The following is a 288,358-nucleotide window of genomic DNA, read 5'->3' as shown; positions in this document are numbered from 1 at the left end:
GAATGAGTTTTGTTTGTAATTTGACGCACAGTGGGGTATATGTAAATATTTAGGATGTCTTGCAGAGATTCTGGGAATATTTAAATTTATATTCGAGAGAAGATGGGAAGCGTCAATGTGACATTGTGCTATTTTTGTTAAGAATAGAATATCAGCTATTTTGCGTCTCTCGTGGAGTGGTAATATATGATATCTCCTGCATCTTGATTTAAGAGCAGGTACCTCCAGCGTTATTTTTTCTGCCGTTATCAGTCGAGATTCTAGGTCTTTGACCTTTTCTGATTGAAAGCCAATGAGGTGGAAGGCCATCTCCAGCGATTCCTTCATACTAGTTACCTCGTTCTTTATTGTTTTTATGTCTTCCGCTAGGGAAGTCAGCGGAGTCAATTGGAACATAACTTTATTAAGTTGTTCATGAATTTTTTCTAGCTGAAGGGGTTGCGGTGATGTGGTGGCTGGGGTTGCCGATTGGCTGGTTTTGCATTTGGGACACTTCCAGGAGTTCTTCCTGTCACCCAGTTTGCGGTAGCCCACCTCGGAAACACCTGAGCATTGGGAGTCATATCGCTGCTTACAGACGCTGCATACCGTTCCGTCAGAGTGTTGTGCTCCACAGCTAGCACATGCAAACATATTGATGACAGTCTTTGAACAACTATATGTGTAGCAAATTTACAAGTAAATTTACGTGAGATGCTCAATAGGGCTGAAATACGCCAATGTGTTACAAATCTCTATTATAAGAAAAACGATAGAAAAATAAAATGTCTTAGATTACTGGGATGCGAACTCAGTCCGTCGCGTTTGAGTAGAACCTCAAATATACCTACAACGCCACTTATGCTTTTCTATCCAAATTGAAAATAGTAAATGATAGTAGTGATGGATGTCTCTGTTATACCTATTTTTCTGTCTCTTGGCTGGACCGGTTTGTACACTGTGACGCCGACACTGCTAATCACTTGGATTCTTTTTGCACATTGAACCTTACAAATTACGTTTAATTAATCACAGCACTTCACTTTTCGTTATAGATTTGCTTTTTAGGTGTTGGTGTATTTCTTAACTGACAAACTGTGTAGTATTTCTGAGAAAAAATACGCTTTATCCCACTTTTTGCGAATTTAATTCGAAAAGATTACGAGTATGTGTCTTAACTGTTCCGCGGTGTGCGGGGGTATATGTATCTATAAATAGCACCCAAAAGAGCCTTACAGTAATAATTTTACTTTACTTTATCACGGTTGGTAAGAATCCAGGCCTCATTTAAGATCTTACTTTACATATCTGTACAATAATAATTTGTGTACACTTACTGAAAGTGATAGTCATTATTTGGTGAACTGGCAACATTTAAGTATTGTTTGGTTATAAGCGTTCTGTTTGCAGTCACATAATACCCGACTCATGCAGCTAGAGACTTGTGCAAACATTTTGTGAACAGAGCACCAAATATTTCGCAACACGATCTGTGCCTCGCAAGTGCTGACTGTGTATTCAGTAATTAAGGTTAGATAAACATTTCAGCGGTCTTTCAACTTGCTTTAGGACCTCAGCTTAGGGCCTCCATTGGAGAATCAACTTATAAGTTTTGTAAACTATTAAGTACCACTTGTCATAATATCGTCTGGTCACTTTTTGACCGACTTCAAGAAAGGAGGAAGGAGAAGTCAGTGTCAGCCAAGGTAAGTTTGTACCTACATACATAGTTATAGGTGAGATGTGCTTAAGTCGCACCGTCGCACGCGCGACGTGAGGAGGCGAGAGGCCAGAGCACAGAGACACCGATTTCAAAAATAACAATAATCGTAACTAGAATTAGATTAATTAATTATATTGTATTATATTATAAGAATACGCAATTATTTTTATTCCTTTTAGTCCATATTATATCTGTTGTTTTGAAATAGTGTTTTTCAAGTCGGTTGTTTTTTTGCTAAAATTTTTTGTTCGTGATTCACAAATATGTTTTAACCTCCTTAATTAATTTCAATATTATATTCTTACTTCCTTCGAGTGACGACGTACGTTAAAAAATCTAGTTTTTTAGTCTAAGTTTTATTTTTATTAATTTTTGTTGAAATATTTTATTTGAAAATTGTTAAATATTGACAATTGGAAACACTGAAATATGTAATTTTAAAATTTATCCCTTTAAGTTTTACTTCTACAACAGTCTAGTAAGAAACTCTTCCCTGTAGTCATCCTACGAACATGTCTAGACGATACAACATGGGTACCTTCAAAAAAAGAGCGTACACCTTCCTTAAAGGCCGGCAACGCTCTTGTGATTCTTCTGGTGTTGCAAGAGAATGCGGGCGGAAGTGATCGCTTAACACCAGGTGACCCGTACGCTCATTTGTCCTCTTTTTCCATAAAAAACAACTTTTATGCCTGTTCCATATAAACCGTAAATAAACGTATGTGACTACTTTATTAAGGAGGTCCAAGCATAATCAACTTCATACCACTTCTCTATATAAGCTTACCAAACTTAAGTACGTAGACTTCTTTTAATATTTGTACCTAGTAGTTGTGATATATGTTTTGTAGACGGTATTATAAGTATGTAGTACATGGTTTTGTTCTAGAATACGTTTTGCTTTTGACAAAATAAACTATTTGTTTTTTTAGTGTCACTATTCATTTTCACATTCACTCACAGACCACAATCTACTCACCATTTCAGAAACTCAAAATGGATACGATTTCTTCTTTTCTTTCAATTAAATTTTTTCTTGTGAGTTTTTCTTAATTTTTATGTACTATTTTTCGTTTTTGTCTTAAACTACAAATTTTGTCACATACTATTGTACTGTTATTAGTATTCCTTTTAATTGGCGTATTTATTCTATTTTATTTTGTATATACTCTTTACAATTTGTTAGCTGTCCTAATCATAAATAAACAAATTGTAAGCCTTTCTACCTTGTTCTTTTCCAACGAAATTGCACAAAGAGTTAAATCAAGGTGTACCGTGAGTCATTACGTATTATTGATCACAAAGGGATCCGAAATTGACAATGAAATTGCGCATATGCTCTTAATAGTTGCATAGCTGTCAAATTGCATGATGAATCGCATAAAAGATGCACAAATGCAGAACACCACCTTGGTCAATGTGCAAGTTTATGCAAAACCCACGCAACGCAATGTGTTACCGTAGATTGAATCTCTTTCATATTATTATAACAATGAGAAATGGATACACAAATACATTACAATATTCAAAATGCCAGTTCCAATCTATTGTAAGAAAAATGAGTTTGGTGTTAACATTTGAAGGGAAATATATATGTAACTTATCTTCTATATATTATACATAAGAGATTTCCACCTGTAAAATTGACTCATCACGAAATCTCTGGAACCATAAGGCGTAGAGACTTAAAATTTTTACGGCAACTATTGATAGATTGTTTGCAAGTCCGACACATCGCTCGCACCAACTCACCTATACCGATGTCTCTCTCTGCTCTCAATGCTCTTCTCGAAGCCAACCCTGCTTGTGATATATTTGCGGATGGATGGCAGACGATTTTTACAGAGTGCTGCATTTTTTTATGAAAATAAGGGACGAGACGAGTAGGACTTACAGCTGATAGTAATTGATACGCCACTCAGGATTCTTGAAAAACCCAAAAATTCTGAGCGGCACTACAATTGCGCTCGCCACCTTGAGAGATAAGGTGTTAAGTCGCATTTGCCCAGTAATTTCACTAGCTACGGCGCCCTTCAGACCAAAACACAGTAATGTTTACACATTGTTGCGCCGTTGTGGTACCCATAATCTAGCCGGCACCCTTTGTAAAGGAGCCTCCCACTGGAAGGCCTTCCATGGGGTCATTGCAATCATGACAAATAAGCGCAAAGGTAAACTGATGTGTGATGTTTATGTGGGAGATGGTATTCTGGAGTCAATTTCGCGATAATAGAAGAGTGAGAAAGTTACTTCTACGACACAATTGGACGCAATTTCAGAAAAACGTTCCAAAACACAATCATGTTAAAATTGAGTTAAGAAAACTGGTCACGTTTGATTGTTGATTCATATTAACGGACTGACCAAAAAAATGGCAGCCCTACTGTCACTCTTTAAATTACATCATAACTTAGTAGCCCTTAGTAGAATACACTAATATTTATTAAACTTTAAAAACGATTTTCTTAAAATGTGATGTATGTGGCTTGGAACGTTTTTCAGGAACTACGTCCAATTATAAATCTTAATCGGTTCAATAGTTTCGAACCCATTATACAAACAGACGTCCAAGGTGTTTGTATAAATTTATATCCAACATATTGAAACTGTTACCTAATACTAAACTTTCAAGCTAGATGTGAAACGCAAAATAATGAGTTGTCGATAAAAATTCAAGGAAACGTGCATTTGCTAGTTGCAATTCACCAGATGTGTTTCTGTGTGAACTTTAAGCCAGGATGAACAAATCGCTTTGTGGTTTTGTAGATAATATTCATTGTGCAAGTCATTTGGCCAACGTGTTAGCTCGGAAGGGTTATGACATATGCTCAATTCACGGCCCTTTGTTGTGGCGAGCACTTTCTGGCTGAGATCTATAGAACGCACCTAGACTTTGCTCAGATTTTACTTAGGTAAAATTTAAGTGAGTGTTGGTTAGCATTATGAGAAAGCTCATGGTCGCTCAGAGGGTAAAGGCGAATCGACAATGAGGAGATCCGTAGGAGAACCAAAGTTACCGAAATAATCCCAAATGATTGCGAAGCTGAATTGGCAGTGGGCAGGGCACATAGTTCGACGGACAGATGACCGTTGGGGCAGTAAATCCTTGAAAGGCGCCCACGTACCGGAAGACGCAGTGTTGGTTGGCCTCCCACAAGATGGACCGACGATCTGGTCAAGATCGCCGGAATACGTTGGATGAGGGCAGCGCAGGACCGACCGTCGTGGAAATCTTTGGGGGAGGCCTTTGCCCAGCAGTAGACATCTGCCGGCTGATGATAGTGATAATCTTGATGAAACTTAGCATAATCCTTTTTTTTTTCGTTTTATTGTCATTTGACAGCTAAAATTATACTGTGCTCAATCTTAGACAGCCCAATGCAAAAGCCAATATTGCGTTTTATCACACTCAGCTAAGTTTTTCGTGAGTAAAGTTTGAGCAAAGTCTTAAGTACGCTTTATAGATTAAAAGCAAAAAAAAATAATAATTTAAACAATAAGTATTTTACTAAGACCTTGGAAATTTGCCGATTTGTACAAAGTTGAATCATCGGGCAAGTAAGAGAGCACAATTGCGTAAACTTCATAAGAATATATTTTTATTTCCAATAATTTAAACATTATAAAATGATTATTTATCAAATCATTTAACCGACCTTGAGAAAATATTCTATGAAAAGCAAAGAATTCATTTTTCAAACTGACAATGTCATTGAACGCGGGGTCGTGGCATGCCAGCGTTGGCAACTTAAATAGCAGTTTTGTCCACTTGTTTATTAATAAAAATATTAAATCTATTTTGTGAATTAGATTGGCAGGGTCTTTTTTGTGTTGCTGTATCTTCGGAAATATTTATAGCTAACTTGGAATATATAGTCGAGTATATAGAGTGTTCTGGATTAGGTACAAATTGGTTTATATTTTGCCGGTGGAGGTGATCTAGTTTGTATGTGAATATTTATGTTACTCATCAGCTGCGGACGATCCAATACCCCATTTATATCTAATTTTTAATATCTCGTGTCCCGGTGTTACAATAATATACATAATAACATTTTTTTTTATTTCATTATGATTCAGCATTGAAAAATACACAAAACTTCAATTTGTCGCCCTTCTACCATCTACAACCATTTTTGTATCGTGATTTTTATATTATTCTGTTCCATCCACAAATCTGGTATAGGATTGCGAATACAATAATTGTGGTACGATATATTTCAGTCATTCATTGATAGATGTCACTTAATCGGAATATCTTAAGCTAAATCAGAAGAGAGACAAGAAACTCATCGCATCTCCTTTTAAGAAATATTTTCATGGTATATCATGTTTTTTTTACAATCTATGCAAAGTGTTATATGCAATATAAATGAACATTCGCAACGACTTAGATGAGTAGTATAAAAGATTATTGTAAATGGAAAAATATAAGCCAGAACCATATAATGCATATAAGTATATACATATAAAATTATAAACAATTCAACAACAATAAGCAAAGTTTTAAATAACAGGATCATCCAAACACCACAATCAGCGCCACTTCAATTGCAATTTTTTTTAATATTTATATATACTATATTTGAGCAAAACCGCATTCAGTATTATTAAGTTTGGTAAAATTTTGTGTCTAAAAGTCTTATTCGTGTTTATTTCATGTTCAAAGTTTGATAACTTCTGAAATTGTTATAAAATGATTATTTACTTATATAACATTATTATGTGAGAGGTAGTTTCAGAGCGCGTTGATGTCTTTTGTAGTACTACTATTTACTGTATGGCATAAATTATAATTAAATTAATTTTTAGTTAAAGCAGTTATTGTTACAATTTTGTTATTATTCAAAGTCCATCAAAATAGATAAATATATCATGTTTTTATGTATAAAAAAGACTGCATATAAGTATACTTGAAGTATTTTTCAAATTTAAGATATCGTATGAAATCGTAACGCAATTTTTTTTGACGACCTCATTTATTTAAAACAATAACTAACTGCGATATATAATAATAAAAAAACTATCATGTTATTAAGATACGCGATTGGTTTCTAAAGAGCCTTACAGGCACATACTTATGAAGTCTACAACATTGCCAAACAATAAATCACCTTTGACTACCAATAAGGGTATTTTTTTCTACTTTCGTATAATTTTCAAGGCTAAAATGCTTCTATCAAAACATTGAAACTAAAAATCTTCAATCTTCAGGTAGATACCTAACAAATATAAATACACGCACACAAGTATTAATTGTAATATAATATATAATTGTATTAATTGTGTGTACAACATGTTAAGCATGTACACTTATATTTTATTAAACGACTTCAAAAAAGGAGTTCTCAATTCGTCGATTTTTTTTTTTTACTTCAGAACTTTCGACTGGGTGAACCGAGGTGAGAGCGGAGCCATGGCGTCAGGACACCAACTGCAAACGACTAATTAAAACTAATTTTGAACACGATTCATATATTGGATCTGCTTCATCTTACAAAACTAATTTGTTATGTATATTGCAGCCATTTTAAAATACTCTATTTGATTGAAAATAGTGGCCGTTGAGTTTTTTTGTATTTTCTTCTCACGAGCTCTACTTTTTCCGAATATTTGGTAGATTCAGTAATTTAAAAAAAATATTTATAGTGAAGATTCAAAAGCGCTTATTTAAGCCTAATTGAATCAAGTTTATTTGACTTTGACATAGAAATTACATAAATTTGTAAAGATAAAGACAATTACATACGTAATAACCATATCTATATCCTATAACCAGAGATAACATACGCTACAGCCTGCAATCCTTTCCGTGGGAACTACGGCAGATGTGTTCCTAGTAGAAATGCCTTTTTTCTAATGCCTTCGTGTAGGGTGAACGTAAATTCATTCGCACATGGGATAAAATTCTTATGTAGTCACATTTTTAAAATTTTGCACTATGTTTTACTTTTGAAACTATTTTCGTTTTAAACATTTTTTAAGGTGTTGTTTCAAACATGATGGTCACAGTCCATCAGTGATTTGTTTATATCTCCCAGTATCCCATTAATTAACCCAACACTGTTTTATTCTTTTCGTGAGGGTTTAATAGTATTTAAATACTAAGTAATAATTCAACTCGAACTATTCAACAGTCTGACGAGGTCAATGGTCTAATTGTTTACGTGTCGTCGCATGTTAATTTTTGAAGTGAAAACTTCATTAATGGCGTTGAACACTTTTCTTAGAATGGGTATAAAATGTTAAACTCGCTTCAGGACACGTGCCCTGATCGAAAATCGTAAGAGTTTGGCTTGAGTCTTTTGTGACAATTATACTATATATTATATAATAACAAAAATATAATTTGTAAGTTAAATTATGTTATATAATGAAATGTTCCCAGAAAATGTACTAAACAAATGTGTTACGAAATTCCAAAGATATGTTAAAAAAACAGTTTGTGTGGTAAAGGTAAAAATATATACGATTTTCTTAATAATACCACTTACTGGGAATGGAGCGAACTCCCTCAGGCTATTTAATAATAAGTTTTATTGTACCTTATTACATATATTTTAACGAAATTTTAAAAACGCCCACTGAGTTTCTTGCGCCCGTTCTTCGAAGGTGTAACGCAAACTATTTCGATTGGGTGGTTGTTTTCGACGTTCAATAACCGATTTTAAATCCTATTTTGAATCAAATATATTTGAATTTGAACTAAGTAAAAATAAACCATATGCTCTTGTTTTTTTTTAAATTTATTTGAAATAAAAAATCCCACAAGTTTCCATCGTGTGGACACTCATTCGATAATTGATATGATCAGTAATAACAAAAAGTTATTATTTGTTGCTGTTCACTTTGTCAATTTGAGGTTTTTGTAACTTTGAAGCTGTATTTTATGAGATTTAAGCATCCGGTAAATTGAGAAATGTGAGAAAGTTTTTTTATATTTTTGCGAATTTCTACTTTAGCGAAAATTAACTTTAAAGTGATTGCATTATGAATATTAATCGGAATTGCGAAATACAAATAAATGTATTTAGTGACCCTTTATGGTCTAATATTATTTACTAACTAACCCTACAGATGTTGTTCTGTTCATAATAAAAAAACTCTTGCGGGTGGAATTTCGTAAAACGTTAGTCTTAGCTGACCTCTCGGCCAAAGGAATATTCCTACCAAATTTCAAGTCTCTACGAATTATGGTTCCAAAGATGTCGTGTTGAGTTAATATATAGGTGGAAATCTCTTATATACATACCTTTTAGAAAATTCTTCTTTGAATTACCAATATTTATTGTTATTCTGACAAAATAAATAAACTATTTAAATATATTTTTATGTTAATAATAAAAGGCTGTATTGTCAATTAAGATACTTTTCGACTAAAGACAAGTCAAAAGTTTTTTTGACATCCAAATATATTTTGATTATTATTTAGCAGCCAGTTTTTTTTTCGGATTATCCTGAAACATAGTCCTCCCCTAGTTTCTTCCACTCATCTCTGTCGAACTATCCTTCTTCATCCAATTTGTAAGTCCTCTTCCACCTTTTTGTTTGACGTTTTATGTGTTTTGGTATCTGTCTCTTTACGTTTCTTGGACACAACTTTATTACGTCTGTCATCTCTTTCGTTCTCATTATGTCATTATGTCAGTTCCATTTCAATTTTCTTAATTTTAGTGTAGCTTCTCTTACCTTTCTTTGCATTGTATAGTAAGATAATATGCTACACGCTGTGCCACTTTCTAGTTATTCATTTCTTTTTCTGGTCATATAATCACAAGTACTTATGCTTATGCAATATCAAATATCACTCCTCTAGTATCGTGTAGACTATTCAAAAAGTACCGTCTGTTAACGCTTACTGGTCTATAGATATTAGATATTATGTTCATTAAAAAAAACATGCTGAACTTATTAAAGAACTCGCCTTTTGATGCCATACTGTAGAACAGCGCTTCATTAAAATAACGCAAATTTTATGTGTATTAAGGTCTTTAACTACCTTCCAAAAAATATTACAGAGATGCATAAATCAATAATGCATAAAAAATTAAAATAATGGCTAACAGATAAATGCTTTAAAGAATTCTTTAGCCAAAAAAAGATATTTAAAAGTATTTATTTAAGAGTGGTACTAAACTAATGTTTACTTTATATTATATTATTGAATTACAGCTATGTAATGTGTATTAATGACGTATTAATTATAATATTTCTAATATTGACAATCAAATATTTGTATGCCGATTATTTGGCCAATTGTGCTGTGCATCTGCCAATTGTTAAGAACTACGTTACCATGATTCATACATATATTCATCACATCCCGAAAGAACATATTTCGACCTTCCTGGACCATTTGCCTTCTATATAAGTAATATGACATAAATTTATAAAATCACAGACTGCAATACACCGCCAAACGTTTTGCAGATGCTTTACATAAGCATCTTAACAATAGGAATGTAATTGCCCACGTTAAACTTAAATAAAACTATCCCTTTAGTCGTATTGTCGGAGATAGTTTTATTAGTAAAACTATCTCCGACAATTGCCCCTGATAACGACTCACAAAGTAATAAAATACTGTTTGAAGTTTCCGTGAGATAATGGTACCTCCAACCTTAGTTCTAGTGATTAGTTACAATTTTGTTATTATTCAAAGTCCATCAAAATAGATAAATATATCATGTTTTTATGTATAAAAAAGACTGCATATAAGTATACTTGAAGTATTTTTCAAATTTAAGATATCGTATGAAATCGTAACGCAATTTTTTTTGACGACCTCATTTATTTAAAACAATAACTAACTGCGATATATAATAATAAAAAAACTATCATGTTATTAAGATACGCGATTGGTTTCTAAAGAGCCTTACAGGCACATACTTATGAAGTCTACAACATTGCCAAACAATAAATCACCTTTGACTACCAATAAGGGTATTTTTTTCTACTTTCGTATAATTTTCAAGGCTAAAATGCTTCTATCAAAACATTGAAACTAAAAATCTTCAATCTTCAGGTAGATACCTAACAAATATAAATACACGCACACAAGTATTAATTGTAATATAATATATAATTGTATTAATTGTGTGTACAACATGTTAAGCATGTACACTTATATTTTATTAAACGACTTCAAAAAAGGAGTTCTCAATTCGTCGATTTTTTTTTTTTACTTCAGAACTTTCGACTGGGTGAACCGAGGTGAGAGCGGAGCCATGGCGTCAGGACACCAACTGCAAACGACTAATTAAAACTAATTTTGAACACGATTCATATATTGGATCTGCTTCATCTTACAAAACTAATTTGTTATGTATATTGCAGCCATTTTAAAATACTCTATTTGATTGAAAATAGTGGCCGTTGAGTTTTTTTGTATTTTCTTCTCACGAGCTCTACTTTTTCCGAATATTTGGTAGATTCAGTAATTTAAAAAAAATATTTATAGTGAAGATTCAAAAGCGCTTATTTAAGCCTAATTGAATCAAGTTTATTTGACTTTGACATAGAAATTACATAAATTTGTAAAGATAAAGACAATTACATACGTAATAACCATATCTATATCCTATAACCAGAGATAACATACGCTACAGCCTGCAATCCTTTCCGTGGGAACTACGGCAGATGTGTTCCTAGTAGAAATGCCTTTTTTCTAATGCCTTCGTGTAGGGTGAACGTAAATTCATTCGCACATGGGATAAAATTCTTATGTAGTCACATTTTTAAAATTTTGCACTATGTTTTACTTTTGAAACTATTTTCGTTTTAAACATTTTTTAAGGTGTTGTTTCAAACATGATGGTCACAGTCCATCAGTGATTTGTTTATATCTCCCAGTATCCCATTAATTAACCCAACACTGTTTTATTCTTTTCGTGAGGGTTTAATAGTATTTAAATACTAAGTAATAATTCAACTCGAACTATTCAACAGTCTGACGAGGTCAATGGTCTAATTGTTTACGTGTCGTCGCATGTTAATTTTTGAAGTGAAAACTTCATTAATGGCGTTGAACACTTTTCTTAGAATGGGTATAAAATGTTAAACTCGCTTCAGGACACGTGCCCTGATCGAAAATCGTAAGAGTTTGGCTTGAGTCTTTTGTGACAATTATACTATATATTATATAATAACAAAAATATAATTTGTAAGTTAAATTATGTTATATAATGAAATGTTCCCAGAAAATGTACTAAACAAATGTGTTACGAAATTCCAAAGATATGTTAAAAAAACAGTTTGTGTGGTAAAGGTAAAAATATATACGATTTTCTTAATAATACCACTTACTGGGAATGGAGCGAACTCCCTCAGGCTATTTAATAATAAGTTTTATTGTACCTTATTACATATATTTTAACGAAATTTTAAAAACGCCCACTGAGTTTCTTGCGCCCGTTCTTCGAAGGTGTAACGCAAACTATTTCGATTGGGTGGTTGTTTTCGACGTTCAATAACCGATTTTAAATCCTATTTTGAATCAAATATATTTGAATTTGAACTAAGTAAAAATAAACCATATGCTCTTGTTTTTTTTTAAATTTATTTGAAATAAAAAATCCCACAAGTTTCCATCGTGTGGACACTCATTCGATAATTGATATGATCAGTAATAACAAAAAGTTATTATTTGTTGCTGTTCACTTTGTCAATTTGAGGTTTTTGTAACTTTGAAGCTGTATTTTATGAGATTTAAGCATCCGGTAAATTGAGAAATGTGAGAAAGTTTTTTTATATTTTTGCGAATTTCTACTTTAGCGAAAATTAACTTTAAAGTGATTGCATTATGAATATTAATCGGAATTGCGAAATACAAATAAATGTATTTAGTGACCCTTTATGGTCTAATATTATTTACTAACTAACCCTACAGATGTTGTTCTGTTCATAATAAAAAAACTCTTGCGGGTGGAATTTCGTAAAACGTTAGTCTTAGCTGACCTCTCGGCCAAAGGAATATTCCTACCAAATTTCAAGTCTCTACGAATTATGGTTCCAAAGATGTCGTGTTGAGTTAATATATAGGTGGAAATCTCTTATATACATACCTTTTAGAAAATTCTTCTTTGAATTACCAATATTTATTGTTATTCTGACAAAATAAATAAACTATTTAAATATATTTTTATGTTAATAATAAAAGGCTGTATTGTCAATTAAGATACTTTTCGACTAAAGACAAGTCAAAAGTTTTTTTGACATCCAAATATATTTTGATTATTATTTAGCAGCCAGTTTTTTTTTCGGATTATCCTGAAACATAGTCCTCCCCTAGTTTCTTCCACTCATCTCTGTCGAACTATCCTTCTTCATCCAATTTGTAAGTCCTCTTCCACCTTTTTGTTTGACGTTTTATGTGTTTTGGTATCTGTCTCTTTACGTTTCTTGGACACAACTTTATTACGTCTGTCATCTCTTTCGTTCTCATTATGTCATTATGTCAGTTCCATTTCAATTTTCTTAATTTTAGTGTAGCTTCTCTTACCTTTCTTTGCATTGTATAGTAAGATAATATGCTACACGCTGTGCCACTTTCTAGTTATTCATTTCTTTTTCTGGTCATATAATCACAAGTACTTATGCTTATGCAATATCAAATATCACTCCTCTAGTATCGTGTAGACTATTCAAAAAGTACCGTCTGTTAACGCTTACTGGTCTATAGATATTAGATATTATGTTCATTAAAAAAAACATGCTGAACTTATTAAAGAACTCGCCTTTTGATGCCATACTGTAGAACAGCGCTTCATTAAAATAACGCAAATTTTATGTGTATTAAGGTCTTTAACTACCTTCCAAAAAATATTACAGAGATGCATAAATCAATAATGCATAAAAAATTAAAATAATGGCTAACAGATAAATGCTTTAAAGAATTCTTTAGCCAAAAAAAGATATTTAAAAGTATTTATTTAAGAGTGGTACTAAACTAATGTTTACTTTATATTATATTATTGAATTACAGCTATGTAATGTGTATTAATGACGTATTAATTATAATATTTCTAATATTGACAATCAAATATTTGTATGCCGATTATTTGGCCAATTGTGCTGTGCATCTGCCAATTGTTAAGAACTACGTTACCATGATTCATACATATATTCATCACATCCCGAAAGAACATATTTCGACCTTCCTGGACCATTTGCCTTCTATATAAGTAATATGACATAAATTTATAAAATCACAGACTGCAATACACCGCCAAACGTTTTGCAGATGCTTTACATAAGCATCTTAACAATAGGAATGTAATTGCCCACGTTAAACTTAAATAAAACTATCCCTTTAGTCGTATTGTCGGAGATAGTTTTATTAGTAAAACTATCTCCGACAATTGCCCCTGATAACGACTCACAAAGTAATAAAATACTGTTTGAAGTTTCCGTGAGATAATGGTACCTCCAACCTTAGTTCTAGTGATCTTTAAGTGTTACCAGTTTGAAAGTAATTTAAGAGAAAATATAAAAAGTCAAAGTTAAAGTCTAAATAAACTTTAATCACTACTTTTAGCATCATCTGTACTGGCTCTTATAGGGTCAGGATATATCATAATTTAAAATTTTATGCTTAAATATATAAAGTAAACTCCATATTTAAAAAATATTTCAGCTTTTTAGGTCGGATTGTATATAGGTAGTGTAATTTTAAATAAGTTTTTTTATATAATAAAAATGGTATTGTGGGATCGTAGCAAATATTCGAAATTTTCTGCTTTTTAACAATTTTAATGCTTTTCACAAAATTTTGCATGCGGTGCTAATGTTTAATAAACAACCAACTCCAATCTGCTTCTTACAGTTCAACAACTCACTTAAGAGTTCGACATTTGACATTTGACACCTGGATAATATAATATCTTAGATAATATATACATTATAGATAGAGCTTCTTGCTTCTAGACATAATTAATTAGACAAGATTAAAACAAGCCAGGTTTATTACATCAGTGTGCGTGACGAGCTACGTCTTACACTCGCGATTTGTATGATACTTTGTGTTAGTGTGCGTGCATTGCTCAAAATAGAGGTTAACTGTCACCGTCGTATCAACATACAGAACGTTTTATATAATTTTGTGATTTGTAATGACTCAAATTATATTATCACTGGTGTGGGAATATAATAATCATAACATTAGGCGGAATATCTGTTCGCTCTGTCAATCATTCCCACACAAAAAACAGATGGAACAGATAGTTTCTTCAAAGGATTTTGAACTGATAGAATATAGAATACTCAATCAGCTCTATGTTACAATTTGTATTAGCTCCACCTGTATATGTAACGGAATATTTTAATGTAATAATTAATTTAAACACCTTCAAGATGCCTCATTAACTTCAAAATGGGATACCCTGACACTTGGATATAGAATTAAAAAATAAAACATTATTATTACCCCAGTTTATGTAATTATCATTCCAAAATCATTTAAACCACAACGCAGTAGAAATAAAAGATAATATAGAAAGCATATATCCTATTTAAAAAAATTACAAACAGAAAAGACAAATCCAGGTCTTCTAGTGTTTTAAACTACAATTATAAATCCCTTATTAATGAAGGAGCAATCTGTCCTTTTTAATTAAAACCTGTTCGTCTAGCGTTTGATAAGATTAAAAATGTTATTAAATGACTTGATGCGAATATAATAAAGCATTTTTTTACTAACAGCAGTGATTCTCACGGATCATGGCTTTCACTTCCCAAAATCAAATTATTCCCATGAATTTTTTGGATAACGCACAAAAAATCCCTTTCGATTTCCGCTCAGGCCGTGGCGCCATCTGTCTCTATTCTATTCACGTGTTTGTTTGAATCAGTTTTTATAATATCACGGTGATTTCACCGGAAGCTATCAACAAGTATCAATAAAAAAAACTATGACGCATAATAATTAAAATATAAAAACTTAGACAAAAGATAAACATCGAAACATCACTGAAACAAAAAGGAAAGAATTAGTTTATAAGTTATCATTTTTTATACAAAGGCTATTTATTATTTTTATAATATTAACGAACTGGTATAAGCCTGATGATACCTGGCCAATACCAGAGGAATTGCAAGAGCATTACTAGCTTCTGCATTCAACATTTCATTTTATTTCTTCAGAAAACATACAGCTATTTATAACAATGTTGACATCTACATTTATAACAAAAAGCCGTTTAGTAGTTTTGACACATATGATTCTAATTAGTTTAAAAAAAATACTTTACAGTTACAAGATTTCATTAATTCAATTATATTATTTCTGTTACAGTATTGTTGTTAGTTTTTTACATTTGATTCGAGGGTTTTACATTTATTAATCATAATAATAATATTGTCATGAATCTACGCCGACGGAACTCTATTTATAGGCGTAATATTGTTTTTTATAAATATTTTTTAAAATATGTCACTTCAGCTCCAAACTTCACACAATGGAGTCACTGAATAAGTGAAATAAGTGTTGTGCTCATTGAAGTATGGATACAACTGTTACTGATTAGATCCCAGTTTTGGAAGACCAGTGCCACACAGATCTTTAGTATTGCTTTTATTTTCTTATGTATTAAGTACGTTAAGTATCTAGCTTAAGCATATATTTTGTTTTCATTAACTTTTTTGGTTGAATGTGTCAGGTCTTCTCCCAAAATAAATTAATTTTCATTCTATTTCATTTTCATATGTATAAATGTAGGGAATAAGATGAGATTCTAATAAAGATGATAATAATATAATTTAAATGAAAGAATACTTTAATATTGAGGGAGGAAAGTATGAAATACTTATCAGATGCCTTATTGCACTAGGTTTAGTTAAAAACGTGTCAATTTCAAGTCCTAAAAGTTAGTTGCTTATTTCAGTATACCGTTGAAAAATTTCCCTGCAGGTTTTAAGTAATGCAATACAGGAATAGTAAGTAGATCTCTTAGGAAGGTACAGGTGTTTTTTTTAAAAATCAATGTCGTATCTTGTTGGAAATACCGCGCAAGGAAACTCACTGCATATTTTGGTTGTAAGTTTGACAAAGTTCCTTGAAAACCACACCGTCGTAAGCTCTGTGGTGACCATGATCCATGCAATTAAATCGAACTATCGGTTTTTATTATATAAGATTATTATGAGTGAATATGATAATAATATCAATATGTAAGTTCCGTGATGATAAAAGTTTAAAATAACTGTAATTCAAGAAACGATTTCCGGTTATTTTTATGAAGTGATTTGAGACCAATGTGCTCAAGGTTTTCGGTAAATACTTATAGCTATAGTAAAATTGTGACTGGTCTAAAAATCGGGTGTGAACGGGCACATTTACCTAAAAATTTGAATTAATATTTCTTATAACTGTAAATGACTGCATACGTGAATATCTTGATATATATAAATCCAGTGTCCTGTTTAAAGGTTACTTCTTTAACATGTATACCAACGGCAACGAGTAAGAGACCTTGATTCTTCGACGAAGCGCGAACGCCCGCATGTACAAATATGTCTTCAATTATCAAATTCGAATGGACGCTTTTACGAGTCGACAACGCTCTTGTGTTTTAACCAGAGGAATTCTGGTGTTACAATAGATTATAGACCGTGATAATAATGGGTGACCCGTTTGTACTCTTGTTTGTCTTGTTATTTTTTATATAAAAGGAGGACATACGAGCGTACGGGTCACCTGGTGTTAATTACGTGATCACCGCCACCACCGTCACTTAAGTGATCACCGCCGCCCACATTCTCTTGCAACACCAGAGGGAACACAGGAGCGTTGCCGGACTTTAAAAAAGGTCGTATCGTCCCGGAAGTACCGCAAAAGGAAGCTCATTCCACAGCTTTGTAGTACGTGGAAGAAAATTTCTTGAGAACCGCACTGTGGAGGACGGCACACATCCACATGGTGTGGATGATATCCAAATTTAACGTGCCAACACGTGGAAACACGGCAGCAAGTCCTGTTCCTGAATAAAAATACTCTACTAATCTCTAAACATAGTTCATATTAATTGAAGAACACTTTTTAGTACGTACCTAATCCACGCTCAAGTGTATCTTATCTCTTTTTAACCGACTTCAAAAAAGGAAGAGGTTCTCAATTTGTCGGTATGTTTTTTTATGTTTGTTACATCAGAATCCATGAGAAAGCCATAAAAGTCACGCGACAAATTCACAAATAACTCAGTATCGATAATCTAATTACGATTATTGTTATTTTTGGAGTAGGTGTCAGCCAAGGTAGGCTTGTAACTACATACATAGTTATAGGTGAGATGTGCTTGAGTCGTACGAGCGACGTCCTCAGGCGAGAGCCAAGAGCGGGGCCGCGGTGGGAGGACACCGATTCCAAAAATAACAATAATCGTAACTAGAATTAGATTAATTAATTAGATTGTATAAGAATACGCAATTATTTTATACTTTTTAGTGCATATTATATCTATAGTTTTGGAATAGTGTTTTTGAAGTCGGTTGTTTTTTGTTAAAATTATTTACACAGTTATAAAGACAGCGACTAAACACATGATCGCAGATTACGAATTGAGACGCCTTCGCAGTTAAAAGTGCGACAATCGTGTATGCGGTAAGCGGTTACAGTTTTGCTGCAATAGCACTGGGTCGTGGGAGTTAGCCGCAGGTGCGTGTATACAATACAACAATGCATTTCCTCCGATCCACAGATGCACTTCCCATAGATCACTTCACTTGTAGCTCACTCCTTTCTTTCTATACTCAATAAATGTCATTGAAATTGACTTCACATCCTTGGTATAAACAATTTTTTATGTTTTTAAAGTGATAACCCTCATTTCTAGGATTAATACTGCAGCGCGTGAGTGCTCCCTCACACGCGGGTTTCTGACTCGTTATACGATTATTTTATTCTTCGCGTAACTTGAATCTCTTTTATATTATATTTTTAATGTTAACAGGCAACCACAGAACAATGAGTTCTTATATACGGATAAGATCTCCTTGTTACAATACACAAATAAAAATTTAAAATAAAATTTTGTGAACGATGTGGGACTCGATCCCACGACCTCTCGCGTTCCGTGATCTAAACAATTAGATTTGCAAAGTGCGACATCTCTTGACTTGAGTCAATTTCTTGGGCGTTGGGCAGGTTATCAACTGTAAAGTAGAACCTGTAGATGAAGCCACAACCTGAGACTTGAACAAAGCATACAAGATTTTATGACGATACGTCACTCGAACGGTTAGCTCAGTTGAGAGAGCTCTCGCACGGAACGCGAGAGGTCGTGGGCTCGAGTCCCGCATCGTCCATAAAATTTTGTTTTAAAATGGTAAGTTTTGCGCTTAGACGGTTAATAAAGAACAAAACGGAACATTTGCAGCACTTGTTAAAGATGGACAGATGTACCATTTGTGAGAATTCATTTAAAACCACCTTGGATAAGGTTCTGCTTATTTAGAAGAAGAAGCAAGAATCTCATTGCCATTACACTTAGTAAATAAAGGTGGGCACTTATTAAAAAAATCAAAGGAAATACCTATAGTTTCAATTTGTCTCATTTTAATACTAAAACTAAAAAATAGACAGAAAAGACAATTGAAGAATCCAGACTAGTATAAAAATATATAGTATATAGTTGTTTTATTTTTCTTCGAAAGTTCTGTAATTTTTTTTTGTTTGACCTCTTTTTTGACTTCTCACGTGATATGTATATTAGAAGAAATTTTATTGGGGTGTGTACAATCTTTTATGTATTTTTGTAAATGTTTTAAATACTGTTTGTTTCCCAAATATAACAAAATAAATATACTATACATCTGCCAACTCCTCTGGGACACTAATGTATGTTTATAATATGTATGTAACTATCATATACCAGTGGGAGTACCACAACGGCGCCTATTTCTGCCGTGAATCAGTAATGTGTAAGGATTACTGTTTCGGCCGGGCGTCGTAGCTAGTCAATTTACTGGGCAAATGAGACTTAACATCTAATGTTTCAAGCTGACGAGCGCAATTGTAATGCCGCTCAGAAAAATTGGGTTTTTCAATCATTCTGCAGCACTGCATTGTAATGGGCAGGGCGTATCAATTACCATCAGCTGAACGTCCTAATATATTCTTTTTTAAGACGTTTTTCTATTATTTGTTTTCTTGTTATATTGCTTAACCAAAAAACAAATAATGACAATAATGGAGCCATTATGCTGCGCACTCTAATTATATGCTCCCATCACCGTAATAAAGACAACACCACCTGCCCACAAAGGCTTACTTCAAATAAAAAGAACAGAAGAAAGTCAGACTAAACTACTCGTCCGAACAAGGTGCAATTCTTGGCAACATATTACGTCCCTTGCCTGAAGCAACCCTTACAACGAAACGATGTTATAGAAAAACATGTATATAAAATTCTTTGGTTTTGCTTCTTTTGTCAATCAGATACACAGAGAGTAATTTATTTTCGAAATGGTGGTAATGATTTCAAAAATCATTTTCAACGAGATAATTAAAACTAATACTATATTTGGCATACCAAACTAGACTTGGTTTGCCTCGCGGATTCTATTTTTATTTCTTCATAAATGTTGTCATAATATGTATTAGAAACAGGCAAATGGCTTAGACTTTATTGATGTGCTAAAGATCTTTGTAGAATGTTGTGTTAACGTTTAGTGAAACGTACGTGAAGGGTCCCACTTGGACCAGGTGTATCAAAACCAATATTTAGCGTAAGTAGAGAGAAATAGGTTATAGTTAAGCTGTATATACTATTCTGTATTAACTTAGAAACAATTACAAAAAAAAAACAATCAAAGGCTCCAGAGGTAATCACTTACAAGGGATATTATTAGTAGTTTATCGATCATAGAACTCTTCATCATACTCGGCGTAATCTATGAAGTTAATAATTATTGATGTAAGTTATTGAATATAACATATATATATATTATAGTATTTACTAAATTTACCAGTATGAGGCTCCTTTGCACAGGATGCCGGCTAGATTATGGGTACCACAATGGCGTCTATTTCTACCGTGAAGCAATAATGTGTAAGCATTATTGTGTTTCGGTCTGAAGGTCAACGTAGCTAGTGAAATTACTGGGCAAATGAGACTTAACATCTTATGTCTCAAGGTGACGAGCGCAGTTTAGTGCAGCTCAGAAGTATTGGGTTTTTGAAGAATCCTGAGCAGCACCTTATTGTAATGGGCAGGAAGTATCAATAACCATCAGCTGAACATACTGCCCGTCTCGTCCCTTATTGTCTTAAAAAAAGATATACACATGTACTGGACAGGGCATATTGGACCTTGAACAATGTAAAAAATTTAATAAAAGACAATAGATATAATATGCACTAAAAAAAACTAATTGCGTATTTTTATACAATCTAATTAATGAATCTATTTACGATTATTGTTATTTTTGGAGTCGGTGTCAGCCAAGGTAGCTTTGGAACTACATACATAGTTATAGGTGAGATGTTTTTGTATCACTTGAAGTACCAGCTTTAAATCAAAAAAAGCATCATCAATAACGGTTCACCCAATCGAAAGTACTGAGGTAACAAACACAAAAATATACAGTCGAATTGAGAATCTTCCCCTTTTTTGAAGTCAAAATTGGGCGTGTAAAAGACTTAATAAATGAAAACTTTAAAACAAACATAATTTTTACAACTATTTATTTATGTTAAAATATCATAAACAATTCGTTCATTTGTTCGAAACGTAAGTCGCTCTATAGATTAGTTGATTTGACCTTTTAGATATAATGGCAGTTGATAGAAATTTCATTCATTAACTTATGTAGCAAGGTACTATGAGCAAAGTATTACCGTTGAAATTTTTTTAGGTAAATAGTAAAAGATCTTATTTACAGTAAATATTAATAGTACATTAGGAACGTCGTATTGGTCATTACCCTCGAGGTGGTAAGAAAATCGAGATTGTCGCGATCAATGATCACGCGTATCGTGTGATGTTTTTCAATATACAGTAATAATCTCTATAACGCATTTTCATATTACGCTATTATCGTCCTATATAACATAGGTTGACATTCCACATAACGCTGGGATTTCCCACATACATATTTCTGAACTGGATAGCTTATAATATTTTGTACAGTTCACAATTAGCTTCGCGTAACTTTGCACGTGTGTCACTTATTACAAAATTTAATTATTTTATTAAATTTGTGTATTAAAATAAAAAACGTTAAAAAATAGCAAAACTAGGCAAACAATTATTGGAAATACTTGTTATAAATTGTGATATCTTATGATTATTATGAATTACGACGTCGTACAAACGCGTTGTATAGGAGTACCCCTATAACGCGGATTCCTATAACGCGGTACCTGTATTTGCTTTGAAAACAACAGTAATATATCAATCACATAATGATAAAGACAAAAAATATTAAGTTTGTAAAATGATATTTCACGGACTATATTATAAAATTATCCTTATAGAAAAACAACAGATAAGACTAAAATATTATTTGTTATTTTGAAATATTTTCTTTTTGAGTATTGCTGGGTATTTTTGCTTGTCTTTTTGAATATATTGTGGACAGATTTTAATTACATGGTATTTATGAATGTTAAGTTAATTTTCTTAACGATGTTGTAGTTATAGTTAGGTACTTGATAATATATTCGTTTCTCTAGTACTTTATCATGTCTCGGCAATAATCAAATATGACGCAGTACGAAATCTGTCGAAAGATTTCTGCTGAAAGCTGAAGTATAAAAAATGATAAGGCATGTGAGCTTTTACAATTGTTTTTAAATTTTCTACTAAATATAATGAAAGAAGGATAAGAAATAAAATAATTTCAAAATACTTACGGTATCAAGGTCTGCGGATCAACATGCAACTTCAACATTGCAATAATACAGAGATTGAATGTCCCATGGTTCCTAAAAACAATTTACTTCATGAAGAACTTAAATTTTAAACAGTAAAGGAAGAAACGCCTAGTAATTCATTCAAACTCATTGGCAGTGGAGTGGAGTTACTCACTATACACCATCCAAAGAGACTCAAGCGAAATAGCATTGTCGAATTGGACTTGAAGGGAAGAAATATCGATGGACCACTCTTCCACGAGATTCTATATGTCCAACACATCTCCTCAAAGCTTGGGGACTGATTGCAGATACTAAAAAAAAAAAAACAATAATATATGTTTTTTACTAGCTGACCCAGCAAACGTTGTATTGGCATATAAAGTAATAAAAAAGTTCAATAATTAAAATTTTTAGGGTATAAAAATAAATGACCGATTCTCAGACCTACCAAATATATCATACATAAAAATTATCGTACTACAATAATCATTATATTCGATTGCCATATTGCAAGTCTATTGCGTGTCTGGATTAGAATATTTTTTTTATGATAGGAGGACAAACGAGCGTACGGGTCACCTGGTGTGAAGTGATCACCGCCGCCCACATTCTCTTGCAACACCAGAGGAATCACAAGAGCGTTGCCGGCCTTTAAGGAAGGTGTACGCGCTTTTTTTGAAGGTACCCATGTCGTATCGTCCCGGAAACACAATGAAGCTAAGGCAGAATAATATTATAAATCGCGATACAAAAGTGAGTGTTGATCGTAGATGGGTCAAAATTTGAAGTTATATGTATTTTTTATGCTGAATCATAATTAAACAAATTTAAAAAAATATGTCAAAAAAAAAAAAAAAAATTGTTTGGACCCTTAACAATTAGAGGGGTGAAAATAGATGTTGTCCGATTCTCATCCCTAGCCGATGTGCACGCTAAGATTCACTAAAATCGGTCGAGCCGTTTCGGAGTAGTTCAATTACGTACACCGTGACACGAGAATTTTATATATAAGATTAATATCTGTAAAAGTGTAATGAACAAGCTGATGCGATAATGATTTTAATGTCTGTACGAAGCCGGGGCAGTTCGATAGTTAATATATAACTTGTTTACAATAATAATACAAAAAGTAGTATACACTCAAATGTCATGGCATTTCATTTGGAAGATGTTATCTCCGATAGATTAACAGAGGTCACACTTTTTGCTTTTTAAAACATCGAAAGACGCGGCATTGTAATTAATTTTTTACTTGCTCCGATTGCTGTTTTGAGTTGGGAATAAAGACAGGTGCAGTGATTTGTTTTAATGTCAACGAGAATTGGGTTGTTTGTAACAGTTTTTTTTTAAATGAAAATAAGGGACGAGACGAGCAGGACGTTCTGTTGATGGTTATTGATATATATATATATATACAGTGCAGTGCCGCTCAAGATTCTTGAAAAACACAGAGCGGCATTTGCAATTGCGCTCATCAAATCCAAATTCAAATTCAAATATTTTTATTCAAAATAGGATCTGACATCACTTATTGAAAATCAAAAACTACCACCAATTCCAAAATGAATGGACCTGAGAAGAATGGGCGCAACAAACTCAGCGGGCTTATTTTTTTTCATCGAAAAAATATGTTTACAAAGCAATATTGTACAATTAAACATATTATTTAATAGCCTGAGGGCGGTCACTCCATTCCCAATTCACTTAACTTAACTTACTAACTCGACTTAGACAAGTAGTAGGCATTATAAGTTTATGTTTGTTCCTGGTGTTAACATTATGGTTATGACAGTTTAGCAAATTCACTTATGTTCTATGAACATACATTACATTATCAAGAATATATTAGGAAACAACAGTCAATATTATAATTTCTTTGAATTTTGCTCTCAATGATTCTTTAGGACCTAGGTTATAAATAGCGTGAATAGCCCTCTTCGGCAGCACAAATATTGTATTAATATCGGCAACGTTGCCCCATAGCATTATGCCATAGGTTATAATACTATGGAAATAACTAAAGTATACTAGTCGCGCCGTATCTATGGCAGTTAATTGTCCAATCTTATTAACCGCGTATGCTGCAGAACTAAGTCTGTTCGCCAATCCTTCAATATGGGGGCCCCATTGTAATTTGAAAATCAACTTGAGACATAAGAGAGTCTCATTTGCCCAATAACATCACTAGCTAAGGCGCCCTTCAGACCGAAACAGTAATGTTTACACTATTATTACTGCTTCACGGCAGAAATAGGCGCCGTTGGATTACCCATAATCTAGCCGGTATCCTGTGCAAAGGAGCCTCCCACTGGTAAAATTTACAAAATGTACAACTTATTTCCTCATTAATTTATACTAAAATGTTTTTAATTTTTCGTACCTTGTAGATGTAGTATAAAGTACTATATATGATTCGAGGTGACAGTGTGATTCCACTAGTACACTGTATTAATACTCTTGACTTCGTCTCGTGCAACCACGTAATAGTTATTTATGCAACTGTTGTGTAATAAGGGGTATTAAAACACGAATGTGGATTATCAACAGTTGCATACAAGACTTTATCTAGATATAGAAGTGGGAGAGTCACGCAGCCGTCTTTTGACGTCAGCACAATCGGGCCAGACTCGTCCGGGTTAATTACCACACTCGCACAGAATACCGGCGTGAAGAAGCGGCCTAGTGCCGCTATGTTTCGCATAGGTTAGTGTCGAGGACCGGAGGCCATTCCCCCCCCCCCCCATCCCCAACAAAGATTATGAAAGCGGTCCCTAAAGAGATAGTACCCCAGGAGGGTACCGGCTCTACCAGAGTCGGAGAATCCCTCCCCGAGCACTCTAGCTCGGGCTGCCCTTCGTATTCTGGGGAGGGCACAGTACCGCGCATGACCAAGGACAAACGAGGCAGTAACACCTCGGCACCCCGCTCCACACTCAACGTGGACTTTTGCAATATCAGGGGAATTCACTCCAACTTAAACGCCGTCCACCACCACCTTGAGACGGCGAAGCCGGCCTTGTGTTTCCTTACGGAGACGCAGATATCTCGACCTAGCGATACGTCATATTTAACGTACCCCGGGTACAAAATTGAACACAATTTTTTGCCTCATGCCGGGGTATGTGTGTACGTTAGGGAGGATATCTGCTGTCGCCGTCTCGGCAATTTTGAGGGTAGGGACCTGTCCACTTTCTGGCTCCGCGTAGATTTAGAGGACCGCGTCCGCATCTATGCGTGTGTCTACAGGTCCCATAGTGGTAACGCAGAAACCGATCATCTCATTGGCTGCGTTCAAGCGGCAATTGACGACGTGCTTGCACAGATCCCCTCCGCTGAAATCGTAGTCTTGGGTGATTTCAACGGGCACAATGCCGAATGGCTTGGATCACGTACCACAGACTACGCAGGGCGATCTGTGCATAATTTTGCATTGGTGTACGATCTGTCCCAATTGGTTGCGGCTCCCGGATGTGGATAGCCACATGCCGTCCTTATTAGATCTTCTGCTGACTACACATCCCGATGGTTACCAGGTCATTGTCGACGCCCCTCTCGGAACGTCCGACCATTGCCTGGTCAGGAGTGTAGTGCCTATTTGACGCCCACGTCGCAGACCACCAGCGACCCGCCGCGTTTGGCACTACAAGTCAGCAGATTGGGATACGATGCGTTCCTTTTTTGCATCCTACCCTTGGAGCAGGGTTTGTTTCCCTTCGGATGATCCTAGTGCCTGCGCCGTTGTAGTAGCCGATGTGATACTACAGGGCATGGATATTTTATACCAAGCTCTGTAGTACCGATCGGTGGCAGATCACAGCCCTGGTTCGATGCGTCAGTTAAAGCAGCATCTGACTGCAAAAAACAGGCGCATCGAACTTGGGTTGCGGCGCTGGGCACAAAGGATCCGAACTGCATAGTTCTAAAGAGTAAATACAACCGTGCTTCCAGATTTTTTAAGCGGCAAATCGCCCGTGCAAAGTCAAAACACGTCGTCAAAATCGGCGAGCAGCTTTCCAGACCCGACCGGAACACGCAAGTTCTGGTCGTTGTCGAAAGCTGCTCTTGGTAACTTCAGCCAGCCGTCCATGCCGCCGTTGCACATAAGGAATGACACCCTGGCCCATACGGCAAAAGAGAAAGCCGATCTCCTGTGCGCTCTTTTCGCCTCCAACTCAACTCTTGACGACAACGGAAAAACACCGCCGACCATCCCGCGGTGTCAGAGCTCTATGCCTGAAGTACAGTTCAGACAGAAAACTGTTAGGCGAGCTCTGTTTTCGTTGGACGTCAGGAAGTCGAGCGGGCCGGATGGCATTTCTCCAATCGTGCTTAGAACGTGTGCCCCTGAGTTGACGCCGGTGCTAACGCGTTTATTCCGGCACTCTTATTCCAAAGGCGTAGTCCCTGACTCATGGAAGTCAGCCCTTATCCATCCGATCCAAAAAAAAGGAGACAGTTCGGATCCGGCAAACTACAGGCCTACTGCTATTACCTCCCTGCTCTCCAGACTCATGGAGAGCATAATTAGCCGTCAGCTCTTGGTATACCTAGAGGGTCACCAGTTGATCAACGACCGACAATACGGGTTTCGCCATGGTCGGTCGGCAGGTGATCTTCTGGTATACCTAACACATAGATGGGCTGCGGCTATTGAAAGCAAGGGGGAAGGCCTGGCAGTTAGCCTGGATATAGCGAAGGCCTTTGATCGTGTATGGCATAAGGCGCTCCTCTCTAAACTTCCATCATTTGGGCTTCCCGAGAGCTTGTGCAAGTGGACCTCCAGCTTCCTCACTGGGCGCAGCATACAGGTCGTTGTCGACGGACATTGCTCGAACCCGAAGGCCGTGAATGCTGGAGTGCCCCAAGGCTGTGTGCTATCTCCTACGCTGTTTCTTCTGCATATCAATGATATGTTGGACACCTCCAACATTCATTGCTATTCAACAGCACTGGTGATGCCGTATACACGGGCCATGCACGTCTCTCTCGGGAAATCGTCGACCAGTGCCGGGAGAAACTTGTGTCTTCTATCGAGTCCTCTCTTGAGAAGCTCGCGGAATGGGGTAAATTGAACCTTGTCCAATTTAACCCCCAGAAGACTCAAGTTTGCGCGTTTACCACTAAAAAAACCCCATTTGTCGCTTCCTTGTGCGGTGTTTCCGGGACGATACGACATGGGTACCTTCAAAAAAAGCGCGTACACCTTCCTTAAAGGCCGGCAACGCTCCTGTGATTCCTCTGGTGTTGCAAGAGAGTATGGGCGGCGGTGATCACTTAACAACAGGTGACCCGTATGCTCGTTTGTCCTCCTATTCCATAAAAAAAAAAATATCTACACCCAGAATATGAATCCTCTAAAAGATTCTGAAACAGTTAGCTTACTGCTAACATTAAAACACCAGTCCTAGTAGTAACCTAATATCATCCATTACTCATTATATACAAATAAACGAAGTATTAATGAAACAATTATTTATTTATTAATTATTTTAGTAGTAATTAACATTTTGTAGAGTGCAATAATTAAAAATCACTCGAATATAATATTCTTTTACAGCGTTTAAAATGAATCGCTCATTTTTTGTAAAGAAAACAATAAAAATATCGAAGAAAAGTGGCGGGGATTCGAATAGCCTACTTTTTTTTACGGCGTGCGACGTTCTGGCTATGTGGAACGCGCGTAAACGAAAATGTTCTTTTTTTGAAATTCATACATATACCACGCATCGACCAATAAGAATGTGGCTGTCTGTTGAAACATTACAGCACTCGTTCGAATGATTTAATGGTTATTAGAACATAGGGTGTTTTAATGTTGGCAATAAGTTAACTGTTTCAGAATCTTTAATAGAGGATTTAAAGCATGGGTGTAGATAAATACTTTGCTTACATAGCTTTCAAACACCACGACATATGTTATATTTACATATCATAATCTAAACATGTCAATGTAAGCAATTACTCGTAAATTAAATGTTGAAATTCACAGAAATGTCTTACAACGATGAATAATTTTAACACAAGCATAATAATTAACAAACCCAAGTTGAATTCACATATAAATGACTTAATTTACATTATACAACATTACGGTTCAATCAGACACAAAGATTGTAAGTTAGAGCACGTAATTATGCGTACGAGCTACTCAGATAGACTACGTTCGCACGAAATTAAAAACATCCACGTTTTATAGTAATTAACATTTTAAAGCTCGCGGAGTTTACCCACGCTGTTCAAGAAACAAGACAAAAGGTTTCTCACGTCATAGCTGTGGTAAAGCTGATACTTAATAGAAGGCACTCGTCAAAATAATACTATGTTGACTATGGAATCACCTACCTATTTTCAAGTTAAACTTTATTTTCAGCAATGCACGCACACTAACACAAAGCTACATAGAAATCGTGAGTGGAAGAAGTAGCTTTGCACAGGATGTCGGCTAGGTTATGGGTACCACAACGGCACCTATTTCTCCCGTGAAGCAGTAATGTGTAAACATTATTGTGTTTCGGTCTGAAAGGTGCCGAAGCTAATGAAATTACTGGGAAAATGAGACTTAACATCTTGTCTCTAGGTGACGAGTGCAATTGTTGTGCAGCTCAGAATTTTTGCGTTTTTCAAGAATCCTGAGCGGCATTGCATAGTTATGGGCAGGGCGTATCAATAACCATCATCTGAATGTCCTGCTCGTCTCGTCCCTTACTGCCATAAAAAAAAACTTAATAGAAGGCACTCGTCAAAATAATACTACGACTTTAGAATTATCTGCCGATTTTCAAGTGTAGAACCTTAGATCACTTATACGTCTAGATAGACTATGATAGTTGTGAGCACGTCGAAAAAATTGAGTTTTACCTCTATTTTCAGCAATGCACTCACACTAATACAAAGCTACATACAAATCGTGAGTGTAAGAAGTAGCTTGGCGCACGCACTAAAGTAATAATTATCCAGTGGGAGGCTCCTTTGTACAGGATGCCGGCTAGATTATGGGTACCACAACGGCGTCTATGTCTCATGTGAAGCAGTAATGTGTAAGCATTATTGAGTTGCGGTCAGAAGGGCGCCGTAGCTAGTGTAATTAAAGTTTCAAGGTGACGAGCGCAATTGTTGTGCCGCTCAGAATTTTTTGGTTTTTCAAGAATCCTAGGGCATATTAATAACCATCAGCTGAACGTCATGCTCGTCTCATCCCTTATTTTCATTAAAAAAATAAACCTAGCCTGTTTTCATCGGCTGTCTAGCAGCAAGAGGAATTTATCTAAGTGTAGAACATAGGCCGAGAATGCTTATCTTGACATTTGGTGTTGTGGCTGGTCCATGAACGAATTGCTCTGTCCATGAGTTGACAGAGAGATGCTTGCCCATTTGCCTTATCTAGTATAATATAAAATCTGTAAATGTCTATTGTAACATTCTCTTTTCGAATGATTGTTAAACTGAAACGGCTGTGGGCAGGGCACAAAGATCGACGGACAGATGGCCGTTGGGGCAGTAAAGTCCTTTACTGGTGACCACGTACCGGAAGACGCAGTAGTAGACCCTCACAAGATATTCCGATGATTTGGTCAAAATCGCCGAAGTACGTTGAATGAGGGCACGCTGACCGATCGTCGTGGAGATCTTTGGGGGAGACCTTTCTTCAGCAGAGGACGTCTTCCGGCTGAAATCATGATGATGATGATGAAAATTTTCTTTTTGTTTGGGCTTTAGACGAACCCGTTGATAGAGTATTATATATTGACGACCCATATAGCCCAGTGGTTATTGGCCCTGCCTACTGAGCTAGAGGTCCCGGGTTCGAATCCTGGTAGGTAGAAACATTTCTATGATGAATATGGATGTTTATTTCCGAGTCATGGATGTTTATATGTATTTATGTATGCTTAAGTATGTATGTATATTGTATTAAATACATTGTTCTCTTATACCCATATTACAGGCTTTGCCTGGTTTGGGGCAAGATAATTTGTGTAAAAGTGTGTCAATATTATATTTTTATTATTATTATTATATGTATCCGCATCACGGGTAAAGTGCTATAATTTGTATGTGCTACCTATTAATAGGTTTTAGGTCGGTGCCAAGCCCTAAACAAAATAAAACTTAATATTATAAACAGCTTACTTACTGTAATTATTAAGGTTGTCTGGCCACGCGTGTCTGTCCGCTTTGGTTGTTTTGTTCTAGAAGAAGCTATCCCGCTCAAAGTCACGCGTGGAGAGTGTAGGTACTTACTTTATTATTATTATTATTTGAAGAGGGTGGCTATTTCCTGGTCCTAAAAGATTCCTAGTAACACCGCGTCCAGAATTGGACTATTGTGTTCGCCACTCATACTAAAGCTCATCGTCAAGCCCTGCCGCCTTTACGAACCGCAGTAGTTCCTTGACGCGAGTGTTGCAAACACTATCTGGTGGCACGAAGTAGTCACCAAAGGTTGTGTTACGCTTATGCATTAGTGGGCCGCAGTCGCAGAGTAGATGAATAGGTGTTTCATCATCCTCAAGGCAGAACCTGCAAGCTTTGTCGCTTTTGATGCCGACCACACTGAGGTGCTTGTTTAGGCAACAGTGCCCGGTTAGCATCCTAGTGATATGTAGTATGCATAGACTTTTCCTGTTCAATGATAGCCATCATCTGATAGGGCTTCATTCGCATAGCTACTGTTGAATGACCTTATCAGTGCTTTAGAGTGATTTAAACCTGAAGAGTTGTTCCAGCGTTTAAGTGCTTCTTGTTTACATTGGTTACTCAGGGTGTGTCGGATGGCGCTCTTGGGCAGTCCACAAATGGGCTCCGGACCATATCGGACTGCTTTAGCCCCAGCTCTTGCGAGCTCATCGGCCATTTCATTGCCTATGATTCCGGCATGCCCTGGGACCCATCTGAGAATCACTCTGTTTTTCATGCCTAATGAATTCAGGCATTCAACGCAATTATTGACTAACTTAGACGACGTCAAGTCAGCGTCTAAAGCCAACAATGCTGCCTGCCTATCAGAGTGAATGTATATGTTATGATTGAAGTAGCCTTTTTGGATATTGGTTTCCGCGCATTCCAGGATGGCGTACACCTCTGCTTGAAATATGGAGGTAAAACTTCCCAGGTTTGTGCTGGATTTAAACCTGGGGCGTTCTCTCTAGACCCCACAGCCGACTTCATTTTCCATTTTGGACCCATCGGTGAACCACATGAGGCTCTCGTCCTTCCACGTGACTTTGTTGTTCATCCAGTCATCCCTGGAAGGTAGTTCCACGATATAGTGTTTAACAGAGATTAATTGTGGAATCATCTGATCAGGTAACATGCCTAATATGTGGTCACGCAGAACTGAGTCCTCTAAAGTCCTAAGCGTTTGCGACATCCAGTTACATGAACCCCCCTGGGCGATTGCCCTCAGCATGCTTGCCTTCGCCTCTTGCTGTATGAACAGTGGAAGAGGCGGTTGGTTTAGTATTGCTTCAATGGCCGTACCAGGAGTAGACGTCATGGCCCCGGTTACCAACATACAGGCAAGCCTCTGCAGGCTATTTAGTCTGTCTGCAGTAGTTTTCTGGGTGGCTTTGTTCCACCACACAATGGAGGCGTATGAGATTGTTGGTCTCACAATTGCTGTGAATAGCCATAGGAGGATCTTGGGGCGCATTCCCCAATATCTCCCTACCAGACGTCGACATACACCCAAGGTTGTTTTAGCCTTTTTCACGGCTTTGTCGATGTGAGAATTCCATGTGAGTTTCTGGTCGAATGTGACTCCCAGATACTTAACCTCAGCTGAGAATTCTAAAGTAGAGCCGTTCAAGGTGGGAGACTTCAGTTTGTTAAGTGTCCGTTTCCTCGTGAATGGCACAATAACAGTCTTTCCTGCGTTGACTGACAGTTTGTTGGCTGTACACCACTTTGAGATGGTGTTTAGCGCCTTTTGCAATATAGAGCTTAGTAGGCTTTGGCAGAAACCTCTGACGATAATAACTAGGTCGTCTGCGTACCCTAGTGCATCAATCCTGAGTTCTGCCAGCTTACTAAGTAGTTCGTCTACTGCTAGTGTCCATAGAAGTGGCGAAAGAACGCCACCTTGTGGGCAACCTCGCGTAGTGTATAGCTCCTGTGATGTCCCATGGAGGGAGATTAGGGCTTTGCGATTTGAGAGCATTGACCTTACCCATTTGACAGTGGTGGAGTCTACATTTTTGTTAATTAGTCCCTTCACTAGCGTGTCTGTCGGGGTATTGTCAAAAGCGCCCTCAATGTCTAGAAACGCACAGAGTGCAATCTGTTTGTCTTGTAACGCCTTCTCGACTCTATTTACAAGTTGTAGAAGGGCCGTTTCTGTAGACCTGCCTCTATAGTAGGCGTGTTGAGAACTATGAATGGGCTTTAGGCTTAGAGCATCCTCTCTTATGTGTCTGTCCAAGACTTTCTCAATAACCTTCAGGAGAAAGGAGGTAAGCCTTATGGGTCTGAAGGAGCTTGGCAGGGAGTAGTCCTTTCTGCCTGCCTTAGGTACAAATAGTACTTTAGCCCTAGTCCATTGTTCTGGAAGATAGCCCCAGGCAAAGCTTACCCGGTATATCTTGACTAGTAGCGGTACTAGGATATCCAAGCCTTTTTGAAGAAGCGCTGGAAAAATGTTGTCTAGACCGCTTGACTTGTAGGGTTTCAGAGTCTTGATGGCGCACCTTATATCCCGGGGTCTAATTATCTTTGCCGCTCTACGCCAGTCCTCGTCAAGAGGCCGTTGTGTAGGCGTTGCTACAGATGGTTGATGGGTAGCCCCCGGAAAGTGGTGGGCCATCAGTACTCTTACGTTTTCTACCTCGTCGGCTGTAAAAGATCCATCTGGTCTCTTAAGCAGGCCGATTTGGCTAGGTTTGTCCTTGGCGAGCAGTTTGTGTACTCGGGATCCTTGAGGAGTTTTAGATAAATCCTCGCAGAACCTCTTCCAAGATGCTCGTTTGGCCTTCCTAACTTCTCTGTTGTTCTTTGTAGGGTTCCCATTCTTGGGTCTTTTTAGCCCTGTTCAAGTTTGAATCCCACCAAGGCACTTTCCTGTTTGAGTGTTGTAAGGAGAGAGGGCAGCTAGCCTCGTAGGCGTCAGTGATGCCATCCGTGGTTACTTTCACTGCCAACTCTAGCTCATCCAGGGTTCTGATGCGCTTAGGGATATTCTCCAAATTACTCCTGAATTTCTCTTTGTAGACAGTCCAGTTTGTTTTCTTTGGATCCCTAAACGTATATGTTTGTTTTTCGAGGCAAGCCAAGATGTCAAATGCTATATGTCGGTGATCCGATAGCGAAATTTCATCACTGACTCGCCAGTTTGATATTCGCCTGGCAATGTTGTCGGTAGCGAAAGTAATATCTAGAACTTCCTGCCTATTTGAGGTAACGAAGGTTGGCTTATTACCTCTGTTTAGTACCTGTAGGCCGTTAGTGTCTAAGAAATTAAGAACCGTAAGAAACTAAATACCGTGAATTTCTCAAGTAAGAAACAAAAAAAATAATACCCAATAAATAACCTCCTTATACCGGGCTTGACATAGTTGGTACCTAACCTACCTCTACTTATAACCGTTGACTGTACGATCATTAAAAAAAAATCATCTTTTAGCGTCTAATATTTGAACCCATACGGAACGAATAATAAATTTTCACTTCTAGTAAATAGGTTTGAAATGACTTTTAAATATAATATGACATTACTATCTACCCGCGACTTCGTCCTTGTGGAATACTAACGTTGGGCTGATTTTTTTTTGGATACTTTTCAAATAATACACATACAAACTGCTCTTTCCGCAGCTGGCAGCGCTCTTCTATGATACAGTGCATATTCCTTGTCATTGTGGACAGTGTCTTTAATAGTATTTCTCTGTGAACCTTAATCTTATTTCATCCTCATGTAGGCCAAAGTGTCAAAAGTTAGAGTTTTTAGAGTATACAAATGTTTATAAATGATTTCTTATCAAGTACCTAAATACAAAGTTTCATGGTTTTATCTTCGATAACGACGAATTTCCGTACAAACTGCCAACCCCTATTTCAACCCCTCCATTTTTTTTAAAATAAAATAGCCTATATCCTTTTTCAAGCTGTCTCTGAATTAAATTTTATCAAAATCGGTTCTGTGGCTTAGGCGTGAAAGCCTAACTAACAAACTTACATTTATGTTTATATTGTTAGTAGCAAGCAAACCCATAATATTTTACACCAAAACCATGAACTTAACCTTAGTTTTAAAAATGTTAATATACGAACGGCAAATATATTGTAAACGACGGAGTCTTATATAACTTAGTTACGCGATATTCACATAATGGCGGTTGGCGGGAGATCTACGTAACCGCTCGGTAATGGCGGCGAATGCGCGCGCATTCTTCCGTGATAGTGAACTTGAGTTTTTTCGCGGCGCGCGCACCGTTAGCTTGGGCTACATTCCGCGGTCGCAATGCGCGAGGGAGCCACTGAGCCATTATTTTATTACATTCGCAACTATATTATAACATTATTAATGTTCAACATTCTTCTTGAAATTATTAGTTTTTCAACAGCTATATATTATATGACTACAGTATTTTGCTATCAATAATTATCTGTAATCGATTTAACTTGACATAGGTGGGAAATTGTTACAGCTTAAAACCCGAAACTGTAATGCCAAACATTTGTTCATACGATTGTAAATTAGGCACTGTTTAATGTGAAAAATTCATCAAGCACATTTTTTGGCTATTGAATGAGCTGTCATGCCCGACTATGAAACGCTCGTTCTACGAGGAGCAGTTGGCTTGAGTCGTCAAAAGCAAATGGAACCAAAGAAAAATTTACTGATTTTTTTATGTATAGAGCAATATTCGGAAATTTTTATTTTTACTTTTTTTAGGTTAGTCAAGTGTGGTCACTTGACTCATTATATATCCGTAATATTCTTAGCAATTTCTAAGGTAGATTCTCCCAGGTGATCAGCAATCAAAGGAAGAAATTATTTATCTCATGAGCAGTCTACCGTTTATGAGATACCTCCTACGTTACGATGAAAAACTGAAAGTTTAATGCGACTTTTGTCACGCATGTTATATTTTCTGTAGATTATGTTTTACCAGGAACCCGACCACTTCAGTCACTGTACAATAATGGTACACCTAACAATCCTGAGCCTCAGGTATTCGAGAGTATTTAGATTTTGTAGAGCTCAAGTAATCCTGTAAGTTACAGGCTGTAACGAAGTATTTCTTTGGGAATACCAATTCTTCAATTGATATCATTTCAATTCAATAATGTAAGAACTGCCGTTAGACAAATTAAAAAAAAATATTAAATAATAATTGAAATCAATAAAATACACATTAACATCCGAAAAATAAACAGACTTTTTTGTAAGCTCTTTAAGAGGATGGCAAGTATTGACATAACATTAACATTTTCCCGCCCGATAGCTGTAACTTATTGTGTAAGCCATGCTTCCCATATACGAACATATTAATTTACTATTGTCTGCTATCAGTTTTAACAAGAAATTGTGAATGAACTACCACAAGTACCGCCTGCTCATTGTTGTTCATTACGGTAACATAATAACGTCACTATCGTACACAGACTCGTCATAATTATTACAAGGGTAACAGTAATTACAAATATCTTGATTGATGTAAATGATTATTGGCTAATTTTTTTTTAAGAATATAAGGAACGAGACGAGCAGGACGTACAGCTGATGGTAATTGATACACTCTGCCCATTACAATACAGTGCCGCTCAGGACTTTTGAAAAACCCAAAAATTCTAAAAAAAATTATAAGAGTGAAATATTAAGATGCGCGCGCATCACTTTAACACAAAATTAACAGGTTGAAGTTGTTCCTAAAATTTTCTCACGTTTGCGTCTTTCGAATTTTTTTCGGTTTCTTCGTCTATTATTAGGAGAGGCAAAAGGTTCAAGCCCATACAGCCGTATTCGTTATTTAATAATTAATTGTCAAAGCCATCCTTGCAAGATTTTTACAAAATTGTTCTTTCTAAAGACGTAAAATAGCACGAGGAATAAATCATTTTAATAAAGAAGTATAATTTCTTGCGTGTATCATTCTGTAGAGCCAAATTGTTATCTATAAAACCGCGGCAAATAAATAACAAAAGTAGATGGAAAATAACAACCGCTCTAATGTTAGATCTAAGCTTTGAAGGCTGCGCGCCAGGTCAATGACCACTGCCAATGTCAGCCATGTTGGTTCCGCAGTCGCTTACGTTCTTCACGTAAGAAGTTGTAACGCTGCGCCTGTGTGGGTTTAATGTTCGTTTTTCTATGTCAGTCGTCGATGTGTGCGTCAAATGAACGTGTACAATTCATCTTTCAACCAGTTCTATTTTGTGTGTCAGGCATATTATTATTTTGTTGTCATTAGAGGAGTTAGATGGCGTTGTATATCTATAGAATTTATATGCATATAATATATTTGAAAATCATTGCTTCTTGATCTTATAAAAGATTTCTTGAATATAGTAAATATTTTACTTATAAAAAAACTATTAACTACTACTTATGCCTTTGACATGTGGTGCTGGAGGAAGATGCTTCAAATTCCTTGGACAGCATTCCACACCAACCAATCCATCCTTAACACTCTAGGTGTTAAAACCATCTCATATCTCTCATCCATCTGCCTCCGTAGAATCTTAGAGTTCTTTGGACATATCGCCAGAAAAGATGGCCACAGCCTCGAACAAGTGATGGTTACTGGGAAGGTAGACGGACGACGCCCCAAAGGTCGCAGCCCTTTAAGTAAGATGATCTGACCAAATCCGCACGTCTCTGCATATCGGAGCTCATGACGCACTGCACGTAGCCACAGATGGCGAACTATTGTCAAAAAGTTGACTCGAGGAAGAGGAAAAAAAACTATTCTTTCTTTTCGATTTAACGAGAATTTTCCATAAATCATGATTGGTCTAGGAGACGCATAGTTTTGTTGCTTTAACATTTTATATTAAGGATTGGTCTCCGCTGCGTTCCAACCTGATACCGCAGGCGCAGGCTCAAAGTTTGTTCAATAAGTGATTACACAAATATAATTTGAAAACAAAATTTTATGAACTGGAACAGTTGGAAGTGAGCTCGCACGGAACGCGAAAGGTCACGGGTTCGAATCCCGCATCGTTGATAAAATTTTTGTTTTCAAATTATATTTGTGTAAATAATTGCGAAGGTTATCACTTTAAAAACACAACAAATTGCCAATAAGTGATTTTAAATCCTATTTTGAATAAAAATATTTGATTTGTTATCCCACCCTATTGGACAGGAGAAAATTTATTGAAGTAGACGTTACTTTGTGGAAAACCATAATTATCCAAATGTTTTCACCCTTATTAAGACGTGTTAATTCCGCCAATACTGTCATCCGCCATTACAGTCAGTCTCGTGCCAGAGTTTGGTGAGTCAACATCTCCTGAGGATGCCTCGTGTAGAGGCGAAATACGTGTCGTATTGCTTAGAGATAAGTATTGGCGGAATTAACACTAACGAAGGCTCTAAACAGATTGAATATATATAACAGATAGGCATGATTGATAATAAGTATGTATATTTGTCCAATAAGAATAATTTGAACTCGAATAGAATCGCACTTTATCGCTTAGCATCAAGGCATAACAATAAAATTTTCAACACTTCACGCCAATATTGCCCACAGTCACGGAAATTGTTGTTTTTGAGAAGCGTTCGACTGTTAAATGTTAGTGATGGCAAGGCGTAAAACTTTGTATTTCACTACGTGAGAATTACCAACCATATTTTAATACATTTTAATTGTTGAAACATAATTCAACTGAATTAATTACACTTACATCAAAACAATTTGTTATGTTTTTAAAGTGATAACCCTCACTTCTAGAATTAATACACAAATAAAATTTGAAAACAAAATTTTATGAATGAAACGGGAATTCATTCTGATGAACTCGAACCCACGACCTCTCGCGTCATTATCATTATCAATTCAGCCGGAAGACGTCCACTGCTGGACAAAGACCTCCTCCAAAGATCGCCATGATAATTGGTCCTGCGCTACCCCCATCCAACCTATTCCGGCGATCTTGACCAGTTCATCGGTCCATTTTGTGGGGGCCCTCCAACACTACGTCTTCTGGTACGTGGTCACCATTCGAGGACTTTACTGCCCCTACGGCCATCTGTCCGTCGAGCTATATGCCCTACCCACTGCCACTTCAGTTTCGCAATCAGGGATATGTCGGTGACTTTGGTTCTCCTACGGATCTCCTCATTTCTGATTCGATCTCGCAGAGAAACTCCGAGCACAGCCCTCTCCATTGCCCTCTGAGCAACAATGAGCTTCCTCATAGGGCCCATAGATAGCGACCACGTCTGCGTACCGTAAGTCATCTCTGGCAACACACACTGGTTAAAAACCTTCGTCTTGAGACAGTGTGGTAAACAAATATTTAATTATTTCAATAAATTTATTACAAATATCATATAATTTTCTTTAAAAAACTGAAAAAGCTATGCCATGGTAAATAATATTGATTAACAGTAAATACATTTTCGTATAATTTTTGTCTAAATAGAATATAATGACATGGCCATAAAGTAAGGGGTATTTTGGTGATTTATTCACATTGTCTATCAAATATAGAAGTTACTTGTCATATTCGTAGATGATTTATATATTTTTTTATTTTTAAATTTATAATTTTGTGTTTGTTTGTTTCTTTTTTTGTTAAGAATTATATGTGTATTTTTAATATGAACAGATATAGATATTGTTATATGTTTGCAATAAAACACGTTTTTAAACCAGTAATATAGTTTAATAATACCACATTTAAATCTATTTCCTACACTTTTCAATCAATGGCTCAAACCTATTTGCGAACCGGTGAAAAAATTGAGTCGACCTCGGCTTCAGGGACCTTCACCGAAATGGTACTGCAGGTCGATAACCTGAACCATTGTTCCGTGCGAATCATTCTATTTTATTTACCACAATCACGATCCGACTCATGACTTCCGCGTTATGGTGTTCGCTATTTAGTTCAATTTATGATAGGTATCCGGTATATAATAGATAATTTAAAAAAATATAATACAAATAAGTTTTTTGAGGAAGAGGAGTACATCCCTCCATACATACAACTGATCACCGCTGCTTTTATCTTGAATAAAAAAATATTCAAATTACTAATTTATTTATTTACTCTTAATTATGTACATAAGAGCTTACTATCTTATTATAGAAGCAATTAACAATTTAGGCCTTATATGTAGGTACCAGAAAACTTCTTTCTATAACCCTATCTGTTAGGGGATCACTATCGAGTTGGGGGATCAGACTTAATTAAACTTATAAGCTAATACAATATTGGTCTTAGGGTAGGGAGTTCAGGGAAACTGGGGAAAACTTGACTATTCATTGTTAAATATAAATTTGCATAGTAACTTATAGCTTCTTCTTAGTATTAGTATTAATCTTAGTATTAATGACTAGTTAATATAATAAATACACAAATATGAAGACATACTTAAATACATAATAATTAAGAGGTGTGAGTGAGGTACAGGGATGTGGAGAAACTGAGGGAGAGGGGAGGAAATAGGAGCCTGTTTTGGACTAGATTAATTAGTTATTGAAATAAACAAATTTGGTTTTACATAAGCCTTTTATCTTAAACACCAGAGGAAAAAAGAGCATTGCTCACCTTTAAAGTGTACGAATTAATGACCAGGAAACACCGATTTAGGAAGCTTATTCCACTGTATGGTTGTATGTGGCAGAAAATTCCTTGAAAAATGCATTTAAACAAAAGCCACAGCAACGGCGTCACAACGCAAAATGTGTCAGTTTGAAGTATTGGTGTGGTGCTAATGAGTAATTCGGCCGTAGCATCAGGTCAAGCAGATTTTAGGAACGCTCCCGAAAATGTGGTAATATATTACAACGTTTTAAATTCTTATAATATTATATTTATTATACAAACAAAACAAATCTTATAACTATATTTACAATACTTCGTCTACATAAAATTAAAACTATCATTACGTGGAAGCGTACCGAGAATACTGGCAGCATTACCGCGTTGGATAGCAAGGCTGAGCCGTTGACTGAAATAGCTGCCAGCGCTTGGTTTTCTAGTAGCCTTTTTGAGGCGCGAAGATAGTATTTTGATGCCAAGTGTCTCGACACCAAACGGCACAAAGATGTATGACTCACTGAGAACAACATATTATTTGCGACGCTTGCTGTCTTCGGCAGTCGAAGCAGCAGCCCCTGCACCAACTGACGTAACTTGGACATGAGAAGGAGCCTAATAACATAATATCATTTTAAAACTAGTTTGCTTACTTTGTAGATTTTCCTTAGGACATATGCCTTCTCTAACATGTTCCACTTCTTTCTATGTCGACACATACGTATCCACAAGGAGCCAGCTTTGCTACGTACGAGGGGAGGCTGATAAGTAATCTACCTAACTATGAAAGAAAAGACTTTGATGGCTAGTTTTTTTTTTATTTTTCTATATAGTCTCCTGCAAGTGAAATACACTTATGACATTTGCAAATAAGTGACATCATGCCGTTATAATAATAATTTTTATTTTGCTCGTCAAAATGGTCAGTCACAGCCTCCTTCATTTCTTCGTCCGTCGAAAATCTGCGACCCCTCAATTTTTTCTTTAAATCTTTGAATAAGAAATAGTCACAGAGAGCCAGACCTGGACTATAAGGTGGATGGTTAATTTCTGTGAAGCCGTTTTTGCTCAGGGCTGACCTCGCCGTTAAGGCTGTGTGTACAGGAGCATTGTCTTGTAAAATCAGAACACCTTTGCTGAGTTTGCCTCTCCGCTTTTCTTTGATTTAATCACAGCTCGATGCTCAAATTTCATCATTTTACAATTTTCTTTCGACATGGTGAAATCAAAGCCGCGCCAAAAAAACAAAAGCAAGCGAAAAAAAATAAGCGTCATAATTTTGAAAAAGGAATAAATATAGAATATGATTTTGCAGTGGCCAGTTCGATTTTCAAAACTTTCTTTAACAAAGTAGATTTTATATCAGCCACCCCTCGTACATCTTCCCATTGTTTAAACCGTCTTCCTCTTCTCTTTTTTTGTTATGTGGTATCCACTCTGTAACTTTCTTTATCCATTTGACGACCTCTATAGCCGAATGGTTAGCGATCCTGCCTACTAAGCTAAGTAAACTAAGCTAAGGTCTTGGGTTCGAATCCCGGTAGCATTTATATGATGAAAATGGATGTTTGTTTCCGAGACATGGATATTTACATATATTTATGTATGTTTATATGTATTTATGTATGTTTAAGTAAGAAAAATTAACACAGGCTATGCCTAATTTGGGACAAGATAATTTGTGTAAAAGTGTGTCAATATTTGTTCCCTTTATCTCTAAGTATCTGTCCTATCCATTTCTATTTTTGTCTCTTGCCAAAATTAAAGGCATTTCTGAACTTGGTATTGCTCTTTATTTGTTCTTGTTTTATTCTGTCCAAGCCGACTGGTCATCGTGGGAGGAATAAGCACTCTTCCTAACTAACTCGAACCCTCTACATGAAAATGATAGATACTTCAATATAGATTAGTTAATGTGTTGGTTGTCTTATAAAAAGTCCATTGGCACAAATTAGGCAGCGCAATAGTTTCTACAGGCCCTGTTCCACTTCCGTTTCCTTTCCCATTGTTTTGAGAGCTTCCTCATTTAAGTACACACCATAACAAACACATAACTGTTTAATATTCTCAAGACAATCTTAGTTCCTTTCGAATCCAAGACTGTGTTGAAACTTCAGTACTTAATAAATATATCACATTTTATAGATATAAAATGTGTCTAGTAAAAGGATGATTTAAGATTGCAATGGATTTTTAAATCATTTTGAGATATTAAAATTCAAATATTTTTATTCAAAATAGGATGTGACATCACTTATTGAAAGTGTAAAACTACCACCCATTTCAAAAGTAATGCCTCAGACCTGAGAAGAACGGGTGCAACAAACTCTGCGGGCTTTTTTTTCTTAAAAAATATAGTTACTGAGTAATATAGTAAAATTAAACTTATTATTTAATAGCCTAAGGGCAGTCGCTCCATTCCCAATGCATGGTATCATTAAGAAAGTCATTTATGTTATAGTAACCTTTAACACACAAACATTTCTTAACAATTCTTTTGAATATCGTAATACTTTTGTTTTGAACATTTTCTGGGATCTTGTTGTTAAAGCATATACATCGCCCCACAAAAGTCTTACTAACTCAACTTAGACGAGTAGTAGTCATTATAAGTTTATGTCTGTTCCTGGGATTGACATTATGGTTATGAGTTTCTAGCAAATTCACTTTTGTATGCCTTTGCCTATGTACATACATTTCATTACATACATAAGTCAAATACGTCAGTGTAGATTAGGTAGTAGCATCGCCAAGTAGTTACAATCCTCCAATAATCAATTATTAAAACTATTAACATTTAAAATTATTCAAAATGATCGTTAATTTTTTTATTAAGATCCGAATACAGCCAACGGTCATCTACGCTACGTTGATTTAAACCTGATAACAGAAAGGCTCAATATGCTGAAAACTTATAAAAAGAAGATACAGCACAATACAGTGTTAACAAAGTTGAGAATTAAACGTACGTTATATTACGAGTGTACAAACCTGTTTTACCTGTTGTACAGCTTAAACTACCTGTAAAATTCACCCTCAACCTCATGGAGATTTTGGATCAAGTAAGGGTAGGTCTGAATACTACCGTGGGAATAATTGTGAATCGAAAAGGGCGATAGCACCTGTAAGTACAAATGCGAAGGCGGTTATGGGCCCATTATTATGTTCTACTTGAACTTGATAACAATTAATGCCGAAATCTTTATGGGAATCTGACAATAAGGTGTAAGCAACGTATAAAATATCATGGGAATTCTCCAACATTGCTATACAATGAAGCATTATTTATTGAGATTTAAGACAATCATGAAAATTTTTTAATTAACCCGTTACGAGCCGATCCCTCTTACGAGCTTCAAATCGGTTGATTACCGAGCGATTTTCGCGAGAGCATTTTACGCGCGCTAAAGTGTATCTATGCGTATTATTTTACGTATGCAAAAGAATTAGGATAATATCAATGAATGCTATGTATATGAATGCTATCGAAACAATCCATAAGATGCATTTGAAAAGACGCTATTTGAAGTCGAATTTATTTGAACAAAAACTATATATTATCATACCATTATAATTTTTGTAATGTCTTGGAGATATAGTCTGGAATCTAGATGTATGATAAAAATAGCAACTTATCAAATTTTGGGTAAAACTTCGAAAAAAAACTGCGCACTTCATTAAATAAAAGAATCAGAACTATTTGCATGTATCTCTAATATATATCAATTATTAGCTGACCCGGCAAACATTGTTTTGCGATATAAACTATTTTTAGTATTTGACTGATTCTTCTCTCCGACATACTTTACAAATCCGACCACGAAAAATACTTTTAATTTTTTTTTCGGGGTAATATATAGCAAATATGACACTTACAGCAAATTTGGCTTTCTATTGGTAACAGAATTTTCAAAATAGGTTCTGTAGATCCAAAGATAAAGCCAACACCCCTGTGATTCCTCCGGTGTTGCAAGAGAATGTGGATGGCGGTGATCACTTAACACCAGGCCCGTACGCTCGTTTATCCTCTTTTTGCATAAAAAAAGATTAGCCTCTAGAAAATTGTGATAATGATTTTAAATGAAAGAAAGTATTTTATTCTTTCCCTAATTTTTCAATGCTTTTATATTATTCTTATTCATTATTCCAACAAATAAAAAATCATGAAAATCAGTCCAGCCGTTCTCAGGATATAAGTGTTCGAATAACTATACTGTATAATGTATGTAAATTTGAACACAGTGATATGATGATCTCACTAAGAGGTGTTTAAACACTATAGTTTTTTTAAAGATAGATAGGTAAAATAAATTTATAAATAAAATTTATCATCAATGTGGGACTCGATTTCGCGACCTGTCGGGTTCCGTCCGAGCGCTCTTATCGTTCGTATCGTACATAAATCTTGGAATATCTTCAACTCTTCAACTCTCAGGTTGTGGCTCAATTTACAGGATCTACTTTGCAGTTGATAACCTGCTCACCCCAATATTTACATATTAGCAAATTTACTTGATATGTCGCTTTTTCAAAACTAAACAATTTGTTATTTTATAAAGTGATAACCCTCACTTCTGGGATTATTACAAATTAAATTAAATTTTATTTAAAAAATTCTCTCAGGTTGTGGCTCCATCATTTTGTTAAGGTACGGATGTGGGTAGTAGATAATTGATGGTACCTAATAATAACATCTATGTTAAACGATTTATTTCAGTCAGCATAAACATGCAGATTTTGCGATTTAGAAACGCGTAAGGAAGCCACAGGAAAAACATGGTATACCCAAATGTATGCCTGCTTCTAAAGTTTATCCCTACGATTTGTTGATAGTCATTGAATATGCAAATTTTAAATGGATCTGAAAGCGTTTAAAATTAATAACTCACCCGGCCGCATCATCCGATCGCCCACGTGCTCGTCCCAACGCCCACCACCGGACCGTGCCAAATATCGCGCACTCGGTTGTTTATCATAATCTCAACTGAATATCACGGTGAAATAGTGATAGGTTGAATAGTTTAAGGTCTAGAGGTTGCTGTGAAAAGAAAGATTAAATAGTAATGAGGCTACGATCGGTAGCGAAATTTATGTGCATTAATGTCAAGAGCGAGTGTGATAACCTACGATCCGTCCATTTTCGTCAAACTAAAGCTAGTAATAAAAGGATAAAATGTATTATTTTGTCAATGATTTCGATACATATATTTTACGTGTTTCTGAGTCGGTGCCAAAAGTGATGAACCGTGAGTAAAACTGATTTACATAACCAATGCTTCTGAGTACCTTGTGTTTAACAAACATTTTATAGATTATATATAAGTATAAGTCTGGGCACAGATCCTGAATAGTGAGCAAAAATAAAGCGTGGGTATGTCGGATAAAAGAACCTTTTTTTTATGGAATAGGAGGACAAACGAGCGTACGGGTCACCTGGTGTTAAGTGATCACCGCCGCCCACATTCTCTTGCAACACCAGAGGATTCACAAGAGCGTTGCCGGCCTTTAAAGAAGGTGTACGCGCTTTTTTTGAAGGTACCCATGTCGTATCGTCCCGGAAACACCGCACAAGGAAGCTCATTCCACAGCTTTGTAGTACGTGGAAGAAAGCTTGAAAGTGCTTGCTTGAAAACTGCACTGTGGAGTACCGCCACACATCCAGATGGTGGAGATGATATCCTAACTTGTGGCGTGTCGTGCGAAGGTGGAGTTCGGCGGCAGGAATCAGGTTAAACAGCTCTTCGGAACATTCCCCGTGATAAATGCATGAACTTCATGAATTGTTGACTGTACTTTCACTGCAAACTGCGCTCCCCTCATCACCCTCTCCTCTAGTTAGAGCCTGGTTTTTTAAACAATAAAATAAACGAAATAAGGTCTTTTTTATCGAAAAAATAAATTCAATCCTGTTTTTCTTTGTACTATCTTCAAAATTATTTGATTCAAAAATGAGACAGTATTTTAACATAATAAGCATTCGGTGAATCAAATGAGCCCACTATTTCGGTGATAAGGTGAATAATAATATTAAGGTGATACACTTAAGGTCACTGTAGAGATCTATGTTTTTTTTATGACATTAATGGACGAGACGAGCAGGACGTTCAGCTGATGGTAATTAATACGCCCTACGCATCATAATAAAATGCCGCTCAGGATTCTTGATAAACCCAAAAACTCTGAGTGGCACCACAATTGCGCTCGTCGACCTGAGACATAAGATGTTAAGTCTCATTTGCCCAGAAACTTCACTAGCTACGGCACCCTTCATACCGAAACACAATAATGCCTATATATTACTGATTCATGGCAGAAATAGGCGCTGTTGCGGCACCCATAAACTAGCCGGCATCCTTTGCAAAGGAACCTCCCACTGGTGCAAATTGTTCAGTATATCCGAATAAAGCCCTTGTAAAAGTGAAAACATGATAAGATCTGGTTACATAATAGTTGGTTACGCAATAACATCCAGATCATAAAAGTTACGGCGTCCTGTATAACATCACGTGTGTCATGAAAGTATAATGGTTAACTAAAATGGCAACATTATTTGATTTACAAACCAATTCTGGATATGACGTTGCTCAAAGATAGATACGCTTAAACCTAACTGTTGATAAAAAGGCATAAAAAAGGCACTATTTTCTCAAAATTGACTCCTTTAGAATTCTTTTTGATGTCATTTCTACTACTACTGTACTAGATACTACTACCACTTCGGAAACAAATGGCGCTCTGAGACAGAAGAAGCGGCGCAAAAAACTCCCAGTATTCTTTTTTTTGCGCTCTTTTTAATGAAATATACAATATTGTACTATCATTGCTATTGCTAAAATAACCATAACCTAGTCCCAGACTGTCGAATCACTTAGCTATGCAGCTGTGGAGTAGTAGGATTTACGACAGAGCCATTTTTTAATAAAACATTTAAATTTATTTATAGATAATGCCTGAACAGTGGCTGGGACTTTATTATAAATTTCGTATAGGTAGTTTCGGGGGTGAGAAATTGTTACCTAGCATGTTTCAATTTTAAAAAATGTAGTTTTATTCGTATTTTAATGAGAAACTGCTTAAATAACATTAGAATACAAAGGTAAATTTCGCTACTATATACAAGACTATAATAGCTCAGATGGGACGTTGGGTGATCCGGAAAGCAGAAGACCCCGGATCGAATCCAGATGTCCTATTAGATTAGATACATTCTTAAAAATCCGAGCAAGGCTCGGTCGTCCAGATATTTCATCATTAAATGACAACGCACGTATCCGTTATATATGCGGTTTTTTATATAAATAAAAAAGGAATATTTTGAAGTTTTCAAACTTTAACAGTAACATTTTAGGTGCCCGGCTAAGGGCAGAATTGTACAAGACACATTTCGTATTCACTTCAAAACACGTGATTTTCTGTTTTGCTATTCAGATTTTACTTCAAAATAAAGAGCAATTTTATGCAAATAATTATTACGATACACATATTTTACATACAAGAAAATACGAACGAAAAATTTATTTGCAAAGTACAAAAATATGTTTATTTTTTTTGTTTAGTAAAAACTAAAAACTTTTTATTTGTATTAATTCTTACTGAATCTGTGTTCCGAAAAAAGAAGACAATAATAATTATAATACTTAGAAGCTCCGTAAAACCTTCTCGTCCTAGATACACCAGTGAAAACGAAGGTTTTTGATGTGATGCCAGTGATGACATACGGAACGCAGACGTGGTCGCTAACTATGGGCCTTATGAGAAAGCGCATGGTCAAGAGAGCAATGGAGAGGGCTATGCTCGGAGTTTTCCTGCGAGATCGAATTAAAAATGAGGAAATCTCTAGGGGAACCATAGTCACAGACATAGCCAAGATGGTTGTGAAAGTGAGATGGCAGTATGCAGGGCACATAGCTCGACGGACAGATGGCCGTTAGCGCAGTAAAGTGCTCGAATGACGACTACGTAAGGGAAGACGCAGTGTTGGTAAGCCAGCCACATGATGCACCGATAGTCTGGTTACAGTGAATGAGGGCAGCGCAGGTTGTGGAGATCTTTGGAGGAGGCCTTTGCCGAGCAATTGATGTCTTCCGAATCAAATGATGTTGATGAAATATGTGCTTAGTCCTTTTTTTATGAAAATACCTGATGAGGCGAGCAGTACGTTCAGATGATGGTAATTGATACGCCCTGCCCATTACAATGCAGTGCCGCTCAGGAATTTTGAAAAGCCCAAAAATACTGAGCGGCACTACAATAAAATTACGCTAATCACCTTGAGACATAATATGTTAACATTTGCCCAGTCATTTCACTAGCTACGGAGCCCTTCAGACCGAAATACAGCAATGCTTACACATTACTGCTTCACGGCAGAAGTAGGCGCCGTTGTGATAGGAGCCTCCCACTGGTGAATTTGTCTCCGAACAGTTCCAAATAAAATTTTGTATTTTATCGGCACTTTTGAGATAATAAGATAAATCTTGAGTTGATAAAAAATTATAATAGAATACAATAGATTTTATAATAGAAAGGGTATTTCAGTCTCCTCAACAGGTGGGACGCCTTGAGATCGGTAGTGGGTAGTTGGGTACCACAGCGGAGCTATTTTATTTATTTATTGGAACACCAACAATAGATATACATGACATTCGCTTATATATTTTTAAGATTCTATACAGTCTAGTATATCTATTATTTAAAGGCATTCACAGCATTTCATAATAGATATTTACAATAGGCAAAACAAGACTTAAAAACAAAATACTAGTAAACTAATTTAAACTTTTTACAAAATATGATTAAAATTAACAATTTATGAATACATACAAGAAAATCTTATGACAATATTAAGCTATAGCAAATAATTTTCGTTTGAGATATGCTAAATTGTCTGATCTAAATCAGCATCATTTAAAATTATGGAGTTGTATGAGGAACAAATCCTAAAGCAAGGCAATTTTCTGCAACAAAACAGTATTGCACTATTTGTATTGAAGTTGCAGGCGCTAGTAGAATGACTGGGCTAATTAGACTAACATCTTATTATTTCAAAGTGACGGGTGCATTCGCGATACCGCTCAGAATTTTGGTATTTTCAAGAATCCTGAATGGACTGTATTGTAGGTGAACTAGCTCGTCTCGTCACTTGTTCTAATAAAACAATATTTTTGATTCCTCGTTAGCAACGTATTCCATATTTCATAACTAACCTAACATACAGGGGCGTGCATATCATATAGGCGATTAGCAGTGCCTACCTCGTTATGAACCTGAATAAATATAGCACTATGTTAAAGTTAATTTAGTTAAATTCGATTCCTTTATTTTATTACCAAACTTCTATTGAACACCCACTCATAAAAATGTTCCTAACGCTAGATACCAGATACCTACAGTAAGCAATCTTTGCTTATTCTAAAGCTCAACTACAACTAGTTAAGTCCGCAGTGCGTTCCTTACTAAAAAACCAATGCACGCCCCTGCATACATTACATTATCAAGACTATATGGAGAAGCAACAGTCAAGATGTTAATTTCTTTATAGTTTGCTCTCAATGATCTTGTATCAAAACCCAAATATTCATGAAAATCATATCGGTATACTGTGGCATACAAATTTGGTTGTCGAGCAAATGAAGTCACTTCTATGTCCTTGTAAAGTCACGTTAAACACGTGACTTCTACGTTGGCAAATTACGAACACGCATTAATTATTTCAACAAGCGTCGATGTTCTTCAAATGATCTAACGGTTTTTGAATAATTACATAATTTACACTGATTATTACAAAAATCAAATGCAAATGGCGCTAAGCAGGCTCTCAATGACCGGTTCCTGTAGATCAAATACATATTATAGTTATTTTCGTCTTCAAGTTTCCGAGGAGACCGTCGCATGATTTTTCGTCAGTTAAAGTATTACAAATACGTTTGACAACTCGTATAGTCCAATGGTTAGTGACCCTGCCTACTGAGCTAGAAGTCCCGGGTTCGAATCTCTGTAGGTGCAAATACATGATGAATGTTTGTCTACGAGTCATGGATGTTTATGTATTTATGTATGTTTACGTACTTAAATAATAATATATTTATATTATCATTTATTTTTTTCAATCAAAACAAATCTTATAACTATATTTACAATACTACACTGGCCTGCAAAAGTAAGTATCACACTTTTCAGATTTAATTTTTTTCTTAACTATAGAAGGTAGAGATTTAAGATTAAAAACGTTTTGTTGCAAATTTTATAGGCTTTAATTCTTAGAAACTAAAATTATACATTAGTAACATTTTTAACTTAACAAACATAAAACAATGAAAATAGACATTTTTAGTTTAATGTAAAAATTCAACTAAAATGTATTACATGTTATTTAATTTTTAATAACTGGTATTGCCTCCTCGAGCTCTGATTACAGCTTCGAGCCGGTTTGGCATACTGAACACTAGGTTTCGGAGCCGATGTTGGGGAATATTCTCCCATTCTTCTACCAGGGCCTGCTTTAGTGCCCTGAGGGTAAGTAGATGGTGGTCTGCGATTTCTGACTAGCCTCCCAAGCTCATCCCAGGCGTATTCAATCGGGTTGAGATCAGGACTTCTTGATGGCCAAGCCATCACGCTGATACCGACCTCCTGAATATACTCTTGTACGATATGAGCCGTGTGTGGCCGGGCATGCATCAGCATCGATCCATCACCCATATTTGCTAAATACGACCCTGAATACTCATTGAGAATCTCTTGAGCATATCTTTGCCCAGTGAGGGTGCCATTTTCTATGGCTACTAGCTCTGTGCGACCTTCTGAAGATATGCCAGCCCATACATGTACACTGCCTCCACCGTATTGGACTCTTTCTGAGATGCAGGCTTGAAGGTATCGCTCACCTCTGATGGAAGGCAAAGTGTTTACAGGTCGCCTGTAAACACTTCGCCTTCCATCAGAAGTGTAAAGGGAGAATTGAGACTCATCTGCAAACAAAATTCTTGACCATTCTTCTTCATCCCACTGCATGTGTTCACGGGCGTATCGCAGTCTCGCTACTCGATGCTGTCTCTCGAGTTTTGGGCCACTCGCTGGTCTTCGGGGTTTCAAATGTGCAAGTCTTCTTCTCACAGTACTGTCCCTAATGTAGTCCCTCCGGGTCTGAAGTAGCTGTTGCTGGACTTCAACTGCATTTTGGTGGCGATTTCTTAACACAGTGGAAATAATATAACGATCTTCTCGGGCACTGGTACACCTGGGTCTGCCATTACAAGGTCTCCTCAGATGGTGTCCAGTCTCTTCGTACCTTCGGTTTACCTTCTGGACCGTTCGTACCGTCACACCCACCATTCTTGCAGTGCGACGCATACTGATGCCTAGTTCCAGAAAAGCTATTATCCTAGCACATTCTTCAACTGAAAGAGGTATGATAAATAAATGTTATGTGGTTTTTGGCATAAATTTTTTAAACAAGGACCATCGATCTTGAAAAAAAATTAAAACAGAAAGAAAAATGTGAATGGTAAAATTGTAATTCGGAAACGTCCACTTTGAAAAAGGAATGGTTTTGTTTTTGTAGTTTTTTTTCAGCCAATTCTTAAAAGAAGTTTACCGACTATAAAGTTTTTATGTATAAAATTAAATTCTCTTTGGAGTCCTTTTTATTTCGAAAGTATATCTTGTGAACTTAAAACGTTATCCCAATTTTAAAAGTGTGATACTTACTTTTGAAGGCCAGTGTATATGATTACATAAAATTAAAACTATCACTATGGGGAAGCCTACCAAGAATACTGGCAGCATTTCGGTGTTGGATAGCTAGGCTGATCCGTTGACTGAAATAGCTGACAGCTTTGGGTTTCCAGTAGCTTATTGAGGCGCGAAGATAGTACTTTGTACATTCTCCGCGCCTCTGGACCCCACGGGCCAAATGTCTCGATACCAAACAGCACAAATATCTACGACTCACTTAGACCAACATATTTGCGACGCTTCGAGGAGCCAGAGCGTTGACGCAAATCGCGTCCCACACCAGCGACCTTCCCCATGCCCATGCTACCAGCGTCATTAAATCAGGACGCTTGCCATCACGGCGGGTCATACCATATGGAAATTAAGTATATTATATTAAGTATGTCGCTGTCTTGTACCCATACTACATGCTACATACTTTTCCTAGCTTGGGGCAAGATAATTCGTGTTAAAATGTAGCAATTTAAATATAATATATACTATATTTAAGTTAAACTCTATCTATACATGGATATAGCTACGACAGAAATATAAACAAGACATTCAAATCCGTAGTTTACAGTTTAAATGTTTTAGCGAAACAAATCTGAATATCACCTATAGTCTTACAAACTGAATTTATTTTGTGTGGACAACAACACTCAAGTTGTTTCGCATTATAAGTCTAGAAAATTTTACCATATTTTTGGTTACATAACAATTCATGAACGCTCAGGATATAAATTTCCTGAACAACTGTATAAAGTGAACATAGAATATTTAAAGTGATTACATAACTATAGTAACTGTGACTTTTCAATCCCGATATTTGGTTCCTAAGATATAAGAAAATATTAACACCGCCCTCTTTGTATATTCGGGATATGTGTGTAGTAAACAATAATAATAAGAGTGTGTGTAGATAAACACTCGGAATATTTCATTAAAATGAAAGAATATTGTACTAGGACCACGCGAAACCCAAACAAATTACTTATACCCCATTATCAATTTACACTTTGCCAAGATTTTTTTTATTACAAGCTGATAATAGTATATTACGCACCTCGAGTTTTGGGCCACTCGCTGGTCTTCTGGGAGAGGGAGAAAAGTAGGTCATACTCACCCGCGGAATATTGACAATCGCGGGTGGCAATGTCCTACTTATCTCACGTGGTGCGTATACGATTTTTTTTCCCACCTGGATGAAAAAGCTCGCTTTTAGTCCCTGGTACGAGGGACAAAAGTCGTCTTGCCGGGAGAGAATCGGCCACTTTTCTCCCTCGTACCAGGGACTAAAAGCGAGCTTTTCATCGAGGTGGGAAAAATATTTATAATAAGTTACCTGACTATTTCAAAAACATGACATGTAATCAACTTCAAACTAAATTATCAATATGGCTATTAAATAAATTATTTTTATTCTATAACTGACTACTTAAATTTAAGAAAAATTGACATATAAATTTGACATTAATAATTATTACTGTTTTATTAGAATATTATATATACATTGTATTGATTAGAAGTTAGAAGTTGGTTATGCTCAATTGTATAAAATTTGGCTCCATACCTATTACCTACATTGTGTAATGCAACCACAGCTATTCGGTTCTGTTTATCACCCCACCGCATTTTAATATCGCAAAATATTGTACTATGAATTGGCGCCAAAATGAGAAAACTCAATGAACTTATCATATAAAAATGACATATTCCAATTTCAAATGTAATATTTTAATTATTTTTTTTATTGTAACAGTATTTATGGCAAGACTAGGTATGTTATATTTTTTTATTAAGCGAATACCTACTTCGAAAATCGACGGGTCCGGTAGATAGCTCAAAGAACTGTATTCTACGTAAATTGATCATTGTGGTAAAGACAGCTCCGCGCTAAACTTGATATATACTTGGTTACTGACCAGGTCTTCTCAGGTCACCGCTTTACATGGACACATTAAGTTCATCGCTTAACCACAACCGTGAATACATTATGAAGTGCATGTCCGAACACGTTCCAGAACTCGACTCTTTTGTTTCAAATATTCTGGAATATTTTAAATGGAAATATATTCTGGTGCACTAGATTATTCAGAAGACTGGCGTACGTGACATGAAGTGAGAGATAGTGATTTGCAATTATTTGGTATTCAAGTTCAAATTGAAATATTTTTATTGGAAACTGTATCTTTATATCGCTTATTGAACGTCAAAATCTACCATTCATCAGAAATAATTGCTAAATACTTAAGAAAAATTACCAACAAACTCAAATCTTAAAAATATTTGCTCGATGCTGTGCACACCATAGAATAAAGTGTGCAAGGAAAAAAACATCTCTTACGGATATACAGCTAAATTAAAAGGCATAAGTCATTTATTTTCTCAAAATTGCTTCCTTTAGAATTCTTTTTGACTATATATATATACATAGAATAATAAAGCTCAGAACGATAGATTCATTCATAGTTCCTATCAATATGGAAGTAACCTTATAATTAATGTGTGCGTGAGCGTCACGTAATTTTTAAAATTTAATAAAAACATCACGTATTTGAAGTTCAAAGAAGTTCTTTAGAATCGCTGTTTTTGAAACTCAATGAAACGATAAAGCGAGACGATAGAGGCGCTGTTCCCACATATATCCGAGGTTTTCTAGGGTCCAGGGAACGAATTTGGGATAATTTTTGAAATTCAAGATGGCTGCCGGTCAAAATTATGATTTTAAAATATGGATATCGTATCCGAGGTTCACGAGGGTGCAGAGAACGAATTTGGGATCATTTTTGAAATCCAAGACGGCCGCCATGCAAAATTATGATTTCAACGATATGGATATCGTATCCGAGATTCTCGAGGGTGCAGAGAGCGAATTTGGGATCATTTTAGAAATCCAAGATAGCCGCCGTGCAAAACTAATATTTCAACAATATGGATATTGTATCCGAAGTTCACGAGGGTGCAGAGAACGAATTTGGGATCATTTTTGAAATCCAAGATGGCCGCCGCGCAAAATTATGTTTTAATTATTTCTGCTGGGCTAACAACACTGAATTTGAATTTTTGTTTACATTCCTTAACATTTTCCAAAAGAAGTGACTCGGCAACACTGGTGGAGGAGACAAAGGGTGCTTGAGATGGAAACTAGAATGTCAGAAAAAAAGTTCTCAAAATCAGAAGCTACTTCCTGCTCAGAGTGGATTCTTGTATTGTTTATTATTAGATTATATTAAAACTTGCAGTCTTTCGCTCTTCCAGATTCCCAGTTAATAACTTTCCAAGTAATTTTTATTTTATTTGAAGCATTTTTAATAATTTCTCTAATATGCATTGACTTAGAAATAGTACATACTTTCTTAAATAATTTTGAATATTTTTTCACATATACAAGAGAAGATACATCATGATTATATGATGATCTCTCACTATATAGTTCATATAACCGTTGTCTGCTCCTATGAATACCAGCTGTTGCCCAGTTGTTAAATGACAAGAGACCACCCGAGTTGACTATCTTTGAAGTAAATATAGAAGCAAACTCTGTTTTAATTATTTTAAATAACTTACCATACATCTCATTTGGAGTACTGTTATAATTCAAATACAAGTTTGAGAGTTTTTCCGAAACATTGCCTCTATATTTCTGCTAATAATGGCGCTCTAAGAAAGAAGAAGCGGTGCAAGAAACTCTCCCAGCAATTTTTTTTGCGCTCTTTTTAATCAAATATACAATATTGTATTGTCTTGTATAAAATAATCTTAATCTAGTTCCATGCTGTCGGATCACTTAGATATTCAGATGTGGAGTAGTAGGATTTACGACAGAGCCATTTTTAATTGATTGAATTTGAATGATTGAAAAGGTAAACGAATTTTCTGTTACTGTAACCAATTTTGATTGAGAAGTCGTAAAAATTCAGCCACGCTTGTCATTAGCATCTTAGTATTTTTCAGATTAAACCACTGGCTAACACACTCATTAACAAATGCAAGTGATTCGCACTGTTAGTCAGCACATATATAGCCTAGTTAGTATATTCTCATTCTGTTGTTGACACAAACGATGCTGTGATATATTTTTATGATTGATTCGTTAAGAAATATAACTAAACGATTGGGTAAGTAAATTTTGATGATGAAGGAGAAACCGTGAATTTTTTAATATAGTGTTTTTTTATCATATTAAGGTAACTTGACAAGAGTTATTTAGTACATGGAAGAAAGCTCCTTGAAAACCGCACTGTGGAGGACCGCCACACATCCAAATGGTGGGAAAGATATCCTAATATGTGGCGTGTCATGCGATGGTGGAATTTGACGGCAGGAATCAGGTGAGACAACTCTTCAGAACACTCCCCGTGATATTTTTTTTTTTATGGAAAAAGAAGGACAAACTATCGTACGGGTCACCTGGTGTAAGGTGATCACCGCCGCCCACAGTCTATTGAAACACCAGAGGAATAGCAGGAGCGTTGCCGACCTTTAAGGAAGGTGTACGTGCTCACTTTGATGGTTCCCATGTCGTATCGTCCTGGTTACACCGCACAAGGAAGTTCGTTCCACAGCTTTGTAGTACGTGGAAGAAAGCTCCTTGAAAACCGCACTATGGAGAACCGCCACACATTCAGATGGTGGGATAGAAATCCTAACTTGTGGCGTGTCGTGCGAAGGTGGGATTCGGCGGCAGGAATCAGGTGAAACAGCTCATCGGAACACTCCCCGTGATAAATGCGGTAGAAGACACACAATGAAGCAACGTATCTACGCAACGCCAAGTGATCCAGCCTTTCACACAGCACTAGGTCCCCGACAATTTGAGCTGCTCTGCGTTACACGGGGTCATATGGATCGAGCTGATACTGGGGTGCGCCAGGCCAGAGATAACAAAATTACTCTATATGTGGCCGGACCTGCACTTTGTGAAGCGCTAGAATATGGGCCAGCTTGAAGTATTGCCTTGCTCTATTTAGTCCCAGTTTCTTCGAAGCCAATTTGGCTTTGCTCTCCAGATGGCCGCGGAATTTGCAATCGCTCTAGGCGAGGCTGTAATGGAAGTGTTGTCAGAGACAAGTACGAGGCTCTTTTGTACAGGATGCCGGCTAGATTATGGGTACCACAACGGTGCCTATTTCTGCCGTGAAGCAGTAATGAGTAAGCATTACCGTGTTTCGGTCTGAAGGGTGCCATAGCTAGTGAAATTACTGGGCATATGAGGTTATGAACACCTTGTCTCAAGGTGACGAGCGCACTTGTAGTGCCACTCAGAATTATTGGGTTTTTCGAGAATTCCAAGCGGCACTGCATTGTATTGGGCAGGGCGTATCAATTACCATCAGCTGAACGTCCTGCTCGTCTCGTCCATTATTAATAATAATAAAGCCCTTTATTCAGACCAACTTAATATCTATTTACAAAGTATTATCATCTAAAATCTATAAATATAACAAATAAACAAATCTATGAATATAAAAAAAACAGTAATAACCTAATTATTTTTGGATTAGAAGAGGGTGAAAACTCAACAGCTGAGCTATTTAAGAATATAAAGGAGAAGTTCAAAAGGGACATAAACATCAAGTTAGAAGAAAACGATGTAAACAAATTAAACCGCTTAGGAAAACCAAAAGCAGGAAATAATCCGAGACTTGTACTATCTTCCCTTTTAAGTGAATGGAAGAAGAAGGAAATTCTGAAAAGCAAAAAGAATCTAAATGGAATTTATGTATCGGAGGATTACTCGAAAGAAGTATTAGGTAAAAGGAAAGCTCTGCAACCACAATTACTAGAAGAGAGGAAAAAAGGAAACATAGCTTATCTGAAATATGATAAAATAACAATTAAAGCACCTAACACCAACAATGACAAAAGGAAAAGGGGGCAATCTACCTCACCACAGTCACCGTCAAAATCTCAGCCCAAAAAACAACAATCGCTGAGCTCTCTAATAAACAATAGAACAAACGCCTTCAATGCAATGAAAATCAAATCAAACACTCTAACCAATATATCCACACGCATGAACCAATAGCAATCAAGATTCGGAACACCGGAAATTCAAACAAACTACGAAAAGCAACAAAATATAAAAACACAATCTCCCCCAATCCGACTGGTCCTCGTGGGGGATGAAGACCACAACCCTCCAACAATCCAAAAAAGAAAAGAAAAAATCTATATTGCACCCTTACTCTGAGAAATGAAGAAATCTTAATAGAATTGACATACGCGCTAGAACATACCAAATGGGACATCGTTGGCCTTAGCGAAGTGAGACGATTGGGAGAAAGGATAGTTTCATATCAGGATTTCTTATTATACCATATAGGGACCACTCCTGGCCATCATGGGGTTGGTTTTATTGTAAAGAAACACCTGATAAACTTTATAGAAGGGTTCATGGGCATTTCGGAGCGCATAGCAATGATGAATTTAAAGCTACCAGGATACCAAGACTCATGGTCTATTATACAAGTGTACTCACCCACAGAACAGTCAGACCTAGAAACAATAGATATATTTTATCTTGAATTAAATAAAGTCATCCGAGATCACGCTCATAAAAACTTAATAGTAATGGGAGATTTCAATGGCAAAATTGGAGACAAGCGTCCTGGAGAAAACACACTAGGAATATCCACATACTGCAAGAAAACCAGAAGCAGGAATGGAGAAAAAATTGTTAATTTCACTCAAGAAAAAAACCTTTCCATTTTAAATACTATATATAGGAAAAACAAGAAAATAATGTGGACTTGGATCTCACCAGACGGGAACAGAAAAAACGAAATTGATTTCTTCATGACTAACAAGAAAAGTTACTTCAGCAACTTTAACGTCATCAATCAATTTAATTTCAACACCAATCATAGGATGATCAGAGCAGAATTAAAAACTAAACAACCAAATAAACCTAGACCAAGGCAAGAACTAGTAAATGTCAAGCTCGGAAAACATAAAATAGAACAATTACCGGCCAGCCTGAGAGAGAAATTCACAAACTTTAAAGAAAATACAAAGAACCTAAACATACAGGAAAAATACAACTGGATAGAGAATATTATTATAACTGAAACAAAAAACACTGCAAATTCCAGTAGGGAACACAAGCAATGGCTAACACCTACCACTATTAAATTGCTAGAAAAAAGGAGCCACTTAATCAACACAAGAGATGCAAAGGACAGAAGAAAAAATCTGACAGAAATTAACAAAGAAATAAATAAAAACATAAGAATAGATAGGAACAGAAATATAATGGAGACTATTGAAAAACATATAATAAAAACGGGTGGTATCAAAAAAGCACACAAGGAACTAAGTAAATCTGTAGACTGGGTAGTAAAAATGAAAAGCAATAGAGGAAAATGGAACCACGACAGAAATGACATATTGGAAATTGCAACATCCTATTACAAAGATCTATATGCATACAAAAACACTTCGCCAGAAGAAATGAATTTGGCCGAGACCTCAGATATTCCCGAAATTCTTCACGTAGAAACAGAGAAAGCAGTAGACACACTACGGAAAGACAAAGCACCAGGACCAGATGGTATAAATAACGAGATCATAATGCAAAATAAGCAGGTAATCACTCCGATCCTCACGGAAATGTTTAATGATATAATAGACACAGAAGTCATCCCACAACAATGGACAGAATCAAACATTATCCTTCTATATAAAAAGGGAGATAAACACGACATCGGAAACTACGACAGTCTCATGTCTAATATATATAAGATATTTGCCAAGATAATTTTAAAACGGATAGAAGGAACACTAGATGAACATCAACCCATCGAACAGGCGGAAAAGGAAAGGCTACTCATTAGTCGATCACATTCATGTTGTCCGCCAGATCTTAGACAAGTATAAAGCCTATCAGCGCGAATACTACATTGCTTTTATCGACTATACCAAAGCATTCGACTCCTTGCATGACGAAGAGGTATGGAAGTCACTTAAGGAACAAGGAATCGAACAAAAATATATCCATCTAATAAAAAATGTATATAGTCATAGTACCGCAAGAATCCAGCTAGAAAAGAACCATTCAGAGTACAAAAGGGAGTCAGACAAGGAGACCCTCTATCTCCAAAGCTATTCTCAGCGGTTCTTGAAACAATCTTTAGGGGCCTTAACTGGGAAAACCTCGGAATCAATGTCGACGGAGCCTCCCTAACACACTTGAGGTTCGCAGACGATATAGTGCTATTTGCTGAAACGCCGGAAAACATACAACAATTGATCCATGAATTAGCGGATGAAAGTAAGAAGATAGGCTTAAAGTTGAACCCAGAGAAAACGAAGGTTATGACAAACGGAAAGAAAACCAGTATACACCTAGTAAATAACCAAATCGATTACATCGATGAATACACCTATCTGGGGCAGCTAATAACACAAGATGATCCTATACCCAAAGAAGTTGAGAGAAGAATAGCAAATGCCTGGAAGAGATACTGGAGCCTGAGAGAGGCCATGAAAGACAAAACTCTTCACATTAATGTAAAGAAAAAACTATTTAACACCTGCGTACTACCTGTCCTAATGTATGGCAGCCAAACATGGCCTTTAACACAAAATACGATGATAAAACTGGAAACCTGCCAACATGCAATGGAAAGAAGTATGCTGAATATGAAAAGGTCGGACAGAATAAAAAACCATTACATCAGAAGAAAGACAAAGGTCATAGACATAACAACCAAAATCAAAAGACTGAAATGGAAATGGGCAGGACACATGATAAGAGGTCAAGAGAAATGGAGCAAAATTGTGACACGCTGGTACCCTAGAGAAGGGAAAAAGAAAAGGGGCAGACCACAGAAAATGTGGGATGATGATATTAGACAAGTAGCAGGAGTTACATGGAATAGAGTTGCCCAAGATAGGCAGGAATGGAAAAGGTTGGAGGAGGCCTTTGCCGATTGGCAAACAGACCTACAAAAAATAGTTAAGTATAGAATATATTAAGACTCGTCCATTATTATCATAAAAAAAAACAACAAATGGTTTTTTTTGTGGTAAACGCGCAAACCTGAGTCTTCTTGGGATTAAATTAGACAAGGTTCAATTTACTCCATTCTGCGACCTTCTCAAGAGAGGACTCAATAGAAGACCCAGGTTTCTCCCGGCACTGGTGCCTTTTTCCGAGATTTTCCTGGATTTCCCGAGAGAGACCTGCATGGCCCGTGTATACTGCATCGCTAGTCCAACATCCATTGATATGCAGAAGAAACAGTTTAGGATATAGCACACAGCCTTGGGGCACTCTAGCGTTCAAGGGCTTCGGGGTTAGAGCAATAACCGTCAACAACGACCTGCCAACGACGCCTAATGCTGCTATCTGGAGGTCCCCTTGCATAAGCTCTCGGGAAGCCCAAATGATGGAAGATTTGAGAGAAACGTTTTGTGCCATACACGAACAAAGGCCTGTGCTATATCCAGGCTAACTTCCAGGCCTTTCCCCTTGCTTTCGATAGCCGCCGCCCATCTATGTGTAAGACTGAGCATGGCGAAAGCCGTACTGTCGGTCGTTGATCAACTGGTGACCTTCTAGTTATACCAAGAGCTGGTGGTTAATTATGCTCTACATGATTTTGGAGAACAGTGTGTAGGTCTGTAGTGGGCCCGATCTGAACTATCTTCTTTTTATGATGGACAAGGGCTGACTTACACGACTCAGGATCTACGCCCTTTGAATATGAGTGCCAGTATAAACGCGTTAGCACCGGCTTCAACACGTTTTAAGCACGATTGGAGAAATGCTATCTGGCTAGCTGGACTTGACTTGACGTCCAACGAAAACAGAGCTCGCCGAACAGTTTTCAGCCTGAACTGTACTTCAGCATAGAGCTCTGACACCGCGGGATGGTCAGCGGTGTTTTTCCGTTGTCTTCAAGAATCGAGTTAAGAGATGAGGTAAAAAGCGCAAAAATAAGATAGGCTTTCTCTTTTGCCGTATTGGCCAGGGTGTCATTCCTCATGTGCAACGGCGGCAAGGACACCTTTGTGAAGTTACCAAGAGCAGCTTTCGACAACGACCAGAACTTGTGTGTTTCAGTTAGGTAACTGGATTGCTGCTCGCCCGACCTACCCACTATAATTATAAAAATACTTCGGTACTTTTGTGTTGAAAATACAAAAAGAATCTTGAGTAAACAAAGTCGCCTCCATATATTTAAAACATATGCATCGTTGAGATATGGTGAAATATTTTCGGAATAACCTTATGTATTCTTTAGTTATTAACAAAATAAAGCTGTGAAGCAAGAATGTGTAAGAATTATTGTGTTTCGGTCTGAAGGGCGCCGTAACTAATGAAATTACTGGGCAAATGAGACTTAACATCTTATGTCTCCAGCTTACGAGCGCAATTGTAGTGCCACTCAGATTTTTTGGGTTTTTCAAGGATACCGAGCGGCGGTGTATTGTAATTGGCAGGGCGTATAAATTACCTTTAGCTGAACGTCTCGTCCCGTATTGTCGTTATTTGTTTTCTTGTAAGTAACTTAAAACTAATATTAAGATAGATCCAAGGATTCCTAAAATTTTACACATAGTCCATTTTTTTGGTAATAAATAACTACTAGTATATGGGCTTTTACATGAAAATATGAGGCCTCGGTGTTAATACATGAAATATTTTGATAGAAGAGCTAGTAGGTAGGTAGTGTATGTGATGTGTGATGTGTGCGTAGAATATTGCGCAGTGGCCGGTGAAGGTCGATGGCTTCTCGGAGACACGTGAGTGTACCGTTAGCATACATCGGAGCCTCCTAATAAGCGGAAAATGTGAAAAACTTGAGAATCATCGTGCTGTATAGAGAGGCTTCAACAAAATTGTTTTACATAGAAGCCTGGCTAACTTGGGAGTGCTCTAGGATATATTATGTTCTAAATGGTGCTAACGATCCTCCTCTAGCTAGATCTCCAGACTCAATGTTCCAAATAACTCTGTATGGTGGCGACTGAAAGCCTTCTAAATGGCTATTATTATGGCTACCGAGCTAAGATTGTTTAAAATTGTATAAAAAAAAGGATTGTGTGGTTTTATGAAATCACGGTAAAAGTGAAACTTTTTTTCACATTGTAGACATTTAACTAAAAATTTTTGGATTAATATTCCATTATGGGTATAAAAATCACTTTATCAATCTTAATTTTATACTTGGAAAAATCGAATGATAATGGGAAATAATAAAAGTAGACTAATTCCCAACTAATATTTTTATTGAACTCTGTGTAACCCTGGTTAAAAATATTGATTGAAAAGGTTTACATTAAACACTGACAAACAATATTTACATTAAACACTGACAAACACAAACAAAATAGTGTGGAGCACTGGCACAAATGAGTAAAAGTCTATACACTCTACGGTCAGCTGCTGCGAAGTATAGGCACCGCCCGATCGTCACGCGACATGCAACACACAGACGAAAAAGTTTGAGACGATGTAATAAAAGTTTCACTTTAATAATTTTGTAAATTAAAAAAAAAGTAAGTTAACGTTATTTAGTATAATATTATTATTTCATTTTTTGTTTTGTCTATTTGTAAGCTTTTGCATATTCTTGTTTCATTCTCAGATATTACTTTATGCCAATTTTATTTGTAGTGTCATTAGTAGTTATATTCCTGCCTATTTCTAGCAAATTTCTGCCGTGAAGCAGTAATATGTAAGCATTACTGTGATTTCGTCTGAAGGGCGCCATAGCTAGTGAAATTACTGGGCAAATGAGACTTAACATCTTGTCTCAAGGCGACGAGCGCAATTGTAGTGCCATTCAAAAATTTTGGGTTTTTTCAAGAATCCTGAGTTTAGAGATTTCTTAAGTGATTCGGTATCAGCCTGTCATTTAAATCAGGCCATGTATTCTATTACTGACATACCATATGTAGTCGAAGGGGTTCGGGTTAGACGAGGGCCTGTCTTTAGCTCTCTTAAAATCCAGGTGTCCTATATCATCTCTGGAAAGTGCAATGTACCTACGTCTTTTGAAACCTTTGCTAAGATGTTTCACAAAACAATCCAAGACAGTCTCTTGATACATTTAAGCTGAAATTTTCATTCTTTTTTCACAAAAATACCACCAAAGCATGACCTACCGCTTATAAAGCTACCTTCGAGCTGTGAGTGCACTCATTGACATTTCGCTTAATGTGGTGCTTTTCATTTGATTCATAAGTGAAAATCATTTTACTCGCGATAAAATTTAATAAAAATATTATTTGCGGTGGTGATTTCTTATAGTACAGGAGGTAGCGCTATAGTTGCGCGAGTCATCTTATATCGGCTGAAAATCATAACAATAATGGATTTCCCCTAACACATAACAGCTCCAAACGTCAGCTGCTCCGATAGCGGTGGAGCTATAAGCTTGAAAAGGTTATTGAAAAAATCTGCACTGCAAAAAGCTGCGCTTGTTATAAAAAACGTTGGAGCATTTTTTCTAGTGACTTCTTCATATTATCTGTTTTAGCTACACCGCTAGTGCGACAACTGACTCTCACTGAACTGACTTCTAAAAATTCAACAACTGTTTGAAATAAAATTCATTCGGTATGAAATTCTTAGAAAAATTGCAACGCTACCTCCCGTACTATTCGCATCAGGCCACCCGTACGCTCCTATGTCCTCCTGTTCCATAAAAAAAAGTGTGCCTACTTATGTATGCACGCAAGAAGTTATACTTCTTTGGCGTAATAAAGCAAAAATCCTTAAAAATACTTATTCAACGTTTGTAGAAATAACAATATTGAAAAAATCTTGCAAATATGGCTTTGACAATTAATTATTTAATAACGAAGACGGCTGTATGGTATTGAACCCTTTGCCTGTCTTGATAATTTATTTATTTATTTACAAGTAGGTACAATAACAGATTACAAGATAAAACTATCATCTAATAACAATTACATCATATTTTTATTCTCATAATTGTGTTGTTATGCGATTCATTATTATTTGAAGAATTGATCGAAAATAGACATGGAATACGCACAGATCGTGTTGGCACTTTAAAGTTTATCAAACTTAATAGAGTAATAATGGACGAAGAAACCAAAAAAAATAACGTATGTCGCGTTTTTTAATATCGCGCCTAAAGAAGTATAACTTCAATAATGTTATGTAACGATTTATCGTTGTTTTTAAACAGTGAATAATTCTCGAGTGTTCCCAATAACTCGTATGAGATTCGAAGTTAAAGCAACGCAATGCTTTCCCGTAAGGGAATGCTAACATTCTGAATATATTTAAAGGTCGATACATTTTATTCGTGTCATAACACTGCAAATAGGTCATGCTTTGTAAGCAACGTTTTATAAGATGAACTTCACTATATCCATGTACCTATATTTACAGTTCGAAATTGCGTATTCATTGTTTTGGCTTTAGGATGCTAACTCACCGATATTTTTTTAATTATTACTTTTGAAGTGAAAACTTCTTTGTGTGCTGAGCACTTTATAATTAGTGTTTAATGCAAATAAGCTATTACGTTTGGCTATGTAACGCTCCTTGAAAAGATCAGTCAGCTCGTGTCGGCTAAGAGAGCGCGACCAATCATAAGACAAATTAACCAGAGAAAATTATATATTGTAAATGATATAACTTTATGAATTATTTAATTAATTATTTTTATTAACTTTGCCGTTAAGTTATCACTGTCGTGTAGTCTTAATACCTTTAAGATATATAAAATATACATATATAAATAATATTATGGGTACCATAACGGCGCCTATTTCTGCCGTGAAGCAGTAATGTGTAAACATTACTGTGTTTCGGTCTGAAGGACGCCGTAGCTAGTGATATTACTGGGCAAATGAAACTTAACATCTAATGTCTCAAGGTGATAAGCGCAATTGTAGTGCCCTCAGAATGTTTGGGCATTTTAAGAATTCTGAGCAGCACTACATTGTAATGGGCAGGGCGTATCAATTACCATCAGCTGAACGCCCTGCTCGTCTCGTCCCGTATTTTCATATAAAAAACTTATTTTTTAAAAAACAAATAAGAAAAGGCCGCTGATTTCCTGCGCCAGTTTTCAGGTCTGAGGCATAAATTTTCGAATGGGTCGCAATCTTTTATGTTCAATAAGTGATTTTACATCCTATTTTGAATAAAAATATTTGAATATGAATATCATAAATAGCCGAGGATAAATACCAGTAATAAGTGATTAAAAGATACATAAAAATCAAATTAAAATTACATTTAGAAAAAAATATAAGTAATGGTCGAATTATGACCTTGAGGCATAGTAGTATCTATGTATTATTCTCCTTATACAAGTTGTTAAGGAAAACCGAAAAATAAACTGTTGAAAAAATCTATATCTAATTATATCATACAATTTGAGCGCTTGACTCTCAGTAACAGTTTTCCTGATATTACCATCATCATCAGCCGGAAGACGTCCACTTCTGGACAAAGGCCTTCCCCAAAGATATATAATAACAATAATATAGACACACTTTTTTACACAAATTATCTTGCCCCAAACTAGGTTTAGTCTGTAATTTGGGTACAAGACAACGATATATTTAATACAATATACTAAAACACACATAAATACATACTTATAAACATTCATGACTCGGAAACAAACATCCATATTCATCATATAAATGTGTGCACCTACCGGGATTCGAACCCGAGACCTCTAGCCCAGTGGTTAGTGGCCCTGCCACTATAAATGGGTCGTTATGTATATAATATTTAAATTCAAATTCAAATATTTTTATTCAAAATAGGATTCAAATCACTTATTGAACGTCAAAAACTACCACCGATTCAAAATAGACTGCCTCAGACCTGAGAAGAACGGGCGCAAGAAACTCAGCGGGTTTTTTTTTAATAAAAATATGGATTGCAATGTAATATCGTACGATAAACAATTATAATTAATGAGCCTGAGGGTGATCGTTTCATTCCCAGTCTGTGGTATCATTAAGAAAATCGTTTATGTATATTAGTAACCTTTCCAACACAAACGGTTTTTAACTTTTTTTTAAATTTCATAACACATTTTTTGTATATTTCTGGTATCATATTGTAGAAGCATATACATCGCCCAATAAAAGTCTAACTAACTCGACTTAACCGAGTAGAAGGCAAAGCAAGTTTATGTTTGTTCCTCGTGTTAACATTATGATTGTTACACAGTTTCTAGCAAATTCCTCAATGTGCTTAAGGAATGCTTATCAATAACCACACTAAAACCGAATTTCGCTTCTGAGACAAAACAATTTCTACTAGATCTTTGTATTCGACGTGAACTGAGAATATGTTCAAAGAGCGTGACCTCAATAACTGGATGAACAAATGGGGGCCTTATAATTATTTTGGTATATTGTTTATCTCATGCTGATTCATAGCCTGCCGAAATAAGTAAGCCGGTCTTTGTGTCCCCATTTTTTACCACAAACAAGTTAGAGGGCATTACCCTCTCTCTTTCTCTCAATTAAAAACACCTAGCTCAGAGGCGAATGGCCAAAGTTCTGTGATACCGGACGCTAAGGCGTTTATATTATATTATTGCAACATTTACATGCGGGCACATTTCTGAGATATTTGTTTAAATGACATTTTGATATTATACCTCGATATAAATATCGTACAATATATATATTTTAAATAATAATTATTTGGTGTAATTGTACCTTTAAATAATACTAGCTAATCCGACGGATGTCATTCTGTTCATAATAAAAATAATTCTTGCGGGTGGGATTTCGTAAAATCCGAAAAAAAGGAATATTCCTACCATATTTCAAGTCTCTACGCCTTATGCTTCCAGAGATATCGTGATGAGTCAATGTATATGTGGAAATCTCTTATATATATATATATAATATAGACTAGCCGTTCCCGCCCAGTGAACTGGGCGGGAACTAATAAATTAAATTTTATTCATCTTAATACATATACAATAAAAAAATGAGCCCAGTGAACTGGGCGGATTTTAAAACAAAATAAATTAAATTTTATTCATCTTAATACATATACTGCAAAAAATATAATAAAGAGCCATAAACCATCTAGGATAAATTTCGCATCGAATGGTAGTAGTTTCATGTCGATACGATCAGTGGTTTAGGCGTGATTGAGCCTCAAAGAACATTTTCGTTATATATATAGAAGATTTATTGATATAAGAATGAAAGCAATACAAATAACCTTTTGTTAGTACCTACCTACGATTGTAATTAACGAAGTTCTTATTTTTGATATATTTTATCATACCTATGCTTCATTTATCAAATCAAACAGTATCTGCTCGCGACTTAACATATATATCACCATATAAATACATCTGGTTTTGCAATCGGGCGAAGTAATTAAATGTTGCTTATAGTTTCACAGATTATTATTTTTGCGTGGAATTTCACTTTATTTTTTTATACAAAATTTGCCTGAACACACTTTAACAACAGCTTATAAATATCCACTAAAAGTTCGTTAAACCTTAGCGATTCACCGGAGCAAACAGGCTGAAATATCTGTAAAAAAAATGAATTTTAGTGTAAGTTCAGTGTAAACACTCATACGCATTTATAATTATATAATTTATTCATGTATTATGCATGCACACATATACATGCTAACCCGACAGACGCTGTTCTGTACATAAAAAAAAAAAAACTTTTTTTTAATTATTTTGTCAATAATCTATCATAACATCAAGAATTATATCGTAATATATGCTCCCTGTTGTTATATTTAAATTGTTTCACATCAGAACCGTGCGTCAATAAATTCTCTCATAAAAAATACGTCCATACAAAACAAATATTGGAAATAAAAATAATTATGGAACCCAAATCGAAATAAAAACTATCCTATCTCTCAAGTTGGACTAAACTGCACTCCATGAAGTAATCTCCATTAAAATCCGTTCATTTGTTTAGGAGTTCACTGGAAGCAAACATCAGGATTTATATATTACTAGCTGACCCAGCAAACGTTGTATTGCCGATATTAAAATCGCGATACAAAAGTAACTGTTGATTATAGATGGGTGAAAATTTGAATTTGTATGTATTTTTTAATGCTGACTCATAATCAAACAAATTTAAAAAAAAATGTAAAAAAAAAATAAAAAATAAAAATCGTGTGGACCACCTTAACATTTAGGGATGAAAAATAGATGTTGTCCGATTCTCAGACCTACCCAATATGCACTCAAAATTTGAGAATCGAGAGTTTCGGAGGAGTTCAAAGTTTAACACCATGACACGAGAATTTTATATATTAGAAGATGTATATTAAGATAAAATCTGCGATTGCTACAATGGAGCGAGAATAGAGACCGCCTACGGAATAGTTTGAATGACGAAAGCGTCATTCGCGTTTGAGGACCTTACCCTAGACATTGGTTACGCAGGAAGGTTGTCGACGGTCATCGCCCTCCCCTCCCCTCACCGACACGACCTCTTTACTACCAAACCAACAACTTAATGCCACCAACCAACATTATCGCCATTCTGTCAAACTATTCATCTACAACAGTGATGAACATTGCTAATATAATAATGAAATATTTTCTGAATATTTCTGGTTTTTGTGGTTAAAAGTTTCTATAACATAAATTACTTTCTTAATGATACCTCAGATTGGAAATAGAGCGACCGCCCGTAAGGCTATTAAATCATAAGTATTATTGTACCATATCGCATTGTAACCATATTTTTATTAGAAAAAGAAGCCCGCTGAGTTTAATACTAAATCAAAGTATAAAGAAGGAATATTTTTATGTTTTGCTAAAAGATTCAACAACGTCGTTGAATAAGAAAATTATTATACAAAACATAATTTTTGTAGATAATTTAAGGGATGGGCTTTCGAGCGGTCTCTTCAGGTCTTCTAATGATCACTTCAAGCAGTAGAATAAAATTCCTATGATGCAGTAGGAGTGCATCCTACAACATCATAGGAATTTTATTGTCTTTTTGGGTCGTTGATGTATTGAAAACCTAGTTTCCCCCTTCACGCATTTTCACAGTTTTCAAGGATAAATTCCAATGCTATATTTTGATCAGCCTTTCGTCCTCATTCGAAAAATATAGACTATTAAAAAATTATCTCCACTGAAGCCACAACTTGAGCGTTGAGCAAATACATAATCAAGATTTATGAACTTTACGTCACTCGAGCGGTTGGCTCAGTGGAAGAGCGCTCGCACGGAACGCGAGAGGTCGCGGGTTCGAGTCCTTTAGTAATTTAATTTGTGTTATATATCCACTGTTACGAAAAGAGAAGAAATCGAGTATGTTATTTATTTTATTCTTAGGAACATTTCCAATTTTTAATTTTTTTTAGTGTTTGTTTGAATTTCGTAACACATAAGTTTTGAGTATTTTCAGGGATCTTGTTTTAAAAGCATATACATCGCCCCTCAAATGACTTGCAAACTCGACATCGCCGAGTTTTAGGCATTATAAGATTGCTCCTGGTGTTAACCTATGTGTTCACCTATGTAAATAGTCGAAGATGTCTGACGTGAGGATAACAAGTTTTATGTAAAAACATATAAATATTTAAATTCAATGAATCGTTGTATTTAAAACTCTTTAAAAAATAATTCTAAGGGAATACCAGTGGGAGGCTCCTTTGCACAGAATGCCGGCTAGATTATGGGTACCACAACGGCACCTATTTCAACCATGAAGCAGTAATGTGTAAACAGTACAGTGTAAAATTACTGTGTTTCGGCCTGAAGGGCGCCTTAGCTAGTGAAATTACTGGGCAAATGAAACTTAAGATCTTATGTCTCGAAGTGACGAGCCCAATTGTAGTGCCACTCAGAATTTTTAGGTTTTTCAAGAATCCTGAGCGGCACTGCATAGTAATGGGTAGGGCGTATCAATTACCATCAGGTGAAAGTACTGCTCGTCTCATCCCTTATTTTCATAAAAAAAGGGTTTCCCTTTTTTTTACAAGCAGGAAAATTGTACACTTTACCAGCAAAACGTTCACTCACGCAGCAGTCTATTGAAATTTCAAAAGTTATTATTTGTATGTACAAAATCCTCATAATTTAAAATAAAAGTATTCTTAATTACTCCTTATACTATGTGCTATCTGCACGTAAAATCCCTGTCAAAGAATATACAGCCATTTCATTATTGCCTGACCAAAAACAAAAAAAAATCATACGAAATAATAATCCAATCCTTGTTAAAACTTAATTTGATATTACATAAACACTTCTATTTTTTTTATGTAGACGTAAAATGTATTCCTAAGTGTTTTAAATTTATTCATAATAAACTTTTAATAAATATTACTGTCTTTTTCATCGCAATATAGGCGAAAAAGCTTTTTTTATGGAAAAGGAGGACAAATGAGCGTACGGGTTACCTGGTGTTAAGTGATCACCGTCGCCCTCATTCTATTGGAACACCAGAGGAATCACAGAAGCGTTGCCTTCCTTTTTTAAGGTACCATCGCGGAAAAACCACACAAGATGATATCGTAATTTGTGGCGTGTCGTGCGAAGGTCGAAGACTGCAGCAGGAACCAGCTGAAACAGCTTCTAAATAGGTAGATGAAAAATATGATACTAGAGCGCAGGATTTGTCTTAAATTAGTAAGCATGAGATAGGCCGTTATACTGAAGGCCGTCCAAAATAGCTGTACCAATCCCTACGTACAAGTATTTCCTCCTTCCGTGATCAAACCAATATTGCACAATATTGTTTTAATTGCGGTTTTATAATTACCGCGTTCGTCCGATTTGCTCCAGTTGTTACCGATTAAGTTTTTATATTGCTGAGGCCAAGTTTACAGTTAGCTTCGTAAGTTGTTGCCAAGTTATGGCAAGTTACTTGAACGTTAATTGCATTAAATTGATTAGGGACGATGGATACGAGTATACGTTACGATGATCTCTCGACTCTCGTGTTAAATATAATTGAAAAGCTCCATTATTTGGAAATTTTTGTCCCGTATTGGGTGATTTTTACTCAATAAAATTGCAGCCATGGAACAGCGTTTTGTATGCTTCAAAAAGGTCAACTAGGTGTTTATTAATGGTCATTAATCCTGGCTAAATAATAACCTGTTATTAACGTGTTGAATAAAACTGATGTATTCAAATTTTCGATATAAGATTTAAAATCACTTTTGAACGTCAAAACGCCATTTAAAATAACGAGAAAGTTTAAGTTTAAAAACTAAGTTTAGTTTGAATATTTAATAAATACAAGTTTTTTTTTTTAATTATTTAAACCTTTTCATTTGATAGCTATCACAAAGAGGTTGAATACAAACGGAGAATTAAAAAAAGTTTTATGAAAATTTTTCGTCTTGTCTTGATAGATATACCAATAGGTGTAATAATTAGGTGCAGACAAATAGACTGTCATATTTAAATTTAATTATAATATTTAAATTTTTGATTTTGTTTCTTATTTCCATATATATTTATAAAAATCTGGATGATTTTTTTAAATTTAATGCACTGGTTGTTAATAAATTGACTTATAATAAGTGAGTAATTTCATATCCTATATTGAATAAAATTTTTGAATTTTAATTTGAGTTTCATGTCGTTATGTTCACTTCAGAAACTTAAAGAAATGTAGCATATTTCATAATTCACCTAAAGATTAAGTTTATTTATTTAGAGTTTTATTTCCTGACATCTATACATTTAGGTATTCACTTATAAATTGTATTTATTACTATGTGATAGTAATTCACTCTTTTAAATAAAAGAACCAATTTTGTTAGTATTATTAGTTATATTTTCGACATAAGGACAGCCTTTAGCGGTAAAAGCCTTCTCCACTTCATTTCCACTCGTTCCTGTCTCTTGCAATTCTTGTCCACATCTTTCCCTGTTTTATATTTCATTAAATATAGTTGCTATATGTAACCTCCAGAAATTTTATGACATTTTCATCTAATTAGATACAAAAAACAAACAGTACTTAGCAAAAATATATAAGTCATATGTACGCAATTGGCAAATTTTTACATAGCTGCTACTTACTAGCTGACCCGACAGACGTTGAACTGTAGATAATAAAAAAAAATACTGTATTTTATGAATTTGTCAATAATCTTTATTAACATAAAGAATTATTTCGTAAAATATGATCCCTGTTGTTATAATGAAACTGTTTCACAGCAGAACTGTCAAACCGTGCATCAAAAATTCTCTCATAAAAAATATGTCCGTAAAAAACAAATATTGTAAATAAAAATAATTATGAGTCCCAATCGAAATAAGAAATCTCTCGAGTTGAACTAAGCTGCCCTCCATGAAAAAATCCCCATTAAAATCCGTTCATTAGTTTAGGAGTTTAGTGGAAATAAACATCAGGACACTGGATTTATATTTTACACTGGCCTTCAAAAGTAAGTATCACACTTTTAAAATTGGGATAACGTTGTAAGTTCACAAGATATACTTTCGAAATAAAAAGGACTACAAAGAGAATTTAATTTTGTACATAAAAACATTATAGTCGGTAACCTTCTTTTAAGAATTGGCTGAAAAAAACTTCAAAAACAAAACCATTCCTTTTTCAAAGTGGACGTTTCCGAATTACAATTTTACCATTCACATTTTTCTTTCTGTTTTAAATTTTTTTCAAGATCGATGGGTCTTGTTTTAAAAATTTATGCTAAAAAGCACATAACATTACTTTATCATGCCTCTTTCAGTTGAAGAATGTGCTAGGATCATGGCTTTTCTGGAACTAGGCATCAGTATGCGTCGCATTGCAAGAATGGTGGGTGTGACGGTACGAACGGACCAGAAGGTAAAGCGAAGGTACGAAGAGACTGGACACCATCTGAGGAGACCTTGTAATGGCAGACCCAGGTGTACCAGTGCCCGAGAAGATCGTTATATTATTTCCACTGTGTTAAGAAATCGCCACCAAAATGCAGTTGAAGTCCAGCAACAGCTACTTCAGACCCGGAGGGACTACATTAGTGACAGTACAGTGAGAAGAAGACTTGCTGGAGCAAATTTGAAACCCCGAAGACCAGCGAGTGGACCAAAACTCGAGAGACAGCATCGAGTAGCGAGACTGCGATTCGCCCGTGAACACATGAAGTGGGATGAAGAAGAATGGTGAAGAATTTTGTTTGCAGATGAGTCTCGATTCTCCCTTTACACTTCTGATGGAAGGCGAAGTGTTTACAGGCGACCTGGTGAGCGATACCTTCAAGCCTGCATCTCAGAAAGAGTCCAATACGGTGGAGGCAGTGTACATGTATGGGCTGGCATATCTTCAGAAGGTCGCACAGAGCTAGTAGCCATAGAAAATGGCACCCTCACTGGGCAAAGATATGCTCAAGAGATTCTCAATGAGTATTCAGGGTCGTATTTAGCAAATATGGGTGATGGATCGATGATGATGCATGATAATGCCCGGCCACACACGGCTCATATCGTACAAGAGTATATTCAGGAGGTCGGTATCAGCGTGATGGCTTGGCCATCAAGAAGTCCTAATCTCAACCCGATTGAACACGCCTGGGATGAGCTTGGGAGGCTAGTCAGAAATCGCAGACCACCACCTACTACCCTCAGGGCACTAAAGCAGGCCCTGGTAGAAGAATGGGAGAATATCCCCCAACATTGGCTCTGAACCTAGTGTTCAATATGCCAAACCGGCTCGAAGCTGTAATCAGAGCTCAAGGAGGCAATACCAGTTATTAAAAATTAAATAACATGTAATACATTTTAGTTGAATTTTTTTACACTAAACTAAAAATGTCTATTTTCATTGTTTTATCTTTTTTAAGTTAAAAATGTTACTAATGTATAATTTTAGTTTCTAAGAATTAAAGCCTATAAAATTTGCAACAAAACGTTTTTAATCTTAAATTACCTTATCTTACCATATCTTAAAATACCTAATTACTACCTTCTATAGTTAAGAAAAAAAATTAATTTGAAAAGTGTGATGCTTACTTTTGCAGGCCAGTGTATATTTACATTGCTGCCTAAAATAATTATTGTAACATCCAATAATGTAAGTACTTATAAAGAAATACAAACATACTTCAGGCAGCACAAAAATAATATTCTATTATATTATAATTAGCTCGTTCTATATGCTAATAGCATTTAGTCCGATCGTCATTGAAATATTTACCGTTAAGGAATTTGATCTCGTCAGTTTGAATAAAACTATGTATGTTGATGTGTTTGACTTTTGATTATGTTGAGTTTTTGATATGACATTTATAAATTTTAATATTTTATTTTATTTGGAAAACTTACAGTGTTACAATAACTTAGTTATTATATAATGTGAACATTTTACACCATTTAATAGTTTTCGCATATTGTTTCTAATAACACATATCATAATACAGGTACATCTTCAATTTTTTTTTAATATGAATATACATAAGTATTACATTTATTATGTTCAAAGAGAATTTTAACACTACCTTCAATTATGTTTATAATAACAGTTAGGGAAACACATTAAACCAGTTTTTAGTAATTTTTGATCTGATAGAATTTGTGGATGAATTAAACAGGTCAAAATCAAATATGGGGACATATGGGTGTCCTTCTTATTATACTAAGTTAAAAAAATATTATATTGTTGTATATAATTGAAATTATATGCAACAATATATCATTTTTGAAGTAAAAACTTCTTTAGCCGTGTTGGGCACTTTTTAGTAGGGGAAACTCTTATGGGTCTGCGTCACCGACATGCTCATGACTGGCGCACGCGTTTAATAAATAAATAATTAAAAAATATAAATATATATAATATATATAGTTAGAAACTTTTCGGATGAGTGAAAATCTGTGAAAAAATCTCGTGATTTCGCGTTACCAAATTGCTTAAAGCAGTATATCTGTAGCTGTAGAGCAGGACGTTCAGCTGATGGTAATTGATACGCCCTGCCAATTACAATGCAGTGCTGCTCAGGATTCTTGAGAAACCCATCAACACCCAAATTTCTGAGCGGCACTACAATTGCGCTCGTCACCTTGAGACATAAGATGCCGTCAGTTGCCCAGTAATTTCACTAGCTACGGCGACGTTCAGACCGAAACACAATAATTCTAAAAAATTACTGCTTCACGGCAGATATAGGCGCCGTTGTGGTACCCATAATCTAGCCGGCATTCTGTGCAAAGGAGCCTCCCACTGCTGATAAATTACAAATACCCGCAATAAAACAACAGCATGTCATAACTTTGCTTCATATTGGTATATGCATAATACATGCATTCTTAATACATTAAAATTCATACAACGTATTTAGTCCAATTGCGGTCTGAAGTATCTAAGCCTACTTCTGACGTGTTCTGTATACGCACACTTCCGTCGGTCGGGTGGGGGCGCCCGCATCGCAAGAATTTCCAATTATTATTCAGACTTATTTTAGTACTTCGTTTAGCATAATCAATAATGCAAATTTTACAGACCATGAATCTTTATGCAATTAAGCGTCGAAACTGAACAACTTAGCGATATACTTACAGTATGTATGATCAAGTTTTTTGGAAATATGTATTATTATATTATATTCTACTCTGTGTATTGGGCTGAACTGATGGCGAACGTCATCTTTTAAAGAGTGTTTGAAGTTGTCACTGTGTACATCACTGTCGGTGACGTGATTGAAGTTAGTTATTATTGTCCATCAGTAGAGCGCTCATTTAGAAGTGGCATTCGCCTTCAAGCTAGCGCCCGCGCCGGTTGTGCGTACTGATCGACTTAAAAACAACATGGCGGATACCAACACGGTGACGCCCGATTTTCAGTCCAAATAAATCTCCGAGATGTATATACGATTCAGGGGGTTATTCCTTAATTATGGCATCATCATCATCAGCCGTAAGATGCGCAATGCTGGACAAAGGCCTCCTCCGCTACCCTCATCCAACCTACTTCAGCGCTCTTCACAAGATCGTCGGTCCATCTTGTTGGGAGCCTACCGACACTGCGTCTTACGGTACATGGTCTCCATTTGAGGACTTTTCTTATTAACCGACTTGAAAAAAGGAGGAAGTTCTCAATTCATCGGTATGTTTTTTTTATGTTTGTTACCTCAAGACTTTCGACTGGGTGAACCGATTTTGATTTTTTATTTGAAAGCTGGTGCTTCCCGTATGGTCCCATTGTAATTTGGTCCTGATCTGACAATGGCATCCATGAGAAAACCATAAAAGTCTTAAATTTGCTATACGTATGTGGATGATAAATTTACGAATAACTCAATATCGCGCTAACCGATTTCGATGATTCTTTTTTTATTGGAAAGGATATACTTCAAAGGTAGTATGGTGAGAGTCTAGTTAAGTTCTGATTACGGAATCCATGACAAAGTAATGGAACCCTTCAATTCTTAGGAGCAAATTAACGGTACTCTTTTTATGCTATTGGGATATTTAAGTCATCTACTATAACATAGTTATGATCAATTGATTGTCGTAGTCGAATATTATGATGATCAATGGGACTCCTTTACGACTTACAGTAAGGGTGCGATCTGTGGCAGAATTTGTCTGTTATCAAATTGCAAAGGTCTTATGTTACTGTTGCACACATGTTTAGAGAAATTGTTAGTTAGTGTACTTCAAATTCACTAAAAATCATAAAATAAAAAAAAATAACAAAAAAATAACCGACTTCAAAAATACTATTCCAAAACAATAGATATAACATGCACTAAAAAGTATAAAAATGATTGCGTATTTTTATACAATCTAATTCTAGTTACGATTATTGTAATATTTGGAGTCGGTGTCATCCACGATAGGTTTGTAACTACATATATAGTTATAGGTGAGATGTGCTTGAGTCGTGTTTTGTAGTGTTTTGAAATAGTGTATTTGAAGTGGTTTTTTTTTGTAAATTTTTTTTGGCTTAAAGTTCAATCCTATGTTGTAAAAACCTTCAGGGCTATCAGCATAAAGGAGGTTTTTAGTCGGTAGGGAGTGTCTGCATAAACGTAAGAGTCCTTTGTATGGGACCCGTTTCGGGGTCTTCAATACTTAAATGTATTGTTGACGAGACGACGGTTATCTTCAAAAGCTAGTAGTGGCACTACAATTACGCTCGTCTCCTTGTGACATAAGATGTTAAGTCTCATTTGCCCGGTAATTTCACTAGTTACGGCACCCTTCACACCGAATAACAATAATGCTTACACATTACTGCTTCACGGCAGAAATAGTCCCGTTGTGGTACCCATAATCTAGCCGACATCCTTTGCAAAGGAGCCTCCCACTGGTAAATTTTAAAAGTAAACTGGTACATTTCATATAAATTGAATTAAGTTTCCAAAGGATTACCAATTAAATATATAAATGTTATATAACACTACATACATATTCCGGGTTCCCGCGTGTACTGAAGCAGAACCTTAAATACATCCCGTATTTAAAACAACTATCATTTTATTAGTCATCCTAATATACACAAAAAGAGCTAGTTACTTTTGTAATTCTGCTAAATATTGTTTGAAAACAACGTGAATAGTAACAAAGACCACTGTAATCGGAAAATCACAGTTCAGTACTAAAAATAGCACTATGATAATTGATGATGCAAAACTATGTACTAAGTAGCTTCCATTCGATAGCTGAATTATAAGTATATGATTCATATAACAAGAGCCTGTACTTTATCATGTGGAGGTAATGGTGTTTTCACAAACATGCATGGAACTATTGTCATTATTTTCGAAAAAAGAACACGCCAAGTATCGAATTTTCGGACAAAGAAGATCAAATCCATCTTTGTAGGAATGTTTTTTGAATTTGGAACATTACAATGCTCCTGCAATATTGTATGAAACGGCGTGCTGGGGTTATTAATTTATACTCTTTGATCGGATCTCTTTTGTCATTCTTGGCATACCATAGTCTCTTTGCAAATGCAAATAAATGATATAAAAATTGGCAGCAAAGCCGCAAATTCGTCTTGATTTGTTATTTACACACCTACTTAATAAATATAAATTTAATTATAATTAAAATGAGTTCCACCGGGTCAGAGAGTGAAATGGAGATTGATTGTACCCCACCAGATTAAAAATTGGCACTGGAAAAACTGTTCCAGCGAAGTCTAAAGAAAAATACATAGAAGTATATGAAAATTGTATGAGTTGGAAAAACGAGAAAAAAGTGAACATTTTCACCGAAACAGTATTTTTGGCGTATTTTAATGAGATTGCTTAAACTAAAAAGCCATCGACATTATGGACAATTTATTCCATCCTGTAATGTACAAGTTCATGTTAAAAACGGCATTAACTAGAAAAATTATGGGAATTTAACTACTTTTCTTAAACGACAATCGACCGGGTTCAAAATCAAGAAATCCAAAAATTTTCACTGACGAAAACATTTTTAAAAAACAAAGGTAAATTAAATTAAATTTATGACATAAAAAGTGTGTTTTATTTCCCTGTATTCTTTTGAGGAAAGCACTATATAGGCCTCGGCGGGAAATGGCAATTGCCTGTCTCATATTTAGTGAAGTCCTCGCCTACGGCTCGGCCTTCAAACTCATACTCGACCTGCAATTACCTATTTCCCGGCCTATGAAATAATGTACTATTATGTACGCGTACACTCAAAGGTCATATCGGGGATGATCAGAAATGGGCCAACACAAAATTTTATAACAAAAACGGTTCGTGTAAGAGGACGATGCCAAGATCTATCTAAGGTAGAAATTTGTATGAAAAATATCTACTTGACATCCCCACTGACAGTTCTGCTGTGGCATTTTTTGATAGCAACATCATTGAATAATTTCTAATTACGAAAACGGAATAAAGCAATACTTTTTACACGCTTTTTATTAGTTTCACCTTTATGTATATTTTTTGTAACCGACTCATTTGGGTGCCATTTTGACCCATTTTAAAGGTCCAGAGAATACATTAATTCGATAATTTTTTTCAAATTGAAAAAAATATTTTTGTTAATTTATATAATTTTTTCTGCTATTGCCAATAAGGAATTGATATACATTTTAAATTTCAACCATTACCTTTTCAATCAAAGCGTGTTTTTAATTTTTTTTAACTATTTTTATTATTTATCGACTTACAGATAAAAATCTATAAATATCTTTTTTTTTTATGGAATAGGAGGACAAACGAGCGTACGGGTCACCTGGTGTTAAGTGATCACCGCCGCCCACATTCTCTTGCAACACCAGAGGAATCACAAGAGCGTTGCCGGCCTTTAAGGAAGGTGTACGCGCTTTTTTTGAAGGTACCCATGTCGTATTGTCCCGGAAACACCGCACAAGGAGGCTCATTCCATAGCTTTGTAGTAGTATCTGCAAACAAGATATTTTTAAATAATAATAAAAATAATAAATTCTTTATTGTCATACAATTCATTACAAATATAAAATTAACAATTAGGATACGCGATGAAACAAAAGGCAAAAGGAAAAGGCTCAGCTTCAACTGACATGGATTCATGGATTCATGTTTCCATGCAGCGCTGTTTTTCAGCCATCCCCTCCTCCCTACGGTGTTGAGCGGGAGTGGATGTATTGTGGCTCCCCGATTACCTACTTAAGCTGTCTTTTTTTTATAAAATATAATATTAGAAATAAAAAGTGATATGATTAAATGATATTTTATAAGTTATAGCTATAAATGTTTCGTTCGTATACTAGAAAAACAAGGTAAAGGCAAGAATACCATACACCCTAAGCCTTAAGTGTAAATTATTTAGTAATAAAACAGTATTGAATTTTATTTACATACCAAAACATATGGATGGTGCACAATTTGAACAAGCGGCTCTTGAGATACGCCCCAGCGCAATGACCACACAGCCAACCGTCTGAATGTCTCATTATCCTCGTATATTTATTTGCTCAACTCTCATTAGGTTCAAGTGGCATCTACAGAGTGTATTCCCATTTTGTCCATAAATTCTGATATGAAAATTTAATATTAGAAAAAGAAAATCGCTTAAATTAAATTGTTGAACAGTAGTGAAATTTTCAAAATCGATACATTAAATCTTTAAAACTTTAGCTAATTTCAATACACACACTCGTTTTTGTAGTCAAATTCAAATATTTTTATTCAAAATAGTATGTGACATCACTTATTGAAAGTCAAAAACTACCACCCATTCCAAAATGAATGCCTCAGACCTGAGAAGAATGTGCGCAAAAAACTCAGCGGGCTTTTTTTTTCATCGAATAATATGTTTACAAAGTAATATTGTACAATTAAACTTATTATTCAATAGCCTGAAGTAATTTATGTTATAGTAACCTTTACCAAACAAACGCTTTTTAACAATTCTTATTATGAATAACGTAATACTTTTGTTTTGAACATTTTCTGGGATCTTGTTGTAAAAGCATATACATCGCCCCACAAAAGACTTACTCGACTTAGCCGAGTAGTAGGCATCATCAGTTTATGTCTGTTCCTGGTGTTAACATTATGGTTATGACAGTTTCTGGCAAATTCACTTATGTGCCTATGAACATACATTACATTATCAAGAATATATTGAGAAGCAACAGTTATGCAAATTTCTTTGAATTTTGCTCTCAATGATTCTCTAGGACCTAGGTTATAAATAGCGCGAATAGCCCTCTTCTGCAGCACAAATATTGTATTAATATCGGCAGCGTTGCCCCATAGCAATATACCATAGGACATAATACTATGGAAATAACTAAAGTATACTAGTCGCGTCGTATCTATGTTTTATATATTTTATATTCAAAACATTATTATATATTTTATATGTTATATATTTTGAGCATTCGCCACGAAGCTACTCGTATCATGACAAACCAATGCAATATTTGCAATAGTACATTAAACTAAACAAGAATATTAATTTACAACTTTTTTGATTTAGGCGGTCACAAGAAATTACCCTCCTATTTTCTGTGTATGCATTAAGCCTGTGCATGCTTAATACCCATAATATATTTATTAAATTAAATCAATGCTTATAAATATTTGTACAATATTTAATTTGATTTCATGAAACTAAAACCGTGTAAGGAAGTGTACCAAGAATTCTCGCAGCACTTCCGTGATGGATAGCTAGGTTGATCCGTACAAAAACTCGTGGAAAAAATGTAAAAAAGAATTAAAGTGTTGGTATGAATCTGCGTGAATAAAAATCATTTGATTATTCTTTGACAGATTACTCCATCGAAAGAATCAATTGTTCATTACTTCGATAAAAGATACATGTTACGCTTTTCTACGTGCAGATTCGAACTATTGAATAGGAAGGACGTCGTATTTCTAAACTCATATCTAAATTATTTCAAGAGAAAAAACACTTTTTCATCATCTTAGTTTGGGAAGTAAAGGCTAAATATTATACTTAAATTTCGGGGTAGATTCTGTATTTAAGCACACATATTCCTTTCCTCAATAAGGCTACTGGAAGCCCAAGCGCTGGCAGCTATTTCGGTCAACGGATCAGCCTTGCTATCCAACGCGGTAATGCTGCCAGTGTTCTTGGTACGCTTCCACGTAATGATAGTTTTAATTTTATGTAGTCATAGTATTGTAAATATAGTTATAAGATTTGTTTTGTTTGAATAATAAACATACTATTCATTATATTCCTTGAAAATTGAAATCCAGATATATTCTAAAATTTTCCGATAGCCTTTAATTTTTAAACTAAGTAGTAATATTATAAAAACGAGTTTATTTTATGAAATAATGCTTTACTAGCGATGACGCAAATCCCTTGCACGAGTAATTACTTACAAAATGAGGTGTACATTATTTTAAATGAGTGCAGAACTCATTAACAAAACATCCTTGCATGTCAATGACACATTGCTAATGGCGGGATCTTTGCAAAACTCTGTTAACAAATTAATTATCTCACAAAAGAATTGCTTTGCGGTGTGTATAGTAATGAATGGCTTCAAATAATTGAAAATTAATCAAGCAGTTTGAATAATTGTTACACTAGCCTCATAAGCGAAAAAGTGTGTGTGTACTTGTGTATGCACGCAAGAAGTTATACTTCTTTGGCCTAACAAAGCAAGAATCCTTAAAATTATTTATTCCTCCTGCTATTCTACTTTTGTAGTAAGAACAATGTTGTAAAAATCTTGAAACGATGGGTTTGATAATTAATTATTAAATAACGAATACGGCTGTACGGGCTTGAACCCTTTGCTTATCCTAATAATGGACGAATGAACCAAAAAAAAATAACTAATGTCGCAAACGTCAGAAAATTTTAGGAACCAACTTCACCCTATTACTTTTGTGTGTCAAAAGTTCACTTTCGTTCGATACCCACAAAATAGGCCAGCGTAAAGAAGTTTTCACTTCAAAAGATACACATTTTTTTGCGTCCTGACAAGGGAGAAAGGGCTACCCTCCGAGGTAACGATGATAATAAGATGGTAAATGCTCATGGATTACCATACCAACGCAGCCGCATTAGCTATGCTATATTATATATAGCTATATTACCACACGAAACCTACTATGATGTTTAGTACCTACTAAACATCACCTGTTTGGATTTGGGCTAGTACCCGCTAAGCTTCATCGGAGGCAACCTTCCCTTGGGGAGAGAAAGGCGCAAGCTGCTCTCCCTTGGGAATATTCGCTTGGATATAGAACAGAAGGTGCAATCTAATTAGGACTAGTGTTACATAAGGATGATCACAAATGGGGGGTGACTACATTTGTCTGGTTATTCCCATATGCCAAGAGGTGATCCAGGTCAGACGAGAGGGGATCGGTGACGGCGTTTCTAGGCCTCTGGACTCGGTAACGGGAAGGAATAATCCACATCCTTAACCAGGTGATTGGGCTGATTGTCTAAGGACTTCAAAAAAAATTTAGTAAAGTTCAAAATGATTCGAAAGTTTCTTAAAAAAATCATTCTATTCATCGCACCACAGCCAGTGAGGTTTTGACATTAGCATAGACTTTTACTTTTGTTACAGTTTAACTGATGTATTTAATACTGATAAGAATAATGTGTTTGGTTCATGTCATGTTTGAAGAGGTGCCTTATGATCCTACTGTCTTCTCCGCCCCATTGAAACACCCAAAGGCGGGTCTAAAGTATTTTCCACTGCCAACTTTCATTCACGGAATCTACTTTGCCAATGGACACTTTTTAAGTACTTTAAACATTTAAAAGTGAAATCGAAGATGATATCCTATAACAAACTTTCGTCTGACCTGGATCGCGTCTTGGCATACGGGAATAACCATATCTGTATAATGCCAACTTGGCATAAAGGCATAAGGACCTGCTTGTATAGACTTGTTAAAACATAATGTCTTTGCACTTAATCTTTTGTCATTACTCACACTACTGCTTCCAAGAAACATAAAGTTGATATCTAAAATCAACAAGTCTTTAGGAGTCAAAGGACTTACATCAAATCTCCGATATCTTAAATATATTTAGACAACTATAGATTACAGTTTCAAGAACTGAATGGAATAGTATCAGTTAATTATTCTTATCTATTTGTTAACAATCAGTCACATCATTACCATATAGTGTACGATACACTAAACTTTAACCCGAACGCACTATTGATAACTCAATTACCCAACATTGAATATAAAAATAGCCTGGGTGTCCTAGTGATCACCACCGCACACATTCTATTGCAACACCAGAGGAATCACATAGCGCTGCCGGACTTTTGAAAAGGTGTACGGTTTTTTTTAAAGTACCCATGTTGTATCGTTCTGGAAACACCGAAAGAGGTTGCTCATTCAGTTATACGTGAAAATTGTTCCTTGAAAACCACATTGTGGAGGAAAGCGACGCATCCGTATGGTGGGGATGTATCCTAATTTGGGGCGTGTCGTGTGAATGTGGTATTCGGTGGCAGGAAACAGGTCCCCTCCCCCTGAAACGCGGTGAAAGATATACAATGAGGTGACGGTACATAACGCCAAGTGATCTAGCCGTTTACAGAGCATTGGACCCCCGACAATTTCGAGAATATATAATGATAATTAAGTATAACACAATAATATAATACTGACACACTTTAACATAAATTATCTTGCCCCAAACTAGGCATAGCCTGTACTATGGGTACAAGACAATAATATACTTACTTATAGATACATAATGTAAACATCCATGACTCGGAAGCAAACATCCATATTCCTAATATAAATGTTTGCACCTACCGGGATTCGAACCCGGCACCTCTAGCGCAGCAGGCAGGGTCACTAACAACTGGGCTATACACTCACACTGGGATATGGGCCGTCAATTATTATTCTTATTATATTATTATTATAAACCCATCTTCGCCATTCCCCATGGTTTCTTCCACTCTTAAAAGTATGTTAACATAACCTCTTTTCCTTGCACTTTCTTTATATGGCATTGGCAAAATAAGTTAAATCAATGACTATCTCCACGGGGCCCACGATTCAATCCTAACTATTGCATTTTCAGATTCACGCCACGTGTCCTGACGCGAGTATAACATTTTAAGCCCATCCCAAGAAAAGTTTTCAGTTCAAATATTGTCGCGATTATTTTTGACCCCAACAGTAATTCATAATAATATAATAAGTAAAGCAGCTATGCAGTCCATCCTTCTTAAACATAATTTATACCTTCTTAGAAATTAAAGCAATGGAAAATACAAAATCATACAGCATCCAGTCGTAGCCGAGAAACAACGTCAACATTTTTTTTAAATTACTAATTTAATTAAAATTTGTTCTGTAGAAGTGATTGTAATTTTTTTTTTTTTATTTATATAATTCGTTATTATTTAATAGCCAACAAACAACGTTATAAAATTACTTTTCAAGTAGAAACGCAATTATCATGTTTTAAAGTGAAACTTTTATTACATTGTCTCAAACTTTTTCGTCTGTGTCTTGCATGTCGCGTGACGGTCGGGCGACGCCTATAGTTCGCAGCGAGCTGACCGTGTAGTGTGTAAGACTATTACTCATTTGTGCCAGTGCTCCACGCTATTTTGTTTGTTTTTATTATTTCCCATTATCATTCCAATTTTCCAAGCATAAAATTAAAATTGATAAAGCGATTATTATACCCTTAATGGAATATTATTCCAAAAATTTTTAGTTAAATGTCTATAATGTGAAAAAAAAATAATTTTTACCGTGGTTTCATAAATCCACACAAACCTTTTTTTAAGTATGTTGTAGTTATAGTGGAATGTATGTTGTACTTTCTGTAGGTAATCTATATATATAAAAATGAATTGCTATTCGTTAGTCTCGCTAAAAATCGAGAACGGCTGGGCCGATTTGGCAAATTTTGGTCTTGAATTACTCGTGGAGGTCCAGAGAGAGTTTAAAAGGTGAATAAATATGAAAATGCTCGAAATTAAATAAAAACAAGAACTTTTTTTTCCTTTGATGTGTGAACGACAAAGGAAAAAAATTTAATTTCGTTTAGAAATTAAATTGAAAGAAAAGTTTACAATGAATAATTAGAATCTTTATACCTTTCTAACTTTCTCAGGAGGTAAGAAACAAACTTTAATTTAATTATTGATTTTTTCAAATAACATTATATGGCAATACGTTTGCTGTGTTAGCTAGTTTTAAATAAATAAAGACTGTCATGGGATAGAAACAATGCATACTGTAATAAGAAATAGGCGTCCCGAATAATATTACTCTGTAACCGTGTCACCGGCGAAACATTAGCTACAACATTCGTAAGGAGGCCAGAATGTATGAATATGCATTATCTTTGACAAACGTTTTGAACTCCCGGCCCATTCGTTACACTTGGCGTACTCAACTTGCCTGTCTATTTATTCTATGTACTATCAGATGTACATCTACATAACAGACGGCAACGCTCCTGGTACTGTACCTTTTTTGGAACCCGTACGCTTGTTTATTTTTTTATGAAAATAAGGGACAAGACGAGCAGGACGATGATGGTAATTGATACACCCTGCCCATTACAACGCAGTGCAGCTCAGGATTATTGAAAAACCCAATAATTCTGAGCGGCACTACAAATGCGCTCGTCACCTTGAGACGTAAGTTGTCAAGTATCATTTGCCCAGAAATTTCACAAGCTATGGCTCCCTTTAGACCGAAAGACAGACAGCTTACACATTACTGCTTCATGGTAGAAATAGGTACCGTTGTGGTACCCATAATCTAGCTGGCATCCGGTGCAAAAGAGTCTCCCACTATCTATTTCATAAAAAAAACGGTGACACCTCACAACAGATATAAAAAACTTTAAAGGGCGAAACCTTATTTATATCAAAATACAACGAATTTTGTGTTATATTATAACGTGTACATTATTCTGGTAATTTTTGTATCTCTGATTGATGGTGATTGAGCTACGACTCAGCCGACTAAGCCCGGATGATCGTTACATAGCCAAGCGTGATTGCTCAGTCTCATTCAACGTACACTAAATAAAGTGCTCAGGTAAGGTCAGTAATCATATAAATATTGTAAAGATAGTTATATAAGCATTGATTTCTTTTGCATAACTGATTGCACATTTTTAACTCAATATCAGCCATGTACAAAAGGTGTTATAAATATTAATATTTCGATCCGTTTTTTATGAATATAAGGGATGATACGAGCAGGACGTTCAGCTGATGGTAATGGAGACGCCCTGCCCATTACAGTGCAGTGCCGCTCAGGATTCTTTAAAAACCGTAAAAATTCTGAGCGGAACTACAATTGCGCTCGTCACCTTGAGACGTAACTTGTAAAATCTCATTTGCCCAGTAATTTCACTAGCTGCGGCGCTTAAATAGAAATAAAGTTAGTAAAACGTTTAAATAAAACCGACTCCACGATGTCTATAAAAACTCTACCTTAAATAGAGGAAACTGTAAATCGTCAAGGACATTTTGTTTTATAAAGTAATCACTAAACTAGATATGCCTGAATTCAGTGTTTTTTGTATATATTTATACATATAGGTGAAAATCATTAATGTTAGAAAAAATATAACTGAAGTTAAGAAAAATTGTGATTCGAATTCTTTCAATTCAAGAACAAATAAAAATCTGTACGTTCCGTTTAATAAGTTAGCTAGAGTTAAGAGCTTAGGGTAAGATAAGTTTAAGAACTTACTTGGTATTAAATTTTACAATAAAGTACCAAACAGATATAGTACGACTTACTGAGCACAAATTCAAGAAATATATTAAAGATATTTTGACAAAAAGGCTTACTATAGTATAGTAGATTAAATAGAAGATAAAGATGCATGGTTCTTATCTGGTTCTGCGTAGGCCACCATAAAATGTATAATATTAGATGAAGTAGGGTTAGTTATTATATGATTTAAAAAATGGGCTGGGAGTTTCTTATAAGTTCTTCTTCCCGTGTCAAAGCCGTCTCTTGACGTTACGATTGAGTATTTTTGTTGCATGTTGATTGTAATCAAAATAATTTGTAGACGCTTTTTTTGCCACTTCTTCTTATACAAGCTCTACCTTTAACGAAGGTGTTTGAAATTGGTTTTGACATTCATAATTGTCATATTTTTAGACTCTGAAATCTGATCTGAATCTGATTTTATTTGATTTAGGTAATTCAAATTCAAATAATTTTATTCAAAATAGGATGTGACATCACGTATTGAAAGTCAAAAACTACCACCCATTTCAAAAATAATGCCTCAGACCTGAGAAGAACGGGTGCAACAAACTCTGCGGGCTTTTTTTCATAAAAAATATAGTTACAAAGTACTACAGTACAATTAAACTTATTATTTAATAGCCTGAGGGCAGTCGCTCCATTTCCAATCTGTGGTATCATTAAGAAAGTCACTTATGTTATAGTAACCTTTACCACACAAACGTTTTTTTATAATTCTTTTGAATAACGTAATACTTTTGTTTTGTACATTTTCTGGGATCTTGTTGTAAAAGCATATACATCGCCCCACAAAAGACTTACTAACTCGACTTAGCCGAGTAGTAGGCATTATAAGTTTATGTCTGTTCCTGGTGTTAACATTATGGTTATGTCAGTTTCTAGTACTTTTCAGTCTTTGAAGTCGGTTTTTTTAAACGTAGTTTATTTTTTATTCTATATCGGCTTATTTCTGGCTAATAGATATTTTGTACTTTCACTTAAATCATGCCTACACAAACAGTTCAACTTAACATACACACAAAGCACTCGGTAAAATTGTCCATTAAAATATTTGCAAGATTCGAGGCCATTCGGTAAAAGAAATTAAAATTGAATGGGCGTTATAAAGTTAATAAGATATGTTGAACCAATTATCGTTCTTGTGGTCTTATTAACGATCTCGATAATAAACCTCAAAAAGGCTATAAAATGTAGCGAGTAAACATTTTAGATGTCTGTTCGGTTTCTCCGGACGCACCGGGTCTGTCCTGAATAAGACATCGTTCATATTTCCTGTTCATTTATAGCATTATTGCAACATTATACATATATAGTCCATTAATTAAAGGTCCAAACTCAAACCCACATGCACACACTCACTCAGGCACACACACACAGTTTTCAGACTTGTTTTCATTGTGCGATAGTTGTAAAATTTGGTTTTTAATAATTTCTGTTTATTTCTATATTGTTTATTCAATAATATGTATCAGGTATCTGGTAAGGAAGTTGCGAAATATTCCCAATATAAGTGTCCTAAGACAACTTACTGGGAAGTCTCAACCACTAAAAATGTATAATATGTAATCTTTGAAATAAACGAAATCTATGTTATATAGTACTAAGTTCTGCTTAAGATTCATATCGAAAAAGATCACATGATTGACGGTAGACCACACCATAGACTAACAACAAACAAAGCGAGCGAGAGAGACTAACATCTCTTCCGGAGATAAAACATGCCTTGGCATTAGCTCCTTAGAATTTTGAATATAAAACCTGCTACTTTCGACAAATATGGTTATAGTCTGTCAGATCATCAATACGCTAGTATTTTCTAAGTTTACACAGACATACATTCCTAAACAAGAGTCTATAGAAAAGTTTTCTGTTACTGCATGCTAGTATTTTCTAAGTTTACAAAGATATACATTCCTAAACAAGAATCTATAGAAGAGTTTTCTGTTACTCATTGCATGCTAGTATTTTCTAAGCTTACAAAGACATCCTTTCCTAAACAAGAGCCTATAGAATAGATTTCTGTTACTCATTGCATGCAAGTATTTTCTAAGTTTACAAAGACATACATTCCTGGACAAGAGCCTATAGAATAGTTTTCTGTTACTCATTTTGTGCTAGTATTTTCTAAGTTTACAATGACATACATTCCTAAACAAGAGTCTATAGAATAGTTTTCTGTTACTCATTGCATGCTAGTATTTTCTAAGTTTACAATAAACATACATTCCCAATCAAGAGTTTGTAGAATAGTTTTCTGTTACTCATTCAAATTAAGCTTATGTTTTCAATTATTGAAGGGTTTTACGCAATCACATTTCGTTGTAACTAATTCTTAAAAAAACACAAATAGAATTTTTAACAATATTGTACTGCAAAGAAATAAAGAAAAGACCTACAGTGTGTTTCGTAAATGTTTTTATGACGAATAAGCTATCTAAATTAAAAAGTTGCAATTTGTTTAATACAATTGAATACATAAGTGGATTGCAAATTAAATTAAAATTTTAGAATACAAGTTCCAAAGCGAATCCAAATAACTTATATAATGTTTTGAAATTATCAGGATATAATATTTATTAAACTTTATAAGCAGTTGCCAAAGCCAAAGATCAAGCTTAGCAGCGCGGAGAAAGATAACAAAATTCTTTTATGTATTAGTCGTAAATTGATAACTTTAATGTCAGCTATAAATATATACATTTTGTATTTATATTTTAATACTATTCAATACTATTTATTTCTATTTTTCATTTCATTTCAAACATAAACGTAATAAATCACTTATGTTAATTAATTTAGACAGTGCAGAAAACCATATATTAAGACTGTGAAATATATTTTGTGAAGATGGATTGCTAATTTTTAGTTAATCAGTAAACTTTTGTTACTTACTACTAAAAAAAATAACCTATGCACATTACTCTGAGTCTGACGTATAAAAAAACTTACTGCCATACATTTTATGTGATGGCATACATATACGGTCTATAAAGAGATATAAATTTTATGTATAATAATGTTTTATACGTGCAATCAAAGCACTGCTACATTGTATGTTAACATACCTGATGTACAATTTAGAAGACAGACAGTTTGATAGATACAATAATTAAGAACTAATTTTTCCTATAATCTTATACTATATATATGTGAATGTAAGTTTGTTTGTTACGCTTATACGGCGGAGTTACTGGACCGATTTTTGATGAAATTAAATACAGCGCTAGACTAGAGCTTGGGAAATGACAAAGGCTATAGGCATTTTATCACGGAAAAATCCATGATTCCCGTGGAATTGGTAAAACCTGAAAGTCACGTCGATAAGCTATTACAATATCAATAGTAGGTTTAGTTTGCCATAGCAATCTTCCTCGAAATAAGACTCATATAATATGTTGGGAAAGGACAACGGGAACCGGAATTGGAATAGGACATGAGATAATTTTCATTTACAAACCACCTAATTATTTTTAAGAACTTTTTATCTAATAATCATAATGTTAACCAGGAACACAAATATACCGGCTAATTAGCCCAGTATTTCTACTAGCTGACGCTCTCTTTGAGTCTAATCGCAAAAAGCGCCTGCAAACCTACTGCTTGATTGTAGACACTGGCGCCGTTGTGGTATTCATCCAGCTGACATCCTTTCAAAATTCTCAGAGTACTGGGTCGTCTGCAGTTTTTTTATGGAATAGGAAGACAAACGAGCGTACGTGTCACCTGGTGTTAAGTAACACCGCCACCCACAATCTCTTGCAACACCAAAGGAATCACAGGAGCGTTTTTGAAGGTACTCATGTCGTATCGTCCCGGAAACACCGCACAAGGAAGCTCATTCCACAGCTTTGTAGTACGCGGAAGAAAGCTCCTTGAAAACCGCACTGTGGAGGACCGCCACAGTTTGCAGTTTGTGCAGTTCTGAATTGCACCAGTTAACGTTTCCGTTCAGTGAAACTCTGATCGTATTATTTTACTTGTAGCAATTGATTGCTTTGAATTATGATGATTTGAATGAAAGTATCTATTGAAACAAGCTATAAGACCATGCAAAATAAACCGTCTTCCAAAAAAAATTAACGTCAGAAGTTGGTGAGGGAGTAAAATGCCGTAAGGCATTATGGCATGATTTTCCGGGATAAAATGTAGGCTATGTCCTTAACCAAGCTCTAGTCTATCACTGTATCAAATTTTATCAAAATCGTTTCAGTAGCTCCAGCGTAAAAGAGTAACAAACAAACTCACATTCATATTTATAATATTAGTAGGGATTATAACAGTGCATGTAACATTACAAACGAGTACGAATTACAAACATTGATTTATATGTATAAGATAAAATTTATTTAAAGCTAAAACTTATCATGTTATTTATTAATGTTATATTTAGAACACGCTATAAATGCTTGTCACGTAACAGTGATATACCTCCTAGCTTTTAGCAGGTCGCAGATTTATCTTGTGGCAAGGACATGATGTTATCTTACCAGAATAGAAACAAGACTATAAACTGCTGACAAACTGACAATTTATCTTTACTATTATGATTACCAGAAGCAGTTATCGTAATATGTTACAAACAAAAAAATGTGACTAACTCGGCGTACTCTTAAGTTAAAATCAAATCAAAATCACTTTATTCATTTAGGTCACGGAAATGACACTTATGAAAGTCAAAAAAAAATTTTTCTTTCTTATTGAATCTGCTACTTCGTAAATGGTTGAGATAGTGAGAAGAAGTAGCAAGAAACTCAGTGCGACTCTTAAATCATGACTTACATTTCTCTTAAATCAATTAATACAACAAAAGTTATTGAGTACAGTAGCTGCATCATCCACACACACCGTAAATAAATTAAGGTATTCTGTGAGCATTTTATCAACGATTATATATAAAATGTATATATATATATATATATATATATATATAATTTTATGATATACAATAACTTTTAAGAATCTGAAGCTGAGTCCCCGGCAATAGGATCATCATACCACCACAAGCAGCAACCGTTCACGAGCATGACGCATGAGCCAGCCATCGCCTCCCTCAACCAATTATTTTAGGGAAGGGGACGACCCGTCCCATGTCGCCGCCGCAAGCAGTTAATTGGTAATGATAGCAAAATAGTATATTTTTATGTGGTACAGATTTTGAAATTATAACTTGTGTCGTTATTTAAATTTCAAATGGCTGTATTTTGAACTGTATGATTTTTACAACTAAAAATGGCCATTTACTAGTGAGACTCCACTATTTTCTTATATGCTTTCAATGAGACAGTCACTCAAAGAAAAATTTAGAGAAATAAATATTATGACAATGCATTGTCAATAGATTTATGAAAATTTAATATACGTTCACAAAAACCTTTTTGCTATTAATAATGATTTTCATTATTATAACACTAGAAATAAGGGATTGCTTGTAACTAGTTCTACTAGGCTTCATAAGATACATAAAAGCTTTAAGGGTAAATAATGTAAACTTTCATGTTTCATGTTTTATTTAAGATTGAAACAAATGGCGCTCTGAGGGAGAAGAAGCGGCGCAAGAAACTCTCCCAGCATTATTTTTTGCGCTTTTTTTAATAAAATATACAATATTGTACTGTCAATGTTATTGCTATAAAAAAAATCATAATCTAGTCCCAGGTTGTCCGATCAGTTAGATATTCAGCTGTGGAATAGTAAGGATTTACGACAGAGCCATTTTTGTAATAAAACATTTAAATTTAATTATAGATAATGCCTGAATAGTGGCTGAGACTATATTATAAAATTGTATACATTTACCCTTAAAGCTATTATGTATCTTATGAAGCCTACTAGAATTAGTTACAAGCAATTCCTTATTTCTAGTGTTATAATAATGAAAATCACTATTGACAGCAAAAAGGTGATGATTTTTTTGAACGTATATTAAATTTTCATAAATTTACTGACATTGAACTTTTAAACATATATTTATTTCTTTATGGATGGCGGTATATTAATGTTCAAGGTATGTCATGTTTTGTGATTTACCTTTTATAATATTATTTCGTTAAACGATACAATGTGGGTAGAATAAATATTGCCTTCGTAATGGTATACAGGTGATTTCATAATCAAAAATTAATGCCATCAATCCATTTTAAATATGCCTACTCTTAAAATTGCTAACACCTGCTTAGATTGACAAGATGATAAAATTTGCAAGCCACAGATAAAGCGTACTCCTCACGATAATTTTTTCAAACTGTGTTCTTTTGCGTTTACGATGAACAAGTAATATAGTCTGTTATAAGTCATTCAAATGAAATTAGACATGTGAAGGAGGATTTGCAGGTGTATTTGGTCGTAAACATTTTCGTAATTAATTTTCCAGACAGGTTTTTATAGTACATAATTATGTAGACGCAAAATGGGGTGTACGAGTAGTTATGTAGAGCAGTAACAAAACGGATTTATTTACGTTGTTGTAACCAAATATTAATATGTATATGACCAATACAGATTCGTGATATAAAAAATACATAATATACAATTATTTTATTGATGACTACTTCCGTTGAATAATTATAATTTATTTGTGCCTCAGAGATTCGTAATGGGTTATTGTATAATATTATTTATTGAAATAGGTTAAATATTGCATAATTATAATGAATTTTTTTTAAGATTGTTATGCTGTAGCACCTATTTTCTCTATTGTTTATACGGTCATTGTTTATCATCTTATATATATACAATTTTATAAAATTCAAACTCCTCCGAAACGGCCTTACCGATTCGTATAAAAATTTGTGTGCATATCGGCTAGGTCTGAGAATCGGCCAACATCTATTTTTCATATCCCTAAATTATAAGTTTACCCAACCCTAATTTTATTTTTTATTTTTTTGACAAAGATAAATTTTAATTTATTATGATTCAGAATTTCAAAATACATATAAGTAATTTAAAATTTTACCCGTCTACAATCAGAACCTATTTTTGTAAGGCGACTTTTATATTAATTTGTTCCAACAGATCTGCAATAGGGTTGCAAGATGGCAGTCGAATATAATAATTATTGTAGTATGATATATTTAGTAGAACTGAGAATCGGTCGCCCCAATTTGTTTACAGCTAGTAATATATAAATAATATATATGTCATGGGTGTTTATTGAAGTATGTTTAAGTAAGTGTACTTTAATGTATATATCCTATTTGGGACAAGATTTATGTGTAAAAATGTGTCAATATTATCATTATTTATGAGTATGTAAAGTACATGAAAACAAATTCAGTTGAATTCGCCACAAGTCTTGTATTATTTATTTTATCCAAAAATGTTACTTCCAATACCACATATTATAGTTATTTTGCGCTATTTAGTTTAATTCTCACCTATTGTAATAATCGGAACTTATAACTATTTCAAACAAACATCAAGTTTTTGACTATAAACTTACAGTTGTGGTATTTTTCACCAGCTCCACTCGCATCTAATCATGCTTTTTGAATACGTACAATTCCTTGTTGTTGAAAAAACAAAAATTCTTTAAGTTGCAAAGTTCCCTTGATAGTCATTAATATCAAAATTAGATCTGAATGGCACCATTCCGGGATACACTCTGGGGTGCACTCTTTCGAACGAAATTTACGAAATTATCAAGCAGAAGATATAGGAAAAGCACGTGATACAAGAACTTTTTCTTTTTTTTGATGTGGGTTTAATGTACACTGAAAAAATCTATACCTTACCACAGTTCTAAGATAACAACTATATATTTATTTATTTATTTATTCAAGGTCCACCAACACAGAATACACACGTCAATTCATAAAATTGTAACATTAAGTTCAAAAATCTTGTTCCTACAATTACAGACGAAACACATCATGCACATAAACATACGAAGAATTTAGTTCATCTTAATATATATAAATTACGTGACACGTTGTTTGTCCGCGATGGACTCCTAAACTAATGAATGGATTTTAATGGGGATTACTTCATTGTGTGCAGTTTGGTCCAACTTGAGAGATAGGACAGTTTTTATATCGATTTGGGACCCATAATTATTTTTATTTTTAATATTTGTTTTGTATGGACATATTTTCTATGAGAGAATTTTGTGATGCACAGTTTGACAGTTCCGCTGTGAAACAATTTCATTAAAAACTTAACACAACATGGAGCATTTTTTAGGAAATAATTCTTGATGTTCTGAAATATTATTGACAAACTCCTATAAAACAGTATTTTTTTTTATTATCTACAGAACAACGTCTGTCGGGTATATGTATAAAGTAAATGGAAGTCCTGTAACGCTAACATGTCACAACAATATGAAACAATATGAATGTCAAAACAATATATTGTACAACACAGTACCATAACTTTATATCTATTTACCTATTAAGTTACTATATATTATTGTTAAGACTACCCAGATCCCACAGACAAATCATTAAGATGGTTTTGTGGTTTAATGTGGCCTAATAGTTTACACACCGGCCTAAAAGTATAATAAAACCATTACATATTTGTTGCAACACCTGCGGAAGATCGAAGCTTTCTTGGTTTCGTAAGAGCCCGGTCTATGTCTCGGTCAGGGCCACCGTCTCCCACCAGTAAGTGGAGGTAAGTTCGTGTGTGCTGAAGAGAAGGGGTTGGGGGGGGGGAGTGCGCCCGCGCAGACCGGAACGCTAGATCGTGATGCACCGCGGAGCGCGACCGCTAAAGCCACGAGACTTGCATTGCAACACTATTACAATAAGTTATATTTCCTACGCGATCTATTTCCTCCGATTAAGATACTAAAACTTCACCGGAACACAATTACCAGTGGGAGGCTCCATTGCATAGGATCCCGGCTAGTTCAGCTAGGTACCACAACTGTACATTACTGTGTTTCGGTCTCAGTTGTAAATTAATTAGCGCAACGAAAAGTTTTTCCATGTTTAGAATTACTCCTCTCTGTCATGCAATTCTGTAGTGACAAAGGTAAGATAGAGACAAAAACTTTTAAAATTTGAAATAACTCAACTTCGCATTTACACAGAAGAAGTAGAGATTTCTTTCTCTCTAAAATAAAAATGATACTATTCGTATACCACAGCTGAAGGCTCCTTTGCACAGGATGCCGGCTAGAGTATGGGTACTACAACGGCGCCTATTTCTGCCGTGAAGCCGTAATGTGTAAGCATTACTGTAGTTCAGTATGAAGGGCGCCGTAGCTAGTGAAATTACTGTGCAAATGAGACTAAACATCATATCTCTCAAAGTGACGAGCGCAATTGTATTGCCACTCAGAATTTTTGTGTTTTTCAATAATCCTGAGCGGCACTACAATGTAATGGGCAGGGCGTATCAATTACCATCAACTGGACGTCCTGCTCGTCTTGTCCCTTGTTGCCATAAAAAAAATACTGAAACCTCAGCGGGACACATTTTATTAACTCCATATTAAATTTACTTATTTGATAAACCAGTTAACAATAACTGTATATCAACTTACGTATTGACTCAAAACAAGTTTGAAAACTTTATAATTATTACATAAAATGTAGTGACATGTAAAAGGAAATACGCATATAAATGTAATTTTAGTCATTCATTACATATTAAATTTTTAACCAAATTAGTTTCTTTATAATTTAAAAAACAAATCAATTCAAGTGGCTTACAAGATGATCTTACAATTTTGCAGCGCATTTGAAATTACTAGAAATACATCCAACATTCGAAAACCCACTCAAAATATAGGCATAGCCAAAGTATATAATATTTTAACGGACACGAAATTCAAATCTGTACTTGATTTACAAACACAAACCTATCATATCATTCATTCTCTCAATATTATATTATTACATTTTCCAATTCACTAGAGACAATAATTTCTTTACTTTTAGTTTTTAATATTGTTTTGTATAACTTGCAATGAGCGATTCTCTCCTAACACAGATTATCTAAATCTACGAAGAGATTGTAAATGACTGTGTACAAATAAAGAAATTTGATTTTCGTTTTTTTTTTTACATTTACAGTACCAGCATTCCATAAGTTACAGATACTTGAATTATTCAAATATTGCGAGCCTTCTTGAGTATAAATTGTGCTAAGATTCGTCTTTAATCAATTCGACAAGTGTTTCACCTCTACACGAGGCATCCTCAGGAGATATTGACTCGCCAAATTCTGGCACGAGATACTAGGACACGAGAGATACTTAACTTGTCGAGGGTCCAGTATAGTACCGTAGAGTAGTCAAATAGTTAGGTGTGTTCTAGCATATTTATCACGAGGTTGTCGTCGAGTTTTCTTCTCAGCCCCTCTGTAAGGGTGCAAGGGGGGTGTTAGGGCTGAGTTCTATACCACCCTGGCACTTCTTCTCCCGAATGTTCTTCTCCCGAAGACGTTGGGAGAGTCTTTGGGTAATTAGGATGCCTTCGCTATTCACTCGAAAGGCAACGTTAAATTTTAATTTTTTTAGTTTTTTTTTTGTGTTGTGTCCTTGCTAGTAGCTTTGTCAGTCAGTCCTTTGTCATTTTCGGCCTCTTGTTAGCTCATGAGGCGTGTTCCAAAAAGCTTCTTAATCTTCAGCTTCACACGTTGTAAGCAAAGATATAATTCATAAAATCTGAATGTGTTGCGTTTCTCTACAGTACGAATGTGGCTGGCTTGAATGTGATATGAAACTACGACCTTTCTGCATCCTTCGTTTTTATTCTAATTACTTTTCTGGATTTTGATTCGATTTGGATTCAAGGACTGTTTACGCTAAAAGCCATCAATGCAAGTTCCACTGAAACTTAAAACGAATCGAAAATTAGGGATATACGTAAAGCCCTACCTAAACGGGAAAATCATAATTTCAGCAGAAAAAGCCAAAGATCGCTATGACGATCGATTCTACGCTGCCTTCATCGAACCTACTCCGGCGATCTTGAATAGATCGGCGGTCCATCTTGTGGGGGGCCTACTAACGCTACGTCTTCCAATACATGGTCGCCATTCGAGGACTTTACTGCGCCAACGGCCATCTGTCCATCGAGCTATTTTCCCTTCCCACCACTTCAGTTTCGCAACCATCTGGGCTATGTTAGTGATAAAATGTTCGTTATTTACTAACAAGAAGAAAAAACATGAAAGTACGAGTAACTTAAGCAAAATGTATCTAAAAAACAGAAGAGTGTCTCTTGTAACCATGACATAAGCTGCATTACGATATCAACGTGATGTATGAAAAGTTATCAAACTCTACAAATCGTACGTTGCTTCTCAATTTTATTTACTTACAAATTGTCACATTATGTCTGTGAACGTCTGGATCACTTGGCGTTGCGTAGAGACGTCGCTTCACAGTGCGTCTTCTACCACATTTATCACGGGTAGTGTTCCGAAGAGCTGTTTTACCTGATTCCTACCGCCGAATTCCACCTTCGCACGACCTGCCACAAGTGAGGATATCATCCCCACTATCTGGATGTGAAGCGGTCCTCCGCTGAGCGCTTTTCAAGGAGCTTTCTTCCACGTACTACAAAGCTGTGGAATGAGCTTCATAGTGCGGTGTTTCCGGGACGATACGACATGGGTACCTTCAAAATACCGCGTACACCTTCCTTCAAAGCCGGTAATGCTCTTGTGATTCGTGGCGGCGGTGATCACTTAACACCAGGCGACCCGTACGCTCGTTTGTCCATAAAAAAATTGTCACAGTACTTAATTCCTTCAAAAAGTGAAACACATCGCGTGGCATTACAATCTGTTTATTTATTACTAACTTTTACCGGCGACTTGTACTTTGGGCATCATTTTTTATTTGTTAGGATACTTTGCAAATAATACACATACAAACTGCTCTTTACGCTGCCAGCGCGGTGCTCTTCTGTGATGCAGCGGATATCCCTAGTTATTCTGGACAGTCTCTTTAATAGTATTTCCCTGAGAACTTTAATCTCCCATTTCATAAGATACATAATAGCTTTAAGGGTAAATGTGTACACTTCTACAATAAAGTCCCAGCCACTGTTCAGGCATAATCTATAAATAAATTTAAATGCTTTATAAAAAAATGGCTCTGTCGTAAATCCTATTACTCCACTGCTGAATATCTAAATGATCGGACAGCCTGGCACTAGATTGTGATTATTTTATAGCGACTGTACAATATTGTATATTTTTATTGAAAAGAGCGCAAAAAAAAAGAATGCTGGGAGAGTTTCTTGCGCCGCTTCTTCTCTCTCAGAGCGCCATTTGTTTCCGAAGCGGTAGTAGTATCTAGTAGTATAAGAAATGACATCAAAAAGAATTCTAAAGGAATCAATTTTGAGAAAATAAATGCCTTTTATGCCTTTTTATGCCTTTTGATCCCCATGTAGGTCCATGTTTCAAAAATGCTAGAACAAATGTTTCTAATTTCCTTCTAATCAAGTACCTAAATACATAGTTTTATGGAGTCATCTTCGATAATTACGAACTAGGAAATAATTCGATCCTAGGAAATATTTTAACATCCCCTTTTTCAACCCTTCCATTAATTTTTTTGCAATAAATGTAGCCTATATCCTTTTCAAAGCTCTATTCTATCTATGTGTTTAATTTCATCGAAATCAATTGAGTGGTTTAGGTGTGAAAGCATAACATACATACATAGGGATATTATTGTACGCGGCCTTTGCTTTGAGACTTATCGCTAATCATAATAGCCAACTTACTTGCTTATTCCATAATAAAATTGTCTTATTAATAAACGCAATGAAAAGTTACTCCATGTTTAAAATTACTCCTCTCTGTCATGTAATTCTGTAGTGACAAAGGTAAGATAGAGACAAAAACTTTTAAATTTGAAATAACTTTATTTCGCAATTATTACACAGAAGTAGTAGAGATTTTTTTCTCTCTAAAATAAAAATTATACTATTCGTATACCAGTGGAAGGCTCCTTTGCACAGGATGCCGGCTAGATTATGGGTACCACAACGGCGCCTATTTCTGCCGTGAAGCAGTAATGTGTAAGCATTTTTGTGTTTCGGTCTGGTGGGCGCCGTAACTAGTGAAATTACTGGGCAAATGAGACTTAACATGTTATGTCTCAAGGTAACGAGCGCAGTTCTACATTGTAATGGGCAGAGCGTATTAATTACCATCAACTGAACGTCCTGCTCGTCTCGTCCCTTATTTTCGCAACGCATTTAAATAAAACGTATTCCATATAAATGTGCGATACTCAATTTAATATAAAATACACTAACTACGTTATAAATTAACGCGAAGTAAATTTATTCCAAGATTAAAACTTTTTGCCTTTATCTTACTATTGTCACTACAGAATTACATGACAGGGAGAAGTAATTTTAAACTTGGAGTAACTTGACACTGCGTTTATTAATACGACAGTAATAGATTATAATCTTTATACAGTTGTATTAATTCTGAATATAGGTAATTGCAAATTGTTCAAAGCCTGCTAATGTAAACTCTTTAGATGGAGACCACCACCGGCTTCCTGGCTTAATTGGTCATTGAATATTTATCAATTAACAGCTTCAAGCGCTATCAGCGAGGTATAGCAAGAAAAGCAATTTCCATTAAGTCAAACGGCGAACAGAGGTCATCGATCTTACAGACCAGTGTGACCGGATCTTGGAGGAAACTTTTTATGAGTTCGGCGACCGGTCGTCATGTTTACACAAGAAACACGACAAATATTTTTTACTTGCGCTTATAATCTATCAACTTTTTGGTACTTGTTGCGATTATTGGTAATTAATTCCCAGGTGTATTTACTTTTAGCAATATAACTCCTTTAAAGGCATAATAGGCATTTATTTTCTCAAAATTGGTTCCTATAGAATAATTTTTGATAGCATTTCTAATATATTAGATACTACTACCGCTTCGGAAACAAATGGCGCTCTGAGAGAGAAGAAGCGGCGCAAGGAACTCTCCCAGCATTCTTTTTTTGCTCTCTTTTGAATAAATATATACAATATTGTACAGTCATTTCTATCGCTATAAAATAATCACAATCTAGTCCCAGGCTGTCCGATCATTTAGATATTCAGCTGTGGAGTAATAAGATTTACGACAGCGCCATTTTTTATAAAACATTTAAATTTATATATAGATAATGTCTGAACAGTGGCTGGGACTTTATTATAGAAGTGTATACATTTACCGTTAAAGCTATTATGTATCTTATGAAGCCTACTAGAATTAGTTACAAGCAATCCCTTATTTCTAGTGTTATAATAATGAAAATCACGATTAAGAGCTTTTCTTCATACATTTATCTTATGTAGGTAAGCAATTAAGTTCATATAACGCACATAATTTACACAATACGGATGTGTGTAGAATCCTAGTTTTGAAGATATAATCCTAGAATAGAGATTTGTAATCAAATTTAATTGATAGATTTTCACTTGCTGGTATTTGATACAGCCTGCCATACATAATGCAGAAGAAGATCAAGCTAACTGAAAAACCTCTCTAAGTGAAATTGCCGGTTCACCTCCAACATAAGGAGTAAAGTTTTAGTCGCCCAATAAGTTTACAATTTTCAGCGCTTTGCACACCAAAGAATAAAAATTGCTTGCAGACTAATGCTGAGCAGTAAAACATACACCGTGTGTATATACGCCTCCAACTTGTATGAAAAGGGTAGAAATTAAGGATGATTACATAAAACACGAAATAAATTCTGTAGATGGAAATATTAAGATGAAAACAACACTAGATCGGGTGGAATGGATGAAGATAGATAAGAGGCGTATGCCTCTGCAAATGGAAGGCAACAGAATTCGATACCAATAATTTCGTCTAACTCTATATATTATGCACGTATAAATTATTAATTATGTTATAAAATAAATAATTATATATCTGAATAATATAGACCGTTAGTTAAACTACAGTTACAATCTATATGACATTACTTTTGAGACTTTCGTACTTACATATAATATAATATACAAAGAAAATTCTGTGAACTAAAAATCTCTAGTAGGTACTTTTTTTATATATTCAGCTGAAATATTAACATATAGGTACATAATATACAATATTACTAAGGTACTAACCCTTCGTAATAATTAACTGAGTTAAATATATTTATTATAAAAATAAGTAATAACTTATTACTAATAAACATTAAAAGAAAATTTCTAACAAAAGATAATCTAAATTATTTAATTTCAACTGAATTTGTTAATAAAACAAGCGAGAAAGGAATCATAAAAAATGTTGTTAGACAAAAATGATCAGACTCCCTTTCGATAAAATTTCACTAACTAAACACTGGATCCCGCTATATGACCCACGCGCATTAGGGCAGTGTATGTTGGTTAAGCGACGAGGTGTACAGTATAGATACGATTATAGCGAGGACCGCGACGAACCGTACGGCATTCCTACGATAAGCCTGCGTCCAACACTCGACGCTGCCCGTCCCAATAGAGACAGCACACCGTAACATGACGTAGTGCTGTCTCTTTCACAGTTCACTCGCAATCCTTTCCTTTCTACCTGTTGCACTATTACAAAAACCAGATCCTTTGCGCCGCTACCTTACGTGAATTGAATGAGGATTGCGGAGCCTACGGTCGCCCCATATAAAGATAGGGCAGGGACTATTATACACGGCCATTGGAGACGAAACTCGTTAGGATTCTTGGGGAAGTATTTGCTGCAGGGATGGACGTATGTTATGTCTGTTTGTGTGAGTTGATTGCATAACAGTGGCTTGAGGAGCTATGGGTACGTGATTGGTGAACAAATCATGGTCTGCATAACCGATTCAGTGGAAGATTATTTTGTATTAATGCTTGAAAAGTAATACAAGTTAACAACAACATTTATACACTATTTAGGATTAGTAGTGATACGTTTGAGAACAATTTGGTAAAACCTTAGATCATTCATACGTCTTTTTTCAAATTTTTAATTTATTTATTGAGAGATTATTAAATTACAAAATAAGAATAATAATACAAGTTTTGCTAGAAATCTAGTTAACACTATGCCTGTACTAGGTAAACCTGTGTTTCAGGCGTAAAAAGCTTATATTAGTATTAAATATGTAATCACAAAAAAGAGAAATTTAATAAAGTAAAAAGGTATAAATTAATCTACTGGTTAAGTATATAAGTAAACAATGTCTTCAAAGATAATGATAAAATATAGATAATATTTATTTTAGCCCTATTATTAATTTTTCTGTATCTTCATATTTATTGAAGTGTTTCAAGAAGCCTTCTTACAATTAATATAATTTAGAGCATTGATGTAGATAGATCATAATATATCTGTAAAGACTATGACAGCTGTGAAAACGTCGAAAAAAAAATATGTTTAGAACTAACATATATTTAGAGCAATTAACGCACACTAACAAAAAGTGTCACACATATCGCGAGTATAAGACGTAGACACTGAACTAATATTACTAGCCTGTTTTCATCGGTTGTCTAACAGCTAGACTCTATCTAGACGTTTAAATTATCTAAGGGTTGAACATGCTTTTAGTAGGTTTGCTTGAAAATGTGATTTGATGCCTGTAATAGGCATTTTGTTGGTATACAATATGTGATAAATTAATTATAAGGTTTTAAAAGTTCGGCAATAGTTATATTACGTTTAACAATTATCATTCATATATATATATATCAATATTTTTGATTGTTATTAATTGAAGTTTTGTAAAATTACAACAATATAGGTATATCTACAGTTTAATCAAAATAGATATTCATAAAAATTTCCCTCTTATATACAATACATAGAAAAATAAAAGAAAATTGATACATATTATTATTTCAATTAAATTAATATGAATACGTATTTGACGTAGAAAAATTAAAATTAACTCTTCATCAAGAAGTAAGGCCTGACAAAATATGCACAATTTAAAGTGTTAAAATACATTATGGGTTGTTTTTGACGTTCAATGAGTGATATTCAATCCTATTTCGAATAAAATTATTTGAATTTGAAGTTAAAAAAACTCACAGTATTAATAATAAAAAAATAAAAATTAAGATAAAATCTAAAAAAGACAAAAAAGCAAGAATTAGGCTTGATTCCGTATACTTCTTGATTTTATTTTGAGTGTGTTAGGCATCAATGTGATTATTTCATCAAGTTTTAATAGAGTTATTTAAAATTCGAGTGGGGAGTTTCATAAACTCCATACATCCTCTATATATCCACATAAATATAAGTTGTTTTCAAGTATAACACATCTATGAGCTAGACTACTGCAAAAGTAGCAAAACTTGTGACGTGGTTTGACATTCAGTACGCAAGCGCGGCCCGTGATCTTGGCAATGGGCAATGGTTGCTGGGGCGAAGCGGCAACTCTACCACAAGTGCGACAATCAAGGGCATAAGTCTACAACAACCTCAATCTAACCAATTCCTTTTTCCGTACGCATTGAACACAATGTTGTATGGCAAACGTTAAGTTGATAAAGCTGTTTGGAGTTGTAGAAAGAATTGCGGTCGCTGTACCCAGCCCGCGACCCGCACGCCTCTTACTTCTCTGCAATACAGCCTTCTAACAACCGGTAAAGGTACATAATACGTAATAAAGACGATCACATGAGAATGTTCTGACATCTAAATCACGTAACAAATACATTTCAGTTGTTTGAACTTGAATTGTTCTGTTCACTTAATAGTGTATTAACGGTGTATTTGTGACTAATTGATTACATTTATGCAATAATAATATTGCTGATAAGTTTTAATATTTTATACAACAATTTAATACTATCCAATATTTTTATTCATATTTTTCATAGAGTGCCAGAGATGGAAAAGCTGTCCGAAAGAAACGAACCCAAAGTCCGACACGAGGACTCTCCTCGGCTTATTTTGGTCCTGTGCAATTTATTGCCACGCCAGTTTATGATTTTCATCTAGCACAGGTCAGCGTTCACCCGGTCTTTCGCGTACTTAAGGCGACCTACTAGGCGTCGGCCTTCTACAAGTCCCGAGTATGCTTTTCTCACTCCACAATCTTCTCCCATGCGTTCTACGTAGCCGAGCCAGCGAAGACGATGGGCCTTAAGTTCCCCACGGGTACCTATTTCTACCGTAAACCAGTTATGTGTAAACATTACTGTGTTTCGGTCTTAAGGGTGCCATAGCTAGTGAAATTACTGGGCAAATGATGCACATAACATCTTATGTGTCAAGGTGACGAGCGAAATTGTAGTGCCGTTAAGAATTTTGGATTTTTCAAGAATCCTGAGCAGCACTGCATTATAAAAATGAATTAAGTTTTCTTTAGTGTTAATTCCGCCAATATTTGTTTTTTAACAACAACAATTCGACACGTGTTTCGCCTCTACACGAGGCATCCTCAGGACGTGTTGAACGTGTCGAATTGTTTTAAAAAACAAATATTGGCGGAATTAACACTAAAGAAAACTTAAATCATTTTTATAATTATGGATTTCCGCAAAGTAATTCCTAATTCAATAAATTTTCAGCACTGCATTGTAATTGGTGGGGCCTATCAATTACCATCAGCTGAAGGTCCTACTCGTCTGGCCCCTTATTTTCATAAAAAACATAGTATCCTTCAACTTTCTCCACTAATAAAATGGCAAGAAGACCATGGACTTGAGTCTTGAGTAATACTTGAAGTTATAACAACCACTGTGGGAACAAGTTGTGCAAGCCATAATCAAACACAGTCTGTCCATACAGAATGTATGAAGAATTGAAAATTGCTGCAATTTTAAAACTATTTCTTATAATATAGAAGACAATTTAATAGTTACCTGTACTTGTACAAGATATTCATTGTTTTTAAATAAAGTACTTATTGAGAGAATCAAATATGTGGTATTAATTTAATTGAAATGATAATTTTAACATAATATAATATGTTATTTGGTCGAATTATCATTTATTTATTCCTTTATTACGTTGAAATAAAAAAAAATATCATGAAGTCATAACGCTTCAAATTACCTATTTAAAAAGTTTTTTTAGTTAAAGGAATTATTATGTCACTTTTAATTACTTAAGCATTTTTTACTTAAAAGAGTCATATAAAATTTAGTGGAAGGAATAAATTCACAATCGAATATGTACCAGGATACAGTCATTATGATTATTAAAAGGCATTTATTTTCTCAAAATTGATTCCTTTAGAATTATTTTTGATGTCATTTATATATATATATCAATTTATATATCAATATACTAGATACTACTACTGCTTCGGAAATAAATGGCGCTCTAAGAAAGATGAAGCGGCGCAAGAAACTCTCCCAGCATTCTTTTTTTTGCGCTCTTTTCAATAAAATTATACAATTTTGTACAGTCATTTCTATCGCTATAAAACAATCATAATCTAGTCCCAGACTGTCCGATCATTTAGATATTCAGCTGTGGAGTAGTAGGATTTAGGCCAGCCATTTTTTAATAAAACATTTAAATTTGTTTATAGATAATGACTGAACAGTGGCGGAGACTTTATTATAAAAGTGTATACATTTACCCTTAAAGCTATTATGTATCTTATGAAGCCAAATTAATTACACCTATGATTAGTAGAGAATCAAATTTATTATTTTTTTCATCCTCTATTTTACATATAAAATGAAGCATTTATAATAATAATTATTAAAAAATAATACTAACTGTGACGACTGTACTAAAGTGACGAATTATTGTAATTATTATTGCATTAATTGTAACCTATGTGGTTTTCTAGATGCTAAGTAGACTTAGTTTTGTATATAAATAAACTTCAATATGATAGATAAATAAATAAAAAATGACTTTTTAACATTGAGCAATGCGTTACATAGAGAATGATCTATTAAATCTCGAGCAATGCGCTTAATATACTGAAGCAATATATTTTTTTTAGTTTTTCTTAAGCTGCTAACAATGAGGCAACTTCACGGTCACTTCGATCGGAGATACAAAAGAACTAGCACGAAGCTACCTCACGACCTGATCTGCTGATACACGTGCAGTCCCTGAGAAAAAAACACAATGATTGATTGACCATTACTTTTTTTTAAATTCTTTATATATTTTACAAGCCATACATCGTATTGAATAAGTCGGCTTAAATATATATATCTCACTCTCTCCGCGGTCGGAGCAATGATACATCTTGTCCATTGCCTCTCTGACAACTGAGCAGAACTCAGTCAGGTGTAGTATCACTTTATGTGACATTAAAGGACGAGACAAGCAAGACGTTCAGCTGATGGTACGTTAAGCAGGACGCTCTGCCCAATTCAATACAGTGCCTCTTAGGATTCTTGAAAAATTCAAAAATTGCGCTCGTCTCCTTCACACATAAGATGTTAAGTCCCATTTGCCCAGTAATTTCAAAAGCTATGGCGCCCTGACCGAAACACAATAATGCTTACACATTACTGCTTCATGGCAGAAAAGGCGCCGTTGTGGTACCCATAATCTAGCTGGCATAGTAGCCTCCCACTGGTAAATCGCTTCATCAGGTAGGAGACCATTTGCGGGCTCGTTTGACTTGAGTGTTTCCAACTTATTTTTCAGTTTATTAGACAATACATAACGTTTTTGTCAGATAAGTATCACGAAAACCGTCACAGGTTTATCTGGGTACAGAGAGCTTTTCATTTTATGAAACCTTTTTATTCCGGAAATTATCTTCTAAAGTGTGTTTGAATTTAATTGGTATTTATGTACATTTCTTGCAGCTTTGCAGCCTTGGGCAGTTTGTTGATGTAATCTGGTATTAGGTAATTGACAGTTATCTTTCCATATCTATTATTAATTGTTGGTAAGTAATATTTGCGAATTATATCTAGTTGTTGTAAGCTACGATCAGGCTTTCAGTCAGGCAAGATCGGCTTTTCTGTGGTCAGCGGTGAAGTTAGAACTGAGTATGTTATGAAACACTGGAAGTCTATGAAAGGGGTCTGAGTAAGTATGGACCATCACTTTATGCCAGAAACTATATTCGCATTGCATCGATGTACCTGACTTTACATATATATTAAGACTATACAGATACAAATAATAATTATAATACACACCTTTGCATAAATTATCTAGCCCCAAACTAGGCATGGTCAGTACTATAGGTACATTTAAAAACAGACAAATAAACAACCATGACTCGAAAACTAACATTTTAATTCATGATATTATAAATGTTTGCATCTACCAGGGTTCGAACCCGGGACTTCTAATTCTTTTGACAGGGTAAGTAACCACTATGTCCAAATAGGATATCTTAAGAAAAAATATATAAATTTCATATTTTCTAGAAAAATTATAGTTGGTGCCTAGCAAAACTGTAAACTATACAAATCATCACAATCGGCTAAGTCGTTTTCGGCAAGTCGCTTAAAATAATTAAATAAATAAACAGAAACTTCTACTTTTTAACTGACTTCAATAAAGGAGGAGGTTGTCAATTCGTCGGTATGATTTTTTTTAAATACGTAAATGTCATTACTTTAATTTTTAGAATAAATATCAGGAAAAAACAAATTGCCAACCGATTCGTGATTAAAGAAGATTTTGGTTTAAATCATAATATTTTTTTCATAAAGGAATGTACAAAATATTGTTATTCAACAAAGAATAAAACATATCTAAAAACGGCTGGTTCACGAAACCGTTTCACGAGTCATAATAGGCTGAGTAAAAAAAGTAAACCGTTGTTGAAAAGTACTTCTAATTTAAACTGTTTTAATGCGGATAAGGGATACTGCGTAATCCTTTTTTTATGTTATAATCTTTAAATTCTTAGCAATGTTGCGACCGCCATTATTTGGGCTATTTACCTGACAAAAACGAATACATTCTCGTAAGTGTTTGAAAACTTTGCAAAGCATCTCATACTCCCAACATAACAGGAAATGTAGAATACTTTATAAAGATACAGGAAGTTTGATATAATGAAGATGAAATATATACAAAAAGATTTTACCATCTCGTTTCCTTGCAAGTCTTTACATATTCTAGAATTTGAAACATTCTCAAACATCAAACGTTGCCGACGTTGTAGCCACTGCGAAGAAAGAACAAAAACTTTTTAATTTTTATTTCAAAACTTTGCATGAACAATGGATGTTGTAAAATTTATAGAGGCCGTTTCTGTAATATCTTTTTGTAAATCCCCGTGCGTTAGGTACTAAGAATACCCTTCACTGATTGCTGTCTGTCAGGGAGTCCTTTATCTTATAATCTGCTTGCTGTTAGACCTGCCGACAGCCAGACGTTTTCAAGGATTCAAAACTATTCTTTACCACGAGTCACGTTCTGAATAAGCAATTATGTATGATGAATTCTAGTTTGAGTTTTAAAAAAATACACTGCTGTAATAATAGTTATTAAATTTTTTAGACAATACAGTTTTCGATATCACACTTTCAATCAAAACGGTTTCACTCAAAGAGAATAAGTATTAAAGAAAATGAAAACGATATGTTTAGTATCACAGTGAAGGTGTCTTCGTTCTATTCTGAGCACTTTTACTAGATTTGTTTCTATTTATGACGGCGCCGTTGAGGTCTCTCTGGGGCTCTAATAAGGATACGTTTATAAAATGTGACGCTTAATTATCAAATAATAACTGCAAAAATATAAAGTGAGATATTTACAATTATAATAAGTATGTTATTTTTCGATATTTTTTCATTAGAATTATTAAGCTGTAATAACAAAAACAATTAATCAAATATGAAAAGGGGAACGATATGAAGTTGTTAGTTTTTGCACTCTTAAAAGAGCGTGAGAATTGTTAAAGCTAAACGGAGAAAAAAAATAGAATACTGCTGTTTATAAAGAAAGACAGCAAGAAAGAAAAATCATTTATTCACTTAGGTCAGAATGACACGTATGAATGAATGAAATCAAAGATTTTATACCACATATTCGGAAATGTTGAGGTTTAATCAGAAGAAATGACAAGAAACTCATTGGCGCTCTTTTTTATCTATATTTACAGTTTCAAAATTTTACATTACATTTTTAACAATGTAGGTATGTAAAGTGATGCACAAAATTTACGCAAAAGTTTTGACTTACTTTTGTAAGTAAAAATAAAAGAAGTGAATAGTCATAAATAAAACTCAAAAAATAACAAGTGTAGTAGATACTAGGTAAGAATAACACTGTAAAGAAGTAAAAGTATAATTCGGACAATTATTGTAGGGTAAGAGGATTTCTGGCTTAGGACGAAACGGTCACTCACGTAATCCTGAAATTTGCAGGAGTGGCCAAATAGCGGGCAAAAAGTAGCTTAGTGAATACGAGGTCGTTCCAAGAAGTCTGCGAATAAATGTTCTGAACTTCTGGAAGGAGCTGGGCTGGTTCGAGTAACTGGCCAACACTGCACGCAAAATGGTTTAATTGCGAAAACAGGAGCCATTATTTGTATAAGATAAAATAATATTACCAATTAATTTTAAAATGTCAAATGGCAAAAATCAGCATGACTTTAATAAACTCTGCGAACAAGACCATTAAAATAAGTTTTAGACTTAAAAAAATACTTGATAACGGTCAGACTACGATTACTGAAGACCTATTATGGCATACATGTACATTAAAACTGAAATTTGAGAGTGTGATGTCATCTGGACCGTTTCGTAGCTGTCATTTTGATGGTTATGTCTCGATAGTGCGTGGAGGCTTGTAGAATAATTACTGTACTGTACGTCGAGTAGGCCTCCGGTTTGTTGTGGTCGGGCGCGGCGGGTCTATCGGACTCACAGTTGCCCGGGCGGTCGGCGGTCGGGAGACCTGCGCGGGCGCGGGCGCGGGCGGACCTGTTCTGTGCTCAGGCAACGGTGCTGCATACACCGCACACCCACTACCTCTCAGTCCTTTCGGAGCGGCCAACGGTACTACTTGTGCCGCTAGCTACGCGCAAAAACATTATCTGCGACGCGAGGTAACCCACCGTGCAGTGTTACGATGTAAACTTGTGTTAAACACTGATATTGGACGCGGTTCTATCAGTTATTAGACTTTGTGAAACAAAAACTGGATCTAGTGAAGTGTTGATTCAATACAAAAATGCCGAAAATCTTTTTGATAAAAAAGCGGCTCCACGAGCAACAGCTCGGGCTGCAAGAGAGCCAAGAACTTCTGACCGGCAAGTCGGACCCTCTGTGCACTGGCTCTCCACTAGACGACGGTCCCATCCCGCTTCTGTCCAAGAAGGATAAGGAATGTATCGGTGAGTCTCATTCCGACATCCATAATATACACATAATGGGTCCATTCATTGCTTCAGACATCTTTTTGTACATGTTTCTTCGCTGTCATCCTGTTAAATGAATAACGACGCCTTTTATGTCGTCTTGTGTAATAAATATACTAGCAGTGTTTTCATTGCTTACGCGTATATAATCCTAAATTAAATTTTCGCAAAACCTTAATAATCACGGGTATTTAGAATACTTTTACTTCCTCCATAACGGCTATTCTCTCGAAAATAGATTTTATAGTAAGCTTAAATCCAGTTTTGGTAACTCCTTTCAATAATTCTACCTGCGATCATGTGCTTAATGCGTGGTTCTTCTGTTTTCATATGGGTTGTGTCCCTTCTAGATGTTATAAATAAATATTAAGTTATAGTTTTATTAATAATTTATTACGCAATGTTGAGAAGAGTTCCGTCAAACTTTAACGGTAGTCACAAGGTGTGAATCACACAGTACCTAACTGTCATGTTTTTGCGATGTTCCATTTATGTTTAATAACACTAACACGCTAAAAATCTGTCTATTATACTTCCAGTCTACATTTAATATTGGTAACTGAAACATTATTAATATAAAATATACTATTTTTCTCTTTTGTTTTTTTAACTATCTATTGTTAATATGATTTATTACAATAGTTATCTATATTTCGAATAGCTTTTACATCCATTAAGAATATGATAAGTGTAAATGTAGATTTCATTTCTATTTAGCATCGCTGATGGATTTAGGAATACAAATTATTTCTTAGACGCTAAAACTTTTCGTAGAATTGGGAGGATTTGAGATTAAATCGTACAATATGTTGGCCTGTTATGATAAAGATAAAACAACATAGGTACAGCAGAGATGTTGGCCGTGCATGGTCAAGTTTGAATCAAACATCAGCGAGGTGTCAATGATTGCAGCACAATGGCGCGCTTCCGTCGACGCCTGCTTTGTATTTAGGTTACTCACCGCAATCTCAATTGTAATTCTAATTAACTCGATTCTGTATTCCCTCTACATATTGTACAGATTTACAGTTGAAATTCGAATTCTGTTTTAAATCGAAATTTAAAATTGTTTTTGCGTCACTTTTTTTACCGACAGTATTTTGGCTGATTGGGAGCTTTTTATTTCAAAGATTTGTTTTTAGGCGTAAGTGTTTGCGCGTGGAATACTATTATTATTATTTTCTATTAGTTGGTAATATTATGTATAAACTGTTGCAAATGTTACACTAATTAAAGTAATATTAATTGAAATAAAAATAATTCGATTGTTTGCGACTGTTTGAAGTTATTATATAGTATAACCCCCTTATTCATAATGGTCCGCTAACTTAAAACAGCCGCTAAGGAGTGTTTTTTCTCATTCTGACTTAGGTCAATAGAAGAAGACAGAGTAAGAATTAGCAATGCTTTAAGTTAGCAGACTATTATGAATAACGGGGTAAGTAACTACACTTTTGTAGTAAAGTTATCTCTTGTGACAACTATAAAACTGTAGCAACTATATCAATACAAGTAGAATGGCTCAATAATAACATATTTCGCAAAAATCGATATTACCGTTAAAAGTGCCCGCATAGAGTTTATCATTTGTGTCTTCATACATATAAATAGAATAGCGATAGCACAAAACACAGGTGACTCGACACCTGTACTTAAGTGTAAAGTGCAAAAAGGTCAGGATATTTAAAGGGTAGACAGTAAACGGGAACAGGAAACTAAAGGGCCGCGTTATGCTTCTTATAAATTATGTGAATTTATATCTTGTGTATAGTAAATACTAATATGATACCGAAGGTGCAAATCATTCTGGTAGAGAGTCAGGCTAACGGTTTCCATAGTTTTGTGACGTCGTAATTACCGTGTTCCTCTGTCAGTTATTGCCTTTGCACTAATATAACGCCGAATAATTGTTCCCTCGGATAGTTGTTGATAGTGATGACATACGGAACGCAGACGTGGTCGGTAACTATGGGCTCTATGAGGAAGCTCAGAGGGCTATGCTCGGAGTTTTCCTGTGAGATTGAAACAGAAATGAGTTCTGGAGATCTGTAGGAGCACCAAAGCCACTGACATAGCTCACATGGTTGCAAAACTGAGGTGGCAGTGGGCAGGGCACGTAGTTCAACGGACAGGTGGCCGTTGCGGCAGTAAATCGGAAGACGTAGTTTTGGTAGGTCCCCCACAAGATGGACCGACGATCTGGTCAAGATCGCCGGAATACGTTGGATGAGGGTAGCGCAGGACCGGTCGTCATGGCGATCTTTGTGGGAGGCCTTTGTCCAGCAGTGGACGTCTTCCGGCTGAAATAAATCAAAATAAATGAATAGTTGTTAAAACAAATCGACGTCAGCAATCAACATAATTATGTCTTCTAACGATAATTCACAGAGGACATTAGATGTTGATTCATCAAACAGTGCTTAGAGGACGGAAGTGCAAACATGGACTGTAACACCATAATTTGGATAGTAGATTATCTATTAACAAACAAATATTACAACAAATAACACAAAATGTGAGAATGTAATTAATACGAAGATACATCTTGTTTTAATTCTGAGGAGATGCTAGACGAAACGAGACGTCAAAAAGGTCCCGAAAAATCTAAAGCTTTACAGAAGAAACAGGTCTAAGTAGTGAAATTTTAAGGGTAGTTAGATAGAACACTTTCTGGACAATGCAATGAACCTTTAATAGACACAACAAACAAATGATAATAGTCGAAATTTAAACATCTCAACTACTTTCGTGTGTCTGATAATTTTGTAACATATTTAAACCTAAACATAACCTTACTTACATTGTACACTCATTAGTGTAATTGTAATACTCTATGAATTGAAATTCAAGCGATCTTATCGCTATTATAAATATGTTGATCGCTGGGAATTATTGTGTTTATACAAAAGACTTCAACGCGTACGCACTATCTTCGTCAACATTAAGTAATATTTTGAACCTAAATCACTACGAAATTATCGATTATTTGATTATATTCTTTTTAATTGTTAAATTAATTTAACAAAATTGGTGTCAGTTAATATAAAATAAAATCGACAAACAAGGAACCATTTATAATTTTCTTAAACTAGATAGATATTTTTATATTATATTTTGACTTGAACCTTTATAATACACTTCTATAATTTTTCTTTTTTCGTATTAATAATTGAGATTAATAAGATGTATAATATAATAAATGTATTAAATACGGCAAACGGCCACGTTAACTGTAATATGAATGACGTCACGGCTCAATAATTACGCCTAAAAATTTGGTAGTAATATTAAACGCGTTATCGTTGGCTTATGAGGTATGACGTCATCATCGGACACCTTGACATCTACGAGAGTTTTCGCACGTAGCTCAAAGTAATTTATTATAATAATACAGTAATTTGCTTTAAAAAAATATTTATTGCTGAAATAAAGTTTATTTTAAAGACTAGTACATACTGTGTACCGACACAAAATAACTTTTGCATAATATCCATTCTTATTTCCATAGCCAGTCTCACCAAATATGATTATAGTTAGTTCAAATATAATCGAATATTTATTCAAATTTTTTATAAAAATTGAAACATGTTCAAAATGTCTTAGTTCGATTTTTATTACAACTTTTATTACATTTATTAAAAAATTATCGAATAATCGAATTTTATTAAAAAAAAATGTGTAAAATAAAAATGGTGTGTTAAATAAAAATAGTGATGTACCTCAAGAAGCATTTAGAGTGTGTGTCTTAAATAAAAATTAAAAACCCATAACTATTTAGTGTTTGAATATATATAGTACATTTATATATTCTAGCCGATAGCTTTATGTAAACTACTATATAAGAAGAACAACAAGCAATGAGTGGGAGGCTCCTTTGCATAGGATGCCGGCTAGATTATGGGTATAACAAATTTCTGCCATGAGGCAGTTATGTGTAAGCATTACTGTGTTTCGGTCTGAAGGGTAGCGTAGCTAGTGAAATTACTAGGGTTCATGAGACTTAACATCATATGTCTCAAGGTGACGAGTGCAATTATTGTGGTGCTGCTTAGAATTTTTGGGTTATTCAAGAATCCTGAGCGGTACCGCATAGTAATGGGCAAGGCGTATCAATAACCATCAGCTGAACGTACTACTCGTCTCACAAATGTGCTCAGTAGGTACGGTGTAATAGCTAGACGGGGATATTATAGATAAAAGCAAAAAGGTTGAGATGAAATATCTGCGACGTTGTTTTATTATTCGTGGTGGCAATAGGAAGTAAGCATTATGCATTCCCGTTATTATCTTTCATTAAAAAAGGGTTTCACCGATATTCTATACTTGATTTCAACTATAAGTAGTTAACCGAGTTCAAATAAAAAACTAGCTGAAAAAACTAATCCAGTTTGAGTGAGTTGTTACGCCTTTATCGTGTCGAACTAATGTTAGTATTTTTGCGATAACATTTCATTCATTTAAATGTGAACATTACATGTGTCTAAAAAATCGACAAAACTAAACTGGGGCTAGTGATATTTAGTAATAATATTATGTGGCCTTAAATTAATTACTTACTTCACACTTATTTTAATATAGTCTCAAACTAGACGTAGCCTGCACTATATAGGTGACAGACATCGATACCAATACCTTTTTATGAGAAGAAGTGGCGAGATGAGTAAGTTATACGCCCTGTAATACAACTTCGTGCAGCTCAGGATTATTAATTAAAGTAAAAGTTTGGAGCTGCATTAAAATTCGCTCGTCACTTTATTTTATTTCATTAGCCCGGTAATAGCTACTGTGCCCTTCAAACCAAATATAGTATTACTTGCACATTATTGGTTCACAGGTGAATAAGGCACCGCTATCCTAACCTAACTGGCATCCAAAGCCTCCCATTTTATTCTTCCACCTTAGAAAATAATTTACACAACCTTTTTTTTAAATTTAACATCAAAACCTGCAACATTCAAAACATATAATAAATTATATTGATCTCATCTGAATTGTTAGTTACTAGACTACGTTTAAAGAAACCGACTTCAAAAACTGAAAAGTATAAAACAAAAAAGATTGAATTGAATACACCTCTTATGCAAGTTAAATACCTTTAATATTAATAAAATACTATAATTTGTATGGGGTAGATGGGACTTAAGTTGGTGTCTGCCTGCTTGGGTTTATTTGTTCTACACCAAGCTATCCCGCTCAAAGTCACGCGTGGCAAGTGTAGGTACCTGCTATTACATGTGGCAAACATTCCTCATCAAACAAAATAAGAATCGTGTAAATCGCTTCATAAACATCAGGATAATCGGTGTACACACAAAAAAAACCAATCGAATTGAGAACCTCGTCTATTTTGAAGTTGGTTAAACAATTTGTAAGACTAAAATAATCTATGTAAAAATGCATTAAGCCATTTGTATACGTACTATACAGGTTCATATACATATTCGAACAATCTGGCCGAATTCGTTCTCAAAAACGAACAAATATACAAGCATGTGGCCAGCGCACCCATTGTGTGACCGCCTATTGTATTGAAGTTACCTTTTTAAGGATTTACAAAGATTGTCGATAAAAATACTCCGATTACATTCACAGTGGTGCAAAACTGTTCGTGGAATAACTTAAGCCAAACAATTGAGCTTTAATCACCGATATCTTCCATTCTCGCTTACTTAGCTTTGAAAAGTACTGATTGAATAGTTATTGTCTATGCACACACTTGGTAATACAAATAGACAATTTATTATGTTTCTAAAGTGATAACCCTAGGATTACAAAAAATAAAATTTTATGAACGATGCGGGAATCGAACCCACGTCCTCTCGCGTTCTGTGCGAGTGCTCAACCCAACTGAGCTAACAGCAAATTTTATTTGAATACAAATTTTCTACTATAGAGTTTAGAATAGAGTTTTCTACATTCATTTTACAAAATTGAAGTTTCCGTGTGTATTATTATAATAAATGCTTTTATCAAATCCATACCAGTGATACTTCGCTATTAACTCTGTAAAGTATACCAGTGGGAGGCTACTTTGCACAGGATGCCGACTAGATTATGGGTACTACAACGGCGCCTATTTCTGCCGTGAAGCAGTAATGTGTAAACATTATTGTGTTTCAGTCTGAAAGGCGCCGTAGCTAGTGAAATTGTTAAGTAGTAATTATTGGGTTTTTCGAGAATCCTGAGCAACACTGCATTTTAATGGGCAGGGCGTATCAAGTAACACCAGCTGATTGACCTGCTCGTCTCGTCCATTATTTTCATAAGAAAAAAAGTAATTAGGATTCTGCTAAAAAAAACTTATCGTAAACGAAATATACATAGCGAAGAAGAGGGTCTGCTCATATAATAATAGTTTCCGGGGTTAAGTTCTGCTCAATAACAATACAAATATCTTTAATAAAATTATATATTAGTTGACCCGACAGACGTTGTTCTGTAAATAATAAATAAAATACTGTTTTTTTATGAATTTGTCAATAATATATCATAACATCAAGAATATCTAATAATATCAAAGAATATTATTTCGTAAAATATGCTCCCTGTTGTTATTTAATGAAATTGTTTCACAGCAGAACTGTTAAACCATGCATCAATTAATTATTTCATACAAAAAATGTCCGTGCAAAATAAATATTGGAAATAAAAGTAATTATGGGTCCCAAATCGAAATAAAAACTATCCTATCTCTTAAGTTGGACTTAGTTTAGTCAGTTGGACCACATGCAGTAATCCCCATTAAAATCCGTTCATTCGTTTAGGAGTTCACTGGAAACAAACATCAGGACACTGGATTTATATACATAAAGATTATATAAATCTATATAAATCAACAATAGATATAACTTAATAATATTCAATAATGAACTTTCATTATTTACTAAGTAACTGACATGTAGGTAATTATCGGCCTATCCTTTCGAACTAGTAAGGACTGTATTACAAAAGGGTACTATTTATTCCATTTCCATAGCAGCAATACTTTAGATGTGTGCAGATGAAATTAAATTAGAAATTGTAGTTACAAGATAAATAATGCATAGTGGTGGAAAAATTTAAATACAAAAACACCAGTCAGAGTAATCGAGAACTTGAATGCACTTTGCATATAATGTAATTGAAATGATCTGTAAATTACATTATAAATAAGAACTTGTAACACGTAATCTGTTTTGAAAAGAACAACCTTAGAGTTTCTTGCTCATTCTTCTCTGAGGAAATCTGCCTTCCGAATGAGCTGTATTAGAAAATTACATATTTCAAGTGTAATATGATTTACCTATGAAATAAAAGTATTTTTAACTTGATTTGATTTGAATGATGAAGAGCTATTTTAGAAATCCCAAAATATACAAATACTACTCATTCCATTGTAATAATTGCATAAAATAATACTAATTTTACGTATTATTATCGCTGATGCAAAGGTGGACCTTTTTCAATTGCTGCCACTTAAAGAGTCGGTTAATTTTTTGTCGTCCAAGACACAAGATGGTTTGCACGTGAAGAGTTCTAGGAATAGCTGGTCACACATGTGCCATTCCAAGTCCTCTTTATATCTGCACCGGTTTTGCAAACGTCGCTTCAAGACGCGGGTGCCCACATCCATAATTATTGCTGCCATTTCAATAAAGCATCTGCGCTAAACTTCTAGTTTCTTTCGGTCACTGTTTATGGTCTTTGGATAACAGCTGTTGGATCATACGTATAGAAAAACTCTTTTTTCTTTCTTCTCATTAATTAAATTTAAAAACAACATTTATGAACAACATTCGTTTTCAAATTTAATTTATGAACGCGAGAAGTCGTGGGATGAGTCCCCCATGGATCAATAATATTGTTTTCAAATTTAATTTGTGTAATAATAACTTTCAAACACACGATAGTACATTAGTTTGCAAATATAAAGAATTGATAAAAGATTATACATTGTATCATTGGATTATGCGACGAATCAGAACATTGCAATAATTTTGGGTAAATTGCGAGATTCTTGTTTCTGGCCCATTGGCGAATAAATAATAAATGACTGTATTTAAAGCCGTCTTTCTTATTTAAGTCCAAAGTTAATTAAGATTTTCGCATCCTAAAAAAGCTGGAACAAAGATTCCATCTAGGGTTTTATTGCAAAATAAATTCATTTTAATTATTTTTTATTGAGTTCATCGACTCAAATAGCCCACTGGAGACCCTGACTATTGGCATGGAGTCTCGGGTTCGAATCTTAGTACAAACATCAAAAGCAAAAACGTTTTATAAAGTTGGCAAAGCTCCTGTGATTCATCTGGTGTTATAAGAGGCAATATCAGGTGATGCGTATGTATGTTCATTTGTCTATTTCTCATCTTGCAACAAAGACTTCTATATAATTACTAGTAGTAGTATACCACTGTGGTATTAAATAATTGCTTACTGAGTTTCGACTTCGACCTCGCAACTCGCTCAGTCCACTGCGAGCAAGCGATAAGACCAGTGCACTGTTTTGTAAGCCGTGAACGTTGTTTTCAACAAACTAACACCGATTTTGTTTAAAGTGACCAATAAAACATTGTCATTATTATTACAGCTGCATTTACAAGTCATATTCACCATGTCTGCTCCCCTCTCTGACCGTCCGCCCGTTCCAAAATTGCGATACAATTATTCTTTCAAACTTCTTGTATAGTATAGTATACATAGTAGTTACCAGTGGGAGGCTCCTTTGCACAGGATTCCGGCTAGATTATGGGTACCACAACGGCGTCTATTTCTGCCGTGAAGCAGTAATGTGTAAAACATTACTGTGTTTCGTTCTGAAGGGCGCTGTAGCTAGTGAAATTACTGTGCAAACGAGACTTACTTAACATCTTATATCTCAAGGTGACGAGCGCAATTGTAGTGCTGCTCAGAATTTTTGGGCTTTTCAAGAATCCTGACCGGCACTACATTGTAATGGGCAGGGCGTCAGCTAAACGTCCTGCTCGTCTCGTCCCGTATTTTCATAAAAAAAGTCTTTGTCTTGCAACAAGAAATCTCAATAATTCACCAATTTAATGTTAATACAAAATATTTAAACATCTAGAAAAATGATAATCTTATTATGTAAAAATTTTAAGGTTACGCCTTTGTTACTTAATGGTAAGTAATATACACCGCCCTCTTGTAACTTAATTACAATATGACAAAAGAAAAATGATTCTACCAAGTATCAACCAACAGTTTAAAAGATAAATAACTTACAATTGTGTCCTCTATAAAGTACAATCAAGATACCAACAAATCTTTATGACAGCCGTTTTAAAGGACAATCCTCAACAAAATGTAACTTGATTGTAATAAAAAAAATTGCACGCGTTTCGTACAGATTGCGGATTATTGCTAAAGTCACGATTTTAGAGTTACGTGTGTAAGTATTTTTGAACCATTTAATGACATTGTTCTTTGTGGTATTAGATTTAAAATATTCATTGTATTTTAAATGTGGTTTAATATAGGTTACCTAAAACTTTTGTAAGCTACTTGTAAGAGTGAACATCATAAAAAATACTTATTTCCACTTTATATACATTAAATACACAATATAGTTAGTTGTTCGAACACTTATAGCTGGAGAACGGCTGGAGTGATTTTCATGATTTTTGATTTGTTGGATTTGTTTCCGTCTCGAATAACAAAATAATATAAAATATTGACAGATTTACGAAAATATCAAGTACTTTATAATGATAATCTCTGGATCTACAGAACCGATTTTAAAATTTCTGTTACCAATAGAAAGCCACCAGGCTATATTATATTAACACTTAATAGTAAGTCGAAGAAAAAACGGTCCAACACTAAAAATAATTCATATGGCAAAACAACGTTTGCCGGGTCAGCTAGTCTTAAACAAAAAAAATACATTTATGAGAAAACTTTTAGAGTTAGCTTGCCTGCGAAATAAATACATTTTTAAAAATATAATTTACATTATATTTTTGCAAAAAGATAATTGACATAAAAAATCTTTAAAAAGCGAGCTTTTCGCTTGAGTCGGGAAAAAATCGGACACTGAACACATATTTGTTCCTATACTAAAATTTCACACTAAGGACATGCATTTTTAAAAAAAAAATTACCAAAATGTTAACAAACGAAACTTTTAAATAACGGTTTATTTGAGCACTTGTTTGTAAACCGAACACCTATTTACAAGGTCTGCCTACGAAAACAAAAAATTCGGTTTCTTTAAGCTAGTTTTTTGTTCTCGTATAATATTCTAAATGTGCTTCTAGCCTTGAAGTTTTTGCTAAACACATTTAGGTCACTAACCCTCTCCAAATCTGGTTGTGATTCACGCGGTGATCAAAGTTATAATAAATTGTTGAACAGTTTTTGTACCAACCAGTCCGTAGAGACACGAAGTACCGGCCATTTATTTGGCAAACACATGTTTAGAGTATCTTGAGGATTTGAATAATAACTTACGCTGATGAGGATTATTATTTCGATATATTTTGAGCTTGTTTTTGTATTCGGTTATGGATATGATATATTTGAACTGGAGGACAAACGAGCATACTATGAGTATTATAACTTAGAACATACTAATGCATAATTAACACATTTAATTTGTACCGAAATTTATGAACGATGCAGGACTCGAATCCGCGCCGCTCAGGTTCCGTCCGAGCGCTCTTACCAACTGAGCCAACTGTCCGAGTGACGCATTGACAGTATATCTTGGTATGTCTTGTTCAAAGTCAAATTAACTTTATTATTAATAATAAAAAGAATAATAATGAGTTCATAAAAAGTAATAAATATTTAACTGTATAAATAGAGGTTATCGTGTATTGGATGCATCAAACTTTAGAGCTTGAATTCATTGTTTGTGTAAGGATGCTTACTGTGACAATAAGTAATTGCATCCAACAAATACGATGATTATAGCATGGACAAGCCATCGTTCCCTTCGCATATACTCTCAGGTTGTGGCTCCATATACAGGATCTAATTTACAGTTGATTTAATCACTAAAGTCCACACTTCCGGTTAAAACTGAGGAATCCCGAGAGCATATTCGACCTTTTAAAGCCTTGAATTAATGTAGGAGCATATAAATTCGAAAACCAAATATGTTCCAATGTGAACATAGCAGGCGAGAATCGAACCGAGGGCATGTAGGTGAGCGTCAACGGTTCTACCAATTACACCACCAACCGACCCTTAACAGATTATTGACTGATTTCAAAAGGTATAAATAATAATGTTCAGTTATTTATGTTAGTTAAGTATTTTTAAAAGAAACTTCATAAGCCGCTAAATGAAATTTGTCCTTATGTCGCGTCGCTAGAACAATCCCGAACAGACTTCAACACCTCAATTAGATTATTGAAATTATCACTTTGCACCCTAAATAGAAACGTCGCTCAATTTATTAAAAAAAAACGTGTTAAAGCACCAGACAACAGAAGTGAAACTTCTTCAAGGCGAGGCTAATAATTCGCAACACAACTTTTTTGGTGTACTTTCATATACGTTGTCTCGAGCCAACATCCCGCGTTACATAGCAAAGCGTCACAGCTCAGTTACATTCAGTACCAACAAAAGACAGAGCACAGAGCGCCTGAAGAATTTAATTTAAAAAACATTAAAGCAATACTAAATCTGAATATGAATTCTCAGGTATCTACAATATGTAGTTGAATATATATTTGAATTAAGGTTGTCAAACAAAAATCGATTTAAGCATTATAAAAAATGTCCTTGCATACGACCTTAGCGATCCAACACACTACAACCGAGGTACCGTGTGCTATCGGTACTTATGTTTATGGAAAAAAGGTTTCAACGGACTTTTATGTCCCGTGCTCAGCGGTTCTCAGTAGCCGTCATACGTTTTCAAAGCGCTTATATGCTAATAGCGTCCGATAACCCCGGCAACAAGGACATGCTAGTCCGCCTCAAGCCTCTGTTTTATAAAGTTTAGTGTTGCCATTTTTACAACCGTTTCTTTGTATTTAAAGCAATGTTTCAATGTAACGGCTTTGACTTAGAAGAATGTTGGATATTACATTGTTACAAGTATCAGTGTATATGTCGTAGGTACGAGGGCTGCACTAAACGTATCGGGAATGGAATATTTCCACTGTTCCTGTCATATTAAAATCTTTTTAATTGAAAACTCATTGGTTTTAAAAATCGAATACCATTTATTTATTTAAAAAAAGATTCTCGGTCTTGTCACAAGGTCTTTTCAAACTTGTATAGTCGTTGAGAAAATGGAATTGACTCGAGAAAATTCTAGAGCGATGATTTATTATGACTTTCGAAGTCGTTTAACACAAAAACAGTGTGTTGACCGGATGATTTCTGCATTTGGTGATGAAGCCCCATCCAAGACCACAATTTATTGCTGGTTTGCTGAATTTCAACGTGGACGTGTCAAGCTCAGTGATGATCCCCGTCAAGGTCGTCCAAAAACTGCAGTCACCAAAGAAAACGTTGATGCTGTGCGCAAGCTGATTGAGGAAGATCGACATGTGAAATACCGAGAAATTCAGGCAACTTTAGACATTGGCATGAGTCAAATACAAATAATCTTGCATGAACAATTAGGTGTAAAAAAAAGGTTGTTTTCCCGATAGATACCGCACTTGCTCTGTGAAGAGCAAAAAGCGGCTCTCGTTACTTGGTGCGTCAGAACACTCGAAAGATTCCACGCAGGATCCTCAAATGCTGTATACAACATCGTATCAGGTGACGAATCCTGGATATACGCGTACGAACCCAAAACAAAAAACCTGTCACGAGTTTGGGTGTTCGAAAATGAGTTAAAGCCAACAAAAATTGTTCGTTCACGAAGTGTTACAAAAAAAATGGTGGCCACGTTTGTCTCCAAAACCGGCCATGTTTCGACTATTCCTCTTGAGGGACAAATAACGGTTAATGCAGAATGGTATGCTAGCATTTGTTTACCACAGATCGTTTCTGAACTTCGTAAAGAGAACTGCAACCGCCGCATCATTCTTCATCACGACGATGCGAGTTCTCACACCGCGCACAGAACAAAAGAGTTTTTAGAGCAAGAAAACATAGAATTATTAGACCATCCGCCGTACAGCCAGCCCCGACCTAAGCCCTAATGATTTCTATACTGTCCCTAAAATAAAGAATAAATTGCGTGGTCAGAGATTTTCATCACCTGAAGAAGCTGTGGACGCCTACAAAACAGCCATTTTGGAGACCCCAACTTCCGAATGGAATGGTTGCTTCATTGATTGGTTCCATCGTATGGAAAAATGTGTCAAATTTTGCGGAGAATACTTCGAAAAGCAATTAATACATTTTTAAATAGTAATGTTGTGTCAATTCCTTGATTCCCGATGCACTAAAAGTATTTAGTGCATCCCTCGTATATTGTCAAAGCCGTGATATTACAATTTCACTAGTGATATTATAATTTAACGGTAGATTGTCAATAGACTTCATTTCTTACAATTTAAACTTCTGGTTTTAGTGACATAGTAATGTCACGGGTAGACTATAGTGATATTGCTATTAATCTAGGTATATTACAAATGAAGTTAGTAGTGTGATACGTCGAGCGTTCTGATTGGTCAATTTATTTTCATACGCATTTTACCAAACAATAAAAGTAAACATTGGAGCATGTTTTGCCATTTTTTAGCTGAGATTTATTTTAAAATAGTAGTGAACATGGGCCGATTCGCTTCTGGCATTCGCCGGCCGCTATCGTGGCACGCTACGCTCGGCTAGTGCATTTAGATTAACAGTGTAAAAATTTTTTTGGGACCTACTACTGCACAAAGGCCGGCTCATGAACTAACTACCAGTAAAATTGTCAAAATATAATTAATTACCATACAATATCACTACAGTTTACCCGTGACATTACAATGTCACTAAAACCAGAAGTTTAAATTGTAAGAAATGAAGTCGATTGACAATCTACCGTTAAGTTATAATATCACTAGTGAAATTGAAATATCACGGCTTTGTCAATATACCTGCGACATATATAAAAATAACAGTTGATTTGTTTATATGTTTAATTAAAGAAATAAATTACTAGAAGTAAAATTCGGGATTTGGTAAATTTGGAATTTTCGCAAATTTATAACCGGTTGTAAAAACGATTGAGGGCAAAATTTATGTTGTATTGTAATTATATGTTTCTTCTCCGTTAAACAAGTGATAAGATTTAAGAGGCTGTATAAATTGATATAATAAAAAGGCTCTAAATATAATATACTGCGGCTGGCTGATGTTTCTGCTGTTTGACTGAGCCTTAGTCGTAAAAAGGCATAAAAGGCGTAATTGAAAATCCTAAGCGATTTTAATACTAAATCGCTGAATATGCACAATAATTATACAATAACTATATGTATATGAAATAACTGTAGCTCTTGCTAAAACTTGTATCTATTTTAAATACAATTTATGATACGAGTACCTTGTACGTTTCAAAAATAATTTGCGGTTTCCAACTAATTAAGTTTTAAACCGCGGAATTATTTAATGGTTTCATTAACAACGTTAATTTGTCATTGATTGTTGCGAGAATTATGCAAACTAGTTTTACATACTGATTTATTTTATCTATATTATATCAATGAAATATGTAATTACATAATAATGAATTTCAAATTTATGAAAATAGTGCCCTTTGCCCCACGCTGAGGTAATATTATTATCGCCATATGATACATCACATAAAAAAATATTTATAGGATATTTATTCACCAATTACAATGAAAAAATAGTTCATTCATTAGCATTTTAATGATGTGTAATCAAACATTCATCAGTAAAAACTTTAATACTGATAACAGTATGTAAGAACGGAAACACTTTTTTGCTCTATTTTTCAATTTCCTTACTGACATAAGTGTTTATATTATAAAAAAGATAGTTGTAGTATAAAAGCTAGTGAATATTGATACTAATTAACATTTTAATAACATTCTGTTCCGTTAAATAATCTAGTCTCATTAATTATTGCCAAAACTCGCGCGTAGAAGGTCGCTAATGGTCTAATAATGAGTGTTGGTTTTCAAGGTTGGTTATACAGTTCTCGACAGGAAACAAGAACTAACAGAATAGATATGGACATGGTAATTACAAGGCCTTGACTTACCGTTTTAGAATAAAAACCGCACTATTTAAATAGAGCTCGTTAGCAACAACTTCAATGCTACAAGATTCTCTTAAGTATAGTTTATTTAAATTATGCTCATTATTATACATAACATTATATAAAACTTTACTTATTTTCCCGTATTTAATATCAAACCTATAAAACACCTGAAATATATCCTTTTTTTTTCGTACAGCTCATTCGGAAGGCAGATTTCCTTAGAGAAGAATGAGCAAGAAGCTCTAAGGTTGCTCTTTTCAAAACAGATTGTTACAAGCTCTTATTTTTAATGTAATTTGCGAATCATTTCAATTACAATATATTATGCAAAGTGATGCAACAAAAATACTCAAACATATAAAACTAAATGGCTTACACGAGTAAGACAAAAAAAAAATTTATATAAATATTTATAAACAAAAGAGTTATTGAGTACAGTAGATGCATCAATCCGCACATACCGTCAGTAAAATCAATTCTGCACATGAACTTTGAATGTTAGTGAAAGAAATGTAGATATTCTTTTGTTTATATGGAACTGATTTCAAAATCAAGTTTACGTTGGCACGCTTTGTTGAGCAGTCGCATACATTTTCAAACACCGTTCAAAAAAAGAGGGCCTAACAATGTGGGCCCCGTCCTTGGTCCCGAACAAAAGCACGAACGGGCAAAGGGACTCGTTTGTTGCAGCCTTGGGACTTTCACTTGACTACCTAAGAATATTTTAGGAGTAATTATCCATGTTAATATTGTATTTGGTTGATAATTTTCTTTCATATGAGAATTTTAATACAAGAATGCATTATTAAGTATACCTACCTACGATCAGATTTTTGGTTTATTTAAATACTTTTAAAATCACCACTATGTAAGCCGTAAAAATTATATTTCTATGATTTGTTTTACTGGATAATAACTGGCTGGTTATTTTATTTATAATGCGACACGCACACATAGAACGCATTATGATTTATGTGGGCGTGTATGGAGGCGAATATTACCGTTATGGAGGCACATTGCAGTGACGTCATCGAGGCCTTTTGCCTTTGACGCTTGATGAATACGTTATATAAAAGGACAATACCAGACCTTGATAATATGTTTTATTATTATAATGAATTGTTTTAAGTTTAACAATTAAGTCTAACCAGAGTTATTTTAATTCCAGATCGTGATATATTTGGAGACAGCAATGGAAGAAAAAGCCCGAATGAAAGACGCACTAAAGAACCCAGGAGATTTATATCATCGATTTTGGGAGGTGAAATTCCATACGGCAGCCACAGGGGACATGTACTCACGCAAGCAGAAAGAAAACAATATCTACCAGTTGCTGTTGCTGATGACAGAAAAACTGATGACAAACCACTGATAAAGGAAGAAAAAGATTGTTTACAGAGTGAACTTGTTGTTCTTCCATCGAGAAATTCGCCATCACCAGATTCTATACCATCCCCTGCCATTGACCATAATATAAGATGCCAAAAGGTCTCTGTTATACAAAGAACACCATCACAGTCGCAATTTAGAGACAACAAAAAGGAACTATCAGAAATTAGTCTCCCAGCAACTTTACCATCTACAGAGCCAGAACAAGAGCAACCCATAGACTATGCTATAGCAAAAAAGAGGGGAGAGACAGAAGATGAAGAAACTGAAAAGAAAATCAGAGAACAACGACGCACAAGTAGCTCAAAAATAGCTAACAGTATTTTAGCTAGACCAGTATTAGTTCTAAGAAATTGTCCTGGTAACAAAGTTCCTGGTATAATAAACGCCGCTGCTGGCCACGGACGATCTACGAATGGAAATAGTTCAAATTCAAGTTCACAGAGTACTGGGGGCTCCGGAAGTTACAGTTCTGGAGCAGGTAGTGCTGCGCCCTCTTCGGGAGGTGGAGGAGCATTGGGCGGAGGATCAGGCAGTGGTGGTAATGGTCGTGATGGTAGATCTAATTATGGACCAAATAGTCCACCGACAGGCAGCCTCCCACCATTTTACGAAACTCTCGGACCAAATACTAAAAATGGACAAAGTTCATTTAATGCTAATAGCAATTTTGCCAATGAATTTAATATGATAAACGGATTCAATATGGATTGTGAAAATGCTGAGAACGCTAATACAAACTTTCCAGAGCAAAGTAAACAGTATTCCTTAATGCAAAATGCTCATTATGGGATAGCACTCAAAGATGAAGACATTGACTACGATCGAATCGAAAATAAATTAGAAAATATTGGGCCCATTGGAAATTACAGTAACAATTTTGACGATTCTATGGTAGTTGATATGGGAGACGACGTTATAGACAACAACCAATTTTACACTACGTTAACATTTGCTTCCAATGAAGCAATACTAAATAATCTTTCTGATTCTACAGAAGACTTCGCCAGTCTGCTGAACAATCACGTTGAACAAATAACAGATTCAGAAATTCGAGAATCCTCATCAATTACTCCAGATTCTGTCCATAATGCTGCTGTCGATATAGAATCTTTGGCAGAACAAGTAACCCTAAGTCGGCAATATTATGAAAAAGCTAATTACTTAGCTTTCGAACAAGGCTCATCTTACGGCTTTTCAAAAGAACGACCAGATTTATTAATGCAGCTCAACCCAGCGCTCTTACAACATAACGAAGGACAAATGCAACAACTTCAAATCCATGTACAATTGCAACAAAGACAACAAATATTATCTCCTGGGTTCCCTTTTGCTAGTCATTCATTGGACTTAGATTCACCAACTGGTGTCTCACTTCCATCACCGGGAGGCAACAACTCATTGGACAGCACAAATCATCTTGAGACTTCATCACTCAGTCCTGCTGCTGCTGTAAGTTTGAAGAAAGGCTCTGTCAACGATACTAAAGTCCAAATCTTGCAACAAAGGGTAAGCATCATTTGATTTTAAGGCGAAGCTCTGCACAATTTTCTTTGATGTCATCACGAATGTACTATATAGATATTTATTCAATACGGTGACATTAAAGATCGGTACAAAAATAAAGTAATTAAATAACGCCAAGCCTGAATCAACTTATGCTTTAACCTATTGCAATTTCTACTATAGTCTATCTTTATAGTCTTTTCAATCAAAAGCTCTTTTATAAACGCTCAGCATTTAAATAAGACTTTTTGATAATTGAAAGTTAGTTTCGTATTAGTTTGATTTGATTATTAAATTATCAATTATTTACAGTTGGGATTACCAGCAGAATTACCGTTGGAGTTTATTAACGGAGGTCACGGCGTTAAGAATCCATTAGCCACAGAAGCAAACGCCAGGCAAAGGGAAGAAGAAAAAAATAAACAAGTATTAGTTTGCGACGATGATCCTTCTAAATTTGTGTGCAGAGTTTGCTCGAAGAACTTCAGTTTACAGAGGCTTTTAAATAGGCATATGAAATGCCACTCAGATGTTAAAAGATACCTTTGCACATTTTGCGGAAAGGGTTTCAATGACACTTTTGATCTAAAGAGACATACAAGAACACATACTGGTGTTAGACCGTACAAGTGTAACCTCTGTGAAAAATCATTTACTCAAAGATGCTCACTTGAATCGCACTGCCTCAAAGTTCATGGAGTACAGCACACGTATGCATACAAAGAAAGACGAACAAAGGTAATTTTATATTGTTATAACAAAATATACATTATATGTTAATTTATGGTCCTGAAAAGTTAATTAGTCCAATAAGTATATCGTCAAAAACGATTGTCTTTAAATTTAAATTGTAAATCTTTTTTTTATCATTACAGATGTACGTTTGCGAAGAATGTGGACATACAACGTCAGAGCCTGAAGAACATTACATGCATTTGAAGAAACAACATCCCTACTCTCCTGCGCTGCTCAAATTCTACGATAAAAGGCACTTTAAATTCACAAACGCAACATTCGCTAATCAACTATTAGGGCAGCTACCAATGCCTGTTCATAATTGATTACGTTAACTTACTAACCACGAATTTATTCCGTCCGCTATTTCTTAAAACAAAAGCTAAAGAACCCAGTGCCGTTGATTAAAATGGTTTTAATATATCATAAATAAATTAATGTCTTCCATGTATTGTTTTAAAGATCTACTGAATCAGTTTGATACTTTACCTAAGGACGAGATTTTAAAATACCTTTAATTTTTTAACAATCGCATCTGCCTGTGAGTTAGGCTGGAATGCAATTAAAAAATCAAAGTATCGGGTATTATGTGCAATGTTTTGGTGATGGTAAGGGGTATTTTTAAGTTTAGATTGTATTGTAGATTATTAATAACTTTAAGCCTACAGCGTAAGATTATATTGATTAAGAAAGATTATTATGAGTTTCGTTTCAAATCAGCGCGGGGTAAATTGTGATTGCATATTGTACGGTGCTATATATCGAGATAATGAGATACGCTGACTTGAAACGAAACTTGAACCTATGAACTGGATGACACAACTTGTCCAATTCATGTTTCAAGAGTTACAATATTATAATTCTTGATAACCCAAGGAATCTCGTTTCTTTCCTTTCTAGTGATATTAGCTTCTAATACTATCAAAATACCTTTAATACGTGTCACAATTTTATGTTTTGTAATGTTGTACTTAATGTTATGTTTGTTTTTGTTGGTACTTATTAGTGTAACAAAATTTTTAATTTATGTGACAGCCTCAATTGGCGCACATTACGTCGTACCGAGTTAAAATGCATTTCTAGAATTATTTATTTTTAAAAATTAATTGGATTACAGTATGTGCTGTGAATGTGTGTGAGAATTATCTATTGTTTTAAGTTATTTAATGCGTTAATAGTTAATACAATATTTTATGTAGATGAAAAGACTGAAAGTACACGCCCGATAATGCTTCCGAGTGCAAACAATATTGTACACATTCCAGAAATCTGCTACGATCTCATCGTGCTCTTGAAAATAGTATTTAAAATGTTCTGGTTGCTTTATTAACGTTAAATTATTGTCTCAGCTACCTAATAAATCAGTCCATATAAGGTTCAAAATTCGATGTGTCGAGTGAGGGATACCGGAAGAAGATCGGACGTGTAAATGTCCAGTCAGGAAGCCGCGCTCAAATACAATTTTAGACCCGCCCATAAATTGACAGCTGTCAATTGTTATACTAGAACATTCTAGCGTCATTCTTCTTATAAAGTATAGGGTCGTTTGAGAATATTGTCGGAGCCGCAAATTAATATAAACTCTATTAACGTTTGCGCTTTCACGAAAAAGCCCGCAAATACATTGAAATTGTAAATATTGTATTATTAGTAAAATTTTAAATAATATTCTTAATGGTCTATGTACCTTATTAGCTTATGAGATTTTTAAAAGGTAATATTGTAGTATGTTGTATGGAAATATTTTATTATAATTTGTACATTTTGATAATAAATGAAACTAAATTTTATATTGGCTTAACAACAATAATAATTGGTGATGCTCAATTATCATGTGATAGCGCAATGCCTTTAACTACTTATCTGTTGCATTTACTAGCATTTTATAAAAATGTAAAGTCGTAATAATATTATAATTATTATAAGTGACAATCTGTTTGTACTGATAAGCAATATAATATCATGATAAATATTGTATGGTTTTATTTGGAAACACAACAATTTGATATGTTTTTAAAGCGATAACCCTCACTTCTGGGATTAATTACACAAATAAAACTGAAAACAAAAAGATGAAGCCACAACCTGTTGGACAAAGCATACAAAATTTTACCAACTACGTCACTCGAACGGTTGGCGCAGTTGGAAGAGCTCTCGCACGGAATGAGAGAGGTCGCGATTCGAGTCCGGCATAGTTCATAAAATTTTGTTTTCAAATTTTATTTGTGTACAAAATAATTAACTTAATAAAAAAAAATATGGCAAATTATGACTATTGAACAACCAATCTCTACTGCCTCGAACATAAGCTCTCAGCAAGTTTGTATTGAAAGAAGCATTTTTGGAGAATAGAATAACAAGAAAAATATTTTTAGGTTTTGGGCCATTCTTACTCAGATGGGACAAAAGGTCCGAATGATAACTGCTGCGGACAACTGCTCTCCTTCAACACTGTCTTCTTATTGTCTCCAAGCTGACATGGAGATAATATAATACAGTTCTGAAACTGCAATGAGATGGATCCTGATGGTGATTAGATGATGTGTATGGTTAATAGGTTTCAAGCGAGTAGTGATATGCTGGGATTTTGTGAAGGAGAAATACCTAATAAAAAAATACCACTTCCGAAAAATTTTAATTAAATGAGAAGAATTTGTAATCATTTCATTGCCACTCATCATCATCATAAGCCGGAAGACGTCCACTGCTGGACAAATGCCTACCCCAAAGATCTCCACAACGATCGGTCCAACGTATTCTAGCGATCTTGACCAGCGGGCCTACCATGAACTCTTATTGCAATTCATTTGACGACCTAAAACTAACTGCTTTGCTTTTCATACGACGACATCATTTAAGCGATCGAATTTTACGTTGACGTCAAATCAAGTAGATTTAGTTCGTTCATTCATTCGTACAATAAGCGATCCAAACACCATTCAGTAAAAGGCACTTCATGGTACGAACTTTAGCGATTCAGTGTAGGTATCTAAACTGAACTGCATCGGAATTGCATCACTAATTAAAAGTTGATGGTAGGCCTTCAGATTGTCAGATTGCCATTCTTAAATCAATATAATGAAAGATTTCATTCAGCAGTTTATATATTTTATTTTGTATGGTGTATCGTGAGTTCACTATATTCAATAATATACAATGTTATAATTATCAGCGGATGAAATACTGAAGGAAAAAAACCATACCAATATTAATAATAAATATAATATAAGCATTATAATATTAACTACTAATAAATAAGAGATTTTGATCTATATATTGACTCATCACGATATCTCTGGAACCATAAGGCGTAGAGACTTCAAATATGGTATGAATATTCCTTTTTCGCCGAGTAGAGGTCAGCTAAGAACGGATTTTACGCAACTCCACTCGCAAGAGTTTTTATTTTTTATGAATAGAACAACGTCTGACGGGTCAGCTAGTAGTAAATATAATATTAACATTATTTGCTGGGGCTGCAGCTTCGACTGCCGAAGACGGCAAGCATCGCAAATATGTTCGTCTCAGAAACTTGGCCCGTGGGGCCAAGAGACGCGGAGAATGTTCAAAATACTATCTTCACGCCCAATAAGGCTACTGGAAACCCAAGCGCTGGCAACTGTCTCGGTCAACGGATCAGCCTAGCTATCCAACGCGGAAATGCTGCCAGTATTCTTGGTACGCTTCCACGTAATGATAGTTTTAATTTTATGTAGTCATAGTATTGTAAATATAGTTATAAGATTTGTTTTAGTTTGTATATTGTATTAAATACACAATTGTTTGAAATATTATATTAAATACATAAAAGCATTGCTTATCTATCAGTCAACACAATTAGCACCCATTCGAGCATGATGTATAGACCAGGTATTACTCCCCTTGCAAAGTTTTAAGGAAAGCAAGGACCCGCCCCACGTAACACACAATAACGTCTGGCTAAAATCAGATACAATAAAAAGCCGTTCGATACACGCCCCGTAATACATGTGGTAAGATACCAGTACGTAAAGGGTCGAGAGTAGATATAATTACAGAGAATGGATGCTAATCTAGTAGATTCAACCATTCATGTAAATACGACGCGACGTTCCGACAACAAAGTGCTCGTGGCTGTCTCTGATGACTCCAGTGTTTCGGCTCCAGATCTGGTGTTTAAGCGCTGGATCTCAAGAACAAAAAATAACTGCACAAATATGTGCAATATAGTTTTAGTTAATTTAATTTAACTTTTTACTTGGCATCCCTTTACAGTGTCCAAAATTTTATGTTACTATGGGACTTGTATTCTTGTAATACCCAAACAGTCTGAAACATAAGATGTTAAGTCTCATTTGCCCAGTAATTTCACTAGCTACGGCGCCCTTCTAACCGAAACACAATAATGCTTAGACATTTCTGCTTCACGGCAGAAATAGGCACCGTTGTGGTACCCAATATCTAGCCGGCATCCTGTGCAAAGGAGCCTCCTACTGGTAAACCTTACTTCATAGGATCATTTCTACAGTAAGCTTTTCATACTAAGAAATGACTGGATTGTTTCAATTATCAAAAACGTTTGTTTTTACAACTACAATAATGTAAAACAATGAGATATTAACCATTTTTGGTCCGTACTTCAAGGAAAAAACGGTCAAGACCCATTATCTCGCAAATGCGTGGAGACGGGTTAAACTTAAAACGATATATTTGTATGTAAATATAAAATCAAACTTGTAAAATTAACGTTACAAAGAAGGTTTGGCCGTTTATGAAGCAAAAAACGTATAGTTCGACATTTTCAAAAGAATCAAAATTTACAGGGTATTTTCCGTTGAATTAAAACTATGAAATTGGACAAGTAATTATTAGTAGTCTTATAATACCTATCGGGAAAAGTCGAAAAACTATTTTGTTTAATTAAATTATACTTGAAATTAAATTATAAAAAAACTGGGTCCTTATGGAGGGAACAGCGCGGCGGTCCAAATATTGAATTGAGTTTTGTATCTTTATTTTAATTCTCCTGAAATTGATTGCGAGCAAAGTTTAATGCCGTAATCTATGCTAGAAACTTATCGCAGGCGTTTCAGAAACATTTGCACATCATTTTAAACCTAGTCTGAGGGTTGACTATACGCTTAAACAATACAGCAATCTGCGGGTCCAGTATAATAATGCATTCAGGGTTCTTTTTAGCCTGCCATGATTCTGTAGCGCATTGGGATCTGGATTGTTTTTATACACTAATGTGAAAACATTCAATGTATAGTTATGGGGCAGCCGCAAAAGTATTATATTATTGTAATATTCACTCATGATGCCATTATGTAAATGGGGTATACGATGTTATATAATATAAGTAATTAATGTGTAAATATACCATAAGGTAATACATTGTATACAACGTGGGCTTCCTATTAAATAAATAAAAAATAAATAAAAAAAAAATTATAGCAAGAGACAAAATAGAAATGGACGGAACAAATTAATAGACAAAGAAAGTGACGGAGTGGATACCTTTTAACAATAAAGTGAAAAGGGAGACAGTTTAACATTAAAGATGGGAGGAGGAGCTGGCCCCGTGTGGCTACGTATGGCTCGACAAAGAAAGGAGTGGAAGATGCTAGAGGAGGCCTATGTGTAATCTATGAAGTAAACAAACTAGTTGTCAAACTATATTTTAAGAATTTAAAATATTGTAATACAGCAATAGAGGCCATTATTTTATTCACTCACAGACTCAAATAAATAAATAAATATTATCTGTTGCCGGATCTGCGCTTTGCAGAGCGCTAGAATGTGGGCCGGCTTGAAGTATTGCCGATCATGGCAAAAGCCATACTGTCGGTCGTTGTTCAACAGGTGAGCCTCTAGGAATACCAAAAGCTGATGGTTTACCATACCTTCCACGATCTTAGGGAGCAGGGAGGTAATAGCAATAGGCCTGTAGTAAGTCGTATCCGAACTGTCTTATTTTTTGGATCGGATGGACAAGGGCTGACTTCCATTAGTCCGGGACAACGCCTTTCGAATATACGCGATTATACTGTAATAAACGCGTTTGCACCGCTCTCAACTCAAGGGCACACGTTCTGAGCACGATAGGAGAAATGCCATCCAGCCCGCTCGACTTCCTGACGTCCAACGAAAACAGAGCTCGCCGAACAGTTTTCTGTCTGAACTGTACTTTAGGAGTAAATCTCTGACACCGCGGGTTATTTAGCGGATTTTTCATGTGTGTTTTTTGTCGTCAAGAGTCGAGTTGGAGGCAAAAAGAGTGGAGAGAAGATCGACTTTCTCTTATAATTTTTTCTTATGCACAGCTGTGAAAGGGACGGCTGGTTGTTACCGAGAGCTGCTTTCGACAGCACCCAGAGCAAGCATGATCCAGTGATTTAACACGGTTGATTTTCCGCTTAAAGAATCTGGAGGCACGGTAATATATTATGGCCCAGATAGGTAGATTAACAGTAAATTAATTAAAAATAATATGTGTATATATCAGCACTTCAATCAATATTGATTTAATTACTAAATGGCTTTGCGTTTTAGTGATTGTGATTCCTATTATAAAATACCCAAGAGGAATATTATTGTCTCATAAATAAAATAGATAATCGACTCGAGTGCAATCAATGAAAATAACATATCCATTCCCATGGGACTTTAAAATGAATAAATATTGAACACAGGGCACTCAAGACTAATATGTCACTCTTTACTAGTGCTAGTAGCAAATATGAAAGACAAAACAAAAGATGAGGAAAAATTGTTAAAAGAGTACTATAATAGAATAAGTCCTTTTTATTTTTTGCCATTAAAATATTCAGGGCTACTGAGATATGACACTAAAGACGGAATGCTCGTACAGAATTCACGCGCCTCATTCTTGAGAAGCGCGTCCCTGCTTCTAATTGTTAATATCTGTGGAATAATTTTGATATACAATTCATTATTCCAAAGCGCTTGCATAACATTGATAGAAGTGTTGACAATTTTTCTCTTAATGATTTTCATCAATTTCGTTCTCTTAAATGTAAACTTTTTTAATCGTCATAACTGTATTAAGGCACTTAAGTCTTGTCTGGAAATTGACGTATTTATTGGAAGGAGAGAAACAAAATTTATGAGAGATATCGCTTTCAGAGCATTTACAGCTATTTACGTCGTTATTCAAATTTTAATGACATTTACTATCACCAGCTTATTTATAGCAGTTTGTGTATCGTCAAGAATAAAAATTATCGGAATAATATTCATCAGCAATTTGTTTCAATCTGTGATCCACTATGGATTCATCATACTGTTTTATTTATTCTTAGTTATGAGAGTACGATATTTAAACATTGCTTTAATAAAAAAAGCTAATATTAATCAAGAATATTTTAGCAACCAGTTGTTTATCTTCGACGGGCTGGTGTGGAGAGAAAGATTTGGTGACTTAGTGAGATTTCAACATCGAACTGATAGCAAGGACTTTAGACAAGCGTATAGAATTATATTCAAAATGGTACGGCAGTTGGAAATGTCTCACAGAACTGTGGTGAGTTTTTTAATGTGTTAGTAAGTAGGCTAAATTCCAAATTGAGTACGATTGGACGTAGTTACTACTACTACAATAATACTCCCATTGCAAAGGTTTCCTTTATATCAGGTAAGCCACTTACCCGTCCTGCAGGCCTACCATGAACTCTTATTGCGATTCAATTAACAACCTAAAATGAACTGCTTTGCTATTTCGTACCACGATGTGATTAGAGCTATCTAATTTAGATTGACGTCAAATCAACTGATTAAATCGCAATGATGTCAATTGAATGTCAAAAATGATGTCAATTGAATAGCAAACTGATTTAGATCGCTCAATCATTCGAGGTACGAGATACCATGAGGTGTTATTTCAACCTCAACTGGATAGCGTATTTGTCAAAGTGAGCGATTCGAAAAAAGTTACTACTTCCTTAGAGGAAAGTGAATCGTGTTGTTAATAACTTTTAAAAAATAGTGAAAACATACAGAAAAGAAAAATTTTATTGATGAAAGATGAGATGAGAATACTTTATTGGACTTTCTTGTAAAACAAAATACTGAAGTTAAATACCAAAATGAAAATACTAAAAGGTGAAAAAAAGGTGAGGCAGTAAGGGCCCAGGCTGTTCGCAAGACAGAATTAAAAAAAAAGTACTCTGCGATCCTGTCAAATCAAACATCAATGGAGGTGCGTTCATAAATTTCCTTCATGTTCCTAAATTTCATAAATCACCTGAGCCTTTCAGTTATTCCGGGCCGACGGTACACTCGCACCCTTATTGTATCAGGCCTAAACCCGAATCGCGAAACATAATTTTATTCCATTTTACTGGTTCCATGCTCTGCGTTCTCTACACCATTCATTTCGACGAGCGCGATTCCCGTGACGTATCGGTGGGCACCTAATTGGGCGTCGAACTCGTAGGCCATACTCATTCAGTCGACTTCGCACAGTTTGGGGAACTACATCAACACCACTTGAATTTTGTAGCCTCAAACTTATCTCTCTAGCGGTTAACATCGGCTGGCGTCTTGCAGTCAGTTGTATGTACCAGTCTTGCCGAGTTGTACTCCTTTTATGGCCTGAATGCTGTTCAGAGGGTTCCTTTGTATTATTGTAGCGCTGCCAACGACGAGAAATAACACTTCTATGAATGCCAAAATGCCGAGATACCTGAGATTGATTACTTCCCGCTTGCAACATCCCTACAGCTCTTTGCATTTAATTTGCCGTCAAATGACGTCGCTCCATGACGTAAAGAATATCTAACAATTCAATTTTGTCGCTAACTTTATTAAAATGGTTGGTAAAATTATAAAATCAAGACTAAACGTAGCAATAAAAACGCACTTAAACTCAAACAAATTCCCTTTCATTTAATTTTATGAAAAAAACAAAACATAATCGATTTTTTTTACAACCAGCCAGTATGTCATCAATAAAAAAAAAAGAATAAAGACTTTGAAATTAATCGAAATAAATGGTAAATTTGTAATATCATGCATGTTGCCTAGACTTTTTTGATTAGTGTATTTTTGACAAATTCATAAAAAAAAAACAGTATTTTTTCTATTATGTACAGAACAACGTCTGTCGATTCAGCTATAATAAAATAAAAACCTATATCATAGTCGAGAGACTTGACCATAATATAGGCTATAATGATAATCATAATATGACTAAGCATTACATCAATTTCTTGCTGTAAACTGGCATTACTTATTCAGTTGTACTTAGATGAACAATACGACCTACTTGACTAGTTGATAATATTTACACAGAGATATATACATATTATATCTCAACTGGATGAACTCAAACAAAAAGCAATACTAGAGTTCATAATACTCCTTAACTTAGATTTTATCTGTGCTACGCTCAAGTTCCCCGGGGGCTTTCGGTTTATATATTACTAGCTACCAGCCCTGGCTTCGCCCATCTTTTATTGGAAACATAAACAAGAGATATAATATGCTATTACTACAGTTTTGGTACTCGGAATTTCAATTAAGTGCCTTAAATATATATTTTTTAATACGTATATGAAATGTTTATTTCAAACAATTTAATGTTTTAAATGTATTTGTTTCAGTTACTCATTGGTTCTATTGTTGGTTCTGTCGGAACGTTATTAGGTGTACAATCAGTTATATCCTTTCTTAAATCTAAAAATGTAAGTAATTTTTTGTCTATAAATTTTAAGTGGTAAGAGAGCACATCTTGATCCATCTGATGCTAAGCATCATCATTTCATGAAAACAGATACCGAAGAATTTAGGAAGGGGTCGATTTACAATGTCTATGTGAGATGTACTTATCGAATCCACATCTCAGATACAGCCGTGCATCATCATCATCATGATCATTTGAGCCGGAAGACGTCTACAGCTGGACAAATTCCTCCCCCAAAATCGCCATGACAATCGCTCCTGCGCTGCACTTATCCAATGTGTTCCGGCGATCTTGACCAGATCTTCAGTCCATTTTGTGGGGGCTCTACCAACACTGCGTCTTCCAGTGCGTGGTCACCATTCGCGGACTTTACAGCCCCAACGGCTATCTGTCCGTCAAGCTATGTGCCCTGTCCACTGCCACTACAGTTTCGCAACCATCTGGGCTATGACGGTAACTTTGGTTCTCCTACGGTTCTCCTCATTTCTGATTCGATCTAGCAGGAAAACTTCGAGCATAGCCCTCTCCATTGCCCTCTGAGCGACAATGAGTTTCTTCACAAGACCTATAGTTAGCGACCACGTCTGCGTTAAAGCCGTGAATGGAAATCTGCAATACCGGTGTTCTAGAGATGCGTTTCCTTCCTTTAAGGTAGTATAAGTGAAGTATGCTCTGAGCTTTAAGATTACTAAGTTGTATCGGTTCGGGAAAAATCGCTGCCGGTAATTGATTCCACAGGTGTCTCGCAAATTGGGCGCTTGCCCTATGCCAATCATCAACATGATGCAAGTAGAATTTCGCGTATCAACGTTATATCCAGTAGTCAAATTCGGCTTCTAGTAACAGCTTGAACTACTCATAGAGAATTTCCCGTGATATATGCGGTAAAAAATGAAAAGAGGCCCACATCTCTACGCAACGTCAAGCTGATCTGAGATGATTTGATCGTCGATAATTAGAGCCACTTTTCGTTGTGTGCAGTCAAATGGAAGAAGCTGAATCGATCGAAGAAGACGATCGATATATTGTGAGCCAAGTTTTACGATATCGTAAGTCTACCTACAATAACACCAAAAACAATCTTGGAGATGTTACAAATATGAGTTCTAGTGTATGGACTGTTAGGAAAAGACTTTTGGAATTTGATATACACAGTCAAAGACCAGATAGGGGCTAAATTACTCTGTGGGCACCGTATTGCAAGGCTACGATTTTCGCAAGATCGTGGTTGTTTTTAAGCACAAAACAAAATGGGCTTTACAGACTACGAGATCGTAAATTCAATCAGGTTTTTGTACTAGAAGACAACCTAATTATTACTACATATTTCCTTCGCAAAAATCTTACCCAAAAAACTAAATAAATATGCGCAGTTTTGTTAATGAAAGTGTATCAATGTAGGAATTCTATCGGTAGCAGGGAGGAAGTAAGCAGGTTTGTGGAGAGGGCATGATTTCATGTTTGCCTATTGATTTATTAATAACATTGTGAATTGTAGGAACGCACACAATACCAAGAGATTAAAAATATTATAGTTTTAGGATGTATCTGAGCTACGTGTAATGGGAACAACAATATGGATTTGTTTATGCTGGGTGTTAAAATCTACAGTCGCCTTTAGTGTAGACATGTTTATAAATCAAATCAACAAAACGAAAATAATATGCGCATATATTTTATTGAAGCTATCACTTTCAGGTAAATTATTATATTTCATATATAATATTTGCGGATTATTCTATGCCAATTAGATACTATTTTCGAACGCCGTCAAAATAAGCTCGCATGTAATTTGTTTTTTATGTCTGTAGCCTCACATCTCGCTCATTTATGAACGAATTTGCATTTTTAGAAATGGTCATCCAAATTGGTACTTCGTAATATAAATAATTCAGCCCGATTGGATTTCATATGACAATAATTCATATAATAAGTGGGGGTACTTAATATATAAAGGTCAGCACTTTGTATAAGTATATATATAACAAAAGAATTACTGTCTTATAACCGAGTAGCAGACATCAAAAGTTTAATTTTATTCCTTGTTAATGTTATCATGATCACAATTTTTAGAATCTTCTCATAAGTGCCTATATCTATACATACATTATCAAGAGTATATTTGGTTGCAACAGACAATACCTATGTTAATTCTTTTAATTAAGCTAATTGCCTAGGTATTGTATAAAATTACGGGCTTTCACACATTACCGATGATATTTACAAACCGAATTTCCTAAATAATTCAACGCATAGATTCCATCACACTCAGACGGAGTTCTCAGTTATGAAACATAAAAAGGATAACCTCCTCTTTTTGTTCAAGTCCTTTGAAAATAGAAACCTATCTATATCATATTATATACCATATATACCATTGGAAGGCTCCTTTGCACAGGATGTCAACTAGATTATGGGTATCACAACGGCACCTATTTTTGTCGTGAAGCAGTAATGTGTAAGCATTACTGTGTTTCGGCCCGAAGGGCGCCGTATCTAGTGAAATTACTGGGCACAAAATTTGTGCATTTAATGTGGTGCTGCTCAGAGTTTTTGGGTTTTTCAAGAATCCTGAGCGGCACTGCATTGTAATGGGCAGAGCGTATTTATTGCCATTAGCTGAACGTCCTGCTCGTCTCGTCCTTTACTGTCATAAAAAAAATCTCCGAGCAAAAGAGATTCTAAATTTAATATTAAATAATATGTTTCATTTCAGATGATATGCACCGCATTGCTGAGGATGTAATTCGTCTCTTCGAAGTCCATGACCCGCAGATATCCGTTTATGGAATCTACACATTCAATTCTAACGCTGTAATAAAATCATCAATGGCTATCATAGTGTATATTATCATGCAATTTCAGTTGTCATTCACAGGAATTACTAAAGATTTATCTCCGTATTACAAAAACGTTACAATTGCGCCTTAGATTAATACTTAGATCAAGGATTTGCTGCTGAGCTCCAACTAGATACCGCAGGCGTTGTCGCAAAGTACGGCAACTAATACTACGCCCAAGTGGGCATACCCGAGCCAGTTTCGAACAATGTGAGATGTTTACGTGCCACATGTTCTGTTAAACTTTGCTAATAAGTGAAACTTAAATGCTGGGTTTGAATTAAAACTTTGTAAAAATAATACGACGATAAATAAGGAAGACTGATAATGAAATGATCGGGCATAAGAAATACCACATGAACGGTATAGCTAAATTGTATATTATTGTTTTTCGAAGTATTCTCCGTGCAACTAAATGCACTTTTTCATTTCTCATACTCGGAAAGTAATGTTGTCTTGATCTGATTATTGGGTGGAAAATGCTGCTTCCCTCCATGGAGAGGGAAAAACTCATACAAATTACATTCCACCGAAGGGTTGGAATGAACTTCAAAAATAGAACTGCTTTCAGCTGTGAAGAGTTTTATGTAAAAAAAACGAATTAAAAAAAAAAGCTGCGGTCATGTGACTTTCTAAACAGCCAGTGTGAACTTCTTTGAGCGGAATAAGCCGCAACAATTACGCGGTGAGTTCCATATTTAAAATTTAAAAAGTCGTCATAAATTGTCCTAATTTGACAATTAATATTAAATAGGTACTACTAATATTATGATATATTATCAATAAATAGTTTAGATAAACAACTAGTTTTATTTTCCTCATATTCGAAATGAAAAGTAAAGTGCTTAACACGGGTAAAAGAATCAATTCCTACTCGGACTATAGCCGCCCTTGCTGCGCTCGCGCGTCTAAATACCTCGGGAATTGATTCTTTCGACCCTAGGTTAACAATCTACTATTCCATTCGTGCAAACCAATCATTAAAACAGTAATTCCAGTTTGAAGTTGATGTTGACGAAATGGCTGATTTGTACGCTTCCACAGCTGCATCGGGGTCTTCAAACCGTTGACCGCGTAATTTATCTTTCGCTCTAGGGAATGTAAAGAAATCGCTTGGGCTCAGGTCAGGACTGTACGGAGGATGGCCCGGCCCATCAGCACAACGTTTTCCTGCTTAAAAAAATAATTTGTCTTCCGAGCCGTAGCCGAGCTCGCATTATCGTGATGTAAGATGATGCGACGTTTCGGGTTATTTTTTCGGAGTTCAGCTATCATTTGCGGCAAACAAACCGTGATATACCACTCAGCGGTAACCGTTCTGCGTTCCTGTAAAATAATTGTAGCAACATGCCCCTTTTTGGAGACAAATGTAGCGACCATCTTTGACACACTGCGGGAGCGAACCACTTTCGTTGGTTTGACCTCGTCTTCGAAGACCCAAACTGCTGACTGATGTTTTCTTTCAGGTTCGTATGAATAAATCCAATATAGAGACGATATTATAAACGGCATTTGACTTCCATCCGTTGAAGCGTTGAGACTATTCCGGCACCAATCTACACGAGCCGCCTTCGGACAAATTGTGGGGAGCCCAGCGGGAAATTAGCTTTCTTACACACAGCTCGTTATGCAATATCGACTGAATTACACTCATTCCGTTTCTGATAACAGCCTGAATCTGCTCGTATGTCACATGACGGTCATCTAATATTATTATATTAGATGACCGTCATGTGACATGTTCGAACAGCTGCGATGTTTACAGGCGTGACAGCTGTTCTTGGTCGACCTGCAGAAGAAAGAGTGCTGAGGGACACACGACCGCGTTCGTTTGACTCGGTGACATCATAAATCGATACAAGTTCGCTGAGACTTTTATCTTGAGATAAGCCGCGACGAAAATTTTGATAAATTATGACACGGAAATGTTCACGCGTGAGCTCCATTTCTGTTAACGACTTGTCAACTTTAAACCAACATAGTTTTTGGTTTTTTTATTTTTTTTTTTAATTGTATGAATGTCATTATGATTCTAAGAGGCCAGTATTCAAATTCTAAAAAAGGTTTTATTGTAACTCAATCAGAAATATTCCATTCCCGATCATTTCAGTGTGCCCCTCGTACTTTAAACGGCTATAGCGTAGTGCAGTTGACGAAGTTCTCAATGAAATTGTCGAAGGAAGATCTGGACAATCAACCTGATTTTGAGCTATTTTCAAGAAGAAAGCAATGTCAGAGATCATACGTCGTTTCTCAAACGGTAGTAAATGTTGCTTTTTACAATGTTGCTCGTAGGACTTTGCATTGTATCTGTCGTTAGTACGGAAGCATAGAAAGCGTAAGAACTTTTTTTGAATATTTTCTATTCGAGAAATATATGTAATATATTATGTAATGAAAATAGTATCACCAAACTGATGTCATGATGAACCTAAGAGGCATTGGAACTCTTTATAACCCTGCTGGTACTTGAATTTGTTGGTATTGTCATAAGATGCTATACAAATTCGTAACTTAAAAGCGTAAATATAAATACATTATTCAAAAACGCTCAGTCTTTAAAAATGTATTTTAAAAATAAATATTCACTGCATCAAATTTTTTATGTAAATTTAAATTGCATGTTAGTTCTATTACCTTATTTAATTAACCTTAAACTAGTTTAAAAACATTCTATATTTGAGGTTTAAAGTTTTTTATAATGGTATTAATTGCTGTTAATATTATATATAAAGTTATTGCAAAAATCGTATACTTAAATTAAACGTATGTAAGTACTTACTTATTTTATTTTTCTACAAGTGATGACCTGCATACATTATAAATTAAGTAAGTAAATAGTAGTATGAACTGTCATATGAAATGACTGTATCATCAAGTCATTGATTGAATTATTAATATGGTCTCCGCTGCGCTCAAACTAGATACCGCACCTACCTAAGAACAATAGCTTTTATGTTACGGCAAGTATTAGATGCTTGTGTGTGTGGCATCTTGACACTCAATGGCATCTTTCAAATTTGTAACTAACGCTTCGTGTTATTTTACATTAAAATTAATAAAATACTTAATTACTGATGATATGTGATCCCAGTGTCTTACTTATTTCTTGAAGTATTATTTTTAAAAAGTTTTACTCCGAAACCCGGCATTTTAGTTTCAATTATTAGCAAAGATTAACAGAACATGAGGCACGTCAACGTCACACACTAGCTCGAGTACGCCTACTTGGGCGTAGTATTGAAAGGCATTTATTTTCTCAAAATTGATTCCTTTAGAATTCTTTTTGATGTCATTTCTTATACTACTAGATACTACTACCGCTTCGGAAACAAATGGCGCTCTGAGAGAGAAGAAGCGGCGCAAGAAAATCTCCCAGCATTCTTTTTTATTGCGCTCTTTTCAATAAAAATATACAATATTGTACAGTCATTTCTATCCATCCCAGGCTGTCCGATCATTTAGATATTCAGGAGTTGGAGTAATAGGATTTACGACAGAGTCATTTTTTTATAAAACATTTAAATTTATTTATAGATAATGCCTGAACAGTGGCTGGGACTTTATTGTAGAAGTGTATACATTTACCCTTAAAGCTATTATGTATCTTATGAAGCCTACTAGAATTAGTTACAAGCAATCCCTTATTTCTAGTGTTATAATAATGAAAATCACTATTAAGAGCAAAAAGGTGACGATTTTTGTGAACATATATTAAATTTTCATAATTGTACTGACAATGAACAGTCATAATATTTATTTCTTTAAATTTTTCTTTGAGAGACTGTCTATAACCAAGCTGATATATAGCACGAACAGCTCTCTTTTGCAGTGCAAACACTATATCAATGTCAGCAGCATGACCCCATAGTAATATACCGTACGTCATGATGCTGTGAAAATAACTAAAGTACACTAATCTAGCGGTCGCAACATTCGTCTACTCTCTAATCTTTCTAACTGCATATGCCGCAGAGCTGAGTCTATCTGCTAGATGGGTAATATGTGGACCCCACTGAAGCTTTTTATCTAACGTGATACCCAAGAAGACCGTAGTGTCCACAAGTTCCAATCTCTGGTCATTTATAAGTACGTTGGTTTGTACCTCCGCTGTGTTTGGTGTAATGAACCGTAAACACTTTGTTTTTTTACTGCTTAAGAGCAGATTATTCGTCTCAAGCCAACGCACTATCTTTGAGAGTGCATTGCTTACCTCGTCATCAATATCCGCACGTCGCTTCACTTTAAAAATAAGTGAAGTATCATCAGCAAACAATACAATCTCATGGCTATCATCTACCACAAACGGTAAATCGTTGATATATATAAGAAACAAGAAAGGACCGAGAATAGAACCCTGTGGAACACCTATTCCCACAGGTTTACCCGAAGACCGTTTGCTATTTACATCGACTATCTGAACTCTATCGCTTAAATATGATTTTAACAGATTTAGGGCTCTATTTTTCACTCCATAATGCTTTAGTTTTAGGAGTAAAGTTTCATGGTGGACGCAGTCAAATGCTTTTTACAAATCACAAAAAATGCCCAATGCATCCTGTGACTCTTCCCAGGCGTCAAAGATGTGCTCAATGAGTCTAGTACCCGCATTAATTGTTGATAAACCCCTAGTGAAACCAAACTGATTTTTGTTCATTAATTTACAAAAATGCATTTGTAGCTGTTGAAGCAAAAGTTTTTCAAAAATTTTACTAAAAACAAGCAGCACTGAAATAGGTCTGAAATTAGCAGGGTCAAAAGAACTGCCCGATTTAAACAAAGGTATAACTTTGCTGTATTTCATGAGGTCAGGGAACACACCCTCATCTATGCATTCATTAAATATTATTGCTAATTCAGGTGCTATAATGTCAAGTATGTATTTTACAATATTAGTCGAATGGCCCCATAGGTCTTTTGTATTTTTTAGGTTAATTAATTTGAAGATTTTTATTATATCGCTACCTGTAACACACTTAAATTTCAAATCAGTGGAAGATACTGGTACGTGTAATTTAAGCATATCATATGCTGCTTTTGGCGAAGAGTTAAGGTCTTTGGTCGTGACAATCGGGATTTCGGAGAAGTATTTATCAAATTCATTTGCAATTTCTATTTCCGAATTTATAACGCGATTATTAATATTTAAACAGATGGCGGTGTTACGGCAATTCGATCTACCAGTTTTATTGTTAATTACACTCCAAGTCGCTTTTACTTTATCATTACTGTTTTTAATTTTATCTGCAATGAAACGTGTTTTCGCTTCATGACAAACTACTTTAAAGAGCTTGGAGTATTTTTTTACATATATTTTAAATTCTTCACTATTATTGTAATGTTTCTCATAATAAAGGTCATATAAGCGTTTACGACTTTTGTGGATACCCATTGTTGCCCAATCATTAAAACTATGTTTGTTGTTTACTGTAACCGTTACTGGAGTAAAAATCCTGTCAAATTCCTCACAGAAGGAATTGAAGACTAAGTTATAGTGAAAATTAGCAGTTTCGCACAGTGTAAAAATGGTATCGTATTTACCAAATTATTTCTAAACCTCTCAAGACGGCTACCCGTAACTGGTATAATCGTCACCTTTTTTGGTCTGACATTGTATTTACTTTTATAAGTTGCCCACTATGGTCGGACTGAAGATTATTAATTATGAGTTTACTAGTAATAGTAACATCTGTAACAACATTATCTAAACAGGTTGCTGTTGTAGAAGTGATTCTAGTAGGTTCCCAAAATACATTGAACAAATTAAAACTTTGAAATAAATTTTTAAGGCTAGTACAATTGGCCGAAGGTTCAAGCAAGTTTATATTAAAATCTCCACACACTATAATTGACTTGCTAGTTTTGCTAAATTTTGATAGTACCTCCTCCATTCTATGTTGGAATTGTTCATATGATTCAGTGGGGGGGCGGTATACACTTACAATAATAAATTGCTCTAGTTCTATACAAGCTATCTCAATTAGTTGTTCTATAGAGAGATTAACAATATCTCTTCTATTCTTACATTTTAATCTATTATTAATAATAATTAGGGAACCTCCATGTATTGCCCTACTTCTACAAAACGAACTGACAACTTTATGTTCTCTAAAACTAAACTGGAGCTGATGACTCTTACGCCAATGTTCTGTAATACATAATATATCTATATTACAGCAGCTCAAAAACAGTTCAATTTCTAATTCCTTACTTGAGATACCTTGTATATTCTGGTGAACAATATTTATGAGCTTTATATTATGATTATCTATAGCAGTAACATTTATATTTGGTGAATGTTGCCTATTTTGTATGATATTGCAAGAGTTGTCCTCCCTTGTCAAATAACTTAATTTAAATTAATTGAAGAAAAATCTTCATTGTTATATTTTTGTACATTAGTACTAATACATTCCCCAATAGGGGCTTGTATGTCGATTATTTTACAATTTTGCCCAATAGAGGCATGTTTATTAAATAATACTACAGAGGAAGTAGTTTGTTGATTAAGACTATAACCTACTAAAGTAGCCAGCTGTCGCTTAACTCTAAATGGTAGGTATAGGTTACCATTGGTTATTTTCAGTTTACAATTAATGAATTTATTTGGGTCAAATAAAATTAAATTTTCATTGTTGTGGAATGTCGCATTATACAAAGTTGTATTTAATTTAAATATTTTTCTATTTTGCTCCTGTGTCAAATCCGAGGAGTATGGAAATGTACACATCATCACTTTAGATTTTGTGTTATTGGAAATATTAATTAATTTTTCTATATTTTTAATTAGTTGCCGCTATTTCCGACTAGGACTGCGGTATCTAGTTGGAGCGCAGCGGAGACCAATCCTTAATCTATGATTGCGAATATATGGGTATTTCGAAGTCAAAAAATATATAAGTTGTGGATAAGTAAACTCCACATTACAACCAGCTCCGAAATACATATAGCATAAGTATTATTCCGAACGGCTCAGTAGTTTTCGCAGTATAACCGAAGGAAAAACACGGCTATCCATTTATTACTATAGATAAGAATTTTTATTTGACATTGAAAATTACCTATTTCAACTAAAATATGAGTCAATTATAATTCAATGACTTCTGGAACTGAAGAAATAAACGCGAAAACGTGAAAAATATATAAATTTGCATCACAAAGAGAAAACATCTGCGTGTATTCTAAAGATCTGACGTCATTGCAATGTGTTAGGGACGCCATTTTAAAATTTGACAGCCATTACATTCTTCCATAAACCTTTGTTTTTATTTACAAAGAGTAATCAGCTTTAATGTGACGACTGACGGTTCTTAGAATTGATTTGTTCAGTTGCTTTTGAATATTTAAACGTCTCCTTATATATATCTCCTGAAAGCGACTATTGAAATTAGTTTCAATTGATCTGTTAAGGAGTCAACACTTGCTACGAAATGCTGCGAACTCTTCTTTGTGTGCTTTTCATTGCATTTGTGTTATCTTGCGCAGTAAGTTTGTTTTATCTATACATTTATAAGTACGACTCATCACGATATCTCTGGGACATAAGGCGTAGAGACTTGAAACTTTGTAGGAATATTCCTTTCGCCTTTCAGTAGAGGTCTGCTAAGATCAGATTTTACGTAATTCTGAAACCCGCAAGTTTATTGATCAATATCAAGTGTATAAGGCGTAGAGACAATCAAAGAAATTATAGTTCAGTTAATAAGAAATAAAATTTCAAACATTGGAACTCTTATTGGAAGATAAATAATTGCACAAAATTATTTCGAATAAGACAATCAGTTTTTGCAAGGCATAAAAAGTTGCAGAAGAGATCAAGTTAATATTACTCGGTTGCGTATAGATCACACTAATATAACCCACATTTACTTAATAACTAAAAGCTGTGAGCCAAAATGCCAATGTGGGGAGGATTTAACTGCATCACACCTACTAGAAGATTGTCAGTCATACCGGTCAGAAAAGTCATTATGTAAACTTCCCGATAACCCAAAAGATTGTTTACATCAAGATAGTTGGTGTAAAACTGTAAAGTTTCTTAAGTTTATTAAAATGTACAACAAACAACAATGTATAAAAGTAAGCTGTAGTCGTTGATGATGTATGTTTTTTTAAAGCGACTTAAAATAAACTAATAAAAAAAAAGGCGTAGAGACTAGAATTTTTGTAGGAATATTCCTTTCGCTTTACAGATGTTACAAAATTCCACCCGCAAGTTTTTTTTATTATCATGAACAGAATATCATTCAATCAGATTTATAACTTAGGTATAACTTATAACGTCGGTCGCTCCATTCCCAATTTTTGGTAACATTAAGTGAGTCATTTATGTTAATAGCTTTTGCCACACCTACACGTCTTTTAACAGTACTTTTAAGTTTTGTAATACATTTGTTTCGAACATTTTTCTGGGATCTAGTTGTAAAAGCATATACATCGCCTCACAAAACACTTACTAACTTGAGTAGCAGACATAATCTGTGTAATAAATAAACGCGAAGTAAACTTATTCCAAGTTAATATTTTTTTTTCTTTATCTTTACTTTGTCACTACAAAATAACATGACACGGAGAAGAAATTTTAAACTTGAAGAAACTACACTGCGTTTAACTTCATCACTTAATTTGATAAAACCCCAATTAAATAATGAATTCAAATTATCCTTTATTTACTTATAATTGACATTAATTATTACATACCGTTAGAATATATGAACCAATTTGTTATTTTTCTCTTCATTTTGAAATAGAGAAAAGACATGAAAATTCATCAAAGCGAGATTAATAATAAGAAATACAGCTACATTCACCATGCGAGTCTGGTTTAGTCGACTCGAGCCTGCTTTACTCGAACAAGCGTTACATAGACGAGCGTGACGGCTCAGTCTCATTCAATGCCCAAAATAATATAATCGCGCCTTTAGAAGTTTTAAAAAGTACTATTGGGTCATGTCAATTTTCGTTTTCTAAGAAGGAATCATAAAATAAATTAAGGTGAAATTTACAATGTGTAACGTTATTATTGTTGTACTTTATAATATGTTTTATTTAATAATTATTGTATTACTGACTCTTTGTTAATTATGTTTGTTTCAGGTAGCGGCCCCAGCTGATGGTAAGAAAAAAAAATATATAAGATTTTAAATAGTATGTATAATATACGAAGACGAGAAACATGAAAGAAAATTAACTCAGTAGATATTTAACCGTAATAATAAAATTAATTTTAAAATTACAGTAAATAATAATTGTAACTTTTATATTTTCAAATAATAATAATAATAATATTGACACACTTTTTACACAAATTATCTTGCCCCAAGTTAAGCATATATAGCCTGTGTTATGGGTTACAAGACAATGATATATTTAATACAATATACTTACTTAAACATACATAAATTCATATAAACATACATAAATACATTTAAACATCCATGACTCGGAAACAAACATCCATATTCATCATATAAATGCTTGCACCTACCGGGATTCGAACCCGGGACCTATAGCTTAGTAGGTAGGATCGCTAACCACTCGGCTATACAAATATATCAAATAAACAAACATTTTAAAGCATTTTAAAAACAACATTTTAATCAGATTTAAGTTGGGGCTACTCATGAACGGCGGAGCGTGGCAGAAGCAGGCGTCTACTATATTACTTACAGGATGCTCCCAAATGACATTACGGAAAATAAATTTTTTCAATGATTTATGCATTTAAAAAAAAATATGATTACGCATAGGGACTACGCGCACTTATTCAGCTCCATTCGCGTTTCGCTGAACGATTTTGGTTACACTTATACAGCTCTGTTTCTATCAGCCGCGTACGGCGTCGTAAGAATGAGAATAATAACTTTAAATCACGTCTGCACTCTTTAATCTTTGCGTGGATAATGATTAATAATAATAATAATAAAGTCATTTATTCCATATCTCTAAAAAAAAGTGTACATATACAATATTGTTAGTTTTTTTTTTGTTAGTATTATTTGCTTAATCTAGGTTTTTAGTATAATTGTTATTTAGTTAAATTTTTAGGTATGGATCCCAGATTGGGTAAAGGCCTCCTCGAACTTCATCTACAACTTCCTGTCAAGTGCTTTATGCATCCAATCTTTTCCTGCTGATTGTGCTATGTCATCAGCCCACCGTTTTATTGGTCTTCCTACATTTCGTTTTCGTTGGCCCCTTCCAACGTGTAATTTCTCTAGTCCACCTCCTGTCGGTATACCGTGCAATATATCCAGCCCATTTCCATTTAAGTGCCAGTGCATGTGTGAGTGCATCGGTGATCTTGGTTTTCTGTCTTATCCTGGCGCTTCTTACTTTGTCTATCTTCCTTATTTTTAATAAGCTTCTTTCCATTGCTCTTTGATTACTCGTAATCATCTGCTTGACTTTTTCTGTAAAGGTCCACGTTTGACAGCTGTACAATAAACACAGGACACTAGTATCATCACATAATGATTACGTCAAATCAATGCAGGAACAATACAGGTCGCAACTTGTCGACAAGGAGTCGCGAACCATCCCTGTAAAGAGCTGTTCCGCGGCACTCGTCGGCGAACAGCGCTGTACGCGGCGGAACAGCGCCGAACGCTCTCTCCGAATTCGCATAATAAATCACATTTATCCTCATTTTATGCTGGTTTGCAGCGAAAGCAGAATGGACGCGGAAAGCTGAATCGACGCGTATACGTCTCCATACAAAATTGTTGTTTTCTATGGATAAAACCAGAAAAGAGCTGAATAAGTGCGCGTAGTCCCTAAGTATCTCTACCAGTGTGTTGTTGAATTAAAAAAATGTATTAATTTACTGAATATATTATTCATGAGAACGAGGGGCGGAGAGAGAAGGTTGAGCTGCCATGACAAAAGATGAAAGTTCATAATTTAAAAAAATATTAGAGTGCGTACACCAAGAAACTAATGCCAATGAAAAATGTATAAGAATATTTATTGAACGCTTGATTGATCTGATTGATATAAAAAATATCATCCTGTGATCATACGTAAGGTGCTTGAAAGACCACTTGTTGGCTGACTACAGTGCAGTGCCAAAAAAAAGGCTTCTACTACTTGTGGAATATATATGGCTAATATACTCATACTAAATGTATGGGAGTGTTTAATATCAAATTTTGGATACAGTTATTGTTGTGATTTTACTGATGTTGTAACGTTCTTTCGATATCCATTTTAAGCTGTAATAGTAACGGAATAATAGCCGTTTGTTTTGCAAATCTTAGAGCATACACTATTTAAGTATAATAATTGACCATTCGCAAAACAATCAAACAAAACAAATATTTTTTTTTATTTCGTAGGTAAATTGCATTGCACTTGAAATATGTCATTTTTTCCTTAAAGCTCGTTCGGAAGGCAGATTTCCTTAGAGAAGAACGAGTAAGAAACTCTAAGGTTGCTCTTTTCAAAACCGAATGATATTTCAGAATCTTATTTTAAAATTATTTTTTCAAATCATTTCAATTCGAATATATTATGTATGTAGATACTAATTAATAAAATAAATAATTACTAAATTTCTTACATGAGTAAGGAAAAAAAAATGTAAATTAATAAGTAAAAACATAGTTAAAGTTATTGAGTACATACTTAAAGTACAATAGTAGATGCATCAATCCACACACACCGTAAAAAAATAAAGGCATTATGAGAGCATTTTATTAGCTATTATATAAAAAAAATATAATAACTTTGATTTAAAAAAATATAGAAAAAACAAAAAAAAACACATCAGATTTCCCGGTGAGAGAATCATCCAACCACCACAAGCTATAGATCTCTGCCTCATAATTTAAAAGATGCAAACAGATATTATATTATTCACCACGTATTCTTTTTATTTTCAGATACTGCAACTACAACAGCAGGTAGGTACAACAAATAACACGTAAGAAAAATATCTTTAGACCTCAATACAGATATCATAAATATGGCGAAATGGCCAGAGATGATAGGTGATACTGAGGTACCGGCTATTCAATCCAATGCGCGTCCCTTTCTAGCTGAAAAAAAAATAATTGATTGAAAACTCCAAGTTCTAATTTCAAATCTTTAACCTTTCTTTAATATGTATGGTTATTGTATTATAATGAATTACCGGAGGCTTAAAATGTCGAAATAAAAGCGAAAAACTCATTATCACTCGGATATAGTTAATGTGACTCATAAAATTTAGCAGTATGAACCTATTTTATGCTTTCATTGGCGAAGACATAGCTGTCATTCGATGAACTGTTTCGTAATTGACGGTGGTTTTGTAAGTTCAAAATATTAAGCACGGGTCACATGTGGCTTTCCGCCTGACAAAACCTATTAAAATCACAATTTTTCTCAGAAATGGTTAATCAAATCAAAGTATAAAAAAATAATAACTGTTATTTAAAAAAATAATAAAGAAAAACATGAAGCAGACTTCCCGGTGAGAGGATCATCCAGCCAGCACAAGAAGCGCCCGTTCACGAGCATGACGCATGGGCCAGCCTACCTCAACCATATTTAAGGTAGGAAACGACCCGACGACGAACGACGAAAGGTATCTAACATCGGATACGATGGACGGATAGAGGCATTTTAGGTATCTGTCAGAGATATAGGTAACAAACGATTATGAATACAGAATTTCATCGATCGTTCGTTACGCACAAAACACGTTTTAAATAATATTATAGCTTTATTAAACGCCCGATCAGCGTTTTTTTATGAATAAATCGGATTACGTACCTACTTCATGATATTATTAATATCAGTTATTTATGCAACTGTTGTGTAACAAGGGTTATTAAAACACGAATGTGGATTTAATAGTATCACATGAGTATTTTAATACCTAATTATCAACAGTTGCATACAAGACTTTATCTACACCCATAATATGAATATTAGAATACCATATTAGAATCTTTAATAGAGGATTTAAAGATAAACATTAGTTCATGCTTTCAGCTCCTTCAAAAGAACCGGGTGCGATTCCTACTATGATGAAGGATGCTAAAGACATAGCTGGTAAAATGTTTTCAATGTAAGTTATTATTGATTATCTAAAATTCTAGGCGGGGTGTGCGGAGCTCGGGAGCTCCTGATAATTTATATTTTGTTTGTTACGAATTTGGAAGGGTAGACAGAGGCGAATCGGATCCAAATCTAACAGACCTTCGAACCTCGTACTACCTAACAGTCATAATCCAGCTGACATCCTGTGCAAATTAGCCTCCCACTAGTTAATTGTAATACAATTAATACAAAAAAATATTTAGTGCAGTAGGTCCTCTTTTTTTTATTGAAAAGGAGGACAAACGAGCGTACGGGTCACCTGGTGTTAAGTGATTACTGCCACCAACATTCTCTTGAAACACCAGAGGAATCACAGAGGGTTGCCGACCTTTAAGGAAGGTGTACGCGCTTTTTTTGAAAGTATTGCCCAGCTCTATTTGTGACGCCCAGCTTCTTCAAAGCTAATTTGGCTCGAGCTTCCGAGATCCAGTATTGCGATACTAGGTGAGGCAAGGGAAGTGTTGTCGAAGAGCGGTGACACGACAAGGGGGGTTTTTTTAGTAGTAAACCCGCAAACTTGAGTCTTCTGGGTGTTAAATTAGACAAGGTTCAATTTACCCGAAATTAGACATCAACGATTTACCGAGAGAGACCTTCATGGCCCGTGTATAATGTTTAAAATAATAATACAAAAATAAATAAAAAAAAAACACAAAAATTAAGTATATCAATCGCATGTCAGCAAGATCTGATTGAATTATATGTATATATACATATTACGCAGCATGGGATGCACTCGGTTCATTCACTTCATTGACACACCTTGTATTCATCGATATTTTTAAAAGGCGCAAGAACAAAGAAAGTTGATATATTGCTGACAAGTGAGCATGCCACGTAGGACGAACCACGAGAAAAACATGCATTTTCTAAGTTCAAACCACAAACAGTCAAGGATTTTCCTTAGGATTATTTGATCGTCATGGCGAAGGCAAGACGAATCGGGAACTGAATCCGTTTAAACACAAAGGGCATATCTATTGAGATTGTTGGAATCCTCGGAATGAGAACTAACTCATCTTTAAATTTTCCTTTGAGCATCGTCGCGTGAATCACATTACTCATCGGTTTTCTCATCACCAAGCGCGTTCCATTGCATATTTTTAGTTGGTTTACATTTCGAAGCATGATGACTTTCGAAACCGCCTTCAGTTGTAAATTGTGCGGTGGTAAACAATTCAATTGGATTATTAGTGGCTTCGTCTTCCTAGGTTACACAGTCAATAGATTTGAATGAATGTAGAGTACCAACGATTTGATACTGAATTATAAAGTTTGCCAAAATTGCTCGCTCACTTAACTATTTGTTATTTTTGTGGTTAGCAATGATTTTATAGAAATAACAATGACATTATGTATTTTATTAAAAAGAGCGCAAAAAAAGAATGCTGTGTCCGAAGCGGTAGTAGTATTAGAAATGACATCAAAAAAAAATCTAAAGGGATCAATTTTGAGAAAATAAATGCCTTTACTGCCTTTTTATAATTTTTATTTTTGTTACAGGAAGTGGCTTTAAATCGATCAACACGCACAATAGATGAAAGAAAACTTACATTTATCGCATTAGTAATGGACTCCGAATACGAAACATTTGAAATACCAGCCAGCCAATGAAAATATAAAGGAAAAAACATACCGGTAATGATCTAATATTAAAATGTTGCAATGAACTCAATAGACGTCAGAAAATAAAGACATACTTCCAAGGATTTTTTTTTATTTAATCTTGTATTTATTTTAATAATAAGTGGCAAATCGTTTTGATAAAAATTAAAATGGCATCATTGGAATATTTAACAGGGACGTAGCTACCGCCGTATCAATAATACAGGGCCCTTGGCCCCCGAAGTGCGTAAGAGGCAGAAACTTTAGAAAAACAAACAAAAGTTAAATTAACAAATTATTAAGTATTCCAAGAATCCCTAGAGGGTATGTTCCGATATGCACTGCGACCACTGTACAGTGTGACGTCAATTTAGTATACTGTGAAGACGTTCCTTTATAGCCAGATAAACTGGTTACTATTTAAAACGGAACGCAATCCCGTATACTGTTAGTCGCATTTTTTGACGCATCATTCACATGAGTGTATTAAAGTTTTCTAGTTCATTAAAAAAAACTTGTTGGAGTACTGTCAAATTAAAAATGTTTGGGATAAAACTGTAGGTATTGTTTATAAAACGTTAGGCACTCGAGTGGTTTTGACTGATCACGTGATCAAAGTACTGCGAGTACCTTACCTTGAAAACCCCAGTGCTCACAGTAGAATATGGCGGCGATTTATGACGTCATATATTTCCCTAGGGTACTGCGGCAGTATACTGGCAGTCCATAACGGAATGAATTTTTCTACAGTGATAGCATTGTGTAGAGCTCGTAGTGCATATCGGAACATTCCCTAAATGTTTGTATTGTCCTATAATCTGAAAACAGTCAAATAAATATAATATAAAATAAAAACACGTCATCAAAACAATTAAATTTATTTCAGTTATACTAGACAGAGCGACAGGAACAAAAAACTCGACGACAATATTTTACTTAAAACTATAGGTACCTACGCAAAGAGCTCTGCAGGTGCAAAAATAATTGATTTATTTAATAATTTCATTAAAATACCTATACTGATTAAAAAAAACAAAAAGCATACATTTGTATGAAGCAAAAATATAATGTACTTAAGTATTTAATTAATTCTAAGAAATTCGTATAATTTTAGGTGGACGAAATCGTACTTCAGAAGCTATAATGCTGATAATTTGTGTTATAACATCTTATCTATATAAATAAAAGAGAATGTATGTTTGTATGTTCCCTAATAACTCCTAAACTATTCGACCAATCTCAATGAAATCTTTTGTAATAGATTCGTTGAAGCTCAAGGAAGGTTTACATATATAGTTTGTCGTGTCACGATCCCACCCACGCCTTTACCATATCTCTCGAACCGTTTATTGACAGAGCGTCTGTCGGGTCAGCTAGTTTTGTATATTTCTTTTATGCGTCTGGTGTAACTAAACTTCTCCTAAACGGCTGGACCGATTTTAATGAAACTATCTGTGTGTCTTCAGGTGGATTCGAGAATGGTTTATATTCACAATTGAACTACCTCCTTAACGGCTGGACCGATTTTGATGATTTTTTTTGTGAGTTCCAGTGAATTTGCGATTGGTTTAGATTCTCAATTCCATCCATATAATATAATTCTCTTGCTCATGTGTAAGTTAGTGAACTCCTAACGGCTGGACCGATTTTTCAAATATAAGACGTTTGTACAGGACAACGTCTGTCGGGTCCACTACTTTAATATAAAGTTAATATATCCTTTCTTGAAAAATATACGCATTACCAATACGTTCAAACACGGATAACAATGATTATTTTTAGGAAGTCAATAAGGCGGAACATTAACCGCATTTGTTCGTGCGCTTTTCAAGGAGCTTTCTTCAACGCACTACAAAGCTGTGGAATGAGCTTCCTTGTGCGGTGTTTTCGGGACGATACGACATGGGTACCTTAAAAAAAAGCGCGTACACCTTCCTTAAAGGCCGGCAACGCTCCTGTGATTCCTTGGATTGTAAGAGAATGTGGGCGGCGGTGATCACTTAAAACCAGGTAAGCCGTACGCTCGTTTGTACTTTTTTTTCCATAAAAAAATGGTCAAACAGAGGCTAATGAATTCAGAACATAACGCCATGATTCGTTCGTAGACTTCCATCGCGATCTTGAGCTGCCGACCATCGCAAACACTTCTAAACACTTCAAGCAGATTATATTTTATTGTTATAATATTTTATGTAAATACAAAATCTACTTTTTATAAAGCAAGGGGTGCCCGGCGAAATTGCGGAGGCGGCGGAAACTCTTGACACATTGACACTTGACACAAATAGTACATCAATCTGTCCGCGTGGCGGCTAAATCGTTTTGGTGTTTGATTCAGTAATTCACGACACACACTACTGACGACGTCCATACTTTCGGGTCTTTCTGTTGTATTTGTACTGCAGATATAGAATATATTTCGTGAGTACCCGTCATAATAATTACAATATAAATATATATATTGAAAAAAAAAACGTAACCAAAATCCATACATTGCTTCATTTTATATTTCACATTTTTGAAGTTATACTTCTTTAGACGCGTTATAGAAAAATGATGAGAGTGAAATTTTAAGATGCGCGCGCATCACTGTAAAACAAAAGTGTCAGGGTGAAGTTGGTTCCTAAAATTTTCTGACGTTTGCGACATTCGTTTTTTTTTTTGGTTTCTTCGTCCATTATTAGGACAGGCAAAGGGTTCAAGCCCATCATCCGTATTCGTTATTTAATAATTAATTATTGTCGAAGCCATCTTTGCAAGATTTTTACAATATTGTTCTTTCTACAAACGTAGAATAGCACGAGGAATAAATAATTTTAAGAACTTTTGCTTTGATACGCCAAAGAAGAATAACTTCTTGCGTGCATACATAAGTACACAACAACTTTAAAAAAAAACCGGAGAACAAAGTAGTGTAGGTACCGGTCACCTAATGGTACGACACCAACGCCACCCACGCTCACTAACGCCCGTTCCCAATATTCAGTCAATCTCTAATTGAGATTAAAATCTTAACTTTCGATGACTTTTCTGTCCCAATAAACTTATCGACGGTAACTCTCCTTACCCGTGCACGCTGTCTGTCAATGGGACGACGTATAGCTTACCAGTGATATAAAGTTTGTATGGAAATTGCAATTCATGCGTCCCAATATAAGGCGATAAGAGTTATCGGGTATATTGGGACAACTTCAGATTATTGACAGCTAATTACTGACAGTAGAAGGTAGTAATTTATCTCTATCTGTAGATAGTATATTGGGAACTGCCGTAAAACGTTAAAAACTAACCTACAGTAACAACCCCATTTGAGTGACTTACAAGTGAGCGAATACTACTTAACGATATACGTATGTATATGACACTAATAAGGTATACAGTATTTTTTATGACAATAAGGGACAAGACGAGCAGGACGTTCTGTTGATGGTAATTGATACGCCCTGCCCATAACAATGTAGTACCGTTCAGGATTCTTGAAAAACTCAAAAATTCTGAACGGCACTACAATTGCGCTCGTCACCTTGAGACATATGATATTAAGTCTCATTTGCCCAGTAATTTCACTAGTTTTAAGTTTAAATTATTTTATTTCTTATTAAAAACTTAGTCACTTACATATGAACATATATTTTGATTAATAACAGTAATAATTCGCTTTAAGCATCTATAAGGTTGCAGTAAGTATACCTACCTACTTAAAATAATCTTCTTCACAAATAGGTTACTGGCGTTTTACAAAAAATATATTTAAAATATATTCCATAACATAAAACACATTTTTGTTTAAATACATTAACACTGAGCAGTTTTAAACATAATTTATAAGTTATTTCAAAGGATTTTATCCGATAACTTAAGAGTTAAATGTATAATTATCGGCTGATGACGGTAGACTTAAAAAAATATGATTTTATGTACTTATATTCAGCTACTAACACTAAATCAAAAATGAACTTTTAGATTCTCAATGTAAGCAGCTCATAAATAAAGTTTCTGTTTTAAATAAGTTACTTATCGGAATTTACTTTAACGTCGTAAAAAATCGAATCTTTAGACCATTGAATACCTACTAAAATTGTTTTCGAGAAGATTATTTAAGGAACAGATTACAGAATCAATACATGTCAAAAAATAATATCCATCAATAATTAGTAATATACTCAAATGCTACACTAAAATAGCTTAAAAGCATCTACTTCACATTAACTTACATTTAAAAAATGGTTTTTAAATAAACCACAAATCCAAACCTGTATGTTTATTTGGAAGTTAGAAGCCCCAGACGGAAAAACCTAATTTTACGACATGGGTTAAATGGTGGAAGAAAGAATTGCAAGAAATATATATTTCGAATAATAAATTAATACTCTCAAAAATAATTGTACAACTTTTCGACATAGAATAAGGTGGTGACATTATAAAAAACAATTTAACAACCCTGATATATTATCTGTAATGTATACATACATATAAATAAAATTGGAGTGTCTGTTTGTAATATTGAAATGGCAGGACCTAATTTGACAGGACTTTTATTATCAGGTAGCTGATGTAATAAGGAGTAACCTAGGCTACGTTTATTTTAGAAAAATAAAGTAATGTTGCAATGTCCAAGAAACGGTCTAACTCTAAAGATAATTTATATGACAAAATAACGTTTGCTGGGTCAGCTAGGAGTAACATATAATACATATTTATTTGAAAGGCAATAAGGCTTAAAACTATTATATACTACCTACTAATTCCCTTAGCTATAACTATCATCACATGCTTTGCCAAAATATATGACTACTCACAAATCTAAATCGACAAAAGTTTCAATTCTTAATATTTCTACATTATTATTTAAATAACCTCTAAATTAGATAAAAACTTAGCCACTTTGCAGGCAAGCGTGTATAAAGCGACTGAGCAAATACAAATTTTAACATGAAATAAATAACAATTAAATTAAAATAAAAAAAAAAACTAGCACTCAGTTCGGGAATCGAACCCGGATGTTAAGAAAAATAAAACATACATTATTTCTATTTAGATATCAATTGTGTAGGTAAGGAACTGTTACTATGAAACTTATAACTAAAATAAATGCATTATTTTACATATTCTTTAATTAAATATAGTAGGTGTTCGAAATGACAGCCATTTCTTTTTCATTACAATATTAAACTCGCACCTCTCGAGTTCCGTCCGAGCGCTCCTTCCAACTGAGCCAACAACAAGGTCGTAAATTTTGGTATAACTTGTTCAACTCTCAGGATGTGGCTCCATCTACAGGATCTTCTTACAGTTATTCAATTTCAAGTGTTAATTTCGCCAATATTTGTATGCATCCTTAGGACATGTTAACTCGCCTAACTCTGGCACGGGACTGATGCCACTTGAGTCTCGTTTAACATTTGGATAATTATGGATTTCCGCAAAGTAACGCCTACTTCAATAAATTTTCTTTACAGTTGATAACCTGCAGATGGAGCAACAACCCGAGATGGCTCAGTTGGTAACAGCGCTCGGACGGAACCCGAGAGTTCGCGGGTTCGGGTCCCGCATTATTCATAAATTTCGGTTACAAATTTAATTTAAATAATTAATCCCAGAAGGATATCACTTTAAACATAACAAATTAATAATATTGAACAATTTTAGTATTGTGTATTGTATCATCAGGTGATGAATTTGTTTTCAAAATTGCCTCTATGGCTATAACATAGCCATAGTTAGCTTCTTTCGTACACTTCTTCAACGTAACCCCACAAGATATAATCTAGTGGGGTTAAATCGAGCGACCTCGACTATAGAATTACCCCCTTATTCATAATAGTCTTCTAACTAAAAGCATTGCTAATTTTCACTCTGTCTTCTTCTATTGACCTAAGTCAGAATGAGAAAAAACACTCCTTAGCGGCTGTTTAAAGTTAGCGGAACATTATGAATAAAGGGGTTTATGTCTACCTACGTATAATTTTTAAATAGGTACCTTCGGGTTCGATCTCCGAAGTGAGTACTATTTTTTTTTAAATCTATGAACGAAGTTTTTCTTGTCACTAAAATCAATGACATGGTTCTTATGAAGACATCTTTATTTGTTTATATATGATCTGACAGCCAAAAGGGGGTTAACATTTTAAAGGCCTGAATTTTAAGCAATCAACACAGTAAAACACCATGATTGTATTCGGGCAGATGCTAGTCTGTATATATATATATATATACACAAATAAATATGTGTGTGTGTGTGTGTATGAGTGTGAAGGTGGGATTGTGAGTACGTGTGTGTATGCGTATTCGTTTTAATGTGATAAAACCACAGGATTTTAACTTTAAACCGTATATCTTATATTTTCAGACTTGCCCATACTGACCAATCTAAATGGTATATGGACACCCTGTATTTATTTTTATAATCGCAAATCTTTTATATAATATGCTTAAGAACTTGCGTTTCTTTAATATCCAGCATCGTGTATACAATTTTTAGACTATTTAAATAAGTGTAAAAAAAGTCTTATATTATTCTACTTTTGTGCGGGTACAACAAACATTTAAGCTCCAACTTGTATTGTTGTCACTGTCTTCATAATTGTGAATAAAAGAGACAACAATACGCTCTATTGATATTGAGACAGTGCCATTGCAGACATAGAAATAAATAGATAGACACATCTAGATAAGTACGCCCTTTCTATCTCTTCTCATATTGAAATGTGGCGGAACAATCGACATATGGTTAATCGTGGGGTTTTGCTCGGCGTCATTTGGTACGGAACCACGTTTTTTCTTCTCCATGTGAGTCACCTGTGTACAAAAAAAAATTGTATTATATTAAAACATTATTATATACACTTGAATAAACAGCTGAAGATACACCTTTTTCAAAATGTAAGTCATTTTTGCAATTAATACCGATTTTAGACAATGGCGTTAAAAGACATTCGATAATAATTTAAAAAGACATTCATAAGCTAAGCGCGAAGTGCACGGGCATGCAAATTGTTCTTTTTTCGAATTGTATATAATAGGTATTATATATTTTATATTATATATGTCGCCAAATGATAAGTCAAAGTAAAAAATAAACTTTATTCAAATAGGCTTAAACTAAGCGCTTTTGAATCGGAATTATTAATAACTAACTGACCCAGCAAACGTTGTATTGCCATATAAAGTAATAAGAAAAAAATAAATAATTAAATTTGTTGGGGTGTAAAAAATAGATGACGACGGATTCTCAGACCTACCAAATGTTAAATCGAACATAATATATATCGTACTATGTCCAATAATTATTATATCCGATTACTATCGGTTGCAGCATTGGGGACACATCAAAGGAAAATCAAAATTGTTGTTTCTATTTAATTCCGAGCATTTTCATATCTATTCAATTCCTTTTAAACCTTTTCTGGACTTCTACACATAATTCAAGACCAAAATTAGCCAAATCGGTCCAGCCGTTCTCGAGTTTTAGCGAGACTAACGAACAGCAATCCATTTTTATATATATTGATAAGTTACTGTAACTGTACTGTACTGTAAAAGTAAAGCTCTTGAGATGAATTTTTCAAAGTGAAAATGCGTTTCAAATCTCAAATATTTCATAAAAAGTCATAAAAAATAATCTGTATAATAAATTATCGCATATTGTATGCATCAATCTTTTGACATTTTCTTTTATGGAATAGGAGAACAAACGAGCGTACGGGTCACCTGGTGTTAAGTGATCACCGCCGCCCACATTCTCTTGCAACACCAGAGGAATCACAAGAGCGTTGCCGGCCTTTAAGGAAGGTGTAAGCGCTCTTTTGAAGGTACCCATTTGACTTGAATTCATTGTTTGTGTAAGGATGCTTCGTGAACACGACGCGACGGTCGCGATTACTGTCATTAATTATGACAGCAATAACAAAAATTATCAATAGTCATATCAAACAAATACAACGATTTATCAAATAAAAAGGTCGACAGGCTTTTTGATAAGTAAACCCCTAACACAGCAACGGACCGGCGAATTTTAAGTTCGCGGATGTGAACACCAATAAAGGCTGTGAATAAAACACTTTTTAGAGTATTAAAACAATTGTCACTGTGTATGAACATTAATATTATAATTTAAATTATATTTATAATTTAATGTATGAACATTAGATTTTTGCATAAACGGGTCAACTAAAATAATAATCAATATGTTATGTTTATAAAGTGATAACCCTCACTTCTAGGATTAATACACAAATAAAATTTGAAAAACAAAATTTTATGAACGATGCGGGATTCGAACCCACGACCTCCGGCGTTCCGTGCCGGTGCTCTAACCAACTGAGCTAACCGTTAAATTTTATTTGAGTATTAATCCTAGAAGTGAGGGTTATCACTTTAAAAACATAACATATTGTTTAGATTTACAAGAGCGACATCTAAAGTCGGGGTTGAGCAGGTTATCAACTGTAAATTAGATCCTGTAGATGAAGCCACAACCTGAGAGTTGAACAAAGCAAACAGAATTTTATAACGAGGCGGTACTCGAACGGTTAGCTCAGTTGGTTAGAGCACTGGCACGGAACGCCGGAGATCGTGGGTTCGAATCCCGCATCATTCATAATATTTGTTTTTCAAATTTTATTTGTGTAAAATAATAATAAAAAATTAACTTTTACGCAAAAATGTAATGTACGAGTAAAAACACAGTTACAATAACACGGGTTTATAATCCTTTAAAAAGTGTTTTATTTAAACCACTGTACATCCAAATGGCTGATAATATAAAGCTATGATAATAGTTCTAAAATTCCTGACGACAGCTGTCTCAATATTTGTACTGGTAATTCAAACATATATATTTAATAACTAATTTACAATGTATATTTACATAGTCGGGTATGAGACATATTTTACTGAATGGTATGAGTTAAATTTATTGAATGTTAAATAATTAATACCCCAAGGTTCAATGACGTGTGTCTTTTAAATATTAAAATAACAGATTATGTTTTTTCTCAATTTTCTACATTAATTATAATCAAACTTGTGGACCCGACAGACGTTATCCTATCCGGAGTTCATCCATTCATTCATGGACGGAATTGAGAATCTACACCAATATCAAATTCACTGGAACACACACAAAAAACATCAAAATCGGTCCAACCGTTTAGGAGGTAGTTCAATTGTGAATCTAAACCATTTGTCGAATCCACCTGAAGACATACAGAAAGTTTCATTAAAATCGGTCCAGCCGTTAAAGAAATACATATATATATTAAGATACATAAAAATAGTGTGTGTATTAGAGGGAAATTATTTCTTTTATTTTAAAACTTGTATGTAAATTGCAATTACATAGGTATTGAAATTTATTTAATTTTCGTCCGTTGGTTGTGATTCAGTAGACATATTAGTAACAAGAGGCTTGGCAGCTGTAGTATGAAACAAATGGTCTAGTTGACCAGCTAACGTCAGGGTGTCGAATTAGCGTGACGGTGAGCGCGCGCATCGTAATAATTCGCTCTATTTTTTTTACTAACGCGCCAAAATAAGTATAACTTGAAAATGAACCAGCTGAAAATTATAATAGTTAATTTTGTATAGGAATGGAATAGGATTTGAGCAGTTGACTTCTAAGAGACACATTGTATTCAATTTAAAAACTCAATAGTAAGTATTTAACAGTCATCATAAGATTGTAGCCTTTTTTTATGAAAAAAAAAAGGGACGAGACGACGAGGGCAGGACGTTTAGCTGATGGTAACTTCTTAACACACAAATTCAAATAAGAATCAAAAAAGCAATCAATAATTTAAACAATAATTGCAGTGATGAATCGACACTGATTTAGAAGCTACTAGAATTGACACAATATAGTAGGTAATATTTATTTAATATTGTTTAATAAATTACTATTTCTAGGGTTCCATAGCTAGATAGCAAAAAACGAAACCCTTATAGATTAGTCACTGTCTGTCCGTCCGTATGTCACAGCCACTTTTTTCCGAAACTCTAAGAACTATACTGTTGAAACTTGAGTAAGTAAGTAAGTAGATGTATTCTGTGAACCGCATTAAGATTTTTAAATACACAACAAATTCCGTAGCTAATTATGGGAAATCCCCATACTTAGCTACGGAACCTTTCATGAGCGAGTGGCCGCTTTTTACATTATATTATCGTGTGTGACAATCGCTATAGACCACACGTGCACAATCTAATTTCATCCCTACCAACTGTAGGTGCGCCGTTCTTCCAGTGTGATCTTAAAAAATTTCTTCGACGTACAAGCGTAGAATGGAATTAGCACCATGTTTCCAGATTTGTATGACATGGCTCATAAGGTATGCAACACTTCCGGTGTTGTGGAAACAAAATGGAATTAATAAAACTCAGTTGTACGTAATCTAGATTAAAAAAAAGATTAAAAGATTAATCTTAATCTGCATTCTAGACATTCAAACTATTTCACCTTATACTTTGAATTATTTATACTATGTACTATACATTAATTATACTTTGAACACTTTCACAACCGGAAACCGAGTTTACATGTCATAAGCAGCATACCTAAAACAGCTGTCAAAACTGTCAGCGATAAATATGAACCAAATCAAAATTCTAATATTTCAATGTTTCTATTAGCGACAACTACAAATCTGAAAGTTAGCATCTTAACGGGTTTATGTTTGGTTGATGGTAAAATGGAAATTGGAGTTTTTAACTCGTATACACGAGTAAACTAAGTTCAACGTGAGCTGAGTGCCAAGTGTGCGAGCGCTATGATGTTTTCCTCTACTTTCACTAGATGGCGCTCTTTCGATGCCATACCACTGACCTCTACTGTATACTACTGGACTGACAGCTGTCAAAGTGCTTTTGTGCCTGCTCGGTATTCGCCATTTTGGCGCTGTTGGCCATGCAGCGTGAGTCTGCGATACTAAAACTATTGAAGACAACCTCAGCAAGCATCGATAGATGATGGGAAACTATGTACAAAAAAATGTGTACTTTATTACGTTGATTCTTGAAGTATAAATAACACGGAAAACGAACAAAATTAATTCAAAATGCAAAAATACTTCAGAGTATTGTATCTTCCCTTGCAGCCATTTGCATTATACGTCAAAATTAGTTCTATGGACACTCGCGAGTGGCGCTTCAAATAGACACAAAAAATTTGCTGTCAAACATATGGAACAGTCTGTCCAGTGGTATTTACGTATGTCAGTGATGCCATACAAATCGTAGTAAACTTTTACGCGATCGAATAGGTAAAAAATCCCACAGTTGGTACTCTGAACACGTTCTTTAATGGCGAATCAGTCCTAAGCATGCACGGCGGTATCGTTCATACAAAAACCTACCGCTTCGTCAATTCTCTTGAACTGCCAGTTCCAATGCACCCGGTACAGAAATTGGCGGTGGTCAAAACGGTTGTCGTCAGGGCTGTACGACTCGGCGTGGTAGGACGGCGTCAGTACCGTCATCTTGTGGCGGTTTATCGCGTAACAGCGGAAGAAGTGCTTCACTTTTTCTGCCACCTGCAAGTTGTCGACAGCAATATTATCATAGAATAGAAATTGTATACATATTCACCATCGCATGGTTTGTAAAGCGGCTTTACTACAGTTCAGCGCAGCCCTGTTTCACTGCGACCAATGTGAATGTTAAGTATAGCTAACTGCTATGATTAATATACAAATAAAATAAATAAAAAATAAAAATAAAAATTTTATTTCTTACAGCTTATAAAACATGAAGTTATATTAGATTAAGTTAGTTTATCTACATACAATTATTAGTTTTGTTAGTAATTAATTTTGGTTCCTAAAATTTACTTGTGTTAGTTTTTCCTTAATCCTATATTATTATTCTTCATTCTGTAAGAACTCCTCTGTAGGTGAAGGCCGCCTCCAAAGATAGCCAGTCCTCTCTAGATTGGGCTACTTTAATCCAGTTGGGGCCAGCTGTTTATTTGATGTCATCTTCCCAACTAGCTACAGGTCTACCTCTCGTTCTTTTTCCCTGTGGACCCGCCCATGTGGTCACCGTTTTCGTCCATCTCTTGTCACGTAGACGCGCCACATGTCCGGCCCACCTTCATTTTAGTGACCGAGCGTGTTCTAATCGATCTCTTGCCTTGGTTATGTTTCTAATTTTGGTGTGCCTTATTTTTTGCATCTTTCTAATATTCAGCATACTGCGTTCTATACCCCGCTGACTACAATTATTTTATCCTTTGTTTTTTTGTTGAATTTCCATGTTTGGCAAGCATACGTGAGGCATGGTATTAGGCACGTGTTTAGTACTTTGGTTTTAATTTTGATCGGCATGCTGCTTTTGAATATGTCCTTCAGAGCCCAGTATTTGTTTCAGGTAAGCTGTGTCCTGCGTTCAACTTCTTGATCGTTACTATTGTGGTGTAAGCTAATTTGTTTACCCAGGTATATGTAGCTGTCTGTATATTTGAGAGGCTCGGTACCAACATATACTGCTCTCTTTTTTACTGTTAGTCATCAACATTGTTTTGGACAAGTTCATTTTCAAACCTACTAGTTTACTGGCATTATTAAGTGATTCTATCATATATTGGATTTCTTGTCCTGTTTCAGATAAGAGAACCAAATCATCTGCAAACCTTAGGTGACTTAGGTAGGCATCTTTAATCTTAATCGGCCTTTCCAATTGAGTTCACTAATTATTGATTCCAGTGTTGCTAGAAACAGCAATGGTGAAAGAGGGTCGCCCTGTCTTACTCCTCTTTTTATCGGGAACCAAGGCCCAGCTGTCTCTAGTTTGATTCTGCTCTTGCTGTTATTGTATATAGCCTTGATTACAGAAATGTATTCTTTCTCTATCCCTTGTATTGTTAGGCTTTCCCATATGCTTTTATGTGACACGCAATCAAATGCTTTATTGTAATCAATGTATGCAATGTAGAGTGGTCTTTTTTTCTCGCGGTATTTCTCAATCAGAAGTTCCAATGTGTGTATGTGGTCGATCGTTGAGTATCCTTTTCTAAACCCGGCTTGCTCGACAGGTTGACGCGCTTCTGATGTAGAGTAAATTATCTTATTTACTATTGATGAGAAGAGCTTGTAAATGCTAGGTAGCAAGCAGGCTTATTGGTCTGTAGATACCTATATCATTGGGGTCACCTTTTTTGTAGATAAGGATAATGTCAGATTCTGACCACTGGGTGGGTGTTTCTCCAGTTTCAAGAATGAGGTTAAACAGGTCGGTCAGGTGAATTATAAGAGTTGCTGAATCGGTTTTTAGTATCTCATTCGTGATGCCATCAGAGCCTGGGCTTTTCTCTTGTTTAAGATTTTTTGTTGCTGTTAGGACTTCGCTTATTTTAATCAGAGGTATAAGTGGATTTCTTTTGTTAGGAATTAGGTATTGATCTCTTCCAACCGTGCCTGTTGTTTCTCTGGTGCTGTATAACTTTTTATAAAATTGTATTGCTGCAGTGATGATGTCTTTACGGTTGTTGTGTATAATTTTGCCCTGTTTCAAACCTTCGATCCATGTTTTATGTGTTCGCAGCTCTTTATAAGCTTTCGTTGTGCCTCCAGTTTCAATTATGTGTTTTTCGATAGTGTTATATCTGTGGTTTGAATAATGATTCCTAATATACTTACTTATAAGCTTGGAAAGGGCAGAGATCTCATTTTTAGTTGCTTGTGATTTGGGTTTTGTCTTCTGACATTCCTTCCGTCTCTCCATAAGCTGTAGCGTGCGCTCTGCAGAATTTTATGTTCTTTATTTTTGTTTTGAATTGGTTGTAGGCTTCTGGTGATGGCTTTGACAATATAGTCATAATAGCTTTGGACTGTTTTATTTAACGGTGCTTTCAGTATTTTGTTCGGCTTTTCTTTGACTGTACATGTAATATCGTTACTCTGACGGGCCTATGGTCTGAGGGGAAGTTTATATTCAGTACTTCTATATTTTGAAATAACTAAATAACTAAACCGTGCCCGGTGTGATAGAACAAGATCGATTTCATTTTTGTATTTTTTATCAGGTGAGAGCCATGTCCATCTGCGTTTTAATTTTTTCTTATAAAATGTATTTACTATTGACAGCTTGTTTTCCATAGAAAATTCTATCAATCGCTGTCCCCTATTATTCCTCTCGCCATATCCGTTCGGTTTCGTCACTAGATATTCTTCCTTTTTTGGTTTACCAATTTTCGCATTCCAGTCTCCCATCAGTATGAAATCTTTATCTGATATATCAATCGCTTTGTTTAGTGTACAGTAGAAATTGTCAATCTTGTCTTTGTTAGCTTTTTCAGTAGGGGCATAAACTTGTATAATTGACAATCGCGTATCTTCGAATACCAAGTTTAAAATAGCAACTCTTTCTGACAGGCCAATGTAGCTCTCTATGTTGTTTTTGTGGCATTTTTTTTATTATAAAACCTACATACTAGCCAGGCGTATTTTCCGTGTAGCATAATATAAAATTGTCATACTCTTCTATTCTGTCCCCCTTGCGTCTAGTTTCAGACAGTCCTATTATGTCATATTTGATGTTTGATAAGGATTCATTTAATTCAATTAAGCGTTCGTATGTTGAGAGTGTTTTAACATTATATGTTAAAATGTAGAGTTTTCCAGATGTTCTAGTCTTAGTTGTGGTGATGTTAGGCAGTTTAGGTATTTTTGTTGCTAATTTTAATTTTGTTTTTGATTTTGTTTGATCCTTTGGAGGGTTTTGGTCATAATCTTCCACGATGACCAGCCGGCTTGGAAGATGTGTATTATTTTTTGATATTAGTTCCTTTATATTTTCCGTGTGAGAGTGGTGCTGTAGTTGCTAATATTTTTCATTGTTATTGCAGACTAGACGATCTTTGGGGGTACCACAAGGGTCTATTCTTGGACCGTTCGTCTTCCTTATCTATATAAATGATCATCCTAATCTTATAGAGAAAAAACATAATATAGTATTGTTTGCGGACGACACTTCCTTCACTGATTTTCAAAGTGAAAAGAAACCAAGCTATGTATGACGAAGTGAACGATATTTTATCTGACATCGTGTACTGGTTTAGCGCTAATAACCTATTGTTAAATAGCAAGAAAACTAAATTCATAAAATTTACCGTACCAAATGTCAAAAATGTAAATGCAAATGTTTTGTTAAATGGAGAGGTGATAGAACCGGTGGAATCTGCTATATTTCTTGGCATAACTCTAGATTTCAAATTGCAATGGGGGGGGCCCCATATTGAATGATTGGCGAACAGACTTAGTTCTGCAGCATACGCTGTTAAAAAAAATAGACAATTAACTGACATAGATACGGCGCGACTAGTATACTTTAGTTATTTCCATAGTATTATGTCCTATGGTATATTGCTATGGGGCAACGCTGCCGATATTAATACAATATTTGTGCTGCAGAAGAGGGCTATTCGCGCTATTTATAACCTAGGTCCTAGAGAATCATTGAGAGCAAAATTCAAAGGAATTAACATATTGACTGTTGCTTCTCAATATATTCTTGATAATGTGATGTATGTTCATAGGCTCATAAGTGAATTTGCCAGAAACTGTCATAACCATGATGTTAACACCAGGAACAGACATAAACTGATGATGCCTACTACTCGGCTAAGTCGAGTTAGTAAGTCTTTTGTGGGGCGATGTATATACTTTTACAACAAGATCCCAGAAAATGTTCAAAACAAAAGTATTAAGTTATTCAAAAGAATTGTTAAAAAACGTTTGTGTGGTAAAGGTTACTTTAACATAAATGACTTTCTTAATGATACCACAGATTGGGAATGGAGCGACCGCTCTCAGGCTATTAAATAATAAGTTTAATTGTACAATGTTACTTTGTAAATGTTACTTTAATTGTAAAACATATTTTTGATGAAAAAAAAAGCCCGCTGAGTTTGTTGCGCCCATTCTTCTCAGGCCTGAGGCATTCACTTTGGAATGGGTGGTAGTTTTTTTGACTTTCAATAAGTGATTTCACATCCTATTTTGAATAAAAATATTTGAATTTGAATTTATATTTCGCCTGGGAATCAGTATTTTGAGTCTTGTGCTTCTTGCTAGTCAACGTTCTAATTTCATTATGCCCGGCGAGGTTGGAGAGACGTTGAAAGCATTATTTTATTTTTGGCTGTTGTGTTATTTTTGTCTCGTATTTTTAGTTTCTCATATATAGCGTTTTGCTTCTTTAGTTGGTTAGTAGTGGCAGGAGAGGTAGAATAGTCTCTTTTACGTTTTTCACTTCCAGTCATACTTTTCTTGACTATAAGTTTGTCACAGTTTAGGACGGCGTAGTTGCCATTATTCCTTTCCTCTAAAAGCTTTGGGTGTAATTAATTATCTTCTCTTATCTAAGACTTCTTTTGGATAATCTTCGGAAATATGTATGTCTATCAATTTTTTCTTGTCTTTCAGAATATCACGTTTCTGCCAATTGTTTACAAATGAAAATAATACTGGCCTTTCCTTCTTATTTTTACTATATGGTTTCCCAAACCTTCGTGCTACATGAAAGTCTTTGAGGTTGAGAGAAATATCGAGATCACTACTTATTTTCTCTTTCAAATTTTTTACTAGTTCAGACGAAGATTGTTCGATTTCTTTTAGACCATATATGATCAAATTGTTCGCTCTACTGCCTCTTTCCAATGAAAAAAAAATTATTTTTTTTAGCATTTATTTTCCGATTTTAATTGTTCAATTTCACGAGTAAAAGGCACTAGTTTTTCATCTATCTGTGAAATAATCTCTTTTGTTTGTCGCCATCACAGAAATAAGCAACCTTGATATTATTTGGAAACGAACGTATTTATTAAATTAGTAGGTGTGGAATGACCGGTTTTTGAATGGTCGTGTGTAGAGTCTTTAAGATAGGTTCTTTTGTCTATGATTTCTGTACGTCAAATGTCAAGTGTCAAGCAAACTGTCGCATAAATGACAATATGCTGTGACTGTACTAGTAATATTTGGCAGATTAATTTACGAGTTCAATTATTTATTTCACTTATTTTCATATGCTCCGTAGTAGTTTCACTCTGTTATATTATTTTGTGATGCACTTTTACACTTCAAATATAATATTTGCAAATCCTTTTGTTATTTTGCACAATAATTTCACACTTTTTGAATATATAAACGGAGCACTGAACTACAATGTGTTTATGTTTTTACAGCCGAAATCTCACCCATGATTAATATATATCATTTTATTTTTATTTTTTCAACATTAGGAAACTAGATCGTTTATACGTCTAGATAGTCTCGTGCTGTTAGACAACCGATAAAAACAGGACAGGAATATTAGTTTTTTTATTAGAAGTTATATTACATTTTATGTTAGTGTAATTCTAAACTCAATTTTTTCGACGTTTACTCAGCTGTCATAGTCTATAAGACGTATAAATGATCTAAGACTGATTACAGGATGTAATCAGCTAGTGCATGCGCTAGGGACTCCCATAAAAATCTACCTCTTGCGGAGTACAGTTGTCCCAGGTGTGCACCAGCTTCTGAAACATGCTGAACGGTCCACACGCCTGCATCTTCCTCAGCCTCCCGAACTCTGACAGCTCAGCGTACGTCATTCCCATGTCTTCTTCGTCAGTTTGCGTTATCTTACCCTCGGCTAACGGTTCTAGTTCAGCCGTTGGTGGCGCTTGTAATATCTCCGACAGTGAGGGTAGGAAGAACCTAAAATAGTGGTAGAAGTGAGAATAAAACCAAATTAATAACATCAAAGGAGGATGGCGAGAATGGACCCACATAATTTAAAAATTAAGGAAGCATCGTACAAGTACAAGTTTATATTAATTTAAAACATAAATTTATACGATGTTTATACAAAAATTATTGAGGCGCTATGATATGGGAGTCAAAAGAAATAAATTATTAAAAGATAAGTCAACTTGCACTAACGGAACGTTTTGCACAATAATTGACATATACATTTTTGTGACATGACAGCCATTTTTATATGGATGATCCGACACCATCAAACTATCTATACTTACCTACTCAAATCAGTAATTCAGTAGTAATTCAAAATAAGATTCAATAAGATTATTATCGTTTTTTGATACTAAAATCAGTAGGTAAGTATCTTTAAATGATTCGATATCTTCTTGATAAATTGAAAAAAGAATGAATTGTGAATCCTCAATTATTAGCTGCTGGCCAACCTTCCACATTATATACAGTATGTATTTTACATTTATGAATTAAATGTAGCCACATACTTGTTATAGCATTTGCTGACGATATACAAAACATGAACGAAATCGGCGCACTAATTAGGTCAAAATGTAGACTTTTAATTTTGAGCGAATATTAACATGCTGTATATTGTAAAATCGGGTCACGGGGTTACTGGGTCAACACTCAATGATTCAATGAACTTTAATCTTTGCACATCAAAATGCGATGTTGCCATTCCGTGCTCTTCAAGTTCAAAGACACTAGTCGTTTGTCGAGCACAAGCGATGCTGCCTGTTCGCTCCTCGCGGTGACTTCAAACGCGTCGGGCCGTCCTACAGCGAAAGAACGCGAACGGGCTTAGGGTAGGGCACAATTTATCGACAATCTTCTTTTAAAGAAAATAATACCCGATTCAAAAAGCTATTAAAATTTAAATACTTAGCGCACAGTTTTTCTAGAAATATCATAAAAAACCTTAAAACACTACGCTTACTAAAAAACTTAGTGTATTTAATGAAATGAAATTAAAATGAATTTATTTAATTTTTTTTTTGCTTAAGTACAAAACAGATAATAATTATAAACAAAGGAGTAATAGTAAATAACAATAACGTTTTAAGCAGTCGTTCGGAAAACTCCCAGCAACGCCAAATGATCTAGCCGTTCACAGAGCACTGGATCCCCGACAATTCGAGCAGCTATGCGTTGCACGCGGGTAATAGGTTCTAGCTGATACTAGGGTGCGACCAGAGATGACAACAATACAAGCAACATATTTGGTGTTCCTGCGCTTTTGGAGAGCGCTAGAATCTAGGTCAGCTTGAAGTATTACCGTGATCTATTAATGACCCCCAGCTTCTTTAAAGCCAATTTGGCTTCATTAACACCTTCCAGATGACCTGTAGACATGACCGGACGCGGTCTTCAAAATCTACTCGCAGCCAGAGAGTACATCCTACCCTTGAAATTGCCGAAACGTTAACAGCAGATATTCTCCCCAACGAACACACATACCCATATTATTATTCACGCCGGTTTTTTTTGTGCGAGTGAGGAACTTAATCCGAACGAGTTTGGTCCGATCGTACTGTCGTCATAGGACGACAGCATGACTCTGCCAAAACCCTTTTAGTCACTCACAACTCACAAAACAGTAGTTTCGTTAGTTTAATTGTAAAAAAATACTTGCTAGAAGTTCATTAAATTTATAATTTAAATTATAATAACATTCGAATAACACAAATATAGTTGTATCCTATCGTTGGGTAGGTATTTGGTGATGGTTGCTAAATAATGTTAAAAAAGTATCGATAAACTATAATTGTGAGGTATTCACTATTAAATACTTATTTTTTTCGTTATTTGAATGCTCACTACTTCAGTCACCACTCATCAGTGACCAGTGTACCGCAAGTCTTCTGGGCGAATAGATTGTGTTTGCCTTTCGAATGAATCAAGCGGAAATGGACACTTTCTACTACTGTATGTGTGTACATGTGTAAATTGTGTTTTCAAGTTTGTTAATTGTTATTGCTTGTACGGTGAATTTGACATTTATTTTTTCTATGACGTTTGCGAATACGGGTGAGTTTTTTTGAATATAAAACAAGATGCACAATATTGAATTTAAAGTTCAGTTCATTTATACCGAAATAAAAGTGTTCGTAAGAATGAACATTTTATTAACAAGAATTTTTATTTCGTCGCAATTATTCAAACAAATCAAAGGTGAAGCCGACGATCCAGAGGTCACTGCTGTCTCTTAGTATATTTATTTAAATATTTATTTTGTTTGAAAATTTCACTTTTTCAATTTAAAGTTTTTAATTAAATAATAAATTTTGCCATAGTTCTGTGGACTAGTATTACTTATATTTTTATTTATTTCATAGGTATGCAGACCATACTGTATATGTTATTACCTTTTAGCAAACATGTATTAAGCATAGACATAAGATACAAATTATTGATTGAACAATACTTAGATATTGATTAAGAATTTTACGTTACATTTTACTTTTAGATATATCTTTTTTCTCCCACTTTTTTAGGCTTACTTATTTGCTTTTTTGTTACGTTCTACAATTATTAATAAGTTTCCATGATGTACGCCACTTCTTTCAGTGGGTCTTAAAATACATGCATTCTCGCCATCCTCATTTGTAAATACGATATTTAGCATACGGGCTGTCCCCGTACCCAATGCAATCTAACAGTTGTTTTAATTCTTATGTGTCTGCTAAGTTTTCATGTATGTACAGCAGTCAATTCTGAATGGTTTCGCAACGGATTTTTTTTTCAAGATATTTCTCCGATACTACTTAGTTGAAACTAAAAAAATCGTATTACTGGGTCACCCACATGTACGATGGATTTGGATACCATAATGGAGAGTTCCCCGATATATTCATAGTTTATAAGCTTATAATATATATATAATATATAATACATATGCGGCCAAGCTTATTAATGCACTGTTTTAATTACATTGATGTTAGTTCTGGTAATGTCCAAGCTTTAGATTACAAGCTTATGAGTTTTAAGGGTTATTTTTATTTTATACAAAAATTAATTGTCCAATGCCTTACCTACTCTTAGCGTATTGTAAGAAGGACTTCAAATCTGTCTTAGAAATGCCTCCGATAGGGTTCACATCGGCGCTCGAACAATCATATTTGGTTAGGTAGCCTCTCAAAGCCTCGTCGACGTTCGAAGACCCCAATACTAAGAGTCCGCCGGGGCGCCCTCGGACCCATAGCATCAGCTGAGCGAACAGATACGACAGTACCATACGGAGACGGGCCTGAAAATAAAATCATAACTTATAGTTAAACTAGTTTCTAACCGCGACTTCGTCCGCGTGGAATAGTTAGTTTGGGCAGTTTTATTTTTTATTTTTGGAATACTTTTCAAATAATACACATACAAACTGCTCTTTCCGCTGCTGGCGGCGCTCTTCTGATACAGCGAATATCCCTTGTCATTGTGGACAGTCTCTTTAATAGTATTTCCCTGTGAACTTTATTCTCCTATTTCATCCCCATGTAGGTCAAAGTTTCAAAAATGCTCGAACAAATACTTATAAACTACTTCCTATCGAATGCCTAAATACAAAGCTTTATGGTATCTTCGATAATGACAAACTTCAATCCCGGTAGGTGCAATCATTTATATGATGAATATGAATATTGTTTCCGAGTCATGGATGTTTATATGTATTAATGTATGTTTAAGTAAGTATAATGTATTAAATATATCGTTGTCTTATGCCCATAGCACAGTCTATGCCTAGTTTGGGGCAAGAGAATTTGTGCTAAGGTGTGTCAATATTATATATAGTATTATTATTATATTATACTTAATAATCATTGTGTGAATATTATATACTTAATACTTATAAGAGGGTCAATATTATTATTATATTCGTACAGTACCCACAGAACTTAGCATGATAAATGTACAGTGTCGTAATCGTCGCATGATAAATGTACAGTGCCCACAGAACTTAGCAAGATAAATGTACAGTGTCCTGATCGTCGCATGATAAATGTACAGTGCCCACAGAACTTAGCAAGATAAATGTACAGTGTCCTGATCGTCGCATGATAAATGTACATTGCCCACAGAACTTAGCAAGATAAATGTACAGTGTCCTGATCGTCGCATGATAAATGTACAGTGCCCACAGAACTTAGCAAGATAAATGTACAGTGTCCTGATCGTCGCATGATAAATGTACAGTGCCCACAGAACTTAGCAAGATAAATGTACAGTGTCCTGATCGTCGCATGATAAATGTACAGTGCCCACAGAACTTAGCAAGATAAATGTACAGTGTCCTGATCGTCGCATGATAAATGTACAGTGCCCACAGAACTTAGCAAGATAAATGTACAGTGTCCTGATCATCGCATGATAAATGTACAGTGCCCACAGAACTTAGCAAGATAAATGTACAGTGTCCTGATCGTCGCATGATAAATGTACAGTGCCCACAGAACTTAGCAAGATAAATGTACAATGTCCTGATCGTCGCATGATAAATGTACAGTGCCCACAAAACTTAGCAAGATAAATGTACAATGTCCTGATCGTCGCATGATGAATGTACAGTGCCCACAAAACTTAGCAAGATAAATGTACAGTGTTCTAATCGTCGCCTGATAAATGTACAGTGCCCACAGAACTTAGCAAGATAAATGTACAATGTCCTGATCGTCGCATGATGAATGTACAGTGCCCACAAAACTTAGCAAGATAAATGTACAGTGTTCTAATCGTCGCCTGATAAATGTACAGTGCCCACAGAACTTAGCAAGATTAATGTACAATGTCCTGATCGTCGCATGATAAATGTGCAGTGCCCACAGAACTTAGCATGATATATAATATACAGTTGGATCGAATTTGTTTTGAATGGCTTATGTAACGCGTAGCTTAAGCAAAGGACACCGATTGAACTTGTGCTTTGAATAAATCAATCAAAATATTCACCAAAGAGATACAAATACAATATAATAATAAGATGAGCTTTTACAGCGGCTCAGTTAACACAGTAACATAATTTTAATTCACGATGTCACTTTAGGTATCACTAATATTTTTGGGGAGATTTTTTGTGTCTTTTTAATCAAAGTTAAACTCATATTTTATCATTAGACTACCTACATTTAGATTATAATCGACAAGAAACTTAATAATAAAATGTTTTAGCAGGCCTGTCTCACTCCCCGTGTAGGTATCGAAATCGTAAGTACGTGCGCCGACCTCTACAGAGTAAGCCAGCCAGTAGGGACTCAGGGGGGTGCAACTTCCCTACATTGGCACATGAAAAAAACTTGCAATGAAAGTGCTGCCACCTATTCTATTAGGTACGCTACAACTTCACCACGATAGCGATAATTTAACATACATGATAGATGGATAGATGGAGCTAGTGATAGCAAAAAACTCACTTAACTTACTTATTAAAGACTTCACTATTGTATTGTAATCATTGCATGGCTCTCCTTATTTAAAGGTGACTGCTGAACTTTAAAAACGAATAATAATTTCCACCCACTCAAAACAAACATCAATATACATTTAATACGGTCTACAACAATAGTAAAAAGTAAAAACTATAAACATAATTAGCGCCATCTAGCGACGGTACACTAAGAGCGTAAAAATAACGCAGCGCCATCTCTTGGCCTGGGCACACTGATTTTACAATGTAAAAACATGAGTTGCACATTTATCTCTAGTATATAGTGTGTTATCTATGGACGCACGTGCGCTTTGGTGTCACCTACTTCACAGTTCCGACCGAAATTTTAAAAATGAAGAAACATAAATAAAGCAATAAATATTAAAGGCCATTGCGAACGAAATTTAATTTATTTAAGCTTCCTAAAAACACTGAAACAATCTAATTTAAAATGATTATTATTGTATTTATTTCCTATTTACTAAGTAGGTTTGAATATTTCATTGTCCTCTAACGCCTACATTACTATCTGCTATTTTAATTCACGATTACATACCTATTTCTATTATAGAAAAAACTCAGTTATTTTAATAAGATGACCTATACTAGGAAGGTACACTTTCAGGTAAAAAAGTCAAACCTAATTTCGTCAGAAGAGGTAAGAAACACGCATTAGAAAGAGAGGCAAATTGTAGGTGAATCAAAATGTAGGCTGTGTGATCTGAATTACACCTTATTGTATGACCGCAAGAGTCCCTATTTCGTTAATTGGTTTTGCGGAGTGAGACTTCCGTACTTGTACTAGGTATTATATATTCTTTCATTTTAGTCTTTAATATTAATTGAAGGCCGTTACAAGCAATGTTACCTGAATATTCTGCAAAGCCAGATTCTGCCTCGGACATCCACCTTTGCCTCTGAACTTGGGCACGAGGCTCGTAGCTGTTGTAAATATACCGATCACAGCACTGACGGCTGAATCGATGACTATTGAGAAATGATAACTTCCTATTTCACTGGCAAGCTGAAATAATTAATCTTGTTTGTTACCTATTACATATAATCCACATTTTTTTTTTTTTTGAAGAAAATGATACTATTTAAAACCCAACTATGGAATGAGCTTCCTGGCCCAGTTTCTAGGTCGATACCACATTAACGGAGATAAAAAAAATCCTAAAAAAAAGCCGATAATGCGCCGCAACACCATAGTGTGTGTCTGGTGTAGAAAGTGAATATCAGCGGCGGTGATGACTTAAAGGTAGGGGTATATTTAATCCCACAAGTGAGAAAGACCGCTTAAAGTAATAACAATAAATTGTTCAGCATAAAAAAATATTTCATTAGATTTCCAATTATTTTTTCAAAGCAAATTTTTTGGTAAAAAAAAAACTGTACCTCACGGCTCACATATTATATAGTAATTTGAATGTATTATTTTCTCCTCAAGTTAATATTGTAATATTCTTCTGAGAAATAAAGTTCTTAAATCGTAAATCGTACCTGCGAGGCTCTCTGTTTAGTTTCATGACTAGAGTTCTCTGTGGCCATGTAGCACGTGACAAGCAATCTGTTGCAGAGCTCCATGGGATCGGACGGAGTGTAGTCTGACTGACACAGGATCTTACGGACGTCACACAGCACCTGACTTTCTAAAATTAAATACAGATAATATTATTTATAGTTATTTATGCAACTGTTGTGTAACAAGTGGTATTAAAACACGAATGGGGGGTTTGTTTGATTATATGCTTAAAGGTACTAAACTTCAACGTAGCTGTGTTATTCGAGATTTGGGTGTTCACCATGATTCAAAGTTACTTTTTGACACTCAAATTGATACGATAGTTAATAAAGCCTCTAGAGCTCTTGGTTTCATCATACGTAACTCAAAAGACTTTAAAAATATCAAAACTTTAAAAATTCTGTACTGTTCATTTGTCAGGAGCAATCTAGAGTACGCCTCTCAGGTCTGGCACCCATCATACTTGAAGTATGTTAACCGCATCGAAAATATTAAAAGGAAATTCCTCAAACATCTTTGTTATCGTGTGAAAGTCACATACCGCTCTGATGACTACCTCAATCTTTGCAGTAAACATCACCTCCTGCCTATTTTTTTTTTTTTTTTATGGAATAGGAGGACAAACGAGCGTACGGGTCACCTGGTGTTAAGTGATCACCGCCGCCCACACTCTCCTGCAACACCAGAGGAATCACAAGAGCGTTGCCGGCCTTTAAGGAAGGTGTACGCGCTTTTCTTGAAGGTACCCATGTCGTATCGTCCCGGAAACACCGCACAAGGAAGCTCATTCCACAGCTTCGTGGTACGAGGAAGAAAGCTCCTTGAAAACCGCACTGTGGAGGACCGCCACACATCCAGATGGTGGGGATGATATCGTAACTTGTGGCGTGACGTGCGAAGGTGAAATTCGGCGGCAGGAATCAGGTTGAACAGCTCTTCGGAACACTCCCCGTGATAAATGCGGTAGAAGACACACAATGAAGCGACGTCTCTACGCAACGCCAAGTGATCCAGCCGTTCACAGAGTACTGGGTCCCCGACAATTCGAGCTGCTCTGCGTTGCACGCGGTCAAATGGATCGAGCTGATACTGGGGTGCGCCAGACCAGAGATGACAGCAATACTCCATGTTAGGCCGGACCTGCGCTTTGTAGAGCGCTAGAATGTGGGCCGGCTTGAAGTATTGCCGTGCTCTATTTATGACGCCCAGTTTCTTTGAAGCCAGTTTGGCTTTGCCCTCCAGATGGCCACGGAATTGGCAATTGCTCGAGATTTCGAGACCCAGTATTCCGATACTAGGCGAGGCTTTAAGGGAAGTGTTCTCGAAGAGCGGTGATACGGCAAATGGGGTTTTTTTAGTGGTAAACGCGCAAACTTGAGTCTTCTGGGGGTTAAATTGGACAAGGTTCAACTTACCCCAATCCGCGACCTTCTCGAGAGAGGACTCGATAGAAGACACAAGTTTCACCCGGCACTGGTCGACGTTTTCCCGAGAGAGACCTGCATGGCCCGTGTATACGGTATCACCAGTGCTGTCGTCTGCATAGCAATGCATGTTGGCGGTGTCCAACATATCATTGATATGCAGAAGAAACAGCGTGGGAGATAGCAAACAGCCTTGGGGCACTCCAGCGTTCACGGGCTTGGGATTCGAGCAATAACCGTCGATAACGACTTGTATGCTGCGCCCAGTGAGGAAGCTGGAGGTCCACTTGCATAAGCTCTCGGGAAGCCCAAATGATGGAAGTTTTGCGAGGAGCGCCTTGTGCCATACACGATCCTTTAAATAATCGCCGCGAAATAGCCGATATTACTCTCCTTTTAAAAATAGCCCAAGGGCTAATTGACTGTCCAGACCTTCTTGCTAAGCTTCAGTACAATACCCCTATTAGATTACTGCGACAGCATGATTTACTAAGACTTCATCACACTAACCTAAACTATAACAGAAATACTTTTACTTGGCGAGCTAAGTAATAGCTTCAACAATCTGTCAAGTAGTGATAATAATCTAGATCTCTTCTGTTCAAGCGTAGACTCTGTAAGACGTGCCTTAGCCAACAAATTCTTTACTAATAACCCTACATCTTCTTAAGTTTTTACATTAACTTTAACTTTAATGATAATGAAAATTGTAATTTTCGAATTGTATATGCTCACGTTGTCAGTTAATTTTTTCTACTCTAGCACTAATTGTGGAAACCTATAATTGGCTCTTCAAAGTTTTTAAAGCTGTTGGTTTTCCAAATAAATAAAATAAAACCTAACTATCAACAATATACAAGACTTTATCTACACCCACAATATGAATCCTCTATAAAAGATTCTAAAACAGTAAGCTTACTGCTAACATTAAAAAAGCCAGTCCTAGTAACCATAATATCATCGGAAGGAGTGCTATTATGAAAACGGATGATGTGATGTTGTACTGAATTTCATTACTACACTCGTTTGGATGATGTAATGGTTATTAGGACATTGGGTGTTTTAATGTTATTGCCAACATTAAGCTACCTGTTTTAGAATCTCTAATAGAGGATTTAAAGCATGGGTGTAGATAACATAAAATACTAAAACGCGTGAATATTGAATTCCTACAGACCAAGGAGGCAGAATCATCCAGATTGTATTTTACGGCCCATTTTCAATATTCAACAATAAAGAATAAATTCAAACTTAAATAAACTTTAACTTTATTCTTTACGATTCTTAACTAACTATGGCCCTTTTGAGAAAGCTCATGGTCGCTCAGAGGGCAATGGAGAGGGCTATGCTCGGAGTTTCCCTGCGAGATCGAATCAGAAATGAGGAGATCCGTAGGAGAACCAAAGTAACCGACATAGTCCAAATTATTGCGAAACTAAAGTGGCAGTGGGCAGGGCACATCGTTCGACGGACAGATGGCCGTTGGGGGCAGTAAAGTCCTCGAATGGCGACCACGTTCCGGAAGACGCAGTGTTGGTAGGCCACAAGATGGACCGACGATCTGGTCAAGATGGCCGGAATACGTTGGATGAGGGCATCGCAGGACCGATCGTCGTGGAAATCTTTGGGGGAGGCCGTTGTCCAGCAGTGGACGTCTTCCGGCTGATGATGATGAAATAAACTTTATTTATTTACGTTTAAACTAGGCTCTTTTGAGTCGACACGAAAATATTTCTTTAAAATTACTGAATCTACATTGTTCGGAAAAGTAGTACTCGTGAGATGAACATACAACAGCAACTATTTTAAATCAAATAGATTATTTTATGCCTGTAAATATACCTTCATAACAAATTAAATAGTTTGTTAGGTGTTGCATCCAATATATGAAACGTGTTCAAAGTTAAAAGCATTTTTTAATATCAAATATTCCATAAAAATATTTAAAGAATAATATAATTTAACCCATCACACAAGCCACTTTGCCCGTTTTCTCCCTCTTATTATAAAAAAAAGATTGAACTAAACAATATAAATTAAATCTGCAGAAAACCAGTCTAATATCAATACTTGTTCAATAAATAATTCATATTCTTTTAACATACATACGTAACAATTTTTTTTTTTATTCGTTTGGACTTCGTTGACAGCTGTAGAGCGGTACAATTTCAAACAATCGCATATTTAATTCTAATCGTCATCGGCGCCGTGGCTTAGTTGGTTAAAGCGCCTGTCTAGTAAACAGGAGATCACGAGTTCGAATCTCGTCGGGGCCTATGTGGAATTAATTTTTTTTTTTCGCAGTGTAGCTTTGTTTTTTATATTAGCAAATATAAACTTTGATCTAACATGATTGTTTCAAATACAAAAAATTTTAGCATTTTTTTTTTATTTTTTATTGAGTTTTAATATGATTGGGCTTTACATAGATCCTCCAAATGATCAACATAAACAGTTTTATTACGTTCAAATCTATATTTTATAATAATAATATAATATTGACACACTTTTTACACAAATTATCTTGCCCCAAGTTAAGCATATATAGCCTGTGTTATGGGTTACAAGACAATGATATATTTAATACAATATACTTACTTAAACATACATAAATTCATACAAACATACATAAAAACATCCATGACTCGGAAACAAACATCCATATTCATCATATAAATGCTTGCACCTACCGGGATTCCAACCCGGGACCTCTAGCTTAGTAGGTAGGATCGCTAACCACTCGGCTATACAGGTCGTCGTTTATAGAATAAAGATTTAGAAAAATATAAATAGATATCAGAAAAGCTGCTGTGATTTCAATTCACAACAAACTGGAAAGTAGCTAGTTGCCATAGAATTATTATCGAGGCCATTTCTGAGATCAAATCCATAAAATCTACATTTAATTATATTATTGTCTTTTTGACTAATGAGGCATTCGTCACGCGTCATTTCACATTGAATCACACAGTAAAGTGCCACTTAAAATATGAATAATGTTCATCTGTTTAAGCCAAAGTGATTCAAACTTCTACTTTTACATTGATTAATTTTCACAACTGGTTTACACGTGTCAGCCTTAGATAATTAATTATACGTCTAGATAGAGTCTCTTGCTGTTAGACAACCGATAAAGACAGGCCAGGAATATTAGCTTTGAGTGTGTGACAGTCTTTGTGTTAGTGTGCGTGAATTGGTCAAAATAGAGGGTAGTTCTAAACTAATTTTTTTTTGACGTTTTCACAGCTGTCACGGTCGATCTAGACGTATGAATGATCTAAGGTCAGAGCAATATCATTATATTGATTAGTTATTGTGTTAACAAGCGCTACCAACGTCATGGAGCGATAAGATATCATAATGAATAAATAGGATTTATTTGACTACTGTTATTTATGAAAATTTCTTGATGTAGGCGTCACTTTGCGGAAATCGATAATTATACAAATGATTTGAGTTTTCTTTAGTGTTAATTCCGCCAATATTTGTCCTTAAACAATTCGACACGTGTTTCGCCTCTACAGTGCCAGAATCTGGCATTTGGCGAGACAACACGTCCTGAGGATGCCTCGTGTAGAGGCGAAACACGTGTCGAATTGTTTAAGGGCAAATATTGGCGGAATTAACACTAAAGAAAACTCAAATCATTTGTAATATTATTTATTACTGTCTTAGTAATGTTATTTAATATAATTATCACTATGACTAGAAATAACTATAATAGCATACAATATTCAGTTCTTTAGTTAAATTAATCTGATCCGTGTAAATTAGTTGGCACTTCCCCTTTGATACTTGCCAAAGAAAATTTATATTTTTCGGTGTGTGATTTTATTTAATCGACCTTTAATGATCCTTGACAAAAAATCCAAAAATTTTATGACTAATTTTGACATTATTAGTAACTTACTATGTAAGTGAATATAAATTTTATGAAATATTTAGAGTATTAAATAACAAATAAATATCAAAAACTTGTCTAATATTGAAATTTGAATTATATAATGATGGAGATTTAACATTACCTATTTTATAAGAGTCGCAATTTTTTTTATTCATTTCAATAGTTAGAAAATTATTATATTGTACAGAAAAAAAATATAATAAATAGTGCAAGTTAGGTACCTCCTTTCTGCACAGCCTCACATATCTGGGTGCACATGGAGTATACAATGCAGGCTGTGCTCGTAGAGTCAACTCCTCCACTCAGCGGCAGAAAGAATCCTCCTTGACCTGATCTCCGCAAGTAGTCCCAAAGCCAGCATGCCGGACCTACCAATGTTCAAATTATTATTATTAATCGCCTTTTGACATTTACTTTACTTGTAATAGCATAATAATGTGTGTTATAAATTCGACTAGTGGGTCAACTCTTTTATTCTGCCGCTTAATACCTACAAAGCAGTCCCTACGTCTATTTAAATATATGATGTTGACACAAAGACATTTATAATGGCATGCATATCTATCTATCAGTACCTAATAGAACTTTGTTGAGGCATAAGAACAAAATAATCAAGTTCATTTTACAATATTTTTTCATATAGGTACATGGCATTAAAATACGTGTACCGATACGCAAGTCAGCGGAACCGGTACGACCGAGAACGTCGTGTGTAGAGGTAGTGGGACGCCGCGTCCCACACCATCTTACTGCACCCTATCGTTTAGCCGCAGAGTAGCAATAGAATAATAGAAATAGTGGTATAGAAGCAATAGAAATAAGTGCTTGTGCAGTGTTCGTTTGTGGCAGACTGCTACCACACCTATTTGTGGCGTAAATCTCGGTGCACATGAAATATTCCATCTAGGTTTCAGGATGATGGGCCCAATGGGACGGATGGGATGGGTTGTATCGAAGGTCAGTAATATTATGTAATTGTACAATTGGCAGCTATTCGATTTTTACCTCGTGTTGTGTTTACTAAAGTGCCACCAGCTGTTGAGACCTGACATGCTTAAACACAGAATATAGAGTATGTATTAGTAACAGAAGTCTACATAACAGTCATTACACCTTTTAAAGAAATAGCTACTTAAGATGCCCGGCAATAAGGGTAATTTTAAATCGTACTCACTTTGTAACTGCGTTGGGTTCGTAACACATTGATATATAAGTAGATGCACACTACAATCTACTCGCACTTACTTATTGAGTACCAAATCAGGGCTACTTAGCTATTTACTGTGGCTGTAAGTTCGGGCCTGCTCCTAAAATCGATATTCGATAAATCGTGGCATTAGTCGTATCGAATCCTACTCTTAGTTACATCGTAATCAATGTCGAAACGATGATTGAACGAACGAAACATTATTAGATATTATCGGTCCTAACCCTACTCTTAGTTGAAAATGTCAGAGACGAATATTCGAATTTCACAAATAATCAAACGTCACTTTTACGATAATCTCAACGACACCTCCTAGGCCTTCGATGCTATTATCGTTTCAAGTTGTATAGATATATTTGCCGTACAATATACATATTTAATAAATATTATTGAAATAATTATATGTGATTTACTATTCAACAGGATTTTTTTACTACTAAGTCATTTAAGTCATTTTGTTCATCGTTTATGCATAGAAATAGTGCAAATAGCCGCCTGAGAAATAGGAAGTCGATGAGAAGGGTTGAGTTACTTTTTTTTACATTTTATTATCCGCAAGTTTTGTATTATTTATTCAATTTTAAATGGTCATGTTATATTCATTACATATTTTTATAACATTTACATTATGTGTAAATGATACATATATGTCACATCAAATCGCACCCGAGCAAGCTAGTTTCGTTAAAGGTAGAGGAACACGAGAGCAAATACTTGTGATCCGTCAAATCATAGAGAAAGCTAGGGAGTTCAATACCCCTCTATACATCTGCTTTGTTGATTTTCGGAAAGCATTTGATACTGTTAAATGGACAAAACTTTGGCACGTACTATCACAAATGAGAGTACCTCTGCATTTGATACAACTCGTCAAAAGATTATACATAGATGGTACAGCAGCTGTTCGGGTGGACGAAATAGACTCGACAAATTTCAAAACAGAGGGTGGCGTTCGACAGGGGTGTATCCTTTCACCTTTACTATTCAACATTTACACCGAGCACATAATGCGGATTGTTCTCGAGGACTAAGGCACTGTCGGAGGGCGCAAAATTTGTAATCTCAGATATGCGGACGACACTACACTACTTGCCCAATCAAAGGAGGATATTGAAGAACTACTAACACGTTTGGAAATAACCAGCTTTGAATTCGGACTGGCCATCAACAGAGTTAAAACCAAGATGATGATAGTAGACCGCGTAAATAACAACAGGGTAGAATTTCAACACATTGCCAACTGTGAGGTGGTGCCAACCTACACCTATCTTGGTTCTACTATCTCCAATACCGGAGGTTGCGAGCTGGAAATCCGAAGGCGATGTGCTATAACCAGATCTGCGGTAGAAAAGCTCAATAAGATCTGGAAGGACAGAAGGATCACCAAAACCACCAAGGTTCGACTTATGAGGTGTCTTGTGTTTCCAATCTTCCTCTACGGGGCTGAAACCTGGTCCCCTAGACTTCAAGACCGCAACAAAATTGATGCCTTAGAGATGTGGTGTTGGAGACGACTCCTGAAGATCCCTTGGACGGCTTTCCGAACCAACAATTCCATCTTAAAAGAACTTAAGATAAAAGAAAGGCTATCGTCGACTGTGCAACTACGAATTCTGAAGTTCTTTGGTCACATCTCCAGAAATGAAAAATCGATTGAGCGGTTTATAGCTCACCCACACGATGGACGGATCTTATCAAAACAGTGACCCAGACACCTGTTGTGGAGTGCTCCCGCAATGCTGCAAACCGTCAAAAGTGGAGGAGCATCGCGAGGGAGGCAGTGCGACCCATAACTGTGGAGACCAACGGCGACTAATGTTGCGTCATCTTGGCAACCACGACCACTCTGACAAGAGTGAACGATTGAGAAGAATACTTGCAGGTTCCCAAGTCGAATCGGTAGCTGACGGCAAATGGTTCCGCAAAGTGGCCGTACAAGGCAATATTTTTCTAGGGAAACGCTAATTTTAATCTTAAGTGATTATTAGCTGATGGCTAGCATAATGATTCAATTACCTAGTTCTATTTCCTCCTCGGGAGTCAAATACTTCCATTCAATAGGCGTGCTAACAGGCAGAAACATGTCTTGGTCATCGGACAAAGCGAAATCAACAGTTATTCGTGGAAATGGTTGATTCGAAGCCGCCAAATGACATCGAGACCGTATCATGGCTCGGTATGCCCGTATCTCCTCTAGATCTATTGTTGCTGTCACAACTTCCTGAAACCATTTACAGACATTAGAAATTTATAAGTATCAATTCAAACACAATATAACCCCATAAATATGCAGTTTATTTGTGGGGCGATTTAATATGCTTTTGTATCAAGATCCCAGAAAATGTTCAAAAGAATTGTTAAAAAATGTTTGTGTGCTTAAGGTTACTATAACATAAATATTGATTGGGGAAGGAGCGACCGCGCTCAGGCTATTAAATAATAAGTTTTATTGTACATTGTAACCATATTTTTTTGTAAAATAAATAATAGTTTTAAAAAAAAACTAAAAAACACGCTATAAAATTCATCTTAAAAATAGAAAATAAATTTTAATAAATTTAAATTGAAAATAGTTTAAAAAATATGTATTTCAGTATAAAAAAAAGCGTGGGTTGTACAAGAATTATTTATTTTAATAATATATTTTTTAACTATTATTTAATTTCAATTTTTTAGTAAAATTTTCTATAAAAGCGTATTTTTAAAACTATTTAGTACTTTAAAATCAATTCCTGCCTTATCGACTATAGATAAAAATTATATAAATTGACAAAGATCATAGTTTGCAAATTGAATAATGGAATAATCTTATCAAATTAGTGTATTGTCATCGGTCCTCGATAAATCTACAAAGTTGGAATGAAATCTGGCCGTTTAAAGTGGGTCAAAATCGCGTTTAAAGGAGTCAGATACAAATATACAAGTGAAGCTAATATAATGCGTATAAAACAAAGAAGCCAGCTGAGATTCTTACGCCCGTTGTTCTCAAGCCTGAGGCAAACTTTTCTGAATGAGTTATAGTTTTTGACTTTCAGTGATTATATAAATAAAAATATTTGAATTTGAATTTATTTGTGTGATATTGTATCTTGTGGGGGTCTACCAACACTACGTCTTCCAGTACGTGGTCGCCATGCTCCAAGGGCCATCTGTCCGTCGAACTATGTGCCCTGCCCACTGCCACTACACTTTCGCAACCATCTGGGCTAGGTCGTGACTTTGGTTCTCCTACGGTTCTGGTCATTTCTGATTCGATCTTGCAGGGAAACTCCGAGCATAGCCCTCTCCATTGCCCTTTGAGCGACAATGAGCTTCCTCATAAGGTCATCACTGGCAACACACATTGGTTAAAAACCTTCATCTTCAGACACGGTGGTGTTTTGGATGGATGGACTACATGATGATTATGATATTTTTATTACTATTACTCCCACAAGATGGACCAATGATCTGGTCAAGATCGTCGGAAAAGGTTGGATGAGGGCAGCGCCGGAACGATCATCATAGCGCTCTTTGGGTCAGGCCTTTGTCAAGCTGTGGACGCCTTCCGGCTGAAATGAAGATGATGAAATTGTATATTTTCACAATAAAGAAAATAGAGAAAACATCGCATTTAGGTCGCTTTTTATCACGCTTTTAATAATACCTACCACATCATGTAAGGCGAACTGCAGTCCTCGACTAACAATTTCCCCATTAACAGCCACACAGGAGCAACCGTTGAAGTATATTCTCTGACCATCGCAACCTCTCAAGTTGCTGAATAAATAGGCTCCACCGCTTTTGAACGTCGCACTCTTTACCAAGTCGACTGTGACGTAGGCCTTTCGAAGTTCCATATAACTTCCGGATCCATTCGAAATTATCTCTACGCCGTCGAGACTAAGTGGTATATGTCGACTGAAAGCAAATAATTTAACTATTGCAATAACGTTTTAGTCAAACCTATCCGACAAAATTGTTTTTAAAGCAAATCTAATTTAATACAAAACATGCAAGCCGCCTGTAGCCCTTAAATATTTTGTGAACAGAACTTTGTTCACGGCAACGGCCTTGTTTCTCGACAGACAATCGACCATCAAAACCTTAAATTTTATTTTATCTTTATTTCTACACAAAGTACTGTTAGATTATTTAAAACTTCAAGACCTACGTATTTTTGGAAGTACCTAACCAGTTTGGAAAAAACATTTTTATGCAGACACTAGATAGCCAATTTAAGACGATTTATTTGACAATAATTGGCACTATACAAGACAAATTAATGACTTTTGCCTTGTATACTAACCAAGATTACCAGACTATTTGATGAAGATGAAGAAGACTTTCAATCGCTTAATTATGGACTCTCCATATTACAAAAAAGGGATTTCGTCTTTATTAAATTATGTATTCTTTGCAATGTTTTAAACTATAGATATTTTTTTCTAGCTTTTAGCTAAAATAATAAAAAAATACGCAAAATCTAATGTAAAAACACAGTTACAATTACACGCGTTTTAATCATCAATAATATATTAACCAGTGGCAGGCACCTTTGCACAGGATACCGGCTAGATTATGGGTACCACAACGACGATTATTTCTGCCGTAAAGCAGTAATGTATAAACATTACTGTGTTTTGGTCTGAAGGGCGCCGTAGCTAGTGAAATAACTGGGCAGATTAGACTTAACATCTTATGTCACAAGGTGACGAGCGCAGTTGTAGTGCCGCTCAGTTTTTATGGGTTTCAAGAATCCTGAGCGGCACTGCATTGTAATGGGCAGGGCGTATCAATTGAATGTCGTGCTCGTCTCGTCCCTTATTGTCATAAAAAAAAATTGGCTTAATTATGCCAACTTACTGAGGTGCGGGCAAGATACCGTGCCGATGATGTTTTAATTGATATCCTTATGTATTTACATGAATGGACACTATTATGAAAAGGTATTACAAAACTAATAACTTGCTGGTTTATTAAATTTTCATATTCTAAAAACTTTTTGTCATATTGTCTATATTGTCCTATTGGAAACAAATTTGGCTGAAAACTCCATCAAAACAGAACTGTTGTCGAAGGCACACATCCAGATGGTGAGGATGATAACCCACTTTACCGGAAACACGTCAAACAGCTCTTCGAATAACACCACTTTATTTTAAGTATGGGATTGGAGTCATCTCGTGAGATTAATACTGCTTCCAAGTTTCTCTTCGTGGATGTTGTCATCCGAGTGCTCTCGGATCACATGACACATTACGAGTAGCGTCCGATAGATATGATATGGAAGTAAGCTTGATCCATGTGTAAATTGTATTGTAAAAACTGCTTATGTTTAAAAATTATCTTTTTTGTAGGATTATATTTATAGGATTGTCTTACACTATGGACACAGGTATTCAATTCTTTCAGCAAGAATTTAATTTCAATACAACTAACAACGGACTTACCTATCGACTGTTAAACAAATTTGCGAAAAGGAATTTAAAATAATATACAAAAAATAAAATAAACCTCGTCAATTTCCCGAAAGACATACAAATAAACTAAACATCTCGCAATCAAAATTAGTATGGATACCTCGAATCCTTACGTAATGTCTATAAAAATATATAATAATTTTCCAAAAAAAACGTAGATAACGAAAAAGATTTAACAAGATATTAAAAAACTTTCTATTGGAAAAGTGATATGTTATATAATTTTTTTTAACGACTCAAATTAAAATATGGGTCTACTACGGTCTACTGTTCAGACCTAATTGTGAAACCCAAAATGGGTATCCATAATACTACCTTGTACAATAATAATATATAAGTATAATATTTACTCCAAATTATATTTAGGTAATGTATTTATGCAATTGCAATAAATTGAAACACCATTATATTCAAAATGGCCGTTCCCCGGCGAATTTTAAAAGGAAATTAATCAATTTTTATTCATCTTATTACAAACACAATTAAAAAAAATCAGTAGCCATATAGCAGTAGTTTCGTTTCGATATGATCATTGGTTTAGGCGTGATTGAGCCTCAAACAAAGAACATTTTCATAATGAATCTATATATATAAAAATGAATCGCTGTTCGTTGGTCTCGCTAAAACTCGAACGGCTAGACCGATTTGGCTAATTTTGGTCTTGAATTATTTGTGGAAGTCCAGAGAAGGTTTAAAAGGTTAATAAATAGGAAAATGCTGCTAAATTAAATAAAAACAACAAATTTGTTTTTCCTTTGATGTGTCCATACATAATTTCTATGAGAGATTCATTACGACAGCCTGCTGTAGTAATGAAATTGTATATTTTTAATTATTTTATTTATTTATAATTGCATATTTTACGAAGTAATTTTTGATGTTATGATATATTATTGACAAATTCATATAAAAACATTATTTAATTTATTATATACAGAACAACGTCTGTCGGGTCAGTAGTATATATATATATTGATATAAATTGCTAACCTTTTCGGATTCCACAACTCTTCGCAAATCTCAAATCCAATACAAGTGTCTTTGGTTGATATAACTGCATCGCCAATAGGAACTGTGCTTTGATTTGTGATAGACGTAATAATCCTTGGTAGAAAGAAGTCTTCAATTTGACGTTCCTAAAAAATACAAACTTTTAACACGGACGAGTAAAAAAAGAAGGATTCCGCGCCGTGATATTAGCAAGTGAAGCATCGTTATGCTAGTGTGTGTGCAGTTACGGGGGATACTACTTACACAATTTTTTCTCCCTTAAATAATCACATATGTCCACAAATACTTATATAGTATCGTTTTTACACTTTTTCACAACGCACCACGGCATTTTTAAAATATTTTATTGAGAAGCAAACTGTCTGTCACAGACAATGACAATTCTCATAATGGCCGCCTATCGGCCTGTAGTAGTGTAAGTGTATGCGTGGGGCTATGTATTTAGACGTTAATCGGCTTGTTTTGGTGCTACACTGTTATGTAAGGTAAGGGACACGGAGTCCTTATTTTTTTACTATTGCGTGACTTTTAAAAACGTTGTTCTAGAAGCAAATTAAATATTATTTTTAGAGTTTGAGGAGAAGCCAGCCTGCGGGTCACTTGATGGTATGGTCATGGTCTTGCAAGACCAAGAAGGATCACAAGAGCGTTCCCGACCTTCAGGTGGGTAGCGCTTTTCTCGAAAGTAGGTATCCAAAATCATAACTACCTTGTGCGGTGTTTCCGGGACGACCTTCAAAAAAAGCGCGTACTCCTTAAAGGTCGGCAACGCTCCTGTGATCCCTCTGGTGATGCAAGAGATTGTGGGCGGCGGTGATTACTTAACACCAGGTGACCTGTAGTTCGTTTGACGCTCGTTTGTCCTCCTATTCCATAAAAAAATACCTTTTAACACTTGTTAACGAAGTTTGATCATAAGTGGAAAAGTATCTCTTAAATAGTTTGTTTATTATAATTTCAAGTAGGAGGCTTATTTGCACAGGATGCTAGAAGGGACCCACAGTGGGTCCTTTTCTGCTGTCAAGCTTCAGTTTGAAGTATGTAGCTAGTCAAAGTACTAGGCTAATTGCGATGCTGCTCAGAATATTTCTTATTTTCAAGAATCTTGAGCGAAATTGGACTGTATTGGACAGGAAATTTTCCCAGGGGTAAATTTTTTTTTTCTCATTTTTTTTTATCAAATAAAAAGACATTCTGAGTATGGTAAATGATCTAAGACAGTCTTGCAGTATTATTATTACTTATTAGCAAAATAAGCCAGATAAGTTTCTTGTTATCTAGATATAGTAGTTGTTATAAATGATATATTAGCTAGGGACTAAAATAAGTATGTATCTACCATAGAAATGCACACATTTTTTGTAAATACTAATAAAAAACCAATATAATATAATAAACAAATAAACCATACAATGCTGCACACTTTGATAATTTATGTCAATATAGATAGCCCCTTGCTGTTAGGCAACACATGAAAACAGGCCTGATTTATTACTTTGCATGACATCGACGTCTTATACTCGCGTTAGTCACTTTCTTTTAGTGTGTGTGCATTGTTGAAAATAGATGTTAACAGTTCGGCGCAATGTTTCCAAAGTGTTCACAGCTGTCACAGGCTATCTAAAGTCTAGATTTTAGACATAACTTATCTAAGGCTACAGACAAAATTCGCTGAAAGCTTGTGCAACATTAGATCACTCAACATTTACCACTCTTCTATGTCCCAAAAAGCACCATAAACCAATTTTAATCTTACCTTAGTCCAACACGAAAACCACCTGGATTCCCTATAATTGCCATCTTCACACAACATCATCTTTGGTCGGATCAACAAAATCTTTTTGTTAAGGAATGCTACTCGACAATTATATGATACATTACGGTGTTGTACTGGCATACCGACATCAACTAGAATATCTTTACATGTGGATGACTTGAGCAACTCTGCTAAAACCTGCCAACTATGTAGGAATGTGTCTGGTTCGTAAAAATGGTCTTCGCAGCTATAGCCACTAAAAATGTTATAAGAAAATTAGTGTTTGCCCTTATTTTTCGCCTGGATACTACTTAGGTAAATATGGTTTAGGAATATTGAACTATATTATTTATATTCTTCTACTAAAATGAAGAAAATATGCAACAATGGGTGCTTCATTTTATATTAAGTATAAAATTACATATTATTATGTAACAATGAAGTATTGAAAAACACTATGTCTGAGGATGCCTCGTGGAGAGGCGGAGCTCATGTCGATTTGTTTTAAGACAAATATTGGCAGAATTAATACTAAAGAAAACTCAAAACATTTGGTGTCACTACTAAGGAATTTTTGTGCTAACTAAGCAGTCCCAACAAACAAAACACTAATTTACATATCAATATCATAGCTTATGGCTTATAACCCACCTTTTTTTTAGAAAATGTTATAATATCAAAATGTCAAAAAGTCTAAATAATGAGAGGAAATAATGTGGTGTTGAGCAGAAATCCATAAGAACTGAGGGCCTACTATAAAACTCAAACATAAAAATAGCACAATGATTTAGTTAAATGTATATTTACATAATACTATAATATTAGAGAAATGCTATAAACACTAGTAGGCCTTCAGGCTAGAGTGCAAAATTAAAGAGTGTGAAGGAATGCCAATATTTACAAATGTAACAATTTTTAACATGCCTTTATTGTTAGGTACCTTATTTCTAATTCTGGTCCAGTGCGGTATAAAGCTCCCATCTCTTTTGCTTCCTGTACTGATTGTAGAATTCTGTTAAGATTTCCTTCGAAATCTAGAGCCCATTGATTTAAAGTGCATACTGCAACAATCACTTTGCGCCCCATTGTAGTATGTTTGCCTATCGAAATATTATATTATATTAAAGTCTTAATTATTTGAGACACTGAAACAAATAGATGCTATAGAAATGAATATTTCTTATTTTAGATCTAGGTGATACCTTACATGTATGTCAGTTAATGGAAAAATATATCAATTATAACAGAACCAACAAAAAAAACTATTAATATTATTATGATAAATATTTTACTATAATAATAGATTATCAAAGTCAGGTACAACAGTAACTTCCCACCTTCACCTTAGGCAGCAGAATAGTTCTATGATAAAAGATAAGATTCCTATAAAAAAAACTGTCATGTGTGTTAACAGTTATCACAAAAGATAACCTTTTTACTTAAAAATAACAAAAGCTGTAAGAAGATTCTTAGTATAAATAAATGCCCTGAAAGGCAAATAGCCTAGCCAGAATGTATTGCTGTAGTTAATTCTGCGTGATGCTTTCCCGAAACATATAATTTATGAAATTATATTAGGAATATAATTAAAGGAATACTCACGTAAAACAGAACTTGCTCAATGATAACAGCTAACAAGCTAATTCATTTAATTACTTATAGCAATATTTATGTAATATTATTCAATTGTTTTAAATAGTTACACACGAATTGAACTCTGTAAACATAATATTATTTAGTGAAAAATTCATTTTCAAAATAGCAAAGCGCCGATTAATTGTCATCTGTCAATCATTTCCATTTGTCAAAATCCAAGCCAAAGGATATTGGCAGGTATGGTGTGTGTTTGTCTACAGTTACATTATCATAGGAAGAACTGCATTATATTTATAATATTCGCAAGTATAATACTATCATTTTAATAAAATTTTAAAATTTCATAACTATGTGGTATCTAAAACTAAGTATATATACATTGTACATACGACCCTACTCTTAGACGTACTGCACTATCACTCCTGCAGTATCAGTTTGTATCAAAATACTTCTGCCTGTTGTACCTATTTACCTATATTAATGTTAAAAACTTTTCTGTGAATAAGATTTCACAGCCAGCCAGAACTTGTTGTTTGCCTGAAGCGGTATCCATATATTAATGACCTGGAGACACCGCGGTTTGTTCGATCTAAGCTTTGATTCTTAAAATATTAACACTTGATTGTTTGTTTCATCGATTACGCGAAAAAAAGTTCCTTGACAACAACGCTGCATTGAACATAAAGTATGACGTAGTATTTATTATTGACATCCTCGTTGGTATTGAACCTAACCTTGTAACATATCAACAAAGAGAGTTTAACTACTTCGTACACATGTGCATTCTCCGTGCCGGCTCCTTTGCAGTGGATGCCGGCTAGATTATGGGTAACACAACGGCGCCTATTTCTGCCGTGAAGCAGTAGTGTGTAAGCATTACTGTGTTTTGAAGGGTGCCGTAGCTAGTGAAATTACTAGGCAAATGAGACTTGACAACTTATGTCTCAAGGTGACGAGCGCAGTTGGAGTGCTGCTCATTATTTTTGGGTTTTACAATAATCCTGAGTGGCAGTGCATTGTAATGGGCAGGGAGTATCAATTTCCAACAGCTGAACGTCCAGCTCATCTCGTCCCTTATTTTCATAAAAAAATATAAAGACGATCCTGACATACATACTTCATGAAAACGCAAGGATTCTAAGCTCTCCGTTTCCGTTCTCAGAAAATGTAACTGTTGAGCAGGTATTTAGATGATAGAAAATAGGTATTTATAAGCACACGTTCTGGGCGAGGCAGTATAAAGAGGATAAGCTATCTGCATAATCTTAGTATTTTCGAGAAACGTATTCTACTTAGAGTAGAGTTTAAGTATAAACGTAAAACCAAATCAGCTTCGTGGTCAGAATCTTCACTGCAAAAATCTATGCACAAAGTAAAGGAAAATAAAAAATCTATGCAACAAAGTATGATATATTATATGATGTTTACGCGTAGCAAGCTAATGGATTCGAATCTGTAAAATACGAAATAACATCGGGAGTACCCCAAGGATCGCATTTGAGTCCCCTCCTATTTAATATATTTATCAACAACCTTCCAAACTGCCTGAAATATTGCACACTATGTTTACTGATGATCTAAAAATTTTAAGATCATCACTGGTCCCGATGATGTCAGCGCCTTGCAGGCAGACCTGAATAGCTTGTATAGATGGTGTCAGCTTAATGGTATGATACTGAATTAAAATAAATGCTATCATATTTCAAAAATGCAAAGGTAATAATATACATAATATTACAACTAAATACTATTTGGATAATATGCCTCTCAGTACAGTAGATACTATTACGGATTTGGGTGTTATAATGGATGGCAAACTTACATTTATACCGCACATAGACTCTGTTGTTAGCAGAGCCTTTAAAATGCTGGGATTTCTAATTTAAGTTTTTAGGAAGTATCGTACGAAGGTGATCCTATATAGAAGTTTGGTTGTCAGCATTTTGTAATACGGCAGAACTGCCTGGAGACCACACTACGCTTGCCATTGCCTCAGAATCAAAAGAATCCAGAAGCGTTATCTTTGCCACTTAGCTTTCATTAATTGGGAAATCTAGATCACTTGCAACATACACTGGAAGGCTTAAATATTTTAATATACAAACTCTGGAAGACCGAAGATTGGGTTTGATTTTCTCATACAAAAGTAGTAGCGTTTATGATAACTCCTTTCTTGTGTCTATGTTTAATTTTAGAGTGCCTAGATGCCCACGTAAGCCCGTGAACTTATTTGAAAAACCTTTTCGCAGAACTATTGCTCATGATCAGTTCACCTGTGTCGTGATTATGCAAAATTAAAAATGATTAAATATGGTTATAGCTATTCAGAAATTATTGTAAAAAAATATGTATTCTTGATTAATAATTGTATAGTATATCTTGACCTGTTTGGGAGATTTTGTTCATTTCTTAATTTCCTCAGATCACAGAATGGTTATTTTATAATTTATACTAATTTTATATAACTATTTCACACATATTTTTTCGCATGCGGTATTCACCTTAAAGGTTATTTATAAATGTAATATTGTAACTATTACCGGTGAATCTAAATAAATAATTGTTCGTGAAGTTGCATCAACGCCTGCCATTGGGGAAGATCTCCCGATGTATGTTGAAACAATTGTTTTACATAAGGTTTTGATTCACAGTCTATTATAATATATGATGCCTGACATACTTTCTCGTCTTATTTCATAAGGATCAAACCCTTCACCAAGTTCTTGATCTTTATCCGACTGTCCCCTTGAAGATAAACGACCACTCGACCATCCAAGGCCTCCGATAGAAGATACAGGGCGCTTCTCTCAAAACTTCCATCGCTTGTTCAGGTTTAGGTCATTATCGATCGAATTTGCTAGTAACCGAAGTCTGTTATAGCCGGAGTTCACCAAAGCTGTGTACTATCTCAGACTTCTTCTTCTGCAGATCAATTATATTTTGGGTACCTTAGTGAGCATGGCTTTGCCAGGAATAACAAACCTAACCAGTTTTGCCCCTATGGATTAATAATTTGCCTTACCCGACGGTGGGGTAAAGCGAACAATTGAAGAGTTTTTATCAAAACCGCCTTATGCAAAGTGATTCGCTCTTAAAAGTGCGTTCATAATTATATTTGCTACGATAAGAACTGTTTCATTATCCTGTACACCGAGTCATGGAATTGTGCAGATCACCAGCAACCATCTCGTCTCACACAGTGTCTCGTTCTCCCGAAGACCGAAGTATACATGCGTGAATTTGTATTCCACTAACCATGAACTTTCACGAAACCCACAGGCATGCTGTGATGCTGCAACTGATCAGCGGTGTTCACCGCTTCTATACCGATAAAATGATCTTCAGTTCTCGTTTCAAGTATTTGTCTATTACTATTTCACTTCTAACACCCGTTATATAGTCTGTTGAAAGAACTTTTATTTATTTTATTCATCAGATTGCAGGCGAGTGCGTTTGGGTGGGCTTTAATTTGTTTTGCATAAGACTTGAGTATATTAAGTATCTCCTGTTTGGCGATTGGTAGTATCACGTAAAGTGTCGAGGTAAAGTTGATTATTGGTTATATACCAAGGTGATATAACAATATTTAACAAACAATAGGTGCTATTCAAAACGTGGCTACCTATACTGGAAGCGGGAGAGCCACTTAAAAGTTTGTTTAATATTTTTTTTTCTTTTTTTTTGTGACTTTAAATGATATAACTGGTTAAACTTTAATTGTATGACTTGCCTTGTTTTTGAAAAGGTTATCTAATGAATTACCTAATTGAAATTAAATGGTATAATCAGTGATTGAGAGAATATCCAAAAAAGGGACAGCAGATTCTAGAAAGAAGTAAATTGTAAAGGTAAGGAACATCTCCACTCAAGCCAATTTGATTGCACAGCTGATTTGATGACAGTGTTCAAAAATCTGGCATAGATCCTTCCAGAATGAAAACAAATAAGGACGAATCTTACGTAGATACATCGCACTTTTCCTCAAAAGCCTAGACGATGGTACTGCTAAAGGCTTCAAAAAACCTATTTCAAAATCAAGGGAGATGTAATGTCCACGCAGGGTCTGAAACTGGTCTTATACCCCATCTATTGCTGACTTTAAAAGTTGGTGCAAATTAGGCGATTACCATGATTATATGAATTTCGAAAAGAAACGGGAACGGAAAAAAGAAAACGACTACGAAAAATTGCTTTTCGAAGTATTCTCCGCGAAATTTGACACATTTTTCCATACGATGGGTTCCATCAATATCAATCATTGCAGCAACCATTCCATTCGGAAGTTGGAGTCTCCAAAATGGTCGTTTTGTAGGCGTCCACAGCTTCTTCAGGTGATGAAAATCTCTGACCACGCAATTTATTCTTTATTTTAGGGAAAGTATAGAAATCATTAGGGCTTATGTCGGGGCTGTACAGTGGATGGTCTAATAATTCTATGTTTTCTTGCTCTAAAAATTGGTTCTGTGCGCGGTGTGAGAACTCGCATTGTCGTGATGGAGGATGATGCGGCGGTTGCAGTTTTCTTTACGGAGTTCAGAAACGACCTGTGGCAAACAGAGTTCAGAAACGACCTGTGGCAAACAAATGCTAGCATACCATTCCGCATTAACCGTTCTTTGTCCCTCAAGAGGAATAGTTGCAACATGGCCGATTTTGGAGACAAACGTGCCACCATTTTTTTTTCAACACTCCGTGAACGAACAATTTTTGTTGGCTTTAACTCATTTTCGAACACCCAAATTCGTGACTGGTTTATTGTATCGGGTTTGTACGCGTATATTCAGGATTCGTCACCTGATACGATGTTGTATACAGCATTTGGGGATCCTTCGTGGAATCTTTCGAGAGTTCTGACGCACCAAGTAACGCAAGCCGCTTTTTGCTCTTTACAGAGCAAATGCGGTATCCATCGGGAAAACAACTTTTTTACACCTAATTGTTCATGCAAGATTATTTGTATTTGACTCATGCCAATGTCTAAAGTTGCCTGACTTTCGCGGTATGTCACATGTCGATCTTCCTCAATCAGCTTACGCACAGCATCAACGTTTTCTTTGGTGACTGCAGTTTTTGGACGACCTTGACGGGGATCATCACTGAGCTTGACATTCAAACCAGCGATATTGTGGTTTTGGATGGGGCTTCATCACAAAATGCATAAATCATCCAGTCAACACACTGTTTTTGTGTTAAACCACTTCGAAAGTCATAATAAATCATCGCTCTAGAATTTTCTCAAGTTAATTCCATTTTCTCAACGACTAAACAAGTTTGACAAAACCTTCTGACAAGACCGTGATTTTTTTTTAAATAAATAAATTGTATTCGATTTTTAAGACCAAGGAGTTCTTAATTAAAATGATTTTAATATGACAGGAACAGTGGAAATATTCCATTCCCGATACTTTTAGTGCAGCCTATGTATATAGTCAACCTATATGAAAACTCCTAAAAAAGCCGTACTCAAACCTAAAATTACATCATCATTAAACAAAAATGTTCATAAAATGAGAACCACTGGGCCAATCAATGTTAAATTTTTATGGGACCAAATGGCAACCATTCCGCATAAAAATATGAAAGAATAATAAAGAATCTCGTAAATCGGATTATTAATCTCAGCCTTTTTGAAGTCGGTTAATAAAATAGCTATAATATCTTACTAATAAATGTTATATTTAATAACTATTACTAATATATCACGAAAAACTTTCACTTCATACATGTTTACATTAATACACACACAAATACACGCATACATAATATTTTTTTTATTATATTAATTACAAAATTCTAAATATTATTGGAATCAAAAATATTTAACCTTAGGAAAAAAACCGGTCCGATATAAAAACTTGTTCACCAAATGAATCATATTTCTTTTGACATACATACATACGTAACAATTTGTTTTCAATAGGTACATTTGTTAAAAATGGCGTATTTTCAGAGGCTATACTTATGATACGAAAATTAAATCTTCCGTAATCTGCACTTTCATTACTTTTGCAGTTTAGTTTTAAATTTACAAGTCAGTTTATAAAGTTTAGTAGCAAGGAGTTTTAATACACTCCACATCACGTGAGCCTCTTGCCCTTTTGTCGTCTCTTATATAAAAAAAAAATATTTTAATATTCGACTATCTACTTAAGTATGTTAAAATAAACATATTATATTAATTGTTTGATTTGTTTAAACTATTTTCCGGAACTTTATTGAACAAGCGTCGTGTGATATACGGGTATGTAGGTTTTTTTTTACGCAAAAGCAGTACATACGAACGAAAGAGTCACCTGATATTAAGTGATCAGAACATCAGAGGAGTCACAGGAGCGTTGCCCGCTTTTTAGAAAAGTGTACGCGCTTTTTTTAAGGTACCCATGTCGTACCGGCACGGAAATACCGCACAAGGAAGCTTATTCCACACCTTGGTTGTACATGGAAGAAGTATCTTTGAATACCGCACTATGGAGGAACCCCACCCAACCCTTAATAATTAAGGGTTGGGTGGGGTTCCTTACACAATAATTGTGGCGTGTCGTGCAAAGGTGGAATTTCTCCTCGTTCTCGCCTCGGGCTTATTCATAGCAGCTCGCTTGCAATAACCTACTTTACCTTAAACCCTTGTATCACAATGTACTATTTATTCCGTTCGTTTCGAAATTGAATACAATAAAAATACACGTGCTTTAAAGCTGCTAAACAATAATATCGAATATTTAGTCATGCTTGCCATCGGCGCCGTGGCTTAGTTGGTTAAAGCGCCTGTCTAGTAAACAGGAGATCACGAGTTCGAATCTCGTCGGGGCCTGTGTGGAATTTATATTTTTTTTTTGGGATTTAGCTTCGTTGGCTTTTTATTTGTAATTAAAACAATTTTAAACTTTAAACAAATATGTTTGTAATATATCGAGCTCATATAGTGACGTACCTACTAAAGAAGTGAAAAGAAATTATTATTGGCATTTAAGTATTATTTTAAAAAAATGTATAAATTATTTTTGAAGTATAATACTACTTTCTAAATAATGCTATTTTTATGTATAAATATATAATAAGTATTGCTACATGAGAGTGCGCATGTGTGTGTGCGTTGCAATAGACCAGTGTGGTTTAGTAGTGGTATAGTAGTCACAATAAATAGGTATTATTTTGGAAAACTGCAACTGACAATATTGTACTCAACAAATTTTTTTAACCTAGCTATAAGTTTTCTTAAAATTGCATAATAAAATAAATCTTCTTTTGAACAGCAAGTGTGTCTTATCTTGGTGTTATCAATGACAACACTTGGTTGGTATCTACCTACCTAGTGCTGTCATAGTATAGATTACTATTCACTACATATTATAAAAAAGCGGCCAAGTGCGAGTCAGACACGCCCATGAAGGGTTCCGTAGCAGCAAGTAACATAATATAAAAGTTCTTGTAGTTCGTTGTAACGATTTATGACGTATTAAAAAAAACTACTTACTAGATCTCTTTCAAACCGTTTCGGTGGAAGTTTGCATGGTAATGTACATCATATTTTTTTTTAGTTTTATCCTTCAATTATTTTAGAAGTAACCCCCAAGGTTACACATTTAAAAAATTTGGAAGTCTTGTTCTGTCTCTTGCGTAAACTATTCAGTTTAGAAAAATGATGAAACCTTAATATTATTTCTATCCATATTAGATTTGATGTAAAAAAAAATTGAGTTTCAGTTCTAAGTATTGTTGGGGAACTCCCAAAATTTATTATTTTTTTCGGGCTAGTCTCATGTCCAAGTTACGTCAATTAGTGCTGGGGCTGCTGCTTCGACTTTGGTGTCGAGAGCGAGGCTTGGCCCGTGCGGCTCACAGGCCCGGAGAATGTACAAAGTACTATCTTCTCGCCTCAATAAGGCTACTGGAACCCCAAGCGCTGTCAGCTATTTCGGTCAACGGATCAGCCTAGCAATCCAACGTGGAAATGCTGCCAGTATTCTTGGTACGTACGTAATGATAGTTTTGTAAATATACTTATAAGATTTGTTTTGTTTGAATAAATTTATTAAAACACCTGATGTTAAGTGATTCACGGCTGCTCACTTTGCCTTGCAACACTCCCTGCTGTTTTTTTTATGAAAATAAGGAACGAGACGAGCAGGACGTTCAGCTAGTAATTCATACGCCCTGCCCATTACAATGCAGTGCCCCTCATGATTCTTGAAAAGTCCCAAAAATTCTGAGCGGCATTACAACTGCGCTCTTCACCTCGAGACATAAGATGTTAAGTCTCATTTGCCCAGTAATTTCACTAGCTACGGCGCGCTTCAGACCGAAACACAGTAATATTTACACATTGACATTACTGCTTCACAGCAGAAATAGGCGCCGTCGTGGTACCCATAATCTAGCCGGCATCCTGTGCAAAAGAGCCGGAAAGTGTGTTAAATGTAATAAGAAAATAATTATTCTTCAAGGAAGCGGCATCCTCAAGAAATTGTGGAACGTTTCATGTAATAAGAGGGCTTTCATTGAAGAGTGACACAAGACGGGAATTAATCGACCCGTGGCATGCCGTTCCTGGCACCTAACTCCGGCCACTCACCTTTCGTCATGCTATCTATACCTTCGTTATTATAATCCCTTGCGACTTAAGGCGAAGAGTAAGCAGAAAACACGCAAACATGGTGTTTTTAGACAAGTTTTGTGGTGAAATTATAGCATTTGGAGCTATGAACACTACTTAATCCTGTTACACATATCCTTAAGACTTATTTGTAGGTTGCTAATGCTTGCTGTTGGTTATAGTTAACACTGCCGAGCCTTTTTGAACTACCACTTTTCTTTGAAGTTAAACAAGTTTTTTGGCATGGCGTGACGCATTTTTTGGTACTTCTCTCAGAAAAGTTTTTGTTATAGCTTGTACTTTTTTGTGTCGGTTCATTTATGCAGATTAGTAGTGAATAACGAGGATTGTAAGCATATAAACTATTTTCCACCCAAGAATTTTGAAAATATTGGCTTTGTTACATAGATGGCGGGCTGGCAGCCGTAAACTCATATCGCTCAAGGTCGCTGGCATTTAGTGTCGCCTTAATACGTTATGCCCGGTAAACATAAACGTTATGCTCTGTCTATGAAATGTGTAGCTAAATACATAAAAGATAACGAATTAAATTTATTGTCATTTGACATTAGAATTCCTTGTATTTTAAAAGCCTCTTATGTTTTTACACCAGAAAAGAATGCGTTATGTGGAATAAAATAAATGATGGTACTTATCGAAAAACGTCGACACTCAATGAAGACTTATCTAAAAGCAAATCATGTTGACAAGTAGATTACAACATGAACACACCTTGCGAAATCTATTTCACTCTGCTCGTCTTTAAGTTCCTAGCGAATGCGTTGTATAATAATATAATAATAGCAAACTAAAAGACCCTCACTCAGTGCAAAGTCATACGTAATGTTTATTTCAGTAGGTCCATACACGAACGAGTAAAAAAATTAGGACTCCGTATCACCTTACATAACAGTGAGGCACCAAAACAAGCCGATAAACGTGTAAATACATAGCCCCACGCATACACTTACACTAATACAAGCCGATCGGCCGCCATTATGAGATTTGCCATCATCTGAGACAGATCAGTTTGCGTCGCAATAAAATATTTTAAAAATGCCGTCGTGCGTTGTGAAAAAGTGTAAAAACAATAATATAAAATTATTTGTGGATATATTTTAAGGGAGAAAAAATTGTGTAACTGGTATACCCCGTATCCGCACACACACTAGCATAGCGGTGCTTCACTTGCTAATATCACGGCGCGGAGTCCTTCTTTTTTTACTAGTCCGTGGGTCCATAATGATATTTTTCAAACACCGTTACGTGTTTCTGGCAAGTAAACCCAGCACATGTCCAAAATTAAAATTGGAGTTATAGCTTGTTTTTTTTATGCCAATACGGGACGAGACGAGCAGGACGTTCAACTGATGGTAATTGATACAATGCCATTACAATCCCATGCCGCTCAGGATTCTTGAAAAACTCATAAATTCTGAGTGGTACTACAATTGCGTGACGAGCACCCTAAGACATAAGATGTTAAGTCTCATTTGCCCAGTAATTTCACTAGCTACGGCGCCTTTGATTTGACGCGTATGCAATAATTCGCTTTTTTCAATATGTAATACAAATAAGTAAGTATTAGAAATGAGCAAACGCACAGTCTTATTTTAAACTAGCTGACCGGACAAAAGCTATTCTGAAATAAGAAAAAAAAAACGATGTAAGTATTGGAGAATAATGTGGTCTAAAGCCATCGTAAATGTGTATTCAAAGTTAATGAGTTAAAAATGAAACAAAAATGGTGTTGGTATTTTATAATATGTAGTCAATGACGTTCTATATAGAACGTCATTGTGTGTAGTAATAAAATTATAAGGATTAATATAGTATATTTTGTGTAAACAGCTTTTACATTACCGTTTTATAATTTATTAATTTCTTAAGTATTAAAATGGATAAATGGATAAGAAATACAATTCTACCGTACATTATTTTATCATACCTCAAAGGGTTTTCTTTAAAGGCTCCCAGACGACTTATTTTTTTTCGACACCTCCAACAAATATTGTTAATGTATACAAATATGTTTGAAAAACATAACAAATTATACGCCAAAACTTTTCTCGAGAAGCACGCTATCCATTGCTGAAAACAGTATAAAAATCAGTGCAGTCGTTTTTGAGTTTATCGCGAACAGATTTAGCGAGAACGACAAACAGAAGCGGCGGAAGAATTTGTTTTATAATGTGTAGTTATAGTCCAAAATAGTTTTGTTAAGGCTACACTAAATGCCAGCGACCTTGAGCGATATGAGTTCACCGCTGCCGGCCCGCCATCTATGTAACAAAGCCAATATTTTCCAAATTCTTGCGTGGAAAACGGTTTATATGCAGATTATAAATCCTCGTTATTCACTACTAATCCGAATAACTGAACCTACACAAAAAAGTACAAGCTATAAGAAAAACTTTTCTGAGAGAAGTACCAAAAATATGCGTCACGCCATGCCAAAAAACTTGTTTCACTTCAAAGAAAAGTGGAAGTTCAAAAAGGCTCGGTAGTGTTAACTATAATCAACAGCAAGCATTAGCAACCTACAAATAAGACTTAAGGATATGTGTAACAGGATTAAGTAGTGTTCATAGCTCCAAATGCTATACTTTCACCACAAAACTTGTCTAAAAACACCATGTTTGCGTGTTTTCTGCTTACTCTTCGCCGTTTCCCAGAATCTACATCCCGTTTCTGCACTTTAATGACAAAAACCCACATATAAGCCTCATGTAAAAATAAGTGGACACGGCTATACGATTTTTATTGATAATACTACTCTGTGATTATACTTACAAAGGGAAGCTATTTAAAGTAAGTGCTTAATTTAAAGTAGGTATATTCTTCTTCCAAATATCGTTGACAAGTGTTCTAGTAATAGTTATTAAACCACGTTACTGTTGTGTCTTGAAAAAAATTTATTAATAAATTGAAATATAACCACAAATTATGTTGCTATTACGCCCCTCTTTTTTTAATTACCTGCTCCTATTACTGTCTTATGAATTACTGTAAATTTTAGAATAAAATCTTGTAACCATCAGATGACGTTTTTCTTCTTATTTTAATTACTTCCTTGTGCGGTGTTTCCGGGACGATACGACATGTGTACCTTCAAAAAAAACGCGTACACCTTCCTTAAAGGCCGGCAACGATCCTGTGATTTCTCTGGTGTTGCAAGAGATTGTGGGCGGCGGTGATCACTTAACAACAGGTCGTTGTCCTCCTATTCCATAAAAAAAATATTAATGAAACTCACTGAATTTTAAAGAAATCCTTAGGTATCGATTTATCAACAAGTCGCCCTGGCAACCAAACTCGAATTCCGTTTACATAATATTATGATTAATTCACAATATGTACCAAATATAGATAAACCGGTCAGATGTGATCCGGAAATTACTGAACCGATTTGAAAAATTCTTTAACTGTTGGGAAGCTACACTATCCCCGGGTGACATAGGCCGTGTTATATTTTAAATTTTTTGTTAAATTGTTAAATACCCGTGCGAAAATGGGGTAATCTGCTAGTCTTAAATAAAATGCTATTGCGCGCGATGTCTATTTCTGACGCCCAGCAATGTGACACTTGCAGTAATACAGTTTCTGTTATGTACTCTAGTTAGTCACATTACTGGGTTACTTGCAGTGCCGCATACCAAGAGAAGGATACCACTTACCAAGGGTAGGACGGTTCGCGAAAAGGTGGTTTAAGGACGAGAGATGTAGATATAAAAAAATATCATTAAAAAGGAAATGACGCCTAGCACCCTTGGACAATACAAATCATAATAGTGCCGATTTTTTTTTTATTATTGAAGTAAACAGATTGGACATAATATTATGGCTCACTCAAAAATACCTACGTTTTTAACCGACTTTAAAAAGGAGGAGGCTCTCAATTCGATTGGTACTTTTTTTTTATGGAATAGGAGGACAAACGAACGTACGGGTCATCTGGTGTTAAGTGATCACCGCCGCCCACATTCTTGCAACACCAAAGGAATCACAAGAGCGTTGCCGGCCTTTAAGGAAGGTATACGCGCTTTTTTTGAAGGTACCCATGTCGTATCGTCCCGGAAACACCGGGACAAACATTTAAGTATGTACACCGATTACTCTGAGATTTATGATCCGATTTACGTAATTCTTCTTTAGTTCGATGCGGAATAGATGCCATTTGGTCCCATAAAAATTGTACAGAGTTTGGCCCAGTAGTTTTCATTTTATAAACATTTTTATGATTTTTTTGTCTACGTTGATGATATAGTTGTTTTTTGTGTACGGCTTTTATAGGAGTTTTCAATCTGATTGATTAAATATTATTATTATTAACTGACACTAGAAAGTAAAAAAAGGCTATGTTTAAAAAAACCGACTTCAAAAACTGAAAAGTATCAAATAACTAAAAATTTAATTTAATACACCTCTTATGCAAGCCTTTGCCTTCAATATTAATAAAATACTAATATTTGTATGTGCTACATATTGATAGCTTTGAAGTCGGTGCCAAGCCCTAAACAAAATAAAACTTAATATTTTTTTCGGCTTGGATCGGCTTCCCCAATGTTTTTTAATACATTGTTATTCACATGTGGTCTTCAACGTGGTTCGTTCTTCAAATCAAAGTTTCCAAAGCGTTTCAAAATCGCACGGTGCGTTCATTAGCAGTCCCATCTCAAAACGCAACATTGATATTGCGAGTCGGAACCCGTATTCAAAAATCACTCGAATTTTCGAAGTATTTTTCTTGTCTAACCTGAATAAAAGAAACAACTGAAAGTCTATAATCAAATGTTGGAAGGCAGCACTACATAGGTACCATGTAAAAATAGTTTCACTCAAAAATCACAAACTATGGAGGTTCTATGTCAATTCCAAGTACCTATTACAATAAAACGGGAATTTCATACTGTAACCCCTATTATTATATTATAATTTAAAATTTAATACAATTTACTATCCATTTATTTTCTGTAAACTATGTCTGCATTTATTGCCTTTTTATCATTATTAGTTCAATATTTACTTTGAAAAGCCGTGCACTTTAAAGTCACATATAAGTCTGTGATATAAGTTTCAATAGACAAACCAAAACCTTTTGCAAAGTTTTCTGTTTGCACGTAACTTGTTCGACAAAAGGGCAGTCACCTTTCAGGCTTCCACGTTTCCGCGCAAGTATCGTGGTTTATAATTAACATGAACACTTTTCCGTGACTCAATGGCGTGTTTGAGTGTGAAATTACAACCTTCATTGGATAAAGGTACAGGTACAGATTTTTTGAAGTTGAAAACTGCTTTAGACTTAGATTACTTTGTGTTTGTATGTAGAATGAGACTGAGCTGTCACGATTGTCATAACGCTAGTTCGGGTATACTCGGCTCGATCAGATCAAAATACCAGAGTAATTCTTGGACACAAATAAAATTTGAAAAAAAAAAATTTTATGAACGATTCGGGACTCGAACCCACGACCTCTCGCGAGTCGCGTTCGAGTGACGTACAGTCATAAAATCTTGTATGCCTTGTTCAACTCTCAGGTTGTGGCTTCATCTATAGGATCTACTTTACAGTTGATAACCTGCTCAACCCCAATATTTGAATATTAGAAAATTGACTTGAGATGTCGCTCTTGCAAATCTAAACAATTTCTTATGTTTTTTAAAGTGATAACCCTCACTTCTAGGATTAATACACAAATAAAATTTAAAATCAACATTTTTATTTTATTGACGATACGTCACTCGAACGGTTAGCTTAGTTGGAGGAGCACTCGCACGGAACTCGACAGGTCGTGGGTTCAGGTCTCGCATCATTCTTTGTTTTCAAATTTTATTTGTATACTAGCTGACCCGGCAAACGTTGTTTTGCCATATAAAGTATAATTCACGCGATAGTTTTATAAGTAATAAAATATTGCCTATATTATAGCCTGTACATAATTTTGTTCTATTGTCAATAGTTTTTGCAGCGCACCCAAAAAAGTTTTTCGATTTTACACCTTGTGTCACAAAATAGCAATTTTATTACGGATCCCTAATTTTGAAAAAAATAGCCTATAGTCTTCCTCGATAAATGGACTACCCAACACTGAAAGAATCATTCAAATCGGACCAGTAGTACCAGAGATTAGCGCGTTCAAACAAACAAACAAACAAACAAACACTGCAGCTTTATAATATTAGTATAGATTAATCCTAGAGGTGTCGGTTATCACTTTAAAAACATAACAAATAATTTATACACAATTACAATTATAGATACATATACCTTGGCCATAAGTTCTGATAAAAATAATAAAGCATTTATTCAAAGCAGGGGCGTCCATATGATATAGGCAATAAGGCAGTGCCTTCCTCGTTATTAACCTAATTAAATTTAGCACTAGTGTTAAAGTCAATTTTTGATTTGGTGCCGTTATTTTATTACCAAACTTCTATTTAACACCCACTCATAAAATTTTTCCTTGCGCTATATACTTAATACCTACGGTAAATAATCTTTGCTTATTCCAAAGTTCAACTACGACTAGTTAGATCCACAGTGCCTACCTTGCTAGAAAACCAATGCACGCCCCTGATTCAAAGTCAAAGTCATATAGTCAAAGTCATATAGTCAAAGTCTGTTTCGCCCCTAATCTATGGATTTACGCTCTGTTTCCATGAGAAATTTAGTAATTGCTTGTTCTAGAGATTCTTTATGCAACTTGGTGTTGGCGTCGTTTAGAGCAAGACGTGTCTTCTAAAACTGACCGTATTGCTTCTATAGCTTGTATTCCAGGGGGTTCAGATCTGGGCTAGACGAAGACCAGTCTTCAGTTCTTATCAAGCCGAGCTTAGGTAGTTAATATTGGCTGAAATAATCACTCCTTTCTCACAAAAAAATTAAGTTTTGCGACTCATTGAAAGTCACCCCCCACCAAAACACGACTGACGCAGGATGATACCCACGTTGCACCTCCCACCACTCGTGAAGCTTTTTTTGAAGGATCACACTTTCCACCCTGCTTTTTGTCTTCAATTTCATCAGTTAAAAGGATATTCTTGTACTTTTTCCCACCCTGTTTATAAGTGATTGATTTTGAACATGTCCTATAAATATGTTGATGATTAACACCAAGGGTCTTCTATGATAGTACGCGAAACTGCCCTAGCGGGAATCTTTTTGTATTTGGAACTTTCATGTACAACAAAGCTGTGGAATGAGCTACCTTGTGCGGTGTTTCCAGGACGATACGACATTACCTTCAAAAAAAAGTGCGTACATCTTCCTTAAAGGTCGGCAATGCTCCTGTGATTGCTCTGGTGTTGTAAGAGAATGTGGGCGGCGGTGATCACTTAACACCAGGTGACTCGTACGCTCCTTTGTCCTCCTTTTCCATAAAACAAAATCTATAACTCTCCCTTTAAATTTCTTCGGATTCTTTTTAGAATTTCGGAGAATTCTCGCTTCCCAGTACCATTTTAGTTCTTACATGAAGTGGCCGCCCCGATCTTTCATGATCTTGAATATCGAAAATCTAGATCTAGATTAAATAGGATGAGTTAGTATATCTATCTTTTGATAGTACAATAAACGGGCTCACAATTCCAAATCCTACTGCAACTGATAATTTCCCCAGCCAATACCACATCGCATCCGAGGATTGAACCCGAGACCTCAGCACAACAGGTCGCACTCGATACCAAGACAGTCACCGTATCAACTTAAATAATCCCTACTTCTTGCTTTAGAAGCACTTTTATTTTTCAGTGTACCAATTATATGTTCTCACCAAACGAATTACTTTACGTTTATCCACTTTTAAACGTTGATGTATTAGGTATAATAACTTCAATAAATAACCATTAAACCTAATAACGGTTATAAGTTGTGCTGTTAATAGGTCCGGTTTAATTTATGTATTTTCATATCTTAAATTTAAAATAGCATAGGTTATATAATAATTATATATTATACAAGCCCCTATATCCCAATATGGGTTGGAAGATGTACCAATTTAGTACCCCAATACGTACTAATGATACCGAACAAAGGTAGTAACGTGTGTCATGATAACACAAAATAAAATTTGAAGGCAAAAAATAATGGGACTGCGAACAAATTATTAGTAAAATAACAGTATTACAAATCAAGCAAATTATGCCTACATTCATTTTGTTTAACTATCACAATAATTATTGTACACATTTCAAAGGTAAATGAAAATTCAATAAATATTCTGACCCAGGAAACGTTGTATTGCCGATATTAAAATCGCGATACAAAAGTAACTGTTGATCGAAGATGGGTGAAAATTTGAAGTTGTATGTATTTTTTAATGTTGACTCATAATCAAACAAATTAAAAAAAATGTCAAAAAAATAAAAAATAAATTGGCGTGGACCTGACCACCATTAACATTTAGGGGGATGAATAATAGATGTTGTCCGATTCTCAGACCTACCCAATATGCACTCAAAAATTTTTTTTTTCGGTCAAGCCGATTCGAAGGAGTTTAACTACAAATACCGCGACATGAAAATTTTATATATTAGATAATATTATACACCTATCAGTTGATAAAATGCCAATAAGACAGATAAAATAAAACGAGTGTAAATACACACTTAAATTTTAGACACAAATCGCTGCAGCTTCTTATAAATACGAGGAAAATAAATACGACGGCATTTTTCATGAAAACACCACAATCGATACATAAATAAACAGGATTGAAGTCAACGCAGCCTACACGACCAAATCGTGACATAGGCTACGATTTGCAAACGTCTATAACTTTCAACCTTTGAGTAAGCAACAAGCGGAGACGACTGTTACATGATGAATAAATATGACAGCTTTCAAAGAACCCGTATGGTGAATACTGCTGGTGAGTGGTGGTGATTACCGCGTGCCTAAAATTACCACAAATTAATTTTTGAAGTAAAACCTACGTTAGGCGCGCTGAACACCTCATTAAATACCCAGTCTCATTAAATTCTTACAAAATAATATATGGGTATTTAAAGAGACTGCGCCGTCACGCTGGACTATTTAACGCACCTTCATGCAAATTGCTCTCGTATACAGTTCGGTGAGTATAGTCGTAATTTTGTATTTCGAATTTCTTTTTTGTCAGAATCTTTCGCATCTCATACGTGTGGTCTTAGGCAGACGCCGTTTTTAATTCTTCGAGCCCTGGAGAGATACACAAAACAAGAAATCTGCACTTTCATAATTTACGATTTATGATCAGTTAGTCATTTGACGGTCCTTCGGATAAGAATTTTTAATATCCCAAACCATAGCTGGGAATCGAATACATCGATATGTGTAACAAAAACTCGTACGTAGTTTTAAAATATTGGAGTGCTTAAATGTATATAATATAACCTTATTTTTTATATAGAATGCTTAACTATCGGTCGTCTATCAATTGCTAACTACAAACAAAAAAACTCTCGTTAAAAGTGACGTATTTTATTTTTATGTTCTATTAATTGCGTCTCCTTTTGTTAAATACTAACAATGCTATCAACTACACACGAAAAAGTTCAGTAGAATTTCGTGCGTCACTCAACACACCGGACTTCGAGCAAACAAGGAACGAAAGCTTATCGTAAACGTGAAACCATGGCGACACCAAGTGCAACGAACATCTACGACAGAATTAGCCAGACATCTATATACTCACATTAGTTCTAGTGCCAACAATGTTATGGTGGAAACATCTAGAATGCATCCAGGAAAACATAATAATGATTGAAAGAGAGGAACAGAAAAAGGAGTTTGCTGAAAATGCGACGATTACGCTGTCACTACCGACCAGGGATCCGGTGCTGCGAGACAATTTATTATTTGGGAGTCTAGATCAAGTAAAGACATTGCAAGCCTCACTATTTCCGATATGCAACAAAGGTAACTATTTGTAATTAAATAAAAACTTTGTATACATTTCTTTATGCAATATTTTGCTGCAGTTCATTGCAATATATTCGTACAGTATGTAACCATTGATAACAAACGTATACGTCCTGCTAATCTAATAGTCGGTTTTTAAAGTGTTTATGTTACAAACACTTGCTCGAGGGTATATTGAAAAATAATAATATTTAAACATTTTTATACACATTATCTTGCCGCAAACTAGGCATAGCCTATACTATGGGCAAAATACTATGTGACATATACAATACAACATACATACTTAAACACACATAAATACATATAAACATCCATGACTCAGAAACAAATATCCGTAATCTTCATATAAATATTTGCATTTACCCGGATTCGAACCCCGGACCTCTAGCTGAGTAGGCAGGGTCACTAATAGGGCTCTGAGCTGTAATGGGTCATCTAGTATATTTGATATGGCTCTATGTAATTGACCTATTTTCAGGCACATTTATTTCAAGTTTTCTCCAAAACAATTTAAAGACAAATCTTCTAGAGATCAGCACGGATATAAAAACATTTAAAACAACAGCAAAACTCAGGGAACCACGTGAACTGTTTGCATTGCCCAAGGAGTTGGACTGTCCACAGCAATCACCACGATGGCCATCCGAATGTCAAGTAGGTTTTATAATAATTTAATTTATTTATATTTCTCTTAAGCTAAGTGCACACCTACGACTCAGCCATCTTGTTTTAGTAACGTCTTAATTCTAGTAGTACAATGCGATATGATAGATTTGAAAACTTCATCAAAGCGAGGCTAATAATACAAAGTAGAACTATGCTACCGAGCGAGTCTCCCTAAATCTATTCGAGCTTTACGAGAACGAGTTACATAGCCGAGCGTAACAGCACAGTCTATTTCGCCAAAAATAAAGTGCTTAGAACGCCCAAAGAATTTGTCACCTTAAAAATAACTTCATTTAACAGTACGATATTAGATTTATGAAAAAAATCATGACACGTTTGATATCCCTTATATTGAAAAGGAACGCTTTTATTCCTCTCACGTGGAACATTACGAATGGAAATTTTTGCTTAGAGACCTAGAGGGGGGTGTTAAAGGGCCCAGACAAAATTGCGGGCATTGGCGTGGTTTAGGGGAGCGATGGTTGATTTGTAATGTCATTTAGATACTTTATAATATTTAAAATTTTGAATAAGGGTGTTTGTGCACTTATCCGTGATTTTACGGCTCTATGATTAAAATACGATCCGAATCTACGTTTTGTCTCTTTGAAGAATCACGTATACGAATTCAAAACGTATGACTGCACAGACACTCTAGTTTATATTTCTGCCCTGTATGATGGTACTAAACTTGCAATACTTCTACTAGAAGTGTATAAAAAATCTCTGTCCTAGTACTAAAAAAAGTGTGATAACATGATACTTAGGTATAGGTAATACTGACGTATTACGTTTATTAAGAACCCTACTGTTTACTTTAGGTGGTTGAAGAAAGAATACATCACATCACGTGGAATCCCGCTTCCCCGGAACCTTATAACGTTCCCACAGGAAAGGAACTGAAGCCCCAACCGGTCGGTGAAGAGGCTGGCACTGTCATATTTCAATATTATCCTATGAGTGCAGTCAATTACGTAAGTTTATATATTATACTAGCTGATCCGACAGACGCTGTTCTGTATATTATAAATAAAATATTGTTTTTATATGAATTTGTCATCATATCAAATATTCATAACATATATCATATCATCAAAAATTACTTCGTAAAATATGCACCCTGCTGTCGTAATGAAATTGTTTCACAGCAGAACTGTCAAACCGTGCGTCAATGAATTCTCTCATAGATATTATGTATGGTGTGTCCATCAAAGGAAAAACAAATTTGTTGTTTTTATTTAATTTAGCAGCATTTTCCTATGTATTCACTTTTTAAACCTTCCCTGGACTTCCTCAAATAATTTAAGACCAAAATTAGCTAAATCGGTCCAGCCGTTCTCGAGTTTTAGCGAGACTAACGAACAGCAATTCATTTTTATATATATAGATAAGTATTATGCCAAGTTAGAGGTAATTACTTACTGATAATTTAAAGCTTTGGTTATATGTTTGGTGCTATGGGGCAAAGCTGCCGATATTAATACAATATTTGTGCTGCAGAAGAGCATTATTCGCATTAAAGTGAAAACTTCTTAAGTATCGTTGTGATTTGAAAGTCGATGAAACGAAAAAACGAGACAAAGAGACGGACACATAACCGTTAGATTTCCTGAGAGAAAATGAGCTAGGAAGCATTATACAGTGTTTGGGTACCAGGCGAGCATAGTTGAAGAATTGAACAAAAAAATTGCACGAATTGTCGTATGTCGCAAGTATACCTTGACATAGTCTGACGTCATTCGCACGACGTATTACTGCATAGACACAAGGAGAACATAAATGTGGGGGTGATAGTAATGTGTTTCATAGTGGTTGAAATCACAAATATGCAGTTTAGAGGTTCAGAACAATAATATTCCTCTTTGCGAAATTTTACATTCGTCTCATTATCTTGAAGCCAACATTTTTAAACGTTTTACCTTTGAACCGCTTTTAAGTCTTCTCCGCGTTCCTATATGTTGCATTTCTTGTACACAACTTTCGTGCTTTGTCTACTATCAGCTATACATAATATGTCGTCGCTCCATCTCTTATAAGCCTGCCTGCCTATTTGGTTTCCTTTTTATCCTTTCATTAAAAACTGTCGCGTGGCGACAGCGTTACGAACGAACGGTAGCGTTACGCGAACGGTGATCTTTTGATTATTTCGTAATTTCATTTTGTTCTTGAAAGATTTTATAAATTTATATTTTGTTTTACTTCAGTCTTGCGGTCTGAGGCACACTCGTTTTTTTAAATATAAAAATCATTTAGTATCCCTCGCATATTCGTGATTAGACGTCAAGACAGTGTTGTTAGTATTTAGAATAATATAGTATATAGAATAATAGACTATGGATAAAAGAGACAAAATACACGTCTTGATCCCGAATTACGTATTCAGATTCCTTCTGGACCTCATTATGAGCATCTACTATTAGAACGATTAATACAAGATATAGGACATTAAGATGTTGTCATGTAACCTTAGATATTTTATACGTCTAGAAAGAGTCTCTTGCCGTTAGAAAACCGAAATGAAATGAAATGATTTGATTTATGATTTTTATTTATTCGTATGAATCGTGGTAACATAGTTGTTAACAATTAATTGGTGTACAGCACAATTCGCCAATATATCGGCATACAAATATTTGATTGTCAATATTGGAATTTTTATATTTATACGTCACTAATAAACATAACATAGTTTTAATTATAATATAATATTAAATAAACATTAGTTTTTAAGTACCTCTCAAAAAATTACATTTAAATACTATTATTTTTGGCTAAAGAATTCTTTTAAACTATAAAAGCATTTATCTATTAGCCATAATTTTAATGTTTTAGGCATCTCTCTAATATTATTTGGAAGGTGGTTAAAGACCTTAATACACATAACATTTGAGTTATTTTGATGAAGCGCTGTTCTACAGTATGGCATCAGAAGGCGAGTTGGATCTCTTAATCCTAATATGGAATAGTCCTTTGCTAGTTTAAAAAGTTCATCATGTTTTTTAATGAACATACAAATTTCTAATATATATAGACCAGCAAGCGTTAACAGACGGTGCTTTTTGAATAATGGTATACACGATTCTAGATTCCGATAAAAACAGGCAAGGAATATTAGTTTAGTGTACGTGACAAGCTACGTCTTACACCCGCGATTTGTATAACACTATGTGTTAGTTTCCGTGACTTGCTCAAAATAGAGGTTAGTTCTAAACTCAATTTTTTTCGAACGATTTCACAGGTGTATTTTGTGTATTTCATCTAAGCATGTAAGCTTGTTTCGGTGTTATTACGAAAAAGTAATTTAAACATCACTCAGACACGTGTTTTGTTAAACAGTGACCTAAGTATAACAACGACAGTGACCTAACAATAACGAAGTTTAAAATGGAGTTTGTCTTTTTCTATTACAAAACAGTGTTTAGCTTGTGTTTAACTAAAACTTCGTTAAGCATAACATAAACTGAAGTTTACAGGAACAATTAAAGGAACGGAACGCAATTTTTGTCAGCTGTCATCTATCTGTCATCATATAATCTAAATATTCCATAAGAATATGATCAGTTAGACACACGGTAGACAAGCATTGATTAAGCTTAGATTAAAGATTGTTGAACGCTAAACAACAAAATGACACATATTTGTAATAGAAATTTTTAAATATTCAACACACGTTTAACATTTAAAGTGAAACTTTTATTACATGGTCTCGAACTTTTTCGTCTGTGTTGAATGTCGCGTGACGGTCGGGCGGCGCCTATAGTTCGCATATTGGATGCAATTGCGTTCGGGTGGAACAGTAGGTTCGAACCACACATACTTGATAAAGTTTTTTTTATTTTATGAATATGTAATATATAAAATTGATTTTTTTTTTCTATGCTGGTGTATATATGCCTGTGTTATGTTGTGAAAAAATGTTCATAAAACCACACGATTGCTTTTATTTTGTAATAATAGTTTCTGTAACAGTATATCTTTTAGTTCAGCCGGTCTTCCGTCGGAGGGTCTCGTTTATATCTGTCAGCGTGCACAACAGCGAGTGGCGACGATGAGTTACGATTTGAGTCGCGCTTCGAAAGCGGAAACCTGGCGAAGGCTATTAAGATAACATCGGCGTATTACGAGTTACATCTGAGGACTGATCTGTACACAAACAGACATGTGCAATGGTTCTATTTCAGAGTCTCGAACACTAAGAAGCATATGACATACAGGTAATTATTTTTTCAGGGTAAGCAATAACATTATATTATAACAATAGATTATGGGTACCACAACGGCGCCTATTTCTGTCGTGAAGCAGTAATGTGTAAGCATTACTATGGTTTGGTCTTAAAAGCGCCATAGCTAGTGATATTACTGGACAAATGAAACTTAACATCTTATTTCTCAAGGTGACGAGCCCAGTTGTAGTGCCACTCAGAACTTTGGGGTTTTTTTAGGATCCTGAGGGGCACTGCATTGCAGGGGCAGGGCGTATCAATTACCATCAGCTAAACGGCCTGCTCGTCTCGTTTCTTATTCTCATAAAAAAACAGGGTCAAAGGGAACCCTACTACTACAACTCCGCTGTCCATCTGACGTCGCTTCATTGTGTAAATAATATCACTTTTTTAGAATAATAATTGTGATAAAAGTTATTTTACTTTTAATGCTACGCCTATATTTTACCTAATATATTTTTATTTTTCATCTTTCACTCAAAAATTGGGAAAACTGTCTTTATATCCCGTCTCGCAATGCTGCCTCGCAATGTTTTATGAAATAACATTATCTTATGTTCTGTAATAGATGATGGACAAGCTCTCTTGCATCATCAGATTTATCACAGGAGCTTTATCAGCCTTTAATTGGGTGTCATCATATCAGCCGGAAGACATCCATTGCTGAACACAGGTCTCCCCCAAAGATCTCCACGAGGAACGGTCCTGCGCTGCCCTCATCCAACCTATTACGGCGCTCTTGACTAGATCGTCGGTCCTTTTTTTCGAGGGGCCAAACAACCACGTCTTCCGGTGGTGGTCGCCATTCGAGGAATTTGCTGCCCCCACAGCCATCTAGGGCTAGGGCTATGTCAGTGATTTGGTTCTCCTACGGATCTCCTTATTTCTAATTCGATCTATTTCTAGTTGGGTGTACACTACGCCTATGTTAAAAGTGACCATGTCAAAGCATACCTGGAATCAACCGCATTGATATTCAATTGTACAAAAGGTTATATTATTTATACTAAGCTTCGATTTCAGGTTCTCAATAGTAAATTTTTCAAAGCCTGAAAGTTTATATAACGAAGGCATGCGGCCGTTATTGTACTCGACCAAGGACGCTCAATTGCATTCGATCGGTTGGAGGCGGTGCGGCGAGAACATTGTATATTATAAAAATGATCCTACGTAAGTTCAAAAAACAACGAATCACTGTTGTAAATAAACTGTATACAATCAAAAACAATAGATCCTTTAGGATGAATGAAGAGCCAATAAAGATATTAATATTTATAGTGACGATTCAGAAGCGCTTAGTTTAAACCTATTTGAATAAAGTTATTTTGGCTCTGACTTTGTGATGGAAGTTTTGGAAATTGTCGGCCAATGACGCGTGGTTGAGGTTAACTACCATACACTACAATTGTTCATGATCATTTTCTCGTAAATAGGTATAATTTCATTATGTTGTTACACTGCGTGTGTATTATCATTACTGTACTCAATCACTCTTGTATTTTGTTTTTAATTATTGAATATTTTTTATTTTCTACTTACTCGTGACGTTATATTAGTTCTTATTTTATTGCATTTATTTAAAACAGTGGCATAATTTGCCATTTTATCGCATTAAAGCTCAACTTTTTCGCAGTTTTTGTTAATTGTAAAAGTATTTTGCACAAATCTTTCGAGTTTGATTTTCTGAGTTTATAAGTACCAGTGGGAGGCTCTTTTGCACATAATTCCGGCTAGATTGTGCGTACCAATTACGAAATCCTATGTCTCAAGGTGACGAGCGCAATTATTGTAGTGGCGCTCAGAATTTTTGGTAATTTCAAAAATTGCGGCACTGCATTGTTATGGGCATGTATCAATTACTAACAGCTGAACGTCCTGCTGGTATCGTCCCTTATTTTCATAAAATAATAAAAATAAAAAATTGGAAGGTTCAAGCGAAATTAATCGTGATAAATTATCGCACATAACAGGTAAGCTCAATTCCCCTTTGAATTCGAGCGCACAAGATCCTTCTCTTTATGCCAAAAGGGCGGAAATTCAAGAGAACAGTGTTTATGAGAGCTTGCATTGTAACTGGCAGATGACGAAGAATTACGTTGGAATCGTAGCAAATTAATCCTCCAGAAAAGAGGCATGATGATATTACGTGTGATCATTGTATTGCAGTTGTAAGCCTTAATTAATTGCCAACAACTCGTTTTCAGGTGCGACGAAGACGAACAAATCCCAAGCTACACCCTAACATTCAACATAGAATTCCCACACACTGATGATGCTGTTTACATTTCCCATTGTTACCCGTACACGTATTCCGACCTTCAGGAATACCTTTCAAGACTACAAGCGCATCCAGTGAAGTCAACCTTCTCAAAACTGAGGCTTTTATGCCGAACATTGGCTGGAAACAATGTTTACTACCTGACAATAACGGCCCCTCAAAACCCCAACGAAATGGAACAAAAAGTTAAGTGGATCTTCATTACAATAATGTAACTAAATAAAGAAATCTGATATGTAATTGCAGTGGAACAGTGTCACATTTCGTATTTAGATCGACTTTTTATATGGCTATAGATGGGTATTGTGCCATTCTTTTAGAAAATTTATTGAAATAGGCGTTACTTTGCGGAAATCCATAATTATTAAAATGATTTGAGTTTTCTTTAGTGTTAATTCCGCCAATATTTGTCTTTAAACAATTCGACACGTGTTTCGCCTCCTGAGGATGCCTTGTGTAGAGGAGAAACTGCTGTTAAGGCACACACACAAGTATAAAGGTGCTTCACTTACTAATATCACGGCGCGGAGTCCTCCTTTTTTTACTAGTCCGTGGGTGCAACTAATTTTTTTCTTAACCAGTACTTAGGTACTTTAACATATTGTTTGTTATTGCAAAGTAAAGTAAAGTATGCATTTATTCATGACAACACAAAACATATGTACATAGTAAAATTAACAAATAAAAAATACGACGTCATGAAAAGTGGGTGTCCCACTAGCATTTTTGGAATTGATTTCCAACTCTGATTTTCATTAGGTAGATACCTACCGACAGCAGCCGTAGACAACACGGTTTCTTTTGTTAAAGATTTAAGTCTTAAAAATAGTAGAAAAAGAGAAAAACTAATTAAAAAAGATTGAATTGTAATTGGAATTTTAAAAGATTTTTTATTTTTATTTTATTTAATACGACATATTTTGATTCTTTTTTATTTATTTATGCTGTTAATTTTCTGATTTTTATAATTTTTATGCCTCTGAACACTTTTGTTCAATCAATCAATCAAATTCTTTATTTGCGTATATACATGGTATGTTACGATGGTATAATCTTACAGTTACACATGTTTCGCCATATGTAACTAGGAATGCAAATTAATTTAATACAAAAAATAGTATTAGGTAAATAACACATAACAAGATTAGATCATAATATATGTCTACATGTCAGAAACAATAAATTTTAATTATCATTATAATAAAAAATAATACAGAATTACAGACTCACATAAGAATAAAAAAATAACAGACTAACACAATAATAATAAATATTGTCTAATTAATTATTAACAAAAAGTTTCACATTTTATGTTAACACATTACTCGCGTTCAGAAATTCATTTATCGTATAAAATAGTCGCTCACTTAACCAGTGTTTAAGTTTTTTCTTAAAAAGTCTTTTATTTAATAATTTTAAATTAATGGGCAGTTTATTGTATATTCTGACACTCATAGCAAGACAACTTTTGTCATACTGCAAGGTCAGTGGGATTTCGACGAAAATTTGTCCATTTGGATCCCGGCGGTTTCTTTGAGGGTTAGTTTCACAAACATTCTTGAATAAACCACTATTGAATTTCACAAATAAACACAGTTCATAGATATAAAGACAAGACAGAAAGTGGTAATAGTCCAAGTTTTCCAAGAAAGTTTTAAAAGAGAACTACTTTTTTGATATTTGTAATTGCTAAAGCTAGTTCGTGCAACCCAGCCTAAATGTAACTAAACATTTTAGAAAAAGAAGGCGGTTATAATAACAGCTCGGGTACACCCCGGAGAGACGCCAGCTTCATGGATGATGAAAGGATTCATGGATTATTTGACGGGGGATTCAAATCAGGCTCGTGAACTGAGAGAAAAGTTTATATTTAAATTGGTGCCTATGCTAAACCCAGACGGCGTAAGTAACTAACTCTTAATAATTAATTTACGAATATTTTAAATGTTCAAAATTTATTTATAATAATTTTTACAAAGAATTCCTATGAAATTGGAGTGGGACTTATGACATTTAAATAATTGAACGTTTTAAACGCTAAAAACAAATATTTACATTTTCTACCTGGAAACTTAAGGAGCAAATATTAAGGGTTACTTGTAATAAGTATTGCTTTAAATTGATTGTTTTTATTTTAGGTAATAGTCGGAAACAACAGATGTTCACTCACTGGAAAAGATCTCAATAGACAATATCGAACCGTGATAAGAGAAACGTACCCACCAGTTTGGCACACAAAAGTTATGATAAGACGGTAAAAATCTTTATTCATTATGTACATAAAATCTCAGCAGAGATTTACATTGCAGGGTTTTACATTGTGCTCCCTCTTGCTTATTGCACATGAGTAAATAAAACGGTATAGAGACTAAGCTTCTTGAATGCAGATTCCCCGCAACGTTCGTACGCAACAAGTGGTCAGTGAACACTCACGCACTCTCCGATCGTTGTAGTAGTGCAACCAATTCGCGTGGTTCAACTCACAATAAGCTGTATCATATGTCCATATTAGTGACAATGTAATGTAATGTTAAAGGGGAATACGACTCCGGTTGCATCACACGCGGAGGGCATTCCCTCTTAAATCATGTGCACGGTCGCACTCAACCGCAAACTTGAATACAGTTTTGCCGCATAAATAGATAAGTTGGTGCCAGGAAAGTAATTCAGAGACTAAAGTTCTTAAAAACTAGTGGCTTAAAGGTCCCGAGGTAAGCGAGCCCTAAACAACAACAAAAAAGTCAGTAATAAATAGAGGTCCAAAATCTATGCCAACTCTTGGCATCAGACATGATTTTATATCGCTACGTTTTTATGTACAATATTTTTGGTGTCAGTTTTCCGCGCTAGTGAAGGTTGTAGTATAAGCATTGTATTTAAGTTTACAGAAAAACAATGTTGACATAAGGGTCCAAACTTAAATTGTAGGTTACAAGAAGAATGTGGAATAGCAATGTTTGTAGACCTCCACGCCCATTCGCGGAAACATAACATTTTCATTTATGGATGCGAAAGCAGAAGAAATTCAGAAAAGCGTTTGCAAGAACAAGTATTTCCGCTGATGCTACATAAAAATGCAGCCGATAAAGTAAGTGTATTTTTTAAATAGATATGGGCGCGTTAAGTTGGTTATCTCGACTTACTCTTTGAACTCGCATAATGACATGGAATTGATGTGGGATTTACTCTGTTACCGGAGAATGACAAGTGACAATATATGAGGATGAGTCGATACTTAATCAACTCCACTCGAACCTAATTGCTTACAATACTCTGGTATAATAACACAATAAATAAGCATTAATAGGATTAAAATAGAAATAAGGCGAAGTACTGAGTATGCTATGCTGTATGCATGAAGTTTCATATTTCTATATTATATTCTTTGGATGTATTTCGTGAAAAATTTTATATTCAAATTCAAATTCAAATATTTTTATTCAAAATAGGATGTGAAATCACTTATTGAAAGTCAAAAAAAATACTAGATTTAATACTAGATTATATATACTACTATATAAATACTTCATTTGACATGTGTGTAAATACTCGATTTTAGTCGGACTTTTTTTGCGCCCAGACAAAGCAGAAGGGGCTAAACTCGGGAATAACGATGAGAGGGAAGTGGTGAATGCTGATACATACCAAGGCAGCCAGCTGCGTTGCTTATGTAGGACTCGCATGAAACCTACGTGCCTACTGCCTAACTGCCTAGTACCTACTATACACCGCCTGAGGTTGGCTTGGGGCAAGTACCAAGTGCAAGCTTACCTTTGTCGTAGGCGACATTTTTTTTGGAAGTGGGGTGGGAAGGGTTGCTCTCTGCGGTCGTCTTCTTCAATTTATGGTATATTTGTTGGGGGAGCGGATGCCCCCCTTTGTGGTCATCTTTTTGGAGCTGAGGGAGCGCCTGTTCCCTCCGCTCAGGTCCGGTGATTGTCACCGGTTTGCGCGGGCCTTGACGATCAGCCCCGAAGAAGAGGGAGGGCGATCAGCCGAGCCGCGCGCAAACACGTCACTTTTTATCCTCGTCCCGCACGAGATCACGCGGGTAGCGGCGGCTGTCAGGTGGTGATGTAGATCGGACGAGTCGGCACGCGGGAACATGTTAACGGCGAGACGACGAGTGAACTCATCCAAGCCCTTGACTCTTAGGTTCCTCTGGATTGTTTGGTTCCTCACGTACCATGGTGCGCCCGTGATACGGCGGAGGATCTTGTTCTGCACGGTTTGCAACCTTTTCCGGTTAGTTGGATTCACGAGCGCGTACCATGCAGGCGCGGCGTACGTGAGTCGGCTGCGTCGGTGGGTCTTGTACACCAAGACCTTCACCCTCACAGGGAGGGTTGAGGAGAGCACTGGACGAAGTAAGTACAGCAGGGGAGACAGAGAGCTCCCCTGCGGTACGCCAGCAGAGATAATCTTGGAAGCTGAAATGGCATCGTCTACCCTTACTCGAAACCGACGGTTTTCAAGGAAGTTGGCGATTATCCTCACCAGTCGGGGAGGTGTCGAGGTTGCAGCTAACTTATGCACGAGTCCAGTATGCCAAACACGGTCGAACGCCTTCTCCATGTCCAGAAATACTGCCACAGCTTTCTCTCTCTTGTTGAGAGAAGCGGTGAGGGGGTGGAGTAGCCTGGACAGCTGGAGCGTGGTGCTGTGTTCAGCGCGGAATCCAAACTGTTCTTTCCTAAGCTCTATGTAGGGTCTTAGGAGTGACAGCAGGAGAGATTCGAATATCTTCGACTGGGTCGCCAGAAGAGTGATGGGCCGGTAACTATGTGCTAGTACTCTTTCCCCGGCTTCGGGATCATAATGACGAGGCCTTCCTTCCAGATATTTGGAAAGTACCCCGAGCGTAGGATGCCATTGAAGAGTCGCGTCATCGCCGCGATGGTTTGACGCGGCAGATGACGCAGGGCCGCATTTGTGATACCATCCACGCCCGGGGCTTTTTTGCACCTCGTCCGAAGGATGCAGCTTCTCACTTTAGTTGGGGAGAAGAACACCGCACCTTCTAGTGCCTCTACCGGCCGTTCTAGATATTCGGCGACCTCTCTCTCAACTGCTGCACGTGCGCTACGTCGTCAGTTGGATTCGGCTGGAACTGGCGTTCAAGGTGTACGGCGAAGATGTCGGCTAGCTTTACCGCTGCGTATCTCAAGGCTCAGCGGGCAAGCTGGGGGCGCTAGGTTTCTGATTTGGCGGCACAGACGATGAAGAACTGATACATCATCTGCGGCCTCGCCAATCGTTTCCTTCCAGCTCTCGGCGGCATCCTCTTCGAGCTTCTTCTTGACTAGGCCTCCCAGCCTGTTAAGACGAGTCTTGGGTGTTGGGCATCTGGTCTCCTGCCATCTGCGGCTTAAAGCTCGTTTCTCGAGGATGATTTGCCGCAGTCTTACGGGCAACTTCCTGGACTCGGTCTCCTTTGTCGCGTTGGCCAGCGACCGCTGGATACTCCCCATGAGGTCCACAGCGAGGGCTTCGACATCGGCAGCTGTCTCTAACTTCCGGGATGGAGTATTGGCTGCCAACTCTTCCGCGAACACCTTCCAGTCAGTAACCCGGCGTGATGGTCGTGATGGTGCTCGCGTTGTGGTGGCGGTTATGGTAAGAAGGACTGGAAGGTGGTCTGACAGAAGTTCATCGAAAATAGTTTCCTGAGTGAGCTGGCAGTCATGGTTCTTGAGGACAGTGAAATCAATCACATCCGGAAGGTATTCATGGTTGTCCGGGTAGTGGAACCTCCGGGCCGTGGACCTCGTATCCGTGTTGTAAGGAGTCGTTAAAAAATGCGGTGTTGGCCATTCTGGCATTCCAGGCAGGGTGCTTGCAGTTCCAGTCCCAGGCGGCGAGAGTTGCTTTCGGGGAGTTAAGCAACTGTCGCACGTCTCCGGGGACGAGCCTTCCGTTTGCCGGCCTGTAAATGGCGAAAATCTCCGCTGGCAAGTCCTGGCCGCTGATCTGGATCTCAATACCGAGGGCTTGTAGACTATTCAGGTCCACCATCGGGAGCGGTTGGTGAAGCAACTGCCTCCTGACGAGCACGACCAATCCCCTGTACAGACCACTCTCGCCAACTTCATCCTTACGGTAAGTGATGAAGCCTGCGACCCGAAGTGTGTCCGCCCTCGACATCAGTGTTTCGCTGATGAGGGCGATGTCTATGTTCTGGTCTCGAAGGAGGTTCTTCAGCAATGGCAGCTTCTTCTTAATGCCTCTTATATTCCAATAAATAATTCTCAACGACTTGTCCATTTATGCGGTTATTACGAGTATATCCATTAGTTTGATCATCCCGCTGAGGATGACTGAAGCCACATCATCTTCCTTTTGAAGGGCAAGAATGACCGTTTGGAAGATCTCTGACTCTCTGAGAACCTGGCCTCTTCATTTGCCGGCTTCTCATTTAGGCTCCTCTTCTCCTGCTTTTTGGCTTTCTTCTTCTTTTTCTATTTGGCCCCAGCAACCGTAGGTGCTTGGCGCCTGGGTATGGCCTCGTTTGCCGGGGCCATAAGGCTTATTGCCTCCTTAAACTGCTCCATAGCTGGAGCTAGCTCCCGTGTTGGCTGGGGCTGCTTGGCCGTTTTGCCAGTCTAAGTTAATATTTTTTTTTATATAATGTTGATAACTGATAGTGTGTGTCAGACTCCGAACAGCGCCGTCATGATCAGGCGTATAAACTACTAACTATTGTACCTAATATGTTTTCAGTTTTCATTTGAAAATTGTAAATTCAGAATTCAACGCAGTAAAGAAGGTACAGCACGGATTGTAATATGGATGCTGGGGGTTTCAAATAGTTATACAATGGAAGCTTCATTCGGAGGATCAGAATTAGGGAGTCGCATGTCAACACATTTTTCTGTACAAGATTATGAAAATTTGGGGAAAACATTTTGCGAGACTCTTCTCGACTTTTATGACGAGGATCCAAGCAAGGAGAGATTGAGAAATAAAATTGTGACACGTTTATTGAAAGAGGGTTCTAACGCCGATGAACCAACTAACATAGATCTATCAGATTATTCCAGGTACTGTAACTTATACCAAATAAAATATAATTACATCTCCATAATGACAACTTTGGAAACAGGGATTATTTTTTTCTAGTTTTTTCTAATTACTAGTCCTAATCCAGTTCTGCCACTGGAACATTTCAGTAACTTATGTATTTCCTTCAAACCTGTGATAAGCTTTAGGTGCTTACAATTTCTGCCCAATCAGTTAGATATGTGATTCCCTTTTTCTTTCAAAGGTTATTGAAATGAAAATATGATATTTTCATTTTAAGCATTACAGACATCTAATTTTTTTTATTTTTCATTACAGACTTTTAAAATACAATTTAGCTTAAAAAAATCCTCAGTTACATTTTTACTGTAGAAAGTAGTCTGTACCCCTGACAATACGTGTACAAAATTCCATGATGACCAGTTATATTATAATAATTTCATTACTTTTTAATAATAATACAAAAGCTTAATTTTTTAACAGCGATGAAGGAGATACATCCAGTAGTAGCTCAGAGGCTGTAGTGCCAAGATGTAATAGAGTTGTTACACAGTACGCTCCACCACCTTCACCAATTTTTCCGGATATAAACAAGGGAATAAACGAAGTACGTTATATACTAAAATAATTAATTTTCCTTTCATATAACAATATTTCAGTCATAATTGATTTTCTTATAGAATATGCGCAGTCAAAGACCGAAACTTGAAAAGTTGAGCAAAATGGACAGAAAAAAACCGAAAAGACAGACGTTACAGGTAACTTATTCAAGCTTTGCAAAAACAATATAGAGTGATAGTAATGTACTTTTAGACACAATTAATAATCGTGGCACCGTAATAATCTACTACAAAAAGAAAAACATTCCAGACGTCTCTGGTAGCTTCTCAATCGGTCACTCTTGTCAGAGTTGTCGTGGCTGCTAAGATGATGCGAAATTAGTCGTCGTTGGTCTCCTTAGTTTTGGGTTGCATTGCCTCCCACACGATGCCCTCCACTTTTGGCGATTTGTAGCATTGCGGTAGAACTACGCCACAGGTGTCTGGGTCACTGCTTTGATTAGATCCGTCCATCGCGTGGGTGAGCATCCTCTCGCTCTTTTCCCCTCCACCTGGCCCTACACTATCAACCGCAAAATGAAGGATCGATTATCCTTTATTTCTGGAGATTTGCTCTCTTGGTTTCCTTCTTTTTTCCCATCTTCAGAATTTATAGTTTCACAGGTGACGCTATTCTTTCTTTTATCTTCAGTTCTTTCAAGATGGAATTGTCTTTTCGGGAAACCCTAGCGGAAGTAGGTGCTATATCCGCTAATTAATATAGTTTGGATAAGCCAACAACAAATAAGTCTATTAAGAAAATGGGCTGTTCTCGTACTTGGTAATGTAATCTGGTAATGGGAAATTATCCAGATTGCTTAGTGCATGTAAAAGGTTTGTTGCGAAATTAATAAGCTTGACCCAAAACAGTAAGAGATGAAGCTGAATGCCAAAGAAGATACCAAAGATGACGGCGGGAGTGAAAATTCTGAAAAACACGTATTTTAGCGCCATATCTCCCGAAGTAGAATTGCATTAATTTCATCAATATATGTGAGCCATTTCCAAGATACATGAAATAACTCTATAAATGTTCTATTCGTTTAATGTTATAAAATAGTAATATGCTGAAAATCTTAATATTTAAAATAAATAAATAAATCTGTTTTAACGTAGGTATCAAGAGCTACAATTGATCTAACATCGGATGCAATGACGGACTTATCATCAGATTGTGAGTCGACCGAAGAAAATCTTAGTCCTGTAAGACGTGTGCATAAACTTTTACGGTCATCAAATAAAAGTAAAACGCGAAGAAAGAAAAAAATGCCACCGGAACTCAAAATATTACCTGCACCTGTAAGTTTATAATTATAACTTGCGTCAAATATTTTTTTTTTGATCAGATTCTAACAGGAACAGTGACTTAACCATAAGTTTATTTTTCCGCTGAGGTAGGTAAACGTAGGTACGATGTAACTGACTGTTACGCAAACAACTCGTTTACTTATTTATTCTTTCTCGATTATTGTTAATATTTACAATACTGTTAATATTCTTAATTAATTGTGAAATTACTAGGCAAATGAGACTTAACATCTTATGTCTCAAGGATCCTGAGCGGCACTGCATTGTAATGGGAATTGCGTATTAATTACCATCAGCTGAACGTCCGGCTCGTCTCGTCCCTTATTTTCATGAAAAAATCTGTTGGACATCTTTCCAGAATAATCCTTAGTTGTATATAATATAGAGCCGCACTTGATTCATTTCTTCATTGGTTGTGACAAGTTCATCAAAGTGAACATTCAATGCGTTATGTGTAGCAAGCGCTTCAGACACTAGTGTGGGGGAGATCAGTAATAGTTATTCAGTATTTAGTAAGAAGTCTGTTTCTGACAGCTGGAATATTCTGTAATAAATTAGTTTGGGAACTATACTGGTGGATTCGTAACCTTGTAGTCTTAACATATTTAAAAGTAAGAATAATTATGCTAACAATTTGTTATGTTTTAAAGTGATAACCTTCACTTATGGGGTTAATTACACTAATAGTAATAATAATAGTAATCACAGCCGGAGAGTTGAACGAAGCATACAAGATTTATCAACGATTCGTCACTCGAACGGTTAGCTCAGTTGGAAGAGCGTTTGCACGAAATTTTGTTTTCAAATATTATTTGTGTAATCATTCTGTAAATGAAAATTCAACAATATTAACAGTTATTGTAGTCAATATTTGAGAATGTGTTATCAAGCAAATTCACCACTGATTATTGTGACATTCATAGTAATTCCAATACCGTCTTTGCATTCCTGATATAAAAAATCTGTATTTTAGATATTGTGATATTTCCACCATGTGACTACTTTTCTGTAAGTTCTGTGCAAAAGTAGCACCTAGGACGTAGGACCATATATACATATGTTTGACACTTTTTTGTTTTTATTACAATAATTTGTTATAAAATCATTGTCATCGATAAAAATATCTAAGTGTCAATAATAAATAAATAGAATAAGGTTAAGGACTCACGAACAGGTTTTCACCCGCGCCCTCCGCATTTGCGGAATGGAGTTTATTTTCAAAACTCACGACACCGGAGTTTTGTGCGGTTACGCAGACGTCGCGGTTGCGATTATCGTTCACAAACTTGACGGTTGATTATCGAAAGACGGGCGGTTGCAAGTCGGGCGGTTAAGCGATCAGTTGAGTTCATCCCATGGACACACACCAGAAACAAGCTGTTGCGTTATACGCCCACTGCGGTCGCCCGCCAACCGATCGCAGAGCGCGTGGGTGCAACCCGCCGTGGCTGCGGGATCGCGACCAGCGCCCGCCGGTACAAAATGACCGCCGGTGCAGCGGTACCCGCAAACAATCGCACACGCCGCGGGCGTAAAACGCGTCGTGAAATGTACTTTATTTTTTTACATAAATATCTGTATTCGACAAAGGATGTGGGCCCGCAACCACGGCAGGCGCGGGTGAAAACCACTTCGTAAGTCGTTAGCCTAAATCTCTTATTGAAAAATTACAGACAAGTGACTCTCCATTCAACTCGGACCGCGAGAGGAGATCAACTGACAAATGCAATAGACCTAGGAGTGTATCTATGTATAATGACACAAATGAAAGACCTAAACTGAAACCAGCTTCATGGCATCAAAGGTTACCACCACCCAGGTATTCAACACCAACAGTACACTTTTTAACAGTGGGAGTTCTGTACAGTTTTACCAGTGGGAGGCTCCTTTGCACAGAATGCCGGCTAGATTATGGGTACCACAACAGCCTATTTCTGCGCTGAAGCAGTAATGTGTAAACATTACTGTGTTTCGGTCTGAAGAGCGCCGTAGCTAGAGAATTTACTGGGCAAATGAGACTCAACATCTTACGTCTCAAGGTTACGAGCGCAATTGTAGTGTCGCTCAGAATTTTTGGGTTTTTCAAGAATCCTGAGCGGCACTGCAGTGTAATGGGCATGGCGTATCAGTTACCATCAGCGTCCTGCTCGTCTCGTCCCTTATTTTCTTTAAAAAAACACTTATAATAAAAATTATAAAATTGTATAATAATATGCTCTATTGAATAGATGCCTTGCAGAAATCAAAGTAAGAAATGCGCAACCATCAGAATTACAAGTAAAGTTAAATTCCTTGAAGAAAAACTTCTGGACTGGTTTACAAGATGAAGAAAAAAGACCATTATCCTGGGGCATATCAAGTTTTGCAATGAACTCTTATTTTACGGATAGTGAAGCCTTACTCCGGTAATTCCTTAGCAATTATGATTAATTATAACACTCTCATTTACAAATTATTTAATGCAAATATCTTGATTTTTCATACCTGTAACCGGGTGTAACCAAAATTCTCCCTTCATTATCAAATGAGAGCTTTAGCCCTACAAATTGTGATATTCAATAATGTTTCATGTGTAGGTCTTGTTCCAAGAAATTAGAAGAATTAGAAGATGAAAAAGTTAAAATGAAGGCGGGAAAAAAGAAGAAAAAGACTAAACCGAAAAAGATTCCAGTCCCACAAAAAATTATTACGGAAGATACATTAGAAGCAACAAATAAACCTATAAAGAATAACAAAAAGAAAGTAAAGTATGTACACAGCTATTTCTTTATATTAATAGACTGCTTACATATATGTATTATTTATTATTTAATTAGGTATCGTTTATGTGCGTGTGGTGTAGCACCAGAATAGCACCACCCCATACTCTCCCATGGTTGTCGTAAGAGGCGACGAAGGATAAAAATAACGGACAAGGTGCATTAGCATCATTCTAAGAGAACACCACCATCAACTGTGATCGCTAACCCGCCTGTCAAGTGAGGCGATTTTCTCAACCCCCCCCCCCCCCCCCCCCAATTAAAAACATAACAGACAATGTAAGGCCCACAGCCCCAGATACGGTAGCAGCCTCATAAGCGTCGGGGCGCGGGTGTTAAGAATACCCGGTAACCATATATAGATAACCATAGCCCTGGTGACATATAATGTCAAGAGACTGGGGACCGACGAGAAGTTGGAGGAACTGGAGGAACCTTTAAACAAACTACGATGGGATGTCGTGGAGGTATCTGAGGTCCGAAGACAGGGCGAGGACTCGATACTCCAAACTTCCAGTTCTACTACCGGAAGTGCGACCAACTGTCCCAGGGTAGTGTCGGGTTCCTCGTTTACAGTCTCTCGTACTCAGAATTACTGAACAGTATTCGTTGAAGGTCATTCAGGTTTACGCTCCCTCTTGAAATATACTCAGCCCTCGTCTCAAACACCATTATCTCAGGAGATTAAGGCCATGTATGAAAAGAAGAATGAAGGAAATCTCAACAGCCATTCACACTCCAAAGACCCACTTCAACGTTGTCATGGGAGACTTCAACGCAAAACTGGGCAAAGGTAAGGGCGATGAGTTGAGAGTTGGGCAATTTGGTAATGAAAATCGGAACGCTCGAGGCCCGATGCTGGCTGACTTCATGGAAAAGGAGGATCTCTATATGATGAATTCCTTCTTCATGAAGTCAGAACAACGCAAATGGTGCCACCAAACATAAGATTGACTTTATTATGTCGACCAAAAGACAGATATTCAACGATGTCTCTGTGAACAACTCGATGGAAACTGGGAGTGAGCCTCACATAGTAAGAGGCACATTGAATATGAAACTAGAGCGGTCTCGACTGGTGAAGTCTACGCTCAGACCTGCACCACGACTTTCAACTGGAATTGCAAAACCGCTTCAATAGCCTCGGTGACTGCTTTGACGGGGACGAGTATAATAACAGGTTCGTGGCAGCTGTTCAAACGCTTAAGTTCTTCAAGGCGAGCTGTTCAAACACAACCGGAAATCTCTCAGACTCTACTCTCAAATTGATGGATGTAAGACTTCAAATGGCACTTCGTCCCCGGGCGATGCTTCACAGTATAGGCGGCTAAAAAGATTAAACTCTAAGTCATTGACTCGTGATATACGCTGCTATAATACATATTGTGTGAAGGCGGCCATAGAGCGTAACAAGGGCTCTAAAGAATTCACAAGAGACTTGTCTGTTGGCCAAGGCCAACTGACGAAGGTGAAGACCGGTGACGACAGGGTCGTTTCGTCTAAACCCGAACTTTTGAGGGAAGTCGAGAAGTTCTACGGACAGCTATACCCGACCGCACGGGCACCTGTTAGCAACAAGACTGAAGACCTAAGAGCCAAATTAACCGACACTGTACCGAAGATATACCAGACCAGCTGAAAAGGAGCAAGGCGCCTGGTGATGATGTAATTACAGCAGAGCTTCTGGGAGCTGGTAGTACTCCTGTGCTTACGATCTTTCAGAAGGTATACCGGCATCCTTGAGGGCAAAACGCCGCAAGCATTGCACAGAAGTACAGCGGTGTTGTTCTTCAAAAAGATGATGTGATGATGATAAACTTGATTTTATATAATTTGTTATATTTTTAAAGTGATAACCCTCATTTCATACAAAAATAAACCTAATAATAACAACCTTAGAGTTGAACAAAGCATACAAGATTTTATGACGATAAGTCTCTCTCGAACGGTTAGCTCAGTTGGAAAAGCACTCGCACGGATGGCGAGAGGTTTGTGGTTCGTGGGTTCGATTCCCGTTCGAGTTTTCACATTTTATTTGTTGATTTAATATGAAAAAAAATCACCCATCATCTGTTTTATTCTTAGCTTGCTTTTAGTTAGGCAACCAATGCATCAAAATAAGCCAGTTTATTATAAATTGCATTGCTCTGTGATCTGTAAAAATATTCGGTAAATGAAATATGAAATATGAAAACTTAATACGAAATAGACTGTTATATAATTAATTAAATATTTAATTTACAGGCTTAAGCATAGCAAATCTTCAATGTCACAAATAAATAACATGAGTTTTACTGAAATACCAAAAAATACAGGACCGATAATTCCAAAGCAAAGTCTAGTTGACAGTAAGCCTTCAAAATCATTCAGAAAGGGGGCTTATGTTGCGTCTGCATTTACAACAAGCAAATCAAAACAAAAAGAAATGAAAATGGTTTCTGAAAATTCAGACTCTGATAACTCTATACAGCTAAGAAAAAAGTTGAAAAAGAAAGGAAAAAGTGCCAAGAATAAGGCGAAGTAAATTGTGGTACCTACAGAAGAATACTTTACTGTAAATATTTTTTAGGAGTTAGAATTAATTTTTAACTAAGTTCTGTTAATATTAAATAATAATTGTATGCAGACACATTTTCTACAGGTACTACTCAAAATCAATTGGATATCATAAGTAGGAAAAATAAACATTTTAACATACCTACTATTGTTTTTTTCTGGGAATATAATCTGTGTTTTCTTTATAGAATTTACTTAGTAGGAATTGAAGAACCAGTGTGAGGCCCTGATAGTGATCAGAGGTAAGTTATTATAATATGAACTACATGAAAGCAGCCTGGTACTAGATTATGACTGTATTTAGAAATTAAATGTGTACTAATACGACATAGACTTCTCTCTCAGAGCTCTGTGTGTTCGCATTAATTTAATCATATCAAAGTAATTCCCATGGAATCAATTTTGAAAAAATATTCTTATTAATATATATTTACATACTTTTACACAACTTAGCTTGCCCCAAACCAGGCCTTACTTGTGCTATGGGTTGTAAGACAACTATATAAACTTACATAAACCTTGTCTATTTTATTAATACACTGGCCTGCAAAAGTAAGTATCACACTTTTCAAATTAATTTTTTTTCTTAACTATAGAAGGTAGAGATTTAAGATTAAAAACTTTTTGTTGCAAATTTTATAGGCTTTAATTCTTAGAAACTGAAATTATACATTAGTAACATTTTTAACTTAAAAAAGATAAAACAATGAAAATAGACATTTTTAGTTTAGTGTAAAAAAAATCAACTAATTCCCGCAGCAAACAGGGTAGTTGCGGTATATTCGGAGTATTATCGTATCGTTCCAAATGTGTCGTTGTCGATTTTGCGAGTAGACCTCCTGGTACGTTACATACATTCCAAGATTAAGTACTAATAAAATATGAAATAGCCTGCTATTACTAATCTCATTCTATACCATCTTTATTATAAGACTTTGAAAGCCAGAACTTATTATAATCATCATAATATTATTTAAGAAAGACGCTCCCTAACTAAATAGAAAACTCAAGTTTCGCAATCAAGCGGTTACGAACGCTATTTATTCTGCCTACGATTTCACTTCTGGTTGTTTAATCTATGACACATACTATTTGTCCTTGTCGCGCTGCAGTTGACATCATATTCTCCATCTTGCTCGAACCACCACATTAATACTTCGAGATTTATTTGTAAATAAGAAATAAAATCGTGATAAAATACGAAGTTCTTTTATATAATTTCGTATGGTATGAAATACCTTCACTCTTATATATCTTGGAAACATAGTATTTACATTTTCTTAAGACACAGATTGGCATTTTAGATTATTATTGTCACGCCACGAAAACGTTCGGCTTAGTTCGCTGCTGTTAGCCGACTAAATGAAATTACGACAATTGTCTGAATTTGTCTGCAAAATTTTGCGCGCGCTAGTGCGATATCTACCTCTTTATTGTATATAATATCATTGTTGTGAATGGTAAAATTGTAATTCGGAAACGTCCACTTTGAAAAAGGAATGGTTTTGTTTTTGAAGTTTTTTTTCAGCCAATTCTTAAAAGAAGGTTACCGACTGTAAAGTTTTTATGTACAAAATTAAATTCTCTTTGGAGTCCTTTTCATTTCGAAAGTATATCTTGTGAACTTAAAACGTTATCCCAATTTTAAAAGTGTGATACTTACTTTTGAAGGCCAGTGTAGTTTTTAGACAGCTTATGAAATTTCGTATTGTTTAATTAAAATTAAAATATTAAATACCCAAAGTAAGAGGTCGGCCCTTAGCTACGTGCCACACATAACGATTTTTTTTTTATTTATTTAGTGGCACGGGATGCACGTCCAATTTTACTTATTTATTTATTAGGTTTGCCAACAGGTTTACCTCTTCGTTACGACTAGAATTATTTATATTCGTATTATAAATAGAGATGCATACCCAATTACAGGCAAACACAGCTCGCGTTAAAACAATACGATTACTAGGATTGTGCCACAGATTACAAATAATCGGTAGAAATATTTTGACATTTTGTCAATTTGGCGGGAGTGGTAGGGCGCGTCATCAATAAAAATTAAAAAAAAAACGATTAATACGTCCTTTACGACATCACTTTAACTTGTTATATAGTAAAACTTTACGGTAAAGGAACTCCATCAGACCAATATGTGTACTTACTGTGAAATTAAAAAAATAATGTGGAAAATGTAAGTAATAAAATTTATTTACATCATACAAAACATAATTTTAGATACTATTACATTTTTAACTTTCCGAACGGCTCCCATTCAAAATGAAGTATTATAAAGTCAATAACCTAGCAAACATTTGATAACCAGCTTGTTTGCGTTAGATTACTTAGTGTCGAACAAAATGACGACGAAACTGGTGTACTTGCTGGAAACGCAAGGATTCTAAGCTCACCGTTCTCAGAAAACTGTAAAGCATTGCTGACTCTATTCGACGTTGAAGTGTAGCCAGGGTTCTGAGGCTCGCCAGTTATGGGGTTGAATGGACCGCATCTTGTTTTGGCAAGAACACAGGATGTGATGTTCGTGAAGAAGCGTACATTGTCTGCGTCAACGGTTATGTTTACACCTGTTCTTGCTTCTCTCGTGCATTGAGTTATCTATAACATACAAATTTGTTAATAGCGTCTTAATACTTCTACCTTTAATTAAGGATTGGTCTCCGCTGCGCTCCAACTAATCTAGTTATCTACCGCACTACCCAAGAACATTATCTTTTTTATTACGTCAACTATGAGATGCTTGTGTGGCGTCTTGACACTCAATGGCATCTTTTAAATTTTGTAACATATGCTTCGTGTTAATTTACATTGAATTTAATAAAATACAAAATACTTACTGATGATATGTGATCCCAGTGAAGTTTTACTACGTAACCCGGCATTTTAGTTTCAATTATTAGCAAAGTTTAACAGAACATGTGACACGTCAACGTCACACATTGTTCGGGACTGTCGAGTACGCCCACTTGGGCGTAGTATTTGTTGCCTCAGTTTGCGACTACGCCTGCGGTATCTAGTTGGAGCGCAGCGGAGACCAATCCTTAATCTAAGACTTCTACGTTGTTTTATATTTTAAAATGTGTTTGAAGTTATGGTTCTTATGGCTCGTGTGGGATAAATAATGAGAGTGAATTTTGATATTCTGCGCGCGACCGACATTTAAAAATAACAGGATATTCAAATTCAAATATTTTTATTCAAAATAGGATCTGACATCACTTATTCAAAAAAAACTACTACCCATTCCAAAATGAATGCCTCAGGCCTGAGGAAAACTGGCGCAACAAATTCAGCTGGTTTTTTTTTCATCAAAAAAATTTTTACAAAGTAATATTGTACAAATAGACTTATTATTTAAAAGCCTTAGGGCGGTCGCTCCATTACAAATCTGTGGCATCATTAAGAAAGTCATTTACGTTATAGTAACTTTAACCACACAAACGCTTTTTAAACAATTCTTTTGAATAACGTAATACCCTTGTTTTGAACATTTTCTGGGATCTTGTTGTAAAGGCATATACATCGCCCCACAAAAGACTTAGTAAAGATGATTTTGATTTCTAAATTTCTCTTATATTGGTAACTAAGAGAAGTTTTATTAGGGAATGTTTAATCTGTATAGTAACTATACCTATTAAAGGTTTATTTACAGTTATTAAGGTTATTCAAAATCATACGTAAAAATACTTGTATGTGTGTGATTTCTGTTCATATTTTTCTATTTTCCTAAGCTTTTAAGGTTTGCCGGGCTTGCCCTACCAATCGTCGATTGAATGTATTTTTAAATTATTATATCTTAAGTATTAGGTTCTAGAGTCATTCTACCCTGGGAAGTCTATGGAAATATTTTTTGGCCATAGTTTTTGTGTTAAATGATGTGTAACTCGTTGTGACGTACTAAGGATAATCACGCATCCGTTATTTAAAATTAATTTTATAAAAAAATTTTCACATTAAGTAGTAACAGTAAAAATAACTGAAGTACACTAATCTAGCGGTCGCAACATTCGTGTACTCTCTAATCTTTCAAACGGCGTATGCCGCAAAGCTGCTAATTGGGCAATATGTGGACCACACTGAAGCTTTTTATCTAATGTGATATCCAAGAAGACCCTATTGTCCTAAAGTTCCATATATAAACTTAATATCGAGTGATAAAGATAGCATCCATAGCCATGAGTTGATAAAATTCTAGTTCCTAAGTGTACTAAGTAAAAATGTTATTTAATACTTAAATAAGCATCTTAATTTAAATAAAAAGTAAATACTCACTAAATTGACAGAATTTACTCTTCTCAAACAACGTACGAAGTCACAATATCCCATATAACATCCAGATGGTTGAACATTCAGTGCAGAAGTAGATAAAGCCTATGAAAGAACTTATCATGACATATACCATTAATACATTATTATGACGTATTTATTATTTCGTGCAGATGGGATGTAAAATGAAAAAATATTGCAGTAGGTTCGATGAAGATCCCTCGTGTGATGAAAATCCCAACTAATACTATAAATGTGAATGTAAGTTTGTTACGCTTTCACGCCTAGGCCACTAAACCGATTTTGATGAAATTTAGTACAGAGATAAGCTTGACCTTGGGAAAGGATATAGGTTACCTTTTATCTCGAACGAAAAGCATGGTTTAAATAGGGATGGATGTTTGTATGGAAGATCGTCATCATCGAATATGACACCATGAAACTATATATTTAGGCACTTAATAAGAAATAAAAAACTATTTGTTCTAGCGATTTTTAAATTTCGTCCTGTGTGGGGAAGAACAAGAGGGATAAAAGTTCCTAGGTAAGTAGTATATAAAAATGTATTAACCGCAGTAGTTTGTGTGTATATTAAATTTGTAAAGTAAGTTTATATTATAATATAAAATTGCTGCCCAAAGTAATTATTCCACGCGGACGAAGCCGCGGTTAAAAGCTAGTACTACATAATATAGATCTTATCTTTAATTGTATTAGCATGATATCCAAAACAGGCATGTAAAATTTCATCTACGCGTATTGATGATAGCACATCAAATATTGAGGTGCGAGATTTGACCTAAACTTACTATCAATCGGACTAACACGGGAAATTATTAAAAATATGCTATAGGACCCCATTAGCAGAAGGTGCATGTTTCGTCACTATACGATCATCGATAGATAAGCCCAACCCGTGAGTCACGCGTCGAATCGATAGGTAGGCGATTCTACACCTGGGTAAAATTGTCTGAAGCAAAACTCTGGCTACGTATCTAATAAGCATAGTTTTCGTTCAGTTGTGTTACGACCGCGCTTTGAATACAATGCCACGCAATGACAAAGTGTTCAGTGAAAAACAGTCCAAAAAAACAGCACATCCAAATTTAAAAAGGATGGATTTTTTTATGAAAATAAGGGACGAGACGAGCAAGACGTTGAGCTGATGGTAATTAATACGACCTGCTCATTACAATGCAGTACCGCTCAGGATTCTTGAAAAAACCTAAAAATTCTGGGCGGCACTACAATTGCGCTCGTCACCTTGAGACATAAGATGCTAAGTCTTATTTGCTCAGAAATTTCACTAGCTACGGCGCCCTTTAGACCGAAACAATAATGCTTACACATTACTGCTTCATGGCAGAATATGGCGCGGTTGTGATATCCATAATTTTTTCGTTTTGCGTTTCTCGACAAACTTCGCAACATGTGCAGATTTCACGATTCAAAAGCTTAATACAGCCTATCTGAAAGAGGAACATGTAATTTGGCAAATATATATTTAGTTACTGACACTGATATAAATTGGGTCATAAGAGTCAAAATTCAACTGTGTTATTATAATGTGTGCTATATTATACTCACCACTAGAGCAGTAGCACATGTGCTGTAAGAAGTATTTGTAAAGTACTGAATAGCACACGTACTCAGGGCGTTCAACTCTTGAGGTCCCTGGAAATTAATTACGTGATGACGTTGAATTTATTAATATAAAGTGAATTTTCAAAAAGTGCTGTTTTAGGGAAATTAATCGTGATATGCTGGTCAAAAATCAATTAATAATAGCCCATTACGTCGGTGCTTTAATGTCATACGCATTCCCATATCAAACCTACAGAAAAGCCATTGGTAACACAGTTCTCTATCTAGAGTTCTCAACTCAGTAGCCATATAGTCTGTGATTTTTTGCCGATTCTGCCCTTTGATCTACTATATGGAGAGTAGAAGTAAGTTGAAATGTTATTCAGCATCCTGCTCTATCTTCTACCATTTCATCATCATCACCCGGAAGACGTCTGGATCAAGGTCTCCCCTAAAGATCGACGACCATCGGTCCTGCGCTGCCCATATCCAACCTATTCCGGCGATCTTGACCAGATCGTCGGTCCATCTTGTGGACCTTCCGCCTACCAATACTACGTACGTGGTAGCCATTCGAGGACTTTTCTACCCCACCACTGTCGCTTCAGTTTCGTTTTTCGTTTCCACTCCTTGTTTTTCACTTCTACCGCTTATGAGCGCCATTTTGTGTACCACGAAGTTGTTCCTACGATATTTTGTGAATGTATAATCTCCTTTTTACTGAGTTGTAGTACTCGTAAATGAATCGTTTTTGAAATATGTACAAGTCTCGTTTAATTATAGATGTTACATACCTCTGGCATTGCAGTTACCCTTGAAAAACATGTGATACAAGAATCTCGTAAAGTTACATTCGTAGGCTGCGCTGTGCTGCATACTAAATTCAGTAAACTTTGGAGTTGGTTCCTGTGAAGTTTAGACTTAGATTTTAATGTATATCATGATAAGCAAGGTGGGAGGAAACCTATCGTTTTCGGTTTAAATATTCAAAAACTAAACGAAAAACAATTGATGAAGATACGTTAAAATGGATTTTTTATATGTTTTTTCTGCAGCAAATTTTTCTATTCGCATAGTACCTCCCTCGAAATTTTAAATCTTTTATTTACTCTAGGTAGATATACCTAATAATATAATAGGTATTCATACATACAATCAGAGGTGTACGGCAAGCTTACGAACCTCCATCGCCACGGTGTTGCCAAATTTGTGTGATTTCTTAACCTAATCGTGGGAAACGATTTCTACCACTTTCTTTCAAATTTGCCCTACGTGACAAGTCTATCCTAAAACTATCTTCTCAAGTCACTGTTTCTTATTCTGTCTGCCAAATAACTTCACACAGACACAACCCTCTTAATTTCGAAAAGGAGGACAAACGAGTGGACGAGTCAGCTGGTGTTAAGTGATCACCAACGCCCACATTCTTTTGCAACACCAGAGGAATCACAGAGCGTTGCTGCCCTTAACGAAGGTGTACGCGCTTATTTTGAAGGTACCCATTTCATATCGTCCCGGAAACACTGCACAGGGAAGCTCATTTCACACCTTTTTAGTACGTGGAAGAAAGCTCCTTGAAAACCAAATTTGTGGCGTGTCGTGCGAAGGTGGAATTCGACTTGTTGGTGGGAATTAAGTTTTATCTTACCTGTTTGATGGACATAAGGCATTTATTTTTTGTGATTTCCATTGGAGAATTTTGTTTTTTACATCACTTAAGTCAAATATCCCATTTGTAGAAGCTGAAACCTATTAATTTGATATAATAATGAAGTAATTATTCTAAGATATAAAGTAAACTAAAAAATATTTTTTAACGTAAAGTAAATCCATCTACATTTTGACCTACATTGATACTTTACAAACCTTAAGTAACTTATTACGTATGCTACATACATATCTTTTTATGTGCTTGTTTATCGTCTGTGTTAAAGTTAAATACGATCTAAGTAATTTTAAATTATATTATTTCTAAAGATTATCTGACTAAATAAATGGCTCATATGAATCATGCATCATTCGGACGTAGGTAAAGCTGGTTAAAACGTTGATGGAGTAAAAACTTGGGCTAAGATCTATAGAGCACACTAATACTTTTCTCAGACTTTACTTACGTGAAACTTAGAGCTTAGCATATTCTTTTATTTCGTTTTTATAGTCATTTGACAGCTGAAATAATACCTTAAGCTAAGACAGCCCAATGCAAGTCATGTTCGCGTTTTATCACACTCAGCTAAGCTTAACGTAGGTAAGTAAGTAAAGTCTGAGCCAAGTCTTAGTACGATCTAAAGATCTCAACCTTAGACTTAGGCTTCGAATTAAAAAAAAATGTGCAAATTAGATTCTATTATATTCTCCCACATGTCAATAAAATGTACTTTTTACTAAGTACGTGATAAGAGGCGGGATTGCCTAAGTTAAAATTGAAATTTTGTTTAGTATGAAAATTGCAGTGATTTGACATAAGTTTGAAATAGTAGTAATTACAGAATGGCGATTGCCGACGAAGTATATTCCGGCTAAGTTTTAAAGCGAACAGTTGCCGTTAGTGGATTTCGGTTATTTCCCTTTTTTACAAGATTATAGACGTCATCTGTCAATCTATCAATGACTGCACGTTACATGCAATCGAGTGAATCGCTTTTTTCTTACGGCCGTTCTCAATAACTTATCTATCCTTAGTTAAACTTACTAGAGGTAAAACAAATCTATCCTTTTACGCTTACTTACCTATATTGGACATAACTATGGATAGATAAGATCTTATCATTAAACGGTGACAGCAATGTATCCGTAACGAGAGATACGTTATTGAAAACGGCCGTTAGAGAGTTTGGCGAGGCTGCTACTAGTATATTTTATTACTCTAAGTATTCTACAAAGAAATTAATAGGTATTACTTTAAATGTACCTACTGAAAACATAAGGTACTTAAGGTAATGAGATCATAAAAAAAGTGGAAAAAGTTCAATATATGGCATTACTGCTAATTAATTATTACCAAACTAATATAAAATAAGTACAATAATTAAATTATAAACGTTTAAACAAAAACATTCCAGATTTAAAAACAAATTAAAATGAATTCTAACCTCGTTTATATTGAATAAGTTTTGGGCCTTCCATTTTGATAAATGACTCATTATTTCATCGAAATTATTAACTGTACTAGAACCCGTTTGCTAGAAAAGCAAGCGAATAAATTGGGATACATTATAAAACCTCAAAAATGTATTAATAATTAAAAAGACTCGTTGCTTAGATTAAGGATTGGTTCGCTGCGCTCTAACTAGATACCGCACTACCTAAAAACAATAGCTTTTTTATTGCGGCAACTATTAGATGCTTGTTTGCGTGGCATCTTTCTAGTTTTGTAACAAATGCTTCGTGTTATTTTACACCGCAATTAATAAAACACAAAATACTTACTGATGATATAATATGATCCCAGCGTCTTTCTTATTTCTTGTAGTTTTATTTTTACAAAATTTTACTACGCAATAGGGCATCTTAGTTTCAATTATTAGCAATGTTTAACAGTACATGTGGCACGTCAACGTCACACATTATTCGAGACCGACTCGAGTATGCCCACGTGGGCGTAGAATTAGTTACCGCACTTTGTGACTACGCCTGTGGTATCTAGTAGGAGCGCAGTGGAGACCAATCCTTAATCTATGGCACGTTGATTAAGAATTCAGATAAAAAATATATGCAGGTACTTACAAATAAAAAAAATACGAGTGTAATAGTGATCTTCACTTTCATAATCATAATGTAATTAAGTTTATAACACACTTTGAAGTACGTATTTTGTTTTAAAACCAATTTTTAAATAATTGTTATCGGTATTGATTTGACCTACCTCAAGCATATATTTTTAAATAATAAAATATGCTTTCACGTGCCTTTCCTGTCCATTGTTATTGTCAATTATTATTTTTGTGACAACTAAAAGGGTTCTGAATAATTTCGTGGTGAATTTAAAATATCATACAACCTACCAATATAATACATATTATGTTTTTTTTAACAAGTATAATTTAAATTTGGAAACTGATTACCTACCAAAGAAAAGTTACATTTCGAATTGTATAGACTGATTATAAAATAAAAATATTAATACACAATCAAGGTTTTTATTTATTGTAATTCCCCCTACATACATTGTATTGACAAATAAAAATATATACAAGGTAAGAAGCCGGATAGTCGACGTTTCTTGCCAAATAATCGCCGACTAGTGACCGACTGCGATAGTTGTCGGATATCTAATATGTATATAAAATTCTCGTGTCAGTATGGTGTTAAACTTTGAACTCCTCCGAAACCTTGCTTGACCGATTCTCATGAAATTTTGAGTGCATATTGGGTAGGTCTGAGAATCGGATAGCATCTATTTTTCATCCCCCTAAATTTAAGGGTGGTCCACACGTTTTTTTTTTTGACATTTTTTTAAATTTGTTTGATTATGAGTCAGCATTAAAAAATACATACAACTTCAAATTTTCACCCATCTACGATCTTTTACTTTTGTATCGCGATTTTAATATCGGCAATACAACGTTTGCTGGGTCAGCTAGTACTAATATAATAATATGCTATGCGTTTAAATACGTCATCTACCTGTCTATGGTTGATGTCTGATATAGGTTCAAAATTTCAATATTTTTATCACACGACCTGAATGAAATTTATTACACTGGGGTTTTTGGGGACTAAAAACATCACACTAAGATCGAACTCAAGTTCTAACTTTGTAACTATAATTGGCTAAAAAAGTGAATAATAATTATATATCGAGGCTTTATATTATGTAATAAATCCTATAATTTAGCGTGCAATAAGTTCTCACAGAACCCTAACCCTAAACGTACAGTTAAATATAAAATTATAATTTGTTGGTGTCCATAAACCCGTGAAGTTGTGAAAGTTTAAATCATTTTAATGACACCATAGCTAAAATACAATATACAGTGCACAATTATTGAAGTTCCTATATAAATTTTTACGATATTTTAATACTAAGCGGGAAAAGGTATTTTAGGTCACCTGTATTGTACCTATAATCTTCGCAACGAGATTTTTGGAGCTAAATAACGAAGGTTACGTTGTTTAAAATACGTCTCTACGTGTGGTATGTATAGACGTATTTAAAGAAAAGAGGATAATTGCACCATACCCAGGAAGCAATAATAAAAATATATTATTATTTAAACGTGAGGGCTATGAGGTAGTGAGCAAGGTAACACGACTATGCGTTGCGAGATGAATGGCGATCAGATTCCTTAATCCTTATTAAGAATTTCTCTGTAAATAGATAGGGGTGTTTAATACATATAATAATTATGTCGTCGGTTAAGCTTCGTCGCCTCTACAATAGTAGGTCAGTTTTTGTATTTCAGTTTGGTGTTTCTAATTCACCTTTGTTCCTGTGTTTATATTTAATAATATATTTATGTTAGACTTAGAACCAACCAAATGCATGTGTTTAATAGTTTTCGATAACTTTGCACCATGCGAATTTTAGATTCAAAGTAGGCTGTGCCCCACATCCAACCATATTGGATTTTATATTAAAGTAAGTATATGATCTGTTGCTTAAGGACTGTATAAATTTCAGTAAGTATCAAGTAGACCATGAAGCCTTAAGCTTACCTCAACCCTTTTTCGATTAAATATATACCTATCTACTAAGTCAACAGATACCACCATATTGCTCTAGCCGTTTTTACGGTCTACGTAAAAACGGCTAGAGCAATATGGCCACAAGTAAACACGTGTCACTATGACTCAAATCACAGTGACTGTGTATGGTCAAATCACAGTCAATGTCTAGTCTACTATAGAGATCTACTTATAGAGAACTAACGGAATATTAGCGTTAGTTCTCTTTACTAAGGCACGATCTGACGAAAGCGATAATAAATAAAATGAAGAGAATCACATATTATTAACCTCACAGCGTTTGCAGCAAGACGAATACTCTAGTCCTTCAATACCTTCGCTGGACGTTTTCGCTGGAGCGTATGAACCTGCTTGACAGTGAGACGGAGGATGATACTGATCGTAGTCATTATTCAGAACGACATTTGTACGTTTTCCTGTGATTGATAATAAAAGAAGTAACATGATGTAAGGATGTTGAACAATGTGTAGTTAAAATAATAATGTATTTCAGGTTTCCATTAGATCCAAATTCTATTATAATAATATATAATTACAAAAAAAATGGATAGAAAAAACAGGACAATCAGATTTATGGGAACCATAGAAACATGCAAGAATATCTTCAGTCCACTTTGATGCGACACAAATAATAACAAAAAAAAAGACGTGTGGCACTCGGGGATTGCCGCGATAAAGATATTGCAAAGCATTTTTTTATCAACTTATGCAATTATAATTATTTATTTATTCTATTTATGCAGTATTTTTTTTGTGATAAAATTAATTTTAAAAAAAGCATACGGGAAGTGAGTAAAATTTTACTTGCAAGATTTGATAACAGACAGACAACGAGACAGGTGAAACTAAATAAAAATGCTTGGCATAGTAATAAAAATTTAAAAAAAACATGATAAAAAAAAATATTAAAAAATTCAAGATATACCCCAGGCTCGAATCTGGGATCTTCTGCACAAACGCATAACCGCTGTTCCACGGCAACTGTAATAACCGTGCCGAAATATCTATATACATCTAGTAAGTGTTAGGTTATTTTCGTTACGGAATTTCTGGATTCGGTCTCCACGCTCAAGGCCCGCGATAGAAGCTATGCAATAGCTTAAATACAAACAAACCGCACATTGAAGGTGCAGTTAAAATTTATGCATGTAAGTGAATAAATTCCCTATATATAATAAAACTATGTATGTAGTTACAAATCTACCATGGCTGACACCGACTCCATAAATAACAATAATTGTGACTACATCATATTAATATTGTCGTAATAATTTGATCGACTTTTTGGTAGTCTAATATTTATCATTTCATTTTAATTAGGAAAACTCTAAAAATAATTTATTGGTCACACTAAAAGTTTCTAACTTACGCAAACTTAAAAAAAACATGTTATAACCAAAATATTGTGATTATTGCGTTTCAAAATACCCTCCTTTACATTTTTTAAAACAGGAGGAACACAGATCTGAACGCAACATGCGTTTCTACGTGCTATTTGAACGCTATCACTGCCTTTTCGGAATTGATAAAAGTGAAATCTCTCATCAAATCTTTGATTTTGGGGAAAATACAGAAATTCTCAGGGTGCTAGGTCGGGGCTATGTGCAGGATTGGTGACGAGTTGTACTTTTTCGGAGGATAAAAATGATTTAGTTTTGTTGGCCGTGTTTGAAGTAGCTTTGTCATGATGTAGGAGAACGCAGCTTTTTGGTCGTCTTTTGCGATTTTTTTTAACACCCTGGGTAAACAAATGGTGGAATACCACTCGGCACTAACACTCTTTTGATCTTCAAGTGGAATTGTGCATTTTGGACCCATATTTTCAGTCATTTTTTTATCCAACGTTTCTCGCCTGCCTCACTTTTGTTAGCCTGTTCTCATTTTCAAACACCCATTCACAAGATTGCTGTTTTTTTTCGGGTTCAAAACAATAAATCGTCTAATGAAAAAATATTTTAATGAGACGCAAACTGATCTGTCACAGACGATGACAATTCTCATAATCGTAGTAGTGTAAGTGTGTGCGTGGGGCTATGTATTTACACGTTAATCGGCTTGTTTTGCTACTACACTGTTATGTAAGGTGACACGGAGTCCTTTTTTTACTAGTCCATGCCTGTGACAAACTGCATTAGAATGTCCGTGGTCGTACTAAATTAACATCTGTGAGCACCATTCCACGCGAGCCAGCTTCTGCCCCGCTGTCAGTTCATGAGGGATCCAACGACAACAAAGTTTTCGAACTTTCAATTCTTCGTGTAAAATTTTCTGATTTTGGCTCATACCAATCCCCAATAGTCCTCGAATTGTCTCATAGGTAATCCTCGGGTTTTCTTCAATTAGCCGCTTAATTCAGTAGCCACATTATTGTCGTTGACGGCAGTTGAAGGCTGCCCTTCTCGAAATTTGTCATGTAAAGAAACCCGACCTCTTTCAAATTCAGCAAAACATCGCCTCACGGTGTTCAAGCAAGGTGTTTCTATCCCAAAAGCATTTTGAAGACGAGCGGCACAGTCTTACGGAGAGAGAGATCTTTTAAAATCATAAAAAATCATCGCTCTAAAATCATTTCGACTTAATTCCATTTTCGTTGCGTACGTAGAACATTGATGTGTGATTAAAAATAATTGACAAATGATTTCCCGCTAATCGTTTTTTTTTATTACTAAGAAGGTTGCAACGTTTCAAACAATAAAACATTCGAAATTCAAATAGTTCCGATTAGCTAGAAGTGCAAAACTTTTAGTGTGAATCATGTAAGATTATTATTTTGTAGATAAAAACGCAATTATGTTTATACTTTTAAGTGCATTTTAATATATTGTTTTGGAAAAGTTTTTTTTAAGTCGAATGTTTTTTTTTAATTTTTCGTAAATCTAAAGTACATCAACTAATTTGTCTGAATAATATGTGAAGACCTACTAAACGTGCTGCTCACATGAGACAGCGCTGTTTTAATGAAACCAAAGAAGTCAGGGAGATACACCTATATATAGAGAAAAGCTACCTCGAGGACAATTTCAAAAGAGACTTGCGAAGAGCGCAAAATATAATAAAAATTAAACGTAACCGCTTTTATGATTACAGACAGAAATTCTGCCACACATAAGGAGTAAAGTAAGTAAGCTGTTAAGGGGCTCCATTGATCATCATACGTGGTCGATACCACGACAATTACTTGAACATAACGACGTTACGGTAGATTAATCAAATATCCGGATAACATATAAAAAAAAACAGTGAAATATCGTTAATTTGCCCCTAAGAATTGATGATTTCTGTTACTTTGTGATGGATCCCATAATTAGAACTTAATCAAACTCTCGTCAACCTACCCTTAAAGTACATCCTTTCCAATACAAAATCATCAAAATCGGTTGGCATGATATTGAATTATTCGTCCATTTGTCGCACACCTACTTAATTCAAATTTAAGACTTATATGGTTTTTTCGTGGATGCCATTGTCAGAACTAGACCAAATAAAATGGTACCGGACCACACGGGTAGCACCAGCTTTCAAATAAAAAAAGGATCATCAACATTTGTTCACCCAAACGAAAGTTCTGAGGTAACAAACATAAAAAGAAATACCGTCGACATGAGACCCTCCTCCTGTTTGAAGTCGGTTAAAAATGTAGCTAATAATAATAATAATAATAATTCGTACTATAAATACGTACCAGCGCTGGTTCTTGCGAATGGTCTATAATCGGCGACAATGTGGGGCGGGTCGTTGGTCCACGCGTCATGCTCGTGAACATAATGTGATGGCTGGATGATCTTGTTACCGGGAGATCTGCTTTGTGTTTTTATTTAATTTCTTTTATTTAATTAACTTAAAATTAAAATTATTACATATTTTATTTAAGAAAATGCTCGCATAATGCCTTTAGTTATTTACGGATTGATGTATCTACTGTACTTAATAGCTCTTTTGTTTATAATTATTAATATACATTTTTTACTTACTCGTGCAAGCCATTTAGTTTTTGACATTAACGTATTTTTGTTACATCACTTTGCATATATTGTAATTGAAAATTATTTGTAAATTACATTAAATTAAGAATTTGTAATACTTAATCTGTTTTGAAAAGAGCAACCTTAGAGTTTCTTGCTCATTCTTCTCTAAGGAAATCTGCCTTCCAAATGAGCTGTACGAAAAAAAAATTGTAATAAAAATATTTTTGAGTTTGATTTGATCAAGGACAGAATAATTATTGTCGCCTTTATAAGCATGGTGTGGTGGTATTGTTGAAATCACTATCCCATATGAAGACTACCTCTACCTATGAAAGCTGGGAAGGGCAAATTCAGCAAGTACTTTGACTTAGCTAACGAGATGACCGACGAGACGTTGTCTCGACCATCGTAGCCCTGATAGTATTTACGGCGGTCTTATAGAAAAGAGCCTCGATCAATATATCAAAGGGTTCTCGCTAAGGTTGGCTCAAAGGCCAATACAGATGCCTCTGTCTGCGGCCCTGCAACCGATAGCTCAGCCCTTGGGCATGACTCATGACGCATGATATTACAGATTTATCATTTATATTAATTAATTTCTAAGTCTTTATTCACTCAAAATTCATAGATATGTAAACTTTTTTTGTTATTGATGACATACTGGCTGGTTGCAAAAAAAAATCGATTATGTTTTTTTTTATGGAATAGGAGGACAAACGAGCGTACGGGTCACCTGTTGTTAAATGATCACCGCCGCCCACAATCTCTTGCAACACCGAAGGAATCACAGGAGCGTTGCCGGCCTTTAAGGAAGGTGTACGCGCTTTTTTTGAAGGTACCCATGTCGTATCGTCCCGGAAACACCGCACAAGGAAGCTCATTCCACAGCTTTGTAGTACGTGGAAGAAAGCTCCTTGAAAACCGCACTGTGGAGGACCGCCACACATCCAGATGGTGGGGATGATATTCTAACTTGTGGCGTGTCGTGCGAAGGTGGAATTAAATATAAATTAAAAAATTAAATGAAAGGGAATTTGTTTGAATTTAGTGCGTTTTTATTGCTACGTTTAGTCTTGATTTTTATTCATTTAAAATAAGTTAGCGACAAAATTTAATTGTTAGATATTCTTTACGTCATGGAGCGACGTCATTTGACGACAAATGAAATGCAAAGAACTGTAGGGATGTTGCAAGCGGGAAGTAATCAATCTCAGATATCTCGGCGTTTTGGCATTCATAGAAGTGTTATTTGTCATCTGTGGCAGCGCTACAATAATACAAGGGAACCAGCTGAACAGCATTCAGGCCGTAAAAGGAGTACAACCACTCGGCAAGACCGGTACATACAACTGACTGCAAGACGCCAGCCGATGTTAACCGCTCGAGAGATAAGTTTGAGATTACAAAATTCAAGTGGTGTTGATGTAAGTCCCCAAACTGTGCGAAATTGACTGCTCATGCAGCTACTCATGTACGACCTACGAGCTCGACGCCCAATTAGGTGTCCACCGATACGTCATAGGAATCGCGCTCGTCGAAGTGAATGGGTAGAGAACGCAGAACATGGACTCAGGATTAATGGGATAAAATTATGTTTTCCGATGAGTCGCGATTCGGGTTTAGGTCTGATACAAAAAGGGTGCGAGTGTACCGTCGGCCGGGAAATACTAAAAGGCTCAGGTGCATTCAGGAAGTTCATCCATACAGCGGCTCAACAGTTATGGTATGGCCGGGTATAATGATCAACAGGCGAACTGAGCTCGTTTTTGTAAATGGAAACATGAACGGTGAAAATTACGTTGAGGATATTCTCAGACCTTATGTGCATCCATTTTCACAAACCTTTGGCTCCGATTTTACGGTAATGCATGTTCACATACAGCTCGGCGAACCACTCAATACTTGGCAACGGAGAACGTCCGGGTATTGCCCTGGCCTGCACAATCGCCAGACCTAAACCCCATCGAGCACGCATGCTCCAGAGACGTGTTTTGAAGGACTTGGACGGAGTGACAACAACCCAACAGCTGAAGGATTTGCTACAATTCCATTGAGAGCGAATACCGCAAGATGACATAAACAGTCTCATTAATTCAATGAATAATCGTTGCCGACAAGTTCCGAATAGCAGAGGAGGCCATACTTTGTATTAAATTATCCTATTCTTTCACAATAAATTCCTTTTCTTTAGAAATTTCATTTTGTTTAAAAAAATGTTTAGTTGCTTATGTACCTCAGTTTCTGCAGTATATTGTAATATTGTTAATTTATGTTAATAAAAGAACTTATAATGACAACAGCTGTTATTTTTACATCATAGGACCATAAAAGTATTTTTTTAAAAATAAAATACAACGTTATATGAAAAACCATCCTAAAATATAAATTAGTACCTGATGCTTAGACTTTTTTGATGTGTGTAATAATATGACAGCACCTAAGACTACTCCTGTCAAAACTATTGCTATCTAAAAGGGGCACGCGGGGACTACAGTCCGTTCACAGATATTTTACCTCTGACAGAAGACATTATATGTTTTCTTTATGTTGGTGTTCCTGTCGAGTCGTTCTGTGAAGTTCTTAGAGTTTTTCTTTAATATTTGTGATATTTCATCTGTTAACATGCCGAAAACAATTCAAAGTAGCAGAAGAAATATTATTCTATCGATGCGTGATTTCTGTGAAAGAGAAAAAGAAAATAATGCTCCTTTAATTCCATTTGGAAATGTTCGTCAACCAGTTGCCGCCATGACGGGTATGTAAATTAGGGTTACCAATCTTTAGTATTTTCCCCAAATTTAGTAGAAACTTGATATCCTAGCGTTACCGCCATCAGTACATAATTTCTGTCGCGTCAACTGTTATTTTCTCTCACCGTAAATGTTAGACTGCTTGTTATCGTTCTTGCGAGTACAGTTACTATCTTGTGACTTTTTTGTATGTTTTATTTTTATAGTAATATAATCAATCATTTGCTTGAATTTGGTATACAAGTTCTATGATCTTTATATTTGTCTTTTTAATATATTATATGATTTCATAATTTAATATAGTAATCATTGTCAATTAGTATAAGTCGCCTTGAGTGGTTGTATTTTGAATAAATAAATAAAATAAATGCCAAGCTGACCTCTATTTTTTAAATAGAACTACAATTTTCGTTTGGCAGCATTTGATACGATTAGGTAAAAATGTAAATAGGAACATTATTGGTAAGAAATAGCTCTCTACAAATATATACAGCTATTTTTAATTTAAAATAAAATAGGCTTTATAAAGTAAAACTTTTTTCCTGTTTCAGGAATATCTGAAAAAACCGTAAGCACCATAACTAAAGAAGGCGAAGTTGCTGCATCCACTTTTCAAAAGATTTCTACACCCAAAAAAAACGCAGCCAAGAAAAAAAAAATTTTGATCTGTGTGCAGTTCGAAATAAAATACTTGAAATGTACACCGTCAGAAAGGACGTACCGACTTTGGGGAAACTCTTAGCAGAGTTAAAAATTGATATAAATTTTCGTGGAGGTCGAACTACATTATGGAAAATTATACCTACCTACGAAAAAATGCTGTGTGAAACTCTATTTCACTATTTCTTGTGAGAAAGTGAAATATCGTGAAAAACGTATGATAGCTATGAATGATAGGTAGCCTAAAACGCAAATAGATTACTTTATTTCCGATTAAGATAATTATCCGGATAAATATATTGTGGTTATTACTGTGTACCTAACTTAATACAATAGACAGCTTACAATTAATACACTAAACATGCTTTTTTAACATACAAAGTACTCATAAATGGGTTGGTAATTCTTTGTTACTAGTTAAATACTTTTGATAAGCTTATACATATTTTTTGAGTTATTTTCATATTGTAATTATTATCATTTCGTATCTTACTGAACAGTTTATTAAATTGGAATAACGAACTTCGCTCCTGACGGATCACTTAATTGTTTTTTTATTTTAAAATAATATTATTAGATAGGCATATTCTTAAAGATATATAAAGGTATAGTCTTACATTAAGTAAGAAAGCAAACGGAAATTAATATAATAAGATAGGTATAAATAATATTATAAGATAGGTATAATAATATTATAAGATAGGTATATTTTTTATAATCGGAATCCGAATAGTAAAACTATTTAAATAACTTGTCGTATTATTTCTACTCTTCTACCCGATACTATTCATTCACTGCATAAATACAATTAAGTTCATTCGTTTATGCGTACGATGATTCCCATTTGTACGAATTATCTCTCGGTACGAGCTGGTTCTCTGTATGCCACATTTATTAGGAAGTTAGGAAAAACAGACTTTAATAATAAATATATCACACTGATGTAATTATTATTGAAAATTAACCTTTGAATAACAAAAATTAAAATTTGGTTAGCAAATTTCTGTTATGACTCCAAATATAAATTTAAATACGTTCAACCGTCCCAATAACAAAAGATCTTATTACAAACTTTACGTTCAAATCATTATATTGTAAGAAAAAAAATATCATCAATACCGTAAAATTTAACTTGTTGTTTGATGGAGTCATAGAAACTAAATATGGCAATATAACGCTCAGGTTAGGTAACCTAACGGCTAGAGGTAAAATAACTGTGAACGCACTGTATTGGAACATGAATTAGTTTTAAAATGCACCAGCAGAGTGCGTGTGTACTAAGTTCAGTGTTGAAAAAAATATTCATAGAATTAGCAATCTAATAAGAAAATAAGATGTTGTCGTCTTCATTTTGATAAATATATTCATTTCTACGAAAACATTTATGATATTGTCTGTTTCAGTAAATGATTCGATCAAGCCATTGCAATGTTGACAAAAGTATATTTCTGTTCAGTAAATTTGTGTATACTTTAGAATTCTAAACTGTATTTGTATTCACATTTTAAATGTGGTATATAAAATTAAATAGTCAATATTTGTACATTCATTAGTTTTAGTTTTATTTATTTAGAGCATTGGTAACAAGACCATTAGCTCAAACCAAAATTCAATAAACGAAGAATATTTAAATCATTTTACGTTAAATTTGTACCTTTATCCATACTTACATTTTTTTAACACAGTCTGAATTTAGTTTTATTATCTCTAAGAAACTACAACGAAACGATAGCTTTGTAAATTTTTTCAACAATAAACAATATTACTACCGATAGTAAACAAAATTTGGATCAATGCCAACTTATAGAAAAAAAACTTGATAATTTTCTGCCACTGAGTTGGTGTCATCTACGCTTCACGCGAAAGCAGTTCTTTTGAGAGTGCTCGATTGTGCGAAGCGTTGGTGTAGTTGGAACACTCAACGTTGAGCATTATGCCGCATAAATGCGCTCTAGTGATGTGATTGGAAAACTACCGTTGATACATAAACCAACAATATTTTTTTTATATGAGAGGGGGCAAACGGGCAAGAGGCTCACGCGATGGGGAGAGGTGAGGCAACCGCCCATGGTCATCCGCAACAACAGGTGTGTCAAGAAATGCGTTGCCGGCCTTTAAGGTGGGAGTATGCTTTTTTTTTGAAGGTCCCTAAGTCGTATCTGTTCGGGAAGACTGCTGCCGGTAGTTGATTCCACAAAGTGGCTGTGCGAGGCAAGAAATTCCTAACTGCAGGCGGTGGCTTTATACATATTTTTACGCAGCACTATCGGGGGAATGCCATCGGGCCCGCTCGATTTGTGAATGTCCAAGGTGAGAAGCGCCTTAAGCACGGCGCCATGCCGGATTTTTACCTCCGGCATGTATGACTCGCACCGCGGAATATGCGGTGGTGGTGCACCTTGGTCATCCAGAGTCGAGTTGGACCCCCTGCATGATCGGTGGTACGTGAGCCTAGCCATTCGGCGTGGTGGGCGTTAAAATCGCCAAGAAACACGATCTCTGCAGTGGGGATCTGCTCCAACACGGAATCTGTAGCCATTTGGATGTGTTCGAGGAGCCGGTCAGTCTCTGCGTTACTGCTATGGGACCTATACAGGCATGCGTAGATTTTCCCCCTCCAGAATACTCGGGGCAGCCTGGGTAACCACTATTAGGTACAGGTCCTAATTGTGGACGCGCAGGGACGGATTCTCCAGGGCTGCATAGCCTGGTACCGTCCTGGAGTAGTCTATTTTTAGTCCGTGCTGCCATTTGTATTTGGGAGGAGGGGTGTAGGCCTCCGGATATAATATAATAATAAAAAATAATCCAATTAATTTGTTTATAATAGGAATATATTATATGTAATAAAAAAAGCATGATATGTTACCGCCGTCTCTATTCCTAAGTGGGAATTAAAATTGTCTACCGAATAGTATCAATGTTGTAAGATTGTAAACCGTGGCTCTATGGACGGCAATTATATATTCCTCCCTTTCTCTCTTCTTGAATTTATGTACTGAAAAAAGAAAATCATGTTTCCACTTCCCAGTTTATGTTCATTCTAAAAGCAAACTATTGAATTCTATTTCATATTCTTCAAGTTTATGAATACTTCAGTTATTCACACCCATATTATTTTTTCTTTTTTGTTTTAACTACCTATAATGATTGAAGGTAGAGCAAATGTAAGTTAAATTTAAGACGCCCGTAAGTAGATAACAGACAATTCACATGATTATATGTTATAACCTAATGTAATGCTTCTTTCAGGAACTTCCCGACTTTCTAGTCTTTCGCACTGTTATAAAATACTGCCTCTTCATAATTATCGTGCCCGTTTTGTCATTCTTCTCTGCGAAGACTTTATTTGATGGCATTCTAAGATTGGAGCCCATCACAAGCAGTGTATATTCTGCTGTTGTAGCTGTAATTGTGTTACATGTTACTTTAGGTTTGTATATATACAGGGCTTACAGTGAAACAGAACATACCCCAGCCAAACCTGTTAAAAAGGATTAGGCTATACCCATACTCATTTTTATATTAACAGATATCACAATATTTAACATAATGGATAGTCTTTACATGAAGGGAGAATTATTACAAATTCACACAAAAGAATCTGAGGTGATTGAAGGTAGATTCTATAGTATGACACTGGATAAGTCTAAAATTTCTTTGTATAATGTTAAGGAACTCCCTGATGGTGATAAAAGTGAAGGCATATGTCACTATTATGACACTGAAGTGAGAAACATTGTAAAGCTTCAAGAACAGAATGAGACAACATTCTTAAAAATTTCACTAAAGGAGTATGCAGATATACTGAAAACTTCAATGAAGTATAAATATCTAAACCAGGTCGATGCTAGCTTTCATAAGGCTATTGATGACTTGTATCAATATACCTACATAGCTGTGAGTACAGATGGTGTGGACATGAGCAGAAAATGTAAAATGCCCTTTCTAGTTGTGTCAACACCTCATCAAATTTATGTATTTGATATTCATATTATGCAGTATCATGCATTCGATGCTGGCTTGAAAAAGCTTCTTGAAGATGACAATGTTAAAAAGATTGTCCATGATTGTAGAAAACTATCTGATTGTTTATATCATAAGCATAATGTAAAGTTGAAGTCCATTTTTGATACTCAGGTGTGTATTGTATTTGTACCAAGTGTTTGACTAAGTTCTAACATTATTTATCACATATAAATTTACATGGTCATCTGCTCTATGAATTTGTGTCTAATATGATAGTTTTATTTTTATGAATTTATTGAAAGTGGTTAATCTAATATTTGAAATATTAACTACAATTTGATTTAAATAAATCACTTTTAAAGGATTAAAACGCGTGTAATTGTAACGGTTTTTCATTAGATGTTTGTGTAAAAGTTACTGGGATCCAATAATCTCTAAATTAAAACCCATAACTACACATACCAAAAAAGAAGACACTGTCAGTAAATTTTGCCAAAAACCATCTGTGTACAGCAAATACCACCTCCGAGGAAATAAATGGCGCTAAACTTCATAATGACAACTACGAAAAATACTATCTTTGACTCACTTCATCTGCAGTCCCCCTGAATACGAGATCTGGAAAGGTCTTGAAACATCGGGTTAACTAAAATAAAAATGTAACTTTTACACAAACATCTAATGTTAATCATAATTATCATCTAAAACCGTTACAATTACATGTGTTTTAATCCTTTTAAAGTGTTTTATTTAAATATGTAACAATCAAAGAAAATACTATGTACAATTTGATTTATAGGTAGTATAATAATAAATATATCACACTGATGTAATTAAAGTAAATAAAGAGTGCAGTATACACAATATAATTAATTTATGTCTTTCAGGTGGCAGATCTTATAATATCAAGGAATAAAGTTGGCCATGTTCCTAAATATGTGAAATCATTAGCTCAATGTCTTAATGCTTACTTGGGATTAAAAGCAAACACAGTAAATGAGAAGGTGAGTGTGACAAGTTAAAATTGGCTTAAATTTTAAAACAAAGATAAATATTATAAATAAAACATGTTTTAGCTATCTTAACAGACACTCATATGATACAACATAATATAGGCCTTGAAAAATATACACATTTTTATTTGAATGAAGTCAATAATCTTAAATAAAGTCAAAACTCATGTAAGTGTTATGTTACACAAAACGTAATATTTACACTCTGATTCACTTAAATATTAAGTTGAATATATTATATACTTAATACTTTTATCATCCAACTAAAGTTATTTCTACAGCTAATACTGAAGTGTCACTTGTATAATTAAAGACATTTTGTTTAACCAGGTTTTAAGGTTTCTTTTGTTTTTAGGATTTAAGTTTCTTACATACCTAATTAGACAAAAAATACAGTACTTACATTTTATTACAAAACCATAATAGAATGATTAATTTTCAACAATTTAATATTGAAATAAAATATTTCAGCTTGACATTGTGCAGTGTACTGAAAGACCACTGCCTATAAACATTTTGGAAAGCTTGGCGAAGAATATAGCTTTCCTTCACCGTTTATCAGAGATTATAAACGAACAAATGATGTTACCATTTGTTAGAGGAGTTGAATGCTTCATAGATAGTATTCGGTCCTGTGATGATTTCAAAGCTTGGGAATTGTGCAACAAATATAACGAAGTACCAAAGGGTTTCAAAAACGCAATTGAGTATTAACATTCCTTTCAAATAATAAAATATAGAATTAGGACCTTTTTATTTTATTTTGTTCTGTAATTGCCCTGAGAAATTATGCCATGAAGGCATTAAACTTTTTTTTTGTACTTTAATGTGATTCTTTTTGTGCTCAAATTAATTTTTTTTTGTCAGTATTGTTAATGGTCACAAATAGAAATATAATGTTGTAGGCTACTTAATTATTATTAATAGGCTATTTACTTTAACACCACCTTCAAAAATTCTATTGGATTTATAAAAATAACTAATTCAGTACCATTGATTCCTTGTGACAAAGCACTAAAAGACTAGGCTTTTCAATTTTATTTTTTTATTAAATGGTTTATATTGATGAGTACTGAAAATTATTATTAGTTAAATTATACCTGCACTCTATAAGGCCTGATTTGAGGGCAAAAATACTCAAACTGACTAGATACCCTTAAGTAATTGCTTTTAATGGTAAATTAAGTATATTTACTGCCAGTTGCACAAAGCATCCTTAAAGTTAATGTTACATTAAATATAATACCGTCATTGTCTTTTCCATTATGACTATCAAAGATAGCATGTGATATAATGAAGCATCAACTTTAAATATGCCTTCAGCAACTGGAGGTTAGACACACGATGAATACTTATCATTAAATTTAAGAACCTTTACACATAAGCTGGTGGTTTCTTAGATATGTAAGGTAAGCATTTCTGCTTGATGCATTGCATTATTGCTATTTGTGAATGTACTATTTCTGATATTATCTGCTTAAGAAAAACAATAATATTTGCATGTTATTTTCTGGGGGTTCAGTGGATATGTTTTTTTTATAGGCATTAAGGTGAAAATGTATTGACAGAATTACAGTATATTTATTGTCTTGTAAAAATACAGACTTTAATGCAGATGACCACCATCCATCTATCAGAGTCTAAATAATAATTGATGCCAATGTACACTGGCATTGTCCAAACAGTGCAGTTAGTCATAACATCAAGAATTATTCTGTAAAATATGCCTGTTGTTATAATGAAATTGTTTCACAGCAGAAACCGTGCATATATAAATTCTCTTATAGAAAAATAATTATGGGTCCCAAATTGAAATAAAAAACTATCCTATCTCTCAGTTGGACTAAACTGCACTCCATGAAGTAATCCCTATTAAAATATGTTCATTAGTTTTGGAGTTCACTGGAAACAAACATCAGGACACAGGATTTATATTTATTAAGATTTATCATAGGCATTAAAAAAAATCATAATTGCGAAGAGACTGGATTTTTTTAAGTCTGTTAAAATCTATATCAGCTTAATTTTAATATTATGGTGTTCTAACATCTCTCTGGCTATAAAACCACAAGATTTTAGCATTAAATAAGTTTTAAGGAACTAATCCAAGTCTAATCACATGTGAGTAGGTACTTTGTACTAAAGCACTACTGTTTTTTTTACTGCTACTATTTTTTTGTATCCTTGCATACCAAATCAAATATATTTTTGATGAAATAAGGTTTCTATTTTTTTAAATTTTTCGTTCATTAGAACATAAAGTTCTAAGAATGGAAATAAAGCTTTCAATTTTAAATTTATTCAAATATAGGTAAAGTACATTGTAAGTATATATCGTAAGTAGATATTAGATCCAAAATCCTGTGCGTATTTTAGTCCCTACGTATTTAATGTGAACATAACATGCTTAAATTATATTTCAAGTAAAGGGATTGTGAAGTTGCTTCAATAAAGTATATTCTGCTTAATGTGTTTGTTATTTGTACTAACCCGGTTCGGTAGTGTTAGAGGTGGTGGGTATCTTCATTAGGTATAATGTATAAATTCAAAAAACCGTGCCAATGAAGAAACGAATATAAAGTTGCGGTCACTTTTCCTCATAACAACACTTCTTAACCTTATGATTTTTAATTAATCAATGTTAGGAACTAGGCGAGTCATTAATTATGGGAAGTGTTATCAAAGAATATGACTCATTTAATAAGTAATAAGTGGCATCGTCTGCCCATAACAGAGACACTTTCAGAGTCGCAAACTACCTATCACCAAACAGCCGATGATCCGCTACGCGCGTTACGACCCTGGCAACATCGCGCAACGCCAGTCATTTATGGGCCTATGGACTTGCATCCCGTGCCATTAAAAAAAAATAAGTCATTCGTGAAGATTCAAAAATGGAATTTTTGATGGGCCTGCCATTGTACTGGCTCATAGCAGTTGCAATAATATGCTATTACGGCAACAATACTGCCACAGAATGTCCATTTAGCGCGCATTGTATGCTCCTTAAGATATACTGTACCTATATTGTAGGTAATGTACTCGTTACAGTAAATTTATAAACCGGTTCGATTATGTATTTATTGAAAATGAACGCCAAAAATGCCTTTTTTGGTAAAATCAGGCATCGTCTACCAAACAGTTTGGGGGGTGTGCAGACGGGCCCATAGATAATAAACTTATATAACTAGGGCCTCTCGAAATTTTTTCGTTCTGGTGATGTCTAATCGGGTGCGCATTGGAACTGAACGGTCGTTACGAGAAATTTCCTACGGTGTGCGGGCCCCGGAACAAAAGCGAAAATTATCATAATTTGCTGCAGGCCTAAAAACGGGCGTGCAGTCATTTAGACACTTATCAAAGTTGCGTTAGCATTTGGATGCCTTGAATAAAATTCATATTGGCAGTTATAAGCGCGCGTTTCATCCAAACTTAGGTACTTATTAGCGACTCGCACGTGATGGATTAACAGCTTTGTACAGATAAGCAGGTTAAATTATAAAACAAGAGTAACATTGAAAATAATTATATAATCATCATTAATTCTTTTTAATTTACACTTTAGATAAAAATAGATTTGGATAAAATGCTAATCCTTCAATAGATTCGTCTCTGCAAGCTAAACCCAATCTTTCTGTAGTAAACAGTCGTTCTCGGGCAAGTAGGACGGAAACATTTGCAATTTGTGATAGTTTTTCTGGTGTGAGTGCGCCGTTTTCTTCAATCTGTAAGAATGAGCATAATATATAGGTAGGTATAACATTTTTACATAAAGAAGATCAGTAAGTATAATCACACAATAGAAACTGAAATAGTTTGGGAACCTCTGCTTTATAGATAAAGTTATTAAATACTCATTATTTTGTAATATAAGAGATCTATTTATGTGAAATGTATATGTGAGAGTTCTTTCTGAAGGATACCAACTCTTTTCTGGTCTCCATTCTAGTGTTCCACCTACCATTTTAATTATGAAAGAGGAGGACAAATGAGCGTACGGGTCACCTGATGTTAAGTGATCACCGCCGCCCAGGTGCTACTGCAACGCCAGAGGAATCAGTAGCGTTGCCGTCATTTTGGTAGACTTAGGTAGGTGTAGTACGCGATTTTTTAAAAAGGCATCCATGTCACTCCTCAGTTTTGTTGTATGTGGAAGAAAGTTCCTTGAAAACCGCACTGGAGGAACGCTACACATCTAGATGGTGGGGATGATATCCTAATTTATGGCGTGTTGTGCGAAGAAGAATCAGGTGATACAGCTTTTCGAAACACTCTCCGTGATAAATGCGATGAGACACAATGGAGCGACGGCTCTATGCAACGCCAAGTGATCTAGCCGTTGACAGTGGATCGCCGACAATTCGAGCAGCTCTGCGTTGCACGCGGTCGAATGGTTCGAGCTGATACTTAGCTGCGCCAGACCAGAGATGATAGTAATACTCCATGTGGATCTGCACTTTGTAGAATGTGGGCCGCCTTGAATTATTGCCATGCTCTATTTATGACGTCCAGCTTCTTTGAAGCCAATTTAGCTTTGCAATCCACATGACCACGGAATTGGCAATCGCTCGAGATTTCGAGACCCAGTATTCCGTAATGAAATCGAGAAGGTTTTTATCTCTGATGTATGCAGTACTATTGACAGTTTTTTAAGTATATACTAGTTACCATCTGACTAGTCGCTTTGGCCACTTCCTCATCTCTCTGGCTGTTGAGCTGAAGAACACACGCTCCACTCGGGAACTTCCGTAGAGACATCGGGGCATCTATTGTTTGCAGCAATCTTAAAACAACATACAGACAGAATCAGTTACCAATCTAAAAAACTTTGATACAATTAATAATAATAATATTGACACACTCTTACACAAATTATCCTGCCCCAAGCTAGGCATTATAGCCTGTGCTATGGTTGCAAGACAACGATATATTTAATACAATACATTTATTTAAACATACAAAAATACAAATAAACATCCATGACTCGGAAACAAACATTCATCATATAAATGATTGCACCAACCGGGATTCGTACCAGGGACCTCTAGCTCAACAGGCAGAGTTACTAACCACTGGCTTGTAATTAAAATTGTATTGATTCTGCGGCGCATCAATCAAAAACGCGTTCTCATGCGAACCATCAAGATGAGGAAAGTCGCTTATTTAGGCAGGATAGGTACGAACTCCTGCAACTCATCATGATGGTAAAAGTTTCCGCGGAAGAAGAGGCGTCCTTCGCAAGAAAAAAGTTTTGGTCGCGCAACATCCGAGAGTGGATAGGAATTTCGGCAGAACTATTTCGCGAAGAACAAAGTTGAATTTACAAAGCTGACTGCCAACCTCCGCTAGAGGCAAACGAAGAAAAAGATACATAAAAATAGAACCACTCTTATGCGACACACGCCTTTTACAGACGCATTGCTAGATTTAAAAAAACTTTTACTGAACTGTTTGATTGCTCACTGAACGAGTTTATAATGGGGGTAGTTGGTGTATGTTCTACAAATATTAATTATCTAGTATAATAGGTAAAGATCGTTCGTTTTACACACAATTTTTTCAATGTTCGACTCACAATTTATCGGTTTGGGTACCGACTACTTTCGGACCATTCGGAGGTCCTTCATCAGCGTGTGTATAGTGGGTTCGCGATAACGTCCCTTCTCTTACGGCTCGTAGTCGCGGCTGGATCACTGACACTATTGGTGTCCACGGGTGCACAAAATGAACTCACAATGACCACTACGTGATCATCGGCACTATGGGTCTTATTGTCAGAGCTCAACCCTGAAAATTTGGTGGACGGTCAATTGATCGGCTGTGAATTATCCGAAATTAGTCAGTACCCACACCGATAAATCGTGAATAAATTAGTCAACAATGTCTCACGAAAGTTTTAATAATTTAACTCTAACTCTATAAGTTAATTTAAATACTTTTAAGTCAAGCCTCTATCGCAATAGGTTACCCTGTAAGGATAGGGGCTGTATTGGTTAAATAAATAAATTATAAATAATTTTTGATTATTTACTTGCATGCATTCAATAAGTCTTCTGGTGATATTAACTCTAGACCTCTAGCTCTGTTGACCCTGCACCAAACATCTGCTAATGACATAAGTCCGCCACATTCCTGGAAACAAAAATAATATGGTTTAATTCCTTTTTTATGGAAAAGGAGGACAAGCGAGCGTACGGGTCACCTGGTGTAAAGTGATCACCGCCGCCCACATTCACTTGCAACACGAGAGGAATCACAAGAGCGTTGCCGGCCGTTAAGGAAGGTGCTTTTTTTGTAGGTACCCAAGTCGTATCGTCCCGAAAAACACCGCACAAGGAAGCTCATTCCACAGCTTTATAGTACATGGAAGAAAGCTCCTTGAAAACCGCACTGTGGAGGACCGCCACATATCCAGATGGTGAGGATGATATCCTAACTTGTGGCGTGTCGTAAGGTGGAATTAGGCGGCAGGAATCAGGTTAAACAGCTCTTCGGAACACTCCCCGTGATAAATGCGGTAGAAGACATACAATGAAGCGACTTCTCTACGCAACGCCAAGTGATCTAGGTTTAAATGGATCGAGCTGATACTGGGGTGCGCCTGACCAGAGATGACAGCAATACTCCATGTGTGGCCGGACCTGCGCTTTGTAGAGCGCTAGTATGTGGGCCGGCTTGAAGTACTGCCGTGCTGTATTAATGAGTTTCTTTGAAGCCAATTTGGCTTTGCCCTCCAGATGACCACGAAATTGGCAATCGTTCGAGATTTCGAGACCCAGTATTCTGATACTAGGCGAGGCTTTAAGGCAAGTGTTGTCGAAGAGCGGTGATACGACAAATGGGTTTTTTTAGTGGTTAACGCGCAAACTTGAGTCTTCTCGGGGTTAAATTGGACAAGGTTCAATTTACCCCATTCCGCGACCTTCTCAAGAGAGGACTCGATAGAAGACACAAGTTTCTCCCGGCACTGGTCGACGATTTCCCGAGAGAGACCTGCATGGCCCATGTGTACGGGATCACCAGTGCTGTCGTCTGCATAGCAATGAATGTTGGAGGTGTCCAACATATCATTGATATGCAGAAGAAACAGCGTGGGAGACAGCAAACAGCCTTGGGGCACTCCAGCATTCACGGGCTTCGGGTTCGAGCAATATCCGCCGACAACGACCTGTATGCTGCGCCCAGTGAGGAAGCTGGAGGTCCAGTTGCACAAGCTCTCGGGAAGCCCAAATGATGGAAGTTTGGAGAGGAGCACCTTGTGCCATACACGATCAATGGCTATATCCAGGCTAACTGCCAGGCCTTCCCCCTTGCTTTCAATAGCCGCAGCCCATCTATGTGGTGAAACCCGTATTGTCGGTCGTTGATCAACTGGTGAGCCTCTAGGTATACAAAGAGCTGACGGCTTATTATGCTCTTCATGATTTTGGAGAGCAGGGAGGTAATAGCAATAGGGCTGTAGTTTGCCGGATCCGAACTGTCTCCTTTTTTTGGATCGGATGGACAAGGGCTGACTTCCGTGAGTCAGGGACTACGCCTTTAGAATAAGAGTGCCGGAATAAACGCGTTAACACCGGCGTCAATGCCGGTGAAATGCCATCCGGCCCGCTCGACTTCCTGACGTCCAACGAAAACAGAGCTCGCCTAACAGTTTTCTGTCTGAACTGTCCTTCAGGCATAGAACTCTGACACCGCGGGATGGTCGGCGGTGTATTTCCGTTGTCGTCAAGAGTCGAGTTGGAGGCGAAAAGAGTGCACAAGAGATCGGCTTTCTCTTTTGCCGTATGGGCCAGGGTGTCATTCCTCATGTGCAACGGCGGCATGGACGGCTGGCTGAAATTACCAAGAGCAGCTTTCGACAACGACCAGAACTTGCGTGTTTCGGTCGGGTAACTGGAAAGCTGCTCGCCGATTATGACGACGTGTTTTGACTTTGCACGGGCGATTTGCCGCTTAAAAATCTGGAGGCACGGTTGTATTTCCTATTAAGATCTATGCAGTTCGGATCCTTTGTGCCCAGCGCCTGTTTTTTGCAGTCAGATGCTGCTTTAAGTGACGCATCGAACTAGGGCTGTGATCTGCCACCGATCGATACTACAGAGCTTGGTATAAAAATATCCATGCCCTGTAGTATCACATCGGCTACTGCAACGGCGCAGGCACTAGGATCATCCGAAGGGAAACAAACCCTGCCCCAAGGGTAGGATGCAAAAAAGGAACGCATCCTATCCCAATCTGCTGACTTGTAGTGCCAAACGCGGCGGTGGTCTTCGATGTTGGCGTCGGATAGGCACTACACTCCTGACCAGGCAATGGTCGGACGTTCCGAGAGGGGCGTCGACAAAGACCTGGTAACCATCGGTATGTGTAGTCAGCAGAAGATCCAATAAGGACGGCATGTGGCTATCCACATCCGGGAGCCGCGTTGGCAACTCAACCAATTGCGACAGACCATACGCCAATGCAAAATTATGCACAGATGCACAGGTAGCTTATTTTAGGTTTGATTGCATTTGTTTAAAAAAAAACAATCATGTTTATTATTTTTAAAGATAAACTTAGAAACATACTCGTTAAAACACAATTTTTATTTAATTTAAGCCGCTTTACCAACAATTTCTGAAAAAAAAAAATCGCGGCATTTACCGAGCCCCACTCTCCCTACGTGAAAGTGAGTCAGCCTGATGGGATTCCCTTAAACCAGTCACATAATTAATACCAGCCCCTATTCATATTTTATTTAAAATCAAATAAACTTTATTCAATTAGTCTTTAGCTAAGCGCTTTTGACTCATCAATACAAATGTTTAAAATTACTGAATCTACGATATGCTCGTGAGAAGAACATTCAAAAACTCAACGGCCACTCTTTTCATTGTAACAGGGCGCCTACATTCCCGAAAATGCATGGATCATCTTACCAGCAAAACTCCGACCATCATATCAGATAACTGCTGCGCAAGGCCCATATAATACTCCGAGTCAGATCGGAATGCATCCCTGGTAACTGGATCATCAATACCAAGGCTCATTAGGTATGATTTAAATCTGACAGTGTCATCTTCTGATATATCGCCCTGTTTGTCCTGTTAATTATGACGCATTATTAAATTATCTCTTATTAGTTATTACATACAGATAGATACAATACTTAAAAGTTAATTGTTACGATTTGGCTGGAAATTTATTTTTAAATTGTATTGATTAAATTTTTTATTCATTTGCTTATGTCAAATGAATTCCAGAAATATTTTTGTTCTAAATATACTAATCTATTTTGTACCAAAATTAGTAGACGATGCGGGACTCGAACCCGCGCCTTTCGGATTCCCTTCAAGTGCCTACCAATTGAGCCAACCATCCGAGTGTCGCATCAATCGTAAATCTTGATATGTCTTGTTCAGCTCACAGGTTGTGGCTTCATCTACAGGATCTACTTTACAGTTGATAACCTGCTCAGCCCCAATAATTGCATATTAGGAAATTGACTTGAGTGTCGCTCTTTCAAATCTAAACTGGTTTGTTTGTAAACTTTCACTTCTGGGATTAAATATGCAAAGTCAATTTCTATACGAATGTTTTCGAACAAATCTTGACCTGTCGTCCCTCATACTCACTTAGGTAAGTACCTCATAAGTTTTAGAAATAACCATGAGGTATTACTAAAACTGTTTGATATATATACTTATAAACTATAATTTAAATTAGTAAGCTAACTTTTAATGATGTAGCAGATACGGGGTATGGAGTATAAAGAGTTCAACAGTATCAGCTGGGTTTTAACTCAGTACGATAAATACTAGTGACAAATATATCCACTACAGATTTAGATAATAAATTTATTTTAAAATATCTATAATAATCTATTGTAACTATACAACATATTGGGAGAAATATATATTGAAATTCAAATTCAAAAACACTTTATTCATGTAGATCACGGAAATGACACTTATGAATGTCAAAAAATATAAAAAAAGTTTTGTTTCTTATTGAATTTACCGCTACTTCGTAAAGGGTTGCGCTAATGAGAAGAAACTCATGCCACTCTTTTAAGTCAAGATTTACATTTTAATTGTTTTACAAATCATTTCAATTACAATATATGCAAAGTGACGCAACAAAAACACTCAAATGTCAAAAACTGAAAGGCTTACACGAGTAAGTCAAAAAAAGAAAAAAAAAAGTAAATTAATACCTATACATAAGAGTTATTGAGTATAGTAGATGCATCAATCCACACACACCGTAAACAAATAGAGGCATTATGTGAGCATTTCATAAAATAAAATATATAATAACTTTAAAGGAAATAATAATAATAAAAAACACAACAAGCAGACCTCCCGGTAACAAGATCATCCAGCCACTACGAGCAGCACCCGTTCAAGAGCATGACGCATGGACCAGCCATCGCCCCCCTCGACCACATTTTAGGGAAGGGATCGACCCGCCCTACGTCGCCGCCACAAGCAGAGGCATTTAAGCGAGCATGACGATACCTGTCACGAGAAATCTATATATTTGAAGTAAAATGTGATCCCATACTAAAGACATACTCACTCTAATTTTTGATGATATAGTTTTAGAAATTGAAACCATGTCTTTTGCTTTCTCCATTAATTTAGTCAAATCTTGAAAAGCCACACTGATACTTTCATCTGTAGCCCTATGCTGCTCTTCAATACTTCTCTCGATACCCAAAATTCCCGATCTAATCTTAGAACTAGTGGGAGCAACTGATGCTTTCGGACTATTAGGGCTTGAAAAGGCATTTGTTTCTATTGGCTGTCGCTCCCATGCCTTTGACGAGACAGCATCACTAAGAGCTTTATAAAATGCTGCATCTATGCCATCTTTAAATGATAGTTTAATAAAGTGATAGGTACTTATTACCGCAGGTCCTGGTTTTTTACCTTAAACAAGAAGAAAATTTAATAAAATTTGCATACATGATAATATTTGATACAATACTATGCTAATCATACACATTATTAATCAAATAATTTCAATGTCCAGTCTCCCTTCCAAATTTAAAACTATTTCTGAGAAATTTTTGGAAGACTTAAGAGTCAAAGAAACTTGCCCAGATAAATATTATATCATCATTATCAGCATCAGCCGGAAGACGTCCAATGCTGGACAAAGGCCTCCACCAATGATCACCGCAACAATTGGACCTGCGCTGCCCTAATATTCCGGTGATCTTGACCAGATTGTCGGTCCATCTCGTTGGGGGACCTACCAACACTGAGGCTGCCAGTACATTGTCGCCATATGAGAACTTTTCTGCCCACGGGCCATCTGTCTGTCGAAAATGTGCCCTACCACCGCCGCTTCAGTTTGGCAATCATTTGGGCTATGTCGGTGACTTTGGTTCTCCTACGGATCACCTCATTTCCGATTCGATCTCGCAAGGAAACTCAGCACATAGCCCTCTCAATTGCCCTCTGAGCAGCCATGAGCTTTCTCATCAGGCCCGCAAGTTAGCAACCATGTCTGTGTACCGTAAATCATCATTGGCAACACACACTGGTTGCAAACTATAACTACAAAAACTGGTTTGATGTGGTATAAGTTGTTTAACTTAGTACAATAGTAATTAGCTAGTGTTATTACTGAAACGAAAAGTTTATTGTTTTTTTTTCTCTATTATATCTGCAATCAGTTTCCAAGCTATGAGCAGATGTGTTGGACGTCTAGGATTTTGTCGGAAGAGGGGTCCATCGACCTTTCTTCCATTTAATTTGAGTACAATTCGACTATACTATTTCGCTTGAGTATCTTTGGATGCTTTAAAGTTAGTAACTCCACTGCCAATGCGTTTGGGTGAATTGCTAGGCGATCTTTGTAATTTGAAGAATATTGTTTAATTTCTTACTTTTTTGTTTTAAATTTAAGTTCTTCATTTTGGGCTCTCTGTTTTGCTGCAATGTTGGAGTTGATCCCCAGAGCTGGATACTGTTAGTCCAGATTGGCTTTAAAACTACCTTGCATATATTGCTTCTTGTCTAGACTTAGGACTGAATTTTTCCGAGAAACCATTGTAGTCCTCGATACTTATGGTTGAGTTGCTCTCGTTTCTTTTGGAGATGTGCTTTCCAAGTAAGCCTTCAATCTAGGTTCATTCCCAACACTAATTAACAGACTCATTGTCTGGTAGTGTGGCGTCTCCTGGTCGCAGAGCGAAAGTAACGTGGGTTGACTTCGATGTACTAGCTTTAATTCACCATTTTTTTAGCCAGTCTTCAATTTTGTCCAGTCCACACTGAAGCTTTTTTGAAGCATGGTTGCGATTGTTATCACTTGCAAGGATAGGGCTGTCGTCAGCGAATGAATCTGGTGTTTCTGGCAGGTCACATGTGTAGATTGTGTACAGTACCGGACACAGAACCGATCCCTGGGGCGCTCCTGCCTTAATATCCTAGAATCCTTAGAACCTAGTTGTGTATTCACCGTCTTTGACTTGGAATATTCTTACTGAGATGTATGATTTAATTAAGTAAGCCCTTGTGCCATACTTTATCAAATGCCTGCTGTATATCTAAAATGGCTGCAGAGCAGTATTCTCTTTTTTCTAATGATTTCCTAATATGGTAAATAACTCTATGTACTTGCTCGATAGTGCCATGCTCTTGTCTGAACCCAAATTGGTGATGTGGGCTTATAGATCTTTCATTTAAGATTGTTATCATACTTGACAATACAATTTTTTCAAAGAGCTTAGACATTACAGGTAAGAGGCTAATCAGTCCATATGAGCCAACTTAATTGATAGGTTTTCCATCTCTGTTGATCATTATTATTAGTGAAATTTTCCATATGCTTGGATAATAACCAACTCTCATAATGCAATTGATGAGTATTGTAAGGAAGACTATCCCTTTTTTGGCAGTTGTATAAGGACTTCTTTGGTAATTTGGTCAAATCCTGGGCTCTTATTATTGTCTAGTTTTGATAGTGTTTTATATACCTCTCTAGTGGTAGTTTGCTTTATAGGGACATCTAATTGTAGGTCTTGGTTCAGTGTATCATCAATGTCAGTGTCTTCTATATGGGTGCCTTCATTAGGTTGGAATATGTTAGATAGGTGGTTTGAGAAAGTGACTATTCTTTGCTGTGGGGTTCTGGACCATTTACCATCTAGCTTGAGGGGTGGTTTGGTTCTTTTCGGTTGGTTTAGGTCCAATGTAGCCTTCCAAAGAAGTTGATTGTTAAATTAATGCTATTGCACACCCAGAAACCTAGTTGAAATTATACATGATCATTAAAATAAATGTAAACCTAACTTTTAAGTGCTGGATAAAAAAGCTATATCTGTCAATCGGTCAGGATCATATATCCTGATTGATTGACATTCAAATCTCAGTTGAGTCATGTTGCAATGGGATGGTCACCCATTGAGTTAAAACATGTTTTTAAGATTAAATAATATATTTTATATTTATACAAATGATTTAAGTTTTCTTTAGTGTTAATTCGGCCAATATTTGTTTTTAAAACAATTCGACACATGTTTCGGCTCTACACAAGGCATCCTCAGGATGTATTGTCTCGCCAAAATCTGGCACAAGACTCATCTCATTTTAAAAACAAATATTGGCAGAATTAACACTAAAGAAAACCTAAATCATTTGTATAATTATGGATTTCCGCAAAGTAACACCTAATTTAATAAATTTTATTTTGTATTTGGTTACCTAGTAATAAAACCGAATAAAAGGTATGTAGTATCAGAAATAATTAACATGCAATAAAAATCAATAATTGACTAATACAACAGTAGCATTTTCTACTTCAAGACTCCATGGCAATTTGGCGCAGGTTCTCATAATCTCTGCTCTTGAGGTTTCTATAGAATCAATAGATGCACAGACCAAAAAATTTACAACCCCACACTTATAAAATCAGTGGATATATAAAATAATAAATCAACTATAAAAATAGTTTAAAAGCTTCAATATCATGTGTAAAAATAAGTATTATTAAGAATGAAATGTTCTAAATAATAGCAATAATTTTTGGAAGACAGGATGCTGCTCTAAAATGAAAATAAAATGTTATTGATATTTTTTTTATCTTACCTGGAAGAGATGGTCCTAGATGTAAAATGATACGTTTTGGTCTACCCAGACCAAACATACCACCATTCTCTTCTTCCAAACAAAATACATAATATAAATAAAGAGATAAACAAATAAGTCCTTTAGGAATATCTCCAGGCTTCCCCCAAAGTAATCTATGTGAAGTGAGGACTACTTCACCATCAACGTAATGAGTCTGAAACAAGTAAATGATAAAGAATACAACTTCATATTAAATTAGGCTTGTGTATAGTGATATAGGATACTAGCAGCAACATAAACCAACTGGTCATATTAAGTAATAATTTTAATATAAATTTAAATAAATATTTACCTTATCTTCACCATCATAAAGCTTAACATTTTTGTCGCGTTTAACATAAGTTTCGCCTTCAAATAAACGAGCTTCCATGTACTCAAATCTATCCATTTCTCACTTTCTTGAGGTAGTTCAGAACTTACTTAAATATTAATGATCAATCGACTCCATGAACAAGATGTATCTTGCAGTCAGGACTCAGTACAATAATCGTTACTCGTAAGTATACTTACATCATAAAATATGTAAGTTCACTATAATATTAACAGGATATATTCACAATATACAACAATGAAAGAATTTTTTTATAATGGGTTGCATCTTATTTATAATTAGACCTTAATTAATCAACATTTAATCAATAATAAATAGTATTTTATAATAATTTAATTATAAACTTGCGCACAAATTCAAAACTTGGTACAGGGTTAACAGAATAACTTTTAAGAATTAAAAAATATAAAAAGTATTATTATTTGCTGCATTTCAGATTCAGATTACAATTATTTACGAGTTTTGATTTTGACTTTAGACTTTCGAGTTTACCTATATTTTCTTTCACTTTAGACCAAAGAGAATTTAAACATTACTTGTGACATTTGATTTTTAACGTAGGTACCTAAGAGACAAGTCACAAGTGACAATAGATTTTTTTTCATTAAAGGTCTAAAGCTCAGCTTACTTCGCGTCGCTGACAATTAGTTAGTATTTACATCTTCTTTGAAGTCGCTCGACGGTACGGATCTACCACATTACAATTGCAGAACTTAGCGGCAGCTCGCGTCAATTTTATACCAGTTCGTTGCGAACAACGTTACAAGATAAGAAATGGGTTGCTTACATACCAAGGTCACGCTAGGAGGCGAATATTTTAATTATATATTTATCTAGAGGGTTGGCCTCAAAGCTGTTTCACAACAGCTGTCAACATTCCTCATGTGCTCATAAGGAAACATTTGATTTCTAGGTAGATTTATTTTTTAGGACAATTACGTCTTTTCAGTTTTCATTTATATGTAATATACAAGTAATGATAGTCCACAGTATAGAGACATTATATTTTATTTAATTAAGAAACCTTAAAGTAAAATAAAATCAGTAAATAGATCATAATATTTTAGACAATGTACCTTGACCCCTGGAACGAGCTGCATAAATGTCCAGCAAATCAGATTTTGTCAGCTCTGCCTTTTATTTGTTTAGCAATTTGCGATGTGATTAAAATTCACAATATTTTCTTTTACCAACACATTTTTATGGCGTCATAACTGAAATAAACTTATTAGTGTACATCACAGCAGCTCGTAAAATGATGGAAGCCATCTCAGAATGTCGTAGCGCAAATTCCATTGTTTGGATCATGGTATTGATTAGCCGTACCCTTGCGAGGATCATCTCCATGGGAAGCACGCTCCCGCCTAGCTGTAAGCATACCTACTTGTAACCTATCACAGACAATCCTTCTAAATATACTGTTATTGGGCAGATTGTAGTCTGTAGAATATTTTGTGCCTTCAGGTTTTCATTGATGAAAAAAGGGAGAGCAGATTCCCTCAATAAATGAGAAATTTTTGGCTCCAGTGATACATGTTATGTCGTTTCCACATGCTTTTTGGAGTTAACATGCTTTCAACTTTTCATAACACATGTGATTTGCATTGGTAGCATCGGTGTTGAGACATTCATTTTCCAATACCTTGTGATAGTAAAACTATCTTATTGGCTTATTACTTTTGATATTATATTATAAGAATGGTCCCGTTCTACACTTGGAGTATTCTTCTATGGCTGACTTTAAACAGACGGCATATTTGTCATTTCATTTCAATATTGCGCAATATGTTATCGCACGCAACGCTCCTGTGATTCCTGTGGTGTTGCAAGAGAATCTGGCCGATGGTGATCAGTTAACAACAGGTGACCCGTACGCTCGTTTGTCCTAATTTTCCATAAAAAAAAATGGCGTGCGTACAAAGTACATATGTCAGAAGTGAAACTTCTTTGGAAAACTAATTTTTAAATCTCGTTTATATCAATTATCCTAATCTGTTCCCTAACCCAAGATTTTTTGTCAATATTAGAAATTATTAGGTATTCTACTTACTCGCAGCTACGCGCTAAACATGCACAATACAAAGCTCGTGAGGAAGATGTTTTACGTTTTCGTGGTTGCACGCTGAAGCTGTACTATATAACTCTATTAGGGAAGTTGTTCTACTTACTAGCGGTGCCATGCACTTTATGCTACGTTCACCCTTTCTCACTCTATCTCAATCGGTGTCAATCTCCCTCTCCCCCTTCTTGGATAAAAACGTCCCACATTTTTGTGACACTATATTGGCACAATGCTGCTTACTGGATTTAATAAATGATCCCAAATTCGTTCTCTGCACCCCCGAGAACATCTGATTCGATATCCATATTGTCATAATCATAAATTTGAGTGGCAGCCATCTTAGATTGCAAAAATTATCCCAAATTCGTTCTCTGCACCCTCGAGAACCTCGGATACGATATCCATATTGTTGTAATAATTGCGCGGCAGCTATCATGGATTTCAAAAATCATCCCAAATTCGTTATCTGCACCCTCTAGAACCTCAGATTCCATATCCATATTGTTGAAATCATAAATTTGCGTGGCGGCCATTTTGGATTTAAAAAATTACCCCAATTTCGTTCTCTGCACCCTCGAGAACCTCGAACTCGATATCCCTATTGTTGATATCATGAATTTGCACGGCGGCCATCTTGGATTTCAAAAAATGATCCCAAATTCGTTCTTTGCACCCTCAAGAACCTCGGATACGATATCCATATTGTGGAAATCATGAATTTGCGTGGCGGCCATCTTGGATATCAAAAATGATCCCAAATTCGTTCTCTGCATCCTCGAGAACCTCGGATTAGATATCCATATTGTTGAGATCATGAATTTACGCGGCGGCCATCTTGGCTTTTAAAAATTATCCCATATTCGTTCGCTGTACCCTCGAGAACCTCGGATTAGATATCCATATTGTTGAAATCATGAATTTACGAAGCGGCCATCTTGGATTTTAAAAATGATCCCATATTCGTTTGCTGTACCCTCGAGAACCGATACGATATTTTGTATTTAAAAAAACCTACACGATACAAGGCTAGTCGGGAAGATGTTCTACGTACTAGCGGCCGCGCGCTAAACCTGCACGATACAAGGCTAGTAGGAAAGCCCGAGAGTAAGAAATTCTCTTCCTGAATCGGTATCAATCGCTCTCTCACTTGAACAAAAACCTCCTCCTCTTCTTGAACAAACTCAAATTTCCGTGACGCTTCCGTTTCCGTTTCATTTGTAAAAAATTTACCCTCGTGAAGTTTCATTTCAAAAAAGTGATGGTTTTCATTGACATTTATAGGGCAGACTTGAGCAGCGTTGTCGCTCTCACCACAAATACGAAGTAATTCTACGTATTTGTGGTACGCTGAATTTTTACAGCATTTGCCAAACAATAAAATTTTAACTGTATACGTATAGGTCGAAAGTGTCAAATTCTCTGTAGAAAAAACTAATTGTGTTTATTAACCTTTCCGCATCGGCGCGCTCCGGATCTCGCTGTACACTGTAGATCGGCAAGCTTCCGGCATTTTCGCAGCATTTTCCCCGTGTGTATTATTTTACGTGTAGTTATAAAATGCTTATAACTAGGGTGATTTGAGTGACTGTCACTGAAAGCTATTGAAACAAGCTATAAGACCATGTATAAATTATTCATATTGTCTTTCTTTTTTATTTCACAAAGACTTTTCATTCGAAAAAAAGTGTAAAAATAGGTATATTTTAAAATAAATATTGTTATTATTGTTAATTACTTGTTTTATTTATTTCCTTTTATGTTTTTGTAATGAATAGTATATGTTAATTATAAAATTAAGCTTAAATCTCCACAAAGAACGATCTTCGTGTAAAGTCTTGATAACGACCGCTCGCTGCGCCGGCCGGGAACAAGTGGACACATAAGTGCTTTGTCCGTAAAGCTATGACGTCGAATATTGGTGGCCTTGAATCGTAACGGATCGAAATGTGTTTGGGAATTCACTCGTTCATAACTGCGTAGGCAAATAAACCATCTTGTACACCTAATAAGGGTGAAAACTGGATGAGGTAAAAGAGTGCCCCGCGGCACAGCCGCTCTCATTGTTTTTTGAATTACCAGTGCCCGCGGGCACGGCCGATGCGGAAATGAACTTACAAGTAGTACAATTATGAACAAATACAATATGTGTTATAATCAATTACTCAAAGCGGTCGCGCTAGCAGTTACGAAATCTTAACGAAAGGCTTGCTCTTCGGCTATTCTCGCAATAAACTGAAGGCGACACTTCAAATACCAAAATTAATAACCACCAGATAATACGCCACATTGATAGTTTATCGATATTTTAACACATATATTCTTGTGTAATTCGAATGTTTTAATATTTTTGATGTTCAAAAAATGGAATTTAAAATATATTTTAGTTCGATTGAGGTTATGAGAGTTAATTTCAATATAAGGGTAGCTTCCTATTTTGTAACATTAATACATGAAATGTATTGGTTAGTTTTATTAATTATTATTATCTTTAATTACGGAATAATTTATAAGAACACACTTAACATATTATATCTGTTCAGCTTTAAATACTCGGTGTAGTGTTTTGTAGAATTATCATTTCATTACATTACAACACTGCGCTTATTTAAAACTATTTAAAATTAAACAGCTTTTTTGTTTATTGATTATAACTCCTTATAAAAGAATTAAGAAGAATTGTGAACAAGCAATAGACGAAAATTCTAAAAACTTCTTTTTTGGTTTTAGGTTACATAAGTACATTCAGAATATTCTGATTTTATTAGAAATTTATTTAACTTACCTATATAAATCTGTGTATCTTTTATTTTTGGGCTTTCCCGCATCGTTCTTATCCTCGAGGTAAGAGTTGACGCGATCTTCGATGGCTGTCTTTACGTATTTATTGTGCATGTCTATACTAATAGTTTAATAGTTTTAATTTGACATAAAATTTTGGTAAGTAATCTTTTGATCTACTTAAAATAAATTGGGTTTACAAAATTTTACCTTTATTAGGTACTTTGCCCGAAAATAGAATATATTAGTGAGCGAAGCGAAGCGATGCTGAGCGGAGCTCCCACCGGGTGACTTAAATTGATTTCTGTCTTAAATTTTTTCTCAGCATAAATTTTTGAACTCATTGAAAACTTTCAAAATTTTCTATAATAGGTTATTGTGGAGACAGAATTTTGAATTTCGACTTGATTCAATTATTATAATTAAAAACAAACCTGATTTACAAATTATTCTAAATTAGCACGCGCTATTTATATCTATTTAAAAGTTGAGCCGATTGATCAAATCACGAGTAACACTGCTGTCAATCGAGAGTGATTCGATTGCTAGGTTCTTAGTTATTGAATTTGCAAATTAGCACAAGTTTCTCATTTGACCAAATAAGGCGCTAATTCCTCATGTTTAAATATGGTGCCAAATTCCGAAAGATTATTTTTATTGTTTTTGTTTGGATTAATTTTGTTTTGATTTTGTACACAGACTTAGTTTACCTCGCTTCGCTCAAATATACGCCGGAGCGAAGCGGTACGACGAGCGATTGCGGCATACTAGTTAATTTCGATTGTTTTAATGTTTGGACTAATCAACAATTAAAAAAGTATAGGTATTTAATTATCGTTGGCGGCTTACCACATATGTCAAAGTCTGACGATAACGAGACTGCGAGTTATAAATTCGCACATTACAAATAATAGCCTAACACATGGTCGGATTTGGTACGGCCGAAGCATGGGACGGTCCAGTGGGCACCTCGCACCTGTCGGTCTGGCGTCGTACTCGGTACGATCCGGACGGTAATTAATCAATCTAGCGACGGACATATGCAGCATAGAACATGATTCGCTACAAGACCGTATGCGATGGTTCGGCCGTACCAAATCCGATCATGTGCTTAGGCTATAACACTAGATCCAGACTGACAGCAAAGGCTGACAAGTGACAGATCACAGAATCCTCTTTTCATCTTTGGAGGGTGCTTTGGCAGGGGCCAGCTGTGCGCTTACTTGACTACTTGTTAGTTGTTACAGTGTTTATAAGTGTGGTCAAGTCAAGTGAATCTGTAATCTGGTTAAATGGACTTTTCGAATGGAAAATTATTACTTAAAACTTAATAGTTTGATTTATCCTTTAAAAAGTGTGTATTTACGTAGTCAGTTTCTTTTATGTTAATAATATAATCATAGGATCACACACATACTGTTAGGTTATAATGGCAGAAGATCAAAATATTTTGTTAGAAAAAATTAAAGAACAAGGTGATATTGTGAGAAAATTAAAGGCATCGAAGGAGTCAAACGACAAGGTTGGTATATGTAAATAAAATACATACCACACATAATTACAGGTTACATTTCTATTGTATTGCATCATCTAATTATTGTATTTTGTAGGTTAAAAAGAACTCTAAAAAATTTCAAGATTTTGCTCAAATTGACCGACACCTGTCTCAATATAGCTATATAAGTGGTTTTTCACCTAGTAAACATGATATCGAATTATTTAAAACCATTGATGCTAATACAGATTTTACCAAATATAAGCATTTTAAGAGATGGTGGTGCCATATGCGGAGCTTCACAGATTCAGATATTAAAATGTTTCCAAATGTTAAACCTTTACTAGATGTACCTAACTTAGTGCAGGAAAACAATAAAAGTCTTGATGATAAGGTCAGTTGCTATTATGAAGACTATCTCTCGTTCATTGCACTTTTTTTCTTTATTTGCAAGTATATCATAGAAACCTATTTGAAACTCCACATATGGTTGTTTCGTTGCCACTTGTGTTTGTTTTTGATGATGATTGTATTTTTCCTTTTCCGGTAATAACACATCAGTGGTGACGAAGAATCATATTGGTGTAAGAGGTTGAACGTAAAGTAGAAAAGCATGTTGCTCAAAGCATACAAATTACTAGAAAGTAGTGCTACGGTATTGTTGCACAACACAAATAATGGATGTGGTTTCACAAAAAGCATTGCAACAACATCTTATTGTAAGGTATCTAACAGCTTAACACTATGTTATCTTTTGTACAGGTGATTTTTATAATATTAGAGGTCTAAAAGAGATAGTTGTTTTAAAATAAATAGTTTTTTTTATAAATATGGTTAACATTGTTGTAGAACAAAAGAAATACAACTATACCAAAAAAAAATTTATAATTCCAAATTACAATCATGTGCATTTTGTGTGGCAAGTATACCCAAAATTGGAATGTTGGCATGGCTTTATCTTAACTCATTTGCCTATAAGGATTATGCCTATCTATTTAGGATTCTGCCGCCTTCTGCCGAATTCTTTGGGATATTTGAAAAATTAAAAATCTTAGGTTGCTAATTGGCTATTTGTAGGAGAACTTGTGCAAACCTTCTGATGTGCTTATAAAACATGCCACTTAAAGTTCCATATGGAATTACAATCACTCTGTATCAATACAGAAATTGTAGCTTAACCCCTTATTCATAATGGTCCGCTAAATTTAAACAGATGCTTAGGAGTGTTTTTTCTCATTCTGACTTAGGTCAATAGAAGAAGCCAGAGTGAGAATTAGCAATGCTTTAAGTTAGCAGACTATTATGAATAAGGGGGTAATTGTTTTAGTGTGTAAATAGATATTATAGTTTTAAGTGTAGCAAATGGCATCTTTGTATGATGTTTATGTGATCTTTGATTGTATATATCATAGAACTGTCTTTAAATTCAAGTGTTTTTATCACCTCTGACAGATAAAAGAAGAAGTGTCAAAGTTATTGGCATTGAAGGCTCAACTTAAGCCTGAAGAAGCAACACCACAGAAGTTCACACTTAAAACAGCAAAGGGGACAAGGGATTATAATGCACAACAGATGACAATAAGGAACAATGTGCTACAAAAGATTACAAATGTTTTTAAGAAGCATGGTGCAGAGTGTCTTGATACCCCTGTTTTTGAATTAAAGGTAATTTTATTTAAAAATTCCATAATATTTCGATATTTTTGATACTTGATACACCCTGCCATTACAATGCTGCACCGCTCAAGATTATTGAAAAACCCAAAAATTACGAGTGGCACTACAACTGCGCAAATCACCTTGAGACATAAGATGTCAAGTCTCATTTGCCCAGTAATTTCACTAGCTATGTCTTAGTGTGTTTAGTATTATTATTTTACATGTAACTTGATTGTGCACACATTTTGCAGGATGTTTTAACTGGCAAATATGGAGAAGATTCTAAATTGATTTACGATCTTAAAGACCAGGGTGGAGAGATACTTTCACTGAGATATGATCTAACAGTCCCGCTTGCTCGATATCTAGCTATGAACAAGATAAACAACCTAAAGCGATATCACATTGCAAAGGTCTACCGAAGAGATAACCCAGCAATGACCAGGGGAAGATATCGAGAGTTTTATCAATGTGTATGTACCTGTATTATTTAAACATTTCTTTATTGTTATTTTAATTGATACTGTTGCATGGTTAAAGGTTCTTTTTATGGTAGATTATCACCACTAACTAAATCGATGTTCACATAGAATGATGTTGAACAAACGATAAAATATACCCTCTTATTTTACTCATCTCCCTACACATTATCTTTAATTTCATTGCTTTTATGCACCATAAATTATAGGTAAATGTAGACACAGCCTAATAGAATTGCCAGATTACTCACACACTAGCTGTGAGTCTGTACTTATGTACATACATATCTTATAAGCATATAATGTGAAAACTGCATATTACCTGTTCAAATATCTTGTTTGGGATTTCATTTGAATAAATTCGGAAAGTTGAGCTTAGACAAACAAAAAAGTTACTAAACAAGCAAAAGGAAAGAATAAACAAGTAAACAAATTGTTTATGTAACAGCTAGTTTTGCCACACTGCACCTTAAAGTGTAAGGCATAAGGTGTTATATCGTAAAATCGATGTGAGCTTCGTAATATTTTAATTAATTGCTTTTTAATACTCTTTCAGAATTGATTAATTATTTTTACAAATATTATCTAATTAGTTATTATTACTTTTAAATTTCTCTGGTAAAATATTACTCGATGAATTACTTGATGATGCTTTGATCTATCGCACTTCCTTATGCGTCTTTAGTCATACCAGTGTTTATGTAACGGAGTATGACGGCTCAGTGTCATTCAGAATAAGTCGTTAGTTTTCATTTCACAAGATGTTCCGCATCTAAAATGTTGCACTAAGCCCCAATCGAATGTTGACCGTCATTCATTAGCCGCCGTTCACCGCGCCTTTCATTTTCTATCAAGTACATTTCACATCTACACTGTGTACTGACCGATCTAGATTTATTACAAGCAATTGTCAAGGGTACCTGTCTATTCGCGTTCCAGTTTAGCGCTACAAATGTTTTACAAGGTATACTACTTTTGGCGCGTTAGAAAAATTATCAGAGTGAATTTTTACGATGCGCTCGCACATCGACACCCTAATGTTATTTACCGCCTTTCCTAATATACTATCTACACATATAGATAAATTACTACCTTCTACTGTCAGTAATTAGCTGTCAATAATCTGAAGCTGTCCCAATATACCCGATACGTCATTCTTATCGCCTTATATTGGGACGCGTGAATTGCAATTTCCATATAAACTTCTATCGCTGGTAAGCTATACGGAGGACGTATAGCATACCAGCGATTGACAGACAGCGTGTACGGATAAGGTGAGTTACCTTCGATAAGTTTATTGGGACAGAAAAGTCAACGATAGTTACGATTTTGCATCTCAAGTAGTCTACAACCGGAGATAGACTGAATATTGCGAACGGCCGTAAGACACCTAGACAATTTGTATCATACTTCAGCTGCCATAAAGCTTGTAATTGTCATAATATGTTTGTTTGAACAACGACCAGTGGACAAGAATTAAATTTCAAAAAGTTAAAAAAAAAACGCGTTATCACGTTCTTCAAAAAAATTTAACAAAAAAAACAACCGACTTCAAAAACACTATTCCAAATTACTTTTTTTGAAGTTAAAAATAATTTAATTAATATTTTAAATAGATTCATTTAACTAAATTATGCGGTATAATAATATTTTAATTGGTTTTCTTTTACACCTTTAATACATTATTGTTCTTTCTACAAACATAAACACCAAAGGAGTATTTATCTTTTTGCGTGCATTCTGTATAACTATCTACAAACACTTTATTTTTTGTATATTTATGTATATTTGAAATGGTTTTTATAATTGTCTTAAAGTACACATTTAAAAATAATATATCTACATTTAATTTATCTAGACGCGTTGGCGGTCTGCTATATGTACATGCATATATGCACACACAATAGCTGCGTCTCGTAACGGTGTCGCGAGTCCAGAGATTTTATCTCATCTAAAAATACGCGTATCGCGCTAAAAGAAGTTTTCAATTCAAAAATGTGGGTCATGCATCCTAAAATAACATAATAATATTGGGATGGAATGACCGCATACAGGGAAGTATCCTGTTAGGAGATTTACACTCGGCAAACTAGAATAGTTTCAAGGTCGGGGCCGGGTTATGACGTAATCGCTTGGTCGCCATGTACATATAACCAGTTACGAATAATTATAAACATCGTATTCACCTTTGCATAAGCTGTGTTGGTAATTGCGCATTTTTGACCTTTGTCATATGAATAGGTTTTCGGCGGAAGATAACCATATTTATACAGAAAGTG

The 288,358-nt window shown here is 35.4% G+C and overlaps 8 protein-coding genes, 1 long non-coding RNA gene, 2 other non-coding genes and 1 pseudogene across 14 annotated transcripts in view; 9 read left to right on the top strand and 3 right to left on the bottom strand.

The window, feature by feature from the left end:
• The first annotated feature begins 111,921 nt into the window (after positions 1–111,921).
• Positions 111,922–133,044, top strand: LOC126970622 (transcriptional regulator ovo-like). Of its 2 annotated transcripts, none has more exons than XM_050816670.1 (4): positions 111,922–112,294; positions 128,611–130,283; positions 130,650–131,075; positions 131,213–133,044. In XM_050816670.1, exons 1-4 carry the CDS (start codon positions 112,132–112,134, stop codon positions 131,396–131,398), a joined length of 2,448 nt encoding a protein of 815 aa, XP_050672627.1. In that variant the 5' UTR covers positions 111,922–112,131; the 3' UTR covers positions 131,399–133,044. The 2 variants fall into 2 exon arrangements, with proteins under 2 accessions (XP_050672627.1, XP_050672626.1); XM_050816669.1 differs by having other exon boundaries at positions 128,611–130,340.
• Positions 133,045–135,548: 2,504 nt separating this feature from the next.
• On the top strand, positions 135,549–135,637 carry LOC126970740 (small nucleolar RNA U3; annotated as a pseudogene).
• A 15,304-nt stretch (positions 135,638–150,941) lies between these two features.
• Positions 150,942–158,389, top strand: LOC126970682 (uncharacterized). The gene is made up of 5 exons (XR_007730678.1): positions 150,942–151,081; positions 152,694–152,712; positions 155,480–155,500; positions 156,576–156,651; positions 158,187–158,389. It is a non-coding gene; the product is annotated as an uncharacterized LOC126970682 (long non-coding RNA).
• Positions 158,390–159,150: 761 nt separating this feature from the next.
• LOC126970623 (glutamine-dependent NAD(+) synthetase) lies at positions 159,151–199,511 on the bottom strand. Its single transcript, XM_050816672.1, has 13 exons — positions 199,346–199,511; positions 198,684–198,843; positions 197,744–197,999; positions 195,967–196,112; positions 193,165–193,414; positions 191,531–191,735; positions 188,529–188,675; positions 182,958–183,106; positions 182,323–182,478; positions 179,074–179,288; positions 175,762–175,981; positions 169,640–169,816; positions 159,151–165,086 (listed from the first exon to the last, which is right to left on the bottom strand). The coding sequence occupies exons 2-13, from the start codon at positions 198,827–198,829 to the stop codon at positions 164,955–164,957; spliced, it is 2,199 nt and encodes a 732-aa protein (XP_050672629.1). The 5' UTR covers positions 198,830–198,843; positions 199,346–199,511; the 3' UTR covers positions 159,151–164,954.
• Positions 186,606–186,679, top strand: Trnat-agu (transfer RNA threonine (anticodon AGU)). Its single transcript has one exon. It is a non-coding gene; the product is annotated as a tRNA-Thr (tRNA).
• Positions 199,512–206,076: 6,565 nt separating the features above from the next.
• Trnat-agu (transfer RNA threonine (anticodon AGU)) lies at positions 206,077–206,150 on the top strand. Its single transcript has one exon. It is a non-coding gene; the product is annotated as a tRNA-Thr (tRNA).
• Positions 206,151–217,625: 11,475 nt separating this feature from the next.
• Positions 217,626–236,832, top strand: LOC126970727 (cytosolic carboxypeptidase Nna1-like). The gene is made up of 17 exons (XM_050816821.1): positions 217,626–217,830; positions 218,315–218,490; positions 219,324–219,476; positions 222,484–222,716; positions 223,749–223,895; positions 224,930–225,188; positions 226,741–226,905; positions 227,142–227,257; positions 227,932–228,091; positions 231,724–232,043; positions 232,507–232,630; positions 232,704–232,781; positions 233,739–233,921; positions 235,604–235,749; positions 236,159–236,335; positions 236,507–236,672; positions 236,773–236,832. The coding sequence occupies exons 1-17, from the start codon at positions 217,626–217,628 to the stop codon at positions 236,830–236,832; spliced, it is 2,868 nt and encodes a 955-aa protein (XP_050672778.1).
• A 4,708-nt stretch (positions 236,833–241,540) lies between these two features.
• LOC126970726 (uncharacterized) lies at positions 241,541–254,776 on the bottom strand. The gene is made up of 7 exons (XM_050816820.1): positions 254,764–254,776; positions 248,534–248,541; positions 246,753–246,853; positions 245,899–246,010; positions 245,108–245,194; positions 243,527–243,625; positions 241,541–241,852 (listed from the first exon to the last, which is right to left on the bottom strand). Exons 1-7 carry the CDS (start codon positions 254,774–254,776, stop codon positions 241,541–241,543), a joined length of 732 nt encoding a protein of 243 aa, XP_050672777.1.
• Positions 254,777–261,154: 6,378 nt separating this feature from the next.
• On the top strand, positions 261,155–261,668 carry LOC126970678 (vacuolar ATPase assembly integral membrane protein VMA21 homolog). The gene is made up of 2 exons (XM_050816769.1): positions 261,155–261,334; positions 261,420–261,668. The coding sequence occupies exons 1-2, from the start codon at positions 261,314–261,316 to the stop codon at positions 261,666–261,668; spliced, it is 270 nt and encodes an 89-aa protein (XP_050672726.1). The 5' UTR covers positions 261,155–261,313.
• A 51-nt stretch (positions 261,669–261,719) lies between these two features.
• On the top strand, positions 261,720–263,895 carry LOC126970661 (piRNA biogenesis protein EXD1-like). Its single transcript, XM_050816748.1, has 3 exons — positions 261,720–262,307; positions 263,024–263,140; positions 263,621–263,895. Exons 1-3 carry the CDS (start codon positions 261,720–261,722, stop codon positions 263,861–263,863), a joined length of 948 nt encoding a protein of 315 aa, XP_050672705.1. The 3' UTR covers positions 263,864–263,895.
• A 2,764-nt stretch (positions 263,896–266,659) lies between these two features.
• On the bottom strand, positions 266,660–278,070 carry LOC126970649 (vacuolar protein-sorting-associated protein 36). The gene is made up of 7 exons (XM_050816729.1): positions 277,568–278,070; positions 277,234–277,429; positions 273,713–274,065; positions 272,071–272,235; positions 269,181–269,281; positions 267,818–267,932; positions 266,660–266,874 (listed from the first exon to the last, which is right to left on the bottom strand). The coding sequence occupies exons 1-7, from the start codon at positions 277,661–277,663 to the stop codon at positions 266,704–266,706; spliced, it is 1,197 nt and encodes a 398-aa protein (XP_050672686.1). The 5' UTR covers positions 277,664–278,070; the 3' UTR covers positions 266,660–266,703.
• A 5,605-nt stretch (positions 278,071–283,675) lies between these two features.
• Positions 283,676–288,358, top strand: part of LOC126970630 (histidine--tRNA ligase, cytoplasmic) — a 20,896-nt gene continuing 16,213 nt past the window's right edge. Inside the window, exons 1-4 of one of the 3 annotated variants that reach the window (XM_050816697.1) lie at positions 283,676–283,968; positions 284,057–284,335; positions 285,394–285,606; positions 285,852–286,073. In XM_050816697.1, coding sequence (XP_050672654.1) covers positions 283,876–283,968; positions 284,057–284,335; positions 285,394–285,606; positions 285,852–286,073 — 807 coding nt within the window. In that variant the 5' untranslated portion in view covers positions 283,676–283,875. Of the gene's footprint in view, positions 283,969–284,056; positions 284,336–284,502; positions 284,666–285,393; positions 285,607–285,851; positions 286,074–288,358 lie in introns of all 3 variants that reach the window. The other 2 variants (XM_050816698.1, XM_050816700.1) reach the window with 2 other exon arrangements.

Source organism: Leptidea sinapis, chromosome 21 (assembly GCF_905404315.1).
Source record: "Leptidea sinapis chromosome 21, ilLepSina1.1, whole genome shotgun sequence".
In the NCBI taxonomy this organism is placed as follows: Eukaryota; Metazoa; Arthropoda; class Insecta; order Lepidoptera; family Pieridae; genus Leptidea; species Leptidea sinapis.
Note: the sequence above shows the minus strand (reverse complement) of the source record. Positions and strands in the feature narration are given on the sequence as shown.

Excerpts from the sequence above, each read along its gene's own strand:
- LOC126970622 (XM_050816669.1), top strand. The coding sequence starts at position 112,132 with ATGCCGAAAATCTTTTTGATAAAAAAGCGGCTCCACGAGCAACAGCTC. Across the intron at positions 112,295-128,610 it reads GAAGGATAAGGAATGTATCG|ATCGTGATATATTTGGAGAC; the intron begins GTGAGTCTCATT and ends TTTTAATTCCAG. Across the intron at positions 131,076-131,212 it reads ACAAAGAAAGACGAACAAAG|ATGTACGTTTGCGAAGAATG; the intron begins GTAATTTTATAT and ends TTATCATTACAG.
- LOC126970678 (XM_050816769.1), top strand. The coding sequence starts at position 261,314 with ATGATTGAAGGTAGAGCAAAT. Across the intron at positions 261,335-261,419 it reads TGATTGAAGGTAGAGCAAAT|GAACTTCCCGACTTTCTAGT; the intron begins GTAAGTTAAATT and ends TGCTTCTTTCAG.
- LOC126970649 (XM_050816729.1), bottom strand. The coding sequence starts at position 277,663 with ATGGATAGATTTGAGTACATGGAAGCTCGTTTATTTGAAGGCGAAACT. Across the intron at positions 272,236-273,712 it reads CTATATCATCAAAAATTAGA|GACAAACAGGGCGATATATC; the intron begins GTGAGTATGTCT and ends CATAATTAACAG. Across the intron at positions 269,282-272,070 it reads TGATGGTCGGAGTTTTGCTG|GAATGTGGCGGACTTATGTC; the intron begins GTAAGATGATCC and ends TTTTGTTTCCAG.
- LOC126970726 (XM_050816820.1), bottom strand. Across the intron at positions 246,011-246,752 it reads GCCTTATGTCCATCAAACAG|GAACCAACTCCAAAGTTTAC; the intron begins GTAAGATAAAAC and ends TAAACTTCACAG. Across the intron at positions 241,853-243,526 it reads GAGTAAATTCTGTCAATTTA|ATAACTCAATGCACGAGAGA; the intron begins GTGAGTATTTAC and ends TGTATGTTATAG.
- LOC126970623 (XM_050816672.1), bottom strand. The coding sequence starts at position 198,829 with ATGGGGCGCAAAGTGATTGTTGCAGTATGCACTTTAAATCAATGGGCT. Across the intron at positions 198,000-198,683 it reads GGACCAGAATTAGAAATAAG|TGGCTATAGCTGCGAAGACC; the intron begins GTACCTAACAAT and ends TAACATTTTTAG. Across the intron at positions 179,289-182,322 it reads TGGCTTTGCAGAATATTCAG|GCCCGTCTCCGTATGGTACT; the intron begins GTAACATTGCTT and ends TTTTATTTTCAG.
- LOC126970727 (XM_050816821.1), top strand. The coding sequence starts at position 217,626 with ATGTTATGGTGGAAACATCTAGAATGCATCCAGGAAAACATAATAATG. Across the intron at positions 227,258-227,931 it reads ACAAAAGTTATGATAAGACG|GTTACAAGAAGAATGTGGAA; the intron begins GTAAAAATCTTT and ends CTTAAATTGTAG. Across the intron at positions 228,092-231,723 it reads ATAAAAATGCAGCCGATAAA|TTTTCATTTGAAAATTGTAA; the intron begins GTAAGTGTATTT and ends ATATGTTTTCAG.
- LOC126970661 (XM_050816748.1), top strand. The coding sequence starts at position 261,720 with ATGGATAGTCTTTACATGAAGGGAGAATTATTACAAATTCACACAAAA. Across the intron at positions 262,308-263,023 it reads AGTCCATTTTTGATACTCAG|GTGGCAGATCTTATAATATC; the intron begins GTGTGTATTGTA and ends TATGTCTTTCAG. Across the intron at positions 263,141-263,620 it reads CAAACACAGTAAATGAGAAG|CTTGACATTGTGCAGTGTAC; the intron begins GTGAGTGTGACA and ends AAAATATTTCAG.